At 36.7% G+C, this 288,358-nt stretch overlaps 5 protein-coding genes and 2 long non-coding RNA genes across 8 annotated transcripts in view; 3 read left to right on the top strand and 4 right to left on the bottom strand.

Annotated features, from left to right (window-relative positions):
• The window catches only part of LOC580900 (protein enhancer of sevenless 2B), a 36,641-nt gene extending 35,060 nt beyond the window's left edge, over nt 1–1,581 (bottom strand). The window contains exon 1 of the mRNA XM_030984636.1: nt 1,056–1,581. Within this exon, the coding sequence (XP_030840496.1) occupies nt 1,056–1,139 (84 nt within the window). The 5' untranslated portion in view covers nt 1,140–1,581. The remainder of the gene's footprint in view (nt 1–1,055) is intronic.
• A 2,741-nt stretch (nt 1,582–4,322) lies between these two features.
• LOC100889891 (zinc finger ZZ-type and EF-hand domain-containing protein 1) lies at nt 4,323–82,509 on the top strand. The gene is given in 72 exon segments (XM_030984635.1): nt 4,323–4,523; nt 5,686–5,728; nt 7,206–7,284; nt 10,861–11,014; nt 12,071–12,215; nt 12,795–12,859; nt 13,590–13,716; nt 14,270–14,372; nt 16,736–16,948; nt 18,095–18,226; nt 19,753–19,884; nt 20,859–20,975; nt 22,293–22,399; nt 22,978–23,061; nt 23,924–24,022; nt 24,373–24,452; nt 24,919–24,974; nt 25,248–25,337; nt 26,993–27,055; nt 27,587–27,746; nt 28,157–28,258; nt 29,977–30,086; nt 31,052–31,178; nt 31,558–32,023; nt 32,280–32,350; nt 32,842–32,946; nt 33,556–33,793; nt 34,677–34,798; nt 35,478–35,600; nt 36,893–37,065; nt 38,049–38,214; nt 38,662–38,773; nt 39,794–39,939; nt 40,599–40,899; nt 41,307–41,386; nt 42,104–42,191; nt 42,774–42,841; nt 43,316–43,387; nt 44,699–44,790; nt 45,715–45,888; nt 47,988–48,113; nt 48,467–48,597; nt 49,923–50,095; nt 51,455–51,596; nt 52,325–52,376; nt 53,516–53,629; nt 54,224–54,267; nt 54,848–54,967; nt 55,573–55,662; nt 56,550–56,659; nt 57,269–57,348; nt 58,287–58,368; nt 59,770–60,001; nt 60,004–60,175; nt 60,836–61,007; nt 61,834–61,965; nt 62,603–62,720; nt 65,347–65,417; nt 66,274–66,378; nt 67,821–67,993; nt 68,770–69,007; nt 71,219–71,319; nt 71,769–71,921; nt 72,476–72,560; nt 73,436–73,531; nt 75,708–75,887; nt 77,176–77,319; nt 77,757–77,931; nt 78,904–78,994; nt 79,671–79,844; nt 80,686–81,034; nt 81,348–82,509. Coding segments are annotated over 72 exon segments (9,501 nt in total). The 5' UTR covers nt 4,323–4,454; the 3' UTR covers nt 81,570–82,509.
• A 17,885-nt stretch (nt 82,510–100,394) lies between these two features.
• On the bottom strand, nt 100,395–237,253 carry LOC105443652. The gene is made up of 78 exons (XM_030985197.1): nt 237,230–237,253; nt 236,108–236,288; nt 235,194–235,532; nt 233,982–234,092; nt 233,243–233,362; nt 232,429–232,788; nt 230,668–231,030; nt 229,823–229,921; nt 226,541–226,666; nt 224,362–224,499; nt 222,227–222,352; nt 221,158–221,283; nt 220,006–220,032; nt 219,163–219,409; nt 218,216–218,313; nt 215,989–216,096; nt 214,582–214,697; nt 213,209–213,449; nt 211,892–212,078; nt 208,805–209,079; nt 207,906–208,045; nt 202,561–202,717; nt 202,037–202,066; nt 200,332–200,370; nt 198,662–198,787; nt 197,499–197,537; nt 196,650–196,896; nt 195,713–195,810; nt 192,730–193,086; nt 189,081–189,176; nt 187,951–188,307; nt 186,959–187,063; nt 185,807–186,217; nt 184,888–184,989; nt 180,958–181,335; nt 179,635–179,787; nt 177,406–177,625; nt 176,790–176,920; nt 175,520–175,873; nt 174,353–174,457; nt 167,807–168,163; nt 165,330–165,425; nt 164,651–164,995; nt 164,084–164,182; nt 162,582–162,923; nt 158,710–158,808; nt 157,466–157,819; nt 155,144–155,239; nt 154,455–154,799; nt 153,900–153,998; nt 152,406–152,747; nt 143,595–143,693; nt 142,086–142,445; nt 140,560–140,655; nt 139,870–140,214; nt 137,950–138,048; nt 136,768–137,112; nt 134,942–135,040; nt 133,555–133,908; nt 131,792–131,896; nt 130,880–131,236; nt 127,988–128,086; nt 127,273–127,502; nt 125,862–126,018; nt 124,366–124,479; nt 122,629–122,727; nt 121,227–121,322; nt 120,708–120,812; nt 119,010–119,126; nt 118,163–118,288; nt 115,198–115,689; nt 112,597–112,704; nt 109,200–109,532; nt 105,979–106,089; nt 105,087–105,267; nt 104,317–104,591; nt 102,333–102,475; nt 100,395–101,691 (listed from the first exon to the last, which is right to left on the bottom strand). Exons 1-78 carry the CDS (start codon nt 237,251–237,253, stop codon nt 101,530–101,532), a joined length of 14,838 nt encoding a protein of 4,945 aa, XP_030841057.1. The 3' UTR covers nt 100,395–101,529.
• On the top strand, nt 145,943–151,132 carry LOC105447348. Of its 2 annotated transcripts, XR_004063995.1 has the most exons (4): nt 145,943–146,214; nt 147,440–147,606; nt 148,282–148,429; nt 150,933–151,132. It is a non-coding gene; the product is annotated as an uncharacterized LOC105447348 (long non-coding RNA). The 2 variants fall into 2 exon arrangements; XR_004063994.1 differs by lacking the exon at nt 150,933–151,132 and having other exon boundaries at nt 146,098–146,214; nt 147,440–147,591; nt 148,282–148,383.
• A 5,877-nt stretch (nt 237,254–243,130) lies between the features above and the next one.
• Nucleotides 243,131–266,519, bottom strand: LOC105438873. Its single transcript, XM_030985196.1, has 21 exons — nt 266,380–266,519; nt 264,371–264,484; nt 263,283–263,396; nt 261,615–261,728; nt 260,819–260,932; nt 259,958–260,074; nt 257,744–257,857; nt 253,277–253,360; nt 253,234–253,246; nt 252,900–253,019; nt 252,479–252,646; nt 252,084–252,190; nt 251,704–251,823; nt 251,387–251,470; nt 250,835–250,951; nt 248,751–248,866; nt 248,011–248,078; nt 246,886–247,028; nt 245,385–245,565; nt 244,249–244,505; nt 243,131–243,595 (listed from the first exon to the last, which is right to left on the bottom strand). Exons 1-21 carry the CDS (start codon nt 266,387–266,389, stop codon nt 243,339–243,341), a joined length of 2,532 nt encoding a protein of 843 aa, XP_030841056.1. The 5' UTR covers nt 266,390–266,519; the 3' UTR covers nt 243,131–243,338.
• Nucleotides 266,520–269,180: 2,661 nt separating this feature from the next.
• Nucleotides 269,181–270,682, top strand: LOC115923604. Its single transcript, XR_004063993.1, has 2 exons — nt 269,181–269,586; nt 269,861–270,682. It is a non-coding gene; the product is annotated as an uncharacterized LOC115923604 (long non-coding RNA).
• A 6,538-nt stretch (nt 270,683–277,220) lies between these two features.
• LOC115923603 lies at nt 277,221–281,546 on the bottom strand. Its single transcript, XM_030984634.1, has 2 exons — nt 279,777–281,546; nt 277,221–277,873 (listed from the first exon to the last, which is right to left on the bottom strand). Exon 1 carries the CDS (start codon nt 281,519–281,521, stop codon nt 279,815–279,817), a length of 1,707 nt encoding a protein of 568 aa, XP_030840494.1. The 5' UTR covers nt 281,522–281,546; the 3' UTR covers nt 277,221–277,873; nt 279,777–279,814.
• Nucleotides 281,547–288,358: the final 6,812 nt, after the last annotated feature.

Genomic DNA, 288,358 nt, shown 5'->3' with positions numbered 1-288,358 from the left:
AGAGAGTTGTTCTTAGAAATGGTGTGTCATCTCGGAAAGACATGACAAGTGGACTGGAGTATCGCAAGGGTCCATTCTAGGGCCCTTGCTTTTTCTGTTTTACGTGAATGACATCCCAGAAATGGTGACCTCTACAGCGAAGAGGTTTGCCGATGACACCAAAGTGTAGAGATGGATCGAGACAAAACATGATTGTGATATTCTCCAAGATTATCTGTGGCAAGCTCTGGCCGTTAGATTTCAATATTGAAAAATGTATGGTACTGAGAATTAGAGGTGCATTGCAGGAATGTTATTCAGTGAACAGAAATATCATTCAAGAGGTTTCTCATCACACAGATCTGGGACTCTGGGAGTTATTATGATGAATAATTTGTCCCCATCCACGCATGTTCAAGCTTTTGCTCGTCGCAAGATGGCTTTGTTTTGTTGTTGTTTTACAAATCAAAGTTAAATGAAGAAAAGATTGTGACCCTTTATCAATTGTGCGACCAGCGTTGGAATTTTCATCAACAGCTTGGAGCCCTAAAAATATGGAAGCATTCCGATCTGCGCATTCGCAAGGCGAAAAACGGATTCTGCGATGATTTTCTTGAAGCATTTCACATTGACTTTGTACAGAGACTTTCATGTTATGAGCGATAAATCCTTGGGAAGACAGACAACCCATCCCATAAAAGTAGACGTTGAACTGGGGGTTATTTTATTCTACGCAGATTTTGTTTTTCGCATTGCCAGCGGCAGCGGGCGGATCTGGAAACCGAACCCGCAGAGCACCAAAGATAATTTTTAGGACGCAATTTGTCCGCATTTGCGAATACGAGGGTATTCTCGTTTATGCAGACGAACCTTATTCTCGGATGCTGGTAAAAATGTACGAGTCATTATTGATCATGAATCTCCAGTCCAGACTTCATTCCATGACTAATTACTCATATTTTTCCAACACTTACTTACTTCGTAGTTAGTTAGTCTTAGTCTACTCTGGTCCTAGTAAGTTAGTAATGTAATTAACTCTCTATCATTTTTTAAGTATCACTATCAAAATGATCTACCTTCAATACTTCGCCTTTCTTGAAGGCAAGTTCATCTTGCTCTTCCTTTGATGGTGAAAAATCGAAGAGAGCAACGTACTCCATACTTTCAAGTTAATCGTGGTCAATGAATGTTCATCATACAAAACAGATCTCCGGTATTGTATTGGATGTTTAATTGATGCCAATTTGCTCTTTCGAGTTTGGCAACAATGCTGTCGGTGTCACGCTGCACTATTCTGTTGCATGCACCACCACAGGTACAGGATTTGCAATGAATCAGTTTGTACACGCCTGTGTTGTGCTACTTCAAACCCCAACTCAACGTCAACAATGTCGATAGTGGCCCTTCAATTAATTATCGTTTCCAAGAAAGTTTACAGTCAGATTCGAACTCGCGTCCCACTTGGTTAGGCTTTAAGATGTTCTCTTCTTGTTTTCCTGTCGTTTTGGCCAATTCGTTGCGAAACTTCTTGGTATATTTTCTCTAATGCAATGTGGAATATACACACCATTTCCGTATTTGCGGAAGTTAGAAGAACGCGCGCGCAGGCGCACGCGCCGTTTCGAGAAAAACCGATGAGAACTTTTATTTGGAAACACAGTCAGACCGCAGAGTTTGGGTGTGATTGAAAAGATGACACGGTTCAGACTAAAGGTTACACAAAATTTGAAGGATGTCAAATTCATTCAAATTTCATGACACATCTTCGTAAAGCTTTTAATTTTTAAATATATTTTAAGGTTTCCTTTTTTTCTAATATCAATCAGAGCACCGTCTAAAGGAAATTATTAATCCTACCTGATCAGAATCACTTTAAAAAAACTGCATAAGACGTAGCGGTACAAAAGTGCGTGGACTGATGATACGTGTGACGTCCATTCGATCAAGGCAGTGCATTAAAAGGACGTCGACCGTAGCAATCCACATTGTCTTCGTAGCTTTGACCACCCACTAGTTTCTATAGACAATCATTACCTCCCGGATTTTAGAGGGAGTCTCAGCGGCCTCCACGCCTCATTCTCCCGCCGTTCCACCAGCTCGTAGCGGGAGAATCCCGCTACCACGCCCCGGACCACGCCCTTCCTCCCTCTCCCGCTTTAAGAGTCTCCCGATTCAAGTGAAAAAAACTTTCCGCCAAACATGCATAACCTTCTTTTTTTTTTTTGCTGAAAGGGGGGGGGGGGGGGGGGCGGGGGGGGGGGGGGTGGGTGGTGTTGAGCAAAACAAAGAGGAAAGAATTCATTTTAAGTGCTCACTACATTTTCAAGTAGGCCTACCCCTAAAGTACCCCCCGGCCCCTTTGACATATAGGAAGCGCCCTTTTGACCGAAAGGTTTCCCTTTTTAGTTTTTATAACGGTGCTCCATTCCCTTAAGTTATAAGTGCCACCTTTTAAATCGGAAATTGCCCCTGTTTAGTTTTGATAATTATAAGACTTTTACCCTAGGAAATTAAAGTGCCATAATTTCAATGTTGATAAATACCCTATTTCAAATGAAGTGTTCCTTTTCCTTTCTGACAAGTGCCCTTTAGTTTCAGACAATTACCCATTTTCTAGTAAGATAAGATGATACATGCGCCCCTTTTCCTTTCTAACAAGTGCCATTTGATACTTTTCTCATTTCTCTCCTGATACTATAGCTGAGTGCCCCTTTTGTCCGATATATATTGTTTGTCGCTTACAAAATGTGTACTCTTGAAGTTATAAGAGCCATAGGCTTATATCTCATGCTCTAGAGAATTAAAGGAGCCTTTATTATGTGGAAACACACAGTCCCCCAAATTACTAAAGAGAAGAGTGTCCCTTTGCATAAATCGTTCTCAAGTTCTTGGTATCAAAATATGCCCTTCCTGCACGTATACAAAGTCATTTTGATATAAGAAATGTGCCCCTTTCACATCATGTATCTTGACGTGTTATACTCCACTCATAAAGGAGCCATCTTCCGGTATAATGTCGTGAGGAAACTGAGTGCCATCATTTTTAATACCAAAAAGGGCTTTACTTACCGCAGCAATGTAACATTGTTATCAATAGAATGCGACCCTTCAAAAGAAGTAGAGGAAGCACTCTTTCAAGATGACCCGACCTTGATTAAATGACCGTAAACATCAATGAGTTCTCATCCACCTCACCCCCCCCCCCCAAAAAAAGTCCATCTCAAATGCTTGTTTATTCAGCTGCTCTTTTGAACTTATAACATGTGTCCAGGGGTAAGGAAGTCAGAACCTTCAACACACAAAGTACTTTCTCTTAAGGGCAATCTTATACAACAAAGGGTTGTCTTGGGAACTACTTCTAACACGAATGGGGTCCAGGGGCGCATGGATTGCAGGGGTACTGAGCCCCTGTCGTTCAGTGGGCATATAATATAGCCCGGCTGGCGGCTGCGGAGGGATCATGTGGGCGGAGCCACTGAATGCTATCGAGCTTTAACAATATTAGTTATTCAGAGCCTACAAAATAATTTGACCGGTAGCCAACTAAAAACTGTTATTCATCTATTGACATTTGCACATTGAAAATCATTTTGCTCTCGGAGGGCCGCGGTCGATCCGTCCCCGATGAACGTTTGCAGGATTTATGCATAATTATGCAGCTTGCGGTGCCGATGGGGTTATTATTCTCTCTCTCTCTCTCTCTCTCTCTCTCTCTCTCTATCTAACTCTCTCTCTCTCTCTTGCCTTCTTTTATCTTTTTTCCCTCCTACCTTCTTCCGTCGCTCTCTCTTCCCTGTGTGTGTGTGGGGGGGGGGGGGGGGGGGGGCTAGAGCATCAGCCTCGCTTGATCCATGCCTTATTTCTATGGTAACTGAGATAATTTTTCTGTTCATAAAGTTTCCTGACAGCTCACTTGAGCGCTACGCTCAATGTACACGCAATCGCCTAAATACAATTCGGGATGGGGGGGGGGGGGGGGTGCATCCTTACACCCCTGGCAAGGCTCTGTCTTCTGACAAAATTTAGCCCATGGAAAAATTGACCCACAAAATTTCAGGTGGTGTCTGACACGGTATCCCGACCGAAACTTTTATTATATTTTTTTTAACTCTCTATAGTTAAATAATTTATTACTTTAAATCTAGATCTATATCTAGATCTACACTACTCGTTTTTGATGTGCTTTTATGGATTGAGAGGTGTGAAATGATTTCGATAAGTTTAATTAATCGTAGAAAAGACTTCTGGATCTGCCACCTTTTTTCCCTATTATTTACAATTTTGTTCCTAAAATGTTGGGGGCTAGGCGGCGCAATATTTTTAAGCAATGCACATTTTTATCAATGACGTCATCCAATATGTCTGCGCCCTTGTCCTTCTCTAGTTCCAGATAATTTTCCAAATGTTCTATTTAGGCGATATCAGGAACGTTACTGTTGAAGTCAACTTTCAAAAGCTTTCCTATTTGGGAAACCATGGGGAGTAGTGCTAGTAGCAGTGCTAGTGGTAGTGAAAGTGATGAGGAAAACAGCGACTTTGAAACGGTAAGTTTTTGTTGCACTGTCTCACTGTCTGACATGACATGCATGTATTGTCGGTGATCGTGAGGGTCTGTGAGCCGACTGCGCAATGCACTGTGTCTGTAGCTGGAGCTGAACTGTGTGCAGGAGATGATTCTCAGTACACGGGCCCGGGAGGCGGAGGCCTGCTCATGTTGGCCGGCCACAGTCCGGGCAGGCACCGGCCAGCTATTTGCTAGAGCCTAGTGGTTAATGGTTAGGCTCAAGTTCGCTCATTGATGACTGATGATGTCATGAGGGGAATGAGATCTAGATGATTAGGGTGGAGCTTTAGTTTAATAGGTCTAGCATTAGCAAGTTTGAAGAAAAAATATTTTAAAAAAATAATAAAAATCTAGATCTAGATCTAGAACACATTATTCAGAAGTTTAGGCCTTACAATACATATCAAAATACGAGATATAGACCTATAGATCGGCTCATATTTTCATTTTTAGCCAAGGTAATCCCTTTGCAGCAAATTGTAAATAAAGAAAATTGGTATCCCGATCCGAATGGAAGACTTTCTCCCAAGTCCCAAATATCTAGTCTAGATCTAGACTCTAAGGCTAGGCTAATAATTATCCTGACAAAAGTCTCTGACATTACAAACAACGAAAATTGGCAATCCAGCTATAGCGGTAGCTGGAAGTGAGGATATTGTGCCTTGTGGCATTGCTGTATTGCTGACAAAGCCTGACAAAACATGATAGAAATTAATTCACATGCCACAGCGGCGACAGCACGCCACACGATGTAAATTACATTTTTAACATTTTGTGCCCTCGTTGATATTATAACTTCTCGGCAGCTTCGGAGTTGTCAAGAAATGATGCTACATCATACATATTTATTCACTTGTTTTCAGCATTACCCAAGTCATTTCTGTTTGTCATTAATTTACGATAAAACATTCTTTCTTCCACCTTAAATAATGAAAAGACAAATAAAAAGTGATTGCCTCAAACTGACCGTAAGTTTAATTGTCTCCTTTTACAAACTCCAGCGAACATGAAGACATGAATGTCCAATCCAAATTTGCATGTTCATGAGAATCATTCACTTTGAAATAGAACTCTTTCATGCAGTATTATATATTACTTCACCCTTTTATCTACATGTACATGTTTTTTTGTTATATTTGCAGCAAGTTTGTGAGAACAAGCCTGTACAAGTTACACATCCCGTTGGTAAGTTATGGGGCCCTTGCACAAAACTTACCATTGATGGTAACTTTGCCATCAATGGTAACTACTATAGAAACCTGATTTTGATTGGCTGTTGAGCCCTGTAAACATGGTAGTTGCCATTGCCATTGATGGCAAAGTTACCATCAATAGTAAGTTTTATGCAATGGGGCCCTGGTGTAATTTATTAAGATGTTATTGACAAAATCCACTTTGTTCAATTATAAAATTTACTTCTATTTTTGTCCAATATTCTTCTGAACAAATCTAGCTTAAGGTGAAATTCACTAAGAACTGAAGACTGAATATATTGTCCATTTTTGTCTTGCCTGCATAGCAAAAAGCAAGACATAGACGCTTTTCCGGTGACGACAACAGACTTAACATAAGGTTAAGTTTTTGAAACTATAAGTTCACTGAAACTTGAACATGAGGGTTATTAAGTATCACCAATCATGTCATGAGGTGACAAAGTCAAGGTCAAATGTCATTTCAGGTCTGCACACTTACATGTAGACTTTGTTTGGCATCCACATCAAGATTTTGAATTTTTAGCATAATTTCAAAAGTTTTTGTTCAAATTCCATGAAACTTGTAGGTACCAAGAATTATCAAATATCTCAAATCATGTGACACAAATTCCAGGTCACAAAGTCAAGGTCAAAGGTCATTTTAGGTCAGTAGACTTGGATTATGTTTTCAAAACTTAAAATGAGAATAAATGAATCAATTTTTGATGTTTGTTCATATTTTCATTAAAGTTACCAATCTTGGTACAAATTATAGTAAATAATTCTTCTGATGATTCTTACTATTACAATATTCTTACAATATTCACTTAAAAATGCTGATTATATTCAGAGGATATAATTTGGAGGGCCTGCTAATTGGCCACCCTGCCGATAAATAATGTCCCAACCTCAATTTTTCATATCGAATTGCAGGCGAGACCGCTGAATGCGTTTTCCTTGTTTATTTACTTTTAACTTTTGAAAAGAATAGCTTTTATAATGCTATGTGTACGCACTTGTTTGCTGTATCTAGGTGCACTTGGGACAACACTATTTTCGTAAATTTATTGTTTCTTTCTTTACATATTGATTGTTTATTATAGGCCTAGTTAATTATGTTTATTACATGTTAGTCAATTTACTTGCACGTAATTTTATTAGCCAAATTTTGTATACATTGAAAAAAAAAATTGACATTCCATCTCTTATCTTTGAGTGTCATTCAATTCAAGTTTCATTGTGAAAAGAAAGTACAATCAGAACTATGATTCGGCTCTGCAATATTATTTTCTGGTTTAATAACTTACATGTATTGTAGATAGTGATTACTATGCAGACTAACTGCTCCTAAACATTATCTGCTTTTACATAGTGCAAAACATTCTGTGATACCTTGAAACCAAGCATAGAATATTTTCTGTTGTATAGTTTGGTATTTAATTTGTCACTTTTTATTTTCTGTTTTTTAGAATCTGATAATCTTGGAGACATTGACTTAAACCAGCTCTTCGATCATGTGACTCTACGTGAAGCAGCTTCGAAAATAAGGTACTGTACAGATGTAAAAAGAAATTTAATTTCTGTTCGAATGTTATGAATAATCTCTATTTAATAAAAATATATATTTCAAGCCGATTTTGAGCCCTGGTATTTTCCTATTTCAGCCCTTTTCATATGGGTAATTCCATAAATTAGGGACCCACTTTGTGACATTTTTGGTGTCCCACTTTACATAAGGAACCAAAGACTCGAATAATGGGGTATGATTGTTAAGTGATTCTAGGTATGAGGATGCAATATTATGCTGTGAAATCACTTTACAATCTCACTCCACTACTTAAAGTCTTTACTCAGAGCCACAAATACGTGTGGGTTCCTTATGTATTACAGGGACACCAAAAATGTCACAAAGTGGGTCCCTAATTTATGGAATGACCCATACATGTATTGTACACATCATGCTGGGTTTAATACTATAACACACCTGTGCCTCTTCTACAGTATGTCTCCTTGGGTAAAACAAGCTGGTTTCCTTGTACACACACATATACTGTAGACCTGTATATCATGAGAGACAAGTTGTATACTGTATGTAGTTTATGTACATGAACATATGTACAAATTGTGGATGTTCAGCAGCAATTAAGCTACAAAGACTGAAACTGAAAGTGTGCACATAGTAGATCTATGGTCTCTCCATTGGTCTCTCTATTATGATCTTTAAGATAATATTTTTTCCTTCAATAATAAAATTTTAAAAATGTAAATTCTGAAGATTTGTGACCATGATCTGTACGTCCCTTGAGAAACCAATGCCAGGAATGGTTAGAGGAACAAGTTTTATACTGTATGTGCATGAACATATAAAACTTGTGGTTGTTCAGTAGCAATCTACAAAGACTGAAACTGAAAGTGTGCGCATAGTAGATCTATGAGTCTGTAGATGCCAACGTTCAACAGAGCACATGTACATGTACTGCCAAATTGACATTGCTGTGTAACATAGGTAAATTTAACCATTGCCAATACAGGGAAGAAGAATGCAGTAGTGAACAGGATGAACAAGGAAAACTACATGTACTGTAATAACTTATTACCTTCTAGACTGATAGATCATTTTGCTAGCAGTTTTAGACCATGATGAAATTAAGACCACAATTTTTATTATCCGTTGAACAGAGTTTCTCACGGAAACACATACCATTTTAACCTGTACAGTTGTACATGTGTGTAAAGACTACATGCCCATATTGCCTTTAAAAAAAATTCCTTAAGCAGTCTTCATATTCATGTATTGTAACTTTGACTGTAATATAAAATAAATTTATTATTTAATTAAGAAAAAAGACAATTACAACAATATGTCCTGCCCTATGATGAATAATAGGTACAGTAGTACTTTTTAGAGGGTAAAGTGTGATTACAATTCAATTCAATTCATTTATATTGCACAGAAATGATGTTTCAGTGATTTAGAGCCAAATAGAATTAATTTTTGACAATTCCTCCTTCTATTTGTTTGACTCTCTTCAATTCTAATGCTATTTGATAATTTAGTCTGAAATAAAATTAAATAAAATTAAATAAAAATCTGATTAAAAATTTAGACAATGGGGTTCATAGAAGTTATTAATGCATTTTTCCAATGTTTGGAGCCTTTGGTGTGCAATTGCAGAGCTGCCAAACCTTAGTGCAACCCCCCCAAAAAAGGAATGTCAAGCAAAAAAAAAGGAATTTTAAGCAAAAAAAAGGAATTCATTAAAACGAAACTTACAACCACGGGCGACACACTTCCAATGCAGAAATAGTTTATTTACAAGTATATAGTTTTTTTGTTGGCATTATTAGCTTTTCATTCTTTTTGAGAACATTGTTCTCTTCAATAATGTTTTAACCCTAGTTTTCTATTGAAGTAGTGATCAACATTTTAGGGCATTTGGTTGATGTGCGGTATGTGCAACAACAAATAAACAAAAAAAATTAAAAAAAAAACTTTTTTATGAAGAAAAAACGTACATGTACTACAATAATTTGGAGAAAATAATGTTATAATTTTGAGAAAATACTGTTATAATTTTGAGAAAAATAACGTTATAATTCTGGGAAAAACGTAATGGTTGGCAGCTCTGCAATTGAATTGAAATTATGTTACAAAATTGTATTGACATTAACCCAGTACTATTGCTACGTATAGTACTATCAAATATCATGGAATCCCCTCCTCATTTTTTTTGAGAAAAAAGAACAGGACTAGAAACAAGGTATTCATTTCTAATTTGCCTTTGGAAACTGCAGGAGTAGACCGGTTAACTACCATATTTTTGTTTTAATGCATACTGTTTTAAGCGGGACTGTACTACTTGTAGCTGCTTGCGCCCTCTATGTAGCAAACGATGCTTAAGCGATACTCGGTGGTCCCCAATGATCCCCTTTTTCTTATGTTCATTGAGAGCTAATTTGATAACCACCTGTCAGTGACCATGCAAGGAAGTCTAATCCCTCCTGGTCTAACTAGTGCAGATAGGCTTTAAAAGAAAGGTCGCTCTTGACAATCTGGAAGCTTGCCCAATGCTTGCCTGACATATAAGGCTGTGCACAACAGTGTAATGGGGTATCCGAGTACACTCCCATGCTTACAGGCGAATACTCGAGTATTCGGACGCCATGTTTTTGTTTTTTGTTTTTTTTTGTTGATTTTTGTTGATTTTTGTTGATTTTTTTTTGTTGATTTTTTTTTTTTTGCCACCACCATACATACCACTGGGGCAGTATCCCAGTTCTGTCGCCGAAAACGCATGCAATTTTACTTTGAGTTGCAGTTGAAGGCGCCGATTTAATAATAATAATAACAGTGAACAATGCTGTTTTAAAAACCAAAGATGGCAGAATAATCCATTTTCCTCCAAGTCCAAGCAGAAATCCAGACATTTGGTCCCAGTTTCTGAGTGGTGAGTTTGACAGTGCTTGAGTTGGGAAACATTTTTACCGACGGCACCATGCCAGCGGCCGCCGCTCACCCAGGCACGGGTAAGCGTCGGCCTGGACATTTTTTTTGTTTTTTGTTTTTTGCGGCCGAATATTCGGGTACGCGAGTAGTTGTCAACCGTGCGGGTACTCGAGCATTCGACTACCCTTCACAGCCTTACTGACATAGCAACAAGTAATATATGGAGACTGGATTCCAAGTTTTGTAGTTCATTCATTAATAACAAGTTAATAGAATACCCTGTCATTAGGTCCCCAGGAAAGAAACAGCCATAATTTGAATATCTTAGTAAACCGGTCTATATAATTATCTATAATACTCAATCCCTTGACCATTTTAAGTCCTTGCTGAAAAGGCACCTTTTTAGTTCATTAATGATATTCTACACAGGCGCAGTTGTGAGTAGGTCAAAGGAGGTGCACACCATCTTATTCCTTTGTTTGATCTCATTTTTATTTTTATCACTTTAATTATAATTATATATGCATGATTTATTGAATACGGAACATAATTTGTGTGTTTATTATAAGTTTTGGTTGGTGATTTGTAGTCAGACAATGGTGCGCTTAGAAACAACCGTACCAAGTGCCTAATAAATGTTGTGTATCATCATTATTTATTTCATGTCTACCGCACAGAGATGATGTCCCTGAGACGGTGGTTCAGCAGCACCATGGTCACCTGGTCCGATGGCTGGAGGAGCGGTACCAACGCAGCGAGGAAACCATCTCTCTCACTCAGTTCTGTGATGTCCTCATGAACAGAGGAGTCAGCCGCGAGGAGTGTACAATCGTGAGTAATTAAATCAAGAATGAACGCCATAAACATCTACAGTACCAACGAAAAATGATACATGGGAGTGGTGAGCAATAATGCTCCCGAGAGCTCAAAAAGAGCTACACTTAACTAAGGCTGTGACGTGTACATGTCCGTTAGACAACTACACGTGTCCGGTAACTCGTAATAATAATAATAATAATATTGGATTCTTATATAGCGCACGTATCTACCTTGCAAGGTCCTCAAGGCGCTCCAACATTACCCGGCTATGCAAGGCTGCTGATTTCGACGCTCACAGCATTTCAAGGAATTCCTTCCTACTGGTACCCATTTAACACCTGGGTGGAGAGTGGCAAGTGTAGATCAATGTCTTGCCAAAGGACATTAGTGCCGCGGCGGGACTTGAACCGCGGACCCTGTGATTCACAGTCCGACGACTTATCCACTACGCCACAACACCTCTACGTACATGTATACAGAGCAGCCATGTTTTTTTTCTTTTCAAAGTGTCGATTTATGCCCCTTCACCTGGCACTGTGCCGGTCGATGCTCACCCGTGCCCGGAAGAGCACCGGCATGAGTAAAAATGTCTCCCAGCTCAAAATTAGAACCAAACTAGCTGCCAATGTCCGGATTTCAGTTTATACTCGGAGGAAAATTTGTCTGTCATGTTAAAAACGACATTGCTACTATTATTATTCAGCCATTATTATTTATTAATTGTATAGTGGAAATAGATGATTTTGAAACTATGTCAATTGTAGTAAGAGGAGTCCAATGCACTTTATTAACAACTTTAATGTACAGATTTTATTCCCAGTATGTGTCATTACAAGTACATGTAGAATATCCTTGCAGAGATCTTAAGACACATTTATTCAAAATTGCTTTTGATGATTAAGTTAATATTAATATTTATTCTTATTTGTAGGTTTATTTGCATTTTCTTTTTGTTTTGTTTAATATGTAAATTGTTTATCATTGTATTTTGTTTGTTATAGCGCTTTGGTGGTAAGCGCTTTAGAAGCACAGTTTTTTAAATTTTTTCTGTTTCTTCACTTGTGACAGGCTTTTGATCAATTTGATGTGGATGGAGAGGGGCAGGCCTATGTGGAGTCGATGCTAGATGCTCTGCGCTCATCCAATGGTGCTAACCTAAGAGGGGAGCTCTCCCATGCCATCAGGATATTAACTGCATGCACTCTTACCCCAGGTAAGTGTCACTCCAGCAAAGCATGGAGTCGATGCTAATGCGTATTGACCTCTAGCGCTGTACTACGTGCTGTGAGGCAGCAATTACACACAATACACACATTGCACACAATTGCACACTAATGCACACAATGAATACAAATTTGCTGATCTGCAAGTTTGACAGTAGACTTTTTAAAGTGAATTTTTAAAGTATCCTTTCTAACATTGGTAAGTTGAACAAATTGTATTTTACTGCTATTTAGACGTCATCAATTGTCACTAAAGTACCGATTTTTAGTGAAATCAGTTGAGTTTTGTACAGTGGTGTTTGAAATGTTGAGAATCAATAGAACTTAATACATGAAATGGGTAATTCACAGAGCCACTCTGTTGCACAAACCAAGCCTTCCCCAAATTATTGCCTATTATTTTGTGCAAAAATGCATGTTGGGCAATTGAGTTAACGTGCAAACAGGTGAAGAAAGCAACGAAAGTGTTAAGCTTGGCTTTTGAATGTTCCCGAAGGTCATTGTTGAAACCTTATTTGCATCTGGATTGCCTAAATGTGGATAAATTGTCAATCATTTTATTATTTCAGGTCTGATAGATGTATTTTCTTCAGACAGGGAGAGTGTTGGACAACATGGACAAAGAATTCTCAAGGTAAAACAGTGTGGTGTTTAAATTGTGCTATGATAATGCTACAAGGTCAAGTTCTAATACCGGTCATGTTCTAAAAATTCCAACCCTGGGCCCTACACTGTCCCTAATGATAAATGATAATTGTATTATTTGTGTAATGCTTTATTATGCTAAAGGTTTGTGCTATCATTAATTACCCTTTGCATAAGAAATTCAAGGAATTTCTTTCTACTGGGTACCCATTCACATCACCTGGGTGGAGAGTGACAAATGTAGATAAATGTTATGCCGAAGGGCATTGGAGCTGTGGCGGGACTCAAACCACAAACCACATGATCCACAGTCTGGTGACATATCCACTAGACCACAACACCTCTACCTTACCCTCTCTCTTACCCTTATACCCCGAACCTTTCATGAAACTTGACCATTTTCCAAACCCTAACTGTATATATGTGACAAAATAAACATGGAAAAAATGTCAGACCACCCATTAGCTGCAAATACCTACATGTGCTTTTGGAATTCAAGTGCTTTAATATTTTTGAAATGTTTTTAAAACTTTTGCTTTATTTCTAGAGAAAAGAAATGACCAAAAGTTATACAAACTATTTCAAATGTGCATTATTCATGTTGACTTCATCATCTCTTGGGGTTATTCCCCTAGGAACCATGCAACCTCTTTCTGTTTTAATTTCATTCTTTTCTTTCTCATGCCTGTAAACGTCCCATCTCATCTGTTTACTGACAGTACCTGCTGAGGAATCGAGCTCCCAGCAGTGCTCTACCGTACCCCTCCCTAGATGGCTTCACCCATACCACCACAATGAGACTCTCGGTACTTGATCAGCATCTTCAAGAAAAACAGAGACAATCAGGTAAATATTAAGAAGACATAGAGAATATGCAAATAGTCGTTCTCTCCTGTTCCCTTACTTAAAGCCCCACTGCACTACTTTAATATTGCTACTTGGGCCTCTTTATAGCAAACAATGCCTAATCGGTGACCGCTGGTCCCCATGATCTCCTTTTTCTTATGTTAAGTTGAGAGCTGATTTGATGAGATAACCACCTGTCAGTGACCTTGCAGGGAGGTCTAATCCCCCCCTCGCCAAACCAGTGCAGGTAGGCTTTAAATGGATTCGCTCATACTAACTTCTGGAGGCTCTCTATTCTTGTTCAGTATCTTCAAGGAAAACAGAGGTAGTCTGGTGGATATTGAAACAAAATAGTGCACAGTAGTGCTCTACAATATCTCTCTATCACATACCACCACCACGAGGGGCTCTGTACTCGATTCAACACTGCATATAATGTATTTATGAACAATAACATAGCCTCCGTGGAATACAACTATAGTAGTTTGCTTAACTTGACTTTTTGAATAATTTTCCTTCTGTTTACTGATTTGTATTATTTCCATCCCTCCAGCTTTCAGAGAGAGTTTTGAGATGGAAGGAGGTGGAGAGGTGAAGCTCACCACAAAATGTTTTAAGAGCATCCAAGTTTCCACCAATCCAAGGGATGCCTCAAGGTAATTTCATTATAAACTGCTCAATTTATAGACATACATACCCTGATTACTTCTGTTGCGTAAAACTTACCATTGAGGGTAACTTTGCCATGAATCGTAACTACCAGTGACTACTTGATTTTGATTGGCTGTTGAGCCCTGTTACCATGGTAATTGCCATTGCTGGCAAAGTTACCATCAATGCTAAGTTTCATGCAACGGGCCCTGATGTTAAATACAATCATTATAAAATCTTTTAGTCATTAGCTTACATTAATTTATTTGATGATTTGTAAAAGTCTGATTATAGCATATTGTTATTCATAAATCAAATTCTACAGTTTCTTTGACTTTGCAGAGATGCCAACCAGTACGATTAAATCGTATTTAGTACGATAATAAGAGTGAAATAGGATAATACAATATCACCTCTTAAAATACAATTTTTCAACAAAAGAAAAAGAGAAAAATTAAACTCATAAAAACCCATGAAAACAGCGGAATCGCATAGAAACATGTACAAGTAAACCTCCGCAACCCCAACAAAAACTTTGCATTACAATTTCTCATAAAATTTTAATGAAAGAGTAAACATTTTACTTGACCGTATTTACCAGTAAAACATTTTTCTGAAATTTTACTGGCCTGGGGCCGACAGGCCAGTGGTAGTGTCGAGTTTTCGTGAAAATCTGATTTTTCTCTCCAAAATCTGATTTTTAAGGATACTCAGTCTGTTTTTTTTAGTGTCAAGAGGTTGGCATCTCTGACTTTGTGTACATTATTTCTATTATTGTTACCTATCTGTTTGTACTTTTATTTGTATAATCCAATTTCAAATCTTGGTTGCAATAATGGAATAAAAATGAAGTAAACAAAATTTAATTTTTGTTTTTCGAACGTATATTATTACTGACATTACTGTTAAACCAAAAAACATCTGCGACATGAAACTTTTCAAATTGAAAATGACAGCATGTTCATGGAAAGAAACTTCTGAATCACAAAATGTTAGAGTTTGCATTCGATTCAATCTTTTTTGCAGTGTGACAATTACACAAATCTTAGCATGCTTCATTTCCAATGATGTCATACAAAACTTATTTTTGTATGACATAATAGGAAATGAAATTGGTGGGACACACAAATGAATGTAAGTTCATGTGAACTCATACACCAATGTATTAAAGATGCTATTGGTTGGGGAGGAAAGGTTTACTCGGTTGGAAGAGGAAGTACATGTACCTGACATCTGTTTAAACTAAGAATTTGTTCACCTGATAATGAAACAGAAACGGTGTGATAGATATGACAGTGATAGAATACTTAGAACCAGGAAATAGCATGACATCATTCAGTCTGATGAAATGATACTGTTATTTACGACACATTAGTTTGCTTGCATGTACACTTAATTTGTTTTACAATGGATCATAATGAGAGACTTGAATTATTGATCAATTAAAAATGCATTTTCAGTTAATGAAAGAGAAATTAGTTTTTATAAATATGGGGACATGGTATAATGGATAATGTATTAGTCTGAATCTAGTTCTGTAACTTAACCACAATATTCAGGTTTGGTTTAGCAAGGTTCTGTATTTCAATTTGCCAAACCATGGTTTAATCATAATATGCCTGAATGTACATAGTGGGTAGGTCAGCCCAATGTAAAACCATGTATATACCATATTTGCCGGCGATAAGGCCGCACCGCCGCATAGGCCGCACCCCAACTTTGACATTTCAAAGAGGGGGAAAAAAAAAAAAAAAGGAAAAAAAAAACATACGGACAAAACAAAATAATCATAATTTTCTCGAAAACACTATTTTTTTTTACAAACTGATACCAAATTCATCAATATTCTTATAATTTACCGGAAGTTTAGCTAAAAAAGTGATCACAGGCAGATTTGGTGTCCGATATACCCCTTCCACAATGTACGGTGTAATGCGAAACTGCATAAAATGGAGAAAAAAAAATGGCGACTTCGGATGGATGTTCGCGGCAGATCCATTAAAAGGGACCCTTCCTTTACTTTTGCAATGCATTGGCACAAACTTAGATCAAGATCTATCGGCAAATGTTGTGTTAGGATGTTTATTTTCGTCTTCATGTCAACAATGCAAGGTAAAATTGTCGGTAAGATGTGTGGTAATGTCCTGTACCCTAGTGGTATAGTTATTTTACAGTTTCTAGTCCCATATGTGCAAATTCGTGCTGGTTTTACTGTAAAGCCCTTTTAGCCATTTTTGATTTGATTTGATTAGACATGGTTTATTGATTTCTAAAAATCTTTGCAGTCTTTAAATTACATTTGTTTTGTGTATTAAGTGGCAATTCAATTAATGTAATGAGTCCCCTTACCTTTGCTTGTGTTATTCAGGTTGACCGATGGCGATCCCAGCACCTACTGGCAGTCCGATGGCCCCGCCCACACCCATTGGGTTAGGTTTAAGCTGCGGCCAGGGGTGTGTCTCAAGCACCTGTCTATCCATGTGGCCCGAGGTGACCATAGCTACATGCCTCAGCATGTCACAGTACTGACCGGTCACTCACCGGTCTCGTTACAAGAGGTGACCGAGGTCAGGATAGCAAGGTGGGTCTGATCTTGAATATCATAGTTGATAACCAGGGGAGTGTTTCACAAAACTTGTTATCAGTGACATGAGACAGTTTTTTGTTATAAGCTACTGAAATCCTTGCTTCTGATTGGTTATCAGCAGATTTGTCAGTGATTTTTGTCATTTGTCATTGGAAAAAGGCTTTGTGAAATGGGTCCCTGGAGTAGATCCTGTATATAAAGACCACTCAAGGGAGACGATAAGAAAGGTCTTCAGAAGGTGGTGATCTTTCTGTAAAGGTTACTTTAGTTTTAATGAGAACCCTGTTCAAATGAAACAGAAACAGTGGTCTCTGTAGACAGGTGGTCTTTCCATGCAGGTGGTTATTACAGCAGGTTTAACTGTATTCTGAACATAATCGGGAGCGCCAGGAGGGTCAAATCTGACTAACATCAGCGCTATACAAGAACCCACTATTATTATTATTTATTATTATTATGTTATGTCTTCTAAAGATAGATATTTCATTGGTCAAAGCATACTACATGTGTGGCAGGGCATTGGCAATTGACTCCATGTATTGGGTCCATTGTGTATAACTATGCAGACATATGCAGTCCTTGAAACACTTGAAATCCTTTCACTAAAGTTAAAGATAATTTTGAAATCTCAGACCAGTGAACCATTATTTATTTTCTTTAATATACACAAATGTAAGTCAAAAAGATAGTTTCAATAAGCGGAAAATTCGATGTTGGTGAAGGTCACATCTCCCTGGTTTAAAGGTATAGACCAGTTTTGGAAACACCCCCTCTCAAAAAATTAAATGGAAGCTCTTATTACCATTCATGTGAAAGAATATGTTTTGACTAATACGTGATGATACAAATTTTGCCGGAAACCGCCTACTAATTGATATATTTGGTAAATTATCATATCGATTCGGCCTGGATAGATATCGCGAATGCACTTCAACATTGAACATTCAGGCATATATTTCTGCTTTTTTGCAAATTTAGGTTGAAGTATTGCCATCTAAACCTCTGAAGGCAATATTTAAACAATATCGAATGGATGTTTTGCACCCAAAACCTTTGAACCGCAATTTTACCACTACCGGTCTATATCTTTAAGTTTGTAATCGATGTCAAAAAACTTCTTCATCCTCCATGCGCTAACAGCCACATCACTGGGGACGTAACTCTCCTGGAGAACGCCAAGGTGATCAGACCTTACGTTCAGATCAGCATCAAGAGATGTCAGTTTGAAGGCTGTGATGTCAGGGTCCATGGGATACGAGCCCTGGGATACAAGTAAGATTTTGTATACGTTATATTTTAATAATGGCATTTTATAACTGCTTTTTAAAGTTTATTCTTTTTTTAAAAATATATATTTTTGTGTGGTAGCCCCTTCAACTCAAACATATTTATGTTAATTCAGGTTTTAAGGCTTTTATCATTGCCTGTTTCCAAAATATAATTTTCCCCTATATTTTTTTATTGTTTGGTTACTCAACATTATTGTCTGTTTATCTGTTACCATTACCCTATAACAGTTTATCAATTTGACGATTGACCATTAATTTTCCTCTTAGTTTATTTTGGTATTGTATTGATTGAAATGTATTTATTTTTCATCTTTATTGCCATCTTGTACTTGTTATACCTGTCTGTTTGGCTAACTATTGTAAATTTACTGTATCTATAACTTTATCGTATTACTTGTAAACATGATAAGTTGTGGTCCTTGGACCTTTGAATCATGTTTATTTATGTCTTTTTAAAAAGAAATAAATATTTAAAAAAAAAAATCAAAACAAATCACTATACTCTTACGTTTGAGGCAGCAGAATCTCAAAATAGAAACTATCATATACATAAAACATTGTATGTTCTCTGATAACTTATGTAACGCATGTTCTTTTTGTACATGTATCTCTCTGTCTTAGCATCCACATCATACCCTGCTAGACAACTAGATGTTGATTGTTATTATTTATATATTCCAATGTACAAAGTACATGTGATTCATGAACTTTCCAATCTGTGGTTTCATTCTATAGGATGGTTAAAAAGTCAGAAGTGAGCATAAAAGATGCCCCAGCCATGTGTTATCTCTCCGTCTTAGCTTCCCAAGCTAACGCTGCTATACCACTAGCTGTTAGAAAAATAACAAAATATGTGTCTTTCTGGAATGATCTTATTCTTCTTAAAGGGATAGTTGAGTTTTTGTTTCTGACCGCAAATGCCTCTAAAGTGCATGGTTAGACCCCAAAATCTGTGAAATTTAGCCAATACAATAATTCTGCTCCAACAAAAAGCCAACATAATAAAACGTAAAAGGTGCTAGTTCGTTTTTTCAACGGCTGGTTCAAATTATCGAATATTTGTGGGGCTCCACATATATTAGAAATTGATATTTCTATGGATATTTCAGCCGTCTCTGAACCGATTTTGATCAAACAAAGATGATTTTGTCATTCAAATTGTATGTTCTTTCAAATTTGACACTCAGTTTTTCATTATCTCACAACAAATTATTTTGTGTAGCATCCTCAGCAACAAAACTCAACTATCCCTTTAACTGGAAAAATTCAAAATTTCAGAGATTCATGATCTGTTGTTTGTTTCCCTAGAATGGTGCAGAAGTCTGAAGTGAGTGTGAAAGATGCCTCAGCCATGTGTTATCTCTCCGTCTTAGCTTCCCAAGCTAACGCTGCTATACCACTAGCTGTTAGAAAAATAACAAAATATGTGTCTTTCTGGAATGATCTTATTCTGTTTAACTGGAAAAATCAAAATTTCAGAGCTTTACGATCTGTTGTTTGTTTCCCTAGAATGGTGCAGAAGTCTGAAGTGAGTGTGAAAGATGCCTCGGCCATGTGGTATCTCTCCGTCTTGGCTTCAACAGCAAACGCTGCTATACCACTCGCGCCCCATCTACGCAGTGCTATCCTCAACCATACAAAGTAGGTTATTTGAATTGAATCTCTAGGATTGCATTGTAAACTATACTGTTTGGGCATGGATCGTGTATGTGCGTGAGGAAGATTGGTGAGGAAATTGTTTTCAAGAATTATCTTTATTGTGCTTAAAAACCTTGTCAGATGAATTACATGTTTGAACTTTCCATTTTGCATTCATTTTGTTATGCCTTTTATCTTATGTAGCAATGATGTACATGTAAACAGTATGGCAGCCGTGCTAAAGCCAGGGTAATAATCGGGAGCGCCAGGAAGGTCAAATCTGACTGACATGAGCGCTATACAAGAATCCATTATTATTATTATTAGTATTTAAGTATCTGAAGTAAATCTTGATTTTCTGTAAATGGCTCAAAAACTACCATGGTCACAAAATTCATCTTAATCACAATACAGTGGATGTGAAGAAATACAAATGAATTAAATCTGCCACTTTTTGCAAATGAAAGACACGAATGTCAAAGAATGTTGTTAAAATTATTAATGAAAGATTGCTTTATTTTGCATTCAAACTATGCTAGAATAATTTCCACTGAATTTCTAACGTGATATTCAGTGAAGGTATTCTAAGATTGTGCTATACCCCATAAGACATTGGCTACACATCACATTAAAATCCATTACCCAGAGAACTATAATATGTTGAACTGTATTATGCATATGTATCTGTTTATCCAATATTTGAATTTCTGTTTATATTAGATTTGATTTCCTGTTCATCTAAGATTTAAGTTTAATTACGTGTAGAAATATTATCTGTTCAACCATTTTGTGTAATCTGCATACTCATTTTTGTCGCGCCTCGATCAAAAGTTTTGGATACGTGCGCGTTATTAATTCATGTTATTATTATTATTTAAGTTCCATCAACTTTTAAAGATTTGCTTAGATTTTGTCCCAAATGGATTTGCCAGTACTTATGATTTTTTTTGTGCCCTTGACAACCCCCTCCCTCTCAGGATGGCCTTATCCCACATGCCGCCACTATCCCTGATGCCCCAGCAGCTCTCCAAGGCGAGCTTCCTCAGCCCACATGTCCTGGACCAGGTAGCTGAGTTCCTACATAATATAGCCAGGTATGTCTTAGTAAGGATCCGGGTTAACTCGGACCCAGGTCAACTCGGCCCGCCGCAAAAACGGTCAGTTTTTTGTCATTTTAACCTAACCCCAACTCTGACCCTAACCCTAAACCTGCAAAAAATGACTGTTTTTGCAGCGGGGCCGAGTTGTCCCCGGGTCCAAGTTAGCCCAAGTCCCTTAGTACTAGACCATTTTCAATAGTCAGAATGCGAATTGCATGTTTGTTGCTAGGGAGGACAAACATTATGTAATTCACATTATGACTATTGGAATACAATTATTCATAACAGGTAAAGCAAATAATTTGTAACGAGGCACTTAATAAAGATTTGTGCGTTTAATTTCAAATTGGATTACATTCTGAAAAATGGTCCAGTGACTTGGTAGGACAAACATTATGTTATTCACATTATGACTATTAGAATACAATTATTCATAACAGTTGAAGGAAATTATTTGTAACGAGGCACTTAACAAAGATTGTGTGTTAAATTTGATATGGCCTAGTAACTTGGGAACCAGGGGTGCTGTAGTGGTAATGTCAGCAAATATGAGAGTGGAAAAGGCACCAAAAGTGTGATAGCCCCTTTTTTTTTCTGTCTTTCTCTCTTGCTCTTTAAAACTTCTCAATGTGACAAAATGTCTCCCTAGTTCCCTGTGCTTGTAATTTGTCCGTTTGTTGGTTGTAGTCCTTGTAAAACCTGAGCTTCCATGTTCTTATAAGAATTATAACCAAATGCTGTGTTTCAGCATGGTAGATTTATCAAACGATCTGAGACTGTGGTCTAAGTTGTAGGTTTGATGAGTCAACTAATAGTTGTTGCAAACATGCATGCTCATGAAGAGGTCATTCGTAGAGTTCTGCCGTTTCACCACATTGAACAATTGGTCTGTTTGGAGACCCTATTGTTTACATTTGCAACTAATATTTGGATAAAATGAAATGTCAATGTTAGTATCTGTTCTCAAACATGTATTGCCTTGATAACACATGGAAGTGCCATAGTCGAGTGGTTTAAGCACTTGACTTGAAATTCAAAGGTCGTGGTTTGATCCCTGATACGGCACTAATGTCCTTTGGCAAGGCATTAATCTGCATTTGCCACACTCGCCCAGGTGAGGTAAATAAATGTAGGTACCTGGTAGGAATTAATTCCTTGAAATGCTGGAGCGCTGTAATGGCAGCTAGGCTAAAACCGGGGTAATGATTAATGTGCCTAGGAATAGCATTTCTAGATAGATGGCGCTATAGAAATGCCTATAATTATTATTATTATTACAAGTATGTATTTCTTTTTCTTTCTGTGGTATAGAAATGACAGAGGAGAGATGGCGATGGAAGGTCTGAAGATACTGCTAGAGTTTGCACTAGCCAGAGGGAACCTGGCCAGCATACTCAAAGCACTACAAGATCTGCTAGGTAAGGAGTACACTGACTCTTTGTTGTTGAAATGACAGTTTTGATTGTAAGTTTGATTGCAAGTTTGGATTGCAAGTTTGGAATTCAGTTGGATTAGATTGGATCGTAGTAGGTTGGATTTGAGTTGTTAATTCAAATTGGATAAATTGGATTTGAAGGTAATAGATTGATGACATTGGGCCCATTTACACAGCCCCAAAAAACATTTTGCAAAACCATGGGATTTCTGTGGACTGCCATTTACACTACCAAAACCAGAATCATTCACCAATATTTTGAGAGTGAGCATTTACACTGCAAAAATCAGTGAAATTTCTTTCTTTTGCGTCTTGTTTACCAGTAGCTTCAAGCTACTGCTTCTAGCCTAGCAACTTCTGACAAAACACCAGAATGTGAGGCAAACTGATGAAAGGCTTTGTTGAATAGTTCTTATGTGAAAAATGGATGTGTGCGAGAGTAGATTGTCTGCTCCCACTCTATCCTACTATTTGCTCTCTTTACAGTCATGAATTCAAGCTATATTTGATAAAATACATGAATTGCATGAACATGTAATATGAATCATTTTCTTCATGCAGATCATAAAAACAGTGAGATTGAAGGTGCTGTCAAGATGTTGAGGAACCTGAACACAGTAAGGGACTCCATCTTGAAGAAACATGGTAAGATTCCTACACAGTTTCCCATTTCTTCACTCCATGCTTTGAAAAAAAACCTTAACCCCCTCCCGTCCCCCCTCTCTCTCTCTATCTCTGCTTCTATATGTCTCCTTCTTTGTTTCTCTCTCTCTCTCTTGCTCCTTATCTCTTTTGGTAAAGTTGCTTCAATTGATATTTTGAATACTGTTTTTAATTTATAACATTTCATTGTTGGATGTCTCCATAAAGTATACAACGATCCATTCATTTACATAAATAAAATTAAGTGATGATACTATTGATGACTTATAATTCTATATTTCTTCTTTGTTTCTCTTCTCTCTCTCTCTCTCTCTCGATCCCTTTTGGCAAAGTTGCTTCAATTGATATTTTGAATACTGTTATTAATCTATTACATTTCATTGTTAGATGTCTCCATAAAATTTACAACGATCCATACATTTACATAAATAACATTTATGTGATGATACTATTGATTATTTATGTATGATGATGGTTTATATCTGTATATTTTTAATCCTATTATGTTATTTAATAAAGACAAGACTATATCATTGTTATAACTTTCTGAGCCTATGACCTACAAGCATTGCTTTCTCTTTAGGCTCCATCATATTTCTTCCTTTATTTAATTTAGTCTTATGTATTATTCTTTTCGTTTTTATAAATGCATCCAAAAAAAAAAATGAAAAAAGTAATATGCCAAATGTAATGATGTATTATACAACATGTAAAATATGAAAATAAAGTGAAACTGAAACTGCAACTGATATGAATAAATATATCCATGAATAATTGATTTAGATTGATGATAATTATCTCACTGAAAGGTCATTCTTTTGCTCTCTGTCTTCTCCTCTTGAAGGTACCCAGCTGACCGTGTCTCTTGAAGGCTGCGATGGCGGCCAGCAGGATGAAACAACAGCTCCAAGCAATGTCCTTTGTGGTAACTGGTCTGCAAAAGGTAGTGAATGTCTTCTGAAAATGCACATTTAAAGCGTTCTCACACATGCTTTATTTCACTGGGTACAATGCATTATTTGATTCAATTGACCAAAACACACCAGTAAAGGCTTGTTCTTTTATAATTCGGTAAAACTGTGGCAGTTTACCACATCACATGTGCGTGAGCCTGAATAAAGATACATATTGTGCATGTGTTTATCTTCATGACTGAGGTATGAAAATGCAGCTTCATTACTTGGAAGCTATTTTTATAGTGCATCAACCTGGAGAGGGTACAAGTCTTTAGGAAATTTGTTGCAATGTAATCATCTCTTTGACAAGATTCTTGCTACTTCCACTTTTCTTCAGGATATGTGTCCAATTCTCCCAAGGTCAACATGTTCTTTACAAAAGACACTCCATTCCAGATCACCAAAGTTCAGATTAAGGTAAGTGAACATAATTACATGTATTTCTTGACATTTGAACTTCTTTTTGGGCACAGTGGTCTTTCAAAATATATTATTTTAAGGGAAGAACTTTTCTTGTACTACTGTACATGTGTGTGTCCTTTGGAATGCTTTTATCTTTATTTTTTTTCATTTATTAATTTTTCAGTTTTGAATAAAAATAAATTCTCATTATACATTAAAACATAAAAAGAGAAATATAAACTTATTCTAAATAGAAGTGGCTAAGGCTCCAAGATAAGCGAAGCTTGCTGCCTTGATTGCCTGATAATATTTTTTTACATTTCCTGTGTAGTGAAACATTTAAGATTATTTTATGTTCACCTTCCTTGCTTTATTTTATTTTTCAGTTTCAAATGATAACATATTCTAGGACCCGGTATATGAAAACTCAAGCAATGAAGATAAAATATTTCAATTGATATATCTTATTTACACATTGCAGGTAGCCAAAGGTGCCACTGGACCAAAGTGTGGTCTGATCTTTGTCTACAATGATCAGTAAGTTGAGCAATTATCACTCCTTTTGTTAACCAATCTTCATACAGTGTTGTTGCTTTGTAGTGTAAGGAGGGTTCCCTTGTTTTTGTTTTTTTAATAAATCATTCATTGTAAATGTTGGATTAATAACATAACGAATAATATACATTTTTCATAAATTTTAATGAGCTTGTGTGTGTGTTTACATCATGGAGATGTTGAAATCAAAGCAGTTCGTCACTGATGATATTTCATATCTTACAATTTACTTTTGTCTTAACTTGATGTTTCCAGGAAGGGCTTTGACTTGAAACGACATCTGGCGATATTTGAGAAGTACGATTCTTGGAATTCAACAGACTACAGGCTCTTCCAAGGATTAAGGTATGTATGATTTCTGCCATATTAGAGGTATCAAGTGACAAAAGAAGTCAAGCTCAAACTTTTTTGGAAGAAAAAAATGCTTGAGATGTCTACGTCTACGTCTATGCTGGAACTCGTCAAAAACCTTTTCAGCAACTACACAAGGATATTGTGGTGTGGTGTCTCTCATAGTGGTCACGATCGATTAGTATATTATACAAGTATATTATGCTAGTTGTGCAAGTAAAAACAGTTCCTCCTATGATTTAGGCACTGATGGCTCCTTTGAACTTCTCCACAGAGGGAGCTCATCCCAGTCCTGGAGTGTTGTTTAAAGATACTGACATAAAAGACAACACAGTTAATAAAATGTTGTGCTGCTGGCACAAGGTCGTTAGCATATATGTATACCACAAGGCTAATTTCTGATAACTCACTTCTTAAGTTTTGACTGCTCTATAAATGTAATACCATTTTATAAACATATATTATTGACTGATAAAAAAAGAGAATACAGATAGTAACTGCATATTGTTAGCAGTACAATCAACCTCACGTAAGTCGATCGTGACGGGACTGAGTGACTTATATCAAGTTGTGCGTAAGTCGTAGAATATATGACGTACCCATTTGTAATACATAATTAGGCCTACATGTTCATATGATATGTTGCCCTTAACATATTAACTCAGGCATGCCACGACATGGCCGGTGGCATAATTGGGATTACAGCCCTGATCCCAAGCCTTAAAGGCATCGTTTAATAATGTTAAATCTGATATGCATGGCCCTACGTGTTATCAGGGTCTGTGATATGGTGTAATATTGAAGCCCTAACAAAAGTAACCATGCTCATTTTCCCCAATAGATTGTAGTGTTATAAAAACTGTTAGGAAAAACGAAAAAAAGACATTTTGAATTGCAATCATAAATATCTTGATAATCAGACAGGCGATCCGCTTGTAAAAGTCATGGGATTCCTGACTGACCTAAAGGTTTATAATTATCATTGCAGCATGAGCTAAATCCAGGATTTTGTTCAGAATCTGAGGCAATGTTACCGAGTCACTTTAACATCCAGAAAATGAGAGCATACCTCCATGACTAATCCTGTACACAGTGACTGACTTCATACTCCTGTAAGAAATTTAAGAATAAATAAGGATAAAACAAGACACGTGCAGAAATTGATTCCAATGTATTGATTCCAATGTATCGAATCTGCGCTTTATGTTTCACATTGCTTTTGTCACCTCTCACTACTTCGCCCGCTATGTACGTTCGGCAGGCTAGACTTGTCTGAATGTATTAAGGTGCTATGGAAAATCGGAGTTTAGTGACCTCGTGTATTAACAGGGCTTTTTAATAGTTCTTGGGAGGTCATAGAGGCAGAGGGGACACTTTTGTACATCTTATAGAAGAAAAAGAAAAGAGGGGGGGGGGGGGGGAATAAGAATATTTTAGAGTTAAATGAATCAAGTTTTTAAAAGAAATATATCAATCTTGAAAAGCAAAAAAACACTTGCCATAGCTATGTAACTACCTGAGTATTGCTTTTTTTTTCATAATGAAATTGGGCTAAGTCCTATTAAAAAGAATATCAACATTTTGTAGTATGGTAGTACTTTCATCAGATAATATCCTAACTTCAAATATTTTTCTATCTTTGCTGACAGAGCTGCGTCCATCTGCGGAAAACCTGATAATCCAGTAGCATATTTCAGCTTGGACAATGATTGGTAAGGCTATAAATTTCTAATAGTGCATGCATGCAGGGCTCGACTTTAAGTTTTATTCATAGTGGGATTTAATGGAAAATAATAGGGCCTTTCTTGAACACCACCTGGAAGCCCTGTTTAATTTTTCAAACTTTATATTTCAGCGTTATGATCTTTAGATAATGTTTAATGATCTAATACATGAACGGCCTGCCCTAGTTAAGTATAACTTAAAGTCGATCTTAGTCTCTGTGAAACGCTTCCTAGACCTCATCACACATCATCAATGACTGCGCCAGGAAGGTTCCCCAGGAGGCACTAAAGGAACCCCATCTTGTGTCAGATCTGTGCCTTCGCAAGGCTCTCCAACCTTGATATGTCACTCCGAGTCCAACCTTGATTTGTCAATCCAGCTGCAAAATGTCATATGAAAGGAAAGAGATATAATACAAAGACAACAGTTAAGAATCTCCAAAATAAAGATTGAAAATAAGTAAATGCAAAAGAAAACACTTATATTATTGCATAAATGTACTATCGTTGTTTGAACAGGGATGAAGTGGAGGTACCTCTTGACCAGTGTTTTGTCGGTCAGTATGCCCTTATCAAGTTCCTTGGTCCGAGAAGTGACTCGGCCACCAGGCTGGGCATTGTGGGTGTCCATTTCTACGGCTTTTCCCGAACCTCGTCAGTCCTCGACAACATAGACATTGTGAGTACTGAGATCATGTAGGTTACTGCCCAGTTAGTATTATACATGTAGAACTATGCATTATTTGTGAGAAAAATTAATTGTATACTACTTGTATGATATTTGAGAAATTAGAATAAATTGTCTCAGTAGCACAATGTTTTGAAAACAAAATAACTGTGGAGAATCCCTCTGTAAAAAAAAAATACACTTAAGATATCATTATACAACAGTATATTAAAAAAAAAATTGTAAATGATGAATTAGAAATGTAAAAAAAAATGGAAATTGATTCTGCTTTCTGTGGTAAATTGCCCAGAAATAATTGGTAAATATCAATACCAGAAAAGAAACGCTTATTATTGAAAAATAAAGGAACAACTGAATCTATGATCAGCTTGTAATTGATGTTGACTTGAATCTCTTTGCAGTCAAGTGTGGCTCCTCTTCCATACGACGTGGATTCTCCAATCAACACAATGATTCTCTTCACACAAGTCATGAGCTTCATTGTACGCATCTGCCAAGACTTGGTGAGTCCATTAACCTGTTTAATATCAAAGCCACCTGGGGGGGTGTTTCACAAAGATCCTAAGTCGAACTTATCTCTTAGTTGGACATAACAATTATGGAAAGCCATTAGCATCCTCGAAAATATTTTTGTAAAAGTTATTTTAAACGGCGTAAAATGTGATTCAAATCATTCATATTTTATAATATCATGGGAGATTTCATGTTCTTGATGTGGAATTTATGTCTAAAGTACTTGAATTTTTGCTTTTGAATATATTTCAAAATAAGGCTACAAATGGCTCTCCATAATATTTAAGTCCAACTTAATCTAGGATCTAGGAGGGTGACTGCTGGGAGGCCGGCCGCCCACCCGCCGGCTGCCGAGATGGTTGCTACAGCGGTCGCCGAGTTGAGGGACCGCAGTGGCTCCTCGCTGCAGGCAATAGGGAGTCAAGTTCGACTTAGAATCTTTGTGAAACAACCCCCAGGTAGTCATTGTCCATGGGTATTGCATCATAATTTGCTGAAGACGTCTTAGAAATTACATGTAGTTCTTAAAGATGCATTCCAAAGGATTTACAGGTGACTGTGTTGATGTTTTGAGTCCGACATGTTATTCAGACGTGTACTGGAAGACCAGAGCTAGCCGCCACTTCTACGGCCACTACAAGATGCCCCATCTCTGTTTATGTTGTAAGGTGTCCTTTTGATTCGGATGGTTTAGTTGGGTCATCCACTAATCATAGGCCTATTGACCATTATAGTGAAAATTCTAATTATGAGCCTGGCTGGAATGCTCCCCAGGAAGTGGAGAATGTGTATACATTGTGTGCGGGGTAGCCTGAATCTGATACGGGGTAATAATATACAAATATACACTGCCTTGAGGGGTTCTGGTTAAAACTATGCGCAAGAGGTGACTCCAATAGTACTATTTGCTGAGGGGCGCAGCCCCGAAGCAAATGGTACTTTTGGAGTCACAGAGGCCCATAGTTTAACCAGTACCTCGAATAGAAGGCATGGTATATTTGTTTTATATCCTGCATCAAAAATTTATTAAAAAAAAAAAAAAAAAAAAACATTTTTGGGGAAAAAAAATTTAGAACAAAAAAAATGTCAATTTTTATCTAAAAAGATTTAAAATATTTTGTATTCATTAAATTAAGATTTGAAGAAAAAAAATTGATTCAATTCAAAAAAAAAAATCACATTTTTTTTTTCAACTCCCAAATAGTAAACCAAAATAGTACTCTCATATAGTACTTTCTAATAATAGGTCAAATATTTCTGGTCATGTGACGAGCTCTCAACCAATCAAAAGCCAACAAATTTTTGATGCAGGATATAATACTGTATATCTGTAAAGTGCTAAGTGACATCGTTGTTGTATTACGTGCTATGTTAACGCGGAACAGTATTATTATAGATAAGACAAAATTTTCAACAATTTTAATGTATAAATTGCTATTTAATATGAATTTTTATGTCAAATGTTTATCTTATACAGTCAAACCTGCTGCAAAGACCACATTTGTTGTTTCCCTTGAAAATGGTTTCTCATTGAAACATGTACTAAAGGAACCTGTCTACAAAGACCACCTGTCTACAAAGACCACTTTTTGTGTTTCCCTTGGGTTGCTGTAGACAGGTTTGACTGTATATGCATGTGCAAAATTCAGCTTTTTGATGCAAAACATGTCTAAAAAACATTTATGTATTGATTTAAATTGAATGCCAGGAGGTGATGAAGAAGAGGAAGGAAGGGACTGTGATGCGTATCCCTGTACCAGACATGCAGCACCTAACTCTCAACATTATCAGTCAACTCTACAGTGCCATCCCACAAGAGTGAGTACTTACTTACTCTGTGCACAGGCTTAAAACCCGTCTGCACTACTTATAGCTACTTGCGACCTCTATATAGCAAACAATGCCTATTTGGTGCCTGTTGAGCTGATTTGATGAGATAACCACCTGTCAGTGACCTTGCAGGGTGGTCTAATCCCCTCTGGCCAAACTAATGCTAAAGTCACCTAAAAAATAATGTGTACAGCTGCAATGATGATAATAATGTATGAGATTTGTTGGGCACTGAATCCACTTGAAATCAAATGCTCAAGGCGCACTTGTGGAAGAAAAAAGTAGAAAACAGAAGGGGATCACATAAAAGCATCTGAATTATAAACAAAGGAACAGAAGAAAGCAAGAAAGAACATACAAAAATCACAGAACAGTTAACTTGTTGCCGAATTAAACAGATACGTTTTAATTAAAAAGCAACTTAAAAAGAATAATTCGGCATTCTATGGACTAACAGATATGGAATATGAAGAAAATAAAGAATAACATAAAAAGGGATATTTCATATTGACATACTCAATTACCCACCTAATCTTAACCCTGCAAAGGGTTAAAGAAAATGTTTTAAGAAGTGTAGACCTACCAGTAGTTTACTTCAGAGCCCAAATCAAGATGCAACCAAGGGTGATGAAGAGGTGTCTAGTGGATACGTTGCTGGACTTTGCACAACTGTTGTTGTTGTTACTATTATTTGTATTATTTATATTATTATTACTGTTATCATTATTATTATTATTACTACTATTATTAATAAAATTATTATTATTGTCATCATTATCATAATCATAATTATTATCATTATCATTATCATTATTATTATCATTATCATTATCATTATCATTACCTATACCAATACCATTGTCATCATCATTTTCTTCATAATTATCATTATCATTATCATTGATTGTTTGGAAGTAGTCACCAAGAAATTTTAATAACTTGTATTTTTGCAGTGACAACCAGTGGATGTATGCCAGGATACTATGTTTGAACCTGCTTCATATCAGCATCCCAAACCTAGCCAAGCACAGAGAGAAGGAGACTGCCAAGGCTAGAATGCTGTCAGATCTTCAACTTCAGGTATGTAGCAGTAGTCACATACAAATGAAGGATGTGACAATAACAAGAGCCACAAAAGATAGGACGCAGAGGCATACATCTTTTCCACTAGTAGGAAGCGGTTCCTCTTTAAGTTTAACAAGTTTCCCAACATTTCTTAGAAGTGAATTTGTAAATAGCCAACCGAACTAGCAACCATTATCGTGCAATGTGGGGATAGGGAGACACTTGCAATCAATGTCACAAGTACCATTACCTTGTGAATTCAGTCTTGGAATGATTTTGCTGTTAGTATTAATAGCAGTACATGTATGTAGTCGACTCTATGTAATTTAGAACCTTGAAATGATGTGTATTGATTTCTAAGGTATCAATTTTCATTCATGCCTTATTTGTTAAGGATCACCGAAAGCTTGGAGAATTTCAGCTACATGGTGCCCAAATTCAAGAGACTCGATTTGATAATCAACCAGCAACGGACAACCAGACATCTCAAGAAACACCGGCAAGTGCACAAGCACAATCAGAGACCTTGACAGATACGCAGCGAGAAACACTTGCAAACACTCCAGGACAACGAACAGCGTACGTCCAGGAGTCGCAGGAGATGCTGTCTCCAGGACTGAACAGTGGTCCATCCCCTGGAGCCACCCCTACCGCCGTCACGCCACCACCGATGATGGCTCTATCCGGCACATCCAGCCCGATGTCGGAAACCAGGGAATTAGATACGAGCCTGGACCAGAGACAAGCGAGGGAGCTGTTCAATCACCTGTGCCAACTGGCAAGCTTTGACGGAGGAGACGGGTCGCAGGAGGATCCTAGGATGCTACTCAAGGCGGCTGCTGAGGGAAGCATTTTAGATGGTAAGGCCTAAAAAAAATGATGTTATATTGCCCTTCAGGTGCCAGTTGGGCCAGTTGGTCGAGGAAAAAAAATGTATAACTTTTTTTCTTTTTTCTCTCCTTCTTTGGACTGATATTTCTCAGTTTTTAGAATGCTTTGGTATTTTTTTTCTCTAAAAAAAACAGTTAAAAAAGAAAAGAGAGGACTGGTCTATACATGTAACTTTAACAAAGAGGAATTTTGAGAACTGATGGTAATATTATCTCCACTTGACAGGTGCTGCAGTGTTTTTTCCTGGGAAGGATGCAAGGAGGGAAGAGCTCTTTAATATGATGAATTCAATGGTGGTAAGTTAGACAATCTTTTCCAAGAGTATGGACCTTAATAGGATAACTAATGTGATGTTTGTTTTTGTACTTGCAAAGAGTAGTAAATACACAATGTATACATATTTGTTTGAAGTGTATCTAATTAAATAGGTCAGCTTCTAAAGAAATAAGGTTTGACTCTGAACCATGTTTTTGTTTTATGGTGGTAAATTGTGCAATCTTTTGCAAGTGTATTGTAATTTTATGAATTGATTTGTGTATTAGCAAAGAGAAGTTGCTAATTGTTCATGTAAGTCTGATTTTCTGTATCTATTTGTATAGATCAACTTCCACTGAACTTAGTTTGGAATCTACACCCTGTATTTCAAATTTTCAATTTCATTGTTACAAAAACTTCACCATAGCATCTCCTACTGTCCAATGACACAAATTTGTTAGTCCTAGTTTGGACAAATTACGGTGATGTATAGTCTATTTTATAATAATGCCATATATTTTCCTTTGTTTAGACTGGAGAAGACACAGCTGTTGGTCTTGTGTTCCAGTCACTCTGTCGATTCTTCAGCACTGTAGATCCAAGTGGCTTGCTGGAACTCCCTTCAAGCTCACAAGAGGTGAGCTCATGAATATTCATATTTATTCAAGTTCATTATGCAACAGATAATTTTAAGAAAGAAGGTAAGTTTCAATTTATGAGAAATTAATGAATTCAGAAAGTTCCGTAATATTTGCAGTTAGGTTTGCAGTTAGCATCATGTGCATACATATATATGCCAGTATGCATAGTCATATACATGTACACCAGTACAATAGTGGGGGAGGGTCCTCTAGTAATGAACAGGGAATGGCCTTGGTGATGATTTGGTGCCCTGGCTCAGCAAAAAATTTGAATGACCTTTGAAAGATTTAAAACAACTTTCTTCTACTCAAAAGCCACTTGAAATCAGGACAAACATTTACACTGCATATATTTATGTTGCACATCTTTGTTTCCATTGAGAATGCCTCCGCTACAACAAAGTAGCCGAAGACATTATTTTTTCTGGTTGTCCGTCTCAAGAACCAATTGATGGATTTGGGCCAAACTTGGGTCATGAATGTATCTTGCTTGCCAATGAACTGATAAGATTTGGGGGTCATGAGGCTAAAGGTCAAAGGTCACAGGGCTCATTATGTATGCACAAATAGCTGTTATACACCTATGTATGACTCTTTCTCCCTAGGAATTTAACCAAGGCTCTGTCCTGATGGTGTTTGACACCCTCCTCTCCGCCTCCTACAAGGAGTTTGCTGAACTGATAGAGGAGGGGGAAGAGGGATCACCCCCATCGGGCCCCTCCCATGTTTGCAGCCTGCTGTGTGCCCTACAGACCAGTCTGCTAGGTTGGGCAAAGCACTGTCTGACAGACTCCAAGGGAGATAGCAAATTGAAGAAGACAGCAGGGGAAGTCATAAGAGACTGTAAGTAACCCTGTAAAGGATCATTGGATCGGACGCCAATACCGATAATAATTTCCGATCGCCGATCAATTAAAATGATCGGAAAAAAATCGGCAGAATTTTTTTTTTTTTTTTTTTTTTTTTTTAATGCCAAAATTTTTCAAGTTTTTGGCTATCAAATTTTCAAAAAACAATTCATGGCTGGGATTATTTTGTCATTTGGAGTTGTTGTAGACCATGTTTGTTGATATTTAGTGCCTTTTCATGACTTTGAAATTAATAATATTGGTCTAAGAGCAGAGGCAAAACATGCGGGCCGCCATCTTGGATTATAATGTAGGTATGCATTATAATCCAAGATGGCGACCCGCATCATTTCTTTTCTGAAAAGGTTTTTTCAGTAGATAATCTGTAGTATAGCAGCAAAAGCAATCATCTTTTATAATTTATTTTATATATGATTGACTCTGTACAAACAAGTGTACCAAATTTGATAAGAATTTTCACTGGCATGTAAATAAACTGTTGCTTTTGAAATTACTGGACATACATGTATGCGTAGGTGTCATCGGTGACAATTTTTGCTCATTGTTCATATGTTTGATTTTAAAAGTTTTTATCACATTTTCTGTAGCATATATCGATGTAGTGTAATTGATATTTGATTATTGGCTGATATTAAAGCCCAACTGTACTACTTGTAGCTACTTTCTCTATATAGAAAACAAAGCCTAAGCGGTGCCTGTTGGTCCCCCATGGTCCTCTTTTTCTTAAGTTAATTGAGAGCTGAGTTGATGAGATAGCCACCTGTTCGTGACCACACTGGGTGGTCTATTCCCCCCTGGCCAAACTCGTGAAGACAGACTCTAATTCATTATTTGCTGATTTGATTGCTTTTGTATAGATTGTGGGATGCAGTGTTCCTGGGCTCGGAATGCTCTCTGCTTGCTGCAGAACCAGAAGGGTGTCAGCAACAGACTCAATGACCTCATCCACACCTTCATCCCTACTGCATTCAGACAAATGGTGAGTAACACCTGGCTGGAATGCTTTCCAGGGAGTTGAGATTGTGCACACAGTGTGTGCGGGCAAGTATTGAATCCAATGACCGGGGTAATAGTATATCTGTAAAGCGCTTCGAGACACCATGAATGTATTAAGCGCTATATGAAAGCAGAATTATTATTATGATGGTTATGCAGAGGTCTTGTGGTCTAGTGGGTATGTCTCAAGACTGTGAACTACAGGGTGCAGGGTTCAAATCCCTGCCGCAGCATTTTGGCAGGACATTAATCTACATCCGTTGCACTTGACCCAGGTGCAGAAAGTGGGTACCTGGTAGGATTTATTCCTTGAATGCACTGAGCACTATATGGTTGCTCAAGAGAGCTAAAGCCAGGGTAATAATATCCAAAGTCCTTTGGGGGCTCAGAAAGACATTGTATCATAATGTTATATGCAATATACAACAATGGAATCTTACTAATATTGTAATGCTTGTATCGCTACTGCCCATATGCAAATATTGTATAATTATGCATTTTTCATATTAAATTTTATTCAATTTTCCTATTCTTTTAGAAATTATATTGATAAAGAATAAAGAATCAGAGCTTGCAACCCTTTTAAAATGGTATATTTCATCATGCATCTTTAATAAGAAATCTTTATTGACAATCTATTCCGTTTTATTTTTGTCTGTCAGGTTCTCTGTGTTACTCTATTGAGTGAGATGGATATGCCGTACCTACACCTAGCTCAGAGGCTACTCAGTGTAGCTGTGGAAATCAGACAGCTAGAAACAAAACTCAACATCCATTTCCCAAAGGCAAGTCATTAAGAATGTACATGTGATCTATCTGTCTGTGTGTCTGTATGTCTTTCTGTCTGTTTGTCTTTCTGTCTGTCTGTGGATCTGCCATACCTACACCTAGCTCAGAGGCTACTCAGTGTGGCTATGGAAATCAGACAGCTAGAAACGGACCTTTCAATCTACTTCCAAAAGGCAAGTCATTGGTAGAAATGTCAAATTTTAATGGCTTAAACATTTGACTTGTTATGAAACCGTCATGGGTACAAGCCCTTGCACTTCAGCAAGACATTATTTAGCATTTACCACTCTCAACCCAGGCATGGTAAATCATAACAAGAAGGGTACCTGGTAGAAAGGAATTTCCTTAACGTGACTCGGTAACATTGCCTCAGATTCTGAAACAAAATCCTGGATTTAGCTCAAGCTGCAATCATAATCATAAACCTTTAGGTCCGTCAGGAATCCCATGACTTTTATAAGCCGATTGTCTGTCTGATTATCAAGATATTTATGGTTGGAAATCAAAATTTTTTGTTTTCCTAATGGTTTTTATAACACTGCATTCTATTTGGGAAAATGAGTATGGTAAAACCGCCACTTTTACTTTTACTTTTTTGAAGCACTTCATGATCATTTTGAAGCGCAAATTTTGTAAGGCTTCAATATTACACCAAATCACAGACACTGATAACACGTAGGGCCATGCATCCCAGATTTAACATTGTAAAACGATGCCTTTAAATTTTAAGGTGCCGTAATAGCATCCAGGCTGAAGCCGTAGTTATGATATTGGAGCATTAGGAGCATTGTGTAGATGACTAAACAACATTAGTGCTATAAGAAAATCTATCATTATCCTTACTGTTTGGGAGAGAGGAGGGAGGCTGATGTGAGGGGAAGGGGAGAGATAATAAGTACCAGTATCTATATAGAGGGTAATGTATCATTATTGACATCCAATCCATCCAATACAGAGAAGACCAAGATCAATAGAATGTCTAAGACATTTTTGCAATTATTTTGTCATTGTGTATTTGCAACTTTTCCTTGAATTCATGTGACTCTCTTTAACATCTTGACCGTAATGTTGTATGCTTGCAAAGTATTTTTGCCGTTTTGTAGTTTATGGCTCGAAAACAGAAAGGAGGTTTAATTTAAATCATTGTCTAAACCATGGACTAAGATAAGCATAGATAAGCATATAATGATAAACCTCCTATGAGGATGAGGGCTACTGTTCATGGTTTTATTTTCAAATAAATGATAATGCTGATTATAGTAATCAATATTATTATTCCTTAATACAGGATGGAGCACCAGTCCAAGGCAGTGCTAAGGAAGAGGTGGTTGTCCTGAGGAAGTGGCACATCGAATCAGCTCATAACTATGACAACAACCAGCATGTCACACAGATCTTCACATGCCCTGGTGCTGACCTCTTTGAAGTGACCTTTGACTCCAAATGTGAAACCGAGAGAAGGTGATACGTGACTCTCATTTTCATTTTCAAAGATCTACATACAATAACCTGTAAATCTCAACAACAATTTTTTTGTTTTTTTGGTGTGTGTGTATACATGTGTATAAGACGCACCCCCGACTTTCGATTATACACAGAGATTTACGGTACCTTTACCTGCAATTAATAAAATAACAATATGATATGAACATCTTCTAGAATAGAAAGATGCTGCATTGCTGTTGTTTTGCACATAACATTTTTGAAAAATAGAATATTATGGTATACATACATTTTCATGTGCATATTCTTGATATTTGTCATTTGTGAATATATGGAAATATAGGTAAACCATTGAATTGGTTTGAATGGAATTCATTGTGTAATATTGTTGCTCATAGTAAGAGCTAAATTGAATTCTGCTCACAACACATCCTATATTTGCTTTTTACAGATATGGTGTGCAATTCACATCTATCAATAATAAATTCATTCTATATTTGCTTACATAAACTTCCAGTTTATCAATATTTATATATTGTATGTTCGTTGCATATTGCATATTTCCTGATAAATGAATAGACAATAAGAAAATGGTAAAGGGAACTGCTTACTGTGAAACCTGAAAGATCGCTTAAAGGAGACAAGAAGAGCATTCTCAGTAGTCGGATGGTCTCTAAGTATAGGTTCACTTTATACATGCACACAAAAATGTCTTCTTTTTAGACATGTTGTTTCCGTGTAAAAGACGCACCCCTATTTTTAGGGGAAAAAAAAAGAAGGTCATCCCTTCAAATTAGGAACGTACATGTAGGTTAACCTCAAATAGTAGATCCTATTCTTTATTCACATTATGTAATTTTTACATTGAGACACAGAGATTTAAAAAACCCACTAAAAAGTTGCATTTAGAGGACTCAAAATCTCCTGTACCTGTCTATAAGACCGCCCCCCTGTTACGGTAACCTGGTTTCATTGTATTAACCATTTCTCTCCTTGTATAGGTATGACTATTTGGAGTTCACTGACTCCAAGGGAGTGAAGACTCGCTATGATCAGAAAGTTGGCACAGACAAATGGCCGACCAACGTCACCTTCAACAGCGGTCAGCGTCTTCAGTTCCTCTTCCATTCAGACAGCAGCAACAACTTCTGGGGATATAGCTTTGATGTAAGTTCATTGGTTGAAATCTTATGATAGTGGTCGAGTGGATATGTCACTGAACGGTTCGAGTCCTGCCATGGCACTAATGTCCTTTGGCAAGACATTGATCTACATTTGCCACACTCAACCCAGGTGATTGAAATGGGTACTTTATAGCAGGAATTAATTCCTTGAAAAGGTAGATCGCCGTTATGGCCGCCTTGCCGCCCTACACATGGGGCCTCCAGTTAACGTTCTAGTCGGAGGAACGTAGTGCTGCATTGAGCTGCAGAGGGGAGGGGCAGGCTAACGCACAATGCGGCGACAATCATAAATGCATTGATGTCTGCCCAGTGTGGACTGAAACCGATGCGCATGATGAAAGTCATGCATGAGAGCCAGACGACGATCCGATTGCGCCACACCACCTCCATCTGTACCGAACTTTTATTTTCGTTTCTTCCCCAATGCTAGGTTGTATCCAAAGGCAAGCCAGACGTGTCTCTACCCTGGCTATATGATCTTCAGCTAGGACTGGCTAAACTCATCGGTACCCTCTGCTCTCAAATACTCTCTCTCAAATCAGGTAATTATGAAGAGCTTCGAACCCTGGAAAGCAATTTACATATGATATCATATGTTGGACTTGTGGCTTTCAGCAGACACTATGTTTGTAAAATGCACTTTATTTAACAAGATGTTTTGTGAAACAGAGCAAATATCTTGCCTTCCTTCTTAAGATATTTGGACATTAAATTGTCATTTACTCATGGGCATTAGCACTTGATATTTTCTCATTGTCATTGTCTCTTTATGAGAAGAGATAACAAGAGAGTATATCCTTAGAAACTTAGAAACTATATTCATGGTTACATACCTTAAGGACTCCTCAATCCTCCCTCTCTCTCACATGGTGCATCCGCAAGCCTACTGTATGTATGGTTACATAAAGTATGTAAATATCCCTTTTCTTTCTTGTTCGAAAGGTTCAGAGTCCCATTTTGAATAAGAATAGTGGAGTTTATAGTAACTTGACATGTAATGAAGCATAAATTGCTACATACCAATGTCTGAATTCAAGGAGGTTTATCTCAAACCCAGGTTTAAACTTCCTTAAGCCTATCATGTGTTTTTCCTCTTGTCCAATAGCTATGTACACTTACTCACACTTATTGTAGTCCGTCTTTGGGATCTCAACCATGGTTTAGACAATAGCTCAAACCGATCCTCCTTTGTGAATTCGGGCCTAAGGGTTTATTATTATTTATTTGGCAAAGACAAAATTAAGAAACGGTGAATACACAACAACAGTAAGATTTGAAGTTAGTCATGTGAATGCATGTTTGTCCTGTAAATTTCCTGGTCTTTAAAGCTACTTGCGCCCTCTATATACTGTAGCAAACAATGCCTAAGCGGTACCTGTTGGTCTTACACGATCCCCTTTTTCTTATGTTAATTGAGAGCTGATTTTATATGATAACCACCTGTCAGTGACTTTGCAGGGAGGTATAGTCCCTCCTTGCTAAACTAGTACAGACAGGCTTCAATACTGTAATATGCAAATGAATGAATTCTTATTCACATCCTAAACCCTCATTGACAACAGAGAAACAGATGCGGGAGGAAATCTGGGAGAGTGACGAGCAGAAGAGGAAGGCTCGGGAGGCCCTCTTGTCTCAAAACTTCTTCCAGACCTTGTTCAGAGGGGGTCACAGTGTTGGCAAACCACTCAGGTCACTGTCGGGAGAGAAGGTGAGTACATACCTGTCAACCCCCTCCGAATTATCTAGAATATTATGATTTACTGGATTCTTAGGACCAAAATATTGAGATTTTTAGTTTTGTTTGTTTTGTTTGTTTTTGTTCTTGCTAAAGCCAAATTAAGCTTGTTTTATCATCTGACTCGCGACTTGAGAGTTCACGTATCGCAAGCATTGAATCGCTGCTTGATCGAGCAGCAAATTTGTATTCACTTTTTTTGTACAGATTTACAGCCTATTGCCAGTTACACTGCCGCTGCATATGCGAATGCCTGTTAAGGGTACAGATTTCTTATTTTCGAAGACATGCCCTGCTAGAAATTCCTAATTCTTATTTTCAAATGTTGGCAGGTATGTGAGTATGATGAAGATTGCTCCTGGCTTTATATTGTCAAAGATATAGGGTTAGGATTAGAGTTGCAATTGGAATTTAGTTTCACTTCAGATTTTGGGTTTGGCTTTAATACATGTACATGTCGGTTTAGATTCAGGATCAATGATTTCTGAAGTACCGAAGCATAAATCCCCTTCAAGCATCCTTGTAGAAGCTTTTGGTTTAGAAGGGCAATGAACCTTGTAGATACAAATAATGAATTAATATATGGTATATGGGAGCAAAACAAATGATATATATGTACATTTTATATGCAGAGCCTGGTTGCTATGGGCAGCAAAGTTCACAAATTACTAGTGAAGGTTGCAGAGGGTACAGATGAACCCGCCACAGAGACGTCCATCGCCAAGGACAACGAGGACCACCGTTCCAGCGAACCTGAAGCTGACGCAGAAGACATCCTCCTGTCCAAGGCTGTGGATACCTTCCTTCATGAATGTCATGAGAAGGGTCAGACGCCTAAAATGGGTGGACCGGTCATCACAAGGACCGTCCACGCTGTGTTTGCTGCACTGCTGTGGCATTCAGGTTCACTCAGGGAGTACATAGAAACACATGGTGAGTACAGGAGGGTGTTTCACAAAGCCTTTTTTTCAATGGCAAATGACAAATATCAGTGACAAATCTGCTGATAACCAAGCAGAAACAAGGATTTCAGTAGCTTATAACAAGAACTGTCATTTGTCACTGATGACAAGTTTTGTGAAACGGGTCCCAGGTCTTCCTGAACACTTCCCTGTAAATGCCTATTCTTTATTCTACATGACTTGTACTTTTCCTAGCTTCAGAAGCATAATAAAATTGATGGTATCATTTCTTCTCATTGAAAAATTCGCCTGATCGAATACATGTAGATCAGTATTCTTTACTGCAATATGTTTCAAATGTATTTTCTCACTTTTTCCAGATATACTGAATTTTATCCGGACTAACCAGCCTTTATTCATTTTATTCCCTATTTGCAGTCGAGGAGGGTACATCAATCCCCATCACAGATGACATCCTCTATGCCTTCCGCACAGCTGAAGGGCTCAGGCCATTTCTGGTGAGAATTGAAATTTGTATCTTTGTTACAAGATGATGTGGTGCTTTTATGCTTACGTCCGTCCGTCCGTCCGTCTGTACGTCCCGTTCTCGTGATTAGGTTATCCCAAGAACCAATTCATGGATTCCCGCCAAACTCTGGCAGAGTAAGGGATAGCATTTTATGTTTTTTTTTACATGGGCCAAAAACGAGAGAGAATCTGTTTAAAATTATTATTGCTGCAAGAATCTATCTGTAAGTATATCTACTTAAAATCTGGACGGAAATAGGTTTTCCCCATTGCTACTTTCTTCTCTTGTTTTTCAAACAAACAGAGTAAGAGAGATGCTCAACAATATGTTGAGAAAAGGGAGTTTTCACATTAAAGATGTGATTAGTCTCAAAGTACATTCACCTCTGTGGAGATGTGTCTCAACATGTACTAATTGGAAAGCTAAAATGTGGGTATTGTCCTCTGGGGGGGGGGGGGAATATTTTTTTGGCGGGGGATAAATTTCTGGGGCTAATTTTCCTTGGGGGGGGGGGGGGTAATTGTGCTGCTGGTCCAGGGGGAGTTGTCCTAGATCCGCAGCAAGCATATACTAGCTTGAGTATGTGGATTCTTTGTGTCTTCACTGCCAATTACTGTGATAAATCTAGTGCCTTCAATACATATGATGGCAAACATTTATAGGCAGGATCTTACAAAAGACTGATATTTGCTTTCTATCCTTGCAGGCTAATCTGAGGCAGATGTTTGTGTACAGTGAGGAGAAGAAAGCCCCAAACAACACCCTGAGGGATAACTTCAACCCAGATGAACCAGGTATGTATAGAACACAGAGATAGGGTTTTCTAGTGCCATTTATGTAATTTCCACAACATAAAATGTATCAAGTTATGAAGAACTCTCACCATTTAGATTTTAACAGTAAAATGAATCTGGGGGGTGTTTCACAAAGATCCTAAGTTGAACTTAACTCTAAGTTGGACTTAAAAATTATGGGGAGCCATTTGTAGCCTTAAAATAAAATATATTCGAAAGTGAAAATTCAATTATTTTAGACTTTTCATAAATTCCACATCAGGAACATGAAATCTCCATGACAATAGAAAATATGAATGATTTAAATCAACATTTCATGCTTTCTAAAATAACTTTTTCAAAATATTTTCAAAGATGCTAACGGCTTTTCATAATTGTTAAGTTCAACTTAGAGATAAGTTCAACTTAGTGTCTTTGTGAAACACCCCCCAGGAATCAGTTTTTGTGATACATGTTCATGCACTGACTGATAGCTGTAATTGCTGTTGATTGATTTCAAACACTTGCTCTAATTATTATACCGGTATGTTTGTAAAACATCTTACAACATGTGACTTTCATTGTGTTTATCCTATCATGCAGTGAACGCTTGCAGAGCCAAGGCTTCATTTCTGTTAGAATTTCCACCAGTAGTGAAACAGGATCGGAAGGTAAAAGTAACAACAGATTTGAAGATAATTGCTCTGTTAATGATTCCAACAGCAATGTTTGTAAATTTGAAAGGAATCAGTATAAGGTATGAATTTTTGAAATCAGTAAGACTGATTGACATATCTTAAGATAGAATGCATTATAAACAATGCAGTGGCATGTTAGACATACATGTACATGAACATTTATTTATTTTTGATACCTACATGTATTAATGCTCAAAACTTTATAAAAACTGTGTAATGTATGGTACACCAATTGACAAAGTAGCTTGGACTTGAACTTGACCTATAACATGTACACGAGTTTGCTCACCTTTTAAAAAGTATGTTTAGATTTACACCTAGAATGAACCTACATAATTTAGAGGTAAGTCTTAGTAGTAATCTAAATGTACTTGTCCATATCATGTATGGAAAGTTCTGGTAACATGAATTACTTCCATTTTATATTGCTTACAATTTTGACCACAGAAGATCAACAAAAGTCTTCCTCTGCGAAGTCTGTCCAATGCAAGTACTGCTGCAGACTTTGAAGGTTTTCAGGTAAATATTGTGCTTGTTTTGATGCCGAATAATTTCTTGCATTTATATGTTGATGGTTCCTTTCATTTATATGTTGCCATTTTGTCAGTTTAAAAGCTGTGAAAGGCACAGCATACCTTTTTTACAAGGTGTTTTACTTCACTTGATAAATTTCAAGATTGACAACACTAATGGCTATAAATTATCAGTGTACTGCACTATTCGTCAGTTACATTTAGTTGGTTTTATTTTCGGTATGAAAAATGTATGCATACATGTACATATATATGAACATGTATTGTATTGTATTGTATTTATTAAACTTCATTGATGTACATCAATATTCTGTTTATAAACATAATTATAATCACTTTACAATGTAATGTAACAATCTATGAACAAATTAATCATTAATAGTATTTTATTTTTTTCATTTAAGCATTGAAGGTATTTTGGGCTCAATATTTGATTGGTAGTATTGCATATTTGTACAATTTCAAAAGTATTAAAAATATGTTGATTTGTAAAATGTGTTTGCTGTTGTAAAGCAAATATCAAAAAATAATTATATTATCTTTTTACTCATTTTCAAGTCTTCATACCATGGACTTAATTGCACAATAATTTGAAATTAACTCTGTTATTAAACATCTGATTATTTTCCGCTGTTAAACATGAGTGTCTTAACTGTGATTTTGCAGTACTCCTTCTTTGTTTGATGATATAAAATTGAATGTTGATATTACTGAAATGTTCTTGAGTTTGTAGTCTGGACCACTTTGTCTGTAGAATGCAATGAACAAAACTAAAAAAGAAACTTGCAATCAGTCATAAACCTATCATTGGTTGAATAACTGTTCCATGTTCCATTATTTTCCATAAATAAGGAGGAAGCCCATACCATTTACCTCAATCCCTCTCTTTTAAAGTGACTCGGTAACATTGCCTCAGATTCTGAAACAAAATCCTGGATTAAGCTCGTGCTGCTATCATAATCATAAACCTTTAGGTCAGTCAAGACCCATGACTTTTACAAGCCAATCAGCTGTATGATTATCAAGATATTTATGATTGGTAATCAAATTTTTTTTTTTTTTTGTTGTTTTCCTAACAGTTTTAATAACACTACAGTCTATTGGGGAAAACGAGTATGGTAAAACCGGTCACTCAAAGATTTTTTACTTTTTTGAGGGACTTAATGATAATTTTGAAGTGCTTTTTTTTAGGGCTTCAATATTACACCATGTCAGAGACACTGATAACACGTAGGGCCAGGCATCTCAGATTAAACATTGTTAAACGATGCCTTTAATACTTATGTTCACCTTCTAGGGCCCTGCTGAAGAAGAAACCATCTTGAGGTACTACCCAGAGTTCAAACTGGTCCTAGACTTCATCAAGAACCCACACTTGGATCACAAACGGTACTTGTTTTTCAGCTACAGCATAATTATAATTGCTTATATAGCGCTTAACACTTACTTTATCAGAAGTCTCTAAGCGCTCTACAATTATGTAGCATAATTACCCTGGCTTTAGCAGTGCAGCTGCCAGGAGCGCTGCGTTTCAAGGAATAAATTCCTACCAGGTTCCCATTTACTTCACATGGGTGGAGTGTGGCAAATGTAGATCAATGTCTTGCCGAAGGACATTAGTGCTGTGGCAGGACTCGAACTGCGGACCTTGTGATCAACAGTCCGGTGACGTACATGTATCCACTCGACCACGACACCTCTACTCAACATATTGTTGGCTCTCTGCAGGAAGGTCGTAAGAGCTATGTATTGTCAATGGCAGTACCGTCCTTCTTGCAGAGATCAGATAAATCTACTTGCAAAGTGTATATTAACAGAAGTCTCTGTTTTACAACACAAGCATTTACCAAAGTAATTTCTATTTAGAATATGGAAATGATAAATCACTATAGCTAACAACTGGAGAGAAGTAGCTTTATATGCAGCTCCAAAAAAAAACAAAGTTGATTGATTTTTATCAAGTCAGTAGAAATCATTAGACAAATGATTCTTAAACAATGTCTTTGCTTGTCATTTGAGTTTTTTAATCTTTGAAGTTTAGATACTTGTACTCCTTTTTCCACCCATTCCTGTCTCTCTCTCTCTTTCTCTCCCTCTCTCTCTCACACAAAAACACACATACAACACACACACATACAAACACTCTCTGTCTGTTTTTCTCTCTTGCTACCTTCACATCTGTTCCCATCTCTTTATTAAGCATTATTGATGGTGTCTTTGCTCAATTACTTTTATCATACTGCTGTCATTTTTTATCAAAACGTGAAAATAAAAATAAAATAAAATGAATACCGCTGTCTTTGTAACGCCTAGGGTGAGGTTAATACTTCAGGTCAGGGAGCAGAGTGCCAAGGCTGTGTCTGAGGTTTACAAGCTAGCCAGTAGCTTCCTCTCTGCGCACAACAAGCCCCACATATTCCATTCTCAGTGTGTACTCTTTCTGAAGGATATGCTCTTAGAGAGACAACTAGGTGCATCCTCTGCACTGTAAGTAAATCAGGATGATAATGATGATGGTGATGATGGTGATGGTGATGGTGGTGATGATGGTGGTGGTAATGTTGATGATGGTGATGATGAATATGATGATGATACAAGCTAGCCAGTAGCTTTCTCTCGGCGCACAACAAACCTAACATATTCCATTCCCAGTGTGTACTCTTTCTGAAGGATATGCTCTTAGAGAGACAACTAGGTGCATCCCTCTGCACTGTAAGTAAATCAGGATGATGATGATGATGGTGATGATGGTGATGGTGATGATGGTGGTGGTAATGTTGATGATGGTGATGATGAATATGATGATGATACAAGCTAGCCAGTAGCTTTCTCTCGGCGCACAACAAACCTAACATATTCCATTCCTAGTGTGTACTCTTTCTGAAGGATATGCTCTTAGAGAGACAACTAGGTGCATCCTCTGCACTGTAAGTAAATCAGGATGATAATGGTGATGGTGGTGGTGATGATCATGATGATCATAATGGTGTTGATGGGGATGATGATCATGATGGTGATGGGGATGATGATGGTGATGGTGATGATGAATATGATGATTGTGATGGGGATGATGATGGTGATGGTGATGATGAATATGATGATGATACAAGCTAGCCAGTAGCTTTCTCTCGGTGCACAACAAACCTAACATATTCCATTCCCAGTGTGTACTCTTTCTGAAGGATATGCTCTTAGAGAGACAACTAGGTGCATCCTCTGCACTGCAAGTAAATAAGGATGATGAGGATGATGGTGATGGTGATGACGATGATGGTGGTGATAGTGTTGATGATGGTGATGATGATGATGATGATGGTGATGATGATGATGATGATGGTAATGGTAATGGTAATGATGATGATGAGGATGGTGATGATGATAGTGAGGATGGTGATGATGGTGACGGTAGTGATGATGGTGATGGTGATGGTTTTTGTGATGATGGTGATGGTGATGGTTTTTGTGATGATGGTGGTGGTGGTGATGGTGATGATGATGATGATGATGATGGTGATGTGGATGATGTCGATGGTGGTGATGGTGGTGATGATGGTGGTGATGATGGTGATGACGATGGTGATGATGATGATGGTGGTGATGGTGATGATGGTGGTGATGATGGTGATGATGATGGTGATAATGGTGATGATGATGATGATGGTGATGATGGTGATGATGGTGATGATGATGGTGATGGTGATGAGGACAATGAGGATGATGGTAATGTGGATGATGTTGATGTCGATGAAGAGGATGATGGTGATAAGGACGATGATGCTTGTGCTGGTGGTGATGATGATGTAGGTGGTGATGGTGATGATGGTGATGATGATGATGATGGTGATGGTGATGATGGTGGTGATAATGATGATGATGATAGTGATAATGATGTTGATGTCGATGAAGAGGATGATGGTGATAAGGACGATGATGCTTGTGCTGGTGGTGATGATGATGTAGGTGGTGATGGTGATGACGATGTACATGATAGTGATGCTAAATATGGTGATGGTGACGATGGTGATGATGTTAATGATGGTGATGATGATGTAAATTATTGTGATGGTTAATATGGTGATGGTGATGATGATGATGTAAATGATGGTGATAATGATAGATGATGATGAAACATGATCATTCTGTGTGCACTGTCAAACTGTCGCTTGTGGTCAACTTGCAATTAATAGATGCTAGGTATTAAAAGAACTGAGAAAATAAAATGTTTATTAGACTGAGCACAGTGTTTACATGTTTTCTTAATATGTTAATGTTTAATGCTTAATAATTTGGAAGTGATCAGTCATGCAGGCCTGATAATTACCCGATTTTTTTTTTATATTTGTCCCGGTTTTTTCCTTATTTTCCTTATTTTTTTCCCTGATTTTCCCCATATTTTCTCTATGCTTCCCTATTTTCCCCTTATTTCCCCCAATTTTCTTACTTAAAAGGGGGGGGGGGGGAATGTTGTTAGATACAATTTTTTCCCCCACGAATCATCTTTTTTAATTTTTATACTCAAGGGGGGCTTGGTTGAGGGGGAATAAAATGTTAGTTTTTATTAATCCAATATTCCTTTCACTTTTCAGACATTACGCATCTCGTCTGGAAGGATGTGGATTGGAGTTGGAAGACAAAGTGAGGGCAGCATACTATAGCTTCCTGAAACAGCTTGTAGAAGCGGTGACTGCAGAGTCCCAAGCCACACTCTCTGAGTGAGTTTAAATATTTCTACATTGTATTTTATTCCCCATCTCTTCACAATTTCACTTATGGAGTTAAAACAAAACAAAAATGACAGCCTCCAATTGTGAAAACTGGCATTGTAAACATGTGCATGTACATTGTATAAATTGATAGAAAAGTTTCAAAATGTTATGCTTCATTATTACATTGTCTGTATTGATCTATTCCAAAACAAATCTGAGCGGCAAATTTTTAATTATTATTAATGACTAATTGAAATCATGATCTAGCTAAAGGAACAATCGTACTATTTATGTGATTATGTGATTTTTGGATGTACCTTCCAATGTATAATTTTCTATCTTTCATGTTTGTCTTGCAGTGATGTCAAAGCAGCATTTAGTTGCATTCAGAACATTCTTCTCCACCTCATGGACGTCTCCTGGTCTCCTAGCGACTGGCAGTTTGTAGCTGACATTAAAGCACCAAGCCTTCTCATCAATGCTGCAAGAAGTAAGTTCTATTTCATTCAATCTTGTCTATGTATCATCGAAGAGAAATATGTATTTATTTTGAGATAATATTTTGTGACAATGTGAATTGCAAATAAAACTTGTTTAAAAAAAAAAAAAAGGAAAAAAGAGAAGTAAGATCTTCAAATTTACAGTTGTTGATTAGATTGTCTTCTTTATAGATTTATCTCTATCCTTAAAAATAGTAAAAACAAACAATATTCCATTATACGCGCAAGTTACACATAGTATGTTCATTTAATCACAGGCAATAAGATATCTTTATAGTGCTAAGTAACATCAAAGAAGTTAAATTATGTGTTTATTTAATACTTGAGTGCATCTAGAAAATTAGTATTGTAATCACAACAAGGGATATGCAACCTTTATGTGAAATGAAAGTGCTCACATATGAACAACAATGAAGTACTGGTATGAACATGAAATTAAATACCAATTAAACCCAATTTGCCAATTTCTTTAAAGCAAATGCATTTCACTGGCATTTTGACAAATACTTTGATACACTGCTCTTGCTTTTTTTTTGTAAAGGCCTGAAAAAACAAAAAATGATTTAGCAATATCAATTTAAGAATGCATATATTCCCATGTAGGATGTACATATAAATATTTCTTATATTACTGTACAAAATTTTAGGAGCACATATTAGAGAACAAATAAACATGTACCTCCTGATACATGCTGTAAAAAGAGAGGTATATTTTGATACCATTTACAGTTAACAACTAAATTATTCATACCCCTCGTAAATTTGTTGTTTTTGTGTTCTTTGTAACACAAGAATGAAAGGTGGCCTCGTTGAATTAGGGCCTTTGTTGAATACTTTAGGTGTGAGCTTTAATAGGTCACATTCTCAAGAAACATAAATCGGGGCAAATCAATTTTTCACATACATGTACTTAAAACTTAAAAAACTAGAATTTAGCTACTTATATAGCGCTTTTCGGGACTGAAGGCCCTCTCAAAGCGCTTAGCAGATATATATTATTACCCCGGTCATCGGATTCAGGCTTACCCGCACTCAATGTATGCACATTCTCCACTCCCTGGGGAGCATTCCAGCCTGGCGTCATTTTTACAAGCGCACACTTGCTAATCTAAGCACATTAGCTTTCACATCCTATAGTATACCCATTTTACATCTGGGTGGAGAGTGGCAAATATAGATCAATGTCTTGCCAAAGGACATTGGGACTTGAACCGTGGACCTTGAGATTCACAGTCCGGTGACGTATCCACTCGTCCACGACACCTCTACATATCAACATAACATTTACTAATGCTAGCATTGCTTATATTTGCAGCGAGTGGGAACGTGACCCTGAGGGACAGCACTGCTGGAGATAACCTGAGCTATGCCCAGCAGCTGAAGGCGTACAAGCAGTGTGATGATTGGATGAAGGAGTGCGAAGGAGACGATGCATTCAACACGTGGTTCTCTAACATTAGCAGCTTTACAGACAAGGAAGAGAGAAGGGTGAGTTCTTCAGCCAAGAGCCTCCCTTGAATTCAGTCGTATCAGTTAGTCCATTTTGACCCTTTAAAAGGATCGTTTAACAATTTTAAATCTAAGATGCACGGCCCTACGTGTTATCAGTGTCTGTGATATGGTGTTATATTGAAGCCCTAAAAAAATTGCGCTTCAAAATGATCAAGAAGTGCCTCAAAAAAGTAAAAACCTTTGAGTGACTGGTTTTAACATACTCATTTTCCCCAATAGACTGTAGTGTTATGAAGACTGTTTGGCAAACGCAAAGTTTGATTTCGATTTTCAATCATGAATATCTTGATAATCAGACAGGTGATCGGCTTGTAAAAGTCATGGGGTTCCTGACTGACCTAAAGGTTTATAATTATCATTGCAGCATGAGCTAAATCAAGGATTTTTTTAAAGGATCTAAGATAAAGTTACCGGATCCTTTTAAAACTACTTACCGGTAGACCATCTTAGTTATTTTCAGAATAGAAAGGTTGTTGGCAACCTAATGCAGCAATTCAGTTTTAGCCCTGAGGCCCCTGAGCGCATCATCTAGCCTATAGACCAAGCTTTGTCAAATAGAAGTACATAGAGTATGGCTGTACATTATGAAAGATATACTTAGAAAGGGTTGTCACCCGCCGCCCCCCCCCCCCTCTCCCTCCCTTCTGCTAAAAAGTTGGGTCAAGTTTACCTCATCCAGCTCATGGATCAAACTTTATCAATAGAAAGAAGTATGGCTGGGCATCACCATAACAAGAAAACTGACCAAACTCTGCTCCGCCAAAACAATCAGGCGCCATCTTATAAACAGTTGTGATTAATCACATCTTATTTTGTGATTGATATCAATCGCAACTATGTACATGCCAGATAGGGGACTACAAACTTGGGATTGATTTATAGTGGACTTGTGATTGATTTGGATCAATTGCAACTCTTTGTAAGACAGGACCCTTGATGTAAAGCAAAAAAGCATTGATAGTCTAAGAGTACTTGGTTCATTTCAATGCAAATTTGTAGATCTTAAAGGCATTGCTTAAAAATGTTAAACCTGAGATGCATGGCCCTACATGTACATTGTATGTGTTATCAGTGTCTTTGATATGGAGTAATATTGAAGCCCTAAAAAAATAGCACTTCTAAATGATCAAAGTGCCTCAAAAAGGTAACAATCTTTGAGTGACAGGTTTTACCATACCGGTACTCCGTTTTTTCCCCAATAGACTAGTGTTTTAAAAACCATTAGGAAAACGAAAAATGAAATTTCAATCTGATGTCAAATAATCTTATATGGAACAAGTTATTTTATCATGAATATTGTGTTTATTGATTGCTTTGGTATTTATTATCTTGCAGGCAAGGCACATGTTTGTAGCTCGTTTCTGTGACCGTCTAGACATCCAAGTGGCCTGTGATGGGTGCGAGATGCAGCTGCTTGGTCAGAGATACCGATGTCTCGTCTGTGAAGACTTTGACTTCTGCTACAACTGCTGTCAAGGTGAAGATTTTGTTTGAAATGGATTTTGGGAATAATTCACTTATCAGTGTTTCGATCAGTTTTCTCCATCTTATCTCACTGGATTGTTAATTAGTAAAAAATTAATTTGATTGTGCTCACTGGCTCTAAACTAATAAGATTGCAGGGATTTCTGAACCCAATTTATAAAACCTACTGGCTTCATATAAAACTCAGAACACCCTGGCTTCAATACATGTACCTCAAGCTATATACATATTTTGCTAAATGATAGTAGATGGATGAACAACTGTAAAAGTAACTTGAAATGTTGAGCCAATTATTGCAAGTAATCATAATCTAAAACAGAGAGGAAATTATTATATTGCAATTGTCAAAATGAGATCCATGAACTGAAAAAAGTATACATACCCGGTAGGATGCAAAAGCTAATGTGCTTAGATTAGCAAGTGTGTGCTTGTAAAAATGACGCCTGGCTGGAATGCTCCCCAGGGAGTGGAGAATGTGCATACATTGTGTGCGGGTAAGCCTTGAATCCGATGACCGGGGTAATAGTATATATATATCTGTAAGGCGCTTCGATAGGGCCCTCCTGAAAAAGCGCCATATAAGAAATAGTTATTATTATTATTATTATGCAGGTTCGTCTGTTATGAGACAGATTAGGACATTGGTCAAATTATATTGAATGGAATTATTTCATTAGAAATATATCATTAAAGCATGATGTACTTGTTTTGCTGTTACAGGAGGTGCCAAACCAGATGAGCACACCGACGATCATCCATTGGTCCATCTCATGTAAGTTTGTCATTTCAGAAAATTAAAAGAATTGACATCAATATGTGACTCGTGTGAAAATTCAAGCAGTCCCATGCTGAAATATTCATTTGAATTTAATTCATTTCCACAAAACATAAAATAAAAGTGTAAAAAATGATACAATGAAATGAAAGGAGGAGGGGGGGGGGGGAGTAACAAAAGTATGAATACTTCTCTAGGTTATCCCCTATGTGTATCTGAAATTCACATGTATACACGTGTGTACATATATAAGTTTCCCTTTTGTTTTGCTTATTCATTTATTTTTCACAATTGGGATGGAACACTTTGATCCGCGTGACTGTTGTTTATCATAGGGGTCCTCTCACATAAAACAAAGAAGATATATATATATATATATAAAGTACCAATGGGAATGATTAAATGTATCATTTTAAAAATTCATTTACATCTACAGCAGTACCATATCTGGGAAATCAAGTTTGTTCGTTCGTTCGTGTCTCCTTAGATCAAGATTAATGTACCGTTCCTAAATTAAATTAAATTAAACTAAGTTCTTCCATCGCCTGATGGCTGCGATGGTCGTCTCATTTACAAGGGCAAGGTCCAGGGCCAGGTCTTTATCTGTGATCTCTCAAGTAGACGGAGCATTTGATTTATAAATAGAGCTATGAATTATTAAATACTGCTCAACTTTGTAATTTGAATTTGCAGGTATAAATGTGATGGATTCATGTACGGTACTTGTATAGCAGTATGATATCTGGGGATTCAAGTGATCTCCCAAGTACACGGAGCATTTGATTTATAAATAGAACTATGAATTATTAAATACTGCTCAACTTTGTAATTTGAATTTGCAGGTATAAATGTGATGGATTCATGTACGGTACTTGTATAGCAGTACGATATCTGGGGATTCAAGTGATCTCCCAAGTAGACAGAGCATTTGATTCATGAATAGAGCTATGAATTATTAAATACTGCTCAAATTTGCCATTTGAATTTGCAGGTATAAATGTGATGGATTCATGTGCAGTACTTGTATAGCAGTACAATATCTGGGGATTCAATTGATCTCCCAACTACACAGAGCATTTGATTTATAAATAGAGCTATGAATTAACATGACTCAACTTTGTGATTTGAATTTTCAGGTATAAATGTGATGGATGCCACGGGCTGATCGTTGGTACTCGCTATCACTGCAATGTATGCGAGGACTTTGATCTCTGCCATGGATGCCAGCACACGGGACACTACCCCTCAAGGTAAGTCCTCCAAAAGTACTATACATATACTAGGGAGCTTTGCTTACAAACAGTCTTTTAAAGCCCCACTGTACTACTTGTAACTACTTGCGCCCTCTATATAGCAAACAATGCCTAATCGGTGACCATTGGTCCCCTATGATCCTCTTTTTGTTATGTTAATCGAGAGCTGATTTGATAAAATAAACACCTGTCAGTGACCATGGAGGGAGGTCTGATCCCTCCTTGCCAAACTAGTGCGGTGGGGCTTTAAAAATATCTAGGTCAAATTTGATTTGTTTGCAACGATCATGAACAAAGAGTATAAGTAAGTTGATAATTATATGTTTCATTTTTATTTTTGATTTCTCCTTTTACATCTTTCTTCCTATTAAAGCGCATAGAGATACTATGGCAGTGATGTGCACTATAAAAAAGCACTGTATTATTATTACTATTATTAGTTCAGACTGGAGTTATGTTTATCAGTGGTATGGTATAGAGGTGTCTATTCACCATGTGTTTCAGGATTGCAGTAGAGGGAAGGGGAAAGGGTCAAATTATATAAAATCAACAATTCACTAATTGTTTTTTTGTGTGTATATTTCTTTGCAGTCACAATGAGTTTCATGATTCAACTGAAATAATGATGAGAGTGTGTAAGTATTCAATATAAATCTCATGGGCTATCACTTAAAAAATAGTAAATTTTCATTATGAAGTTTTATGATAAATTTTCATGTGCAGTCATTTGTAAACAAGTTTGATAGTTTTCAATCGTCAGTAAATATAAGGAAGTAGTATTTCATAGTCTTCTTCACATTCTTTACCCTGAAAAACCTTCCAAATGGTGTTTATGTTTGAGTTTTAGCTAATGGAATTCTATTTTCCAGATAACTTGATATCTAACCCTAATGTTGCTCAGTTTCTTTATACAGTGTACAATTTAGTACATCATTTCATAATGATTGATAAGAAGACTTTTACCACATGCATACATATACGCCTTCTTTAAAAAAATTGCTATAATTGAGATTAACCTACATTTGCCACTCTCTACCCAGATGTCAAATGGGAACCAGTAGTAAGGAATTCCTTGAATGCTGTGAGCGCAGAAATCGGCAGCCTAGCAAATCCCGGTAATATTCAGAGCGCCTTAAGCACGTTGCATGATGGATATGTGTGCTATATAAATATCCGGTATTATTATTATTATTATTATTATTATATCATTTGCAGTGTATACAGGGAGCCAGTACTCGGCTCAGCTCAACAACTACACTCATCTCCACTCCTGGCTGCAGTTCACCTTCCTCACTCTGTCCCTAGCTCAGGCTATCTATGACCAACAATCACAAGGTAAGACTTGATATTAGTCATGTGTGCTGGTTTATATGGTGTGTTTCAAGCAATTTTTTGAAGCTAGCATCACAAACATGAATCACAAATCAAAATGCTGTTAAAAAACACAGTTACTGCGGGAGAGCGTTCAAGTGATTTTTTTCATCAACGCTGATTCTCACTCATTTCAAGCCCAGCCACCGCTCATCTTACTGCGCAGTTAAACCCAGGAAGTAAAGGTCAATTTCGCCGCGTGCTTTCTGAATTTCTTAACGGTCAACTGCCGGCCAACCAAGAAGCAGGCCATGATAATGACGTTTTAGAATCATGATTGAGAACCCCTTGCGTTCAAGCGATTTTAATTGGTTTCCTGATTATTTATTTTTTTCCCAATTTTTTTTTTCTTCTTGATTTTTCCTCAATTTTCTGACTCAAAAGGGGGGAATGTTGTTAGATGCCATTTTTTTCTTCTTCCTGAATCCTTTTTTTTTTTTTTCTCAAGGGGGGGGGGGGGGGGGGATGGTTGAGGAAAAAAAAAATGATAATATTTTATCCAGTTTTAATACAATAAGTGCTTGATTTTCAGCGATATTTTGAAAGTAAAACTATCCTTTTTTTTTCAGGAACGTTGACTTCATCCCAGGAGGAAGTGGGCAAAGAGCTTCTGAAGAGCTGTGTGGAGTTAGCCATGGAGGGACTAGAGGTCATATGCTGTAAGTCACTCATGTCAATCTACCATTTTGTATTTTAGGATCGTGGAATCCAGCAATGATTGCAAACAATTAAGGTGAAACGTGCATATGCGTTGTGTTAGTGACTTTAATAGTCTTTCAGTGAGGAAAAGAAATTATAGCACATTACTTTAATAGCTTGTAAAATCTTGCGATTCTAATAATGGCCAAGTAATATATAGTGCTCTTATACATCAAGTAGCAATGCTCAATGCACTTAGACATTATTATCCTTGTTAAGCTGAGCTGCCAAAGTAACTAGGGCTCGGGCAAGTGTATAAGGTACATGTACCCATTTACACCAGGGTGGGAAGGACGTTAGTGCCAGGCTGGGATTTGAAACCTGTACCTTGCGATCTACAGACTGATGAATTATCCACCAGACCACAACACCTTCGCCTTACAACTTCTCAAAGCTTTTCTGTAAAGTCTGATGTTTGTTGAGGAAATTTCTGTAAAAGCTGTATTAACCAGGTTTATTTTCCATTGAAGGAATTACATATCTTGAGTGAAATTTCCGGGTAACTTTTAGGGGATCTCTATACGCCATAAGGAAGGCTTTTAAAAATAATAATAACAATAATAATTGGATTTATATAGCGCCTCTCCAAAGGATACAAGGCGCTGTCTCTTTATAGACCATCAACAATTTAAGAGGAGTTGTACAGGTAAATTTTCAATTGTTTTTTGAAGAAATCTAGTGAAGGACTGTTTCTTAAGAACGAGGTGAGTTTGTTCCAGAGCAAGGGGTTAAGGACTGAAAGGATTTGAAACCAGTTTGTTTTACAGGATTTGGGATTTTAAAGCAGGTCTTCTTGAAAGAAGAGTAATTTAAAGACTGCTGATGATTGATTTTATTTTATTTGCAGCTTCTGATGAGGAAGGTGATGGCACCATGAGCATCCATGAGAGGGTCTTTGCCGAGCAGTCGCAGGAGAGGATGCTGGGATTGCTGGCTGCTATGTTACCCGCAGAGAAGGCGAGTCTAAAAACGAATGGAACTTCAATTCAATGTGTCCATTTTGTCATTCGGGCTGTGGCCAATTTTTAGTGATTTTCTTTTAAAAAAGGAATTCTGATTTACATGCTATAAAAGGTGGACTTGATGTGTTTTGAATGTTACAGTAAGTGATAAACTTAAATATATTTCATTTTTTAATTTGATTTTGGAGGTATTTCTTATTTATTAATTTATTTATTTATCATTATTATATTATTTTAGATATTTTTTTTGTGGGGGGGGGGGGGGGGGTAAATTGAATGCCAATTGCATTTTGCCTGTAAATACATGCATACATTTTTGCATGTAGATGTATGATTTGGAAAGATATCATTACAAGATAGTGGAAAATTTCATCGGTGTCTCTCTAATGGACTTGTATGCCTCAAGAGCTGTTTTGTTGCTTTAAAAAAAATTCAAGTTTGATTATGGATTTGCCATGTGAACTGTGACTGATTGTTATATACTGGTAGTGAGTTTCATACATGCTGTAGAATGTTTTATTACTGTGAAGGAGAGGAGCAGAATGCTGTCATCTTCTGAGACAATATTAACAAATTTGGACTTTCTCTCTTCGATCACTACCAGGGTTCAGACAAGTCATTTTCAACAGCCATGGCTCTCCTCAGTGTAGACAGGTTCCTTCCTCTTCTCTTCACTGTAGCACAGTAAGTACATGAACAAAGGCGCGTATGCAGGGGGGGGGGGGGTTGAGGGTTGAACCCCCCCTCAAATTGACTTTACCCCCCCCCCCCCCCTGAACGAAATATCGGTCGGCCAAATTTTCCGTACCCCCCCCCCCCCAAAAAAAAAAATATATATATATCCTCCCCCCTCCCCCCTCCCCCCCCCTTATTCAGCGGCTGGCTGAGTCGTTGCGAAACTTTTGGTGCGATTTTTAAATTTTAAACCCCCACTTCGAAAAAATCCTGCGTACGCCCCTGCATGAACATTTCCCAATACAGTTACAAGGCATTGCAGGACATCCATTTTTCTAGTAATACCCCGTTCACACCAACAACCTCCGATGGTCAAGCATCGGTCAGTTCGGAGTCGATGTGAAGTTGGTTTGGCATTGTGACTGAGGAAACTGGGTTTGAATGTCAAGGTTAAAGTTAGGGGTGTAGGCATCAGTCTCTTACTAACTCAGTCACACCACCAAATCAGACTTTAGACAAACAAAGAAATTGCATTACTTTCAATTGACAAGAATCGGTCAGTTTGGAGAACTGAGGTACTTGTATAAAGAACACCTTTTGGTGATAAGACAGTTTACGAATAGCCAGCGAGCCCATTTGGTTTATTTGAATAAACATGGCAGTCTGAAAATATTCACATCAGCAGTAAAATGACAGAATTGCTGAAAGTGATGTTGACGAGTTATCTTATACATAAAAAGGTTTAATTTCAAAGAGCGTTACAATAATTGCACTATTGGGTATACATGTATCATCAACTAATATCGGGAAGAATATATTTCTCATTTAATCCATTTGTAGTTTATTTGAAGAAGAAAAAAGGCCAGTCATAGTCAATTTGTAAGGTCAGCATTCATGTGCTTTAGCTATGATCTGTGATGATTTTACTAATTTTGTATTTATTTCAGGAAGGGAAGTGGTCACTATGTTCCCACACAGCATCTTGCTATGGGCCTCTTGGGACAGCTGCTACCAAGCATCATGCCAGAGGTATGAATCACGTTTCATCTTCTTTCATCAACTCTAATATTGATAATTGATTAAATTATGAAAACGTATTTTTTTATTGACATTTTCAAATTGTGGTGAAGAGATAAAGAGATAGTGACAGAGATTGGGGTAGAGATGAAGGAGACAGAGAAAGGGGCACACAAAAACAGAAAAAGAGAGTAAGAGTGAAAGTGAGAGAGAGAGAGAGAGACCAATAGAGTAAGAGGGAAAGTGAGAGACAACAATAGTAAAAATTCTTAAGATTGAAATGAAGCAGCAAATGTAGCAAGAATCATGATAATTCACATTTTTATGCCTCCGTTACGAAGTAGCCGGAGGCATTATGTTTTCGGGTTGTCCGTCCGTACGTACGTACGTCTGTACGTACGTCTGTACGTACGTCTGTATGTACGTCTGTACGTACGTACGTCCCGTTCTTGTGATCGCGTTATCTGAAGAACCGATCGATGGATTCCTGCCAAACTTTGGTCATGTATGTATCTTGCAGAGCCGATGAACTGATTAGATTTTGGGGTCACGAGGTCAAAGGTCAAAGGTCACAGGGCTCATTAGGTATGCAAAAACAGCTCGTGATCGCGTTATCTGAAGAACCGATTGATGGATTCCTGCCAAACTTTGGTCATGTATGTATCTTGCAGAGCCAATGAGCTGATTATATTTTGGGTCATGAGGTTAAAGGTCAAAGGTCACAGGGCTCATTATGTATGCATAAACAGCTTGTGATCGCGTTATCTCAAGAACCGATTGATGGATTGCTGCCAAACTTAGGTCATGTATGTTACTTGCAGAGCCGATGAACTGATTAGATTCAGTGGTCATGAGGTCAAAGGTCAAAGGCCACAGCACACATTATGTATGCAATAACAGGTTGTGATCGCGTTATCTCAAGAACCGATTGATGGATTCCTGCCAAAATTAGGTCATGTATGTTACTTGCAGAGCAAATGAACTGAGTAGATTCTTGGTTCATAAGGTCAAAGGTCAAAGATCATGGGCTCATTATGTATGCAAAAATAGCTTGTGAACGCATTCTCATTAGAACTGACAGATGGATTACTATTTAACTCAGGACATCTTGCAGAGCCAAAGAACTGAGTAGATTTTAGGGTCATGAGGTCAAAGATCAAAGGGTCATATATGTATATGAGAAATTGCTTGTAATCACGATATTCTGAGAACCTGTCAATGGATTACAATTGAACTGGAATCCGAAAAATTTCTTCTGTTTTGGTTTGTAAAATTGCTCTATGACGGAGGCATCATTTTCGACTGCGCGCAGTCGAATTCCATCTAGTCTTTTCATAATAAAGAAGTAAAAAGTATTGTAATTACAGTGGCATTGAAGTATTTAAGAATGATTATATGCCTTTCCCACCACAGGTATCAGATATGGCTTTGGAGTCAGTCACCCCACTGTCAACACCAGAACCCCCTGATTCCTGGGAGGAGAGAGCAGACGGCTCCCCAAGGAAGCCCAGTCCTCCGATGACAAGAAAGAGGAGGAGGAGGACGACAAGGAAAATATCAGTACTAAAGATGAAAAGGAGAAGGAGAATGTTAACACCAAAGAGAGTGGGAAGAAGGAGGGAAGGAATGATGATGGAGGGAAGGTAGAGGAGGTGGAGGAGAAGAGTTTTGGAGAGAAAGGGAAGAGGGCAGGTAGCCAGGAGGTGCAGAAGAGTAAGAAGATCAAACTGACGAGGGACGATTCCATCGCAAGCTCCGACATGGACGGCACTAGGACCATCAAGTTCCTCTTCTCATTCGGTGCTTCATGCTTGGAGAAGTAAGTACAAAATTGATATTTCTGTGAAGATCATACTCTAAACCTCTCCATTCTATGAACTATTTTGTAATACAGTCAAACCTGCTCTAATGACCACCTGTATAGATTTGCTACTTGTTTATGCAAACTATCACTATACAGTTTACTTTGAAAGATGTATTCAGTGGCCCAGTAAATAAAGACCACCTGTCAATAAAGATCACTTTTCTTGTCTTCATCAATTTTTATTTGTGTGCAGGTTTCACCACATATCACTCTATCTTGGACTAGAAATAAAATCCAGACAAATGTGCATTGCAGAAATGATATTCAAGAAGAATTTCTCACTGTAGTATGTGCATTGTTGCCTCGTCTTATATATTTTAAATATTTCATTAGAGAGACTCTTTATATTACAACTTCTATCAATTCTATTTTGAATATTGAAAATATAGTAAAATGGATTATTTACATGTGATAATCACCAATGACAGCTTTTTTTTGTCTGTAGAACATACATATATTAAAGATGAGCTTGTATTCTTCATTATGTTATTGGTCATATAACCTTCAATCTTTGAAATCAATTCAGTTTACAATACATGCACATGCAATGAGCATATTGTTTGACATCCCTTAAGTTTTATTTTTGTTTTATGTATCCATTTAATTCTGTTGCAGGAGTCGACTTGAGTGGGCTGCGTTATTACCCACAATGCTTCAGAAGCTTTGCCGTAACCTGGGTTGGAAGGCCAGCATCACTCGTCAAATCAGCCATAGCATAGAGAGACTACCTGAAGACTCCTCGCTTCGATCAGTCTTTGCTCTGTTTGTTGTGGCTGGTTTCCCTGAAGTAAGCGATCATTTTTCTATTGCTGGTGGTTTTCTTTTCCTCAGCCATTTAAACATTACCTTCTCTATGAATGCTTAATATAGTGCTCCAAGGAATTGAACCTGTCAACTCATGAGCCCATTTCAATTTAAAAATGGGTAAAATAAACAAAGCTAAGTGACTCGGTAACATTGAAGGTTGATGAAAAAATTATGAATTTTTGTATGAAATGTGACTTATTATATTCCTTCTACTGTACTAACTGTCTAAACATGCACAAAATCCTGAAAAAATTCTCTACCAAAAAGATATTATGTTTTTTTTGGCAGGCGCCACTGTGCGACACCCTGTAATAGTAAATTCTCCCAACCATTTTTGAATTTTTCCAACCATTTTTCCATGAAAATAAGACAGGCTTTACAAAATTTCTCAACGCTTAAACATGTCTGGAATGGTTTATAGAGTGAATTCATTGAGTTGTGATGATTTACAAGTACCTAAAATGTGATTAAATTGTAATAATATAGTTGGGAGAATTAAGGAATCGATCAGTTCAGTTTTTCCCAATTTTGATCATTAATAATGGTCTGTTTTCACTCAAATTTTCAGATTATCTTTAATTGTACAACTAGCATTAAAGTCACTACCTTAGCACCATTTTCTCTCATCTGAACAATGTTACCAAGTCCCTTTAATGGAGCTTTGAGCTCTTACATGTAGCTGAGCTCTTGCCCTTTTCAGGGCTCTTATTCATTTGAAATAGAACATGGTGCAATCCTGAAGTTTCGTCACCATGAAAACACTGAAACTCCACTCACAAAACTTTTGACTTGTTTTTCCTTCATAGGTTCTTGGACATGGCAGCACAGCGAGCTATCTTGATGGGAACCGTGAGCTGACTGACGTCCTTATCCTCAAGCATTTCTTTGAGAAGGGCAGGGTCTGTGTGGTAGATGTCAAGACACGCAAGATGAAGCATGTAAGTAATAAGGCACATAATCCAAATTTGTCGTCTTAAATACCGGTACACATAATGTCACTAGATCATCAGCTTCTAATGATTAATAGGAGTTGCTGAACAAATTTTTAATTGAAAAATATATATTGCTTTATATATGTGGTTGTGTGTCATGAGCTGGCCCTTCCTCCAAAAAACAAGGTTGTGCTGTTACACAGAACAGGTTATGATAAAAATAATAAGATAACAAAAATATATACTTCGATTTTTGTCATTTGTCATTGAAAAAAGGCTTTGTGAAACAGGCCCCAGATTGAACTATTCAGACCCCCTATGCATGAGCCCTATGTAAAATTTCAAAAATTGCGGGGTCCAGACTTTTATTTGGGGCGTCCATGTGTCCTGGATGCCTGTTAGTGTCGAGCCCTGATATAGTCTAAATAATCCTAATAATATGCATGTTACAAATATAGTTTTGTGCAGTGAAGTAGCATTCACTTATTTCATCATTCCCCTGTCTTTATATAAATTCTACTCTTTCACCTCGTAAGCCTAATTGTTTAAGAATACCATCAAATATTATGTGGTTCCATCCCCTCTTTTTTGTTATTTTAAATAAATATTGACAATGATTTCTTCTACTTTGACTCATTTACAGGTGCCAGAGTACCAGTTGCAGCTGAGTGGGTCAGGGGGTCAAGTCCTGGATGGGGAGCGGTTCCTAGCCTTCACAGACATCGCTAGGATCATCATGCTCCAGCTCAAAGACGGTACATGTAGGTCCTTGGCCTCTCGGGTAGCTTGGCAAAACAGATTTGGCATGAAATGGACCGTCCATAAAACTTCTTTACTGTTAAAGTGACTCGGTAACATTGTCTCAGATTCTGAAACAAAATCCTGGATTTAGCTCATGCTGCTAATTATATGATAACTATAAACCTTTAGGTCAGTCAGGAATTCGATGACTTTTACAAGCCGATCGCCTGTCTGATTATCAAGATACTTATGATTGGAAATCAAAATCAAATTGTCTGTTTTCCTAATGGTTTTAATAACACTACAGTCTATTGGGGAAAATGAGTATGGTAAAACCGGTCACTCAAAGACCTTTACTTTTTTGAGGTACTTCATGATCATTTTGAAGTGCAATTTTTTTAGAGCTTCAATATTACACCATATCACAGACACTGGTAACACGTAGGGCCATGCATCTCAGATTTTACATTGTTAAAAGATGCCTTTAAGAATCATTAATTTTGTGGCATAGATGTACATATAGTACCATATCATACCTGCCAACCACCCCGATTTAGGCGGAGTTCCTCCGCTTTTTACATACCAACTCCGAATTCCGATTGCATGCCTCAAAACTCCGATTTTTTTATTTTTTATTTTTTTTTTTATTTTTATTTTTTTTATTTTTTATTTTTTTTAGTGTAATGCACTTGGAGAGTATATAACTATTATGTTTGTATTTTGAAATGTAAAGCGCCTTGAGCATGTTCATGTAAAGGTGCTCAATAAATACCAATATGTATGTATGTATGTATAAGACTAAAGCATAACACAGCACTGATAACCAGATCACGTCAACATCCGCGCTCGCGCTCATAGAAGATGTACACAGCGCAGCCCGAACGTGATCGTTAGTTCCGCAGTCACCCCCTGTGTACCCCCCCCCCCCAATCTACGGGCTACTACCCCAATCCTTCGGTGGTTCGCGACCTCGTAGTCCATCCCGAAAAATTTACTCCTAATTTCTCTTGTCTCAGGTTGGCAGGTATGCCATATCATACAAACAGGGAAACACCAAAGAGTTTTTTTAGTGGAGCTTTCCGAGAGAAATACAAAATGCAAATTTACAGTACTCTAAAAATCATAATTTTATGGTTGAACAGTATCATAAGGTTATGGATCTGGTAAATGCATGAACATCTACATGTACATCCTCTCTTTCTTCTTCTTCTTCAATTGCAGTACAGGCCATCGTCAGGTGTATTGTTGTACCTCTAGTAGATTAATTAGGCTTAATATTTATCAAAAGTGTCGCCCAGATATGTTAAATAACAACCGTTAATGATGATTAACATTTATATGGCGTTATACTCGTGTTTGAAAAAAAACATTCACAGGCTCCTCCAATGAAGTCAGTATTGTCTTATTATTTGCTGATAGCGGCAAGTCTTGATGCATGACTTGACGTTATTTAGACGGTCCTTCCCACAAGCTACTATACCTTTTGTGTTCCAGACATGCCTTCATGTCCCACTACCTTTTGCTAAGCTACCCCAGTGATGCATGCTCATTTGAATCTCTTTCCTTTCTCTACTACCTTTCTGTATATCCAATTCAATATTGGGATTTAATACATGCAAGTCAATGTGTTACATAGCATTTAATCATAGTGTGTGTGTGTGTGTGTGTAAATGCGTCTTAACAGTTTAACAGTTTATAAATTATTATTTACGTCTGGTTACTAACCTTTAACGTCACCATCCAACGACGTGATTCAGTTTCGAACCGGGGTCCCCCTGAGTCACTTTGTAGGCGAAGACAGAGAGTTGACCAAGTGAATGTACCACTAGACCAACCTTCCATCTCCCTAATTTTGATAATAATAATAAATCTAGATTTATATGATAATAATGGATTACCATCTCTAAGCAGTTTACAGATATTATTATTTATTTATCCGTCATCGGATTCATTCACACACAAAGTGTGCACAATTTCCACTCGCGGGGGAGTATTCCTACCATCTGGGGCCCGTTTCACAAAGCCCTTTTCAATGACAAATGACAAAAATCAGTGACAATTCTGCTGATTAACCAATCAGAAGCAAGGATTTCAGTAGCTTATAACAAAACTGTCATTTGTCACTGAGGACAAGTTTTGTGAAATGCCTCCCTGGTCACAGTGAGGACATATGGCAATTTCTATCACAAAGTCTTTTAGCATCCTACCAGGTCCCCATTTTGCTCCTAGGAATGCAGTAGCAAATTTAAATTAATGTCTTGCCGAAGTGCCTGTGATCAAATCCATGACCTTTGTTTTTCCAGTCAAGTGCTTAAACTACTCGACCATGACACCATTTCAAAGACAGTGCATGTACATGTGTTAGTCCTTGGCCTTGGCCTGTTAGTGATTGCATGCTCTTTTGAAGCTTTTTCCTGTTTACCGGTATACCATCTGTTTGTGTATATAGTCAGTTAAGGACTCAGATTGAGTCAACGTTTAGCTTGGCCAAGTGAAATGTGTGCTCCAAAAATACTAATGTTACATGTTAAGACTTGGAAAAGATTTTAAAGATATAAGTGCAATCATCTCTCAGCAAATCTCTGTTGAGAAATGTCTGTCCGTTGTATAAATGCAACTCCTTTTGTTATTTTCTTTGTGTTATAGGTGCCCAGCTGAGTGTGGAGAACCTGTGGGTTCTTTATCTTGTTCTCAAGGCCATGCTAGCCAGCCTGAAGGTAAACCAATAAGATGATTCATCAAATTCAAAGACAATCAGCAACATATTTCTATCCCAGAATGATGATTTTTTTTTTTTTAATCAACTAAAAGAAAAAAAAATTGATATGAAAATGTGAACGAGAATCTACAACAAATCATACTCACATGTATTACTACAATATGGCATGTTTGATACATGTGCATGTGCATGTTCAACTTGATTCGATACAATTCAATTCAGTTCAATTGTTTCGCTCACATTTTTTGTTTTCTAAAATTTTTAGTGTAAATATACATGTACTAAGCAGCTGCTACAGTAATGAGCAAGTATTCATAAGGACAACAAGCTGGGAGTTCACGCCCACAGCTAAAATGTGCAGTCATGAACTTGTACGTGTATGTGCTGATGTTATTTCCAGCAGCTTTTGTGTGTTAATATTTGTTGGTCCAAGCATCTTCTCTATACTACATACCGGTAATGTATGCCATAAACAATTGAAAATTGACAATTCATTTCAGCCACTTTCTTTGGAAATTGTATATAAAATGAATTAAATTGAATTGAATCAAGGTTTATTAAAAAAAATATGTGCCGCAGCCCAATGGCTGAATTGATCATGTGTACTGCGTGGAATGCACTTTCGAAGACCACCCTTGACGCTACTTCACTGGAGGGCTTCAAGGGAGCGCTTCCACCCAGCATCTAGACCAATAACTAGATAGTTAATTCCTCAGCACTACATCCTGACTTATGGATCCTGCTGAGTATCGTCGTAGAAGTAGAAGTAGAAATACAAATAAAACACTCATTGCATATTACAAACAATGTATTTATGAATGACCACTGTTATCTTTGGTTGTTCTGATATGAAGGTGAACTACTCTCAGCTACTGAACAGTGACCTTCTGCCTCTCCTCGTCCACCTAGCCGGTCAACCCACCAAGCTTAGTAAGAGATGGCTACTCAAAGACCTAGAGGTAGGACACTTAACTTGCAGTTCTTACAAATGTTGATGTGTCCAGGTTTTTTTTCACAAAGACTAAGATCAAATTGAGTTGGACTTGAAGTATAGCAGCCCATTCATGCACTGGCTGCTCTCACCATTTGTCTCTTAAAGGCTGTGCAAATTGTGGTAACAAATCTACATAATTAACATTTTTTGATAGTGCATCATTAAGAAATTATTACTTAAATTTAAGTTCTACGTACAACTTATTGTAGTCTTTGTTAAATACCCTCTGGAATTGAACTTCAGCCTTGGAGGCATATATTTATTGCACATTAAAAGAGCATGATTGTATATACATTATAAAAACTTGGTCAAAAGAACTAAAAAGTATAATGTAGTCTTCTTCTTTCGTTTGAGGCGGTAGAATCTTTTACTATTCATTAGAATTGATTCTAATCTGTTTTTGCTGTTAAGAATAATATTAACCTTAATCCTTCCCACAGGAAATGTTAAGCTTATGATTATTTAATAGTGTAACAGTTAGATTACAGTACCAAAGCTTTGTTCACATAATCCGTGATAAACTGCTGGGAAAAAAGGGTAGTGCACCTTACCTTCCTGTATCTTAATACAGCATCTTATTATTATTATTATTATTATTATTATTATCTTAATACTCATTGTAAAGGTACATTCAAGTGAGTATGTGTAGGACTCTTGTTGCATGCAGCTGTTTTTTCAGCTTTTTTTGTCATCCCCACCTGCCATTTATTTACTCATAAAGAAAAAAAAAACTCTCCCAGTTTACGGCATCATTCAACATGTATTTAAATCAGCATTAAATGTCATAATATATTGTGGAGGTGTTGTGGTAAAGTGGTTCATTCACTTGACTCCCAATCCTAGGGTTTAGGGTTCCAATCCCAGCCAAGCATTAATGTCTATTGGCAAGACAATCCACATTTGCCACTCTCCACCCAGGTATAAATGGGTACCTGGCAATGCTGGGGGTAATAATAAGTGCTGGGGGTGTTTCACAAAGATCCTAAGTCGAACTTAACTCTAAAAGTCAGACTTAAAAGTTATGGAGAGCCATTTGTAGCCTTAAAATGAAATATATTAAAAAGCAAAAATTCAAGTATTTTAGATTTTTTATAAATTTCACATCAAGAACATGAAATCTCCCATGATAATAGAAAATGTGAATGATTTGAATCAACATTTTATGCCCTTTCTAATAACTTTTACAAAATATTTTCAAAGATGCTAACGACTTTCCATAATTGTAAAGTCCAACTTAGAGATAAGTTCAATTTAGGATCTTTGTGAAACACCCCAGGGCCCACAGGAAGAGCAGTAATGATACTGACGTGGCTACCCTGGGTGAATAAGACCAAATTATCATTAATTGTAACAATTAAAATCAGTTGTCCTATCAAAAAGTCAACCAGGATCTCTTTTTGTGTGCAGATTTTATCCATCAAGCTGTACACTCGAGGCAAGGCCAAGACCAGTGGTATCACCCAGCTGCCCTCCGTGCCCCTCGGTATGGGGGCATTGGTGGGACCGGAGCACAAGGAGCCCCTCCCTCCTAAGCTCCCACGCTCCCGCAACTCATTCAGCTCTGAGAGTAGTGACTCCAGGTCAGTCGATATGGCATCAAATCAAGTTCAAGTTCAAGTTTTTTTTATCTTTCTTTCTTTCATAACACACATTACAAATATGACATGAATATAACAAATTAATAGAATATGGCGTTACAATAGAAAGATGAGGTGACCTTGGTTGAAAGCAAGGCTTGTGGATTTAAGGTCCCTCAAGAGTAGCTTATGAGTATGTCTTAAATAAACAAACTCGTCAGATAAGAATAATGCATACATTTAAATGCTTACAAACTAAACTAACTAAACAACTGGGAAAATATAAATAAATAAGTGTGATTAAATCTACTGACTACTATGGAGTGCTATAAAAACTCCTGCTAACCCCTATTTGGACAAGGCCGAGATGTGTTGTCACGTATTATATGCTTTTGAGAGAAATGTGATGCTGATTTGTTTTTCATGAAAATTAAGTAAATGGGTGTCTCCCTCCATTAATTTACGCGGCCGGTAACTGGACATTTGATCTGGGCTTTATTCATCAATGATTTAAGTCTAGGGTTATGGGTAGGGTGATTAGACAAAACATTGAAGTTACACAAATTTGGTTACCGCTGGGAATCAAAAGCATAGTAAATGTTGCTGGAGAATGTTGTTTGGACCCTTTAATTGTCTGTATCCCACAAGATTTATTTTCTAGCCAGATTCTCTAGGTCTGTGACCAATAAGCTTGCCTTTCTCTGCCGCATTGTACTTGTATATTTAATAAATTCTTTTACAAGTTCATACTTTCTTTCCCGTTTTAATTGTTGACACAGTGATGTTGTATTGAATGACGCCCTGCTGAACCTAGACAGTGATATCAGCAGTGATTCTGATGACAGTGAGAGCTGGCACTCCTACCTGACGGCCGACTCCATACCACAATCCCTACCCTTGGAAGAATATGGGGTAGATGTGGATGAGGAGGGGGTAGGAGGGGGCGAGGATCAGGGAGCGGGGAACAACCCTGACCCCATGGGAGGGCTGGATGATAAGGCTAAGGCTTGTCTTCAGGTGAGTGTGTTTCCCCATAGGAGTGTTTGAAATGTGGATCAAGAGGGGGAGGAAGGGGAAGCAGGAGGGGCAAGAATCAGAGAGATGGGAACAGTCCTGATCCCATGGGAGGGCTGGATGATAAGGCTAAGGCTTGTCTTCAGGTGAGTGTGTTTCCCCATAGGAGTGTTTGAAATGTGGATCAAGAGGGGGAGGAAGGGGAAGCAGGAGGGGCAAGGATCAGAGAGAGGGGAACAACCCTGACCCATGGGAGGGCTGGATGGTAAGGCTAAGGCTTGTCTACAGGTGAGTGTGTTTCCCCATAGGAGTGTTCGAAATGTGGATTAGGAGGGGGAGGAAGGGGAAGAAGGAGGGGGCAAGGATCAGAGAGAGGGGAACAGTCCTGATCCCATGGGAGGGCTGGATGATAAGGCTAAGGCTTGTCTACAGGTGAGTGTGTTTCCCCATAGGAGTGTTCGAAATGTGGATTAGGAGGGGGAAGAGGGGAAGAAGGAGGGGCAAGGATCAGAGAGAGGGGAACAACCCTGACCCATGGGAGGGCTGGATGATAAGGCTAAGGCTTGTCTACAGGTGAGTGTGTTTCCCCATAGGAGTGTTCGAAATGTGGATTAGGAGGGGGAAGAGGGGAAGAAGGAGGGGCAAGGATCAGAGAGAGGGGAACAGTCCTGATCCCATGGGAGGGCTGGATGATAAGGCTAAGGCTTGTCTACAGGTGAGTGTGTTTCCCCATAGGAGTGTTTGAAATGTGGATCAGGGGGGGGGGGAGGAAGGGGAAGAAGGAGAGGCAAGGATCAGGGAGAGTGGAACAGTCCTAATCACATGGGAGGATCAAATTTATTTATTTTTATTTATTTATTAGTCTTTTTTTAGTAAGGTGGCCCCATCAGTAGTTGAATACTGTTTTCCGTGGAGGCCCTACAGCTAATGATACGGCTAAAGCTAATCTATAGATGCATTTAAACAGAAACAGATTTGAGCATGTATGTCTACTTTGGAAGAGAGATGCAGTGTTTTGACTAAAACTACAAATCAAATGTCATTATTATCTGGAGGATATACGATTTATGTATTAACCCTTACTGTACTGGGGGGGGGGGGGGGGGCCTGGGAGGCCCCCCCCTCGACATTTTCGAAGATCGCGCCGCAACCGCTTGGAATTTTGAATTGTCATTTCATGACTTTTTTCCCTCAAGTCTTGCGCACATTTTGATACCATTTTCGTCGAAATCGGATATACCTGTAAGGTGTTACATAACAATTAGTATGCGCATGTCATGAAAAAAGTGCTATAATTGCATATATTCATGTACAAGCAGAAATGTGAAGATATGAATTGATATCAAATTGCTTTTATATGTTTCTCAGAGTAACTTGATGTATTCCAGAACAAAAGAATACATTAGAAATAAAACAATAGATATAATAAGAAATAAAAAACAATAAAATACACAAGAAAATAAATAGTTGAAAATCGCATCAAATTTGCATAAATTATCATTATTAATTACATCAAATAACTATTTTGTGTTAGAAAAGAAGTTTTATATGAATAATGAGTTTCAACATTCAAAAAGTGGAGTCTGACAATTTTTGTAATGATTCTAGTTCCCTAAATATAGTTCCAGATTTGATATTCATGAATGCGTAATTTGTGTATTCATAATTTATGCAAATTAACCTATGCATTTTCAAATATCATAACAATAATGAAACCTCATGAATTTGAGATGAAGGAAACATAATCAATACATTTTCAAGATTCTTCACAAGTCTACGGACAAATATGTAGAGTTTTCTGCAAAATGCATAAAATTAGCATTTTGCATAATTAACGAGGCTATAACGACAAACATTTGCATATTAGGAAAAAACTAATTATACCATCTTGTTCCTTACGTAAATATCTACAAATATGCAAATTTTTGTGTTCATCGGACACTCGGCGGCCGAGATCATAGGGGGGGGGGGCCTCCCAGGCCCCCCCCCTCCCCAGTCAGAGGGTGCTCAAAATAGCCCAGTACAGTAAGGGTTAAGACCCCTACAGGAATAAAATAAAATCTTAGTGGAAATGTTGTCCTTTAGTCTCATAGAGCACACAAAAGCAAGAATAGAATTTTAGCAACTTATATATTTTTGTTGTTTTGAGCTGAGGAGATCACACCTCATGAGAGATAGGTGAATTGCAATGGTCCATTTTTCATGTGATTTCAGGCAACCCATGAAGCCATCTTGGCACCGGTATCCATCTTGAGAGCTATGTATGAGAAATGCAACAGGAACATCCAGGATCTGGTGGAAGAAGTACAAAAATGGTAAGTTTTTGAACGAAGCTGCCTTTGTTGGTATGTTCATGCTTTAATTATGTACTTATATATAATGTGTAATATACAGGTATTTGTACGAATAAAAATGTATTTATATATATAATTTTTTTAATATAATACTCCGCATGTCTAGGACCGCTTATCAACATGACCTATCTACATGTACATGTATAAGGACTGCATTTTCCAGACGATAATTTGTCCCCCGCTTTATAATTTGTTAATAATCAGATTTGATCTCTCCTAACAACCTTTGGCAAGACATAAATCTACTATTGTCGCACTCCACCCAGGTGAGGTAAATGGGTACCTGGCAGGAATAAGGTCCTTAAATTAAAAAAAAAAAAACAGAACATAAAACGATGATGATGATGATGATGGTGACGGTAATGACGAAATGAATCTAATGACTTTCATTGTTTTCTTCTACACTCAAGCTTCCAAGGTGAGGAGCTGATCGTGAGTGATGATATTAAGCAGCTTGCCAAGCGATGGGAACCCAAGCCAGCCCCAGAGGTCCGAGATCCTACGGAATACAAAACAATGGATACAGGAGCACTCACCTACACGCCCATACCTTCAATGCCTAGGTAGTACACTTCACACTTCTCTTGAATCAAACAACATGATTTTTGATAAATTATTCACGTTATTTAGCAATCACAAAGTTTAGATACCATTCTTCGATGAACTGAAATGATGAATAAAGAATATTTGATGATGTACATTTATACATGCTGGAACATTTTTAAGGGTAAGATGATCTCAGTTCAATCAACAAAAAGTACTTCTTCATTGTGGGATTCCTTTGTAGAGCAAAAAAAAAAGAAGAAAAAAATGGATGAAGAGAATTCTTACAGAGAAGAATTATTCCAACATGTGCATGAATTACGTACACTGTATATAATGGTGATCAGCAGAAGTTTTTTTTTAATGAAAAAAAATTATTTTATGCATAAATATGCATGTCTCAAGCCACATACCTTATCAATGAGTCATCTTCCTCAAGAAGAGATAGGGGGAAAAAACAAATTTCAAACTGTACTTTTGAAAGATGTACGATAATTCTGTTGCTTGTCATACATGCAAAATAACTCCAACTGCTCTGTTTCTTGGTCTGCAACAATTTGCTTTGTTACCATAGGGAGCTAGATGACAATTATGCGGTGCCAGAGTTGAGCCAGCATGCACCCATCCTCGTGGCTAACAGTGAAGCAGAACTCAGAGAGGTAAGATTCTGAAACCTTCTCTGATTAATATCATGGAATTTTACTTATTTGATCATTCGTTCACGATTCATGCCACATACAGTACATGTAGATACACCAAATATATATATATATATATATATGCCAGCCATGTACATAGACACATCTTGGTACAAGGAATTTAAACAAAATAGCAAACTGTAATGCTGTTCGAGGTCATTCCCGCCAACATGTCGATGATGATCATCAAATCAAGAATCATATAGTTCACTCAATAGAATTTCTGCATTTCGTAGCCTGGCTGGCAGAAGGGCGTTAGCTCGAACTTCAGGTAAAAAATGAAGCGTTAAGCAGAAGGGTGTTAGCACTAAATTGCCTCAAACTTTTATAAAACTGACTTATTTCCCCCCAAAAATTGTGGCCATGTTCTATTATAACATTACTATTACGGTAGTCTTTTAAGTTTTAAATCAATTTTTGGGACATAAAGCAGTTTAAATATAAAACAAATCGTTAAATGCGAATAATTTGAAAAGTAGTTTTGGAGTCGCTCGCTCGCTAACGCCCTTCTGCCAGCCGGCCAACGATTTCTATTACAACAGGAAAATAAAGCACAAGTCACACTTGCAAAGAAACACTATTAAAATTCTCCACTAGTCTAAACACTGCTTATCATAAGTTCAGACATCATTTCTTTGATTTCATACTTTTTGAAGCAGAATTTGTATCTATTCTATTAGACAAATACCTCTCAGTCATGGTACAGTCAATCCTGCTTTAGCGACCACCTGTGCATAAAGATCACCTGCCTATAAAGACCAATTTTCTTGTCTCCCTTGAGCGGTCTTTATATACAGGTTTCACTGTACATGATTCTGCTTTGTAAATTCTTACAGAGCTACAGAAAGCACCAGCGCACCAAGAGTGGGGAACTTCTAAAGAAAGAGCTGGAGAAACATGGAAAGAGTGCATCCAGGATCTACCTGCATGTGGTGAGTCCATGACCATCTTTAAAGTGAATTAATAATAATACTCAGTTCTTTTATAGCGCATAACACATTACAGGATAGCATGTCCCTATGCGCTTGGTAACATTGTTGAAGGTTGATGAAAAAATTGCAGAATTTTTATATGAAATGTTAATACTTATTGTATTCCTTCTAACCCTCTAACATGCAAAAAAATCCTGAAAAAAATTCTCAATACACAAAGCTATTTATGGTTTTCTTTGAAAGTGTCACTGTGCGACACCCTCTAACAGTAACTTCTCCCAACCATTTTTTGAATTTTGCCAACCTTTTTTCCTTGAAAATAAGACATACTGTAAGACAGGCTTTAAAAAATCTTTCAATACTTAAATGTCTGGAATGGTATATAGTGCCATTTCATTGCTTTGTGAAGATTTAAATTCACTTAAAGTGTAATTAAATTATAATAATATAGTTGGGAGAATTAAGGAATCGGTCCGATCAGTTTTTCCCAATTTGTATCATTAATAATGGTCTGTTTTCACTCAAACTTTAATTGTACATCTAGCATTGAAGTCACTACCTTAGCACCATTTCCTCTCATCTGAACAATATTACCAAGTCCTTTTAATCAAAGGAATAAATGTGACACGTATAACATGACAACTTCCTGTGTAAGGTGCATCTGTAATGACTAAATCCGGCAATATTTCTGCTCTTCATTGTAGAAAGAATTGTTTCTATTTGCTTTAAGAAGTATTATGCAAATGAACAAAAACATGTCATTACCTGTGATTGATTTGATTTTGATTCGATTTAATTTAATTTTTATTTACTCCATATACATCATTAACACATACATTTACAATTGTATATCTTTAGATGTATTATAATGATGACATGGCATATAAAGAAATGGGGTTTTCTTCAGCATTAGTGATGTCCTCTAAAAAAATGAAAATAACAGTAAATACAATATGCAGTAATGCATACAAATTAAGAGAGGAAGGAAGCAGTGGAAAAATACATGGGGCTCAGGGCAAATTTGCCCCCGAAATGCCCAAAAGAGCCCCCAAAAATCAGAAAAGAGCCCCCGTAAATTTGCCTGGAGTTCAATGCAAAACACATTTTAGAGTGTTATTTTTATGCAGGCAAGCTTGAAAAGTAGCCCCCGAAAAATAAATATTAATTTTTTCCCTGGAAGAAAGAAATATAAAATGGGCATTAAAGAGAAGGGACAGAGACCAAGGAGGAGGGATAGAAAGTTGCATTCATGATAGTATCGAGAGGAGTACATTATACAAATAATGAATGGTTATGAGTTCAATAGTGCGAATATTTTCACGAGTTGAAAGATTAACATTCTATTCAATGAGGCGTCAGCCGAGTTGAATAGAATTAACGTTAATCTTTCAACGAATGAAAATATTTGCACTATTGAACGAATGAAAAACATTCATTATTTGTTTTATACAACATCGAAGAAGATCTAATAGAACGTTAATCAACAAATTATGCTTTACTCCTTATATTAAAGATAAATTAAAGTTGGAGTCAAGCCCTCTTCTCGATTGAGATTGCCTTCGCGTCAGATACACGCAGGGATACGCGCGCGCACGACTGAGAGGTACGCAGTCTGCATATAACCAAAAATGCACAGCGCATATAACCAAAAATGCACGACCGTGCAATATACCATCTATTGAATATCATGTGACCAACAATCCTCCAATCAAATGACAAGGATCCACGTAGGTGTTGTATAATATTATATATCAAGTCAAGTTGTGCATGTACTAACAATCACCTTTTTACAGCTACTGATTTATGACAATAGGGACAGTCTTGGGGTCTGCCCAAGTAGATATCAACACCTTCATGCATATAGCATTCTTACGTCAGGGTGACATTCACAAGTTTTTTTCTAAACAGATGGCATGGGTTTTACATGCACCCATGATATTCATTATTTTTACTTTTCTCTCATTGTGTTCATGTTCAATATCAATTGTTGAGGCAAAGTCATTAGGTGATGCATTTAGCTATACCTTTGTAATGCAAGAAATAAATTTATGTAATACTTTATATATAGATGTAGGATTGATGCAATTTTTACTGTTTTGTGATATTCAACAAAACATGAGTTTATTCATGTAAAGGATAGTTTCATGTAAAGATACTTTCTCAAAATCTGATGCAGATCAACAATGCTCTGGCAGTGATGTGTGCCAGACAGGTGCTAGCAGCTCTGCTTGCTGATTGGCCAGCTACCGGTGATCATGTGATCAGTACTAATACGTTTGGTTGTAAAGAGCATTCGCAGTTGGTCAGTATACTTGACCTGCTTCAGAGAGTCGAGGAGAAAGATGTCTTCTTAAAGGTGAGTTCAGTGCGCTAATGGATCGCAAGATGAAGATGAAAGGGATGGTGATAGTGATGATGATGGTGATGATGATAATTGACTATGGTGATGATGATGATGATGATAATGATAATACTTTTCAAGACAATGATGATAATGAAGGTGATGATGATGGTGCTATTCGTGATGATGATAATGATATTTGTGATGATGATGATGTTGGTTATGCTATTTGTGATGATGATGATGATGATGATGATGTTGGTAATGATTGATTATGATAGTGATGATGATGAGGATAAGGATGTTGATGAAGATAATGATTATAATGCTATTCAAGACGATGATGATAATGATATTTGTGATGATAATGATGATTATGCTATTTGTGATAATGATGATGGTGATGATGAGGATAAGGATGACGATGAAGATAATGCTATTGAAGATTATGATAATAATTATATTTATGATGATGATGATAAGGATGACGATGATTATGATAATAATGATATTTGTGATGATGATGATAAGGATGACGATGATTAAGATAATAATGATATTTGTGATGATGACGATGATAAGGATGACAATGATGATGCTGATGGCTTCCTATGTACATAAAGCACCAGCTTCTCTTCTACTTGGCACTCACTGTGCTTGCTCTAATGCTTGTAGTCAGTGTTTGTGAATGTGGGAATAAAGTTTCACTGCCTATGAACACATGGACAGACGCAGTCAGTGGCGTACGCAGGATTTTTTCAAGGGGGGGGGGGGTTTAACATTTTTGCAACGACCCAGCGAGCCGCTGAATAAGCGGGAGGGGGGTAAGAGCACTTTTTTTTGGGGGGGGGGGGGATAAGGTCACTATTTGGGGGTCACCCTTTGGTACAAAAAAAAAAAATTAGGGGGGGGGGGGAGTTCATCACACGTAGGCGTCTGGGTGCAGTGATCTTTATTATATGGAACAAATAATGAAAAGTGTGATACTAATGACAGTAATGATGATGATGATAATTGCTCTTAAATTACTGGTAGCTCATAACTCAAAAGTGCCCCAATGGTTTGCACATCGATAGCCACTTTGAGGCTTTTTTTTTTTAGATGCAATACTTTACTCCAACAAAAATGGATTTAAATTTGTTAGTGAGTTTTGCTCTTTCTGCTCACAATCATGTCATATGGAATTTTATCATTCCTTATAAAAGATAATGCATTAATGACATGGTGTGTAGCAGCTTGCTCCCCAGCTCATAAATGTACGTCAGTCAATTAAAAAAAGTGTTATTAATTCTTTCATCTTCAGGTTGTAGAGAATGTTGTCCATCATTGTGAAGATGGGTTACTAGCCCCGCTGTGTCTAGCTGCGTGCTCCTTCATGCAAGTGACTGTCATGTTGCCCAAGACCTTAGAATCCAAACACAACTATGAGAGCAACACTAAAAAACAGGTAGGTGGGACTGTGCTCTATAAATTTTTTGTAGAATCAAAGATATTTTAAAGAACCTTTGCACCTTTCATATGTGTAGCTGTTGGTCAGAGATAAGATTGTACTTGTGTTATTTGTCACAAACAGAAGAAACAATTTTAATGTACAATAACATTAGCCGAGTAATGAGGGGCAAAAGATGAAGTAAATCGTGCAACTAGTACCAGCCTGCATGTATTATGGATCCATGTTAATTTAATCCGTGTGAGTTTGGTTTTTAATAAATGTGTTTTCCAGTAAGTTCTTTTCTTTGTATTTTGTTGAACCAAACAACCCACTACCTGCATGATAAACAATTAAGAATTAATGCGTGCCATTTTCTCTTGAAACAAAGTTCCATGACTGGGAACTCCAGTTTAGTTTGACTACTCTTTGATTCTTACAACGTTTCTCCACAGGGCAACATTTCTCTACCGGGAGCCACTCACCTGAGCATCAAGTTTGATGAACGCTGCTGCACAGAGAGCTGCTGTGATACACTACAGTTATCCTCCAACTCGTCTTTCAAGCACGACGTCCATTCATTCTCGGGACCCTATGGCAGTGCCAACTGGATAGACTTTGATTTACCAGGTTTGTGGTAACTGTGTGATGGTTAGAAAAGTTCTTTAGACGTCAATTAAATAAATACTGTAGATGAATATTTAATTTTTATGAGTTGAGATGGTAAATACTATTTCATGAGTTAGAATATAGCTGCTGTGCTATGCTGCAGATATATTACTCACCCATCAAAACCAGGTCTGTAATAACTTCAAATTGTTAGGAAGCTTCATTAGAGGTCAAAGCTGATTCATGATTGAATAATAAATAGTATGGTAGACAAACATATTTAATGTTTATGAGTGAACCCTATGGCAGCGCCAACTTGGTAGATCTTGAATTACCAGGTCTGTAAGAGTATTCAATTAATCAACTTCTATCATCATCAATCAAGCTCACGCACGCCAGCCATTCTCCACTCCTGACGACGGATAGTCAACCTGTTCGAAACGTCGAGCCACTCATCCTCTCCAAGCGCTATAGTTCTCCTTAGAACAATTTGCTAAGAAAGATAACAAACAGTCCTTTTCAGGACTACCACACCCCCAAGAAAGATTACCGAGTCAGCGTCCTTTTCAGGACTCCTCAACCCTCTCTCTCTCTCTCACATGGTGCACCCGCAAATCTACTGTACATCATCAATCAATAATAAAATGTGAATTTTGTTTACATGTATGTATGTATGACTTATGAATATGTCCAGATAGCGGATAAGATTATAAAGTTGGCTATACTATCCTCCTATTACCAAGAATATAATTTGAACATATTTGTGGCTTACACCCAGTAAATAAGATCGATTGATCGATCTGTGATTCGTTTTTCAATTACAGATCGATCAATCGATCTTATTTACTGGGTGTAAGCCACAAATATGTTCAAACTCTTGAAATTTCTCCCAGGAAGCATTACATTTATAAAAAATAATATAATTGTTCAATTTTATTACTGCTTTTTAATGCTCTATTAAATACATCATATACATGTACATTTCCTCTGTAGGTGACACCCTGTACTACAAATTTCATTCTGATGACGGTAGCTCAACCGAGTGGGGTTACAAACTGACAGTCACTGGCAACAAATTAGGAAGGTAAGCACATTGGCCCATATTCTTGATAGAGACCGCAATGAAACCTGGGTCAACATATTATACTAATTTATGGAAAGCCAAGTGTTAACAGTAACATTCTATTTGATTACTGTAATTTAGGGTATGTATTGAAATAAATAATACAATTACATGTAGTTTAGTCATGAGATTAAAGGAAAAATGTATTCTGAGAGACATGCCAGGTTATACTCATGTTCAGTGCTATGTATCCTCAGGATAAAGTGCTGTATCAATTCAACTATTATTATAATAATTACTTATTGTTGTGGTTGTTGTTCTTATGTTTTTAATTGTTGTCTTTATTATTAGTAGTAATAGCAATATCGTTGTTGTAGGTGTTACTACTACTACATAAGGCATACTAAAAAAAGATGTATTGCCTTTTGAAACCGACCCAATTTTTTGTTTTTGTTTACTGTTATTTAAAAAAAAAAATGTTTAATGAATAAAGAAATATGTCGCATTCAAAACTGAGAAATATCAGCCCAAAGAGGGAAGAAAAAAAAAGTTTAAAAAAAGATTTCCGACCGACTGACCCATGTTTTGGCACCTTAGGGGCAATACAACATCCTTTTTTTTTTAGGCCTAATACTAATTCTTTACAGTAAGATTATTTTGCACACACACCCTGCATTCTGTTTGTATTATCACTCAGGTTTGAGACTGGCTATGTGATCCTCAACACAGTACTAGCTAACCCCAAGCTGGCCCAACAAGTTCCTCTTCAAGAGCTGTGGGAGTGGCTTGTACAGGTTGCTAGGAAACAGGTCGGCCAGAGTCGCCTCAAGGCCGTGCAGCTACTGCTACGCATCCTTGCTAGTATACCAAGGTGAGTGAGTTGGTGTTGACTCTTAAAGGGATCCGGTAACTTTGTCTTAGATCCTTTAGAAATAATCCTTGATTTAGCTCATGCTGCAATGATAATTATAAACCTTTAGGTCAGTCAGGAACTCCATGACTTTTACAAGCCGATCGGCCGTCTGATTATCAAGATATTAATGATTGGAATTACAAATTTTGAAAACCGTTTGCTGAACGGTTTTCATAACACTACAGTCTATTGGGGAAAACGAGTATGGTAAAACCGGTCACTCAAAGATTTTTACTTTTTGAGGCACTTCGAGATCAATTTGAAGCGCAATATTACACCATATCACAGACACTGGTAACATGTAGGACCGAGTATCTCAGATTTAACATTGTTAAACGATCCCTTTAAAACATTCAAAGGTGACCTGTGTATAAAGACTACCAAATCCCTCTTGCAGTGTCCTTCATTCAAATCCATATAAAAGTAACCTGTGTCAAGAGAGTCTGTTTTTATTGTACCAGCGTTCCTCTCTGAACCTATAATATGAAAAGAAACTGAATATAAAAACCACTATATTATACTATATAAAAGACCACTATGAAAAAAAAGTTATATAGAATATTAAAGCTCTGAGACATTAGAAGGTATAGATGGTATGAACCTATTTGGGTTAAGCCTTCATTGACCGGTTTAGGAGGTTACAATCATTCATCTAAGTATACTCAGGTCTGAAGCCATGATTGTAATTCATACTTAAATATATTTAATTATACTAAAATGTAAAATAGGTCTCTGATGGGCTTGATTCCATACTGTGAAGAGCATTAATTCATGAATTCATTATTTCCTGCGATCACAGTCCGTCTCAGACTGAGTCATCACCACGCACCTACTCAACATCCACCGTCCCTGACCCATCGACACCCTCGCCCCAAGACAAAACCAACGAGGACACGCCCCCATCCTCTACCCCTGCCGAGCCCAGACCGCCGGTGGACTTGACCCGTCTCAAGCCTCTCTGGCTTCTGCTGGATTCCATGAACTGCAGGCTGAGTGCAGACTGCTCCCCCCAGAGCTTGGCCGCGGCACACCGGGCCCTGATGGAGCTGTTTCTGATGGTGGAGAACATGGTCCAGGAGTGGGACATGGTGGAGGAGTATGTCCTGGCCATGAGCAATGATGATGCTATCAAGAGAGCACTCATACAGGTGAGAAAAATGAGCAGTAAACCACCCCTCCCCCAAATAGAACAGAAAACAAACGGTAACATTCAAATCATTTTATGTGTGAATGAATATGAGAGATGGGGTGAAAAGATCAAGGTGCACACAAAAAAGGCCCTTACTTATTCATGTATCTGTTAGCTATAAGATAAAGAAACGTGAACCGCACCATTCCTTCATAATTTCATTTTGCTGTGTGTTATCCACTGTATATAATATCTCTTTGTATACTGCTGCACACTTGTAATCCCTTTATTTGCCTCAACCCACCATTCATTTTGCTTGTTCCAATCCCTAGGGTGCTACTCACATCAAGTGTATTCAACTTGCGCTGTTCAAGAGTAGCAGCACAAGAGGTGAGGAGGAGCTGGCCATGGTCGCCACGGAAACTGAACCAACAGCAGCAGCATCAGGTAGTGGTTGCAGCACCAATAGCAATGTTAACAACAACACAGGCAGATTGGAGGTTGAAGATGTCCCACGGATGAATCCTGTTCTCTTCTCACATCTCTTTAGATAACACAGCGCCTTGCATGTAGTCTTGTACCCGTTGCACACGATGCGTCATTTGCCTTGTGGAGGATTGCATTTAATAGCTACTAGCGCTGCTTTTGACGTACCGTATTGATGGTTTGATGATTCATTTTACCTGACTGCTAAGAAAGTATGTGTATGCTTGTTATTAAGCAACCAGGATACCAACGGCTTTGAGTAATGAGGATTAATGCCTCACCCAAGGGCACTGGCAAATCCACTTTGTTTTAAACCTTGGACTGCTTAGTTTTAATACTAGCTGTTATTCCCTTCAAGGGCTTGATTCGCACAGATAATAATGCAATCGAAATGACGCCTCTAATTCAAGGGGCATTACACCTAATGTTGATCTATGGCAGTGATTGGTCTATGTGAGAAGTTTCCAACTTCCTGTATATTCTATATATTGTTTATATATATATATTTGATTTCTACATGTAGTGGATTTACCATAACACAAATGGATGTAAGATGCACTTGCAATGTGTGTTTAGTCATTATTTTTGTTGACTAATAAGAGCCACTATGTGCATGAAATAGATTATGTTGCCTTCCTTGTTTCACAATGGGAGTAAAGTTTGATGTAAACACGTCTGTACCGAAACAATGCAAGCAACTTTTTGCCATTCTCTTCCAGCCTCCCCCTCTCAATTATGTATTTGTATTGACTACAAGTGTGTGGATTTCAGACAGAAATAAGATGTGCCCTTTTTATTGCTTTTCCATTGCAAGTACTGATTAAAGGATTGTCTTAAAGGATGGGGGGTCAAATGTCATGAAATCTCAATAGCACCATGCATGTTGAGATGGTGCAGCCGGGGAAAGAGTGAATTAATTAAAGCTTATCTGTACTAGTTTATAGGAGGGATTAGAGCACCCTGCAAGGTCACTGCACAGGTGGTTATCTCATCAACTCAGCTCTCAAATAACATAAGAAAAAGAGGATCATGGGGGACCTATGGTCACCAATTAGGCATTGTTTTCTATATAGAGGGAGCAAGTAGCTACAAGTAGCACAGTGTGGCTTTAATATTGTTTGTGTTTATTTATCTTGACTTGGCTCCTCGCTGCAAGCAATAAAGAAGTATATCGCTACCAATCTCTACATTCATGCTCGCCACCAATACATGTGTGAGAAAGAGAGGGAGAGACACATAGAAAGAATCAGGGAGAGAGAGAGAGAGAGAGAGAGAGATAGAAATAGACAGAAAGATAGACAGACAAACACATTTGACAAATAACAGTTGCCTGACTTTGTGACCTCTTGACTTTGTAAGATGTTAATACAGCCCAAGACATACATAGAGGTGGACAAATTGTTATAGCTATGAAGGCTCATTCAGATAAGATGTGGTCACCTGCCACAAAAACAGCCACTGCGGGTTGTTTTAATCGTGTATTAAAATGAATGGCAACTGTATGCACGCAACAATGGGCTCTGAGCTCTGTGGTATAAGGTACAGAAATGTGAGGAGTATTTTAATTTAGGCCACCATAAAAAAAACTACCTCGGTCTTGCGGTATTATGTCTGAACAGAGCCAAACAGAGGAGAGGTTAAAGCCCCACTGTCCTACATGTACTTGTAGCTACTTGCACCCTCTATTTAGAAAACTTCCCCAATCGGTGCCTGTTGGTCCCCCGTGATCCTCTTTTTCTTATGTTAGTTGAGAGCTGAGTTAATGAGATAGCCACCTGTCAGTGACCTCACTGTGTGGTCTAATCCATTCTGGCCCAGTAGTATTGACGGTCTTTAAATGAAATATTTGTGATAGTCCATCTTCAATGTTCCAAAATTAAATTGTGAGTATAGCAAGACTGCGAAAACAAAGTGATATGAAAAACAACGATTGCCAATAAATTGTGTAGACATTGATGAAATAAGTAGAAAAAATAGCAGCACCTATCTTACTTCTTTTCCTTATTTTGTAATTTCTAAAGGAGCTGTCCAATATTTCATAAGCATATCTTAACCCAAGTATTATTTATTCACATAATGCATTTACCTGTATGTTTATAATCACCAGGTAATTATTTTGTAAGCTTTTGACTACAGAGTTCTGTCATTACCATAGGCTTAGCACAGGGACCAGCTGGTGCCCCTAGGCAATTGGTCCTACTTTATTATTTCTTTGATGTGAGTCACTTTCAAGCGGCAAGGGTTGTAACAAATCAAACATTTCAGACATAGCACACTGTCAATCATAAGCCCACTGGCATCCATTTTGTTGATGCCAATTTGATGTGAATAATTATCTTTTACAAGTTTAGAATTCATCAGCAGCAAAGTTGTACTCTAGTTTCCTCCTTCATACACCCTTCCATGAACTGACTGTACCAATATTTTTATGATATGATTTTTGTAGGTGCAATATACATATACTTTGTTATGTATTTGATAAAGACAATTATTATTTTCACTTGTATTCATGTTTTAGGTTCATGATAGCTGAATTATCTGTACTTCATGTACTCCCCCCCCCCTCTTTTTTTTTTTTTTGTGGGGGGGGGGGGGTACACCTATCAATATAGCAGGTAGTGGTAATATAAATAGACAAAAATTAGACTAAGATTTGTCATGTTATGCATTTTTAGTCCCATTGTGTATGCAGAATATGTCTGTAACGGTTAATTTACCCTGTGTACACTGGATTATTAAAGGTACTTGTATTAACTTAGAAATACCTATATTTTGTGCACTTGGAAAAATAAAAAAGCAGAATGGCAATCAGACATTATAATTTTGTGAGTTCTGTCCACTGCAATGCTGTTTATAAATTACTTAACCTACACACACACACACACACACATGTACAGTAAACTTTTTTAAACTTTTATTTACTAAATGTAAACGTACACTCATATTTAACTCGACATGCTCATGATTACCATCTTAATAATCCCAAACTTAGTTTAGCCCTACGATCAATTAGACACCATGTACCAGATATTTGGAATAACTTATCAAACCATATTAAAACTAGGACCTCCCTGTATTCTTTTAAAGCTTATTTGAAAGCATATTTGTTAACTAAGTATAGTTTACTAGATCTTACATAGAAATTTAAAAATTATCTAATTTGTTATGTCTTGAATTGTTCTGTCTTTGTTTGTCAACAGAAATGGACCCTGCATACATTTAATATTGTCACCAGTTACTGAAACCAACACACAATTAATGTCACGGTATTAGTCTCTTTTTATTCCACCCAAGCTAAATTTTTGCACCTTGCACAAATGCACTTCTCAACACGAAATATTTCACTAAATTTGTTTTGTTACTTTCGCTCAAAATTAATTCAGCCATGCTCACTTTTAATCACTTCAATTATATCTTATTTAACATTGAATACAATGCAGTTGCATGGGTTGTTCTTTTATTTTGTTAACTCGGCAGAGGCCACGGTCATGTTCAAGCATTTACGCTTACGACATGTGGTCTCCTGCTTTTTCCTTTTGTATGAAACTTTTTATTTTAACTAGAAACAAATTTTGTCAAACTTACATGTTATTCATTATATTTATTTGTATGTTTCTTTGTATTGATATGAAAAAGTGGAAATAAAACAAAACAAAACAAAACAAAGTATGGCAGGAACTAGCTATCTACTATTGATTATGCTTAATTTTCAGTGTATCTTATCTTTTGTTATAGAAAGAAGATGACTGACAATGCCACATTTTTTTTATCACTTTATATTTTGATTTTAAGGAGGGTTGAATTTGCAGTCATTTAATGCGTGTCAAATCAAAGGTTTGTAAATCTACTGGTATGTGTAAAGTGTACTACTTTAATTAGTGGACCATACCCTACATGTATAAATTTAAACTCAAACATGCTGTATTGTGGGAATTATAAATTGCATACAAACGCGGCATGATAGCAGATGACTAATTCTTGGTTATTTGTGTGTGAAGCTGTCGGTGTCGATCCCTATCAGTTGGTGCTTAAGACAAAGAGTCGAGTTCAAAACTAATCAATCGGGTCATCATGGAAATGAGTAATGCTCTGTATGTCCAAGTTCAGTTTGTTACTTTTGATACCAGAGTGCAGATATTGATACTATATCTGCATGACAATAGCTGTACTTCAGAGAGGATGAAGATAAAATCAGTTTTACTGAATGATATTCGTCCTTACACATTCAAGGGTAATCCTACCTTTTTTTATATGTTCATTTGTGCAAAAGCACAAAAAAAAAAAGAAACAGAATGGTGAAAGTTTGGAAGAAATCCAAGAAATTGTAAGAAAAGTTATGAATGTCTGAAATATGAGTCCTCTAAAACTATTCAAATCTCAAATTGGCAATGTTGTCAGTGAATTGTGACATATCCATGCTCAACTCTGCTCTTTTGTCGTGTGGTCTTGTGGGATGTAGCCACAATTGCCACCTACCACTCGTGAGTGTTACACAATGGGAACATTCAAATAATGCTGTGCCTTTGATTTGCCAACTCAGTTTGCGCTGTTACTGAAGTTTGATTATTCTGATGTTACGATGTACATATCTACAAAATATATATATGTTTCATTCTCTTGAAAGAGTACTTCCATACATTGCTTTTGTGAAAAGGCATGAAATATGTGTAGATATTTGCTAATTTAACAAATAAAGAGTAGGTTTTTGTAATATTAACTACAATTATTACATTTGTTGCATATGATGCCCAGACATTTTTGCTTTGCAGTAGTCTCTTTGAAGATAGTCGACACCTATCTTACCATTTTTGATTAATGATTGTACACCATGTGTATGCCTGAACAAACGAAGGCCATATGATGATTTATACTTTATACCTTCACTTGCTTATTTCTTATTTGCAGAACTCCTTCCCTTCCCCATCTTTTGAAAGAGAAGTAAACACTACTTTTGCATCATTATATATTCAGACGCGGATAATTCCTATTTTTTCTTTAATGGAAAGTCTTTATTTATATTTGATCTTGCATAGCATTTGTATTACATTTGTAGGGTTAAAACTGGAAAGATATATGCTTTATGTGCATGAGCCCTTCTCTTCATTTGAAAGAGAAATAGAAAACTACTTTTGTATTATTTCATTCAAAAGTTTATTCATGTATTAATATTTTTTTTTCATGGAGAGTCAATGGTAACATTTATCCTTTTTTCAGTAGTATTTTCATTATATATGTAGGGTTTAAAATACAGAGAGATATGAATTGTTCTTATATTATGTAACAGATTTGATTTCCATTTATCATTCAAGTTGTATTGGTAATTTATTTCAAAGTAAAATAAAAATGTTAAATATATGTTTATAGATTTGTATCCTGTAAAAATGTTGCGATGATTAAATGGTTTTCCGCATCTACTGTAGGTATAAAGGAAGACTTAACATATTTGTTCCACATGCCAACATTTCTCACATGGATAGAATTTGTATAGGTCATAAAATACACAGAGTGAGTTATGAGGTATTCTTTTCTATGCAATGTCTCTTCAGTTTTACCTATCGGGAGCTTAAGATTACAACTGCATTCGTCCTTCCTTATGAAGATGATTGGTTCCAAGAAGACTTTTTCGCAGAAAAAAGGAAAATTTAACATGGAGAAGCAATTGTACCATACAATGCAATTATGCAGTAATGCAATTATGCTAAGTAGAATTAGACAGTAGGCCTTTTAAAAAGGTATTTATGCTTTCATCACTTTCTGCTTTATTTGCAACATCTCTGAGTTGAATAAACATATGATACAAATAATACATTGAAAGGCCTTTTATTTTGTGTCTGCAATACATATTTTGTGAAGATGATTCCTTTATTTGTGAATGTGTCTATTTTATGACTAAAAACACCTCAATCCTTTTATTATAAATAATAATAATAATAGTGTAAACTTATAGAGCGCACACACCGTCCAGGGACGCTCATGGCGCTAGCTCAGCAACAGTTCTCTTTGATACAGGAAAAGTAAATAATTTTACAATTTTTTTTTTTTTTTTACAATATTTTTTGTTATGACCCATTTCGGTGCTCAGCTCTGCCCGATGGGGCCCGGTGCCCTCCAGCTGCTCCGTTCACTGACAATTTAAGGGACTAGCCCAGTCAGCACATTATTCACAGAAGCTCTAGCATCTAGGCCAACAGGCCCCACACGGGCAGCCAATGAGACTAAAGGGTGATAACTAATTAATTTCATATATATACAAATAACATGTCAATTATGGATTTAGTAAAATAAACTTATTCAACTTAAGGAAATACTGGGTTACAGATGGAATAGGTAAGTCTTAAGATGAGTTTTAAAGGTGGAGTATGTTGCAATCCAGCGAAGTGATGAGGGAAGCTTATTCCATAATTTGGCTGCTGCATGCGAAAAAGCATGATCTCCCCATGAATGACGGGTACGGGGAATTTGCAGCAAATTATCACTTCCAGATCTTAAGGTACGAGTTGGATTGTAGGGGTGTAGTGAGTCTTTAATGTATTGTGGCGAAATTCCACGGAGAGCCCGATAAACAAGTAACATAATTTTGAAGTGGACCCTTTTCTGGACAGGTAGCCAGTGAAGAGAGCGTAATAAAGGCGTAATAGAAGACATTTTGGAGGGATTGCAGTCTGTCTTGCTGCTGTTTTGTGAGTCCAAATAGAATAGAATTACAAAAGTCTAAGCGGGATGAGATTAATGCATGGATTAATTGTTCGCATGCTTTTTGAGTCAGAGATTTTCGTATGAACCCAAGGTTCCGCAGTTGATATCTCACAGACTTTGATATGCTAGATACATGTTCAATAAATGACATATTATTGTCAAATATCACACCGAGGTTACGGACCTTTGAGGCTGACTTTAGAACTTTGTCACCTACATGCAAGCTTAAATGAGTATGATTTGCTCTCAGTAAAGAGTTCTTAGAGCCCAAAATGATAAACTCAGTTTTATTTTCATTTATTTTAAGACCGTTGGAATCCATCCAGTCTTTCATGTCATGGATACAGGCTTCTAAAGTTCTCTTAGCATCGGCAATTGCATCTGAGGAAGGATAAACAGAAATGAAAAGCTGAATGTCATCAAGATATTCATGTATACTCCTTAAATTTTGATAACAATATTTTTCACAAGCATTGTGTTGATTTTGTTTCTCAAGGAATTTACTACTGATAGATTTGTTACGGCTGACTCGTTCATTTCTAAATACATGTATCTCGTGCATGAAATCGTTTGTGATTCAGAGATATTCTGTGCAGTGTTATCATTTTCATAGCTTTTTAAACACTGAATTGTTTTGATTTGCAAAACTACGTGCTTTCTCTGTCTACTTTCAAGAGGACTGCATGCTGAACTTGTTCATCAACCTTAATTGTAAATGTAGAGGCTATTGTCAGGGTGTAACATTTTTAGTAAAACACCGATAAATATCAAACCTTTAGTTGCATACAGAATTGGGGGCGTTGCACCGTTCTGGGGGCTTGCAATCATCACTTGTGTAATTACTTTATCTAGAAGCTCAAGTGGCAATCTTTTGCATTTTCAGCGAATGATTTAACAACTATTATTTTAATTTTTCCAAAGAAATTCGCTATTGATGACTTTGTTACGGATTACCAGTTCAATTCTGAATATATCCTGCATGAAATTGTTTCTCAACGTGGAATATCAGGACTCTATTCGAACCTCAAATTGTTGAAATTGGACAATGATTGATAATTCCGAAGTATGTACACGATAAGAAATCCTGAAAGAATCCGATCGCCTTTCTGTCCGTAGAACATGTAAGGTTCAATTTATTTCAATTATTTTTTCTACGAATTAGTCAAGTTTACAAAAGCATACAATCAAATTACTAACTTTGGCTTCATTTCCCTAAGAGGGATATAAGTTAATGCCCCTCTAAAGTGATGGGAGCCCTAACAAGTCGACAACTAAAGAGAGCGCTGGAGTCAAAATGGAGAAAATCCAAACTTGTTTCGGATCGACAGAATTACATTAATCAAAAGAATAAGCTAAATGTTATCATTCATAAAGCTAAGCGTAATTATTACACAAATGTTATTCTTGAGTCTAACTGCAGGAATATGTTTTCAACAGTCAGTTCATTACTGGGTCGTTCAAAGCATGTCCTCCCAGTGTCCGATGAACCGCTTCGCCTCTGCAATGATTTTGCCAATTTCTTTGAGGGCAAGGTTAGGAGTATCAGACAGTTACTTGATGCACATCCACCTAATCAGCAAACAGTGTGGACTGTTCCAGATCCGGATAATGTTCCTCCTCCTCTTGGTCCAGTAGCGGATGACGACTTACTGCTGGCTTTAACACCAGTCAGCGATGAAGATGTGAAGAGGGTCATAAAGAAGTCTGCAAACAAGTCCTGTGACCTGGATGTCATGCCAACCTGGCTGCTTAAAGCTAATTCAGAGGTAATGGTACCCGTTATCACGTCAATCATAAACTGCTCGTTAGTGAATGGAGTTTTCCCTGACAAACTTAAATATGCAATAGTTTTTCCTCACCTGAAAAAATCTTCGTTGGATTCTTCGGAACTTAAAAACTATAGGCCTGTATCTAATCTTGCTTACATATCCAAGGTGATTGAGCTCGTGGTGTCCTCAAAACTGACAGCCCATGTCGAAGAGCTTAGCTTACAAGATGAATTTCAGTCGGCATACAGGAGACATCATAGTACTGAATCTGCACTAACCCGTGTTAGAAATGATATTCTATGTGAAATTGATAAAAGGCGTGGTGTGATACTAGTTTTATTAGATTTAAGCGCAGCCTTCGATACCATTGACCACGGATTTTTGATTGATAGGCTTTCCTCAGAATTTGGAATACGTGACACGGCTCTGCAGTGGTTTCGGTCGTATCTTAACTGTCGGACCTATCGGGTTCGCATAGATAGCACTTACTCTGATGTTCATACTTTAGATTATGGAGTTCCACAAGGGTCCGTACTCGGCCCGCTCCTTTTTACGCTATACGTCAAACCTTTGGGAAGAATTATTAGTCGCTACGGTCTTAGATATCATATGTATGCTGACGACACACAAATATACACAAGTTTCAACCCCAAAAGTCTTGCAAATTTTCAAGAAGAAATAAGTAAACTGGAACAATGTATCTCTGAAATTAGTATATGGATGACCTTAAATAAACTCAAACTGAACGAAGGAAAGACGGAACTACTGCTGGCCATGTCACCAAAGCTTAGACATCACTTACCGCGTGATATAAGTATAAACATAGGAAATGGTAGAGTACAAATGTCTGACAATGTCAAAAACTTAGGTATTTTCTTTCAATCTTCAATGTCCATGTCTAAACAAATTACTGCTTTGTGTAAATCGCTTAACTTTCATTTGTACAATATCTCTAGAATCAAGAATCTGTTGACCTCTGATGCGTGCCATCATGTCGTAAGATCATTAATCCTCAGTAGAATAGACTATGCCAACTCTCTTCTTTTGAATGCTAATGTGACAGACATTCAAAGATTACAACGAATCCAAAATCGTGCTGCCCGGGTTGTTTTGGGAGGGAGCAGGTATGAATCAGCATCTCCTCTACTTAAGCAATTACACTGGTTAACCGTAAATAACAGAATCATATACAAAGTTTCCCTAATTGTCTACCAATGTTTGAATAATTGTGCACCAATGTATCTGTCTGTGCTTCTACATACTCCTCCTAGACTTCAATACAACCTCCGCTCTTCTAACGACCCCACGCTCCTCCGATTACCACGTATCAATTCAAGATCGGGGGAGTGTAGTTTCTTTTATTATGGCCCCAAAATTTGGAATACCCTCCCTTTCGACCTCCGTACCTCTCCCTCAGTTGAAATTTTCAAGAAAAAACTAAAAACGTACCTCTTCAATAAGTAAATTGTAATTCTAATATTTTTGTTTGTTATTATAATTACTCTTTTATACATGTATTATCTTGTGTTTACTATGTCATTATTTCTGTAAAGCGCTTCGAGCAATTCGTTGGATGTTGCGCTATATAAAAGACAATTGTATGTATGTATGTATGTATGGCAAAATTTCATTTAAATTCTATCATAATGTGAAAGAGGGTAACATTTAAGATACATTTCTGCAAGGATTCTCAAAACAAATGAGTTTGAAGTCGAAAATTGATAAAGCAAAACATAATTTAGGTTTTCTGCGTACAACAGAAAACCAAAATTATGTATTATTTTATCAATATTTTTCTTCAAACACATTTTTTTGGGGAAATCTTTGCAGAAGAGTGGCTTAACCCAAAAAGGCCGGGCTATATGAGGTCTATTAATACGGATAGTGGTCTCACCCCCCTCCCCCGCTTATTCACCGGCTGACTGAGTCGGCACAAATTATTTTCTCACGGATTGCCCCCCCCCCCTCTTCCCGCCGGCTGGATCCGCCACTGGAAAACAGGGCCATGCATGAATGAATTGGGTAATCTGTGTGAACGTCTAACCACACTACTCTATATATAGTTGGATTTAATTGGAATATTATCATACCGTTCCTTGTGAAAGCATAGGGAGGTACCAGTTGAATGCTTGGTACTCTGTCCTAGATTATTGTCTTTCTGGATTTACTTGATACCACAGACATCTTCCATCATCATCATCATCATCATCATCATCATCATCATCAAGAGGGACCTCGCACCACTGAATTGCGATGCCTCGACAAGAGGATGATTGGGTAAGTTTTACCAAGGGTACCTTAAGTTGTTTCTACATTGTTTACATTTTGCCACTGTGCCTTCCAAGTTCAAGCGACAAGGCGCGGATCCAGGGGGGGGGGGGCGAGCGGGCCTTGGCCCCTCTGCCCCCTCATACGTACATAGGCCAGGGATGTTGAATATAAAAGTGCAAACTATGATCTGTCTATGTTTACCAAAGCCAGAACCATTGAGAGTACAAGCCCGACGTTGCTCAAGCTGGTGGCAGAATTCCTGGAAAAATCATATTATCCATGTGTTCAGGCTTTCTGATAAATTTGAAATTTAGAGTCCGTTATGATATTAAATTTGAACAGACAGAAGTATAATTTATTGAAATTGATAATGATAAATTGAAAAATTGTGTTATTGGTTTGATTTATAGACCCCCTGACAGTAATTTTGATTTATTTTATAACATTTTTTAATCATGTCTTCATAAAATATCTGAGGAAAATAAACATGTTTATTTTCTGGGTGATTTTAATATAATTTTTCTTTCTTTACCCCATAATAGTAGAAACTCTGACAGGTTTATTCATTTCATGCGTTCATATGGATTTTGTTCATACATTAGTAAGCCCACTACAATTAATGTACACTCCTCAACGCTTATTGATAATATTTTTTCTAATGCATTTACTGAAACAATTACTGGAGAATTATTATTCTCAAAAGTTTCTGACCATTTACCTATTTTTTTAATATGTGAACATGAAATTCCCCAATTGGAACCACTTAATAATATTATGTATCGAAAAGAAACCCCTCATAATATTGAATTATTAAAGCAGAATTTAGCTGTAGAGGAATGGGTTGACTTTTATAATGTAAACGATGTTAATATTGCCTATGATAATTTTAATAATAAATTGCAAAATTATTATGATAGTAATATTCTTTTAGCGAAAGTTAAACGTAAAAATAATAAACCAAATAACCCTTGAATGACGAAAGGTATACTAAAATCAGTACAAACTAGAAATCGCATGTATAAAACATATATATATATATATGTAACAAAACTGATGTAAATTTAACAACTTATAAAAAATACCGTAATAAATTAACAAAATTAATTCGAATATCCCGGAAGCTACACTTTTCAAATATATTAAAGAGGGCTAGTTGTAACACATATGCAGCTACTTGGAAAGTTATTAAAGAAATAATGGGGAAAAAGTAGACCCTTTACCAAAAGATGAGCTCACCTTAAATAATGTTATAATTGAGGACTCTAGTAATTATGCTAATTATTTTAATTCATTTTTCACTAATATTGGGCTCCAACTTGCGAGTAAAAATGATAGTCCTCCTAACATTCATTATACTGACTTTTTATCAGATCGAATCCAACAATCATTTTTTTTAAGTCCAACAAACCCTAATGAAATTACCGTAACTAAAGCATTAAACATGTCCAAAGCTCAAGGTTGTGATGGAATTAGTGCATCAATTTTACAACAAATAATACATGTTATTGCTAATCCACTAATCAATATTATTAATCAGTCTTTATTGCAAGGTGTTTTTCCAGCGAAGGTAATTCCGATCTTTAAAACAGATGATTCGCATGAAATTAGTAATTATCGTCCAATATCTATTCTTCCTAGTATATCTAAAGTTTTAGAGAAAATTGTATATAATATGTTAATCAATTTTTTAAATAGTCACCAAATATTAAATATAAATCAATATGGTTTTAGGAAAAATCACTCCACTGAATTGGCCTTAGTACAAATTTATGATAAGATTACTAATGCCATAGCAAATAAATAACACGTGATTTGTATTTTTTTAGATCTTAGTAAAGCGTTTGATACGCTCGATCATAATATTTTACTCCAAAAACTCTCTTTTTATGGTATTCGGAGCCAAGTCCTCTCATATCTTAAGGATTATTTAACAAATAGAAAATAATATGTTAATTTTAAATGTCTTAATTCGAATTTACTTTCCGTTAATTGTGGTGTTCCCCATGCAAGGCTCCATTTTAGGCCCACTTTTATTTCTTTTATACATAAATGATTTATCCAACACATATTCTTTATTGTTATTTATTATTTTTGCAGATGACACAAATATATTTTGCTCTCATAAGAAATTAGTGAGCAATAATTATTTTTTTGGCCCTCGAAAAATCGCACCCCCCCTTGAATGCCAGGGGGGGCCTATCTCCAAAAAAAAGGTAAAATTAATGTGTTTTTTAAACTTTTTTTTCCCAGGGCGAGGCCCTTAGAAGCTTAGGGGTTTTATACATTAAATTATCGTTAGATCAGCATATTTTATACCTTATTTGTGACACTGGCAGGTCACGAACTGGTGTGGGGTCCAGGGGGCGGAGCCCCCAGAAGCTCAGGGGTTTTGGGAAATAAATAACGGTCAGATGAGCACATTTTATACCTTATTTGTGACGCTGGCTGGACACAATTTGGTGTTGGGTCCAGGGGGTGGAGCCCCAGAAGCTCGGGGTTTTTTCTACATTAAATTATCGTTAGATCAGCATATTTTATACCTTATCTGTGACACTGGCAGGTCACGACTTGATGTGGGGTCCAGGGTGCAAAGCCCCCGGAAGCTCAGGGGTTTTGGGCAATAAATAACGGTCAGATAAGCATATTTTTATATCTATCTGTGACACTGACAAGACACAAATTGGTGTTGGGTTCAGGGGGTGGAGCCCAAGAATTTCAGGGGTTATATACATTAAATTATCGTCAGATGAGCATATTTATACTTTATTTGATACACTGGCAGGTCATGAATTAAGTGGCGTGGGGTCCAGGGGCGGAGCCATCAGAAGCTCAGGGGTTTATACATCAATTTATCGTCAGATGAGCATAATTTTATACCCTATTTGTGCCACTGGCAAGTCATATTGGTGTGGGGTCCAGGGGGCGGAGCACCCGAAGGCTCAGGGGTTTTGGGCAATAATATAACGGTCAGATGAACATATTTTGATACTTTTTTTGTTACACTGGCAGTACACAAATTGGTGTTGGGTCCAGGGGCAAAGCCCTCCGAAGCTCAGGGGTTTATATATCAATTTATCGTCAGATAAGCATAATTTTATACCTTATTTGGCGTGGGATCCAGGAGGCGGAACCCCCAGAGGCTCAGAGGTGTTAGGCAATAGATTACGGTCAGATGAGCATCCAGGGGCCCGCCTTAGGTCCATTGGTTGGGTTCGGAGGGCAGAGCCCCGGAAGCTCAGGGCTTTAGGCATTTAATTACGTCAGATGAGCATAATTATACCTTATTTGTGACACTGGCAGGTAACTAATTGGCGTGGGGTCCAGAAGCTCAGGGGTTTTAGGAATTTTATAACGGTCAGATGAGCATATTTTGATACTTTTGATATCTTTATATTTCCTTTTTTCCTTCTTTTTTTCCCTTCTCCCCCCCCTTGGATCCGCCACTGCCATGCACCCACCCGCTTCACACTAATGACAATTACAATAGGTCAGCTAGGCTTTCGTGTGTGTGTGCCCAGGTCTGCACGAGTGAGAACTCGCCAATCATCCATATCAAACTCCATCCACATGTACAACGGAATGTCTCGAAGATCCAGTGTTGTAATTCCCAAATTGGTTTAAGACGCAAGTACATGACTTGGATACCCAACCTCCTCAGTATATTTTTTTTTTATCTCACTTGTTAATTCGTTTGATCACCTGACACCTCCTCTTGCTCTGCTTTAATTACTATGTTAACTATTGTTCTGAATTAGTGTTTATAAAACAACATTCGATCCTCTGTTAATTTGTGCTAAATCATAATTATGTTAAACCTTGTTTATTGACTGTTAATGTCTACATTTTTGTCAATTCATTAGTAAATGTTGATCTGTAGGCCTATATGTTACACCAGCCAAAATAAAATATCCCGAAATGGACAATAAATACTAAATTGATTGCATGAATTGAATTGATTGATTGAAATTGAAATTATTTGTGTTTGTATGCATCTTATTAAATGTACTTAAAAATGTATAATGATGTAAAATGAAGAAATATTTGTTACTTTATTTATATGATTATGTTCTATTTTGAAAATGTAAAAATAAAAACAATGTACAATGTATGGATTTCATTGTCATTGTTTATCTATAAAGCCTAAAAATGGTGCAATGCAACATTGTAAATCACTTTTCAAAGACTTTAATTCATGAGATGGATTGAGATTAGCAACATCATTACATATTGCACATATGCTAATTAGAGGATTATGCTAATAGGGCTATTAAAAAAGTTGCCCAAGGTTGCCTAGCTGGCAACCAGGCTGAATTTACTTTAATATCCATCTAGAACACAAATCAAAAAAAAAACAACCTTGTACTTATCAAGTTTTCCAGGTCTGAAAAACTTCTACAGGACTATACCTACGACCAACAGGAAAGAATTTCACTTTTGTGAATCTTTAAATGCTACTCGTACGTGTAATACTACTACTACTATATGCTATCACTTTTATTACTAATAATAATATTGATAGTTATTATAAGCATAATGATCATTATAATAATGTATTATTATTATTATTATCATTATTATCTACACACACACACACACCCATATATATAGCCTATATATATAGCCTATATATATATTTATATCAAAAATATGAATGTATGCATGTAGGTATGATGGGTTTATGGATGACCTTGATATTATACATTCATATTTATACAAATATAATTAGGTCCTCAATACTATACATTCCGTTACAACTAGTACTAGAACTTAAAATTTCCTATGCACTCTTTTACAAGAACAAATCGGAGAGAAAACGTGTATTTCTGCGTACTTTACTAGAATCTTTATTTTTATCAAATTGTGTAGAATCTAAATGGAACTTACAAAGAAACGTAATTCTTAAAAGAGGTAAAAATCAGTTAATAGGAACACACCGACACTTTATGTGAAGAGAAAGAATCAATAAAAAAGATATGGCTAGATGCCCTTTGTCTGTGTAGCGTCCCTGTCTATGACAGAGACTTACTAAAGGCCAATAAAAGTACCTAGGGGTTCCGTGGATTCAAGTGACCTCGCCAATTTAAACATTTTTTTGGAGAAACCTCCTTCAGTTTTGCTCGTCAGACAATTTTCAAAGCGAAAAGGGAAACCTTAGCATCCTTGAATAGAGAAAGTCTCTCCAGGTGACCCACTCCTTTCCCCCACATAGGAACAGTTTTTTTTTCAATATAACCCCCCCCCCCCGACTCATTTTTCATGTTCAGATCTTTAATCTTGATTTGGCCTCTTCAAAATTTGGGGAATAGTACATGGTGGCCTAATAAAAACGGACTAGCATGCTTCCAATAATGTGGAGTCACATTCACGGAAACCACCAGAAGGAGAATCTTTTCACATGAAAAATACCAGTTTTCACAAAATTTGGTAGAAGTGTTTTCGTTTTAGGGAGAAGTTCAAATTTGTTTGTTTTCAATGAAACTGCTTTCTTAAACAATTTGTTTAATTCTATGTCTGTGTGTCGTTGACAAATGCATGCAAAATAAAAATGTGTGTGGAATGTTATGTTTGTGTGCTACCTGACATTATAATTATTACAGCTTGACCAAATCTCTGTTATAATACCATTTCTTAAACAACGCAGTCCTACGTTGTTTTCTGCAGGAAAGACTGCCAGATGAGGTAGTCAACATTGTTTTGTTAAAGGTATCTAGAAAAGAAATACTCGACCAATTTTGGTGGATTTGGTAACATTTTCCTTCTCCAAAGATTTCCCATCTCTTGTTGCCATTTGCACCATGCTACTGGAACTATGCTTGTCCGTTATTTATGGGACACCCTGTTTATAAAATGAGTCCCTAAAAAGTGACTTTTACAGAAAAGTAATAAAAAATTCATCTTACCTTAATTGGGTCACTGCGATAATTATTAAGCAACACCTTAATTGATATAACACAACAAAAATATACACCATAAACTATAATTCATTACACTATTTGATATACATATGTTTGCTACATAAAACCAATTTCCCATTAATATATAGTATACAAATTCAAGACATATTTTAAAGATTACAGACTCTGGCCTCTCTACCATACATTGATTAATTGTCATATAATAAACATATACTTACATATTATGGACCCCTAAGAAATGACTTTTATAGCAAAAATACTTAAAAATTGATCTACCTTCAATTGGGTCCCTGCAACAATTATTAAGCAACACCTTAAATGATATAACACAACAAAAATATACACCATAAACTATAATTCATTACACTATTTGATATACATATGTTTGCTACATAAAACCAATTTCCCATTAATATATAGTATACAAATTCAAGACATATATTTTTAAGATTACAGACTCGGGCCTCTCTACCATACATTGATTAATTGTCATATAATAAACATATACTTACATATTATGGACCCCTAAGAAATAGCTTTTACAGCAAAAATACTTAAAAATTTATCTCCCTTTCATTGGGTCCCAGCAATAATTATGAAATAACAAAAATATACACCATTAACTATAATTCTTTACACTATTTGATATACATATGTAAGGTAAATATAGGATTTCCCGGCCAAATTCGCGAGTTTGTCAATCAAATTAATTTGTCTTGCGTTCAAATTCGACGGTTTTAGTGCAGTCAGGTATATCTCGGGTTTATATTCCCTTTTCTAGTTTTCAAATCTATGGAATTTTCGTTAGAATCTATGTATGTTTCATTCAAATTAATGAACAATGTGCTTCTTTCGCTATTTGGTCATTCGATTTGGCGCAACACGAGTTTCTGACAACGCGACGGTGTACTTTTAGCATTCTAATTCATTTGTAGCATTTAAATTAGCACTTTGTGCACTTAAATTGATGGTCAATATACATTTCTCGTTTATTACACACTTTTCATAGCTCATTCTTTTTCTTTCAAGATTGTTTTTCATGTGTATTTCATCATATTTCATTTTCTTGCATTTATACACTTATACTTATTAGATTTATCTGATATTCATCAGCATTTAAGTTTGATTGTTAAGAAGAAAAAAATGACTTCCATCTACGGACCTGATGGTCTCAGTATATTTGTAAATGTTCATGTAAGGAAGTTGTTTGTCTTATGTTTCATCATAAATTTATCATATCATCATAATTTCATTATGGAAGAAGGGTACAATATTTTGACTGAGGTAGGGACTAGAGTCAACCATTTGAACGTGATTCATTATTTAGCCATGTCTTTAGCCATCGATCTGCTGGCGGGCAAGTAAACTATGAAACTCTTTAAGAAAAACAGAGGGTTGTGCTGGGTATAAGAGACGATGTGAATTACTTTTGTAAAATTCGGAGTCTGTAGTAAAAAGGGGCGATTAAGGGTACCCCCACCTTTTCCGGGTATATGAACATGTCCGTGCAGAAATGCCATATCCCTTGATTTCGTCCCTTCTTTACTCTATGTCTGACTACACCCCATCTGCATTGTCCTGAAAATAAATAAATGGAATAACAGCTCAGACCCCAATGGCAAATCGTGCATTTTAACTGCATTATTTAAAAACTGTAAAAGTTTGTTGCAATTCTTCCCCCGAACATTCCTAACTTGAATAAAAATATTACGAATACGAAAGACAGGTGTTAATTTGAATGATAAAAATTACGCTTCGATAAGTGAATATTAATTTGAATGCTAGTTGAGCAGTTTCTAAATTGAATGACAGATCTATGAAACCCTTTGACCAAAATCCTAAATTAAATACAAAAACTGGAAAATTGAATGATAATTGGCATTGCAAAGCCGATCTGCGCTAACTTAAATGCAAAGTAAATGAATTCGAATGACAAACACGTGCATTTGACCGGGAAATCCAATAAAACCAATTTCCCAGTAATATATTATAGTATACAAATAATTCATGTTTGTGAGTTCATTAGTGAATATGCACTGCGCACGTATTAAGTTACTATCGGACAATGGACTTGACTTGTCAAAGTCATTATCAGGCTCATAAACAGAGTGTAGTCTATATCACTGTTTATATACACGAGCTTCAAAACTTGAATAATTACATTTATAAAACGGGTCGGCAATGTGGTAATAAAGTCAAGATAAAAGCAACAAAACCAATCAAATTGCCAAGAGTCGTACAGTTATGAAGGCCATCATTTGCTTTATTGATTAATATCAAATAAGCGGGCAGTCAAACAGTTTAATACGCGTCACAGTGCATGCATCATTGTCCTTTCATTTGAAACTGCGTGTATTTTGTCACGTCTTAATAGTGTTCCCACCAGGAATACGCTTAGGCGCATCTCAGCCACTTTTTAATGGGAATATTTGTTTGCACTGTACGAGTGGTAGGAAAGTCTGATGCATGGTCATGTGTTGTCTTTTGACCAATTAAATTGCATTCTAGAACCCGTTTTATAATCATAATTATGTTATAATATCTTATTACATTCCTTGTATCGTTTGCTATCATAAAGTTATCTGTAAAATATGATTGTCTTTCAAACTGCATAATACAAATTATCCCTACAGAAAGTGAGATGTCATACCTTAACAAAATTATAATAAAGGACATTTAAACCAATAAATTCTTTTACACTTTTTATCATTCTGTAACTGTTAATGCAATAAACAAACATGGCATGAAAAGTACCATTAATTTTTTAAGATAAGTAAAATTGATTTAATTACATTAGCAAATTACACTAATAATTCTACACTGATCAAATTTACCCACATGATGTAAAGAAAAGTAATTTTCATATATAGAAAAGAAAAACACTTAATAGAATTAAATTATTCATGTCATGTTTATAATCATACACATAAATCTAAAGTGAACTGTTAAGAATAATTGGATTACCGTAATCTAGAATGGTCTTAAAGATAAAATTTATTAAAAAAATAAACCTCTGCGATCAATTCGACATCAATTTTCCATGAGCTTTTAAAATGATTCATAAAGAATAATTGAATTGATTAATCTCTCCTCATGATCGTATTTACGTAAATTTGCCATGGATGTATTATAGTAACTTGTAGAGATTAGTTTGATAAAGCATCTAGTCTGAAATCCATAAGGCCCATATTCTACTAAAATTGGGCTTTAGCTTTCGTTCAACTTATTAAAGTATAAGCTTTCCTTTGTTAAAAGTGATCTTAGACCTAGGGTTGGCTTTAACTGAATTAGTACAAATGGACCAATGTCTTTGCAATTGTTTTGACGTAAATTTGCTTTGGGCTTTATAGTGATTGGACGTATGAGTATAATTTTGTTTAACTCTCTCGAATTGTCTTATAGATGAAATCAATAAAACTTGAAACTCGAGTTTTGCCTGATGGCGAGTATGCTTCGCCACAGGTTAATCCCCAGCTAGTGATGCCATAGATAGTCCAGCGACCATTCACCTCCTGTACCAGTGGACCCCCACTATCACCCTAAATGGGGAAAAAAGGGAATGAGTGATGACAAATATATATTCTGTTTGAAGTTATATCATAGATATATAGGTACTGTTACACGACAGATTTATTTGCCTTCTGAGTTCGCTTTTGTTACTGGCTATGAGTAGAGCAAAGTGACACACCAAATGAAACTCTTTCATTTGAAGAAGTTCAAAAAAAATTACAAAATGATGATAACATTGGCCTGAAATGGTGTGACGATTACATATCTCAGTGGTGCCATGAGACTGGTTTCTTCTGAAGGGGTGGGGATAGGGGCATACAAAATGAAAATAAATTTGAGCCACAACAAAAAGGCAGATATTTGTTCTACCGGTATATCAATATTGATGCTATATACTTTCATTTGGTGCCGTATTCCTTTTGGTTCTGTATTCTTCTGCAGGCATGGCATGGTATGTATTTTTTTATCTAAAAAACTAGGGTGGACTCATCAGTTCAGTGATGTTGATTTTTTTTTTAACACCACAAAAGTTTTGATCACCATAAATTGCATTAGATATTTGTCATGGACTGTTGGTCTGCTTCGAAACAAATGGATGTAGATTATTGAAAATAACAATAAAAAAAGTTTGAAAATACATGTATGTTGTATGAAGGACAGTATGACTTACAGTGCAAGCAGACTGATATCCAGTATCGTACATAGTACAGAACATTGACGGGAAAACACGTAAGATATTTGTCAGAGGTCTCTGACATATGTTGTTTGGTATCACAGGTGCTCTGGCCTTCTGCAGATTACGAGGTGAGGGCCCTTCAAAAATGAAAGAAAAACGGTTGAAATATATTTGAATTGAGCATAGATGGTAATGCAGATAAAAGAAACCAAATAATAGAAAAACAGAAGACAAAATGTGATTGCGTCTCCAATATGCCTCTGTTACGATCATGGTTTGAATTTTGAATAGCCTATAGATACATGTTAATTGATCTTCATGACCTTTGACCCGACTATACCAAGGTATGATCACTTGTCTCCATACAGCGATACAGATTAGTTCAATACAAATGTTAAGTTCCCAGCTAAAACAGCTTTGAAATAGTTGATATGGTGATGACAAAGTTATTTAATTACATGTATACTAGACGACTTGATGACCTTGACCTTCTTAACCCATGACTTCTGAATTCTCAAATCCTGTTTTGTTTGAGATAGGAGCAACCCGGTTCCAGTAGGCAATGGGTTTACCCAAAAGATCCAATCATTTTGTTTCACTATATACCAAGTTTGAAGTTCCTCTAAAGGCTTGTTCAGATATGGCACAGTTAAATCATTTTAATTAACACTGTCATTATGTTAAAGGTGCTATGATTTTCCAATCCCCCCATTTATCTCTCCAGGCTTTAAAGACAATCTGTCCCTTTTGCAGCCAACATCAAATTCTGTAGAACTTTGCAGGAATTATGAATATGTCATGTATGTCCAATCTGTGAAATTTAAACGTAAGCAGTGTCCTAGTATTCAAATTATGCAAGGAAACCTGTTTACTTGCTAGACTTCACTGTCAGACACTATTGAGTGACTGACTGGCTTTTTTCTTCTTTGGTAATAACATACATAAAATGAGCTGAAAAGGGTACATGAGCATTTGTCTACATCATACCCACTTCTTGTAATGGCCAAAATTTAACTGATTGAATATTTGCATACGGTACAAGAGTCTGAAAATCAGACTTTTTAAGGAAACAAGTGTTATTTTTCCACAAAAAGACATTTTTAAGCCCTTCCGTTTTGAGGGAAGTTTTTCAAATGCCATTGGAATTTAACCTTTTCATCTTTTTGGCTTCCAAATAGGACATAGTAGGCCTACCTTTAAAGGGCAATCCAACATTTGTAATATGTTCATTTGTATGAAAGCATAAAAATAAGAGAAACAAAATGGTGAAAGTTAAAAATATTTGGACCAATGATAAGAGTTATGAATTTTAAATTATGAGATAACTGAATCTATGTGAATCTCAAAATTGGCTATTTGGTCAGAGCATTTTCAGGTAGCCACGGACAACTCTCACATTTATAGTGTACAAAAATATCATTGAGAAGTGCCTTCTCCCTTGGGGCAAACCTAAACGTATATTATGCTACACGTTCCTCGAACATACACCAAAGCTGGCGACAATGCTTTCCATGCATGTGCTCCTCGACTCTGGAATGATCTTCCACGTTTTGTTTGATTATCACGTTTGCTGGATGTCTTCCGAAAATGCCTCAAAACTCTCCTCTTTGACCATGATCAACAATAGATTCTTTGATATCTTTTATGTAAAGCGCTGTGAAACAACATTTAGTTTGTGAGAGTGCTATAGAAATGACTTTATTGTATTGTATTGTATTATGGACAGCATATTATTATAGGTCCTCTGAAAAGAAAAGACCCTCCCGAGTCATAATTTTGAAAAAAAATGACCCATTTTATGTGTTGAAACAAATAGGGAAAATTGTCAGCATGGGACTATATAAATTTAGCCAATTTTGTAGTGCACATATATGTAGTGATTTAAACTTCCAAAAATTACATTAGCCAGTATTCATTTTTATCTGTGATATGAACAACGTATCTCAGAAAGCTGTAGAAAGTGTGATTATAATCCTACCTCCTCTCTCGCCAAAGCTTCCCCATCCTGTAAACGTGATATAGGAACCCACTTCAGGAAGATAATCCCCTGGAGGGGGCAGACACACGGGCTGGACAGCATCCGTGAAATTGAGCGGAGTTGATAGCTTGAGGAGAGCGATATCATTTTCAAGTGAATATGAGTTATACAGCGGGTGTATAAATATCTCGGATACTTCATGGACCTGCCCTGCTGTATCATAAGTAAGCGTTCCTGCTTGAATTTGAAATGGAGAGTACCGGTAGAAGTCTTCCCTGCACAAAGAAAAACAAACATGATTCAAGGAAAAATGTTCTCAAGAGCAACTGTATACCTATTATTGTGCCTTTTAAAAATCATGTTCTGATTATAATAATAATTGGATTTAAATAGCACCTTTTCCAGAGGATAAAAAGGTGCTATCCCTTATTAGTCAATCAACAAAGTAAGAAGAATTGTAGAGGTGTGTTTTCATGCGTCTCCCAGAAGCAATAATATCACAGGCATTCCGCTGAGATTTGATGTTCAGCCTGCGATCAACATCTGACTTCCTCTTGCATCAATGTCTCTCTGCAAATCATCATCCACGTCGAGCTTCAATCAAAAATACGAATACAGTGCAAACAATTAATGCCCAAGTTACTGATCCATGTTCGAATCTAAACTGGTGCATGTACAAAGTGGCTTTGGAAGCTCATTTGGAGTAAGTGGTAACATCACACAAATGTTGCCTAGAGTGCAACAGTATAAAAAACGCTGTTATAGCTTACACGCAGTGTGCTGCAGTGAGGATCCAATCATTGGCAATGATACTTGCACCACATATAAATCGAAAACCGTTCGCGTAGAGGGCAACTTGCCATGGGGCTTCTCCCAGGATGGTAACCTCTGATCCGTGTGTGACACGATGTACGTCCAGGGCAGGGCGCAGCCCACACTCTTCTGGGAGAACTATAAATAAAGCAACGCAAAAGGAGGTTTTTTGTGAATGACTTACAGGAAACTAGACTCACACACCATCAAAGTACATTAAGCATTTTTTTTTTATTCCTTTATAACAAGTTCTCCTTTTCACTTATCATTGGACTATTATAATTATGTCAATGAACATTTTATAACTTCATTTCACGTTTTCTTGTATTTTAACAATTACAAATTAAATTGAATTGAATTGAAGTGTTCTATGTCAAATGAAATGAACATTAATCTTGATATAGTGGACATACAGTACCATTCTCTTGGTCCACTTTGCAGAAGGGGCCTGTTTTGTGAAGGGAATAATGCTTGTTAATGCGATATCATGGGACTATGAATAATTGTAATGATATCTCACTCTTTGTGAATTGCATCGCAGTATTGATCATTTGAGAAGGGTATCTATATGCTCTCATATTCCAAATGTACCCAAAGGAAAAGGTAGCTCTATTTGTATCAAATAACTTAGTCACATGTGTGCATGCATATCTCTGCATGCCCTTCAACAATTTCCAATGAAAAGTTCACATCAATCGTGCAAAAATTGTAAATATCCAAAGTCCCATATTACACTATTTACTACATAATCGTCCATTCAGGATGCCTCCTAAATTTGTCTTCAAAAGTGTAACAGCATTACTAGTATTCAGTGTAGCATTCTAAAGAACATGAATTTTTATGACTTACTAGGGTGGTTGCAATTTCTTTCATCATTTCCATCAATGCACTGTTTTTCTCCGTCACAAATAGCATTACTGCTGATGTTCACACGGCCCTCACTGCACAGAAGTGGGCCTCCTATTATCATAGAAACATGAAAAGAATTGGCATGGAAACGCTGTTATACACATCTTATTTTTAGAGTTTATAGCAAAAATATCCACACAAACTTTCCGGAAGACGATTATTTTTGTTGACTACCAAAACTTTGTGCAAATCCTTCTCCTCAATGCATTCGAAAAAGTTTCATGCTTTTTTAAAAACAATTTATAACTTATAAGTTGTTTTAAAAAAGCATGAAACTTTTTCGAATGCATTTCATTTTCCATTTTATCATTCCAACACGTGGACCTATAGTTTTCCATAATATTTGCAGATAAATAAAACTATGTACATGTATATACATGTTGGATATGTATAAATCTATAATAATAATACACTAAGGCTCCGCGGGGGGCGCGACGTCTCCGCGAGCCTTTGTATTCTATTGTTTTTTAATGAGATCACCGACCGAAGTTGGTGCAGTTATCTCCTCCTGAACACTCCCCTCGGGATACCCGTGCCCGGTGCCATCGTCCGCGGGAGAGTCTACTCTGTGGAATTGGCTATACTCCGCCCGAGGTCCTCCTCCGTGTCGACGTCCAGGGCGAAAACAGACGCGATATGCATAATGCAGGATATGCGTGACGACAGAGATACCTCATGGATATTCAACATTACATCCGTAGACACACGACCGATGACTATCCACTCACATTAAGTTGCGTATTAAATGCACTATGCACAGGGTCGGGATTACCCAGAGTAAAGCGTCTTGCTATAAGATGTGCTTTGTAGTAGCTGTATCAAACAGACACACAATTAGATGACCATCAACTCACATTATGTTACGTATTAAATGCTCTATGCAAAGGGCAGGATAACCCCCGAGTAAGCCATCTTACTATAGGGTGTGCTTTGTACTCGCTGCACAAGCCAGAGAGATACACGGGGCTAATTCCCGTCGACGTCCAAACTTAGAGACCTATTTCCATCATGATTGCCGCGATTTTGATATAGTTTTCGTGAATGGAGGTATGAAATCAAAGCTTATTTTGTGATTATTACGGCCATTTATACTTAATTTTGATTATCATTTTCTAAAGGAAAGTTTTCACAAGAAAACCATTGGACTGACAGTTCAGTCGCAAGCTAACTTCAGTCAACACATACAGTATACACGGTGCTGCGGCTGGGTCGCTTTGACCAAGACTGAGCTGCGCTAGAGTCGAAGAGTTTGGGGGGCCAAGCAGGCCAATATTCGTACAACTATATAACTACACATACGTCTATCCATCCATCGAAGAACCCGTCAACACAACAGCGTGCGGGCCGAAGTGGCAAAAATTTGTTTCTTATCTTTACAGTAAATTACAAGAAAGCATTGAATAAGGTTATGAATTGTACATTTGCATATTAATAGTTCAATATATCAACCATGCAGACAGAAGCATGTGACTTCATGCATTGCAAAACAATCAGTTGCGTAATGAGTAAAATTGTTTGGGGGGGGGGGGGGGTGCAGAAAAAAAATCGGCATCACCATGCACCATTCTTGCATGTTACATGAAGGCTCCAAGAAACATTTTTGAAAGTGGGGGGGGGGGGGGGGGGGGGGTCAGTTAGATCGCAGCGGGTTGAGTGCATATAGGCGTGGGGTCCACAGGTTTCAAGGGGCCATAAACCCCCGAAAGCTCGGGGGTTTTAGGCGTTTAATTAGGGTCAGATGAGCATATTTTTAATACTTTATTTGTGACACTTGCGGGTTACTAATTGGCATGGGGTCAATACGTAGTGTTGCGTACCAACTAGGCTGGCCTACGTTACTATATGCTGAGGGACGGAAAGGGGTACGCAAGATGAACGAAAACAATTCAACATGTTTAATTTTTTTCGCGTAGTTTCGGCGTAGAAACTTGACGCAGAAAGTACGCCTTTTTACGCAACACTACGCTACATGCCTACGCAACAGTACGCTACCCTACGCCAGATCGACAAAGCAGTAAAAGCTTTCCACACAGTAAGCAACCATAAGCAAACCTGTACGCCAGCCTACGCATAACCTACGCAGGGACTATTTTCCCATTAATACGCAGCCTAATTCCTGCGTAGTCGGTACGCCACACTACGAAGTTCCAGTGGCTTAAAGAATAACTACCGGTACAGTTGGATCGTTTTTTTTTTTTTTTATATAAGGCCAAATTTAAAAAAAAAACATGTTTAGCGTCCTGTTTTTTCGAAAAATGGGAAGGAGGAGACCCTTTTTTTTTTCTCTTTCTTTCAAAATGGCCGCTCCGTACATTTTCCCTGACATTCGGGCTATTTTTCAAGATGGCGGCCGACATTTTTTTTTTTTTTTTTTTTAAAATCAGAAATAAATTTTAGCAGTGCTTTTCATGTTTGTTTTCTTTCAAAAAATTCAAAAAAAATTCAAAAAAAAAAAAAAAAAAAAAATAGGAGGCGGCCCCCAAAAAGGAAGCGGGCGGGGACGCTGTTTTTTTACCTTTCGAAAAAAACAAACAAAAAAAAACAACAAATTAAACAAATTAAAAAAAAAAATTGGAGGCGGCCCCCAAAAAGGAAGCGGCGGGGACGTTAAACATGTATATTTTTTTGATGGCCTGAATGGCAAATAAAGTTCTTGGTGGTTTTAATTTAGACAGTCTCTATATATCTATTTACACCCCCCCCCCCCCCCCTCTAGAATCCCGCGGATTTCCGCAGGTCCTGCTAGTACAAACATATAATGTCATAAAAGTAATAACAACAAGTACAACTTTACAACATTAAACAAATAGTAGAACTGATAAACAAGACAGGTAGAGCTCTTTAGCAGCAATCAAAAGCCGATTTCACTACAAAGTAAACCCTTTTTAAATGCTGACTTTTCCTTCTATGTAAGTATGAAATAATAATGGCTTCGTGTATGATAAAACGCATCAGCACGATCATAAAGACTTGTGAGCATTTACTATAACATATATATAATTCACACATGGCATTTATGCGATATACCATTGGGTATTACTGAAATTAACCTTCAGTTGATTTCCGAAATTCTTTGCTATCGTATAATTGTTGGACAAAGTTAATTTTGAATACAATGGCAGCACACGAGGCTTATTCTTTTTCTAAATACATGTACTTACCTACGATGTGAGCAGGTCTAAGTTCAAGTTCAAATGCTGCATCCGTGGACTCATATGAGTGTAGGTGAACCCACAACGCTTCTGATTCAAAAAGCAACTCCAACAGTGGTGAGTAAGGAGACAAGACCACGGCCCGTGTTTCAGTAAGGCTATCATCCAATCCTAGTCCTATGACCAATGAGCTCATCTTGCCCAATTGAATCATGCGGACCTGGACCGCGTAACCGCTGAGGCCTCTCGTGTTTGTGATCCGCCATGTAGCATCAACAGTGTGATCAGAGTAGGCCAGTTGGTATGTTAGGTTCTTCCAGGCTTCAGATGAGAGTTCAATATCTACGGAAGAAATAAGAGACAGTTTTAAATTTTGTGATGGGCAGCGTGGGGCAGGGACACCTCTCTTACGATTTTGACAGCAGGGCCAGGGGCGGATCAAGAATTTTCCAGTAGGAGGGGGGGGGGGGGGGGGGGGGGCGTGAATTGTACGAAATTTTGAGCGCGATCGAAGCTTTTACGGCTTGCAGTCCGGGGAAATTTTGAACATTAAGATGCTTTATGGCACATTCTGAGGCATTTCTGAATGAGTAAACTGAACATTTATTCACGTATTTAAAAAAAACTAGATGGATCTTTGACTGTTCGCAGTCGAAAATGATCTCTCCGCTAAAAAGAGCAATTTTTAAAATCTAAGTTTGATTGTAATCCATTAATAGGTTCTCAGGATATCGTGATTACGAGCTATTTTTCATAAACATGTATGACCCTTCGATCTTTAACCTCATGACCTGTAAAAATCTAATCAGTTCATTGGCTTTGCAAGATACATAGGCCTACATGTCCTGAGTTTGTTAGTAATTTGTCAGTTCTGATCACGGGAACGGAATGGGAACAGGGCGTACAGACGGACATACATGTACAACCAAAAACATAATGCCTCAGGCTACTACATTGCAGAGGCATACAAAATTTAGAAGTTAAAAGGGGGAGGGGCATGCACTCCCACGCTCCACCTGGATTCGCCCCTGAGGGCAGCTAGGAAGCATGATAATTCTACTAATAGGATTTTGGCTGTAAAATGTGGAAAATATATCCTATAAAATTTGTTCACATATTGATCTTACCTACTAGCTAATCCCATCAATTGAATTAAAGTGATCATTATCTGTTGTAGGTCAGTAGGGGTCAGGGTTTGATATCAGTATAGAAGTCTACCCTGATATTAAGTTGGTTTAATTGAAGCAGGAAAATGAGAGAAACAGGTCAGTGAAAGTTTGAGCAAAAACTGATTAAAAATAAGAAAGTTTTGAACTTTAGAAGGTGCAATCAATCACACACAAATTGGCAACTCTGTGACATTTCTTGAGAGTTCCTCTCCCATTTGCCCTGAGCTAAAAACTTATAAATTTTTGATCATATATTCATCCTAAATAATTATTGCATATATGTTTTTTATTATATCCTGCATCAAAAATTTGTTGACTTTTGATTGGTTGAAAGCTCGTCACATGACCAGAAATATTTGACCTATTTTTAGAAAGTAATATATATATATGAGAGTACTATTTTGGTTTACTATTTGGGAGTTGAGAAAAAAATTTGAATTTTTTTTTGGAATTGAATCAATTTTTTTTTCAAATCTTAATTTAATGAAAACAAAATATTTTAAAACTTTTTAGATAAAATTTGACATTTTTTTTGTTCTAAATTTTTTTTCCCAAAAATGATTTAAAAAAAAAAAAAAAAATTTATACCATGCCTTCTATTCGAGGTACGGTTAAACTATGGGCCTCGGTGACTCCAAAAGTACCATTTGCTTTGGGGCTGCACCCCTCAGCAAATAGTACTATTGGAGTCACCTCTTGTGCATAGTTTTAACCAGAACCTCTCAAGGCAGTGTATATTTGTATAATATACAACCCCTACATGAAACAAATATGTTCTGTCATGAATAACAAACAAATATGAAAGTTATAATTTTCTGTACAAAGCAAATTGTAGAGGAGCTTGTATGATTTGTTACAGTGTTGCCCATTTGTGTTTTACTGATGAAAACTTTAAGTTTTCATCAGTTGAATATCAGTTGAATATAAAAATTTACCGGTGCTCCCGGTAATTTTTTGGGGATAAATTTCAAATAGCGCCTACGGACGTACAATGGTTGTTGGGACTATGAAAATCTCAGAACATGTAGTTGTGATATATTTTCCAAACGGGAATAGCTAATCGGTCTATTTTAGTCAAGAAAATTGTTTTATAGCTTAATTAATATATTGACCTTGAGAGGGAGCTATACAACATAAAGATTTAATTATTCACAATTTCATAACTTTAGACACGATTTCAACCGCGACAACAATCACTCAATATTGTAAGATTGCATATGCTTCCAATATGTTCATTTGAACCAATTTCATGACCCCATACCAAAACTTTGTATTACCTTTAATATTAGGGTGGACTTCGCCTTTAAAGGTACTATGTCCCTTTTGCAGCCAACCTCAAATTCTGTAGAACTTTGCAGGAATTATGAATATGTCATGTATGTCCTATCTGTGAAATTTAAACGTTAGCAGTGTCCTCATATTCAAATTATGCAAGGAAACCCGTTTACTTGCTAGACTTCACTGTCAGACACTATTGAGTGACTGACTGGCTTTTTTTCTTCTTTGGTAATAACATACATGAAAAGAGTTGTAAAGGGTACATGAGCATTTGTCTACATCAATAACCCACTTCTTGTGATGGCCAAGATTAAACTGATTGAATCTTTGCGCAGCATAAAACGTATGACCATTCAGTACAATTGTCTGAAAATCAAGACTATTACTTTTGGGCTCTATAGCCCTAAAGTCGATTTGACAACTAATAGTCGTTATTTTCCCACTTGAAGACATTTTCAAGCCCAACCTTTTTTAGGGAAATTCTAAATTAGTATTATCTTTCAAATGCAGTTGGAATTTAACTTTTTCATTTTTTTTTGGCCTGCAAATGGGACATAGTACCTTTAGTAGGAATATAAGTAATTCTGGGAAAATAAGATCAACAAAGTAACATCTTTACAGGAAGGTCCATTCTATTTAATTTTTGTGTGTCCCATACATCCCATAGAATCACGAATTATGACGGAGTCAAAATAAAAATAAAACATTTCCTTGACATTTGATGTGATCTTAACTACAGTAAAGGCTACCATTTTAGTAAATTCTCCAGGTACACTAAACCACTTGTTATGGTCAGAAATGTATGAAAAAAATACGTTGCAAGTTGCAATTGAGGTAATATAATAGTAATAATAGTAAGGTAATGGTTTATTCATTGAGAAATTCAATAATTTACGGCCAGTTGGCCTAATCACAGATTTATTGATAAAGTAAAAAGAATATATAAACTTGGAATTTACCATAATTGTCACACTCATGTTCATCGTCGCCTGATGGGCAGTCTGATATGTGATCACACTTTTTATCTGCTGGAATAACCGACAAATCTGAACACTCAAAGGATTCACCTTAAAGACAAAAAGAAGAAGCAATTGGTTGATGGACTTTCATGTTAAGAAATGAGTTTGAGATTGAGATTGAGTTTATTTACAACAAAAATAATAACAAGTAAAACATAATATATCAAGTATAATTACATAAAATATAACAATATAACACAATATAAATAACATTACACATGAATAAGATTTGTAAAACATTGTTTTACAAAGTATGTTATATAGTATATACAAATGAAATACAATATTATGTGTACACTTTTGTTGTTAAAGGGGGTACCAGAAGTTAGCACAAGTGCTAGTCGAGTCTGGTTCCCTGTCTTTTGCAAGAATTTTAAAACTAGTTTTTAATATACTATATTACATATATTTATACATGTAACATAAACTATATATATAATGAAAGTAAACAAGGAAATAGAATAGTCATTTTGAAATATTCCTTACTTAATATATACATGTAAGTCAAATGTATGTCGAATTCCGTATCAGAACAAAAAATAAATGAAAAATACATCGTTATCTAATGTGACGATCTTTTTAGAAATTCTCTAATCTGAGATTTCTTTATTGCCATTTTAGGAAGTCTCAACTTTTGTTAAACTCAAAGTATTTAGATGTTTCATTAACCCCTTCCAAAAAGCATTTTTAGATCATATTGCTCTTAAATCATATCATATACTATTCCATATTTTCACGCCCATAAATGATATTGAAAATTGACCTTGTGTGGTTTTGCATTTAGGCAGATATAGTTGTCCATGTTCTTTGCCCCTTGTGCCATATCTGTGCTCTATTACCTGACAGTATTCACTTAAGGAGCGAGGAAGATTACCATTTAATAAGTCATAGATGTAGGTTGAGACAGACAGGAAATGAAGGTTGTACATTTAAAAATAAATAAAATCTTTCGGAACAGGGGTTCCGAATGGGTACCTCTCGGGCTGAAGGGAATCATTCTCATCGCCATTTTCTGGGTAAGGAAAATACAATTCAAATTTGGTTTTGTTTGTGGTTCCCCATACTTCAATTCCATAAAAAATATGTGGCTAGATTAACGCTTTGTATAATAGTACTAACATTTTCTGTGGGACATAATAATAATACTAAGTTTTTATATAGCGCTTATTACAATCACCAAGCGCTTACAAACTTGGAGATTTTTTAGCTGTGATGCCATTACGGCGCTCTAGCATTTCAAAGAATTAATTCCTGCCAGGTACCCATTAACATCACCTGGGTTGAGTGTGGCAAATGTAGATCAATGTTTTGTCAAAGGTCATTAGTGCCGTATTCTGAAATATTTTCCACAATCAAAGACTATTATCCAAATTACAAAGTACTTTAGAACCATGCATTGCCCTCCTAAAATACTTCACTCCCTCTGAAACATTCCAATAGCAATATCCATGAAGAAAAAAATGAGAAAAAAAATAGTAATAATATTTTGGTTAATTTAATTTCCAAAAGCGTCTCATAAAACTTGTTATCAATAACGAGTTAAAATAATTCTTATAAGCTACTGAAACTGTGGCATTTGATTGGCCGAGAGCTAATTTGTCATAGAAATTTAGCATTTGTTATTGATATCAAGATTTATAGAACAGGGCCCAGTTTTCTATAAAATGTGACAGAAATACAGGAGAATTCTGAAAGCAACACCCATATTGAAATTTAAATATGATATAGTTCTAATGATTTCAGATTTATCAGCATAATTGTTAAGAACCACTTCTATACTATATAAATATATTTATCCTTATTAAAATAATTAACTTGAGAAAGCCCTTTGGGCAATATAGTGTGTGAATGTATACCTCTCTAATGAGCATCATATTTTTAATCATTCTGCCTAAACAAATATCAACATGGTTTTACTGAGAATAACTGGGCTCAGAGCATGTACAATTCAAATTATTGTATCTTTTGATTTAATTATGAACATTCATTTGTCTAGTTATTTGAGATTTTTGTTAATTTGCCTATTTAAATCACATATTTAATTCATACATATGTACATGTATACTACATGTACATGTATATACATGTATTCATATAATATATAAAGCAGGATAAAGCAGATGATAAGCTATCAGCCACATGGCTTCATCAGCTTTTTATTTTGCTAATGAAAAACACACAGCAATATAAAGCAAAACAACTTGATCTGCAAAATAAAAGCTGAAGGAGGGCAGAGGATGATTGCTTCTAAACTCAATTCTTCATTCTGTGACCTTAATCATACCCTCACACACAAACACACATTTATATATTTATATATGTACATACATATATATATATATATATATACATATGTATATATTGAAAAAAGGAAAGCTAGAGTTCTACTTGGAGTACAGGAATATACACAAATAAAAAAAAAAACAATGCTCTGTCCAGGAAGAAATTGTAAAACAATTACATGTATTTCTTGCATTTTTGTATATATATATACACATATACAGCATGATGAAGGTCTCTATAATTGATTGACAGACTTACTTTCAAATCTTGTAGAGATAAGCTGCAAGACAAAGCCTTCATAGACAACACTTGAATCTGTTGTCATTTGTAGCCAGATCTTTGTACTGTTTAGATGGATAACATAGGGGAAACTTCCGTAATCGTAGTAAGATGTGGAGGCACTGCAGAAATCAGAAGTAACTGATCGCTTCTTCCGACCATCTGACTCTGGTTCTTGGAAAGTGTCTGAAAGTGTTTTAGAGGCACTTACAGAAGACTCCGCAATGCCCTGATTTTCAATAGAGTATGTCCCGGTGAATCGGTACAGGTAATGTCCATCAAAAGTACCAACCCCGATATCCAAGAAATCATAGCCGGATTCTAAAGAGAAGACATCGAATTTCATGCGTATACCAGAGTCTCCAACTGCTCCAGTTATAGTCCAGATATAGTTTAGTCTGTTAGAGTAGCCGTTTGGATATGAAGGTGATGTCAGGTTGAAACACTCTCCTGTGTTAAGGACTACTTCATCTGTGATGAAATACAATAAAATACATAAATTGATATGTATCTTCCTCATGTTTTTTAATGACCCAATGAGGCTCATACTGTGTATCATTTCACAATTTAATTGCTGTTTCCGTCTGCATTTATTGCTTTTCCCTTCTTGAATCATATTGTTTGTCACTTAAGGATTGATAGGGCATTGTGTACATTGAAATTGGTATAATAGCTGGAAATCTGGAGAATACATAATAAAAATATATGGCAGTTTAAAAAAAAATTATTTTTAAATTAATTAAATTATTGCTAAATACTGTGAAAGAATGCTCAATGTCAATATCATCATTTCCTGGATATTGAATTGAATTTAGAGGAAGGTTTTATTATCTTTTTTTATTTTGTTACAGCCAGTGGCCCAATTGTGAAAGATTTAAAGACATTCATGATAGCGATACACAAAATGAAATGTACATACTTAGTCATTATTACACATGTCCAAATGTTTAACATGAATAAGACAATAAATGTACTTATTTTGTACAGGATGTATTATTCATTATCCAAATTGAATTTGCTGATAATCCTTTTGAAAAACATAAAAATGTCTTGTCAAGCAACAACAACAACAAAGTGCAAATACACTTTAACTCATATCCTGCCATAAGGCCACCTGCACGCTAGCTACCGTTATAGTGCTTTGTACACGCGAGCACGTATTGAGTGGCTGCTTAATTCCTGCGAGCAACCCATTGCTTCGGTGCTTTATGCATGATTGCTCGCATTCGTAATAGCAGTTATTGTTCATGCTCATTGTACTGTGCCTAGTGCTTCGCACAGGCTATCGCGTTAATCAGATTGTCTCAAAATGAACTTGGCACAGGGGGGATTTGAGGCTTGGCACAATGGGGATTAGCCCTGTGGCATTAGGCTGTATTCATTATGGCAGGATAAGAGTTAATGTATAATACATAATGTGATGTAAGCCTAAAATAAAAACTTGACTGGCTTGCACCAAAAGAGAGAAATAGTGAAATGATAGAATTGATGACATGACTATTATGAGGGCCTAGTTGATGGCATATATTGTAGTTGTAGTGTAGTGGTGGCAGTATTAGAATATGATCCGCATCATCAATACTAAACATAATTGTAAAGACTTAAGAAAATCAACCTCAGGCAATTTCAATAGACCAGTTTATTGATAGCAGATGGTAAAAATATCCCAGATCTTTTAAATATGGAGAAATATCAATTTATTTATTAATAGAATATCCACTGCCAAAGTTCTTCATGAATAACTTCTGTTTGCCCTCTTGAAAAGAATAATTCGACCTGTGTATCATACAGTGTACCTTAGGTGCATAAATGAATGATTACGTAACTTCATGAACATGTATCCTGTATTTATCTCAGTGGGTATTACAGATCTGTACAAATGACCTAGCTGTATCTGCCCATGTGCAAATAGTAGCTACAGACAGGCTAATAGCCTTTTGTGTCATCTTAAGAGATCGATGTACTTAAAGTAACATGAAAATACAACATACAACATAATCCGAAAATGATTTCTGAGGGCAAGACAATGGGATATTATCATTGCCCTTGAGTTGATTTCTTGAAAGTCTTTGTGAACCTGTTACCATATATATATGCTGCTTATGAAAACTCCCGTCATACAAAGCTGGACCTAATGCATCTCCTGTTTGATTGGGAGCTTAGGAGCATCATATAAAATGTACCAAGAGCCTCTAACTTTAGCGTTACATCATATAATCTACTATTCTAAACATAATCCCATTGCACAGGAGGCGTCATTTGACTGGCGGGGGATATCGTGATATCGTGAGGGTGACATTGTCAAAAACGTGATTGCAAGGTGAAAAGGGCAAACAATGCTTTCAAAACTAAATGGATCTACGACTGCATGCAGTCAAAAATGAAGCGGCAATTTTACAAACCAAAACCAGAGCAATTTCGAAAATTCAAGTTTGATTGTGATCCATGAGAACAGGTTATCAGAATATCGTGATTACAAACTATTTTTCATAAACATATGTATGACCCTTTGATCTTTGACCTCATGATCCTAAAATCTAGTCAGTAATTCATTGGCTCTGCAAGATTCGTACATGTTCTGAGTTGTTCTAATGATAATATAATAATAATGATACATAATGAGTCCCATGACTTTGACCTTTTCACCTCATGACCCCAAAATCTAATCAGTTCATTGGCTCTGCAAGGTATATACATGTACATGACCGAAGTTTGGCAAAAATCCAACAATAGGTTCTTGAGATCAGGCAATCACGAGAACAGGAGGTACAGACAGACAGACGGACGTACGGACAACCCAAAAACATAATGCCTTCGGCTACTTCGTGGCGGAGGCATAAAAAACAGCGTACTGGCTGATTGCCTTTCCAGGCCCAACTTATGGAGGTAATAATGCAATGGAAATGATGCACTTTGTGCAATGGGCAATGAAACACTAACGTACCTGGTGGGTCACTAGAGCAAAACCATTCATCACTTCCATCATTACAGTCTTGCTGGTCATCACAGACGTCACTGCGGGCTAGACAGTTGCCGAAGTTATGACACTGGAAGTAATTGCCAGGACAGTCTATGCATATAAGACAAATAAAACATATAAATTAGACAAATACCATCGAGTCTCCTTCACATATGACGTGGTTTAATACAGGATTTTTATATTCTACATGTGAATGAATGGCAAGTGGGGTTGTGAAAAAGTATCTGCACAGACCAAAGCATGTACAGTACTAACTTACTTAGATAGTTTGTCAGTGTATCTTGCCCTGGCAGTTTATTGCAGCAAAGGGGAACAGTATTTCAAAAGTGCAAGCTATTATGACGACCATTAAATGTTTTACCTGAATTTAACCAAATAGATCAGGGAAGAAAAAAAGCATCCAGCTGAAGAGCTGGCTACTCTTTATCATTCTCTGTGGCATCTTATAAACTGGACATGTTCATAACTAAACAAATTATGCATTCATTGTTATACTAATTTTACACAATACAATTTCAGCACGTCATTTTAAAATGCAGATTTGTATTTATCTTTTTGTAAAAATCTACAAACTGTATTCACACATCAAAGTAAACAAATTAGGTTAATTGCTACAGAATTTCGTTTTGCATTCAAGCTGATATATGGAAAATAATTGAGACTTATTACGTATATAAAAAAAAAAAGTGGATCTAAACCTAACAAAACTTATGTTGACTTGATAAGTGTCTGTAATCTAAATTGAGTTCTACAGATTAAAATGAACATTGTACCTACATGTACATCATTCTCTTGAAGAAAAGAGACTTACATTGACTGTTTTCGGTAATTTCATCGGAGCCGTCACTACACTGAGATGCTCCATCCCCAAGTTGCCAGAAATTAACACATTCTCCACTGGCACACTCAAACTGAAAGCTTTGGCATGCTGAAGAAAAGAAATATACAAGAATATAGTTCCATGCTGTAAGGGACACACCAGAAAATGTGGAAGAAAGTTAAATGTCTCAAATCTTTACTTTGTGCCAGTCTTCAGTTTCACACACAATTTGAATACATGTGTGCGATACTTATAGCCTACTCTATCATTCAAATGTACTTTTTAAAAATACATGCCACTTGTCAAGACTAGCTGAATACTCCCATTAATCTGAAACTTTTTTTATGGATTTCAAACAAATAGTTGTCCTTAACCTCCATGGTCTTCATGGTCATGTGTGATTGAAAACACATCATAGAATAGCGCCCATTTGGTACTAAACACACACACACACACACACCACTATACAGATATACACACAAATATGTATACACAGTATATATAGTATATATTAAAACAGTTGAAAGAAAGATCCTTGAGAGTTTCAATTCACTATTACCAGTTTCAATTGATTTTTTTCTGACGAAATAAATTGTAATTGGTAATAATAGCGTATACACACTGCTGCCAATTTTTTACCTTTTTTCGTACTATGTCGCATTTGCAGGCCAAAAAAAATCAAAAGGTTAAATTCCAACGGCATTTGAAAGATAATACTAATTTAGAACTTCCCTAAAGAAAGTGGGGCTTGAAAAGTCTTCAAGTGGGAAAATAACGACTATTCGTTGTCAAATCAACTTAGGAGCTATGGAGCCAATAAGTAATACGTTTTATGCTGCGCAAGATTCAATCAGTTTAATTTTGGCCATCACAAGAAGTGGGTTATTGATGTAGACAAATGCTCATGTACCCTTTACAGCTCATTTTATGTTTGTTATTACCAGAGAAGTAAAAAAGCCAGTCAGTCACTCAATAGTGTCTGACAGTGAAGTCTAGAAAGTAAACAGGTTTCCTTGCATAATTTGAATACGAGGACACTGCTAACGTTTTAATTTCAAAGATAGGACATACATGACATATTCAAAATTCCTGCAAAGTTCTACAGAATTTGAGGTTGGCTGGAAAAGGGATATAGTACCTTTAAAGTGATTGTGAGAATATGATTTATTCTTGATAAAGACTACATCTTCTCAGAACTTTATCAATGAATCTAAAGAGATTAAGAGATTGATCAATAAAGTTCTGAGAAGATATGATACTTCATCTATCAAGAATGAACCATATTGTCACAATTATTTCATGAACAGTGGTTATAAAAAAAAAAATTCTTCAACTTCATGGATAACAGTGTATTTATATATTGTATAACTATATATATATATATACACACCATTATATAGTCAACTGATTCTTTTATTTTGTGTCAAGTCTGTTTTCAAATCTTTCATCGCAGAACAGCATCTTCTATTTTTATTTGTAACCTTATTGACTCTGCTGCCGATCTTGCATAATGAACAAGATGCTGCTCGAATGATCATGCATACTGATATAATTGCGGGTGTCCCTATATTATCTGTGATAATGCTTTTGCGTAGTGGGCACAATAACAGGTTTCAATCCCAATTAATCCTTCATTTCAAAATGATTTATCCTTCTATACATAATCTTTGAAAGGTGAGTTTCACTTACAACAGTTCTTTTCATCACTTCCATCAGCACAGTCTACGAAGCTATCGCAAACGCTGTTTTTGTAAATGCATTTCTCACCACAATCATACTGATGGGCTGCACATTCTGAAATATGAAGATAATTGTTTCATGTTAAATAATGTTGGTATAATCTAATTTGCTCCAAAAAATATTTAATATGAAAGCTTGATATACTTTCTGTTTGACAGCTAATCACAATAAACCCAATACACACCCTTTTTCTTTAAAAATAGCTGAAATCTAAATCATTCTCACTTTTCTGATTTAAGACCTTTAAATGAAATCAAAATTAACCCCCTTCAAAAAAAAAAAAAAAAAAAAAAGAAAAAAAAGAAATCAAAATCGAGTAGAGTCGAAATCCAAATCATAATCACTTTCCTGAGTTATCATTTTTTTTTAACCTAAGAGTGTATATCGAGAATCGATTAAATTGATTAAGCTCCATTAAATGACTAAACCACTTATGAGCAGCAATGATGTTAACTAATTTATAATTACCACAGTCTTGTCGCTCATCTGTAAAATCTCCACAGTCATTGAATCCGTCACACACAAATCCTTGGTGAATGAACCGCCCATTGTTGCAAGCAAATGCTGCATTTGAGAAAGATTAACAATATCAATCAAGGCCTTGTCAGATATGATGGCGCAAAACCGCAGAGTTTTTTTATATGACACAAAGTATCATATGTATCACAACACAGGGCTTAGTGAATACATGCAGGACCTTTAATGTACCGGTATGCAGTTACCATTCATTAATAATACACATTAAAAATATAGGGGCTGTTTACTGCCTCATGTCTGAACGACCCTTAAGACAGAAAGAAAACCTGCAATTGAATGCATTCCACTCTATATAAATAGAGAAGGAAGTAGAGAGAGAGAGAGAACAGGAGCGGTGTATGCACATGTACTGCTCCCGTTGTTCTGTGCTGTAAAGTGTTCCAAGGAAATGTGTCTGGTAACTTACTTATAAAATATTTCTGCATTGTCTTAAAAATGCGAAAGATTATTATTCTCAATTTTTGTCATAATCACTTGAGAAAGGATTGCCGTAGCTGGTATTTGTAAAAAAATTGTGTGCTAAATAAAAGCATGAAAAACATAAAACTTCTCTTTGATAATTTTTGTGTTATCATCCATATAATAATAATAATAATAATAATAGCTAGTTCTTATATAGCGCTTTTCAGGAATTTGAGAAAGGGGAAGAAGATCGACCTTAGTAGGCTGGCAGCAACAACATAAACAAACAATCAAACAAATCACAAGATTGTTTGAACAAGAAACCAAAGACCGATAACCATTGAAATTTGTGGAGATAGATGGGTAATGGAATACTATCATGGTATTTAGAGTACAGATAATATCTGATATCTCTTGATTTGTGGATCTAAGATATAACATTCTTTAAAGAAGTATTCCTGTCAGGTATTTAGCTTAGCCCATTAGAGAGACAAACATTTCAGATGCCTAAAAACACTTTTGATTTTGAGAAATGATGCTAAGAAGTATTTTGAATGATTTTCTATATTTTGCTGGCAGAGAGCGGGTATATACGGCCTAAGATGTCTGGGCTGTACAAAACTGCATTAGCGGCTCGAGCAGCACAATGTGAGGATGCTACGTCACACAGTCACATGGTCAATCTGGATTTTGTGCTGCAAATTTAATAATTTCCATTAAGAATATCCAACACACAAAAAAAAAAAACTTTTGAAGCAACCGTTGAAAGTTATGGCGTGATCGATTCATGTTTTGTTTTACTTATTGATTATTGATAAGCTGCTGAAAAACTCTTATTCTCGACAGGAATTAGCCTTTAATATTGCAAACTAGAGTATATATTATTCCATTCTTATATATTTGTATAATGTTGAAAACATAGGCAACTCACTGCAGTCTGTTTCACAGGAATGGTAACTGGTGCAGAAGTTATTGCGGTTGACACATGCTCTATATGGACCACATCGCACTTCCCAAAGACTAGGACATTCTGTATGAGACATATAAACAATCATCAAGTCAATGGAAATCATATAGTATTGTTAACATTCAGTAAACACAATGGCACAATAGCAAACACTGTCAAGAAATCCGCTTTAAGGCAATTTCGATAACCTTCTGCATGACATTTAAAAAAAAAATCATATTTGAATTTCATAATGTGGAATTGTAAAGGTCACAAATTTAAAACATGATGCGCAATTGTCAGAGGGTGATTTTTTTTAAAAAGAGTAAATAAAGTATAAGTACTTCATTTACTCCAAAGTTCATTCTTAATAGGTGTTTACAGGGGAAATAATATTTATGGAGAGTAGAAAATCCTTTGTTGAATATATTCCTTCTTGTGTTTTTGTTCTTGGATACATCAAATTTACATCTTTTTCGTATTAATACGTGAAATTAAGAAATACATTGACAACGTAATTGATTTTGCATTTGGGAAGCAATCCACTTTGTCTCACGTTGAAGATATGGCATGTACATACCTCTTGTATTAGACCATCATTTGAAACAAAGAATAGGCCAAATATATGGTCCAAAATTGTCATATGACAGAGACCCATATTACCACGATGTGCAATTAATTATTAAAGGACCCGGGACTTCTAGCTACCTCTGCAAGATTTTTATCACCACGACTCAAGTACAAACTTACATTACCAATTATACTAGAGTATAGTTAAACTGACTTGAACATTTGTTTTAAAATTCATGATTTTGTTTATAATGCCCCAATTTTATTTTTTAGAATCACACCGTTTTTATATCAATTTGAATAATTCGGTATCAATTTTCACAAAAATTGATCGGAAGTAAATAGCAACAAGGGTTTAATATTTTGTACAACCTCTGCCTGTTTTTGCCTTGTTGCAACATATTATCAGACATCATTTAAAATAAGGAAACAAAGTATTTAGATCTTAAAATTGGCAACGTTGGAAGTCACTACTATACAAAATTATATTCTACAAATGTACAGAATAGTTTCTGATTATGTATTCTATTTCAAGATACAACACTAAAAATAAACTAGATGGAACTTGAACTGCGTGCAGTCGAAAATGATGCCTCCACCATAGAGCAATTTTACAAACCAAAATGGAAGCAATTTTAAAAATTCAAGCTTGATTGTAATCCTTCTGTTGGTTCTAATGATAATGCGTTCACAAGCTATTTATAGGCATACATAATGAGCCCCACGACCCTAAAATCTAATCAGTTCATTGGTTTTGCAAGATATACATATACTTGCCTTGAGTTTGATGGTAATCTGTCTATTGGTTCTCATGATAATGCGATCACAAGCTTTTTTTAAATACATAATGAGCCCGAAGACTTTTGATCTTTGACCTCATGACCCTAAAATCTAATCAATTCATTAGCTCGGCAAGATACATACATGACCCAAGTTTGGCGGTAATCCATCAATCGGTTCTTGAGATAACATGATGCCGAGCTATTTTTGCATGACCTGTGACCTCATGACCACAAAATCTATGGACGTACAGACAACCAAAAAACATAAAAACTAAATGTTGCAGTTTGGAAGAAAAGAGGCTGACCAGTGTAGCATTTTCAAAAACTCCGTCCAAAAAGTGTTGAAATGTTGATGATTGAGCATACATACCACACTCTTCATCAGTCCCATGTATGCAGTCATTCACTCCATCACAGAACATGGTGGAGTCAAGACATTCAAAGAAGATGTCTCCACAAGTTGTTTCACCAGCAGGACATTGAACTGTAGAGTATATTAACACATACAAATGAAAAGTGAATCTTCTCTCAATATCCTTTAATCCATTATATATATTGTATATGTGTCTACTTTATTATGTTAATGTTGTATAGATTTGTTATGTGTACTCTGATATCGTGAGACCAATCTAATGTATAATTTGGTGTAAATAAATAAAACATTTGAAAAATGTATGCTTATGTATACAATATCAAGTCCATAATACAATGTACTAGGTCCAGTGAAATTTCTATGAATCTTAGTTTATTATCTCTTGATATCTTCTTCGGGAGCAAAATTTATATCCCTCTCTCTCTCTCTCTCTTCCTGCCATTGGCTCTTTACACTTCTCTAAAGATTGCGACTTTTGTCTTGACAACCTGCGCGTATCATTTGTGCATATAAAAACAAAATCACTTGTATTTTGCAGTATCAAAACTTGTAAAAGCCCTACTAGCGAAATATCATTTACTTTAACAAACATGTCAATTGAATTCCTTTTTCTGTTGTGACAATTTTAAATTATTCATCTCTGCTGCAAGCATTTTTTGTCAGTTGTAACTGGTAAATAAGGTGCTTTATAAGAAAAATACACATAAAATTGTTTAATATGAAAATGGGAGAATACATTCACAACGCACACACACACATGTATACATATAAACACACACACATATATATATACATTTATATTTATGATTTATAAATGTTATACATTTATACATGGTAATCATTGGCCCACATATTAATCAGTATTCATATTTTCAATCTATCAGATTTATTCTGATGTACTTCAATTCAGTTTAAAAGCTTAATTTTCAATGTGTTTAGTGGTAAATTATTCTTATTTTTAAATATGCTTGAAGACATTTAAAGTAAACTAAAGAAACCATAACCAAACGAGAATCATTATTATGTATGACTGTTATTTTGTCATCACCAAAATTTTTCCATGTTTTGTATCATATTTCTGTTCTTTGTAAACCTTGTCTGAGCCTTCATTTTACATGTGAACAAACCACATATCCATGTTGAATGACATTGGACAAATAAATACATTGAATGAAAGAATGAATATATAAATATTGGTTACATACTTCCTTAAAACACAATTGCAAACAAATTAACCTCAGGCAAATTTCAATAGCCTCATCCGTTACCTTTGGAAATGTGAAAAAATTACAGTGACATACAATGCCACATTACATAATCCAAATTTGAATCCTATAGGGAATAAGAAACGGCATTCAATTTACTCTTGGGTTCATTTTTGATAGTATTTGTGATCATGTTAAAATCACATTATAACAAAAATAAGAAATAAGAAGACTAAACGAGAAGAGAGATATGGAGAGGGAATAATAAAGGGATGAAAATATATTTACTTTCTGTTTCTTGGACAGCGGTAACTTCAAATGCAAAGGAAGATGTGTGAAAAAAACTCCCTTGAGTTCTGAAGTATGCGATCCAAAACTCAGATCCCGGTGGTATGATAGGTAGCAGACTGTTTCCTTCAATTCCCTTGTAAACATCATATGATAGCTAGAAATAAACATGAGAAAATACTCAGACATTTCGTCCTTACTGAATGTACCACAGACATATTTGTCTTGAGTTTGATGGTAATCCGTCCATCGGTTCTAATGATGATTCACAAGCTTGTTTTGCATACATAATGAGCCCCATGACCTTTGACCTCATGACCCAGAAATCTAATCAGTTCATTGGCTCTAGAAGATACATATATGACCCAAGTTTGGCGAGAATCCATTAACCGGTTCTTGAGATAACGTGATCACGAGAACGGGACATACGAACGGACACCCCAAAAACATAATGCCATCTTTGTTGAGGAGGCATCAAATACATAAAGGGGAATTCCATGAATTATGAGACATGACAAACAATTCTAAAATCTGTATTTCTTCCATTTTCCATGCCCAAAATGGTTAAAATTGGGATATGTCTAGATAGAATAACGGAATCATTTTCTACCATTAATTGTATTCTTGCATGTCCCCTTTTATGGAGAATCTAAAACTGCACATACATGTATGGATCAACATAAGCAGGACTATACACACACACAAAATTGCTTATAAACTCTCGTTGCAGCATACATTTACATTGTATTTTGGATGGAAATGCAACAAGTCAGTGATAAAGGGCAAACCAACTCTTATAATAATTTCATTTGTACGGAAGTGGAAAAAGAATGGTGAAAGTTTAAATTAAATTAGATCAAGAATATAAGAAAGTTAAGGGAGTTTGAAATATGATATCATTGAATCCATATGAATAGCAAATTGGCAATTTGGTGGCTGGATATTGTGACATATTCACGGACAACTCTCACATTTGTTGTGTACAAAAATATATGTTTTTCTCCCAAATGCCTATTGTGAGTATGGGTATAGCATGTTATTAAATGTTATCTAAAAAGAAAAAGACCATCCTGAGTCATAATTATTATTATTGAGTCATAATTAACTAAAATGTCAATTTTAGTAATTCTGTGTGTTGGAACAAATAGGGAAGTTGTCTGGCACTTCGTCACAACGACATTGCCAATTCAGCGAATTTAAAGTGCCCACATGTATAGTGTTTATAACTTTTAAAAAGTACATAGCCTAGGCTTCTCATTTTTTGTCTGATTTCGTTCAAACTTTCACCGGACTGCTTCTCTGATTTTTCTGCTTTCTTTTAGAGTAGTTTATTCTTAGGGATGGAAGTGCATCTGAATTCTATTTGAAGGATTGTTGCACATGAGAAAAAACTAATTTATACATACAGTACCTCATACAAAATCGTTGAAGCATTGTGTATGTCAAAACCAGTTCCTAGCGTAAAATGGTCCACACTTTCCATCTGCAGATGGATGATATCCAAACGTAGCCTTGTCCCATCCACTGCACTGAATGTCCATGTCTTTATCAATGGTCTGGTGATAGGTAAGTAAACTGGATATCCACGGGACTGGATGGTAACATTTTCGCCAAGACTCAGATTAAAGCTTGCGATGGGAGCTGTAATATGATAGGCATTACATGAATACAGAATCATCCGATCTATACACCCTGTCATTATTATTCTATTATCTATTTTGAAGAGTATAGTAGATGAATATGTTCTTGCAGATGTTCAATGACATCTTCTTTACTGTCTAAATTATGTACAGGTGTGGAGAGCCACTTTTGGGGGAATCATATTAGGGATAATTCATTTGAAGTGAAAAACCAAACTCAGAACTGTAGAATCCATCCTTAAAAGTGCCATTCAACCATTACTTTTGGAGTGGATTTCACCATAATTTGGAGTCGATTCTACTCAAAGGAAGTGATCTCTAATATGACTCCTAAAAAGTGGATTTGCATTAAAAGAGTATTTACATTTCCTGTGACACGATCCTAGTTCCTGTTTCGAATTAGTTTCAAAATTAAAACATTCTTTAGTCTTTATCATAATTTTCATAGGAAAACCAAAGTGACATGGAAAAATCAACAAATCTTACGGCAATCAAGCTCATCACGTAAGTCAGTACAGTCCACAGTACCATCACATCTGTTTCCAGGCGGAGCGATCTTATCTCCAGCATCACATGTTATGATATCTAAAGAAAGAATAAAACATAACAAAGTTACATTGCATGCATTGTCAAGAAAACATTTACATTTATTTCCTTGTGGCAAAGTACAGTAATGTGTAAAAGAAAGATCACTCCATCAAACAATGCTATTAAAGCAGAAGGAGGGAAATACCATAAAAAACTTGTGTTGAGAATGTCATGAACAAATAAAAAACAAGTTTACTGCAAAAAGTATGACAAAAAAAAAAGGATAGTCAGATAAAGAAAAAAAAAAGGATAGTCAGATAAAGAAAAAAAAAGATAGTCAGATAAAGAAAAAAAAGGATATTCAGATAAAGAAAAAAAAAGGATAGTCAGATAAAGAAAAAAAAGGATAGTCAGATAAAGAAAAAAAAGGATAGTCAGATAAAGGAAAAAAAGGATAGTCAGATAAAGAAAAAAAAGGATAGTCAGATAAAGAAAAGAAGGCACGAGAAGAGCAAACTAGAAATTTAATTCGTCATGGGGACGAATTAGGTGGTCTGTCTTCAAGTCTTATGAGAGATTATAATATTTACTATATTGAGAAAGGGAGAAGTTATATGGACATGTAAACAATGATGATCATCATGATGATCATGATGATGATGATCTTGATAGTAATGGTGATGACGATGATGATGATGATGATGATGATCATGATGATGTTGATGATTATCATCAACAGACCACGATGACATCAGACTGAACAAAATTAGAGAACATTAAGATAGCGTATAGTCTCAGCTACAACATACTCAAAAATCAACAAAAACCAAGCCGAAATAACGGCGATATTGCTCGCAAAAGACAAGAATGTAGAATCCAGATTTGAGAAAAAGTCATCTCCCATAAGGATTACACGCCAAAAGTAATGGATCAAGTGATAATAGGGTAATAATCAAGTAAATATGGTTGTTTATTATATTATTTGCGATTGTACGTGTTTTAATATTCAAAGGAGATGGTAGAGTGAAAGGTCAAAAAGAAAAAAAAGTGAAGAAAAAAAATTGTTGGAGACGCCCGGACTCGAACCAGGGTCCTCGACGTCGGAAGTCAAGTGCGTTACTGATATACCAAAACATTTCCCATAGAGATTACACGTAAACGGAAAATGGAATTATCAAATCCCACTTTGCAAGTGAGATATGAGCATGATCCCGGCATCTGATCGAAAAATAAAGGGCACACTTGTGATAGCTTATTGTCTCAGCTACAACATACTCAAAGCTTAGCGAAAACAAAGCTAAAATGACGGAGATATTGCTCGCAAAAGACAGGATGTAGAATCCAGTTTTGAGAAAAAGTCATGTCCCATAGAGAATACTCGCAAAATGTGAAAAATTGACATGCCTCCTTTAATCGCAAAAATACGCCATGATACCATTGTCAAAATGAAATATCGTGGTGACTGCATTTGTAGAAAATATTCTCAGGTAGAACATATCAAAATTTGAAAGAAAATTGATCAATATTTACAGAGATACAATCAATTTTCGAAAAATCTGCTGACGTCATAATATGAAAATTAAAATTTGAGTTTGGAGGCCATTATGATGACGTCATGAGGTAATTGAGGGTCAAATGAGACATGAAATCATATCTCCAACTCATGCTTTTTCCAACCATGATATAAAAGTTGGGGTCAATTGACTATCTGAAGAGCTATTTTGATTTTCAAAATGGGATGTTTTTTATCAAATTTGCATTATATTGCCCATAGCAGCACGCGCGGATTTTGAACTTTGACGCGCGCTCACGGCCTTATAAAAAATCAAGAGTGAGTGAAATTAATGTAAATTGTCATTTACGGTAAGAGGAATCTAGATCATGTAAAAAATTTGAATTTGATCTTTTCCGCGCGTTGTGAGCGCGCGCAACGCGCGTGGGGACACGTACGGATGGAAAATTTTGAAATGCTTAAAATGACCTGATTCGTACTCTCGTTTAATAGTTAAGTGATTTTGAGCATTTAAAATTTTGACGCGCACGTACGTGCGCGTCATGACCTTTATGTGACCTTTGATGACATGACTTGTTGACCCTTGACCTGAAATATATGTGATATGAATATGAATGACCTTTGCTTATGCATCATGAAGATATGATGGATAACGTGATTTCACAAAATGGCGCCTGGATGACGTCACGATGACCTGATGACCTTGAAAAGGTTACTGTCACGTCTCATGACAATGACCTATTAATGAGATAAAATTGAATGAAATTGACCCAACAGAACTTGAGTTATCCTAGGCACAAAAAAGTGTAGGAAATAAAAATAAATAATAATAATAAAGAAAGAAAATTCTGACGAAAACAATAGGTGATCTGTCATTGACAGACCACCTAATAAGGACAAAGCAGATTGGAAATTAGGAGAAGGGATGCCATTAAATCACCAGTTGATGTTACAAAATAACTGAAATAAGAAGACCAATAACCGATGAGAAAATAACAATTAAATTTGTTCCCCGTGGTCCCAGCTCGTTGAGAATTTCAGTGTTCAACCTCAATGACTATAACTCAACAGTTAATTTAAAGCATTTAACCTTACTGTGGCTATGCCAAAATATTAAGCATTTGCACTATCATGGACCAACTACTCATTAGGTGCTTTCAAGTACATGCATAAAGCAAAGGAAGCCCTTCCAATCTTTTTCTAAAAAAAGCATTTCCCGAACAGTTTTGTCCGCAAGTGATTTTATGAGCTGCACCCAAAAAGTGCTTGTCTTTAGGTCTATAGATCAGGTGCAGTTAAAAACAAAATTAGACACCGTGTAGAAAAGGGATAAATACCTTCCAGCGGGAGTGCAAGTATTTCGAGACCAAAACCTCCGCCATACAGGCTCTTGAATTCCACCGACAGTTCTCCCTCTGGGAATACTTTATCTGCAATATCACTCCAAGTAAAGGTTGTATCATCTGCAAATGACCACGTGGTCTCTCTCCGGCTTGTAGTTGCACCAATGTTACGTATGATAAGTGAGTCACCAAAATAGAGTTTAATATATTCAACTTGGACTATCAGAGCATTTGCACTGTCTGCTGATGAAACGATCCAGCTTGAATAGATGTAGTCATTTCCATAGTTCACGTAAGAAGGATAAGTGTAGGAGGCAAGGAAAACCGTTTCGTCTGTTGCCAGGATGACAGCTAATGAAAATGTCAAGAAAGATAAAGTAAGTGAAGAATATCTTGCCTATTTATCCACTGCATTGTTATTCTCCTATTCTCAGTTACACATTTTGTATGTCCTGAATCATCATTTTATGAAGGCTTAAAAACAAAGGGGATCAAACTCGAGCGAAAGTTCTCGGGACAATCTATTTTAACACTGTTAGAATAAACATGTGCTATTCAAATCAGGTTTAATATTGAATGCGTTTTTAAAAAAATGGTAACACGAATTGTGTCAAAATATGAACTGAAGCAGAAGATATATGTAAAACGTAAATGAAATGATGAGAAGTACCATTTTCTGCTCTATATTTTTTGTTAATGCAGAGGAGAGGAAATCCACTATCAAAGGAATGTATCAGATCACTTTAAAATACTTTGCACTTGAATCGACTCCAAAGTAGTGGTTGTATGACCCTTTTGAGGGAGGATTCCACTGTTTTGAGCGTTGTTTATCTAAGCCAAACAGAGTTATCTCTAATGTAACTCCTTCTAAAACAGATTTCGAATCGTGTACAATAAAATACTTACAACAATTTGTCTCGTCTGTACCATCAATACAATCAACCTTCCCATCACATACTTTGTTAATGCTAATGAGACCTTTGCCACTGCCAGCATTGCATATAAATTTCCCTACAAAGGACAAGATAGAAGAACAAAGTGAGTTAATATGAATGGCACGCTCCAGTTGATCATATACAACACCAAAAGGTGATCAACACAATCCCACGAACAGGAGGAAATATATCTCTCACTATATCTCTCACTATATAATGTGACAAGTTGATTTAAACCAAAGATTAGGCAGGATCGATATACTCGAACATTTAAAACTTTGATTTCAACAGATCATGCGACTTCAACATATATTTGAACTAAGAACAAAATATGATTTCAAGAGAGGGAGGGGGTCATAAATTATAGAGACGAGCCACCAGCAACCAAAGCAATCAAGAAGAAAGTTATGAATTTCTTTTAAAGTGTGAAAAACTATGGAACTTAGAAAATCACTACACATATTGCCAATTTGGTTATCAGTTTGTGACCTCATTGCCTCACGATTTATCAATTACTTTATATATTTTTATCCCATTAATTTCCCTTTTTATCCCCCAAAACTTGATTTTCCCATGGCTTTGACCAGGTAATATGATTTGTATCAGATTTCGTACATGACATTTGACAAAATCTTTTATGAACTTTGTAAAATTGATACTAATTTCTGAATATTGTATATTCATAATCATTGAATTTTTATATAAATAGTTTATCAAAATTTAAATTTTTCCTGATTACTCTATTTTGGTTCATCAACACAAAAACTTATTATTATCATTATAACTTGGACACTGGTGTGAGGAAAGAAGTTTAGGGGGGAAATTGGAAGTTTATATTATCAATATAAAGAAAACAATGAGTGAATAGTGAGGCAATGATGTCACAGACTCATGAGTGAGCTGCCAATTTGTCTTGTGATTTTCAAAGTTTTTCATGTCATTAAATATTCATAACTTTCTTATTAGTTATCCGATTTTGCTCAATTTTTTATTGGTTTGTATGATTTTTCTGCTTCTATTGAAAGAAATTTATTTTTGGAGTGTACTCGCCCTTTAACAAAGAAATTTAGAGTGCTTTCAAAGTTTTCCTTTTGTTAAACATGATTTTAGACGTAAGGTCGGGTTTAATTGAATTAGTAGAATATGAATGAGTCAAGTCAGCAGTCAGCAATCTACGAGTAGATATATATGCATTTCTAATATATATTTGATTCAAATTATTAACATACTGGTACTTATAATCCAGCCGTAACGTAACAGGCAGTATTTTTCAAAGTTTACTACCAGTAAATGCATGCAAATGCATCAACCTGAAGAAAAACACAACTTAAACCATTCCATCATATGAACTTTATTATTCATAGCTATAATAGCAAAATATGGTGCTTACACTACAATTTGTCAGAGCTGCCATAAAATTTCCCCCCAAAAAAGATGGCTCTTTCAAAACATTGGTGTGAATTACATGGTTATCTCCAAAGGGGGTAGGGCACATTTTGTTGAACAATTCAGTGCACCTTTTGTGGTCAAGAAATTAGCTATGATCTTGAAATTTTGAAGCTGAATTAGTATTGTGCACAGCAGTCTTGCTGCAACCAGCCCTCTTCCTAATATCTTGAAAGAAAACAATGCACATTTATTTGTATCATAGAATCTTTTCTCAATTTGGCTTAGATGGAATATGAAAGTTTGTTTAAATAGAATTAAAAGTGTTATTTTGTGTAATAACTGTACCATCTCGCAGGTAGAGTCCAATATCAATGCTAAAAGCTCCTAAATTGTAATAGTCATCGGTCACAAATTCAATAAAGAGCTCATCTCCTTCAACGACGGTAAAATATGGGTTGTCCAGGGATGTAAAGCCACTGAAATTGACTACAGTGAAGCCATCGGCATCATGGCCTTGTCCTATCTTCAAAGTATCATAGCTGTCGAGGTGCAACTCGTCGATGGTCACAACGAAAGAGAAGTTGCCTCCAGCTGATGAATTTGCCTGGAAGAGCCAAAGGATGGAGGTGTTGCCGTAGTAGCTATTTGGATAATTTGGCGAGTACAGATAAAGATGTTCTCCATTGTCCAGCTCATGTACTGTGTGGAACAATATATTTATTCATTCATTTAATGTCCAGGAAAAGTTAAAAAAAGAAAACATACATGGATCCAAGATTTACCCCGCATACAGACAGACAAATATTTGAGTAAAAATTACAAGGACGTAATTTAGGAATAGATTCCAAAACGGGTTATGAAGGGCATGAACCACTTGATGAATAAAATACTTGTCACACTAAAGGATGAAATTTACATTGTGAACATCAGCAACCCTAAGAGACAGTTCCAATGTGAATATTTCAAGCAATTATTTTGGGGTTGAACACTGAAAACCATACTTTGCGTATTAGATATAGCCATAGAGCTTACATCACAGAAAGGGCAAGCATAGTGATACCTAAAAATGTTTTCAAACTACCTATACTTGCTCTTGTGGAAAGATTAGACTTTAAAAGATGAATGAGGCATGAAATATCAAGACAAAAGGGGCATGCTCTCACACATCATGGAATGCGCTGTATAAATGTAACTTATTGTTATTATGAAGTAATTATATATCGATGCATACCAAGGAAGCACAACGGAAGTATGGTAGTGGTACTGTGAACTTTCTTCTAAAACTTAAAGAGAAACACCCTGGGGTGCAACAGTGCACCTCTGGGTATAATGGGTACCGGTAAGAGTTGAAAGCTGAATGGTTCAATTCTGCACCCTGAGAGACACTGTTATTATAAAAACAAGGGTAGTAATTTAAACCTTTCAACCTTTTCAACATTTTATTATATCAGGTAGTTACATGAATCAAGCCCGATATTCCACATACATATCTTTCTGCGTAACGTCCTGTTACAGTCTACAGACATTTATGTTTCAAGTCAAAAGTTATTAAAAGCAAAAAAAACATTAAGAAAACTTGTACAAATTCCATCTCATCTCGATCAACAATCATGTTCCGATATGAACAGTAAAGGGATCCTTTATGTGTTTCTTCCTAATCTCTACATGTATTTGATTATTTTTATAAATAAGATTTCTGATAACATCACATAAATCATCTCTTTTTACTCACTGCATGATGCCTCATCACTACCGTCTCTGCAGTCTAGTATCACATCACATATAGCGGATCCATTGACTGCCAATGGACCTGTCTTGCATTGGAAAGAATCTGTAATTTACAATAAAAGAAGAAAAACGTATAGATTAAGATAGTATGCCTTAAAAGTCCAAATGTGACCAGGCAACAAAAACATATCAAAAAGCGACCAGATCCTAAAAGAGGAGATTCTCAGCTTAAAATGATATATAAATCATCCCAATATGATGTTCCTAACCCAGTGAAAACAATGAGGTCTCCATTCTAGCATAAAATGTTATTTGAGAAAACTAAAATTTGTAGTATATTCAAGCATGCTGACCCACAAAGAAATGTGCAAGGTGACAAAAAGAGGATTATAACTCCCTATTATCAAATTGTCCTAAAACATAGCATACCGATTAAGTACACGCTGTTCTTATTTTGACCAAGTATCAATGCAAGAGCATTTTAAAGTTATAGGAATCAAAATAATACCAGTAGCCATTGTCATATGAAAACAATTATTACAACAACAAGAAAGATCAGACAAACATCGACAAGTCTACACAAAACTGCTCAAAATACCACTTTTAGATTATTTGGTGCTTCCAGATTTTGAATTAATGTAGAAGGTATCGTGGTCGAGTGGATAAGTCGCCGGACTGTCCATCACAAGGTCAGCGGTTTGAGTCCCGCCGTGGCACTAATGTCCTTTGGCAAGACATTGATCTACATTTGCCACACTCAACCCAGGTGATGTAAATGGCTACCTGGCAGGAATTCACTCCTTGAAATGCTGGAGCGTTGTATACGGCAGCTTGGCGTAAAGCAGGGGTAATAATAAATGCGCCTCGGAATAGAATTTCTAGATAGACGTTGCTATAGAATTGCCTATTATTATTATTATTACCGTAATTAACGTTGTATAAACTGCCCTCGTGTATTAACCACACCCCTCTTTTTTTTTTGCCGACTTTTTTTTGCCGACTTAAAAAACAGTAGAGGACCTAGGATAGAACCTTGTGGTACGCCGTGTAATAGAAGAAAAATTGGAGGAATTATTATTATCAACTACATATTGAAATCTATCAGAGAGATTACTTTCACACCAAGATGACAAACAAATTTGAGTGTTGTTCTAGTTTCAGAGTGGTGAGTCAACACACCGATTACAGAGCTGGGAGACATTGCCAGGCATAGCGCCAGGTGGAGGGGCATAAAACGAAACTTTTTTTTGGTGTACCGTGTATAAACCGCACCCCCGACTTTGAATTTTTTTAGGCGGCAAAAAGGTGCGGTTCATACACCGTTAATTACGGTATTAAGGTATACTCACAACATACTTGACAATCAAATTTGACCATCCCGACCTATTGCACCTCTATGAACCTCTAATTGAAAACCACACCATGCAACTCTTGGTTGGTTTTGTGGTGTATGGTAACTAACACATTTTCATTTGACCATGAAAAAATATGTGACAGACTTATTGCAGTACTTTTTCAACAGACTTAAAAAAAGAAAAGAATTACAATGAATTTTGAAGAAAATTCAAAGAGCTGGGGCCCCCAAATTATCTTGAAGGTGTTTACCAGTGGTTGAGTTGTTTATTAATGTCTCTTTACTGTTATTTCTTGTGTGCCCTCAGCGATGCTACATTTGCAATATCATTTGTCATGATGGTAAAAGCAAACAAATTATTCTGGAGGCAATTTATGTTCCTCTATTCTAATTTTGCAATACTGGGTTAAAGTGAGCCACATTTATATGTGCTGCATGTTAAAGCAAGATTGGTTTTTTTAATTTGTCATGTTTACCTGTGAGATAACCCAAAGATATCTCCATTTGGAAGTAGTAGTAGTTGTAGTATGAACTTGATGTAAATTCAATGAACATCTCTGACGCAGCTAGAATGCGCTCCCCCCTTGGAAATTGCTGGCTTCCACTGAAGACCTCAGAATCATTGTTGGGTACCAGACCGGCTCCAATCCGTAGGACATCACCATAAGAAAGAGATCCGTAGTTGAGAGTGATAATGAATGCTACTTTCATGGAGTTAGTAAGAGCAGGAGCGCTTGAGTTGAAGAGCCACAAGGCACGTGTGTACGATCTGTAACCAGGACTGATTAGTACTCTTGTGTCTCCAAGATAAAGCGTGTGGACTGAAAGAATAAGAGACATTGTTTGGTTCTGTGGTTATTTAATGACTTTTAGACACAATGTCCTGCTTCTTTAATTGAAGGTGGTCACGAATCCTACCCAAGAAATCAACACTTTGCAGAGGCTTACCTGTACAAATTTGACAGCATTTCAATTTCAATGTAATTGACATTTACCAGTACGTTCTTTCAGTAATATTCATCAAGATATACACACTGAACAAGCTTGGGTAACAAGGATTCCTGGTAGAAGGAATCGACTCCCACAAAGCTGTTTGTTGTGTGTAAAATTAAGAAATCACCATTCTTTCATTTCCCTTTAAAATCGTCATCTCAACGGTTATTCTAACACTCTATCGTATAGCCTATATTAATCAAGTTCAGATAATGTAATATGTCATCATCATGTTCAAACATTTTAATAGGTGACTTCAAAGGCATTTGAAAATCTGTAGGTTGATGACTCCAACAAAGCAGTCTGTTGCGTGCAAAAGAGATCATCATTCTTTTAATACTACATATGGCAAGTATTAAAACCAAATGTTTTGGGTACTGCTATGAATAGCAATGGACTAAAAGGTTATTTTTATACTTCTTATAAAGTTTGAAGTGATTTAAATGAGGCTTACATAAATAATTACAACAAAAATAAATATTTTAATTTTTAACATTACAGAAGATACCCTGACTAGTAAATCATTTTATCTTTGATTAAAATAAAGGCATTTGCCTACATTCGGACTTTGTAAGAAACAAACCTGTATGTTGAATTATAACCGTGACAGATAACATTTCGGAGACTATAAAAAAGAAATTCAAGTGAAATGAACATGAAATTACCACAGCCTGTTTCATCACTGGAGTCCAGACAATCTACACTGAGATCACAACGAAAGGACTGGTTGACTGCATGAAATCCATCATTGCACACAAAGAGACCTGAACACCAACAATCAATGTAGAAGGGAGTTATCAGGATCATATTTGAAAAAGAAGATGACCCAAAAAGATGAAAAAATAACGGATACATATTATTATGGACCCTACAACATTGAAAAATTATTATGGTGATGATAGTACTAAATGTTTTACTACTACTTCTATTAGTGAAATTTTTTTACTTGGGAGCAGTGAGCAATAAAGGTCTTGAAACACCAAAACACAATAAAATACTTTCATATCAATGTGAGAAAATTGCACCTATACAACACCTAATCCTAACGATCTTCTGTGAGCAGGAAATTGCATGTAGTTTTTCCCACTGGCTACTACTACTACTTCTACTAATGAAAACAAGTAACTGGAATAGTGAGAGAAAAAAAAGACATGGAAAGGAATACCTGTAGGTTAAAATGGAAACTGTGAGTTTGTTGACCACTCATCAAACATAATATCACATAACACAACTTAATATAACTTGATATACCCTTTATGTATTAAATGTAGCTGGAAAGGTCATTTTCAATATGTAAAGTAATCATTTTCCTTTCTTGTTAATTATTTCTCCCTTTCCCATTCTGCCCACCCCTCTCTCTCTTTGTTTCTCTCCCTGCTCTTCTCATCTTTACCCCTCTCTTTTTCCTTTCTGTTTTCTATTGTCCATACCTTCCATGTCTTCCATTCATCTTTTGGTTTTTACACCTTCTTGCAAGTGAAATGCGATTCCTCTTTCTCTCTCTCTCTCTACTTTTCTCTCCTTCTTCTTCCACCCTCTGTATTTAAGTAATATTTTAATATGATGTGAACATTGTTGTTTTGATAATTCATAATGTACATTGATTGTTACGCCAGTGGATGTTAAATGTCTGTTTTTTTAAACATATGGGTCAATAAAACTAATCTGAATCTGAATCGAAACCCCTAACCCCTAAGCATATAAAAAGAAAGATACACACAACCATGGTGCATACGGTTGCTGCAGGGAAAATTAATAGAATTGACATATACAAATATCCCCTTCTGATAATGATGTGATGAATGTAACAAGGGCAAATCCATACTGTACATATTAGAATATTCAAACATCCCTCTATTTCATGCAAATGTGGCTTGAAAGGTCATTTTCATTTCGTAAAGTAATCATTTTCCTTGCATGTTAATTATTGCTCCCTTTCCCATTCTGCCCTTCCTTTTTCTATTGTTCGTTCCTTTTCTCCATTTCTTCAATTGGTCTTTTGGTATTTACATTTTCTTGCAAGTGAAATGCGATTCCTCTTTTCTTCCACAGTCCCTCTCTCTCTCTCTCTACTTTCCTCTCCTTCTTCTCCCACTCTCTGTATTTGAGTAGTATGTTAATATGACGTAAACATTTAAATTGTTATATTGGTGGTATTCATAATGTACATTGTTTATGCCAGTGGAGGTTAATCTTCTCGTTTTTTTAAACATATGAATCAATAAACCTAATCTGAATTGGAATCTGAACCCCTAACCCCCAATCATATAAGGAGAAAGAAACATGCAGCAGAAGTGCATACAGATTTATTTTCAATATGCACCATCTCCACTTTCTGGGGAGTGTTCTTACCATTATGCTCGCCATGAGGGCATATGGCAATTACCAAAACAAATGCTTTGTTCATCGTACCAGGTCCCCATTTCTCTCCTTGGTATCGAGTGGCAAGTGTAGACTAATGCCTTGCCAAAGGACATTAGTGCTGTGTCTGGGTTCAAGCCCACGACCCTTGAATTTTAAGTAAAGTGCTTAAACCTTTGGACTATGACACCTCTACTATAGGTTACAGATTGTAATAAATTTACCTTCAAGGGAACGGGGAGTAATCGCCAGGTTGAAATGTGAAGAACTATAGGACCTTGTGAGTTCCATGTGCATCTCCGAAGCCTGAATGAGCCTCCTTGCCCCGTTAGACAGGTAGCCATCATTGGCAAATAGAAATTCTGAATCATTACTGGGGACAAATCCAGAGCCAATACGAAGTACATTGCCATAGCGAACATAAATGTCGCTAATGTACACAAAGAAGGCAATGTTACCGGTATCGCTTTGTGAAGAATTGATATTGAATAACCATGTCCTGTTGTAAGGTCTACCGTATGATCCATAATAGCGAAGAGAGTGGGTTTCTCCAACAGTAAGTGAGTATTCTGAAAATGAGTAAGGAGAGAAGAAATAAATCTTATCAATATATAACACTTCATTTCAATTTGTTGTTTAAGTTTTATTACAATGCTCTTTTTCTCCTTTTTTTGGTTTCATTTATTTCTCATTTCCTCAAAGCCATGTAAAAATTAAAGGTACAAACTTGAATTCACTCATACTTAACATAGCCATTTCGTGCTTTGTCATAATGAGAAATTGGAACCTTGAATAGCCTATAGGCTTTGTGGATATAAGTTATTTCTTACAATTGTTATATATTGTAGTGAATACTTGTGTCATCCTTAAATATAAAGATGCAACTTTTCATTAAAAAAAGACGAAATACTTACTGCACTTGTTTTCATCACTGCCATCATTACAATCATCAATAGAATCGCATCGAGCAGTAGAAGTATAAAAAGTTCCATCGGAGCAAACAAAGAGGTCTGTTAAATTTTATAGAAATATAAAGCAAAAAAAAATTGATACTATGATTATGAAGGTAACAATAATTATGATGACTGCATAGCACTACTCTCGACCATGATACTGATAATTTCATAAATGACACACACACAAAAATGTATAGCAAGAATGTTTAAAATCTATATATAATTTTTTTGCCCAGCATTCTTAGGCCAACGGATAGGAGCAGGAAGAAAAATACAGAATAAACAGAACTATACAACGTGCATGGTTCCGTGTGGTCCTTATTCTATGGGAGTGTGTATCGGACGCGTTGAGTAGTATATACTCTATTGAAATTTTTGAAACTCTACCTTGATTACAATATAATGACACTGAGACACCTAACAAACAGAATAAAGTATATTTTGGTGATTGGTACACTTTTGTCTCTGCTAGCATGAATAGGTCCTAAATATGGCTCTAGGACACCTGCCCCCCGGATAACCAACCCCAGTCAACTACCCCCGAGGACAACTACCCCCCACGGCAACCACCCTCAGGACGACTTCCCCCCGGACAACTACCCCATAGGACAAATTCCCCCGTACAACTACCCTCTAGGACAACCATTCTCTGCGACAACTACCCCCTGGACAACTTTCCTTGGGGTAGTTGACTGGGGGTGGTTATCCAGGGGGTGGATGTCCAGGGGCAAGTGTCCGGATACGCCTAAATATATGTGAATTTCGTCATTCCTGCAACTGGCTGATGTAGATGAATGAATAACCAAATGATGTTAGTATCACCGAAAGGACTCAAATACTATTTAATAACCCAATCCATAGAGAAAACAATGTTTTTGTTACTATTCTTCACAGCAAAATGTTAAAATCCACTCAGGAATAATCAATCACTTTAGAGTGAATACTTAATTTTGAAAATGCTTTTGAATTTAATTTTCTGCTACTTTCTTTACATGTTTTATAAAGAGGTGTCAATGTGGATAGGATTCGCAATTAGATTCCCGCTACAGCACTTTTCTATCCTTTGACAAGACTTAATCAAAATTTGGCGCTCTTCAGCCGGTTGTAGTAAATTGGATCCGGCAGGAATCTATTCCTTGAATGCTGCTAGGCTAAATCCAGGGTATGTAATTTGCAGGTGCCTTATAAAGCATCTGCTAGGATAGGTATGTGCACATCATAAAAATGCATGCAGCTTTTAAAATATTACTAATAAATAAGATAATAATTACAATAATAATACTAATGATACTAATAATAACAACAACAATATTAATGATTTAAAAAAATGTCTTACAAACAGCCCTCTTTGTAATATTTTGAAAGAAAACAAAGCAGTTTTATTTGTATCATAGAATTTGTTCTCTATTTGGCTTAGATGTCATCCCAAAGTTTTTTTTAAAATACAATTGAATGTGGTTTAATATTTTGTTTGTTAACTTTACCATCTTGCAAGTAGAGTCCAATATCGATGCTAAAAGCTCCTGAATCGTAATACCGGTAGTCATCGGCCACAAATTCAATAAAGAGCTTATCTCCTTCAACGACGGTAAAATATGGGTTGTACAGGGATGTAAAGCCAGTGAAATTGACTACAGTGAAGCCATCAGCATCATGGCCTTGTCCTATCTTCAAAGTATCATAGTAGTCGAGGTACAACTCGTCGATCGTCACAGCGAAAGAGAAGTTGCCTCCAGCTGATGAATTTGCCTGGAAGAGCCAAAGGATGGAGGTGTTGCCATAGTAGCTATTTGGATAATTTGGTGAGTACAGGTGTAGATGTTCTCCTTTGTCCAGCTCATGTACTGTGTGGAACAATATATTTATTTATTCATTTAATATCCAGGAAAAGACATACAGAGATCCAAGATTTACCCCAAATGAACAAATGCTATTAATTTTAAGCTTTTTTTTTTACACACACTGATGCACCCTCAACCATCCCACATACAGACGGACAAATATTTAAGTAAAAATTACAAGGACGTAATTTAGGAATAGATTCCAAAACAGGTTATGAAGGGCAAGAACCACTTAATGACTAAAATACTTGTCACACTAAAGGATGAAATTTACATTGTGAATATCAGCAACCTTTGATAAGAGACAGTTCCAATGTGAATATTTCAAGCAATTATTTTGGGGTTGAACACTGAAGAGCATACTTTGCGTATTAGATATATAGCTATAGAGCTTACATCACAGAAAAGGTATTCATAGTCAGATCTAAAAAAAAATTCAGACTATCCATATTTGCTCTTGTGGAAAGATTAGACTATAAAAGATGAATGAGGCATGAAATATCAAGAAAAAAGAGGCATGCTCTCACATACCATGGAATGCGCTATATAAATGTAACTTATTGTTATCATGATTATGAAGTAATTATATATCGATGCATACCAAGGAAGCACAACGGAAGTATGGTAGTGGTACTGTGAACTCTCTTCTAAAACTTAAAGAGAAACACCCTGAAGAGACCAAACAAGGGAGCAATATTATAAGCTGGGTGCAACAGTGCACCTCTGGGTATAATAGGTAAGAGTTGAAAGCTGAATGGTTCATTTCTGCACCCTGAGAGACACTGTTATTATAAAAAATAAGGGTAGTAATTTGAACCTTTCAACCTTTTCAACATTTTATTATATCAGGTACTTACATGAATCAAGCCCGTTATTCCACATTATGACATATCGGTACAAATCTTTCTACTTGAAGGTCACGTCCTGTTACAGTCTAAAGGCATTTATGTTTAAAGTCAAAAGTTATTAAATGCAACCAAAAAAAATAAGAAAACTTGTACGAATTCCATCTCTTTTCAACCAACAATCATGTTCCAATATGAACAGTAAAGGGATCCTTTATGTGTTTCTTCCTAATCTCTACATGTATTTGATTATTTTTATATTATGAGATTTCTGATAACATCACTTAAATCATCTCTTTTTACTTACTGCATGATGCCTCATCACTACTGTCTCTGCAGTCTGGTATCACATCACATACAGCAGATCCATTGACTGCCCATGGGCCTGTCTTGCATTGGAAAGGATCTGTATTTTACAACAAAAGAAAAAAAAAAGTATAGACTAAGATAGTATGCCTTAAAAGTCCAAATGTGACCAGGCAACAAAAACATCCTAAAAGAGGAGATTCTCAGCTTCAAATGATATATAAATCATCCCAATATGATGTTCCTAACCCAGTGAAAAAAATGAGGTAACCATTTTAGTATAAATTGTTACTTGAGAAAACTAAAATCTGTAGTATATTCAAGCATGCCGACCCACAAAGAAATGTGCAAGATGGCAAAAGGAGGATTATAACTCTCTATCATCAAATTGTCCTAAAACATAGCATACCAATTAATTACACGCTGTTTTTTTATTTAGACCAAGTATCAATGCAAGAACATTTTAAAGATATAGGAAATAAAAATAATACCAGTAGCCATGGTCATATGAAAACAATTATTACAACAACAAAAAAGATCAGACAAACATCGACAAGTCTACAAAAAACTGCTCAAAATACCACTTTTAGATTATTTGGTGCTTCCAGATTTTGAATTAATGTAGAAGGTATCGTGGTCGAGTGGATAAGTCGCCGGACTGTCGATCACAAGGTCAGCGGTTTGGGTCCCGCCGCGGCACTAATGTCCTTTGGCAAGACATTGATCTACATTTGCCACACTCAGCCTAGGTGATGTAAATGGCTACCTGGCAGGAATTCATTCCTTGAAATGCTGGAGCGTTGTATACGGCAGCTAGGCGTAAGCAGGGGTAATAATAAATGCGCCTCGGAATAGAATTTCTAGATAGACGGTGCTATAGAATTGCCTATTATTATTATTATTATTAAGGTATACTCACAACATACTTGACAATCAAATTCGACCATTCCGACCTATTGCACCTCTATGAACCTCTAATTGAAAACCACACCATGCAACTCTTGGTTGGTTTTGTGGTGCATGGTAACTAACACATTTTCATTTGACCATGAAAAAATATGTGACAGACTTATTGCAGTACTTTTTCAACAGACTTAAAAAAAGAAAAGAATTACAATGAATTTTGAAGAGAATTCAAAGAGCTGGGGCCCCCAAATTATCTTGAAGGTGTTTACCAGTTGTTGAGTTGCCCTGATAGCAGACTGACGTCTTAAAGACGTCATAAATTGGTCGTAAAGTGGTAAACACGTCGTACGTCGTATGGACGACGTAATTACGACGTCATTATGACGTCTTTATAAGACTATTTTTTCCAAGATAATTTTTGTCGAATTAACGACGTCATAAAGACGTCATTTTGACGTCTTTAAAAGACTATTTTTGTCATATAAACGACGTGATAATGACGTCATTATGACGTCTTTAAAAGACTATTTTTTCCAAGATAATTTTTGTCGTATTAACGACGTCATTTTTCGTCTTTAAAAGACTTTTTTTCCAAGCTTATTTTTGTCTTATTGACGACGTGATAACGACGTCATTATGACGTCTTTAAAAGACTATCTTTTTCAATGTAATGTTGTCGTATTGACGACGTGATAACGACGTCATTATGACGTCTTTAAAATACTATTTTTTCCAAGCTAATTTTTGTCGTATCGACGACGTCATTATGACGTCTTTAAAAGACTAATTTTTTCATTGTAATGTCGTCGTATTGACGACGTGATAACGACGTCATTATGACGTCTTTAAAAGACTATTTTTTCCAAGCTAATTTTTGTCGTATCGACGACGTCATTATGACGTCTTTAAAAGACTATTTTTTCCAATGTAATGTTGTCGTATTGACGACGTGATAACGACGTCATTATGACGTCTCTAAAATACTAATTTTTCCAAGCTAATTTTTGTCGTATCGACGACGTCATTTTGACGTCTTTAAAATACTATTTTTTTCCAAGCTATTTGTTGTCGTATTGACGACGTCATTACGACGTCATTATGACTTCTTTTAAAGACTATTTATTCCAAGATAATTGTTGTCGTATCGACGACGTCATTACGACGTCTTTAAAAGACTATTTTTTCCAATATATTTTTTGTCGTATTGACAATGTCATTACGACGTCATTATGACCTCTTTTAAAGACTATTTTTCCAAGATATTTTATAGTCGTAAGGACGACGTTATAACGACGTCATTGTGACGTCTCTAATAACTTTTTTTTTCAAGATAATAATTGGGTTAAGACTACAACATCTAATATGAGCATAAGTCAAAGTAAATAGGGCAATAATCAGAATTAAAAATAGGGAACAACCCCCCCCCCCCTCAATTGTCATTAGTCATTAATAGTGGACCAATTTCACACCAAGGTCTGCAATATCGATCAAGACTATACATGCTCGCATCTAGTTTGCTATTTCAAACGGGAATGTGTACGTACGTGTGTGTACAGGTACATTCAGCACTCAAGGCAATGCGTAGGACTACAATGCATTGCATTGCACTATACGATGTGTGTATGTAATGTATTTGAATTCAGAGTGAAAAAGCCGTTGCAAGAACTATCATCCTCCTGAATACTCTCGTTTTCTCCTGCAAATTTACAGTATGGGTAAGTCCTAGAATTACCTAATTTATTTACGAAAAGTACATAAATCTATAGTTACTGTTTTTTATTCTGAAAAGTTGATATGTAGACTCTTTGTTACTGTAATGCATGATCTTATGTCAGTGATAGTGAGCTCGGACTTTAAACATTTGCTGACTAGATTCGAAATGTATGATCCCATATATGTATTTTTATGTAGGGTTTTGATTGATGGGATGCATGGCATGGGGCATCATTTAAAGCAAAAAAGTTTACTCATTTGCCTACACATGGGCTGCATGGCTTTAAAGGGAAATCCAACTCGAATATACAACTGCTCTAAAACTGAAAGAAAGCAGAAAAATAAGAGAAGCAAACTGATGAAAGTTTTGGCACTAGGTAGGTCTAGAATCTACTGCTAAGTCACACCTAAGATGGATAATACATGCAGTCACTCCTTTATTCCAAGCAATACTGTAGATCTACTACTAGTTCAGAATCATATCCAGACTTTTTGACCAGTGACCCATGGCGTGGCCGGTGAGAGTCCTAAAAATCTAAAACATAGGTCTAGATCGGCCTACCCCAAATCAAGCAAATATTCATGAAATGTTCAAATAATGCCGGTCATGATTTAAAAGTCGTTATGTTTCTAACCTGTTTCTGGTCAATTTTTCTTATTTTGGGGGGAGTATTTTTCGGGAAAAACGTTGATTGTAGTATACACTTTCTGACAGGTTGCACGGCAAACCGCTGCACAATACAAGTGCATACAGATGGAGGGTTGCGGGGGCACGTAAGTCTGCGTGAAGTGATCTACCTCCTCATTGTACGGTAGATAACTTCACACAGGCGTGCACCCGCCCGCAACCACCATTGGTATGCACTTGTAATGTGCAGCGGTTTACAGTGAAACCTGTGAGAAAGTGTACTATAGTACCGGCCCAGGCCCAGATGTTTGAAAATTGAACATTGCGTGTCGATACGTAGAGGAATAAAGCAGTGACTTGTGTCACAAACATGTAACCTTAAACAATTTGTTTCTACAGTCTTTAGACAGCAAATTTAGCTTATAGGCTACCGTATACAGAAATCTTAACTGGAAATAATCGGTTAGACCTGTAAATGGTAAACAAAATTCTTTCCCCACAGGCTGTTCAAAGAAGCTTGTAGTATTTGTGTTGCACATGCATACATTATCAACCTTTCATTTTGTTTTAACTTTATTCATTTTCTCATTTATTTGTAGGCATCTTTTTTTAACATCTTTCGTCAAAGAAGTGGATTCAAAGCACATTGTGGCCTCAGTATATTGATGTGAAACCATGCAGAAAATGCTACTTTCTCTCAACCTTGTGGATGTTCCCTACTTCCCTAAGGATCAGCAGCCTCTTGAAACAGGTGAAGCCATTATCGGTAAATGTGTACATGTACTTGTATTATTTCTGTACATTTATTTGTCATATTGTGCATGATCACTGAGACACTGACGAATTAGACACTACATAATGGTTCATTTCATTTGAAAGGCTTATTTCAGTTATTTGTCCTAAGTTTCAAATATATTTATAATTCAATTAATTTTAGATCACTAAAACCTGCAGGTATGTTGCAATAACCGACAATATTATGTGAGTTTCAAACAGTGTTTTTTTACCCTACAGCATAGGTCAAGGAGCTTTCATTCTACCCTCATCAGCAAACTACAGGAATGCCAGTTTTCAGGCAATAGCCTGAATTCAGGCCCTGAGGAGTTATTTTCATACCATAGTTTAGGTTTTTTGTGTACAAGCTAGCTCATTCTAGGTGATTTTTCAGGTCCTCTGATCAATTCTAACTGGCATCCCTGAAACTAGAATTGTATTGATAATTAACCAAACAAAATCCTGAATCACGTTTTGCATTGCCCACAAATGTTTAAAACCCAAAGGTGTGTTGACTTTATGTTTGTGAGCAATAAGAAATTATTTCTGATAAATCTTACCAAGCAGTACTTTTCTGACAGAATTAATTATTTATGTTCCAGTTTTAAAATATATGAAAGTTTTTCTTAAATTGTATTCCTTTCTTTTTGCTTTATTCATGCATTAGAATTCCTTGCGTCTATGTTCCTTGGATTTGAAAACAGTGCATAATGCAGGAGATTCCACCCAAAAGCTAACCCACAAGTCCAAGCTGAAGTGGAATATTTCGCAAAATTTGATCTACACTCACCCGATAGCTTTACTGCTAGAGAAAGGTTATTTTTTCACTTCATTATACTTTATAGAGAGAGATTGGGGGGGGGGGGGGGGGGGAGGGGGAGGGGGAGGAGTGAGGTGTAGCCACAAACCTGAATGGATAAGCTGTAGAACTGAAATTTCCAGTCATGTTACTTGCAATTTTAATGAATTACAGGATTTACGAACTGACATAATAACGATTTGGGTAAAAGTCTAAAAGATTCCAGTATTTTGAGGATATTTGTAATTACTATTCATGAAGTTGACCTGTTTCATAATGTCTCATGCTCACCCCCCTCCCCCCACCCCATCCACTTCATATCAGTTCTTAAAACATGTTGCAAATTATATATACATTGTAAGTTGGTAATAGAGAAAAATTGAGTGAGGTAAATGCAATACAAATCGAATCCATTATTAAGCAATTAAGACTTGTTCAGGTACGGCACGTGAACCTCCACAAATTTAAAAAATGATGCAGTTTGGTTTTATGTGTAAAGTGAATGGCAACAAAGGACCTACCGGTGCGTGTCTTTGTATGTTTTGGACTGCGCAAATTCAGTGAGCTCTTTTTAATAATATACACTATGTAAAGCGTATTGAACTCTATGTCAGCATTTAAAAAACTCTGCGATTTTGACTGTTTTGCAGCATCATATCTGAGCAAGCCTTAACGGGACGTGGTAAAATTGTTCAGATGAGAGACAATTGTGCTAAGGTATTGACTTCAATGCTATATGTACACTTAAAGATAATCTGAAAGTTTGAGTGAAAAAAGACCATTATTGATGATAAAAATTGGGAACAACTGATCTGATCGATTCCTTAATTCTTCCAACTATATTATTATAATTTAATTAAATTTTAGGTGAATGTAAATCATCACAAAGAAAAGAATTGGCTCTAATACCTTAGATTTTTAAAGGCCTGTTTTATATCTTATTTTCATGGAAAAACGGTTGGGGGAAAATTCAAAAATTTATTGGGAGAATGAAGTGTTAAAGAGTGACACACAGTGGCGCCTTCAAAGAAAACCATAAATATCTTTGTGGTTTGAGAATTTTTTGGTAGTTAAAAGTATAAAATTCTTGGATTGTATCTGTGATTTTGAGAGCACTATATGGCTTACCTTTATTGAATTCGCTGTTAAAATTTAAGTTAAATTAATATTTTGTGAAACTCCCCCCAGGAGTTTCAAACGTGCCAAATGAATGTTGTGACATTAGCAATAGAATGTATCTCTTTGTGCTAAACTTGTTCAGCATGTTTGCTATTTTATCTTAAACTTGGAAATATCTTCTGAATAATTATTGCACAGTCACCTTCGAATTGCCCAACAAAGCCACTCGTACTGGCGGGAATGTTATCTGATATAAATTGTATTTTTATACTTGAACTTCAGCTTCTGTATTTGCAACAATTTTTTTTTGGATGATATTTATAAAATATGAATGTTGCCACTAATGCCTTTTCTTGTATTTAAGTCATGTGCCAGTAAGAAGCAGGTTTCTAGCACAGAAAATAGGTACAGTTGAGCTGATATCTGCACAGTTTTCCAATATGCTGTATCGCCAAATGTGAACATTGTGGTTTCAACGGGCAAGCAACCATCATCAGAAAACTCTGCAGGTATCAGTGAAGCTGTCCCTGTTCCCCTTGCTGCCAACTTGTTCCTTTTGAGTGTAAGAAATAACTTAGCTAAGCCATGTGTTTATCATTTGTGCCATTTTTCTCTTGTGTGTGATTTAGATTGTATAGTTTTATACTTTATACTGAATTCTTGCCATAAACTTAGATATTCCCCTTGTATGTAACAAGTATTGATCTTTCATGCTCAGGAATTGTTTCCAACAACCTTTTGTTTTATGTTATAGTCTTTATCTGCATTAAAGTATTGGGGTTGTGAGGAGCAGTGTTGCAGCATGGAGAAGAAATAGAGCTGCACTGATGAATGCCCAGCTTTCCACTATGCTGTTTTGCTGAATATGAGGAACTTCCCCAGTCTGATGTTTTCTTGTCTACTAAACAACTGCGGGTATCAGTGTAGCTTTACCTAGTCTCTATGCTGCTAACCTGCTTCTCACAACCGCAAGACTTATAAGTTAAGCCAATATATATCATAGTTTCTTGTAACTGAATTAAATTTGAAATGAAATAGCACAATTTATAACGAAACAAATATCTTTGTGATGGCCTGTTAACTTTCTTAAAATCAATTATGAGACTGACAGAAATACACTAGGTATTTATACAGCATGTTTTGGAAGAAGTTTCAGGATGGTGATGGAAAGATTTTGTATTTATAGAAGACAAGTTAGATAAAAGAAGGTATAAACATAAGTATTCTATATTTTTATTATCCATTTTCATACCATATAAATGAACATTAAAAATATGAAAATTACTTTCTGTCTGGCATGTGTATATATTATGTGATGCAATATCTGTTGCTCTATTTTTACTGTGTGAATGTTCAGAATGTATTCATGAAGTGACTTTTACACTTTCTTCCTTCATCAGGTGGTCATATAGATGTCATTTAGAGGACACAAAAGACGTAAAGATCATGTAAGGATAAAAGGTACATCGAAATGACCAGTAAGATGTAAATATCACGTCAAAATTTGATGTCCATACAACATATACACGACGTCTGTAGGACGTCTTTCTTGGGTAAAAGTTGACGTCTTAAAGACGTCTTTCTTGGACCAATAAGACCAGAAAAAAATATGACGTCCATACGACGTCTTCCATGGTACAAGTTGACGTCTTAAAGATGTCTTTCTTTGACTAATAAGACGTTAAAATCACGACAAAATATGACGTCCATACGATGTCTTTCTGTAGTACAAGGTGACGTCTTAAAGACGTCTTTCTTTGACCAAAAGATGTAAATATGACGTCCATACGACGTCTTTCTATGGCACAAGTTGACGTCTTAAAGACGTCTTTCTTTAACTTATAAGACGTAAAAATCACGTCATAATATGACGTCCTCATGACGACGTGCGCGGGTGCAAAATCATGTCTTTTTGACGTCGTGTTATGTCGTCTTAAAGACGTCTTTCTTTAACTAAAAGACGTAAATATGACGTTCATATGACGTCTTCCTATGGTACAAGTTGACGTCTTAAAGACGTCTTTCTTTGACTAGTAAGACGTAAATATGACGTCCATACGACGTCTTCCTAAGGTACAAGTTGACGTCTTAAAGACGTCTTTCTTTGACTAATAAGACGTAAAAATCACGTCAAAATATGACGTCCTCATGACGACGTGCACGGGTGCAAAATCATGTCTTTTTGACGTCGTGTTATGTCCTCTTAAAGACGTAGTACAAGACGTAAATATGACGTGATATTTACCAGTCTCTGCTATCAGGGTGTTTATTAATGTCTCTTTACTGTTATTTCTTGTGTGCCCTCAGCGATGCTACATTTGCAATATCATTTGTCATGATGGTAAAAGCAAACAAATTATTCTGGAGGCAATTTATGTTCCTCTATTCTAATTTTGCAATACTGGGTTAAAGTAAGCTACATTTATATGTTCTGCATGTAAGCAAGATTGGTTTTTTAAACCAGTCATAACGAATATACATAATGTATCAATTATAATTATACATCAACTAGTTTTTTATGAATTCTTTTTTATTTTGTTGAAACTTCTTCAATTTTGTATGGAATCTTGTGTGTAACAAAGACAGTATAAACATTTGCTACATGTAAATGACTAAAGGTTAAAATTTGGCATGTATTTTTGAGAAATAGAATGCTAATATGGTATATATTAACTGTAACTAGCCGGCTTGTTACTTTGTGAAAATAAGCAAATTTATAAAAAAAAAAGATTTAACAGAAGGTCAACTAACTAATTTTAGAAGAAAAAGAATTACACTTTTGACCTTACAATGTGCTAATTTGAATTCATGAAACTGAAAAGGTATTGTAAATAAAAAGTATTAAATTTGTATGTAAAATTTGTCATGTTTACCTGTGAGATAACCCAAAGATATCTCCATTTGGAAGTAGTAGTAGTTGTAGTATGAACTTGATGTAAATTCAATGAACATCTCTGACGCAGCTAGAATGCGCTCCCCCCTTGGAATTTGCTGGCTTCCACTGAAGACCTCAGAATCATTGTTGGGTACCAGACCGGCTCCAATCCGTAGGACATTACCATAAGAAAGATATCCGTAGTTGAGAGTGATAATGAATGCTACTTCCATGGAGTTAGTAAGAGCAGGGGCGCTTGAGTTGAAGAGCCACAAGGCATGTGTGTTTGAGTAACCAGGACTGAGTAGTACTCTTGTGTCTCCAAGATAAAGCGTGTGGACTGAAAGAATAAGAGACATCATTGTTTGGTTCTGTGGTCAATTTTAGACACAATGTCCTGCTTCTTTAATTGATGGTGGTCACGAATCCTACCCAAGAAATCAACACTTTGCAGAGGCTTACCTGTACAAATTTGACAGCATTTCAATTTTTAAAGTAATTGACATTTATGTCCTTTCAGTAATATTCATCAAGATATATACACACTGAACAAGCTTGGGTAACAAGGATTCCTGGTAGAAGGAATTGACTCCCACAAAGCCGTTTGTTGTGTGTCAAATTAAGAAATCACCATTCTTTCATTTTCCTTTAAAATAGTCATCTCAACGGTTATTCTAACACTCTATTGTATTGCCTATATTAGGCAATTGAAATTATATAGGTTAATGACTACCACAAAGCAGTTGTGTGGTAAAGAGATCATTCTTTACTACATAATGCGAGTAAAACCAAACTGTTTTGGGTGCTGCTATGAAGAGCAGTGGACTGAAAGGTTATTTTGATACTTCTTGTAAGTTTTTTAATGATTTGAAAGAGGCTTTAATACATGAATAATCACAACAAAAAGAAATCTTTATATTTCCATCATTGCAGAAGATACACTGACTAGTAAAACATTTTACCTTAGATCAAAATATACCGTAGGCATTTGCCTATACTCGGACTTTGCTATGAGGCAGTCACCCAAAGAAGATGCATGGGGAACGCACAGCCCGCGCATTGAAAATTTGCAAGTTGCGTTCTCGTTCGTCAAGCCCGCTAGACCAACGCTATGCATTCAACGTCATTTGCGCTGTGTGTCGGGGAATAAGTGTGCACGGAGCATGACGCACTTTATAAAATAGCTCTAGTATTTTATGCATCGTGACTGGTCAAAATGCATCACATGACATGCAACATTTTTTGTGCACTGCATGTGTGCAAAAAAAGCCCAACAAAAAGTATCATTGCACGCTAGCAACACGCTATGCATGGGCGCACAACGATGCACTGACCTTATTTTCTAATTTTTCAATACGCAGGCCATACGTCGTCTATGTGTGACCGGGCCATAAGAGACAAACCTGTATGTTGAATTATAACCGTCATAGATAATATTTCACAGACTATAAAAAACAAAAACAATATTCAAATAAAGTGAACATAAAATTACCACAGCCGGTTTCATCACTGGCGTCTGGACAATCTACACTGAGATCACACAGAGAGGACTGGTTGACTGCATGAAATCCATCATTGCACACAAAGAGACCTAAACACCAGCAATAAATGTAGAAGGGAGTTATCAGTTCATTGGCTCTGCAAGATACATACACTGTACATGTCCCGAGTTTGATAGTAATCCATCAGTCAGTATTGACAATGCATTCAAAAGCTATTTTTGCATACATAATGTACCCTATGACCTTTCACCTCGTGACCCCAACATCTAATCAATTCATTGGCTCTGCCGTTGCCTTAGTTTGGCGGTAATTCATCAATCGGTTCTTGTGATAACGTGATCACAAGCTATTTTTGCATATATAATGAGCCCTGTGACCTTTGACCTCTTGACCCTAAAAGTGGCAATTGGCAAGTGTAGACCAATGTCTTGCCAAAGGACATTACCGGTAGTGCCGTGTAGGGGATCGAACCCACGACCCTTGAATTTCAAGTAAAGTGCTTAAACCTTTCTCTACTATAGGTTACAGATTGTTAAAAGAATTACCTTCAAGGGAACGGGGTGTAATCGCCAGGTTGAAATGTGAATAACTATAGGAGCTTGTGAAATCCACGTGCATCTCTGATGACTGAATGAGCCTTCTTGCCCTGTTAGACGGGTGGTCATCATTGGTAAATCGAAATTCGGAATCATTACTGGGGACAAATCCAGAGCCAATACGAAGTACGTTGCCATAGCTTAAATAAATGTCGCTAATGTACACAAAGAAGGCAATGTTACCAGTATCGCTTTGTGAAGAATTGATATTGAATAACCATGTTCTGATGTAAGGTCTACTGTATGATCCATAACTGTAAAGAAAGTGGGTTTCTCCAACAGTAAGCGAGTATTCTGAAAAAAAGTTATGAGAGAAGAAAAAAATCACATCAATATATAACACTTCATCTAAATTTGTTGTTTAAAATGTTGTTATATGCTCTTTTTCTCCTTTTTTGTTGGTTTCATTTATTTCTCATTTCCTCAAAAATGTCCATGTAAAAAAAGTACAGACTTAAATTCACTCATGTTACATAGCCACTTCACGTAATGTCAAAATGGACAAATTGGAACCTTAAAAAGCTCACAGGCTTTGGGGGTATAAATTCTTTTGAAAAATTACTTTTTATTGTAGTGAATACTTTTTCATCCTCAAATATAAAGATGCAACTTATCATTAAAAAAGATGAAATACTTACTGCAGTTGTTTTCATCACTCCCATCATTACAATCATCAATAGAATCGCATCGAGCAGTAGAATTATAAGAAGTTCCATCGGAGCAAAAAAAGAGGTCTGTTAAATTTTATAGAAATATAAAGCAAAAAAATATAAATTAATACTATGATTATGAAGGTTACAATAATTATGATGCCTGCATAGCACTACTCTTAACCATGATACTGATAATTTTATAAATGACACACACAAAAATTCGGCAACGGGATAGAAAAAAGCCTGTTCCAATCACACACACAAACAAACTGTGTAGCAGGAAAGTTTAAAATCTACATACAATTTTTTGGCCCAGCATTCTATGGGCCAACGGATAGGAGTATAAAGAAAATACAGACTTAACAGAATACCATGTGCACGTGTGGTTCTTATTCTATACAAGTGTGTATGGACATGTTGAGTAATCTATTCACAAATCAATAATTTGTTGATTTCGATATCTCTTTATTGAAGTTATCTTTGAAACTCATATCTTGATTATAGTATAATGACACTGACACGCCTAACATACAGAATAGAATATTTGTTGTGATTGGCACACTGTAATCTCCAGCAACTTTATCTATCCTGCAAATGGCAGATGTAGATAAAAGAATTGCCAAATTATGTTAGTACCGGTATTTAATATTATACAACAAAACTCCTAGATCCTTGTTATTTGATGTAAAAAGAATTCATTCAAGAAAGTTTCGTGAATGTATAATTATGGCTGACAAATAAATCTCAAGTTTAATAAGGCTTAATTTAGTGCGCACACATAGCTATACAGTAGATATAGCAAGCGCACTCACCTCTATACCCATTTACGCATAGTGCTGCGCAAGAATAGGCTCATGCTCACGCAGTATTAAGCGCTCTTACCTCTACGCGCACTACTGCGCTCTGAAAACGAGTTCAATAGTACTGGAAAATATTGCACTCCTTTTCATTAAAACGAGTGCAATAGGATCAGTAAATGAATCACACGTGACCGTGCATGACCAATCATTTGATTAGTGATCTGGGAGTGATGCTGTGTGTATCTATCGCACTCAGCCTAACGGCTTTGTGCGATAGATACACACAGCTTCAACTCGAGTGCGGATAGATCGTATAATGAACTCATGCGCATGCATCATTTGTATACTGATGGGACTCAAATGCTAATGGCCCAATCAATAGTACAGGTTCAATTTGAGAAAACAATGTTTTTGCTACTGATCTTCACAGTAAAGTGTTAAAATCCACTTAGGAGTAATCAATTACTTCAGAGCGAATACTTAATTTTGAAAATGCTTTTGAATTTAATTTTCTGTTCCTTTCTGTACATGTTCTAGAAAGAGGTGTCAATGTGGATACGATTCGATTTGATTCCCGCTGCAGCACTTTTCTGTCCTTTGACAAGACTTAATCTACATTTGGCACTCTTCAGCCGGTTGTAGTAAATGGGATCTGGGAGGAATCTATTCCTTGAATACTTGAATGCAGCTAGGCTAAAACCAGGGTATGCACTTTGCAGGTGCCTTAAGCACCTGCTAGGATCGGTATATGCACATCGTAAAAAGTTTTAGGTTTTAGGACGGGACAATTACCTCCTGGGCAATCACCCCCCCCCCCCCAGCCAATTTCCAGTGGGCAAGAAATCCCCAAGGACAATTACCCTGGAAAATTACTCCCCAAGGACAACCACCTCCTGTGGAAAATTACCCCCCCCCCAAGGACAATTACCTCCAGAAAATACTTTTTTATCAGGGTGGACTTCCCCTTTAATGAACAAGGGGGTAATTTTCGGAAGGGGGGGGGGGGTAATTATCCTTGGGCTGGTTGTCCTTGGTTGTCCTCAGGTGGAAAAGGTAATTGTTCTAGGGGGTTAGTTTTAGGGGTGAGGATAATTGTCCTCGGGGGGGTAATTGTCCACTGGGAGAATGGTCCACGGGTAATTTTCTGGAGGGTTGGTTGTCCTCAGGAGGTAAATTTCTGGGGGGTAAATTTCCGGGGGATATTGTACTTGGGGGGGGGGGGACAGTCTTCCGGGGGAGGGGGGGGGGGGGGGGGGGAGGGTAATTTTCAGGGGGTAATTGTCCTGATACGCAAAAAACTGAATGCAGCTTTTATAATATTAACATTAAATACAATAATAAAGATAATAATAACACTAATGATATTTATAATAACAACAATATTAATGATTATAAAAATAATGTTTTGCTGCAAACAGCCCTCTCTTTGTTATATTTTGAAAGAAAACTTTCAACTGTTTTTGTAATACAATTAAATGTGGTTTAATATTTTGTTTAATGACTTTACCATCTAACAAGTAGAGTCCAATATCGATTCTAAAAGCTCCTGAATCGTAATAGTCATCGGTCATAAATTCAATAAAGAGCTTATCTCCTTCAACGACGGTAACATATGGGTTGTACAGGGATGTAAAGCCAGTGAAATTGACTACAGTGAAGCCATCGGCATCATGGCCTTGTCCTATCTTCAAAGTATCATAGTCGTCGAGGTGCAACTCGTCGATGGTCACAACAAAAGAGAAGTTGCCTCCAGCTGATGAATTCGCCTGGAAGAGCCAAAGGATGGAGGTGTTGCCGTAGTAGCTATTTGGATAATTTGGCGAGTACAGGTAAAGATGTTCTCCATTGTCCAGCTCGTGTACTGTGTGGAACAATATATTTATTCGTTCATTTAATATCCAGCAAATTAAAAAAAAAAAGACATACATAGATCCAAGATTTACCCCCAATCATTTTTTAAAAAAACGGGTAATGAAGGGCAAGAACCACTTGATGACTAAAATACTTGTCACACTTAAGGATAAAATTTACATTGTGAACATCAGCAACCAATGTAAATATTTCAAGCAATTATTTATGGGATGTACACTGAAGAGCATATTACACTTTGTGTAATATATATATATATATATAGCCATAGAGAAGGCATACATAATCAGATACATAATCAGATAATCAGATCTAAAATGTTTTCAAACTAATCATACTTGCTCTTGTGGAAAGATTAGACTCTAAAACTTAAAGAAAGAGAAACACCCCGAAGATACCGAACAAGGGAGCAATATTATTAGCTGGGGTGCAACAGTGCACCTCTGGGTATAATAGGTACATATAAGAGTTGAAATCTGAAAGGTTAAATTCTGCACCATGAGAGACACTGTTATTATCAGAAATAAGGGTAGTAATTTAAACCTTTCAACCTTTTCATCATTTTATTACGAAAGGTACTTACATGAATCAAGCCCAGAATTCCACATACAAATCTCTTTCTACTTCAAGGCCACTTCCTGTTTAATACAGTGTTCATAAATGTATGTATAAGATATAAAGTTATAAAATGCAAACAAAAACATTAAGAAAACTTGTACAAATTCCATCTCATTTCGACCAACAATCATGTTCCAATATGAACAGTAAAGAGATTTTTTGAGTGTTTCTTTTCTAATTATCTCTACATGTATTTGATTATTTTTATATTATAAGATTTTGAGATATTCATATACATTACTTCAATTATCTCATTTTACTCACTGCATGATGCCTCATCACTACCATCTCTGCAGTCTGGTATCACATCACATATAGCGGATCCATTGACTGCCCATGGACCTGTCTTGCATTGGAAAGGATCTGTTTTTTACAATAAAAGAAGAAAAACAGTATAGAATAAGATAGTATGCCTTAAAAGTCCAAATGTGACCAGGTAACAAAAACCTATCAAAAAGTGTCCAGATATTATTTTCTAGTTTAACCTTTATTGTACTGGGGGGAGGGGGGGGGGGCCTGAGAGGTCCCCTCAACATTTTCGGAGATTGCGCTGCAACCGCTTGGAATTTTGAATTGTCGTTTCAAAACTTTTTTTCCCTCAAGTCTTACGCACATTTTTGAAACCATTTTCGTCGAAATCGGATATACCTGTAAGGCGTTACATAACAATTAGTATGCGCATGTCATCAAAAATATGCTATAATGGAATATATTCATGTACAAGCAGAAAGGTGAATACAGGTTTAGATGTATTTCTTCCTAAGTGGGAGATATGAATTGATATCAAATTACTTTTATATGTTTCTCAAAGTAACTTGATGTATTCCAGAACAAAAGTATACATTATAAATAAAATTGATATAATAAGAAATAAAAAATAATAAAATACAAAAGAAAATAAATATTTGAAAATCGCATCAAATTTGCATAAATTATTATCAATAATCACATCAAAATAACTATTTTGTGTTAGAAAAGATGTTTCATATGAATGAGTTTGAATTAACATTCAAAAAGTGGAATCTGACAATTCTTAATTGTAATGATTCTAGTTCCCTGAATATTTCCAGATTTGATATTTATGAATGCATATTCGTATTTCATGCAAATTAACCTATGCATTTTCAAATATCATAAAAATAATGTAACCTCATGAATTTGAGATGAAGAAAACATTCATTCAATACATTTTCAACATTCTTCACAAGTCTACAGACAAATATGTAGTTTTCTATAAAATGCATAAAATTAGCATTTTACATAATTAATCAGGCTATAATGACAAAAATTTGCATATTAGGAAAAAACTAATTATACCATCTTGTTCCTTACGTAAATATCTACAAACATGCACATTTTTGTGTTCATTGGACTTTTGACGGACGAGATCATGGGGGGGGGGGGGGCTTCCCAGACCCCATGATCTCGTCCGTCAAACCAGACCCCCCCCCCCACCCCAGTCACGAATTGCTCAAAATAGCGCAGTACAGTAAGGGTTAAGCTTTGGTCACAACAGTAGCCTGCTTGTTGGCCGGGCGGCGAGTTTTGAGCCAATTTCGCTCGGGCACCGAGCGACGGCCGCCCAGGCACCAGTTGCTTTTAGGGCATTGCTTGGTCGCTGCTGAAGTTTTAGCGCGGAGTTAAAATTTGGGCTGTGTCTGCTCACTTTCACTCGTCGCCCAAAGTACACTGACCTAATGGAGCGTTCGCCGTCGAGCGATTTAGATAAAAAATCGAAGCGGTAGGTCAAAGGTTGCCAAGCTGTCGCTGCCCGGTCGCCGCTGGGAGATCAGTCGGTCACTGGGCGGCGAGTCCAAAATCGGTTGGCAGCCTTTGACCTAGCGGCTTCAATTTTTGACATAAATCGCTTGACGGCGAATGCTCGATTATTTTGGAGCCCTGCCGATCACCCACCGGCTTCCGGGCAATATCTTAAAAACAGCTGGTGGCCGATGGGAGACCGCTCGGGAATCATTGGGTCATCAGTCGGTCACTGCCGGGACACCGCCCGGAGAAGCTCCCCAATATTACCCAGTTTTGACCTAAAATGGACAGGCGACCAACAGGGAATCGACAGGGCACCACCCAGGCATCGCTGGCGCTCTACAGCCTGCTTAACTTCTCCAAAAATCTTTGGGCGATGTCTAAATTCGACCGAGCAGGCTACTAATCGGTCGGTCACGGCTCTGAGTTGTGACCATAGCTTTAGGTCAGATCCTAAAACAGGAGATTTTCAGCTTAAAATGACATATAAATCATCCCAATATGATGTTCCTAACCCTGTGAAGAAAATGAGGTCTCCATTCTAATATAAAATGTTACTTGAGAAAACAAAAATCTATAGTATATTCAAGCATGCTGACCCACAAAGATTTGTGCAAGGTGACAAAAGGAGGATTATAACTCTTTGGCGATTTCTGTGAAAGATCACCAAATCGTCCTAAAACGTAGCATACCAATTTATAAGCACACGCTGATCTTTATTTAGACCAAGTATCAATGCAAGAGCATTTTCAAATTATAGGAAATTTAAACATATTTGTGGCTTATACCTAGTAAATAAGATCGATTGATCGATCTGTATTGAAAAGCAAGTCAGAAAAAATCTTGGAAACCAGCGGGACTTGAACCTGCATCTACTGCTTGCTGGGCAGGGACTCTACCACCAGGCCATCACTGGTCCATGGCACAGTCACAATGAACTAGAACAAATACCTAAGCTCTCCTGATTCATTCTGACTCATTAATATTCATTAGTCCGCCATAGGACAATAACTTTTTTAAATGTAATGCTTCCTGGGAGAAATTTCAATCATTTAAACATATTTGTGGCTTACACCCAGTAAATAAGATCGATTGACCGATCTGTATTGAAAAACAAGTCAGAAAAAGTCAGAAAAAGTCCTGCTGGTTCCAAGATTTTTTTTCAATTGATTTTATTTACTGGGTGTAAGCCACAAATATGTTTAAATGATTGAAATTTCTCCCAGGAAGCACCACATTTATAAAATAATACCTGTAGCCATGGTAATAACAAAGCAATTACTGTAAGTTTGTTAATCTTATTTTCGCGCGATTAATTTTTCACGCCGTTCAGCTCAGCTCAGAGTCTCAGTGAAGATTTGAATTTGAAAATTACCGTTTGGCCTATTCGCCTTCTACCACTAGATGGCAGCACACATTTGGAAAATGAAGGCCTTTGGGTCTTCTTTAAAAGTGACTGCTTATCTTTGAAGGCTTATTTTCAGCGACTGCTTATCTTGAAGGCTTATTTTCTACTGACTGCTTAATAAGCAGTCAACATTTTTGGACTGCTTATATGAAAGTCTTTGAAGGCTTAGCTCTCGCAAACTAATAAGCAGTCGAAGACTAAAACAAGCCTTCGAAGGCTTATGAAGTCTTTGAAGGCTTTGTGAAGGCTTAGCGAAGGCTTATCGAAGGCTTATTAAGCAGTTTTCTTTGGTAAGGGATGTTTATATTTTTGTGGGTGTTCTAAAATTTGTGGACACCCACTCTTGCGAGAAATCCGCGAAAATTAATGTACCGCGGATATTTCTGCGTGTACAGTACTACAACAACAAATCAGACAAACATCAACAAGTCTACAAAAAGCTCCTTAAAATACCACTTTTAGATTATTTGGTGCTTCCAGATTTTGAATTTATGGTATAATACTCACAGCATATACTAAATACCGGTACTCAAATTTGACCATCCCGACCTATTGCACCTCTATGAACCTCTAATTGAAAACCACACCATGCGACTCTTGGGTGGTTTTGTGGTACCTGGTAACTAACACATTTTAAATTGTCCATGAAAAAATATGTGACAGACTTATTGCAGTAAGTTTTCAACAGATTTAAAAAAAACAAGACTAACAATGTTTTTCGGAGAAGAGAATGATATGTTTTTGTATACATACATGAAGTGCTATGTAGTTTATTCAAAGAGCTGGGGCCCCCAAATTATCTTGAGAGTGTTTAACCAGTGGTTGAGTTGTTTATTAATGGCTCTTTACTGTTAACTCTTGTTTTAAACTTTCAAATTTACAATGTGCTAACTTGAATTCATAAACTAAAAAGTGATTGTAAAATAAAAATATTAAGTTTGAATGTAGAATATGTCATATTTACCTGTGAGATAACCCAAAGATATCTCCATTTGGAAGTAGTAGTAGTTGTAGTATGAACTTGATGTAAATTCAATGAACATCTCTGACGCAGCTAGAATGCGCTCACCCCTTGGAAATTGCTGGCTTCCACCAATGACCTCAGAATCATTGTTGGGTACCAGACCGGCTCCAATCCGTAGGACATTACCATAAGAAAGATATCCGTAATTGAGAGTGATAATGAATGCTACTTCCATGGAGTTAGTAAGAGCAGGAGCGCTTGAGTTGAAGAGCCACAAGGCATGTGTGTACGAGTAACCAGGACTGAGTAGTACTCTTGCGTCTCCAAGATAGAGCGTGTGAACTGAAAGAATAAGAGACATCATTGTTTGATTATGTGGTCAATTTTAGACACAATATCCTGCTTCTTTAATTGATGGTGGTCACGAATCCTCTCCAAGAAATCAACACTTTGCAGAGGCTTACCTGTACAAATTTGACAGCATTTCAATTTCAAAGTATTAAATTGACAATTATGTTCTTTCAGTAATATTCATCCAGATGTATACACACTGAACAAGCTTGGGTAACAAGGATTCCTGGTAGAAGGAATTGACTCCCACAAAGCTGTTTGTTGTGTGTCAAATTAAGAAATTACCATTCTTTCATTTTCCTTTAGAAAAGTCATCTCAACAGTTATTCTAACACTCTATTGTATTGCCTATATTAGGCAATTGAAATTATATAGGTTAATGACTACCACAAAGCAGTTTGTTGTGTGGTAAAGAGATCATTCTTTACTACATAATGCGAGTAAAACCAAACTCTTTTGGGTGCTGCTATGAAGAGCAGTGGACTGAAAGGTTATTTTGATACTTCTTGTAAGTTTTTTAATGATTTGAAAGAGGCTTTAATACATGAATAATCACAACAAAAAGAAATCTTTACATTTCCATCATTGCAGAAGATACACTGACTAGTAAAACATTTTACCTTAGATCAAAATATACCGTAGGCATTCGCCTACACTCGGACTTTGCTATGAGGCAGTCACCCAAAGAAGATGCATGGGGAACACACAGCCCGCCCATTGAAAATTTGCAAGTTGCGTTCTCGTTCGTCAAGCGCGCTAGACCAACGCTATGCATTCAACGTCATTTGCTCTGTGTGTCGGGAATAAGTGTGCACGGAGCATGACACACTTTATAAAATAGCTCTAGTATTTTATGCATCGTGACTGGTCAAAATGCATCACATGACATGCAACGTTTTTTGTGCACTGCATGCGTGCAAAAAAAAAGCCCAACAAAAAGTATCATTGCACGCTAGCAACATGCTATGCATGGGCGCACAACGATGCACTGACCTTATTTTCTAATTTTTCAATACGCAGGCCATACGTCGTCTATGTGTGACCAGGCCATAAGAGACAAACCTGTATGTTGAATTATAACCGCCATAGATAATATTTCACAGACTATAAAAAAAAAAAACAATATTCAAATAAAATGAACATAAAATTACCACAGCCGGTTTCATCACTGGAGTCCGGACAATCTACACTGAGATCACACAGAGAGGACTGGTTGACTGCATGAAATCCATCATTGCACACAAAGAGACCTAAACACCAGCAATAAATGTAGAAGGGAGTTATCAGTTCATTGGCTCTGCAAGATACATACACTGTACATGTCCCGAGTTTGATAGTAATCCATCAGTCAGTATTGACAATGCATTCAAAAGCTATTTTTGCATACATAATGTACCCTATGACCTTTCACCTCGTGACCCCAACATCTAATCAATTCATTGGCTCTGCCGTTGCCTTAGTTTGGCGGTAATTCATCAATCGGTTCTTGTGATAACGTGATCACAAGCTATTTTTGCATATATAATGAGCCCTGTAACCTTTGATCTCTTGACCCTAAAAGTGGCAAGTGGCAAGTGTAGACTAATGTCTTGCCAAAGGACATTACCGGTAGTGCCGTGTCGGGGATCGAACCAACGACCCTTGAATTCCAAGTAAAGTGCTTAAACCTTTCGACTATGACACCTCTACTATAGGTTACAGATTGTTAAAAGAATTACCTTCAAGGGAACGGGGTGTAATCGCCAGGTTGAAATGTGAATAACTAAAGGAGCTTGTGAAATCCACGTGCATCTCTGATGACTGAATGAGCCTTCTTGCCCTGTTAGACGGGTGGTCATCATTGGCAAATAGAAATTCTGAATCATTACTGGGGACAAATCCAGAGCCAATACGAAGTACGTTGCCATAGCTTAAATAAATGTCGCTAATGTACACAAAGAAGGCAATGTTACCGGCATCGCTTTGTGAAGAATTGATATCGAATAACCATGTCCTGTTGTAAGGTCTACTATGTGATCCATAACTGTAAAGAAAGTGGGTTTCTCTAACAGTAAGCGAGTATTCTGAAAATAAGTTAGGAGAGTAGAAAAAAATCACATCAATATATAAAACTTCATCTAAATTTGTTGTTTAAAATTTTATTATATGCTCTTTTCTCCTTTTTTGTTGGTTTTATTTATTTCTCATTTCCTCAAAACTGTTCATGTAAAAAGGTACAAACTTAAATTCACTCATGTTACATAGCCATTTCATGTAATGTCAATATGACAAATTGGAACCTTAAAAAGGCTTTAGGGTATAAATTCTTTTTAACAATTACTATTTATTGTAGTTAATACTTTTTCATCCTCAAATATAAAGATGTAACTTATCATTAAAAAAAGACAAAATACTTACTGCACTTGTTTTCATCACTGCCATCATTACAATCATCAATAGAATTGCACCGAGCAGTAGAATTATAAGAAGTTCCGTCGGAGCAAACAACAAGGTCTGTTAAATTTTATAGAAATATAAAGCAAAACATTAAAAATTGATACTATTATTATGAAGGTAACAATAATTATGATGACTGCATAGCATTACTCTCGACCATGATACTGATAATTTTATAAATGACACTCAAACACAAAAATGGTTTAAAAAAAAACCCTGTTCCAATCACACACAAAAAATATTTGTAGCAAGAATGTTTAAAATCTACATAGTATTTTTTTTGCCCAGCATAAGCCAATGGATAGGAGTATGAAGACAATTTAGAATAAACAGAATACCACGTGCATGGAACTAAAGTCAGACTTGGGTTCCGTGTGGTTCTTATTCTTTGCGAGTGTGTATGGACATGTTGAAGAGTCTCCTCACAAATCAATAATTTGTTGATTGCGATACCTCTTTATTGAAGTTATCTTTGAAACTCATATCTTAATTATAGTATAATGACACTGACACGCCTAGCATACATAATAGAAAATTTGTTGGATTGGTACACTGTAATCTCCACAAAAAAAATCTCCATCTTGTGCCTATTGCAAATGGCAGATGTAGATAAATGAATTGCCAAAAGATGTTAGTACCACCGATAGGACTCAAATACTAATAGCCCAATCTATAGTCCAGGTTCATATTGAAACTAGATGGAATTTTGACTGCGCGCAGTCGAAAATGATGCCTCCGCCATAGAGCAATTTAAACAAGTTTGGAGTTTAAATCTCCAGTGGTTCTTGAGATATCATGATAACAATCTCAATGTATGGAATTTCATAAGTTGACCTCTGTGACCCTTGACCTTTGACCTACGTGCTCCAAAATCTAATCAGATTGTCTTCCTATGGTGATACACACTATCATTAAGTTTGAAGTTTAAATCTCCAGTGGTTCTTGAGATATTATGATATGGTGATACATACTATCATTAAGTTTGAAGTGAAAATTCTCCAGTGGTTCTTGAGATATCGCGATAACGATCTCAATGTATGGAATTTCATAAGTTGACCTCTGTGACCCTTGACCTTTGACCTACGTGCTCCAAAATCTAATCAGATTGTCTTCCTATGGTGATACACACTATCATTAAGTTTAAAGTTTAAATCTCCAGTGGTTCTTGAGATATTATGATAACAATCTCAATGTATGGAATTTCATAAGTTGACCTCTGTGACCCTTGACCTTTGACCTACGTGCTCCAAAATCTAATCAGATCGTCTTCCTATGGTGATACATACTATCCTTAAGTTTGAAGTTTTTACATCTCCAGTGGTTCTTGAGATATCATGATAACAATCTCAATGTATGGAATTTCATAAGTTGACCTCTATGACCCTTGACCTTTGACCTACGTGCTCCAAAATGTAATCAGATTGTTTTCCTATAGTGATACACACTATCACTAAGTTTGAAGTTTAAATCTCCAGTGGTTCTTGAGATATCATGATAACAATCTCAATGTATGGAATTTCATAAGTTGACCTCTGTGACCCTTGACCTTTGACCTACGCTACGTGCTCCAAAATGTAATCAGATTGTTTTCCTATGGTGATACACACTATCACTAAGTTTGAAGTTTAAATCTCAAATGGTTCTTGAGATATCATGATAACAATCTCAATGTATGGAATTTCATAAGTTGACCTTTGTGACCTGTGACCTTTGACCTACGTACTCCAAAATCTAATCAGATCGTCTTCCTATGGTGATAAATACTATTCCCGAGTCTTAAGTTTAAATCTTAAATGGTTCTTGAGATATTGTGATAACGGTCAAACGGGACGGACGTACAGACGTACGGACGTACGGACGGACAACCCGAAAACATGATGCCTCCGGCAGCACCTTCGGTGGCGGAGGCATAAAAACAAAGTTTTTGCTTTTAATTGTTAATATTAATCCTATTAATATTACTTTCATTATTATTGTTATTATTATCATTATCATTATAAGTGTTATCATCATCAATCATTATCATTATTATTAATAATAGTTCAGTTCTTGTATAGCGCATAATATGTTATGAAATAACATCTCTATGCGCTTCCAAAGAGCTTTGGACTTTATTACCCTAGCTTTAGCTCCGGCAGCCTTATCAGCGCACAGTGCATTTCAAGGAATAATCCTACCAGGTACCAATTTACCTCACCTGAGTGTGGCAAATGTAGATCAATGTCTTGCCAAAGGACATTAATTCCACGGCGGAACTCGAACCGCAGACCTTGTGATCGATAGTCCGGTGACGTATCCACTCGACCACAACACCTCTATTAATATCATAATCATTATTATTACTATTATCATTATTATCATGATTATGATCATTATTTTTATTAATATTATCATTATTATCATCATCATCCGTCATCACTTCATTAAAGCCTCCTTACCAGATATATCGATGCTCTGAACGGCAATGCTGAACCTCCTGTCTCTGAGTGTACTATATGACGAGGAAACAAGCCTAATCCACATTGTTGGGGATGCAACCACAAAACTGCTACTGGTACCACCATGGTAGCTAGACAGGTTGAACGTTGGATCTATGCTAAAAAATGGATCAGCACCAGGTCCGATACTAAGGGTATCTCCATCGCCGAGAAAGACGTCCTGGGGTGTTATTCGGAAGCCGGATGTGTTTGTTTGCAAGACATATGTGAAGAACAACAAATTCCCATAACCTAGAGGGTAGCCTGGGGATGTAACTGATAGACGCTGTGCTTCTGCTAGGAATATTTGGCTGGGTTCTGTGTTAAAAAATTGACGGGAGAAGACTTTATAAAAACAACATAACAAAAATTGCCATTTGAATTATCATTTTAGGATTTTGAAATTGATAAAATCAACTTGGAACCGCAAGTCAGCAATAAGATCTTAACTTAATCCTAATGTAGCAAAACATCTTCCTATTTTTACAACTTTCAACTTAACTACTCCCTTCTTGTACAGCAAAAGAGTGGAAATCTACTTAAGGTCACATTGGGGATTACTAATTCCTTTGGACTTAAATCAACTCCAACATATTGTGGAATCGACTCCAAAGTAGAGGTTAAATTACTCTTTTGAGAGTGAATTCATCTATTTGGAGTGTTTATTTCCACTCTTTACAAAGGTGTTAAATCGGTATAGGTAGGATGAAATTCCTTGAATGCTGTGAGCACTGAAAACAGTAGCCTAGTGGAGCCGGGGTAATATATATATATATATATATATGAAAATAAGCATTATTATCATCATCATCATCATTTTGTCATTACTATTATTATTATCATATGACCCCTAAAGTTCGATTTAATTAAATTCATTTTATTTGCACATTTGATATAAATCACAATAACATACACAATACAAATTCAATTCCAACAAATAACACAACAGAACAGAAGTATCAAAATGTGGGGGGACAAACAAAGGCCAAAGGCCTGTCAAAGGCTTGACCCTAAACTATAAGAGTATATAAATTATGTGGTACAACAGGAAGAAAGAGAAGAACAAGGCAAACGTACCGCTTTACAGACTCAGAGGGTGTATGATTTAAAAAGATTAGATTTATATATATTTTGTTAAAACTAGATAAGGAAGGGCATTTCTTTATTTCGGACCCCAGACTATTCCACAATTTTGGACCACAATATTTTATTGTGGTACAGGAAAATTCATACTTATATTTTGGAATTTGAATGTGGTTAGACTGTCTTGTTGATTAAGGTACAAAAGAACAATTTTTGGGAAAACAATCATTTAGAAATATTGGCAACAGACCGTGCAGGTACGAAAACATAAGACTGGCTAATTGCAACTTGTGTATATCTTGAACTTTCAACTGTTATCGTGTGTGCTAAGGGTGCTCAACCAGCAATAATTTGTATTGCTCTTTTTTGTAAGATTATAATTCTATTAAGATGGGTTGAAGCACAACTACCCCAAATAAAGTTACAGTATGTCAAATTAGGTATAATCATAGACTGATAAATAGCAATTAGAATATGGTGAGGTAAAACTTTCTTTAATCGACTTAACGCCCCAATGACTTTTGATATTTTGCATGCCGTCTCAGAAATATGATTTTTCCAACTTAATTTATCATCGAAAGCAACCCCCAACAAAATTAGTACAATGTACTAAAGTTGCTCGTGTACATATAGAGAGTATTATCTCCCATGTTCCATTTGTGGCAAATTTCTGACAGTATGGAAATCGTACCTGACACAAATATTTTAATAGATAGATCTATGTTCCATAGCTTGGAGGCCATTGGGGCGACTGTCACAATGTAAATGGTTAACCCCCCACCCCAAACATCCATGCATAGAATAGTTCAGAGAGGAGTGCAGCTAGTAGGCTGCAGTGCCCACTTTAAATGGTTTACATTGAATGGGAGATTGGACTGCACTGAATGCTTCACACAGGTGGAAGTTATGGTGTGTGAGCTTGAAAGCTTGGATGACGGAGATTGGAAGCTGTGGTGTAAGAGATTGAGAGTCAGTTGTTGGAGGCCCCAAGGAGAAGGCACACCCCTTGTGTATGTACTGTTCCGTTCGGTAATGCAGGCCTACCAGCACTGTTCTAAACTACAGTTCCAGCATCTCAGGCCAGGAGAAGCCTCCATGACTCAACTCACTCACATCAACTGTAAGTTTAAACTATTTATTATAAAGTGAATATATATTAAACTTAATTCATGAAGAGCCATCAGCCAATTTATATAACTTTTGAGCATAAATACCATAGATGAAGTATGATAAAATACAGCATGTAATTTTAATTGTTTGTGTGATAGTCGGCAGTGAGGTTTGCAAAGTGATTTCAGGCAAACTGTTTCATGATGTATATTAATCTATTTTGTTTATATTGCACATTTAAAAAGGGCAAGGATTATCTTTAAGTTGTTTGAATTTAACCCTCCTCGTTAGGGACGAGCTGGGCTTGTTTAGCCACTTCTTTTAGCTGTCTTTTATAGCCACCCCTCGAAGCCACACCTCGTAGCCACCCCTTGCGGCTACACCTCTGAGTCACCGTTTGTTGCCAGTGAATGTAGCCACATCGCATGGACACTTGTCATAGCCACTCATCAGAAAAACTTGTTGTAGCGACTTATCATAGAATCTCCTTGTAGCCACTCATCACAGACACATCGTGCAGACACTCAACGTAGAAACATTGTGGAGACACGCCGCACAGTGGGCCAGAATCGCCTCAAAGTGTGCCAAAATTCAAAATTGGTGAATGTGAATTTTTATATTTTTGTTATTCGCTTTGGGAAGAAAACATTCTAAAGAATATTTTTCCATCCATATTTTAATGTTTAGCGAGTTTTAAAAGTGTCATATACCCCTGCGAACATGGGAAAATCTATATGTTGCTCCAAAAATGATAAAAGATGCAACTTTGCAATAGGTGTTGAGAATTTATGAAGGGAAAAGCAATCAACTTGATACTGCGTGCACTTCTTGCCTATTGGTAACCCAATTAGAAAATACAATGACCAAATTTATGAAAGCTTCATTTTGGGAAAAATGAGCATTAAATTTCACAAAAAAGGAAAAAATTGCAATTTTTATATAAAAGTAGCATGTTTATTAGGATTCCGGCCGATTCCCGCAGTGATGTTAATCTCAAAATGTCCGCCCAAACCTAAGCTTTCCATGTATGGTATTTCTTTTTGCCAGAATTTGCAACACTGCATGTGCAGGCGCTTTTCCTCCCCACGTCCATCGATTATTATTAGGCATAATCGGTACACATTTGTACTATTCAACGCTCGTCCGCGTAACCATGGCAACGGTTACGTGAGTGTAGAGCGTAAAGCGTAGTGTATATTGCTTCCACACGTTGATGCAATTCGCAATCATATATGGTATCATTCTAGGAGAACTTGGATTGAAATAAACGATGGCGGTATTAAGAAGACAGCTTTTTCATGCTGTGCATTCAGCTGGCTTCATTTCAGACATCAAACTGGCATCCGAAACACCCATAGATGCATTATGTGCATATCATAATGTGGGTAACAAGTCAAACATCCCACAAAAACTTATCAAGAGTTTGTCAAAGACTATTGGACGCTTTCTGTATCGTATGCGAGAGAAATGGAACAAAAGTGTGGTCGTTACCAGGAATATTTCATGAAAGAAAACGAGGACTGGCTTAATCAGACATTGACATTCAATACTGAAGTAGAAACATTTCTTGCACAGCAAAACAGCACAGATACCAGGACAGAAACAGAGCCAACTTCAGACTTGCCAGGCACATCACAGGGCGCATCCAATGTGGGACGTCCAGCTAAGAATTGGGACACCCTCTCAGATCGTTCTAAAAAAAGAAAAGCACACCACCTTCTAGAAGACAGAGAACCAGAGGAACTTCTATATGCGGCATCTCAAGGCGTGTATAAGAAAAATTCAAGTTTGAAATATGTGTTGAAATTCGCAATGCTAACACCATCAAGACCAGCTAAAATAAAGAAACTGATATCAGAAAAAGAGAAAGAACCATTAAAATTCTCAAGTGAAGAAGCTTTGTCACTTTTAGTTGAAACAGGAATGACAAAACAGGCATACCAAACAACCAGACTTGCTGCAAAAGATGTTGTCATCAGTCTTTTATCACTTAAAACTCCACAGCCAAGACCCCTGCCACGTGAAGTCCAAGAGATGCTGAAAGACTTTCGGGTCATTCAAGACAATGATTCTCCAGACAGTGACTCGTAATGAGAAGCAGAAGGACCCATACATAGAGATATGGCAAAAACGTTATAAAACGTTCAAGGGTATTTCATATTTTTAAATCATAATCATTTATTTGATTATATTCCAAATCCCTTTGAACATCTTCTGAAATCAATCGATGTCTCATTCTTTAAATTCATATGGAAAGGGAAACCCGATACAATAAACAGAAAACAAGTAGTTTGTAAATACGAAAATAGTGGACTAAAAATAGTTGATGCCGGACACTTTTATGGAGAGAAATTTAAAAATGCTCTAATTGTGCATCTTAGGTCCAGAGACCCCTGAAAAGTTCCCCTAGTCAGTGTAATATGAATCTGTCTATGTGTTAAAATGATTATTTGCCTTGCCCAACCAGACAGTATTTTGATGACGTCATAGAAATTTGAAAATGCTCCAACTGTGTTTCTTAGGTCAAGAAACCCCTTATAAGTTCCACTAATCTGTGTATTATGAATCTGTCTATGTGTTTAATACAATGAATATTTGCCTCGTCCAATCAGAAAACAGTATTTTAATGACGTCAGAGAAATTTGAAAATGCTCCAATTGTGTTTCTTAGGTCCAGAAACCCCATATAAGTTCCACTAATCAGTGTAATATGAATCTGTCTATGTGTTACAATGAATATTTGCCTTGTCCAATCAGAAAACAGTATTTTAATGACGTCGGAGAAATTTGAAAATGCTCCAATTGTGTTTCTTAGGTCCAGAAAGCCCTTTTAAGTTCCACTAGTCAGTGTAATATGAATCTGTCTATGTGTTACAATGCATATTTGCCTTGTCCAATCAGAAAACAGTATTTTAATGACGTCAGAGAAATTAGAAAATGCTCCAATTGTGTTTCTTAGGTCCAGAAACCCCTTATAAGTTCCACTAGTCAGTGTAATATGAATCTGTCTATGTGTTACAATGCATATTTGCCTTGTCCAATCAGAATACAGTATTTTGATGACGTCACACAGATTTGAAAATACTCCCATCGAATTCTATGGGCCTGAAAACCCTTAAGATACTTTAACCAGGAACTTCATTAATCTTCTTCAATGAGAAATTAATTTTGGCACACTTTGAGGCGGTTCTGGCCCACTGTGCGCCGGTGCAAGATTGTAGTCGACAAAATCTAGAGTCAGATTTCATCAGTGCAAGAAAAAAAAAAGGGGGGGGGGGGTTTCTTATCAGTTTCTCTCCGAGAACTGATAAGAAACCCCCCCCCCCTTTTTTTAAGGTACTATTCACCTATTTCATTTTGTAAGAACTCAACCATAATTATCTTATTTCATTTTCATATGCATGCAAATATTCAATGCTGATTTAGTTTAAATACTGATATCCTTGTATTAATGTATTGTATTTTAATTTCTTTTAAGATCTTATAAATCATAATCAGGTGTCAATTTGTTTTTTGTTGGGTACGCATGACCAGAGATGCAACCCTTCTTCAACAAAAAAAAGTATTCTTAAGAGCAAAAAACAGTGTTTTTGGACAAAAAACAGTATTTTTGAAAAAATCTCTCAACTTAACATATCACCCAATCGAGGAGCTTAAAAAACCAGGCAGTACCACGTATACGTACCCGGATCGGAGCGCGACGTGCATACATTACACGTGGGTTGTTCGCAATGTGCGCAGTTTGGGGCCCGTATCACCATCCTGCGTGCATCGTTTTAAGATGTAGGTGCATAATACACTTACGACACAAGCCCATGATCAGAAATTAAGAAAAACATCACTAAAAAAAAAAAAAAATCACTAAAAAAAAATTAAAAAAAAAAAAAAAAAATTAAAAAAACGTAACAAAACATACAAAAAACGTACTGCCCTATTCATAGCGAAAAAACGGAACAAATACGGCAAAAACGGAACAGTTGGCATCTCTGCATGACCATATCATTACACCAGGGCCTCATCTGTAGGTAGCCAGGTAAATACAGTACCAAGAGTTGACAGCGACAATGAAATAGACCTTAAGCACAGATTCTCCATAACTCTCCATCTTCAGATGTTCTAGTTAGCTGCTGAAATGATTTTCCCATCCACTGTATTAGGTTATGAGTATGTGTCCTAGGTGATGTGCCTCCCCCCTTTCTTCTCCCATCTAGTGCCTCCTTACAATATGGGTTTGCCAAGCTATTCTTCTATCTAGTTACACTGTAACTGTCTTTTTTTCACAATTGAACATATTAATAAATAACTTCATAGTTACCACATGCGCTTTGAATTTCATCATCATAAAACGGGCAAAGATAGTGGCCATTACATAACTCATCACTCCTGACCACCAGTGGGACATGTGAGCAGATCAGTGAATCTGATGGGAACAAATTGAAAATAGAATTTGGTAAAAGTGGAATAAACAATAGCATATAATATAATGTAACATGCCCCCCCCCCCCTTCCCTTGAACTTGAACGTCTGCATTTCATTGAGAAATGACAAATAGACATTACAATGGTCTCAATAACTTGAATATTCTTAAAGGGAAATCCAACCATAATCCCAAGTTGCTCTATAAAAGAGTAAATAAACAATAAGAGAAAATGGTAGTTACAGTTTGACCGAAATTGGACAAACAAAAAGAAACTCATGAATTGTTAACATTTGTATTAAATTACATATACTATCAAATTGGCCGAATAGGACCTGTCAATGTTGTATACAACAAACGGGAGAGTAGACCATGGAAATGCTATAGCACAAGGGAACTAGCACCACCTCCAAATTGGCAATTTGCAGGGGAAAAATTTGCATAGAAAAATTGTGATTTCATTTTTTAAAACATTCTTATCTCTCTTATTATATGCCTGATTTTCTTCAAATTTTCAGCATTTTGCCTCCCTTCTCTTTATGCTATCACAGATGTAAACAACAGAGGTTGGATTGCCCTTTTATATGACATGGATTTAAGTGGATTATTATCTTCGTCAATGTGTGCGGTACCCTTCTGGAGCTACTTTTAACATCAGGACAGCAAACGCTTTGACTTTCCTACTTGGTGCTCTTTATTAGCTTCTACATTTAAACAACATTCCAGACTACTTTGACTGGTCTGCTATTAAAAAAGGTAGACTAGCTTTACGTTTCATTCCAACTGCTGTCTATTTATGGAACTTTCTCCCTCATGTCGTAGGAAACATTTCAAATAATGGACTCATTCCAGCTTTTAAATGTAAAATACACAGATACCTCCTTGATGTGGCATGGTTTTGTTTTTAGCTTTATTCATATTGGGCTGGTATAACAGTTAACCATAGCTCTCATCAATTAGAGATATTAACTGGTAAGGCTTTTGTTCCCATTCTGCAACTTGTAAAATCGTTTGTTCAATTCTAGTCTTTTCTTGTTTTGTATCACAAGGAAACACACGACTTACCTCCCGTGAGAATAGCAGATATCTCAACCACAGCAAAGCTATCATGGTCTTCAAAATAAATGTCATCAATTGGATGTATCACTGCAAACTGTGACCCAAGTTCATAAGAAGAGAAGTTTTGACTCCCTCCATATGTGATGTTTATTTGACCAAAATAGATTGGAAAGAAGAACGCTTGTTCATCTGCAACAAAGCCGGGTACGATTGTGAAGGGAGGTAGGATAATCGATGAATTGGTCAGTTCAAACTTCAAATGATATCCAGGATAGGTTCGTACATGGAGGTAAGGAACTTGGCTTCCACGAATAACAAGGCGTTCGGGTGGCAGGTCAGGTTCAATGACAAGAGTGGAATCTTTTGGTGAAAGCAAGCAGAGGCATAAAATTATATCAAACATTTGAAAAAAACTCTTTTCTTAAAAAAGGAAATCTAGAATTACCTTTCTCTCCGAGAACTGATAAGAAGCGTAAATTTTGAGATTTTGTAGACGGCAAAAGATACATGTTTATTCTCATCCTCTTTGCAATATCGAATGTAATAATGGAACCTTATAGAATGTTGATGTAGAGGGGTCATGGTAATAGGAATAATAATACAAGTGGCTTCTTGTATAGCCATCTTGTCTGTGACGCTGTGACACTCCTAGTGCTCTAATAATATTACCCTGACAATAGCCGAGAGCTCTAGCATACTAGGTACCCATTTCCACCTCGGTGGAGAGTGGTACCTGTGGATTCATGGCTTGCCAAAGGATATTAGTGCTGGGCTAGGATTCGACCCTTAACCTTTGGATTGAGATTCAAGTGAATATTAAAAACCACTGTACCATGTAACCTCAAGTATAGTGGACTGATCATTGAACAAAAGCCTGCTGCACACTATACAATCTGAATGTGATTTGATTTGGAAGATTGTGCAATAACATTTAATATTCAAACAACATGTAAAATCTTGGGAATGAACACGATTCCAAAGAGTCAAATGAATTATTGATTCAAAACCGTGAGATATTTGCAAGCCTTCTTGTGGAAAGAAAATGCAAATCTGCTCTTGCTATCTGAATCGTGAACCCTTATTTTAAACATATGTGTACATGAAACAAGATTGCAAACTCTTTTGAGCAAAACAAGGCAATTTTGATAGTACCAAACTGTATACAGTAATCCAAACATGATTTCTAATAAATAGGGTTTTGAAATTGCCCTTGATTTAATTTCAGTCTTTGCGATTGGTTGTATGAAATGAATTAAGTAATCCACAGCATTCTTACTTGTGATACAGGGTCCGAGCAGGATATCATCAATAGCAATAAATCCCTGGTTGTAGTAGTTGTGAATGATTCCTTCAAGAATAGCAGTCCCAGATGGAAGACCAAACAAGTTGATCTCGGCATACGTCCATCTATCAAAATAGTGTAAGACATAATATACACGGATAGATGGATAGATAAATAGATAGAAGTAATATCCATTTTCTAGTAGCCACGATATAACGTCTGTAACAATATATAGTGGTGTAGTTGATTGCAGCTGGCAGCAGAGGGAGACTACTCAGAAATATTGTATGTACTTCATAAATATAAAAGAAAGACAGAATAAGACACACGCGGATGGGAGGAATATATGTGGGCAAACAATAAATACAAAATGGACTAAAATGGTGAGATTAAACATAATTGTGAGTCTTTAAGTATTTAAGAAATGTCTCAAAACTCAGTTGATAAGTAATCAACAACAATAATATAATTCATTCATAATATTAAAGTAAAGTGCTGTGAAACAACAGCTAGTTTATATCAGTGTTTTATTGTATTGAATTTTTGTATTACACAATCACAATACCATAATCTCGCAGTAAATGTTGTCTATTGATTGTAAAATACTCACTCATGCTTTGACAGGCCTTCATTTATCCAGATCAAGAAAGATTCAGACTTTGATCCATTAGTTTTGTAGGTGATGTTGAGGTTAAGGCTACCAGCAATGATGTACCAGAACGATAAACATTCATTGACTCTAAGGGGATCCTCCCTCACTATTGTCCTTTGCAGTGAGGTGGGGTTGTTGTTGTAGTAATGGTTGGATGACATCACTAAGTAATGGCCAGCTGTTTTCCGAAATAAAAAATAAAGTTGAGTAATTGCCATCAATTAAATTGTGAAAGAAAGAGTTTGGGAGCAATCAGAAAAAAAGGTTGAATATGAATAATACAAAAGTGATGTATACTGTGATGTTTTTGGAATAATCAACAGGACAAGTAATTGCCTCAATCTTGCTGAAAATAACATGCATCAGTGCACACAGAGAAGGGCATATGGTCTACACGCACATGTGGTATGAAAGTTTGGTCCACACTTTACAGCTATTTCTAATCATTTTGTGTATATGCAGGAGCATTTGAAGAGCACTAATAATCTAAACTTATATAGCGCTTAATATGGTCTCTAACGCTTTACATATATTACTCAGGCATTTATCTGATATATTTACGCACTATGTGCACCATCTCCACTCCCTGGTGAATTTTCCTACCATATGGTCACCATTAAGGGCATTTGGCAATTACTAACACAAAGGCCTTTGTCATCCTACCAGGTCCCCATTACTCCCCTGGGTATGGACTGGCAAATGTAGATAAATGCCTTGTCAAAAGACATTAGTGGCATGTTGGCATGTCGGGGATCGAACCCATGACATTTGAATTTCAATTCAAGTGCTTGAACCACTAAAATACGAGCAAACTTTTTCAGGGGACATTTTTTCTATAATGTTCTTCTAAACAGGTATACAAAGAATGAGAAAGCTCAATTTTCATCTTTACCAGCACTCAACCTTCTATTTTAAAGACCAAACATAACTCATTTTGTAAAATAAGAAATCAAGACCCTTACAAACTTTGGCGAGGATACATTGTATATAGATGCTGCATTCACATAAAACTAATTTTTGTGATTGTTATATCTCATAAAGAATATCAGCCTCTATCAAAAATACTTTTTAAACAGCTTAAATGTACTATGTCCCATTTGCAGGCCAAAAAAATGAAAAAGTTAAATTCCAACTGCATTTGAAAGATAACACTTATTTAGAACTTCCCTAAAAAAGGTAGGGCTTGAAAATGTCTTCAAGAGGAAAAAAATGACTATTAGTTGTCAAATCGACTTTAGGGCTATAGAGCCCAAAAGTAATAGTCTTGATTTTCAGACAATTGTACCGAATGGTCATACGTTTTATGCTGCGCAAAGATTCAATCAGTTTAATCTTGGCCATCAAAAGAAGTGGGTTATTGATGTAGACAAATGCTCATGTACCCTTTACAACTCTTTTCATGTATGTTATTACCAAAGAAGAAAAAAAGCCAGTCAGTCACTCAATAGTGTCCGACAGTTAAGTCTAGCAAGTAAACGGGTTTCCTTGCATAATTTGAATATGAGGACACTGCTAACGTTTAAATTTCACAGATAGGACATACATGACATATTCATAATTCCTGCAAAGTTCTACATAATTTGAGGTAGGCTGCAAAAGGGACATAGTACCTTTAAGGGTTGTTCTATAGAAATACTTTTTTTCAAACAATACATGACGAATGAAGTATCTAACAATGTCAGAATATAAACGTAGAAAACACAATCGCAAAGCCTTTCAAAAATCAACCTGAGGCAAATGCAGTACAATAGGTTTTTTGCGTCACTTTTCGAAATGCGGGAACATTGCCATGATATCTTACGTACCGCAACATGGTATTGAAATTATCCTTGTGCTGTTTTCTTGAAAATCTTTTTATGATCATGGAAGCAGAAAATGTTCCCATTGTCACCGCTATGCCATTATGACTTACATCTGTGGCCAGTGTGTAAAAGAATGTTTTTCATAACACAGTGTGAACATGCTTTAAAATACCACACTACGTGTCAAAAACTGTGTTGGCACGGTTTGTCAACATCAATGTTGACCCACTTTAAGGTCCCGCTGTGTTTCATACTATGCCTTCAGGGAGGTGCAACTCATATCTTTGATGTGTATCCACATATATACGCACAACAACATTATTTGTCGTTAGAATTCTTTAGATAAATTTAAATGGATTGAAATAAGAGTTCATCATGCATTTACCAGTTGTATTAAGAGTATGGTCGACTTCTGCATATTCAGAGTAAGATTGATTCCCTGAAGTAATACTCCAAGATCCAGTGTAACCTCCAGCAGAGATATTGGTTGGGCTCCAGGAACAGAACGAGCCATATTCAAAGTCACAGAACACATCACCTGCACAAGAGGTGAAAACATTTTGTCTCGTTTTATGATATCTGGTAGACACATTCGACAATCAAGCTTGAGAATAGAATCGACATTATTCCATACATCAATATTTGATATTAAAATCCAAATCAATTGCCCGGGCCTTATGTATCTTTTATTTTATATTTTTACTCTCATTAATATACACAAGGTGATGTGACCATTATTATAATTTGGCATCATGTTCCACCTTAATCACCTAGCCATTGGCCCCTCCTAAAGTGAAAGTCCCTCTTCCTTTAATCATACCCATTCATGAAAAATACAAATGCTTATTCATTGTCTCCTTTAAAGAAATTTACAAAACAATTAACATCTACAGCGAACTTTCATTACTCCATCATTAAATTAGACGCATATATAACATAAATAGAGAATGACACAAAACTTTGAATGTGGGCACTAGACTTTTAAAGATTTTGCACCATTTTCACCAATTAGTCTATAATCTGACGATAAGCTTGCGAAACAACTTTTGTGCTGATGTGAATTGAGCAAGATGAAATTTGAAGTACGTAATTTCTTGTAGGGCTTGAATGTATACACACATGCACCAACCCCCCCCCCCCTTACACACACACAAGCATAAATATATATATATTTATTCAAGCCCTATCTTAAAAAACAAATGAAATCACTGAATGTACAGATTGTATGCAAGGTAGTTAATGTCTTCTTAAATTTGATAGGCTGTTCACCAAAATTATGCTCATGAACGACTTAGCAATGATCATTTTGAAGAAGAAAAAGCATTCAAAAATTGCTTTTTCCAATTAATGAATGTTGTCACAATGTTGCTTTCATTGCCTATGAGTGTATGCAACTAGGCTCAAAGCCATACAACCTGACATTGGGTTTGCCATTCATTTTATCCAAAAAGTTTGGAAGAGGAAAATTTGACATAAATCAGGCAAGCTGTCTATTGTGACGTTTTATTGTTCAACGTGTCAAATTAGAGAAAATACATTGTGGACATTTTGATATTGGACTACATTTAAATGTACTGATTGTAATGATATGCTGTAACTGTATGCAGGTTTCTGATTTTATTTTTAAATCATAATGTTCATCTTGAAAACGTATTATAAGGCATATCATGTGCTGTTTAAAAGAAAGTTAATGAAAGTTTCAACATACTTATATTTCCATTTCGAATAGTAAGCGAGAAGTATGATCCACTAACATCCCCTGTCCTGAAAAAGATCCAACCATCACTGGTGGTTGTCTGAATGAATCTGTAATGTTGGTAACTATCGAAGTAATCATGTGATACGCTGAAAAGAACATCATTTCCAGGCAAGATGCCTTCTCCTACTTGAAGTAGATCCACTTCAGGAGTGTATCCAACCAAATATGATCCAAGGTTATAAGCCTCAAAGACGAAAACCAGCACTCCGGATTCTGCATGAATCGTCCATGTGATCTGAAGGTTTGGGATGATGAAAGTCGAGTACATGGTACCCACTGATACTGCGCTGTTTTCGGAATCAGCAGTGAAGTTTATCTGTCGTGGAGCTTTATGAAACAAAATAAATATTGGAAAAATTCATAAATATTCAAATAGTTTAAAATTATATAAAGGACGAATGGGCATGAGTTCATTATAAGATATATCCGCACTCCAGTCAACCCTTACTGTATTGGGCTATTTTGAGCACCTCAAGACTGGGGGGGGGGGGCCTTCGGAGGCCCCCCCCCCTACGATCTCGGCCGTCAAAAGTTCGATGAACACGAAAATTTGCATGTTTGTAGATATGAACAAGATGGTATAATTAATTTTTTCCTAATATGCAAATTTTTGTCGTTATAGCCTAATTAATTATGCAAAATGCTAATTTTATGCATTTTACAGAAAACTCTACATATTTGTCTGTAGACTTGCGAAGAATCTTGAAAATGTATTGAATAAATGTTTCCTTCATCTCAAATTCATGAGGTTACATTATTTTTATGATATTTGAAAATGCATAGGTTAGTTTGCATAAATTATGAATACGCATTCATGAATATCAAATCTGGAAATATACAGGGAACTAGAATCATTACAAAAATTTGTCAGACTCCACTTTTTGAATGTTAATTGAAACACATTATTCATATGAAACTTCTTTTCCAACACAAAATAGTTATTTTGATGTAATTAATAATAAGAATTTATGCAAATTTGATGCGATTTTCAAATATTTAATTTCTTTTCCATGTAATTGTTTTTTATTTGATATTATATCTATTTTTTTTATTTCTAATGTATTCTTTTGTTCTGGAATACATCAAGTTACTTTGAGAAACATATAAAAGCAATTTGATATCAATTCATACATCTAAACCTGTATTCACATTTCTGCTTGTACACATGAATATATGCAATTATAGCATATTTTTGATGACATACGCATACTAATTGTTATGTAACACCTTACAGGTATATCCGATTTCAACGAAAATGGTATCAAAATGTGCATAAGACTTGAGGGAAAAAAGTCATGCAACGACAATTCAAAATTCCAAGCGGTTGCAGCGCAATCTTCGAAAATGTCGAGTGGGGGGCCTCCCAGGCCCCCCCCAATATCTCTATCAGTCTGGGGAATGGTTTTAGGTAGATGCATTTACAGCCTCAATAGCATTGGATGGATTGTATAATGAAAACTAGATGGAATTCGACTGCGCGCAGTCGAAAATGATGCCTCCGTCATAGAGCAATTTTACAAACCGAAACGGAAGAAATTTTTCAAATTCAAGTTCAATTGTAATCCATTAACATGTTCTCAGAATATCGTGATTACAAGCAATCTCTCATAAACATATATGACCCTTTGATCTTTGACCTCATGACCCTAAAATCTACTCAGTTCATTGGCTCTGCAAGATTTCCTGAGTTAAATAGTAATCCATCTGTCAGTTCTAATGAGAATGCGTCCACAAGCTATTTTTGCATACATAATGAGCCCATGACCTTTGATCTTATGAACCATTCATTGGCTCTGCAAGATACATAAATGATCTAAGTTTGGCAGGAATCCATCAATCTGTTCTAATGATAATACGATCACAAGCTATTTTTGCATACATAACGAGCCGCATGACCTTGACCTTTACCTCATGACCCCAAAATCTAATCAGTTCATCAGCTCTGCAAGTAACATACATGACCTAAGTTTGGCAGGAATCCATCAATCGGTTCTTGAGATAAGGCGATCACGAGCTGTTTTTGCATACACAATGTGCGCTGTGACCTTTGACCTCGTGACCCCAAAATCTAATCAGTTCATTGGCTTTGCAAGATACATACATGACCAAAGTTTGGCAGGAATCTATCAATCGGTTCTTCAGATAACGCGATCACAAGCTGTTTTTGCATACATGAGCCCTGTGACCTTTGACCTCTGACCTCATGACCCCAAAATCTAATCAGATCGTCTTCCTATGGTGATACATACTATCCTTAAGTTTGAAGTTTTTACATCTCCATTGGTTCTTGAGATATCATGATAACAATCTCAATGTATGGAATTTCATAAGTTGACCTCTATGACCCTTGACCTTTGACCTACGTGCTCCAAAATGTAATCAGATTGTTTTCCTATAGTGATACACACTATCACTAAGTTTGAAGTTTAAATCTCCAGTGGTTCTTGAGATATCATGATAACAATCTCAATGTATGGAATTTCATAAGTTGACCTCTGTGACCCTTGACCTTTGACATACGTGCTCCAAAATCTACTCAGATCGTCTTCCTATGGTGATACATACTATCCTTAAGTTTGAAGTTTAAATCTCAAATGGTTCTTGAGATATCGCGCTAACAAACTCAATACAAGGAATTTCATAAGTTGACCTCTGTGACCTGTGACCTTTGACCTACGTACTCCAAAATCTAATCAGATCGTCTTCCTATGGTGATAAATACTATTCCCGAGTCTTAAGTTTAAATCTTAAATGGTTCTTGAGATATTGTGATAACGGTCAAACGGGACGGACGTACGGACGGACGTACGGACGGACAACCCGAAAACATGATGCCTCCGGCACCACCTTCGGTGGCGGAGGCATAAAAATGAAGACATGAATCGTCTGTTTTATAAAACAAAATTCCTGTTTGTTTGATAAAGTAAGGAGTCAGTTGAATATTGACCCATGTCATATCGATGGAAAATAAATCCCAAGTTTAGTAGGCTTACTGTTCTTTTAGGACATACTCATAAGCTACTCATGAGGGACCTTAAATCCACAAGCCTTGCTTTCAACCAAGGTCACCTCATCTTTCTATTGTAACGCCATATTCTGTTAACTTGTTATATTCATGTCATATTTGTAATGCGTGTTATGAAAGGAAGATAAATAAAACTTGAACTTGAAAAAACAGCTTTCATATTATTCTATGGACTGAAGCTATATGTAAGCACATTGAAAAGAGACAAGGTGTTGATTTTGCTGTACATATTATCATGGTTATTTTCATATCAATTTTCTTATAAAGATTAAAATTGGCCCTAGGATCCTCTGATGAAGTATGCCGACTCTAGTTTTTCATTAAAAAACATAGCAGTCTATAACACTGGGAAGTGTATGTAACATACATGTTAATATTGGACAACTAAAACATCACATCAGGGTGTCTTACCACTTTTTATCAGGAATAGTACACAATTAGTTAAAATGTTAAAGTTTTAATTTAAAAGAGTACAATGCTGCTTATTGTTAGCTCATCTAATTCATCAATATCTTCGGACATGCCTTGTATTTTAATAATATTCCTTACTAGTATCTCACATGATGGCAACAACTTTCAAGAAATCAACCAAAGGCGATTTCAATACCCTATTACAATACAATACAATACAATAAACATTTAGGGCGCCATTCCCATAAGGCTCAGAGCGCTAACATCAAATAATATTATTGGTCTTTACTACATGTAGTAATTATTGTATTGAAATCCTTACGTAATCCGTCATTGTCATGCTTGCACAAGCACAAGGCTATTGAAATTGCCTTTGGTTGGTAATTTGAAAGTATTTGCAATCATGTTAACTGATTCAATGTGAGACGTAACATCAAACTTACGGCATTGAGATTCATCTTCACGTTGGGGACACTGTGCAGCTCCATCACACGTTAGATTCACATGGAACACCAAACCAGAGCTATTACCACACGGTCTGTAGTCTATGGAAAAATTGATATAGGTTTATTTTGAACATGCTTCATAGTAAACTTGTAAAAATATATTATAATTCAAAGGACATCAGTGGTAGATCAAGAAGAATAGGCAAATGCAACATCAAGAGAAAACAAAGTTGTTATGAACAGTTTTTGAAAAGAGGTGAAAACGTGGTAAAATCATTATGTTAGATAGCCAAGATTCTGTGTATAGGAATTAGTATTGGCACAGATAAACCTCTAAAAAGGGAATGAGATCATTGTAATGTTGAGTTAATCTGATAGAACTTCCAAAATGAAACAGAGTCTGTTAAAAGATATGAAACCTATTTTTCCCTAGCAGTCTCTTTCATAATATATTATGTAAAAATCGATAGGTGAACAAGAGTTGGATCTCAAAACCAACAACAAAGAATGGCCAATCACTGCAACTCTTTCTGTTTTTATTTTGCTCTCTGACTTTCCATTCCATTGTCCTCTGTACAATCAAATGTTCCATGAATGTGATGAGGTTATTATATGAATGCCTATCCTGACCATGCAACTGAATACAAATGTGGTTTTCTTGAAATTTTCAAGTTCAAGCGTATGCTGCTTCGGCTTTTCAACAGACGTACAATGTAGCTATATCATGCATTCCAGTAACTCAATTAAAATGTATTCATGCCTACTGGTAATAATATCATAACATATTTATTACCATCAAATGGATGAAATGCTCTTTTACATAGGTACTTCAAAATCTATTTTTCATATTTCAAATTATATATAGGGAAAATTTGGGTTTCCTTTCTTGAAAATAGATGCCTTAATGCATACAAACCATTTATTTCTGATACGGCTGAAGCAAAGATTTGGAATCCACTTCCTCCATACTCAAACCCTGTGTCTAATGATACTGTGTCGAATGATACCCAAAGGCCATTAGAGGCGGGAGGAGCCAAAACACTGGCATAGACGTCCATAAGTTCATACTCCGAGTAAACCCAAGGGCCTAGACTGAGGAATCCTGAAATGCAGGTAATGGTAGATGAAGCATTCTGAGGGTTGTTACCCTCTCCAACACACAGGGTATCATTGGGGGTAATGGCAAGAATCGCGAAACGAAGCAAGACATAGTTATTATCAGTAGCAATCAAGGACCAAGTTACAGATGATGTTTGACCAGCAGTGTGATAGGTGTAGCCATATGATTGAAGCTTCAAGATATCCCCTGGTGATACTTCATGTGGATCTGAAGTTGAAAAAAAGCACAAAAGTGAAATCAAAATACTTTTCCTCTATTCAAATTATCGGATGTCAAACACATATGCGCATGGGCACATTTCGCTAGAGGAGCTGATAACCTTTGTCCTTATATCAACTCTTCAGCTTCTAAATTTTGCACAATTTTTTTTCTTTTTCAAACAAGACAAATGCGACAGTGTTCAGGAATTGACCTCTGTGACCATTGACCATTGACCATTGACCTCTTTACCCAGAATCTGATCAGATCATCTTTTTATGATGATACATACTATCATCAACTTTGAAGTTCATATCTCAAGTGGTTCTCGAGATATCGAGATAACGGGCAAGCAGGACAGACAGACAACCTGAAAATATAATGCCTCAGGCACCACCTTCAGGGGGCGGAGGCATAAAAAGAAAAGTTTTGTGTAGTGATAGCTACATATATTTGGGCACCTCCTGCCTAAATATGAGAATATTTGGGCTGCTTGCTGCCTAAATTTGTGGTGGTGGTGGTTGCCCAAATATACGAAATTTACCCCCCCCCCCACATCTTGCCTGTCTGGTCATGCAGTCTATGGTTTAGGAATTTATGTATTTATCATTTCAAATTTTCTCCAACCTTTGGATTGAGAGTCAAGTGAGTGAACCACTATATCATGACACTTCCACTTTGTTTTATAGGATCTTTCCTGTATCATAAGTGTGAACAAGGGAATTGATTTTACATAATTCCTATCCTTACCGCACATATATTCATCATTGCTATTCATGCAATCTGCAACACCATCGCATTGGGCTGTTCTTAAGGAGACTTCTGTCGTTGGTTCGCTGTCACAATACATATAGTCTGTATGAAAAAATAAAGTATAAATAATGAAAGTAACGAGGTACAAGCATTTTACAACTCCCTAATCAATTTACAGCTATAAAAGCATTCTTTGTACATGTAAGTAATTTAGTGGAATCCTTTGGCAACTAAATATCTTTCATATATTTTATTCAAAATCTTAAAGATTTTGTTATACTAAAAAAATAGAGGGTAGCACAAAAAGCACAAGGCAGCCGATATCTGTAATTTCAACGACATCATAGACAAAATGTCATTTTTTTTGGTTTGTTTTATTGGATAGAACTTTTTTTCTTAGTATTTCCAAGATCATCAATTTTGATTAGGCCATATAGATTCTGGAGCTTATTTTTAGTGGCAGAGTTGTTTTCAATATAACCATAATCGTGCTAGATGCAGTGACAAATTTTTACCTGACGGCTTCCCATAGAATCACAACATAACATACGAACGTTTCATTCATGTTTTTTTTTGTATGCATTAATCTTAAGTATGTTGAATATTAATTTAAATTATTTGTATGCACCTTGAGCATCTTTAAAGATGGATATGTTGCGCTTTATAAATATTGTTATCATTATTATTATTTAGCAGCTGATTGTATGGGATCCCATCATGCACAATTCTTGCTGCTTCAAGCATGACTACTGTTGCAAAGGTAGCAAATTTGAAAACAACTTTGCCTCACCAAAATAGTCCAAGAATCAAAACATCTAACCCAAAATTTATTATCTTGGTTTCATTTTACAAGAATTTTCTACTTGATAATATAAAACACAATGACATTTTGTGAATGATTTCGTTGAAATTACAGATCCCAGTTGTTGAAATCTTTTTTGGCTACCATGTATAATAAGGAATATTGAATCTAATGCACTGATACCAACCTCTTGCTTCTACAGCAGTTATTTGAAACTCAAAGTAGTCGTAGGCATAAGTTGAGTACTGATATTCAATGAACATATCTGAACTGTTGAGGAGGTGTTTCTCGTGAGCCCCAGACTGGTAGCTATAATAATAACCATCCCTGTATGTTACATTCCATGTCCTGCTGCTATTGGTGTTTGGGTCATGTCCATAACCAAAGACCAGATGGGAGCCATCATAAAAGTATGAGTACAATGGTTCGATCAGAAAGGCCAAATTTGGTGCATCAGCAAGAGTGAGCTTCCAAAGGATGTAGCCGCCCCCAGAATGATAGGTCGATGACACATTCACTGATTCACCTTGTGTGAGGACTCTCTCTACAATAAAAAAAAAAAAACACTGGAAATAATTTTAATGGTAATTATGATTATAATAATAGCGATAATAAGTATTATAATAATAATAACATTAATAATAACAATAAAAATATTAACAATCAGAATCTAATAGTCAAGTGCTTTGAGAGGCTCTTATTGAAATTAAGAACTCTCTGAGATGACTGGCATAGTTGTGGGGGGCATATCTTGTGAGGGGCATAGCCTCGTACGAAATAGTAACTATGCTTGTCAAAGGGAATTCATAATTTTACCAGTGCCTTGAAAACAGTGTATGACATATTTGATGTATACCCTTAATCAATACATTAACATAAAAATAAAGGGGTAAATTAATTGTGACAAACTTGGAAATGACTGCAAATTAGAAAAAAAATGACTCCGCTGGGAATCGAACCTGGGTCTGTATGGGAAATGCCTTAACCACTAGACCATGTAGGCGGGTTGAGGCCAAGAAAGTATTGAAGAAGGACAAGCTGCATGCCTAGCTAGATCCATGTGGCATATATGAAGCTAGTCATAGTTCAATACTCCCCCATCCCTCAAAGAAAAGGAAAAAGTCAACTGCGTATTGGTTGGATAGGCTGTCAGTCAGTGACTGTATCTGGTGTAGCCAAGTCCCACTCAATCTGCCTCCAGGGGGCATTTTTAATTGCCACGCTGTAATTTCAAAGAAGTGGGTAAAAAATGGTTTGTAAAATCAATTTAATACAACCACTCCCCCACAAAAAAACAAAAACAAAATCCATCATTACCACATCCTTTTTCATCTGTACCGTCATCGCAGTCAATGGTGAAGTCGCATACTACCGCCCAATTGTGCAGCTGGTTCCCATCACAGAAGAAATAATCTGCAAACAATTTTATAACACACTTTTTATAAACTTTAGCATGACAAAAAGTTGTTTAAAATTGAAACCCCCATTTGACTTTCACTACTCCTAGAGCTAAGCCTAAAGTAAACAATCCCCCTGCGGAGACCTTGGCGAGGTGAGAGAGGGAGAGAGAGAGAGATAAGCATGATAGAGGGAGAGAGGAAGGGAGAAAGAGTGCTAATTTTCACAATTAAAATTGTTGTATCGCCAATTTTGGGTCATTTTGCTTTGTTTGAACTTTCATTATGGCCTTCATCTAAATTATAAGTGACTTTTGGACATGAAAATATCTTAAAACAAGTAAAATATATACAGTAGGTTTGCGGTTGCACCATGTGTGAGAGAGAGAGAGAGGTTTGAGGAGTCCTGAAAAGGACTCTGACTCGGTAATCAACCCGAGGATCGCCTTGCTATGACACAGCCAAACACCTGACCAAGATTCTCCAACCACTCGTAGGACAATCGCAGCACCACATCAATAACTCCAAGCATTTCGTCGATATCCTCTCCAAGACCACCATACACGATACAGACATCATGGTCAGTTTCGATGTTGAATCTCTCTTCACCAATGTTCCTGTCACCGAATCCTGCCGAATCGTCAAAGAACGCCTCGAAGCTGACGACACTCTCCCCAACAGAACCCCCCTGACACCGGATGAAATACATGACCTCATGTACTTCTGCCTCAACTCAACTTCCTTCAAATGGCGAGACAATTACTACCAGCAACTTCAAGGCGCAGCCATGGGATCGCCTCTTTCACCGGTTATAGCCAATATCTTCATGGAGCACTTCGAAACAACGGCACTCCAGACTCTCTCACAACGCCCTTCTCTCTGGCTCCGATATTTCGACGACACATTCGTCATCTGGCCACATAGCAGACCTGACTTAGACCACTTTCTCGCCCACATCAACCAGCATTACCCGAGCATCAAATTCACCATGGAGACCGAGCAAAACAACAGCATCCCCTTCCTAGACGTTCTCGTTACCAAATCACCATCCGGCAAGCCCGCTCATCAAGTCTACAGTAAACCCACACACACCGATAGATATCTTCACTACAGATCCTTCCACCATCCATCCGTACTACAATCAGTCCCCAACGCCCTCATCCGCCGAGCCCATCAACTCAGCGATGCAGACCATCTAGACCAGGAAATCCAGCATGTCACCACAGCCCTAACCAGCATCAACGAATACCCAAGACATAAGATCAAATCCAAGACTCCCGCCAACAAGCCCGCAGCTAACTCCACCCCTGAAGAGAACCAACCCGCAGCTACACCACCGAAGCAAACTATTGTTCTTCCCTATATCGGTCAAGCCTCTCACAAGATTCAACGTATCCTTCAAGCAGCAGACATCCAAGTTCGACACAGTTCCTCCAACAAACTCCATTCGATACTCCACTCCCACAAAGACAAGCATCCAAACCACAAGAAAGCTGGAGTCTACAAAATACCATGCGAATGTGGAAAAGTCTACATTGTTGAAACGGGGAGAAATCTGGAAACAAGACTCAAGGAGCACAGAACCAGCTTCAGACTCAGCGATTGGGATAAGTCCGCCATCGTCAAACACGCCCAGCAACACAAACACACCATCGAATGGGATAACAGTCATCTCATCTCCATAATGAAACACTGGCATACACGCCGAATCCGAGAAGCCATCGAAATTCACCGCCACAACACCGTGCCCCAAGACTCAGGACTATACATCAACGACATCTGGAAACCTCTCATCAACAAGTACCCGGTCACTCCTCCTCCACCACCGCCTCCAGCACCGCCCTCACCACCCCGACAGACACCCGTACATCAACCACCGCCACCCGCCGAACCCTCAAAGCAGCCGCCAGTCTCACAGCTACAATGCACAGCAGACAACAACAGACTACAACGCCGCCTACGTCGGGGACACACACAGCGTCTCGCCGACAGCACTTCCCACTCATCGACTCGAAACTCTCCTAAGTCCGCAACCCGGAGCCTCCAGCCCAGGCGGACAGTCAGACGAATTACCTGCCGACCATCCATGCCCACTCCCCGATGACTCAAGCCGACACGGTCTACTATTTTTCCCTGACGTCCGCACCCCGGTCACTTAAGCTCACGCACGCCAGCTATTCTCCACTCCTGACGACGGATAGTCAACCTGTTCGAAACGTCGAGCCACTCATCCTCTCCAAGCGCTATAGTTCTCCTGAGAACTATATGCTAAGAAAGATAACAAACAGTCCTTTTCAGGACTACACTCCTCCAAGAAAGATTACCGAGTCAGAGTTCTTTTCAGGACTCCTCAAACCTCTCTCTCTCTCTCACACATGGTGCAACCGCAAACCTACTGTATATCTACATCACCATGCAAGCCGACACTTACAAGCAGCAAGTAAAATATATATTTTCTACTTCTCATTTCCTTTCAGGCAGAGCCCCAGTAAGAGTTTGTTTACACTAGTATTACGTAACATGATGAAGAGTCCAGCTGCAATGCTGCAATCCAATATCATAATCTCTCACACAGAGCCAATTGGGGTAGTGGTACCCCGGTGCCTGTGTAATAGAAGTAACTCTCTCAAAGTTTTAACGAAAGAAACAAAATTGGGGTTCTGGCACCCCACCAGATTACATTGATTCCTGCGGTATGGTGGTCGGGTATATTTTTAATGAGAGCTTTTTGTAATAGGATATGTTTTGACCTGATAAGTGTTGCTGCAATTTAATAATAATAATAATAGTACCGGTAATCAATATTTTGTAAACCCAGGAAAAGCCACATCAGGATCAATGCTCTTCTCCCAGAGGGCCTTGCAATTATTAGCCAGGAACGTACCCATTAACAACTGGCTGGAGAGTAGATTTTTTTTTTATTAATGTCTGGCCAAAGGATGTTAGTACTGTGCTGGGATTTTATTTGTGTACTGTGAAACAAAATGTTCATGTATATGAATGAAGTTTACTTATAACATTCAAATTCAAATTCAAACCCTTAACAAATATACTGAGAAAAAGTCAAGTGAATAAACAACTACACAACAACACATTCATACCTCCATGAAACAGTATTTGATGAGCATGATCAATAGAATGGTAAGTGCGCAAATAATCTTTTTAAAAACAAGATGTGTGACTTAACATTTTTGAAATAATTTGATGAAACAACAAAGAAACAAATGAACAAATATACAAGAACAGCAAGCACAAGTTTTTGACTTGAAAATTAGGTCAAATGAAATAACAGTCTAAAGAAATTGAATGTAGTTGGAAAAAAGTTTTCAACTAGAGGGACTTTTAAACAATTTGTTTTTAAAAAATAAAAAAATACATTACGTTCTAGAAATGACAAATGAATGCAAGAAATATTGGTGTGAACAACTTTTCTTTTGGGAGTGGATTCCAATATTTTGTCCACGGATACCCTCTTGAATTGAAGTGGTTCCTAACATCACTCCGAAAAGAGTGGATTTCCATTCCCCAATGAGTGGATTCACGCTCCTATACAAATAGAGAGTACATACCTGATGCATTCAACACTGATATTTCAAGTTCAAATCCCATGTCGGTGAAATACGCATCTGATGAGAACTCAATGACGACTGATGGTTCACGTAAGAGAAAATCAACAGAACTGTAGATTCTGCTGTAGGGTCCATAGGAGAAAACGTTGGTTGTAGCATTAGTTTCCTGGTCTCCAGCTCTTCCCGTGAGATAGTCATAAGAATTTAGGGATAACCTCAGGATGGTAATTTGAAAATACAATTCCTCATGGTCTTTGGTGATGACCCAATGAACGTAGGCATTGTTTGGGTAGAAATCAGGAAAGTTGGGAGACTGAATTCGGATGGTTTCTCCTTCACTTACATGTTCATGGTAATCTAGTTTAGGGAAGAATTCAAAATGAAATTTTCAACCTTATCAGTACTACCAAAAAACAATGTCAATAAGAATAGTGACAATGACGATAATGTTGATGATAATGATAATAGTAATAAAGATAATAATAATGATAATATCAAATTATAATTACAATAATAATAATAATAATAATACAAATTAATGATAGTGTGGGGGTATGCAGGTTGAAACAATCCCAGTGGTTGTAGAAGCTATATGAGTCATGAAGAAAGGAATGGAGAAGTTTAGTGACACATCCCAGACAATCCTGTCGCAAAATAATTATCTCTGAGTCCTTGGAATTACAAATATGGAGAGACAGAAATGATGTGTCCTCAGCATAATGTTAGGTGAGAAAAATTACGATATACGAGTCTGATAAAGATTACATTTAGTTATTTGATTAAGTTTAGCTAGCAGTAGACGGTGTAAACCAATAAATGGTAGCCCTAATCCTAGCGCATGCTGGTCGTCTAGCGACAGTTAACTTCATGAACCCTACCAACTGCATAAAATAGCCCTGTTGGGCTCTTGTAAGTCGTTTTTGAAAAGCCTAAGGTTGATGTTAGTTCTAGATCAAGATGTCTTGACTAGGCTGCGATACTAAATATTTTAGTGTCTGTTAAGCCCTAAACAATTTTGTGAGCATCATACCTCCCATACACTCTCCCATTCGTTTGTGTATAATTTTCGTGCTGTGCGATTAAAAAAAAAAAAAATCACGTCATCTGTCTTATATGTAGAATAAGCTAAGGCAAAGTGCATATATGGCTAAGGCAACTATCTTAAACTAGACAAATTCTAAGAACTTAGAAGTTTATTGAATACGGGCCCAGGTGCCAGGAAATGCTCTCAACCTTAGGTCTTTCAAATCAGATCGAAGATGACAGTCTTGAGAGGAGGTGGAGATAGAGCATAGTAAAGTTACAAAGCAAATGCTGGATGAACTACTCCAGCTATAGGAGAGTAGATCAGAGACCATCAACAACCAAGAGGTTGGCCAGCGTAGCAATGTCACAAAGGCTGAGTCAATGCAAGAACTGGATTAACCAAGTGGCAATGGAGAGACCTCCAACAGATAGACAGCGAATGGAGGATAAGGACTGTAAAGCGGCAAAGCAAATTAAAGCCATCATTCCCAGTTGATGGACAAAGTATTGTTCATTCACCCGCAATAGTGAACAAGGCTATTGACATTCTGGTTGATCACATGTTGATGGCATAACTCCCTTTTAATACCAGACCTCAGTATTTTTTCCGGAGATCCGCTCATATACAGCTTGAATAACGCCATTGATGTGGTGATGGGAAATAGTGGGTTTGAACCATTAGAGCGATTTTTCTACCTACTGAAGTACCAATATAATTACCTCCTCGAAAACTGGTTCGAGGTTATGCTCTCGAAGGAGATAAGAGATAATATTTTGATACCCTAACAATCCTCAAGCAATGGTATGGAGATCTGTTTGTGCTGTCCAACGCTTACAGGGACAAGTTAGACTCTTGGCTGAAAGTAACTACAAAGACAGGCAAAGTCTATGCAGGCTGTCTGACTCTGCTGGACAATGCTGCACAGCTATGGAAACCTTAGGAAACTTGTGATAAATCTAGGCGAAACTCCTAGATCATCTGGCCCCAAGATGGGACAAGAAGGTGGACAACTGTATAAAGGGCAGTCTAAGGAGTTTCCCTCGTGTCCAGGAATTCATTGCAAGAGGACAACATTGCCTGTGGTCCTGTCACCTCCCTGCAGAGTCTGAAGGAGATGAGGTCTGATAAGAGACTGACAATGCAAGGCTGGTCATTGATTCACACCTCGACAGGCGACTGTGGACCTTTTCAAGCAGGCATGGTCAAGAAGCAGCATTATCCAAGCTGTCAGAACACAACTAACATGCAGGTACCCTTAAATAAGGACCTTATCTCCAAGACTTTGACCAATGAGAACAAGTACGCCAAAGAGAATAACAAGTATTTTTGTGTCATAGATTTGTATCATGACATTTGATCGGTACTAAATTAAAAAATACACATCAAAAGATTCGGTTTCAAGTCTACAAAATGTGTACTACAAATTTCCTGTATCTGCCGTTAATGTTCTGCTGCATTTTTTAAGCGTCATTCAATGTTCTGCTGTGCTTAAGGGTCGTTCTATGCTCTGCAGTATTTTCTTAGCGTAATTTTATGTTCGGCTGTATTTGCATAAAATATAATTGATGTTTGAGTCAAAATTAAAAATTTCTGTGAAGTATTTTTGCATATCTAACCTATTAGCTTTATTAGAGAAAACAAAAACAAATAAACATTGGCTAATTAATTGTGGAGAAGAATCATTTTCTTGTATTTATTTGGGGGCTTTAATTTTTGAATAAATTTGCATTAATTATCATAACCAAAATTTCAAAATATTTTTTTAATTTCTGTGTATCTCATTAAAATCTATAAAGCAAACAGAATCAAAATCGGATGAGAAACGATGGAGAAGAAGCATTTAGAAATTGTGGATGGATCATGGACGCCAGATGCCATGGCACACTGTTTAGCTCATCGCACCAATGCGGGCTGGATGAGCTAAAAACAAAACCAAAACCAGATATGTGTACATACCTAAAGATCCAGCGATCACTGTTAGCTGCAGCTGGAATCCCTGACGCGTGACTGAATAGTCACTGGTGAATCGCATCCAACTATTAGAACTGTACAATCTGTAGAACAAGACAAAATTGTAAAACACCTTTCATGATATTAATACATATTATCTGATTATTCACTATGTTCTGGATACACTGTTATTTCACACTTCAGCGCAATGCAATGCCGTAGTATTATTCAGTTAGCTTTTTTTACTAGTAAAAAAACTAAAATTTCATAGGCATAGCAATCCTTTCAAGATTTATTTGCATTTGCAAGAACACCCCAAAACTCATGTAACTGTATGTTGCCTGTAGACCTTCCTGATTTGCATATTAATATCGTTAGCCATTTCATATAGCAGGAAATAGGTCCAAAACAACATCAGGTGTCATTGGAAGTGACGGCCTTAAGTATGATTTCATTGTTTCATTTATATTTCTTTTCCAGTGTGAGGTAACCACCTGGCACATAATCTGTCGTACAGGCAAAAATGGTTTAAAATATCTGAGACATGGCAGATAACATCAGAGTCTCAGAGGTTTTCAGTTTGTAGCACAGGAGAAAGTGAGTTGCTGTTGAGAGCAAGATCACCTACTTTCTTTAATAGAGAAATATCCTTATCACAATGACAAAAGACGGACCGACCAAAATGAAAAAATTGCATTAATCCAGAAACTGACATACAACAAAAACTAATGTACCGGTACTTTATATCAAAATTTGTTGGGATGAGACGTCACACCCACCATAACAGAACATTTCAGTTACATGAACACACACACATGCGCAAATTTAGAGACACATGTATAGGTGAAACACTATTTTGTTCATATGGCTTCTTCAAGTTAAAATGCAAGTACATGTGCATTAAAAATGCACAAATATAAATAATGTATACATTTACACAAACCTCAAAGAAGCTGGTATATCTTGTCCTGAGAAAGTTTTTGCCACCAAGTTCCCAGGCGTATGACCATTCCCTATGCTCAGATGGTCATAGCCACTCTCCAGATTAAATGCTATGAATGTGATGAGCACCGAGTAGTTTGATGGAGCCGTGATGTACCAAGTATAATAGGCGTTGTTTGGATACTCATTAGGATAGTTTGGTGATGAAATTGACCGCGTTTCTCCAACAGTCAGGTTAACCACTGAAACTTTAGTAGTGTAAAGAAATAAACCAAGTACAATAATTTGATGATAAATTTTGTCTGTTTAAATGAAAAAAAGGACATGCAGATCATCAAATTGGTTCAAGTCATAGATTTAAATTCTTGAAAAAAAATCAATTTCATTTACTTTTATTTACTGCAATTGCACTTTGCCATAATGTCCAACATTATTTTTGCTCATATGATTGTATTGTGTTTTTTCCGGTGTATGGTAATCTTGACTTCAAATTCATTTGGGTATTACCATACAAATGGACATACTGAAAAACAGCCTTTGGGGTTGAAAGTGTGTTTTTACCGTGTCTAAATAAAATCAACAACAACCCTTAATGTAGCTTAATATAAGGTATGCACATTTAGGTTCAAAGAAGGTCAGATAAAATAGTTTTAAAATACAGGTAACACATGGGGTATTTGCACATAAAAATAGCACACACTTACATACATTTGCACACACATACTCTTTTCAACACTAAAATAAGAGTATGTAGAAAATTATTTTAAAACGTTTGTCTAAAGATATATGAAATAATTGAGTGCAGTGTTTAAAGACGTGTTTAGCAATGGAGTAGTTATCATGGTAATACCTGAAATCGTGTCATTGGTTGGACTAGCCGTAGTAGTACCTAGAAAAACAAAAGAATATTGCATTATTTGCTTAAACATAGGCATGTGTTTCATTTCACTTTTGCCTGTTAATCAGTATGAATAAAGAAATATACAATCACACATATATGCACACACATACTTTTCTCAACACTATTAATTAAGAGTATGTAGAAAATTATTTTTAAATATTTGTTTAAAGTTTAAGATATGAAATAATGAAGGATAGTTTGGTGATGAGATCAAACACATTTCTCCTAGAGTCAGGTGCACTGCTGAAAATTTAGTAGCGTAAAGAAGAAAACCCATGTACAATAATATGATGAATCTTGTCTGTTAAAATGATTAAAGGAAACCTCACCCCAAAAAATAACTTAAGTTATTCTGAGAGATTTATTGTATTCTTGCCCATTAATCTACATGATACCCCATCAAAGTGTATGTGAGAGGTATATAAAACAAGATATTCTTAGCATAATGTACAGTTTTTAAGGACAACATAGGCATCGCCATTTGCTCGATATCATAGGCCTACTATGCAAAGTCGTTTATCAAGCAAATGTATTCAAATCTATAGACGCTTCCTTCCCACATGTGTGTGCAGTGATGAAGTATTTCATTCGCTTGCAATTATCTTTTGTGCTATAATTTTCTGAATGCAAATTGCATGGAAATAAGCTGATGTTTGCATATTTGTGGTAATTTATGCAATTAAGGTCATAATATTTAAACGTTTTACCAAAAAATCATATATTCTTCATATTTAAACATTCATTTTTTTTACTCCACACCCGGGCCCCGTTTCATTAAAATTGTTATCAATTACAATAACTGTTATAAGCTACTGAAATCAACGCATTTGATTGGCAAAGAGCAAATTTGTCGTAGAAATTGAGCTTTTCTTATTGTTAATATTAAGGTTCATAAAGGAGGGCCCAGATGAAAGCTTTTAGTTTTGATAATTTTAGATAGTCATATACAAAGGTTTTGCTATAGTCCGTTTTTTATTCGTATATTTCTAGCTGAACTGAAATGGATGATGCCATTTCAAATTCACAAGATTGAACATGTCAACTGAGCAAAAGAGTGATGCAACATTCAATTTACATAATAGTACTGTGATTTTAAACAATTTCAATCTTACCTGTGCAGTTCAATTCATCCTCTCTGTTATCGCAATCATCGATACCATCGCAAACCCAGCTTGGATCATACACACATTCATAGTCAGATGCACACTCGAAGCAGGACGAGTTTGCTGGGGGGGTTGCTGGAATAAAGTGCACTTATACAGTTAATGCCAGTTGAACTAAAAGTCACTAGTGCATATGCATGCAAAAATATAAAGTACATAAATTTCGCAATGATTTACAATTGTTTTGGTAGTCAATATATAAAAACCCAGACTTTTAAAATTTTGCTGCACTCTACGATGCAAACTTGAAAAAAGGACCTTGTGACCTGGAAAGGATGATGCCATTTCAAATTCACAAGATTGAACAAGTCAACTGAAGAAAATGTGTATGCTTACGGCAATACTCCTCATCAGAAAAGTCACCACGATCATTGAAACCGTCACAAGTTTGACAATTCAGAATACAATTCTTGTTAGTACATGTGAAAGAGTCATTGCTACACCCTGGTCAACATGAAACTATAGAAATTCATGATCATATCATTTACTGACAAGTGCTTTATCATTGCCAAAATTTAATCAACCTAAATGCACAAGTAATATAATTTGGGGTTGGAACCAACTGGCTCAAGAAATTTTGGTTGACCAGCTTCCTCTACCAGTAGATTAATCCCCCACTCCCCCCCCCCCCCCCCCATTACAAATTGACTTGCCCTAAATCAAAGGTATTCAATGATCTTCAGGACATGAACAGATGTCAGCACACAAATTGCATAAGCTGTTGCCCAAACCCTGAGTATGAAATTACGTTTACGAAAGGAAAACCTAAATCTCAAGTTAAGATGAATCCCTTGTTGGTTTAAATTTGAGTAGGATACATGATAAAGAGTCTTACAGGTCTAACTAAGCAGAAAATAACCATTCATAGGTAGATCTGTCATACATTTTGGTCGTCTCTAAGAAATCATTCACATCGTACACAATAGCACATTCCACTACATTACAGCATTCTACATAAATGGAAAATCACTTATACCGGGTAGGTGAAATAGTCAACATTTTAACATGATTAAGATCGTAGTAGATTATTTTTCGATTTGAATAATATTAAGGGATTGGGTAACTTTGTCTCAGATTCTGAAACAAAATCCTGGATTTAGCTCATGGTGCAATGATAATTATATATAGGTCAGTCAGGAACCCCATGACTTTTACAAGCCGATCGCCTGTCTCATTATCAAGACATTTATGATTGGAAATCGGAATCAAATTTTGTGTTTGCCTAACGGTGTTCATATGTTTGTATTGTATTTTTCAGGTGTATGGTCATTTTGTCGTCAAATTCATTTGTGTAATACCATACAAACGAACATACTGAAAAACAGCTTTTGGGGCTGAAAGTGTGTTTTTCCTGTGTCTAAATGAAATCAACAACAACCCTTAATGTAGAGTATAAATTATGCACATTTAGGCTTAAAGAAGGTACAATGTACATCACAGCAAGCTCAGATAAAATGGTTTTAAAATACAGGTGACTGCACACACATACTCTTCTATACACTAAATTAAGAGTATGTAGAAAATTATTTAAAAACAGTTGCCTAAAGTTTAAGATATGAAATCGTTGAGTGCAGTGTTTTAAGACGTGTTTACCAATGGAGTAGTTATCATGGTAATACCTGAAATCATGTCATTGGTTAGACTGGCCGTAGTAGTACCTAGGAAAACAAAAGAATATTGCATTATTTGTTAAAACATAGGAATGTGTTTCATTTCACTTGTGACTGGTAATCAGTATGAATAAAGAAATTGAATGAAAGAAAATCCCATTTTTTTAGTAGTTTCTTGATACATTTCATTCTACAAGATCTAAATGCTCATCACATTTGAATGGTCGGATCGATGATCCATTTTCGCAATTTTCTTTTAGAAACTCATTTATTGGTAAATGGCTATGCTCACTCATGCATGAATGGTACAATTCCAAGTGCATATCATCTAAACAAGGATTACTATATATATTTATTTAGATATATAAATATAACTATACTTCCAATACTTATTAGAAAATCTTAATTAGAAATAGTGTCCACTTTCTTGTTATGCTGAGTGTAGTTTAAAATTGGAATTTCAATATATTTGTGCATGCGCTATCAGCAGTATCTTGTCTGTGCTCTCAGCTGTGCTGTGCTCCGACAGCTGCTGTACAGACGATTGATCCAGGATTATTTTCGTCAAGAACATAAGGTTAGGATTAGGGTTGAAATTAGCTTTATGGCTAGGATTTTCGACAGCCGGTACTGTGTTTTATCAACCTGCAAGGACCTTATCTCCAAGACTTTGGCTGATGGGAACAAGTACGTCAGAGAGAATACCAAATATTTTTGTTAAATTTTTTTTGGTTAAAATTGTATTTTTTGTTAAAATTTGTATCCTGACCTTTGATTAGTCTTAAATTAAAACAAACAAACAGAATCGCTTTCAAGTCTCCAATCTCCAGTATCTGCTGTTAATGGCATAAATACTCTTGTGTTTAGTGGGTCCCCAATGCAATGCCCATGAATACATTGTACCCATGCAGACCTTTAATGGCTCATAGGGATTTGTCTCATTTTCTAGTGAAATTTAAAGCATGTTCACATATGCACTGTGCGCATTCAATATTTGTTTAGCTACACTGTCCAGCAGTCAGTTTCAAATTTTATGCCTGCAGTTTTGGCCAATCAGAGGCCTTGGATATTCATATGCAGTATATAAAAGAAAATATCAAGGATAGTGATACTTTTTAGTTTTAATCAAGAATTCCATGAATCATAGTATTGCTAGAGTGCCTATATATGTCTACGCATACATATACGTGCAACTGATTCTTATGAAATAAAAAAAACTAATGAACAGAAATTTGTTTGTGTCTCTGTTATCATAAATAGATATAGACTCGGAGATACATGTGAAAAACAAGTAAAAAATATCTGTAAAATTTTAGCAATTCTATTCACCAGCCTCGATATGGTAAATTTCCACTCAAGAATCATATCCCAAAGCGACATGTAAATTGAATGAGTGTGCAGACGTGGGAACATAAAGAATGTAATGAATACATGTAGAATCACATTAAGCATCAAAGGAATTTTAATAAAAAATTGGCAAATTTTAAGTCAAATATTAGGTGCCCAATCATTACGTATGCGACACAAGAGGAAATACCAGGGACTAGCCTATATACCAATTCCCACCACACTGCACCAGCCTGCAATCTAATTAATAACTTGAATTTAAAGAGATAATAAAGGAGTTGGAGAAAGTGGAAAGACGTTTATATTTGTTTGCATTATATGGTTTTAAATGTATTAATTGATAAAAGTGCTGAAACTACAACAATACCTAATGTTGGTGGAACACTGCCTGCGTAATCTGCAATAAAAAGAAATTATTTATTGTTCAAATGAGATAATAGACAGATCACTTGAAATCATTTATGTAAAAATTTGGAATTTCATATATCCTTGGTTTTCTCTTCGCTCTGCATTACACGTTTTGTGAAGTTATATATTGTTAATAATAAGGAAGAATCTATTCTGCACTAAAAACAAAAAAATTTAAGTCAAAGAGGGGGCACAAAACTTATCCTCTACATAAATTCTCCTAAACATGTCTCGAATTTAGATTTACCAATTGTAAAAATTGTGTCTCCATGATTAATTTTCATATAACAATTGGGTTTCTATACATATATTGTTGCTTAATTAAACCAATGTTGCTTCATTGGTGTTTTTTTTTAAATAGCATGATTAGAGCTTTCTCTTTACAGAATATATTTCTGAGATGCATTCATTAAAAAAAAAATGCTTGTGTTGTCATATGTTAAATTTCTTTCAATACCAAGATATTTATGATCTTAAACATACTTTTCACAACTCCTAGAATGAAAGGCAACAGCTCAGAGACTCTCGCGTACACTCCTGGGTTTCCTGGTTCCGCACATCCATATCCCCAACTAGTTACACCGACCAGGTGCCATCTACCATCTGGACCTTCACACGCTAAAGGACCACCACTATCACCCTTCAATCAAAATATAATATTATACTATTATTTCATGTTCTGGCATTCACTATACATGCAATAAAATATTTTCACTGACAAATTAGCAATTGCACAAGTGATCAGGGGCGTCGCCAAAGGGGGGGTGTGGGGGGGTGCGACACCCCCCCACCTGTCAGGATATTGTCGGTAAAATTGCGCTGCCGTCGGGAAAAAGAGAAAAGGGGGAGGGGAAAAAGAGAGGGAAAAAAAAGAGAGGGAAAGGGAAAGAAAAGAAAAAAAGAAAAGGAAAAGAAAAGAAAAGAAAGAAAGGAAAAGAAAGGAAAGAAAGGAAAAGAAAGGAAGAAAAAAGAAGAAAGAAAGAGAAAAAAGAAAAAGAGAGAGGAGAGGAAAGAAAGGAAAAGAAAGAAAAGGAAAAAAGTGAAAGGGAAACAAAAGAAACGGGGGATGACAGAGAGGAGAGAGAGGGAAGATAAGAGACTGAGAGAGGAGGAGTGGGAGTAAAAGAGACGAGGGGGTTGTTGGGTGGAGTCGTCTCGTCGAGGGAGCAAGAAAGACACGGGTAAATATGTTGCTGTGTCGGGTCAGCTGTGTCGGTATTGTTGCTCGATCCTCGTGTACTATATCAATGCAGAAGTATATTGTCGGTCGGTCGACAAGTTTTTTTCCCTACGAACTGTGACTTCTTATCCGCTTTGACGACTTCGAGAGTGACTACAACAGTTACTTGTATTTTCTCGAAGTTTCACTTGCCTATAATATCAGCTAAAGAAATCAGAAGTTTAAAATTTTCGGGGAAACTAAATTCAAACAAGGTTTAAGAGTCAACAACGGTACGACGAATCGTCTTTCTTTCTTTATATTGTGATGAAACGCCCAAAATTCCGCGCTTCGCGCGGAAGGGGAAACTTCATTTAGACGAGTCGAGAACGGTACAACGAATCGTCTTCATTCTCTAATAATTTCAGGAAACGTCAAAGCTTCCGCGCTTCGCGCGAGAGGGGGAAACTGAATTCAGACAAAATTAATAGGGCTTATTTAGAGTCGAAAACGGTACAACGAATCGTGTTCTTTCTCTAATAATTTGAGGAAACGTCAAAGCTTTCGCCCTTCGCGCGAGAGGGGGAAACTGAATTCAGATTAATAGGGCTTAATAAGAGTCGAAAACGGTACGATGAATCATCTTCCTTTCTCTATATTGTGATGGAACGCCACAAAATTCCGCGCTTCGCGCGGAAGGGGAAAACTTCATATAGACGAGTCGAGAACGGTACAACGAACCGTCTTCTTTCTCTAATAATTTAAGGAAACGTCAAAGCTTTCGCGCGAGAGGGGGAATCTGAATTCAAACAAAATTAATAGGGCTTATTTAGAGTCGAAAACGGTACAACGAATCATGTTCTTTCTCTAATAATTTGAGGAAACGTCAAAGCTTTCGCCCTTCGCGCGAGAGGGGGAAACTGAATTCAGATTAATAGGGCTTAATAAGAGTCGAAAACGGTACGATGAATCGTCTTCCTTTCTCTATATTGTTATGGAACGCCACAAAATTCCGCGCTTCGCGCGGAAGGGGAAAACTTAATATAGACGAGTCGAGAACGGTACAACGAACCGTCTTCTTTCTCTAATAATTTGAGGAAACGTCAAAGCTTTCGCCCTTCGCGCGAGAGGGGGAAACTTCATATAGACGAGTCGAGAACGGTACAACGAATCGTCTTTCTCTAATAATTTAAGGAAACGTCAAAGCTTTCGCGCGAGAGGGGGAATCTGAATTCAGACAAAATTAATAGGGCTTATTTAGAGTCGAAAACGGTACAACGAATCATGTTCTTTCTCTAATAATTTTAAGGAAAGGTCAAAGCTTCCGCGCTTCGCGCGAGAGGGGGAAACTGAATTCAGACAAAATTAATAGGGCTTATTTAGAGTCGAAAACGGTACAACGAATTGTGTTTTTTCTCTAATAATTTAAGGAAACGTCTGAGCTTCCGCGCTTCGCGCGAGAGGGGGGAAACTGAATTCAGACGCAATTTAACGGGCTTATTTAGAGTCAAAACGGTACAACGAATCATGTTCTTTCTCTAATAATATGAGGAAACGTCAAAGCTTTCGCGCTTCGCGCGAGAGGGGAAAACTGAATTCGGATGAATAGGGCTTAATAGGAGTCGAAAACGGTACGACTAATCGTCTTCTTTCTCTAATAATTTAATGAAACGTCAAAACTTCCGCGCTTTGCGCGGGAGGGGGAAGCTTCATTCAGATAAGCATTAAGAGTCGAGAACAGTACACCGAATCGTCCGCTTTTTCTCATAATTTAATGAAACGTCAAAGCTTCCGCGCTTCGCGCGGGAGAGGGAAAAACTGAATTCAGACAAGGATTAAGAGTCGAGAACAGTACACCGAATCGTCTGCTTTTTCTCATGATTTAATGAAACCACAAAGCTTCCGCGCTTTGCGCGGGAGGGGGGGGGGAGACTGAATTCCGAAAAGGATAAACAGTCGAGAACGGTACAGCAAATCGTCTTCTTTTTTATAATAATTTAATGAAACGTCAAAGCTTTAGCGTTCCGCGCGGGAGGGGGGGGGGAACTTTATACAGCCACGGATTACCAGTCGAAAACGGTACAATTAATCGTCTTCTTTTCCTAATAATATAAGGAAACGTCTAAGCTTCCGCGCTTCGCGAATCGTGTTCTTTCTCTAATAATTTTAAGGAAACGTCAAAGGTTCCGCGCTTCGCGCGAGAGGGGGAAACTGAATTCAGACAAAATTAATAGGGCTTATTTAGAGTCGAAAACGGTACAACGAATCGTGTTTTTTCTCTAATAATTTAAGGAAACGTCTGAGCTTCCGCGCTTCGCGCGAGAGGGGGGAAACTGAATTCAGACGCAATTTAACGGGCTTATTTAGAGTCAAAACGGTACAACGAATCATGTTCTTTCTCTAATAATATGAGGAAACGTCAAAGCTTTCGCGCTTCGCGCGAGAGGGGAAAACTGAATTCGGATGAATAGGGCTTAATAGGAGTCGAAAACGGTACGACTAATCGTCTTCTTTCTCTAATAATTTAATGAAACGTCAAAACTTCCGCGCTTTGCGCGGGAGGGGGAAGCTTCATTCAGATAAGCATTAAGAGTCGAGAACAGTACACCGAATCGTCCGCTTTTTCTCATAATTTAATGAAACGTCAAAGCTTCCGCGCTTCGCGCGGGAGAGGGAAAAACTGAATTCAGACAAGGATTAAGAGTCGAGAACAGTACACCGAATCGTCTGCTTTTTCTCATGATTTAATGAAACCACAAAGCTTCCGCGCTTTGCGCGGGAGGGGGGGGGGAGACTGAATTCCGAAAAGGATAAACAGTCGAGAACGGTACAGCAAATCGTCTTCTTTTTTATAATAATTTAATGAAACGTCAAAGCTTTAGCGTTCCGCGCGGGAGGGGGGGGGGGAACTTTATACAGCCACGGATTACCAGTCGAAAACGGTACAATTAATCGTCTTCTTTTCCTAATAATATAAGGAAACGTCTAAGCTTCCGCGCTTCGCGAATCGTGTTCTTTCTCTAATAATTTTAAGGAAACGTCAAAGGTTCCGCGCTTCGCGCGAGAGGGGGAAACTGAATTCAGACAAAATTAATAGGGCTTATTTAGAGTCGAAAACGGTACAACGAATCGTATTCTTTCTCTAATAATTTAAGGAAACGTCTGAGCTTCCGCGCTTCGCGCGAGAGGGGGGAAACTGAATTCAGACACAATTTAACGGGCTTATTTAGAGTCAAAACGGTACAACGAATCATGTTCTTTCTCTAATAATATGAGGAAACGTCAAAGCTTTCGCGCTTCGCGCGAGAGGGGAAAACTGAATTCGGATGAATAGGGCTTAATAGGAGTCGAAAACGGTACGACTAATCGTCTTCTTTCTCTAATAATTTAATAAAACGTCAAAACTTGCGGGAGGGGGAAGCTTCATTCAGATAAGCATTAAGAGTCGAGAACAGTACACCGAATCGTCTGCATTTTCTCATAATTTAATGAAACGTCAAAGCTTCCGCGCTTCGCGCGGGAGAGGGAAAAACTGAATTCAGACAAGGATTAAGAGTCGAGAACAGTACACCGAATCGTCTGCTTTTTCTCATGATTTAATGAAACCACAAAGCTGCCGCGCTTTGCGCGGGAGGGGGGGGGGGGGGGACTGAATTCCGAAAAGGATAAACAGTCGAGAACGGTACAGCAAATCGTCTTCTTTTTTATAATAATTTAATGAAACGTCAAAGCTTTAGCGTTCCGCGCGGGAGGGGGGGGGAACTTTATACAGCCACGGATTACCAGTCGAAAACGGTACAATTAATCGTCTTCTTTTCCTGATAATTTAAGGAAATGTCTAAGCTTCCGCGCTTCGCGCGGGAGGCCCATCACCCACACCCCATTAATAAGCGCTTTAAATTGAATCTCTTGTTCACTACCGCCCATCCCTAAAATAAGATCCTAGCTCCGCGCCTGCATTAAAATATATAGCTATGATGCTGACTAAATTGAAGAAATAATTCGTATATTTATGTCGTCGAGGAAAATGACAATTTTGCGCATATGCAAGTACTATAGATAGTCCATAGGAAAAACAATTTAGCCTTCGGCCCCACGTTTATAGGGTTGAATTTGTAGATATTGGACATTTAATTTTGTCGGTAATTGGTGGCTAGTTTTGTCGGTAATTGTTGGCCTCTACACCCCCCCACTGAAAAAGGTCTAGCGACGCCCCTGCAAGTGATGTTATATTTCACTGGGGCCACAGGCATGAGCCTGGGAAATTCTGCATTTTTTTTTCTTTGGGGGGGGGGGGTATTATATATTGAGCGATGCAATGCATGCATTATTTGTTATACAACATTTGGGGTATTTATGGTATGTATGGGTATATATCTGATATCTGGAGTTAGGCGCTCTGGATTATATTCAGGTTGCCCTTGAATTACATGTTCACAGCTAAGATAATGCAATGAATGGATACATGCAGGGGAGAGGTGCAGAGTCTAATTCAATTTAGTACACATATTGTGCATGTAAGGTTCACGCTCATGCACATATAACAAAATGTTGAGAGTCAGCTAGTTGATATCTTCCAAGCCAATAGTATGCTCTCTAACAAATACCCTATTTTATCTAAATAATGAATTAATATTCAACTATCAAATGTAGAAGAGGAAAAACTAACGTCACAGGTATCTATATCTCCTCTTTCATATCCTGCGCATATCATGTTGTCTGTAAAGCTTTCAATCCCAAGTAGACTTCCACAGGTGATTCTGCTAATCAAACCCACGACTGCCTTCTGCAAGTGGTCTGGATATCCATCTACAGAATATGATATGAAAAAATTCACCATTTTAACTTCTTGAATGCCAGATGTGATACTGTCCGATGGGATTTGTGATAGAATTTGTGCAAAACTGCAGCCATAATGCAATAAGAATTAATCAGGTTGATAGAAAACTCGGTCAATCTGATTACTTAAAAATGGGGAAAACGTGACACTTCATCTATTTACATGTTTACTATCATATTCATGCTTGCATTACTAAACAAATAAAAAATGACAAGTTTTACTGATAATGCGAGTCTGGTAACAAAACATAAATGCAACTCTGCACACGTGCACAGAGAAACAAAAATAATAGAAAAAGACCTCGCAAACCAGCAATCTTTGCAACAAGCATCATGATTTATGTATTACATTTCTATCCTCAAAACCACTCTTTAGTGAACTAGCTGCCGGTATACACAGCATAAAAGTGAAAAATATGAAGAAATCAGAATTATTTCATTCTAACCACTACTATACCAAATATTTTAGCATTTTCCATTTTTAAATTTTTTGTTTGTTCGTATTTTCCTACACTGGATGCGGTCCCAATGAACGTTAATGTTAATTTTGTTTTCCTACTTTTGTTTTGAAAGGGATCCCTAAAATATGAGGACCCTTGTGTTATGACAATTTTGGAAGAGTGTACTAGGTGCCTGCATGGCCACCCCTCCTCGCCTACCCCCTCCCCCCCCCCCCCCCCAAAAAAAATAAATAAAAAATTGTAAGACCAAAATTGAGCTACAACGTACCAATTTGAGTATTTCCCCATCCGCTTACTATACATTGCTTGTATACAGTGGTTTCTTGAGATGAATTTGCAAGACATGCTGGTCTGATGTAATCAGTGTAATTGACTAGCGTAGAGAGTTGGATGAGTGCTATATCTGCATCATTGGTGAAAGAATCATAGTCGGGATGAATGAATATTTGACTGGGTGTAATGCTGAGGCGATATGGTGAAGTGCTTTCAATGTTGAGATTCCCAAAGACAACCTCATCCACAGTATTGTGGCTACCAGAAGAGCTATGGAGATGAAATATAATGTTCAAAGTTTATTTCAACACTTTCATCAAAACAACACATAACATACATGTTTTGAAACATCAAAATGTTCAATATCACAGTCATTATGTTAAAACAAATAGCGTAGAGATCATCAGAGTGAAGAAAAACACTGAAACACACACCAAAAAAAAAAATCAATATTGAAAATGAGTCATTAATAGATAAGTAATAAACATTCTGGGAATGTAATAAAATGTTTAATATTCATAACTCTTTGTTAACTGCCATGTTACAAATCATTTCACTCACCTGTTACAAATAATTGTATTTCAATAGTCAGAATGTGAATTACATCCACTAATTGCTTCTAGGTTAGCCAAACATAAGCCATGTTAAGACAGGGGCTTGCTAGTTGGCATAAGTTAATCCCTGCAGCAGTAAATATCCCATAAATATTTAACTCACACCATTAGTTGTCCATACCCTCTTGCTCGGACCAACTTGCCACGATCAAGTTAACACGACCTTCCACTGACCCAGTCTTATAATCAGCGTAACTTCCGGAAGCCAGGGGCAGATCCAGGATTTTCGAAAAGGGGGGTGTGAAATGTACAGATTGTACGCGCAAAGTGCTAAAGCCTTTATGGTGTAAGGTCCGGGGCCCACTTGAGGGCCCCAGAAAATGTTGAACCTTAAAGAGAAGGTTGAGTTCTGGGAAGAGGTGAACAATAATTTGTGAGTGTTATCATTGTATTTTGCAAGTGTGGAAGAACATCAGAGAAAAAAATGTTCTCTGGAAGGCATGGATCTGCAAATGCCTTGATATTCTAAATATGGCATATAACATCATAAAAATTGTGACTGATTTTTATGCCACATGTTTGTGTAGTCCCATATATACAGAGCTGGTAACTTTACCAAGACTGGACCAAATTTCTTATCATTTTGATACTCAGGGTGCCATGTGAGAGCATCCGCACGGTCAACTTACCCTACCCTCTAGTCGTGTTAGCACGTTACACGCGGCACACGAAACGTCGTGATCTTTCAGATCCCTTGCTGACTATACATTGCGAGACAAACGAATGTCACTAGCGATATTAATTTCAATGTTACTAAAGTTATCGAACGGAAACCAGATTTGTTATGACAGGACGGTCACACGACATCGTTTATCCCCTCCGACTTCGTCTGCGAGGGGATAAAAAAAGGTGCAGATGGTGCTACATAATGAGAGTTGGTAGCTATTCTTAAACATTTCTTTTGAACTTTAAATAGTGAGTCTTATTCAGTTGCCCATATTTACCCAAAATAGCTCTAAACATGAACCGTACGCCAACCAAAATTGCCATCGTGGGAACACAGCTATTATATTTTGTCCTACCGAACAACACGAAACTCGCATTCCGACTTTTGAAATAATTTTTTTGTACCAGGTGAATGAAATAATTTGTAATAATAACGAGGCACTTAACAAAAATTTGTGCATTAAATCTGATTCCATGATCAAAAACATATATACATGCATATGCATAATGTGTACACACACACACACACACACATATGTACATATATATGTATACTGTATATATATCAATCTGAAAAGTCATAGAGATTTATCAATAAAGTTGTGATAAGACATTCTTTGTCTATCAAGAATCAAGCATTTTGTCACAATCATTTCAAGAAAAGAGGTAAGAAAAAGAACATTCCAACTGTATGGGCAAGAGCGTATGTAAATATGTATATGTGTGTATATGTATATATATATATTTATATATAAACATACATTCATATACAAATATATATATATATATATATATACACATATACATACACTGTTGCCCATAGAGTTGGAATAGTTTTTCTTACCTCTTTTCATGAATGATTGTGACAAAAATGCTAATCACAACTTTGTTGATAAAAGAAGTTTATTTCCATTCTATTGGCAATGGTATCTACGGTATAAAGGATAAACATTTGATGTGTTTCGGAAGTGATAGTTCTGTATTATGAAGCAAAAGAGAATAGACTGCCAAACTTTCTTCAATCCATACATGTATGTTGCTCATGAAATCAAAGTAAAACAATATCTCCATTTTGTAAAATTGTTTACCTGGTATATTACAATATTTTTGCTCTTTCTACATAATTTTCGAGCCGTAAATTAATTATTATTAAATCTAGGAGGGGACATCCAATCACCAGTTGTAATACTGTTTAGAGCCTCACAGTGATATGAAGACAATACATGTACTTCAAAAGGACAATTAATACTTTCTATATTCTAGAATATGTTATTAAGGAAATAATACCAAACCAATTATTGCATGAGCTTCTTATTCTATATAGAATATTCCTTTAAGAAAAGGGGCTATTGAAGTTGTCCACGACCAAATTTAGGATGGGAAATATAGTATTGCTGTGATTTTGCAGGAACCTGCCTTAGACCTCTACAGCAAACATTGAAAAATCATTATTGAATGAAATAGGAGTCATATATGTATTTTAAACATTTGAATGGGGATACAAAGGTCCTGGGTTTTAGGTCCAGCATGGTACTATGTCCTTCAGCGAGGCATTTTCTCTACATTGCTGCTCTTCATCCAAGTGTTAGATGGATACCCAGTGGGATGTGCTTAGATTAGCATGTGCAAGCCTGTAAAAGTTACCGACTGGAATGCTCCAAAGGGAGTAAAGAATGTGCACTGTAAACTGCAGAATCATAGCAGAATCCACTGACCAGGATAATAATGCTGTAAGCACTTTGGTTGGTTACCTTGTAACTGGTACGGTGTGTTTTGAAAACAAGTGCAAAGGTCCAACTTACACACAGTGAGCTGCTGTCACTACCCATTCGGAAGAGATTAGAGTACCTCCGCAGAAACCAAATCCGTTATCTTTCAAATGTACCATCCAGGGAAATTCGCCTTCATTTGCATCCACGCCACCTACTATTTCGGCAAATTTCTGTCTATATGCTGGTCTTGTACCACAGATGTCAGTTTTGAACAGGTCTAACATAGAATCAAATTGTAAAGAAAGATATATGAATCTTTGATAGGGTCTATACTAGTATTAAGGGAGTCATGCAAAATAATTTACAAAACTTAAGAAACATTTATCTAATATCGAAAAGTACAATGGTTTAAAGTTGGTATTATGTATTTATATAAATCACCATAAAAAATAATACAATTTGATTAAAAGACAAAATTAGACAAAATGTGCATAAAAACTCAACTGTAATGTGCCAAATTAGTAAAAGGAAGACAGCAACATGCAATAAATAATGATGAACGATTAAATATGTATAATAGGAATGTATTTTATATGTTTGGAGACGGGATGGGTTGAAAGAGAGAAAAGTGGGAATTTCAGTATTAAGAAAGATAGATAGTGATGGGAGATAGTTTAATAGTGATGGGAGGAAACGAACAGGAAGAGAAAGAGACAAGGAAAGAGTGAGAACGAGAGAGGGAGAGACAAGGTGTGAATTAAAGAGCAGAATTCAACATTTCCTGATTTGGATTTGGCTTTCTATTAGTGATGAAGTAATCATGCAATATCTATGACAAGCTAGGATACCAATTTGAAGTAACCGCTGGACCAGTTGGAGCGCTAGGGTCGTCACAGCATGATGAACATGAGTGCTACACAAGATGACACCATATTAAATTATCAAATTGTTCAATACATGCTTCTGCGATAATTGCTCTATGGTTATTGTCTATAAAACTAAAAGAGTTCCTGATTTCAAAACTATACCCAACACTATACTAATCATAGCCTCAACCCTGACCTAAAATCCCAATTTCAACCCTAACCCTACATCTTTCAAGAAATAACGCCCAGAGCAGTTGCTGCCGGCTATTGCGGCGTAACAAAATAGCCAGTGAATGCCGACGGGTGCTATGGTTTAGTTTTGTCTTAGTTTATTATCTGGTTTTTGTTATACAATTTTATCTGTTTATTGTACAGAGAACCCCACTTACAAGCTTAAGCTTCTCTCGGGTTCCCTAACCATTTTTACTTTGTATGTCCAACATGTTTTGTATATGTCCTTCGAACATTGTTTGTATTTCTGAATGTTGTTTAAAAAAATGGTTGAACCAATAAATGAAATGAAATGTTGGATCATCCCTACCTCCTGTAGCTCCCTGGCAGTAACCATTAGGTGTTCTCCCTTTATCTGTAAAGTCTTTGCAGTTTACTGGCCAAGACATGTTTGAGTGCTGCTCAAAGAGTTCTCTACAGTGTGCTGTAATATTCACACAATCTGAGTAGCATGGGCGATTTGTAGGTCCTTGATGGATGCATTCAGGAAACAGCAAGTTGCATGCAAGGTCGATGGCTCTGGGATGACAACCTTGTAAACTGTGTATAATCTTCATTCAAAATAATAGTGGTAGGAATGTGATAAAAGATTTAAACATTTAAAGGGGAAGTCTACCCTGATATTAAGTTGGTTTGGTATAGAAGCAGAAAAATGAGAGAAACAGATCAGAAAGAGAGAGTTTGAGAAAAAGTCGATTAAAAATATTAAAGAATTTTTTTGAATTTTGAAGTTGCGATGTTGCAATAAATCAAACATGAATTGGCAGTTCTGTGATGTATCTTGAGACCTCCTGTCCAATTTGCTTGGCACAGAAAGTTTCATAAAGTTTCATTTTTTTTCTTAGTTATTGATGACGGCATACATTTGTTTCTTACATGGGTTGCCATACAACATATGTGCAATAACTATATCTAGAGTGAATGTATGATTGACAATTTTCTTCAGGGAAAATATAATTTTTGAAAGTTTTTTAGTACAGGGCAAATGGAAGGAGAGCTCACAAGATACGTCACAGGGTTACCAATTTATGTTTGATTGATAGCAATTTCAAAAATTAAAAACTCTGTTATTTTTAATTGGTTTTTGCACAAACTTTCACTGACGTGTTTCTCTTAAAACCAACTTAATATCAGGGTGGACTTCCCTTTCAACCCAGGTTCATGGCACAGTGTAATTAAAAATACAAATATTTAATTGGCAAGGTGTACAGCAAAAATACATGGACCCAAACAGCATAGAGAAGAAAACAAAACATTGCCTTTTCAATATGAATGCAGGATGGATGAAATGAAATGGGGTTTCCCAATGTAAAGGTACATGTACTACAACTCAATATTATAAGAAAGAGGTTCGACACAAACTGTGCAACTAGCATCACCGCAGTCCCTCATATTGCTACTGTTATATATTTTGTATGTTCAATGCAATCGTTTTGGCCTGTATAAAATTTAGTTCATCTCATAAAGCAACTTTTTTGTATGAAAAATTAATCTATATGGACACTTTCAGCATGGACGTTATGATACAAGTTTCTCCTTTGTAATAATACTGATAACATCCTTCATAAATTTCTTTCTGAAAAAAATTTGCTTTACTACAGCACATTAGTTATCAAGTGTAAAGAAATATTTATGTGTAATCCAGAGAATGAAATAAGATATAAACACACTGGAGCTACTCACAAAATTGTAAGAAAGAACTGCCTGAGGAGAATTTGGAGAATACTGATTCGAGAAGTATGTTCTGTCATACGGTAATTGTCCACATTCACCTATATTCTCTAGAGGAACACAGGGTGCTGTTTGATAAACAGAAAATATCATATAATAAGAAGGGGAAAATTAACATGAACAGCTGTATGTGTATATTCATGTACATGTAGGTTCGTGTTTTACTAATTCAGTAAACCAAATCCCAAACCCCGAGTACGAAATTACGTTTTACAAAAGGAAAACCTAAATCTCAAGTTAAGATGAATCCCTTGTTGGTTTAAATTTGGGTAGAATACATGATAAAGAGTCTTACAGGTCTAACTAAACAGAAAATAACCATTCATAGGTAGATCTGTCATATATTTTGGTCGTCTCTAAGAAATCATTCAAATGGTACACAATAGCACATTCCACTACATTACAGCATTCTACATAAATGAAAAATCACTTATATACCGGGTAGGTGAAATAGTCAACATTTTAACATGATTAAGATCGTAGTAGATTATTTTTCGATTTGAATAATATTAAGGGATTGAGTAACTTTGTCTCAGATTCTGAAACAAAATCCTGGATTTAGCTCATGCTGCAATGATAATTATAAATAGGTCAGTCAGGAACCCCATGACTTTTACAAGCCTGTCGCCTGTCTCATTATCAAGATATTTATGATTGGAAATCGGAATCAAATTTTGTGTTTGCCTAACGGTTTCATAACACTACAGTCTATTGGGGAAAATGAGTGTGGTAAAACCGGTCACTCAAAGATTTTTACTCTTTTGAGGCACTTCATGATCATTTTGAAGCGCAATTTTTTCAGGGCTTCATTATTACACCATATCACAGACACTGATAACACGTAGGACCATGCCTCTCAGATTTAACAATGTTACCCGATGCCTTAAAGGAAGGTAGTAGAGGTGTTGTGTTGTATTCTATTCTAAGCATAAAGACATCATCAAAAGTAAAATTGCAAAGGAATTCAATACAATTGTTGTGATCCATTGCCTTCAATAACATCTAACTGGTAGGAACATTAATAAGTATCATTAACTCAACACCTGGGCCCTGTTTTATAAATCTTGTTAACAATAACAAAAGCTAAATTTCTATGCCAATTTTGCTTTCTGCCAATCAAATGCCACGATTTCAGTAGCTTGTAACAGTTATTGTTACTTGTTAATGATAAAAAGTTTTATGAAACAGGGCCAAGGTGTTGAGACAGTTGAAAGCTTTCAGTTTTTATAATTTTAGATTATTTTAGATTTAGGTTTTGATATCGTCCGTTATAGTTATTTCTCGCCAATTGGAACGGATGATGCCCTTTCAAATTCACATGATTATACGAGTCAACTGAAGAATAATGTGTATGCTTACGACAATACTCCTCATCAGAAAAGTCACCACAATCATTGTAACCGTCACAAGTTAGAGAATTCAGAACGCAATTGTTGTTGATACATGTGAAAGAGTCGTTGCCGCACCCTGGTCAAAATGAAAATATAGAAACTCATAAACAAATCAATTACTGATAAAAATTGAATCAACCTAAATGCAGATGTAATATCTAATCGACTTGCCCTCAATCCAAAGTATTGAACGGCCCAACGGACATAAACAGTTAATGTTAAAAGACCACCCAAAACACTTCTTTGAATAAATGTGTGGCTAGAGTAATGAGATATATCCGATTTAGTACTTTTATCCACAAGCCTTGACAGATTTTTATGTCAAAATTACGAACTGAATGTACAGTGAATGAGTGGGCAGACATTAGAACCTTTGTTTTTTGCAATGTCAAAATGACATTGTTCTTACCCAAATTTTGACAAAACCTTTGGCACACTTTAAAGGTTCTATGTCCCATTTGCAGGTCAAACAATTTTTTTTTAAATGTTTGATTCCAACGGCATTTGAAAGACAATTCTTATTTAGAACTACCCTCAAAATGAAAGGGTTTGAAAATGGCTTTTTTAGGAAAATAAAGACCATTAGTTGTTGAATCCACATAAGTGATTGCAATCACCTAGGTAATAGTCTGATTTTCAGACCCTTGTACCGAATGGTCTTACGTTTGGTGCTGCACAAACATTCAATCAGTTTGATTTTGGCCATAACAAGTAGTGGGTTATTGATGTAGACAAATGTACCTACCGTATTACAGCTCATTTTATGTATGTAATTATTACCAAAGAAAAAGAAGATGTCAGTCAGTCACTCAATAGTGTCTGACAGGGAAGTCTAGAAAGTAAATGGGTTTCCTTGCATAATTTGAATACTAGGACACTGCTAACATTTAAATTTCACAGATAGGACATTCATGACATATTCATAATTCCTGCAACGTTCTACATAATGTGATGTTGGCTGCAAAAGGGACATAGTATCTTTAATCTAGTTATATATATATATATAAGAAATTAAATGACATCAAGCATAAGGGGAGTACAATATAACGGTAACAAATCTTGTTGATTTCAAGTGAAATATTAGGAGAGCAGACACAGGGTTCCCCTATATATTACACTAAAATATCATATCCTACATATTTTAGTTTAATTTTATGTTGTGCTGTATTTTAGCGCAATTCTGTGTTCTCTTGATTTGTTTGGTCATTCTATGTTCTGCTGCATTTCACCCTAATTCTACTTCCTGCTGTATTTCAGCATAATTCTAGGTTCTGCTGTTTTTTAGCGTAATTTTAGGTTCTGCTGTATTTTGGCATAATTCTACTTCATGCTGTATTTCAGCATAAATCTAGGTTCTGCTGTTTTTTAGCGTAATTCTAGGTTCTGCTGTATTTTGGCATAATTCTAGGTTCTGCTGTATTTTAGCATCATTCTATTTTCTGCTGTATTTTTTAGCATCATTTTATGTTCCGCTGTATTTCAGCATCATTCTATTTTCTGCTGTATTTAGCCTCATTATATGTTTTGCTGTATATCAGCGTCATTCTACGTTTTGCTGTATTTCAGCGTAATTCTATGTTCCGCTGCATTTTAGCGTCATTCTATCCCTGTTCTGCTGTTTTTTAGCATTAAGCTAGGTTCTGCTGTAATAGCAAAAAATATAATTGATGTTTGAGTCAATATTTCAACATTTTGTGTAGAATTTTTGTGTATGTAACTTAGCTCTATTAGAGAAAACAGACAAAATCAAAACTGGTCAATGAATTATGGAGAAGAAGGTTTTTCTTGTAATTTCTTGCATTTTTTTTTTTTGGGGGGGGGGGCAATTTTAAAGCAAACTTTCAAAATTATATGAAAAATTTCTGCGGATCTCATTCAGCTCTGTAAAAGAAAAAAAAATCAAAGTTGGTCAATGAATGAAGGAGAAAATGTTTTTTGTGACTTTGAATCAATTTGCATGAATATGCAAAATTAATACAAATTTCACAATTCTGTGTAGAAGTTTCCACTCCCCCTACCCAGCCCTATCCATAAAGCAAACAGAATCCAAATCGGATGAGAAATTATGAAGAGGAAGCATTTAGAAATTGTGAATGGATGATGGACGCCAAATGCAATTGCATACTGTTTAGCTCATCGCACCAATCGGGCCAGATGAGCTTAAACCAAAACCAAAACTAGATGTGTGTACATACCTAAAGATCTAGGGATCACTGTTAGCTGCAGTTGGAATCCCTGATGCGTGACTGAACCGTCACTGGTGAATCGCATCCAACTGTAAGAACTGTACAATCTGTAGAACAAGACAAAATTGTGTCAATACTTTTTCTGATATTAATACATACTATCTGATTATTCACTATGTTCTGGATACACTGTTATTTCACACTTCAGCACCAATGACGTAGTATCATCAAAAAACAAACATTTCATAGTCATAGCAATCCTTTTGATTTTTGTTTGCATTTGCAAGAACACCCCAAAACTCATCTAACTGTAGCTAATTGCCTGTAAACCATCCTGATTTGCATATTATTATAGTTGGTCGTTTCATAGAGCAGTGTTAGGTCCAAAACCACATCAGATGTCATTGGGAGAGACTACCCAAAGTATGATTTCATCGTTTCTTTCTTTTCTTTTCCAGTGTGAAGGAACCACCTGGCACCAACTCATAATCTGTCGTACAGGCAAAAATGGTTTTAAATATCTGAGACATGGCAGATAACATCAGTGTCTCAGAGGTTTTCAGTTTGTAGCACAGGAGAAAGTGAGTTGCTGTTGAGAGCAAGATCACCTACTTTCTTTAATAGAGAAATATCCTTATCACAATTACAAAAGACCTACAAAAGTCTGACAGACCGACTGACAACGGACCGACCAAAATGACAAAATTGCATTAATCCAGAAACTGACATACATCAAAAACTAATGTACCGGTACTTATATCAAAATTTGTTGGGATGAGACGTCACACCCACCATAACAGAACATTTGAGTTACATGAACACACACACATGCGCAAATTTAGAGACACATGTATAGGTGAAACACTATTTTGTTCATATGGCTTCTTCAAGTTAAAATGCAAGTACATGTGCATTAAAAATGCACAAATATAAATAATGTATACATTTACACAAACCTCAAAGACGCTGGTATATCTTGTCCTGAGAAAGTTTTTACCACCAAGTTCCCAGGTGTATGACCATTCCCTATGCTCAGATGGTCACAGCAAGATTCCAGATTAAATGCTATGAATGTGATGATCACAGAGTAGTTTGATGGAGCCGTGATGTACCAAGTGTAATAGGCGTTGTTTGGATACTCATGAGGATAGTTTGGTGATGAAATTGACCACGTTTCTCCAACAGTCAGGTTAACCGCTGAAACTTTAGTAGTGTAAGAAATAAACCAAGTACAATAATTTGATGATAAATTTTGTCTGTTTAAATGAAAAAAGAACATGCAGATCATCAAATTGGTTCAAGTCATAGATTTAAATTCTTTAAAAAAAATCTATTTCATTTACTTTTATTTACTGCAATTGCTCTTTGCCGTAATGTCCAACATTATTTTTGCTCATATGATTGTATTGTATTTTTTCCTGTGTATGGTAATCTTGACGTCAAATTCATTTGGGTATTACCATACAAACGGACATACTGAAACACAGCCTTTGGTGCTGAAAGTTTGTTTTTACCGTGTCTAAATAAAATCAACAACAACCCTTAATGTAGCTTAATATAAGGTATGCACATTTAGGTTCAAAGAAGGTCAGATAAAATAGTTATAAAATACAGGTGACACATGGGGTATTTGCACATAAAAATAGCACACACATACATTTGCACACACATACTCTTTTCAACACTAAAATAAGAGTATGTAGAAAATTATTTAAAAACGTTTGTCTAAAGATATATGAAATAATTGAGTGCAGTGTTTAAAGACGTGTTTACTAATGGAGTAGTTATCATAGTAATACCTGAAATCGTGTCATTGGTTGTAGTACCTAGGAAAACAAAAGAATATTGCATTATTTGCTTAAATATAAAACACTGGCATGTGTTTCATTTCAATTTTGCCTGTTAATCAGTATGAATAAAGAAATATACAATCACACATATATGCACACACATACCTTTCTCAACACTATTAATTAAGAGTATGTAGAAAATTATTTTTAAATATTTGTTTAAAGTGTAAGATATGAAATAATGAAGGATAGTTTGGTGATGAGATCAAACACATTTCTCCTAGAGTCAGGTGCACTGCTGAAAATTTAGTAGTGTAAAGAAGAAAACCCATGTACAATAATATGATGAATCTTGTCTGTTAAAATGATTAAAGGAAACCTCACCCCAAGAAATAACCTAAGTTATTCTGAGAGTTTTATTGTATTCTTGCCCATTAATCTACATGATACCCCATCAAAGTGTATGTGAGAGGTATATAAAACAAGATATTCTTAGCATAATGTACAGTTTCTAAGGACAACATAGGCATCGCCATTTGCTCGATATCATAGGCCTACTATGCAAAGTCGTTTATCAAGCAAATGTATTCAAATCTATAGACGCTTCCTTTCCACATGTGTGTGCAGTGATGAAGTATTTCATTCGCTTGCAATTATCTTTTGTGCTATAATTTTCTAAATGCAAATTGCATGGAAATAAGCTGATGTTTGCATATGGTAATTTATGCAATTAGGGTCATATTTAATCGTTTTACCCAAAAATCATATATTCTTCATATTTAAACATTCATTTTTTTTACTCCACACCCGGGCCCTGTTTCATTAAAATTGTTATCAATTACAATAACTGTTACAAGCTACTGAAATCAACGCATTTGATTGGCAAAGAGCAAATTTGTCGTAGAAATTGAGCTTTTCTTATTGTTAATATTAAGGTTCATAAAGGAGGGCCCAGATGAAAGCTTTTAGTTTTGATAATTTTAGAGAGTCATATACAAAGGTTTTGCTATGGTCCGTTTTTTATTCGTATATTTCTAGCTGAACTGAAATGGATGATGCCATTTCAAATTCACAAGATTGAACATGTCAACTGAGCAAAAGAGTGATGCAACATTCAATTTACATAATAGTACTGTGATTTTAAACAATTTCTAATCTTACCTGTGCAGTTCAATTCATCCTCTCTGTTATCGCAATCATCGATACCATCGCAAACCCAGCTTGGATCATACACACATTCATAGTCAGATGCACACTCGAAGCAGGACGAGTTTGCTGGGGGGGTTGCTGGAATAAAGTGCACTTATACAGTTAATGCTAGTTGAACTAAAAGTCACTAGTGCATAAGCATGCAAAAATATAAAGTACATAAATGTCGCAATGATTTACAATTATTTTGGTAGTCAATATATAAAAACCCAGACTTTTAAAATTTTGCTGCATTCTACGATGCAAACTTGAAAAAAGGACCTTGTGACCTGGAAAGGATGATGCCATTTCAAATTCACAAGATTGAACAAGTCAACTGAAGAAAATGTGTATGCTTACGGCAATACTCCTCATCAGAAAAGTCACCACAATCAATGAAACCGTCACAAGTTTGACAATTCAGAATGCAATTCTTGTTAGTACATGTGAAAGAGTCACTGCTACACCCTGGTCAACATGAAACTATAGAAATTCATGATCATATCATTTACTGACAAGTGCTTTATCATTGCCAAAATTTAATCGACCTAAATGCACAAGTAATATAATTTGGGGTTGGAACCAACTGGCCCAAGAAAGTTTGGTTGACCAGCTTCCTCTACCAGTAGAATAATCCCCCACCCCCCCCCCATTACAAATTGACTTGCCCTAAATCAAAAGTATTCAATGATCTTCAGGACATGAACAGTTGTCAGCACGCAAATTGCATAAGCTGTTGCTTTTGTGGGGTGAAGGGTTAGCATAAATGAAATTAATTTGTCAACTGCTATATTTTAGTAATTTTACAAACTAAGAATATTGCCATCTTCCATCTTCCACAGAAAAAGTGTTGCAATATTCACCCTAAGAATCTTGCTATCTTTAACATAAGTGTGATGCAGCATTAAAACAAGAGAGTTGCAACATTCAAAATAAGTGAGCTGTAACCTTCTACATAATAGTGTTGCCACATTGAGCAAGAGAGTGATGCAACATTCAATGAACATAATAGTACTGTGATTTTAAACAATTGCAATCTTACCTGTGCAGTTCAATTCATCCTTTCCGTTAAAGCAATCATAGTCACCATCGCAAACCCAGCTTGGATCATACACACATTCAAAGTCAGATGCACACTCAAAGCAGGACGAGTTTGCTGGGGGGGTTGCTGGAATAAAGTGCACTTATACAGTTAATGCCAGTTGAACTAAAAGTGACTAGTGCATATGCATGCAAAAATATAAAGTACATACATGTCGCGATGATTTACAATTGTTTTGGTAGTCAATATATAAAAACCCAGACTTTTATAATTTTGCTGCATTCTATGTTGCAAACTTGAAAAAAGGACCTTGTGACCTGGAAAGGATGATGCCATTTCAAATTCACAAGATTGAACAAGTCAACTGAAGAAAAATGTGTATGCTTACGACAATACTCCTCATCAGAAAAGTCACCACAATCATTGAAACCGTCACAAGTTTGACAATTCAGAATGCAATTCTTGTTAGTACATGTGAAAGAGTCATTGCGACACCCTGGTCAACATGAAAATATAGAAATTCATGATAATATCATTTACTGATAAGTGCTTCATCATTGCCAAAATTTAATCAACCTAAATGCACAAGTAATATAATTTGGGGTTGGAACCAACCGGCCAAAGATATTTTGGTTGACCAGCTTCCTCTACCAGTAGATTAATCCCCCCCCCCTCCCCAATTACAAATTGACTTGCCCTAAATCCAAAGTATTCAATGATCTTAAGGACATGAACAGTTGTCGGCACCCAAATAGCATAAATAAGCTGTTGCTTTTGTGGGGTGAATGGTTAGCCTAAATGAAATTAATTTGTCAACTGCTATATTTTAGTAATTTTACAACCTAAGAATGTTGCCATCTTCCACAGAAAAAGTGTTGCGATATTCAACCTAAGAATCTTGCCATCTTTAACATAAGTGTGATGCAGCATTAAAACAAGAGAGTTGCAACATTCAAAATAAGTGAGCTGTAACCTTTTACATAATAGTGTTGCCACATTGAACAAAAGAGTGATGCAACATTCAATCTACATAATAGTACTGTGATTTTAAACAATTTTAATCTTACCTGTGCAGTTCAATTCATCCTCTCTGTTAAAGCAATCATCAATACCATCGCAAACCCAGCTTGGATCAGGCACACATTCATAGTTAGATGCACACTCAAAGCAGGATGAGTTTGCTGGGGGGGTTGCTGGAATAAAGTGCACTTATACAGTTAATGCCAGTTGAACTAAAAGTCACTAGTGCATATGCATGCAAAAAATAAAGTACATAAATGTTGCAATGATTTATAATTGTTTTGGTAGTCAATATATAAAAACCCAGACTTTTATAATTTTGCTGCATTCTATGTTGTAAACTTGAAAAAAGGACCTTGTGACCTGGAAAGGATGATGCCATTTTAAATTCACAAGATTGAACAAGTCAACTGAAGAAAAATGTGTATGCTTACGACAATACTCCTCATCAGAAAAGTCACCACAATCATTGAAACCGTCACAAGTTTGACAATTCAGAATGCAATTCTTGTTAGTACATGTGAAAGAGTCATTGCGACACCCTGGTCAACATGAAAATATAGAAATTCATGATAATATCATTTACTGATATGTGCTTCATCATTGCCAAAATTTAATCAACCTAAATGCACAAGTAATATAATTTGGGGTTGGAACCAACCGGCCAAAGATATTTTGGTTGACCAGCTTCCTCTACCAGTAGATTAATCCCCCCCCCCTCCCCCATTACAAATTGACTTGCCCTAAATCCAAAATATTCAATGATCTTAAGGACACAAACAGTTGTCGGCACCCAAATAGCATAAATAAGCTGTTGCTTTTGTGGGGTGAATGGTTAGCCTAAATGAAATTAATTTGTCAACTGCTATATTTTAGTAATTTTACAACCTAAGAATGTTGCCATCTTCCACAGAAAAAGTGTTGCGATATTCAACCTAAGAATCTTGCCATCTTTAACATAAGTGTGATGCAGCATTAAAACAAGAGAGTTGCAACATTCAAAATAAGTGAGCTGTAACCTTTTAAATAATAGTGTTGCCACATTGAGCAAAAGAGTGATGCAACATTTAATCTACATAATATAGTACTGTGATTTTAAACAATTTTAATCTTACCTGTGCAGTTCAATTCATCCTCTCTGTTAAAGCAATCATAGTAACCATCGCAAACCCAGCTTGGATCATACACACATTCATAGTTAGATGCACACTCGAAGCAGGACGAGTTTGCTGGGGGGGTTGCTGGGGGGGTTGCTGGAATAAAGTGCACTTATACAGTTAATGCCAGTTGAACTAAAAGTCACTAGTGCATATGCATGCAAAAAATAAAGTACATAAATGTCGCAATGATTTATAATTGTTTTGGTAGTCAATATATAAAAACCCAGACTTTTATAATTTTGCTGCATTCTATGTTGTTAACTTGAAAAAAGGACCTTGTGACCTGGAAAGGATGATGCCATTTCAAATTCACAAGATTGAACAAGTCAACTGAAGAAAAATGTGTATGCTTACGACAATACTCCTCATCAGAAAAGTCACCACAATCATTGAAACCGTCACAAGTTTGACAATTCAGAATGCAATTCTTGTTAGTACATGTGAAAGAGTCATTGCGACACCCTGGTCAACATGAAAATATAGAAATTCATGATCATATCATTTACTGATAAGTGCTTCATCATTGCCAAAATTTAATCAACCTAAATGCACAAGTAATATAATTTGGGGTTGGAACCAACCGGCCCAAGATATTTTGGTTGACCAGCTTCCTCTACCAGTAGATTAATCCCCCCCCCCCCCCATTACAAATTGACTTGCCCTAAATCCAAAGTATTCAATGATCTTAAGGACTTGAACAGTTGTCAGCATGCAATTTGCATAAATAAGCTGTTGCTTTTGTGGGGTGAACTGTTAGCATGAATGAAATTAATTTGTCAACTGCTATATTTTAGTAATTTTACAACCTAAGAATGTTGCCATCTTCCCCAGAAAAAGTGTTGCAATATTCAACCTAAGAATCTTGCCATCTATAACATAAGTATGATGCAGCATTAAAACAAGAGAGTTGCAACATTCAAAATAAGTGAGCTGTAACCTTTTACATAATAGTGTTACCACATTGAACAAAAGAGTGATGCAACATTCAATTTACATAATAGTACTGAGATTTTAAACAATTTTAATCTTACCTGTGCAGTTCAATTCATCCTCTCTGTTAAAGCAATCATCAATACCATCGCAAACCCAGCTTGGATCAGGCACACATTCATAACTAGATGCACACTCAAAGCAGGACGAGTTTGCTGGGGGGGTTGCTGGAATAAAGTGCACTGATACAGTTAATGCCAGTTGAACTAAAAGTCACTAGTGCATATGCATGCAAAAATACAAAGTACATACATGTCACGATGATTTACAATTGTTTTGGTAGTCAATATATAAAAACCCAGACTTTTATAATTTTGCTGCATTCTATGTTGCAAACTAGAAAAAAGGACCTTGTGACCTGGAAAGGATGATGCCATTTTAAATTCACAAGATTGAACAAGTCAACTGAAGAAAAATGTGTATGCTTACGACAATACTACTCATCAGAAAAGTCACCACAATCATTGAAACCGTCACAAGTTTGACAATTCAGAATGCAATTCTTGTTAGTACATGTGAAAGAGTCATTGCAACACCCTGGTCAACATGAAAATATAGAAATTCATGATCATATCATTTACTGAATACAATTCTTGTTAGTACATGTGAAAGAGTCATTGCAACACCCTGGTCAACATGAAAATATAGAAATTCATGATCATATCATTTACTGATAAGTGCTTTATCATTGCCAAAATTTATTCAACCTAAATGCACAAGTAATATAATTTAGGGTTGGAACCATCCAACCCAAGATATTTTGGTTGACCAGCTTCCTCTTCCAGTAGATTAATCCCCTCACCCCCCCCCCACCCCCCATTACGAATTGACTTGCCGTAAATCAAAAGTATTCAATGATCTTAAGGACATGAACAGTTGTCAGCATGCAAATTGCATAAATAAGCTGTTGCTTTTGTGGGGTGAAGGGTTAGCATAAATGATGCTATATTTTAGTAATTTTACAACCTAAGAATGTTGCCATCTTTAACATAAGTGTGATGCAGCATTAAAACAAGAGAGTTGCAACATTCAAAATAAGTGAGCTGTAACCTTTTACATAATAGTGTTGCCACATTGAGCAAAAGAGTGGTGCAACATTCAATTTACCTAATAGTACTGTAATTTTAAACAATTTCAATCTTACCTGTGCAGTTCAATTCATCTTGTCCGTTAAAGCAATCATAGGCACCATCGCAAACCCAGCTTGGATCATACACACATTCATAGTTAGATGCACACTCGAAGCAGGACGAGTTTGCTGGGGGGGTTCCTGGAATACAGTGCACTTATACAGTTAATGCCAGTTGAACTAAAAGTCACTAGTGCATATGCATGCAAAAATATAAAGTACACAGGCGCGTAGCCAGGGGGGGGCGGTGGGGGCGGTCGCCCCCCAAAAAACGCCGGCCAAAAAAAAAAAAGAGAGAGAAAGAGAAGAAAAAAAAGAAAGAGGACGTAGGAAGAAAAAGGGAAAAGGAGTCGAGAACGGTACAATGAATCGTCAAAGCCTCTGCGCTTCGCGCGGGAAGGGGGAAACTGAGTTCAAATTAAGAAATATGAGTCGGGAAAGGTACAACGAATCGTCTTCTTTCTCTAATAATTTAATGAAACGTCAAAGCTTCGCGCGGGAGGGGGGGGAACAGAATTCAGACAAGGATTAAGAGTCGAGAAAGGTACAACGAATCGTCTTCTTTCTCTAATAATTTAATGAAACGTAAAAGCTTCGCGCGAGAGGGGGGGGGGGAACAGAATTCAGACAAGGATTAAGAGTCGAGAAAGTTACAACGAATCGTCTTCTTTCTCTAATAATTTAATGAAACGTCAAAGCTTCGCGTGAGAGAGGGGAGGGACTGAATACAGATAAGGATTAAGAGTCGAGAGAGGTACAACGAATCGTCTTCTTTCTCTAATAATTTAATGAAACGTCAAAGCTTCGCGCGAGAGAGGGGAGGGACTGAATTCAGACAAGGATTATGAGTCGAGAAAGGTACAAAAAGAATCGTCTTCTTTCAAAGCCTCCGCGCTTTGCGCGGGAGGGGGGAAACTCCCCCCTCCCTGCACCCATCCCCCTAGGGAGCGCGCTTTGCGCGCTCTTTAAGTGATTCGCATGCTTTGCGTGCTCACTACCGCCCCCCTAAAATGAAATCCTGGCTACGCACTTGAAAGTACATAAATGTCGCAATGATTTATAATTGTTTTGGTAGTCAATATATAATTTTATAATTTTGCTGCATTCTATGTTGCAAACTTGAAAAAAGGACCTTGTTAAACTATGGAACAACGAGAATCACAACACAAATTGCCAAGATGTTTATCAGTTTTAGACGTCATGTCCTCACTATTTAACAATTGCTCTATATTGTTTATTCCAATTCATTTCCCTTTTTATTCCCCAAAACTTGATTTTCCCATGCCCTTGCCCAGGTTATATGATTTGTATCATATTGCGTGCATGACATTTCACAAAATCTTTTATTAACTTTGAAGAATTTATACTATTTTCTCATTATTGTATATTCATAATTATTGATTTTTATATAAATAGTTTATCAAAATTCACATTTTTCATGATTTAACTGGAAAAAATTACTCTATATTAGTGCATCCACACAAAAACATATTACTATTAATCTAACTTGGATGCTGGTGTGAAGAAATAAGATTCTTAAGGAGAAAATAGGAAATTTATATCATCAATATAAAGAAAATGATTAGTGGATAGTGAGGACATGACGTCACAGACTCACGAGTGAGTTGCTAATTTGTCTAGTGATTTTCAAAGTTTTTAATGTCATTAAAAATTCATAACTTTCTTATTAGTTATCCGATTTTTCCCAGACTATTTTTGATTGATTAGTCTGATTTTCCTGCTTCTATTGAAAGTAAGTAATTTTTGGAGTGGACTTGGGCTTTAAACATAAACGCCCGTATTTCAAAGTCATGTCTAACTTAGTCATGACTGAAGTTAAACAACTGTTTAGTTTAATAGACACCACTTAAACCCGAGATCGAGTCTAAGTCCTGTCTAACTAAATTTGTATACTGAAGTTGTGTCTAAGTCGCGTCTAACTAAACAACTGTTTAAGTCCTGTCTATTAAAGTCATGCTTAACTACAAAGTCGTGTTTAACTTTAATCACGACTTCTGCGCATGCCTAGTAGGCGTTGATTTTGACATCGAAAATAATTGAAACCGAATGCTCATGCTTGCTCGCGCCGAATAAGAAAAATTATTCTGCACAGTGACGTGACTGGCGGACAGTATAAACACACAAATATCAGTGCGTCAATTATTCGCCGCGGGGGACAAAGATCCAGAAAAGAAACTTCTCCAACAGAATGGATAGTTTGGTATAGATTATGGAATTTCCAACATGTCACTATTAGATAAGAATAGTTAATATTATCGAGAAAAAATAGATGGCTATGTAAGAAAAAATCCTGCAAATTCGGGGTCAGCAAGTAGAGTGTACCGTATACGTTGAAAAGCAGCAGAATCGCGCTCTTAACCAGGACTTTAACAACCCCTTGCAGTCGTCTAAAGTTAAACAGGACTTAGACAGGACTTCGCGTTTTACTTGACTTAATCACGACTTCAGAATATGAAAAATTTAGTCACAACTTTGTGACTTAACTTAGACGGGACTTAGACAGGACTTTAGACAAATGTTTAATTAAAGAGGAGTTAGACATGACTTCAGAATACAGGCCAAAAAGTGTTGCCATCTTTAACAGAAATGTTGTAACATTTAACATAAGAATATTGCCATCTTCAAACAGAACAGTGCTGCAAAATTCAACACAAGATTAGTATGGCATTTAACACAGGGGTGTTGCAATGGTCAACATAATAGTTTTGCCACATTCAACAAATGAATGATGTAACATTCAATCTACATAATAGTATTGTGACATTAAACAACTTTAATCTTACTTGTGCATTTTAATAGTCTAAACATAGCTTCAAACTTAATCTCAACCCTAAAACTAAACTTATACGAAATAAAGCCAGGTCGGAATGTGAGATTATCACTGAAAAATTAGAACATATCATGGTATTTTCTATAAGAAGTAATGTGGTTTTTACTGTACTGCCCATAGACAACAATATAAAGGCTGAATGCCCTTTCACTGTCGGTGATGACATTCAATTCAATGCAGAGCCATCAATATTTTGATAAACTTTCCAATTAACTTGAAAATTGATGGTGCTGTTGATGCAGAAGGAATTAAAATTCCTCTGCAAACATCTGAAGCACCTGGTGGCAATTAAAACATGTTTCTTCCCAAAAAAATTCATGTGATCTTATATGTCTTCCCAATGGTTTTATCGGTCATAGAGAATATCTTGGAGGAGAAAAAAAAAATGTATCAAGAAAAACAAGAACAGTAATCGTTTATTATTAAAAGCATGTAAAATGGCTTACCACACATCAATTCATCACTCTCATCTAAACACTCAACAAGCCCATTACATTTACTTGTCAATGGAAGGGCATAAGGGCTGGCATGACAGAGGAAGTATTCTGCAGATAAAAGACAAGATTGATGATTAAAGTCATTGAAAATTACATCCTACCCACGAACTTTAATTCCAATATACCTCCAATTTAGTAAACACTAACACAAGCAGATCTATCCTTCCTGCAATCATACCTGTATGAAGGAAGGATTTCTTGGATTGTAAACAAGTAAGAATTGGCAGATATGCAAATATTTCTGTACATCATGTACATGCCTGTCTAAAGGACAACTCCTAACATGTAAAGAACACCATTTGAGTACGGTAAATTGATGAAAAATGCATTTTGCGTATACTATACCACATTTAACCTATCGTTGTATTCCCATAAGCTTAAAGCTAAAATGTACTAGAAGCACTAATGCAAGAATCCCCTCTACCGCCATCTCATGCCAGCCGTATCAGTATGGTCCTGTAACTCGCTGCGCTGTTATTACCTGATCGAGTCCTGTCTGCGAAACAGAAATTAGGTACCGGTATAGGGTTATGCACTGTTGACCATGAGATGGCACTGTGCAATAAACAGTAGGCTAGGGCAGAAATTTCATCAGTTCAGTATCGCTTTAAAACTAGGAATCACCTGATTCCCGCAGGCAATGGGTTGATTAATGATTTAGTGATTGGTATGTTGCTATTTGTTAGCTCCAGTTACCAAATAACATGTATGTATATTGTATTGACTATAAATGAATGTACATGTCAGTGATTTAGTAATAAAATAAAAACTTAGAACTTCAATTCGATTATTACCAGAGAAGTCTTCGATTGTACTTAGAGCAATAACAAAACCCATGTCTCTGGATGTATAATCAGTCTCGAAGCTGACCCAAGACAGGTTGCTGACCAGGAGGATTGAGTCGAGGCTGCTGTCGTACCCTGAGATGATCCGAACAATATTCTCACTGACTGATGGGTCATGTCCTATTCCGACGACCAGAAGGTCAAACACAGGCTCGATATGTAGGAGATCAAAAACGACTCGAGTTCCAGACTCTTCAGGAGCGGTGATCAACCAGGTTTGGTCGAACAAATTTGGATAGGGTTCAGGGAAGTTCGGAGAGAGCAGGTGGAAAATACTATCGGGCTCAAGGAAGATGTCATACTCTCCATCTTCTGTAAATATATCATAATTACCTTCGTTAAATTATGGTTTATTTAAGTATCAAAGTCGACAAGCCCACACGAATTACCCCAAAATCTGCAACTCTTATCAAAAATATCCTAACCAATGTACACGTTTCTCCTATTCAGTCTGGGATTTTCTAAAGTGATATTACAGATCATCTGCCCATATTTCAAATAACTAACTTATACTGTGAACAATCAACCCCACAAATCTCCTATTTTACAAAAGACCGATTTATCATCTTTTAATTCTATGACGAAAGATCTATCCGTTATTTTGTGGGATGAAGTTTTAGCGTGTGAGGATATTGATAATGCTTATAGTAAATTCATCCACAGTTTGAAGAATGCATATGAAAATAATTGTATATCAAAAAGAAGAATTAATAAAAAATATCAAGTACGTAAGCCATTTTTGTATATATTATAATATTGTTTATATGCTTGAGAAAAATTAATAAACTGAACTGAACTGAATTGGAAAAAAAAAAAGTATCAAAATAACATTAAACGATCATCACGTGGAATAAGTACACTCAATAAAGTGGTGAAGTGTGACGTCATCAAAAAAACTATTTTTAGAATTTCTCAATTTGAACTGCATTTTCCGAAAGAGCATCAAAATTAATGTCCAAGTGTCTAAAATCATTGAATATATTAAGTATAAGCCGGATATGACCATCTGAATAAACAGATTTCCTATAGGAACTCAGTGTTATTTTGCTCTGGATCATAACATTACGAGTTCCTATAAGAACTCTTTTTTATTCAGATGGTCATATCTCAGCCAATATTGAACATATTCAATTGGTTTTAGACATTTGTACATTATTTTTTATGCTCTTTCGGAAAATGAAGTTCGAATTGAGAAATTCTAAAAATTGATTTTTATGACATCACAGCTTCGGTACTCTATTAGGTATGATATAAAAAGCACTCTGGTACCATATCAATCATTATCTGCAGACGCAGAATTTTTGAGAATGTATCACATTATTTTATCCATCATGTAAAATGCTCCACAAGCATAAAATATACAACTTAGACCGTCATATCCTGCACACAGGGAGTCTGCTTCTGTGTTTTATACAGATTTTGCATACTTTTGAAAGTTAAAATGACAACAGAGCCAACAATCATCAATTCATTACATGTGACCTTCTTAACAGTCTTGTCTTGTCTTGTTTGGTTCTATCCCCAAGCTAAAATACAATTTTCACGCGAGTTAAAAATTTGCTACTTTTCCATGAAAACGAGGACACTCCTAGCTAAACACGTATAATTGAATATGAACCTACAATAAAAAGACTTACGGTATGCGGGAAGATGAGTTTTAGTAGTCTCATAGTAGAAAATTATGTGAACAATTGTTTGAACAATTTTTACCTGACGTCCGACAACTAGACAGGCGAACCTGGTTGATCGCTATACCGGTATAAAAGGATTCACCCAAGATTGCTTCTAGCACCAGCCATCCGGATCCCTCGGGAGTGAGGTCCACCTGCCCAAACCTCCATTGCTCACTGCCCGTGTCAAGCTCACGCGACCATAGTTCTTGTTTCGTACGGGTATCCTGTGGAATAAAGCTGACCTTGAGTGCCCCCTCTGAAACGTCAATCCAATAAGAAAACGTAAAACACAGGGGCTCATCACTGCCATCTCCCGACCGGATAAGTAGTGGGCTGATGAGACCTGCAGAGTTGACAGCTCCAGTTCTACATGTGGAAGCTTTTATGTAGGAATTGCCTGTAAACATTGCAAAAGAAAAGCAATGAAAGTGAAGTAATTATGCAAATTGATAGATACATATTTTGAAAGAAAGCAGTAGTTAATACGAAAAATTGAGCATCCTGTTCAACAGATTCTAAAACATAAATCCTCCTTATGAGGATGACTTATCAAAATGTTTTTACATGACTGGAACCCCCTGCAAATAGGATATATATCATGTTTCCCATAATTAGGGGAATATAAAGGGGCCAGGAAGGAGACGGGTACGTTAAATGCAAAAGCCTCTTCATCTTCTATCTTCTTTCACAGTTTAAACTCTCTAGAAAATTCACATGCTACACGTAATGAACATTACAGGGTCATTCAGTGACATTAGTTTTTTTGTTCTTTAAAATATTATTCAGTCATTTATTAAGAAATGAAGGCCCTAGGGAAAGAAGTCTTAGTAGAAATTCAGTTCAAAACATACCATAATACAGATACCAATCACAATCATCCTGTGGTTCTTTGACCTGCTCCCATCCACAAAAGTCATCTTTGAAGTCGCAATACACGCCAGGTGAAACATCGATGTGACGTTCAGCAATTTCTAAATTGTGTCAAAAGAAACGTTCTATAATTAATCTAAATCAACTGTTAGTGATAAGATAGAAAAAGCACAAAATATAATTTTCAATGAAGGATGCACTAAATGAATGCACTAAAATGTGTATCTTTCTTAAAACAGTGTATTTATATATATACTCTTTACAATGATTAAAACATGCATTCATAGAGGGGGTTGGAAAACATAACTGGAGATGCAAAGGTCATTGGGTCGATCCCACCAACGGACTTTTTCCTCTTCTCTCCACCAAAGATTTAAGTGCGTAAGGATGCAAAATTAAGTGTTGTTTGCTTAATTAACACCATTAGCATGTGTAAAAATATTTTTAAAAAGTGGAGCTTGTGCATACATTGTGCGCGGATAAGCCTGAATCAATAATTGGCATAGTCATATATCCCTACAGCACTTTAGAGATATCATTGATGTATGAAGTGCTATACACGTAGAACACAGCTAGAGGAATTATAAAAATATTATTTACATTTTGTGTAATTTGATTAATTATCTATAGGTATAAAACATGAATACTTGATGGGGAAAAAAATATATTTGTTAACTCTAACTAAAAAGAGTATTTAACATATCAAGACAACAATCTTACCATTGCAAGGAGGGAGAGGCGATTGCTCCATGCAGACACATGAGTAACCAGAGGCAATATCATTGCAAATATTGGAATCACCACACGTTTGGTTTGTACATGTTGATGCATCTACGAAACAATGAAGAATTCAATGGTAATTGGTATAGGTAGGCTCATGTATAAACACCAAATGCAGAAGTACTATTAAAGATAAACTTGAGTTCTGGTAATGCGATTGCATTGTGAAAGAAAAGGTGTGGAATGGATCAGAAAAGTTGATCATATAGCATGTAAGTAATGGTGTGTAATGCAAGGTTCTGGAGTCATCAAAATCATCATAAATTTGGCAGAGTCTTGGTAAAGTAACAATCACTTACACAGAAAGATGTATATGGGAGAACACACATGGTGTCCGGGCTAGTACTACCCTGATTTCCTTATTTTTCTATGCTCATTACTCAGCCAATATACATTTTCTTCCAAAATTATTTGGCACATGACATTTATTTGTAATCTTGAACATTTAGGGTACATTTCGTTAGATTCTGTGAGAATTCATTTTCTTTTTTTTTACCAGAACTCAAGTTTATCTTTAATACTAGTATTCCCATGATACTGTTTACCATAAGCTGTAAATTCTTACTTCATGATGATAATGATTACAATTACACCCATTAATTTAATAGTGGTCATAATGTATTATATTTAGAATGATACACCTTCATAAAAAAAGATATATCATGCCATCGATGCTGCATTCTTTACACTGACTAATAATACCTTCTGGAAAATGGAATAGGCCAATGCCTGTTTCACAAGTTGCGTTAATTCACCTTGACATTGGACTATGTCAGTGACTGGCATAGTTGTTAGAGTCCAACATAAAAGTGATATCAAATAAAAAGGTGAAATGAACAATAAACTGTGTAATCATTGCTATAAATGTAACACATGTAGTGCAAGCTTTACAGTGCAGAAAACTTCCAGAGACTACTCCTGAGGCATTTAATGCTCTTATCCTATCAAACCTCATTTGTCTTCCTCACATCACTTGCAATCTTTAGTTCATTATCGTGTTAGGCTGCATAGCCCATTTACGATTACTAATACACCTAACTAGAAGATGAAGAATCACTGTCATATGCAGTAATGCAATTCACTGGTTGTTCACACAGGTAAAGATGCACTCAAAAGGACGCCTTATGTCTATTAAACCAGGCATAATCTAACCTTGAATAGATTTTGCTTCAATGGTTGCGCTGAAACCATGACCTTCAACAACTTGCACCGCCTCTGATGTATACTTGAACCAGACACTCTGTCTGCGGACATGGTAGAAATGAGCAAAGAATGTGTCCGAGTCTGCGATGATGGAAGACACATCACTAGAGTCCTTGCCAAAGCCCATGACCAGGTGATCAAATACTCTCTCGAGATCAAGGTATCTAATGAATATGTCCAGTGCATCACCGTCAGGTGTCGTTATATACCAAATCTTCTCAGGCGTATAGATTACATTGGCCACAATGTCCTGGGATTCCCCTAATGGAATTTGAACTGGTGGAGGACCTGAAATTTAAAATAGAAAAAAAATAGAATAGACTGAATGTTTATTACATTAGGAAATCTACCCAAACATAATGTGTTACAAGGGGAAATCTACTATGTACTAATGATTGAATGAACATCCAATGTTTCTATTGTCAAGTGATGAATTGGCAAATAATAAGGCATACAATTAATATAGCCAGTTGTGCACCAATCCCCACTTAAAAATCTCCTGACAATCCATTCTTATAAAATAATAAATAATAGTGGGTTCTTGTATAGCGCTCATGTCAGTCAGATTTGACCCTCCTGGCGCTCCCGATTATCACCCTGGCTTTAGCACGGCTGCCATACTGCGCTCTAGCATTTCAAGAAATAAATTCCTACCAGGTACCCATTTACTTCACCTGGGTGGAGTGTGGCAAATGTAGATCAATGTCTTGCCAAAGAACATTAGTGCAGCGGCGGGACTCGAACCGCGGACCTTGTGATCGACAGTCCGGCGACGTATCCACTCGACCACAACACCTCTACACAAATCGAGGCATAAACAACACATCAACTCTTTTTTTTTTATTACACAAGTTTAAAATTACCTTCTTCCCCTTCCTCTTCCTCTTCTGGTCCTCCATTTTCAATGAAGTCCAGGTACTCAAAGACCCGGGTGTACACCCCTGGATAGTTTGGTCTCCCACAGCCATATCCAAAGCTTGTGATGCCCACCAAATACATACGACCTTCGTCGTCTTCACACTGGAGCGGTCCACCGGTATCCCCCTGTGAAATGAAGAGAATAAGAGGACAGTTACCCGTCAGTATACAGTATATAATACTGCTCTTCCTGTGCATGGGCACTGCTATTATTATCCCAGCATTGCCAGTTATCCATTTAATACATCTGGGTTGAGAGGGAAGTATGTGGGCAATACACATTGTCCAAGATTTAGCAAGGATCGAACCCGGTACCTCTCATATGAGAGTTAAGAGTCTAATATACCATTGCTTCCACTAGTAAGGGTAAACAGACAAAAAAGTTCATCTGTTAGTGTTATCTTTTGCCCCTACCCTATTTCCTCTTGCTCATACACACACGCTACTTTAGTGTATGTATCGTGCATTGTTTATGCTCTAACAGAGAAATAGTTATCTGCCCGTGGATTTTGAGTCTATTTGTGTGTGCTTTTTTATTTTTATTGGTCTGCGGTTGTTTTTTAAAGTGCACACTTTAGTATCTTTATTCAATGTTCACGACTCAATCGGGAGTATGAAGAAAACAAAAAATACTGCCTAGAAAGAATGTTATAAAATCTATGAAAGTTGATATTCTAAGACAATCCCAAATATTGAGATAATTACAACACTGGAAAGCTTTTAACCCCCAGAATAACACTAAATGATTTTATCCCAAATCAATTGGTAGCATTTTTGTGTGGTGTGTGTTCACGCTTGGATGAACAGGAGGCATTGTTTGCAAGAGTGCAAAAATCGACTTGCACCAAAGTTGCTTATGTGATGCTTGAATAAGACGATTGGGATTTGGGTATTAATTCGGTCTTTGCATATATCGAAATAACATCCCTAACAAAATTAATTATGCCACACATATCAAATATTGATTATCAAATATCAACAAACATTTATGCGTGTGTGTGCGAATTTGCTTCTGCAAAAAGCATATGCAATGCATTTCATTTGATACATTCAATTCACTCTCTCACTCTGCTAATCCTAATGTAATACATGCTGTAGGCATCCCTTTGGCGCAAGTCGATTCTTAAATTTGATATTATGCAAGCCAAAAATTGGTACGTAATGGTGACCAGCAGTAACGTAATGCGTTTCATTAAATCATTAGAGAAGAAGACGATTCGTTGTACCATTCTCGAAAATAATCCTCGTCTGAATTCAGTTCCCCCCTCCCTTTTACGTTTCTTTAACCCTTACTGTACTGTACTGTACCCCCTCGACATTTTCAGAGATCGCGCCGCAACCGCTTGGAATTTTGAATTGTCGTTTCATGACTTTTTTCCCTCAAGTCTTGCGCACATTTTGATACCATTTTCGTCAAAATCGGATATACCTGTAAGGTGTTACATAACAATTAGTATGCGCATGTCATCGAAAAAGTGATATAATTGCATATATTCATGTACAAGCAGAAATGTGAAGATATGAATTGATATCAAATTGCTTTTATATGTTTCTCAGAGTAACTTGATGTATTCCAGAACAAAAGAATACATTAGAAATAAAACAATATAACAAGGAATAAAAAACAATAAAATACATAAGAAAATAAATAGTTGAAAATCGCATCAAATTTGCATAAATTATCATTATTAATTACATCAAATAACTATTTTGTGTTAGAAAAGAAGTTTCATATGAATAATGAGTTTCAACATTCAAAAAGTGGAGTCTGACAATTTTTGTAATGATTCTAGTTCCCTAAATATAGTTCCAGATTTGATATTCATGAATGCGTAATTTGCGTATTCATAATTTATGCAAATTAACCTATGCATTTTCAAATTTCATAAAAATAATGAAACCTCATGAATTTGAGATGAAGGAAACATTTATTCAAAACATTTTCAAGATTCTTCACAAGTCTACGGACAAATATGTAGAGTTTTCTGTATAAAACTGCATAAAATTAGCATTTTACATAATTAATTAGGCCATAACGACAAAAATTTGCATATATTAGGAAAAAACTAAGTATACAATCTTGTTCCTTACGTAAATATCTACAAATATGCAAATTTTCGTGTTCATCGGACATTCGACGGCAGAGATCATAGGGGGGGGGGCCTCCCAGGCCCCCCCCCCCCCCCAGTCAGAGGGTGCTCAAAATAGCCCAGTACAGTAAGGGTTAAATCATTAGAGAAAGACGATTCGTTGTACCGTTCCTCAAAAATAATCCTCGTCTGAATTCAGTTCCCCCCTCCCTTTTACGTTTCTTTAAATCATTAGAGAAAGACGATTCATTGTACCGTTCTCGAAAATAATCCTCGTCTGAATTCGATTCCCCCCCCCCTCCCGCGCGGAAGCTTTTTTTTTACGTTTTATTAAATCATTAGAGAAAGAAGATGATTCTTTGTACCGTTTTCTACTATTAATCCTTGTCAAGTTCAGTCCCCCCCCCCACCTGCGCAAAGCGCGGAAGCTTTTACGATCCATTAAATCATTAGAGAAAGAAGACGATTCGTTGTACAGTTCTCAACTCTTAATCCTCGTCTGGATTCAGGTTCTCCCTCCCTTTTAGGTTTCATTAAATCATTGGAGAAAGAAGACGATTCGTTGTACCGTTCTCGAAAATAATCCTCGTCTGAATTCAGTTCCCCCCTCCCTTTTATGTTTCTTTAAATCTTTAGAGAAAGAAGACGATTCGTTGAACCATTCTCGAAAATAATCCTCGTCTGAATTCAGTTCCCCCCCCTCCCGCGTGGAAGCTTTTACGTTTTATTAAATCATTAAAGAAAGAAGACAACTCGTACCGTTCTTGACTCTTAATCCTTGTCTGAATTTCATAGATGTTCTTTGTCTGCTCCTTTTTCTTCCTACGTCCTTTCCCTTTTCTCTCTTCCCTTTTATTTATTTTTTTGCCAGTGAATTTTTTGGGGACCGCCCCCACCCGCCCCCTGGCTTCGCGCCTGCGGTCAGATAAACACATTTTGATACCTTGTCCGACCCCGGAAGGCAATAAATTACGGTCAGATAAGCATTCAGGGGCCCACCTTAGGGCCTCTGATGGGGTCGAGGCCGTGGAGCCCCGGAAGCTCAGGGGTTTTAGGCATTTAATTAAGGTCAGATTAGCATTTTTTGGATACCTTATTATTTTAATTGTGACACTGGCAAGACACTATTTGACGTGGGGTCCAGGGGCGGAGCTCCCCAAAATCAGGGGTTTCAGGCATTAAATTACTGTCAGATGAGCATCTAAGGGCCCACCGTAGGGCCCTAGGTGGAATCCAGGGGGCAGAGCCCCTGGATGCTAAGGGGTTTTAGGCATTTAATCACGGTCAGTCAGATGAGCATATTTTGATGCCTCATTATTTGTTGACACTGGCAGTTAACTATTCTTTCTTGCTTGCTCTCTTTCTTTTTTATTTCTCTTTAATACGTTTTTTTTTAAAGTGAAGGGGTGGGGGGTGATCCCGAGGCTCCCGATCCCCGCCGTTCATCGGGCCCTGAGATTTTATAGGAATTTTAAGAATCATATTTCTGGCTGTAAGTTTAGAATTTGTCATTTTCCAACAAACGCATACAAAAGTATCATTTACTAAAAAGTGAGGAAAAATTTCCGAAATTATGTCATTTCAGCATAGGATCTATTTGTAATCCACATATGAACAAATTTTGGGCATCTGCTCACGCGGTCTCGCTCCGCGGTCTACAACACGTGAAATTGTCTTTGAAAACGCGCCAAGTATGCAAAGAAATGCTCCTACAAGGAAAACAAACTTTGAATTCACACCATCTCGGGTGGAAATCACATATTCAAATACTGTTCTTTCCACTGATACCAATTTCGAACTGATTAGTAGACTGGAAAATAGGGCCTTTTCGTCTTCAATAATGGACAACAATCATTCAATTTGTGTTTTCTCTATGGAGGTCACAGGAAAATTTGGCTTATTCACTGGGGTTGTGTACTTCAACGAGATAATGCTCGTAACTGCGACTTGTTATTGGGCCATCTTGGGCGCCAAAACAGAGGATATGTAATCCCCTACCGTCTGATGTAACACATAATTTGATTGGTTGTCGAGAAAGTAGGGCCAATTTCAATCCAATAAAAAATAGCTTTTACAAACTTACACATCGACCTCTATAATATATGCAAGCTAGTGCGTAAACGAAGTTTTTACACAGCGGACAATGAGGCTTACACACCGTGCTCGCAGCCGTGCCTATTTCTACCACCAGATTTGACTCGGCTCCGGCGATGGAAAAGACACATTTTACGTTGATTTCAGCAATTTAATGAAGGGAATTTAGATATTATGGATGATCTTTTACAAAACAGGTGTGTAGGGATTAGATTATATCTCTCACGAGACATTGGACTCTTTAATTTTCCTGAAATTTAGCAAATTAATGGCACTCAGAACTCACTGCATGAGCAGATATAAATATTCATGGTTGATCTGCTAGAGAAGGAATCGCGTATTCATATTGCAGGGTGATCCCGCCCATCTTAGACAGAGGGATGACAATGGACTTATGCATTGTGATGTGCATCTATATCTACTAGTAGACATACATATATATTTTCCTGATTTGTTTTCCTTTTTTGGGAGAAGAGGGGAGAGAGAAACAGAAAGAAGGAGAGGGAGAGTGTTGACAAGTCACGCACGCACAGCGGTGTTGACATTCACACTCTCACCAGTTTTATACGATAAACCCCTATTTCATAAAAATCGACGAGTCCGGTACCTTGGTGTTACGCTCTAGTGCACTCGAATGTTCGTCGTCTGTGTGGGAGGTACACAAAATGACTCATTGATCTTTTGGCTGAATGTGGGTCAAATTTGTTCATATGTCCCTGGTAGTTTTGTGAGTTGTGAAAATATATTTTTCTCTATTTTTTTCCTATTTTTCCCCTATTTTCTGGAAATTCAGACTATTTTTTTCCTATTTCCTTCAAGAAAATAGGAAAAAAATAGGGCTATTTTTTTCCTATTTTCTAGTACAAACTATTTTTCCCCTATTTTTTTCACCTAGACCATATTTTTTTTTTTTGGCCTATTTTTTTCCTATTTTCAAGCACAAACTATTTTTTCCCTATTTTTATCACCTTCAACTTTTGTGGACTATTTTTTCCTATTTTCGAGTAGAGGGGTCTACCAAACTATTTTTTCACCTTCATCTTTTTCAGACTAAAAAATAGAAGAAGAAGGGGGGGGGGGAGGGGGCCAAGGTTCGCACGGCCCCCCCCCCCCCCCCCCGGATCCGCTCCTGCCCGCGACAGCCAACTCCGAATACAGCATTAGATGACAGTAGGGACTGCGATATAAAAATGCGCCGCACAAGCCCGGGCGCTGCACGCAGTTTCCACTTCTCGGCTCGTGAGTACTGCAAGCGCATGATTTGAAGTTGGTCAATCATCCGCACACTTCATATTATAATCAATCTTTCTTCAACCGCTGAATAAGTATTCAAATATATAAAATCCCATAGATGTCGAGTTATGAATTTAATTCTTCGTATTAGGGAATAAATATGACTTGTACTTACGGGATTTCTACGAATAACCATTTCAAGCGCTAAAGTTGGGTTCGAGCATTGGCAGATGATCTGATGGCAGACGACGTCGAAGCAAAATAGAGCTTATGCGCATGCGCGAATTCGTCATTTAATATCGTCGTTATTTAGTTTTAGATGAAACGAATTTCACTCGTCAATTGTTATAGATGTCAAATCTGTTATTTCCGTCAGTCAAAATTTTATGAAACGGGTCCCAGGTGCATAAAATAGGCACATGATGGTAATGTTGGGGAATAATTTGCCAAAACTCATATGAAGAACACTATTTATGCTGATGAGGATATACCGGGTAAATAAAAAATATTATCAAATATCATATTAGTACAATAGAAAGATAGAATAGAAAGGTCAAAAGTTGTAAAAGCAATGCAGATACATCTGTATATGCCAATTGACACAATCTCTAACATGATGCACTGTATATAAGAAACTGCAACAATATATGTCAACGGATCAGCACATATATCATTCAGACAGATATAATTCATGACCATAATGGTCGATCGTGCTGTTTGAGGCTTAATTATTATTCAGATGATATAGGCTAATCATAATATTTCGTTGATATTTTTGTACCTGTACCCCCTGGACATCCACCCCCGGATAACCACCCCTAGGATATAACCACCCTCTACTATACCAGCCCCTTGGACAACCACACCTCAGGGACAAATAGGGCAACCATGCACCGGCCTCTAGGCCGACTATGGCTACGCCCGGACCCGCCCCCCCCCCACCCCACTCAGAGGTCGGAATGACCGCAAGCGTTTTGCCAAAATGTCCGGTAAAGGGGTACTTTTCGTGCGACAAAGTCCGGCCCGAGAATTGTAAAAAAAGGGGTGTATTTGACTTTTCACCCGGAGATTTCTTTAAAAAGGGGGTGTTTTTCTTTTTTTCTCTCATCTCTTTGGACTCCTGAGAAATTATTCCGAATTTAGGGGGGTATATTGAACATTTTTCCTGATTTAGAGGGTCTCCAAGGCAGGAAAAGCCCGCGAAAAGCCCGCGAAAGGGGGGTTCGGAAATGTTGGCAGTCCTCAGGTAGGGGGTGCTTTCAAAAAGAGGGTACGAGCATATGCGTTCCCTAAATAACACTGAGTGGGGGGGACCGGGCGCCCGGACAACTACCCCCTCGGACAACTACCCCGGACAACTACCCCCCCCCCCCCGACAACTACCCCCTAGATTAGTTGTCCGGGGGTAGTTGTCCTAGAGGATGGTTGTCGTAGGGGGTACTTGTCTGGGGGAAGTTGTCCGGGGATAGTTGTCCTAGAGGGTAGTTATCCTAGGGGTGGTTGTCCAGGGGGTAGGTGTCCTATAATTACCCTTTTTGATATCACGTATGATACTGTGTAACAAATCATTCTTTGTATTTTTTTCGTATAGGGTTGTAACTTTTAATATCCTACCAGCTGCTTTTGTATATTTTTTGTATACTGATAATATTATCGTCAACAAGCATTAATATATTGTATATTTGATTTGATTTGATTTATTGATTAATTGATTCTTTGTCAACTGTTTCATCCTGTGCTGCTGGTAATCTTTTATACATTAATAAAATAAAGTAAATAACATAAGATTCAGGAGTGCTATAGAGCTGGTAAAAGTGGGGGAGATCCCCGAGATCACGAGGCCCATGCAATTCAATTTGTCGTTTATCTCTACCTGACAAGTATCCATATCTCCTGATTGGTGACCTGCGCAGATCATGCCGGATGTGATTTCTCGATCATGGTAAAAGCGTGCACACTCCTCCTGGCTGAAGATTCGTACTGTGGCCTCTTGCATGGTGTCTGACACGTGCCCTCCTACGAGTCGATCATAGACAAAAATATAACTGTTTAAATCAATGTCTCCTTTGCTTTGGATGTGCAAAAGATATTGTCTGTCTCTTTTTTCGGGGTGGGGGATTTTAGTCAAGCTGACGATACAATGAACAATACGTTGTTTGCTCAGTTCTACATAGCGGTATTCATATATAGTGTAACAAATTATATCCTAGATAAAGGTCATTCTAATGGTTGAATTGTCACTTGTGCACGTGTATATATTCTAGAATACTGTAAAATTATAATCTTAAAGTGTCGAAGAGAATTGTGACCTCCAAATCTCTTCCATTTTTAAAGTAGATCTTAAGTAGATATGTGCTATTTGCTCATTGAGCGACCTTCAGCACCTGAACTATTCAAAAGCACCAGCTGCTCGGGCACAATGTCAGTTGACGACATTGATGGTGGTAAATAATGATGTTAACATTCTGAACTCAATAGCGTTAACAGAGATCTAGCAAATGTTTTTAGTTTTGTTGTTGTTGCTTAATTTAACTGCCAAGATTCCGTTGTACAATCAATGCATGTAATCTTCAAGATATCGAAGATATCACAATGAGTGAAAAAGATCACTCGAGATTATGAGCAACATAAATATTACAAAAAATATTACAAAAATGAATATACCTCACCTTCTTCAGTTAATCCCCAACCAGAGACATAACACCTTGTGTAGGTAGAAGGATCTTCTTGTGGAGACAAGCATATCGGTCTTGTGTAATCATTATTAAATTCGAGGGGTTTATCAAACACAATCAGTGCAATATCGTTATCTATTAGCTGGCTGTCGTAGTTTGGATGGGAAATGGACTGCACTCCAATTTCCAAATGATACGGTGAAGGCCTTGACAGTTTCAGGTCACCAAGCACAGCAGTTTCAAAGATATCCCTGAAAAAGTTTGAAAGAAACAAATATATTCAATTCCGCTCTAAATCATATGTAATATATTCTTACCAATGTTAATTATCCTTCGTACGCATAAACATAAAAACATACCATGGCGTACAATGCAGACGAAAACCTTAGTTTTTCTTTGCTGGCAAATCACGGAGGTATATACGCGCTAGTTGTCACAATCATTTTAACCTTTACGTAGGTCTTACCAAAAGATATTAATATTGTGGCAGGGATTTGAACCCTATAACACGTGGTTCATAGTCCCATATTCACTAGACCCCGACAACCTCTACAAATTATGCATGTAATTATAGATGGATCAAACAGAAGACCTTATGATTCATAAGCTTTTTCGCTTTGTTCATATTAAGCTGCCTGAGGACAGCGAGTGAAGCAAGGCCTGAACTGAACACAAAATGTTAATACAATGCGTTGAATGTAAATCTTGTCTGCTGAAATCCACAAGGACATTAACTTGCATCATTTTCCACAGAATTAAATTGAATGCCCTTCCTACTCTCACTAGACAATTTTTGTTCAGAACGTAACAATTATTGTTCACTGGAGTTATACCAACTGCCTGCAATAACTTTGTATCACACAATCATGTTCCGCTATAATACTCCTTTTTTTTCTAACAAAAAATAGTTTCGGTGCTCATCTTGCCTTGCCTCTAAACAGTTCGAGGCATTGGATTATATTACTGTCAACAAAGCAGAGTCAACTGTTCTTACCAGCAGTGGGCTGAGGTAACATCTAATGTACATCTACTGTTCTGTTTAATAACAACCAAAAAGTTCGAGGTAATAGGATATTACTGTCAACAAAACAAATTCAACAAGCAAAGTCAACCAAGCAAACTATTCTTACACGCAATGGGCTGCGGTAACAGCTACTGTTCTGTTGACGACCACGGCTGCACATCGATGAACATTGTTGCTGTCTCGAAGAGAAACCATCCAAGGCCAGTCTCCCAGCTGGGTCAATGATCCACCGATGATTCTTGAACTCGTTGTTGGACTTGCCGGCCGGTAACCACATTCAACATTTTCTTAATTATGGGAAATGCAAAACAAATTATCCATGTTTAATTCTGGCATATATATATATGAGAAAAACATTTATCTAATCATCTTAGCCATAATTCAGGCACATAATGAGAAAACATGTTTCTGGCATTAAATCTTCTGCAAAAAAAAATTATTGTAGAATTGCAGAAATCCTCACTGTGGCCTTTTAACCATTGTAAAGCATTTCCCGAATCATCTTGAGGTCAACGGATGCCTACGCGTTCATTCAATAAACCTACTAGTAATTAGTCTATGGTTTATGATGCATGTGTCACACAAGTGGACGGCCTTTAAACATTATGCGGCAATCCCCGCAGTTAATTGCTCAGCGGTCAATTAATTTCTACACTAGCAAAATTCCTAGGTTTAATTAACCCAGGACCCAAAACTATAGCTGACTATAACCCTTTACTAAAAAAACTGAGAACCCTAACCCTAACCTTGTATCTTCGACAAAGAAACCCCACAGAATGCCCGTATACTCCATAACTCCATATAAACAAGTAAATAGCCCGTACAAGCATTTTTTAAGTGGGGGTTCTTAGGGTTGCAACTTTGAGCCAGAGGTGAGAGTGAGACATTGCGAAGGAGCGACCAAGCCCGAGGAATATTTAGTGGCGAATAAGAGTGGGGGGGGGGGGGGGGGGGGGGGGGGAGGGAGGTTGTGAGTAAAAAAAAAAATTAATTGCTCAACGGCAAAAAATTAACACCCCCCCCCCCCCCACACACACACACACTTAAGCAAAAAATGAAGAAGAACAAATCCTTTTTTTAAAGGGGGCGGGGGTTCGCGTGAACCCCCCGAACCCCTATAGTTTGTACGGGCCTGCATGAAAGGAACTCAGCAATCTTGTGATTTTGAAGAGGTCCATAGAGAATTGCAATTTTTGGTTTTGGTAGTGAGATTAAAGTCAGATAGCTATGATGTAATTTCAATTTCAAAATGAGTGTTTCAAAAACAGGTATAGAACAAAATCGCAAAGACGTCCGAAAAATCAACCTTTAGCAATGTCAATAGCCATGTCCAGGCATATCTATTGAAATGTACCAACATGGTAATAATATACCTGTAAAGCGCTTAGGCACATCGTTGGATCGATGCATTGAGCGCTTATAAACACGGAATATTATTAAATTAAAATTAAATTGACAGATAATGTCATCCGACATCCGAACATGATGTTAATATCCAATATGGTGTTGATATTGTCCTTGAATCGATTGGTTGGTTGGGAGTCTTTACGACTGTGTTATGTATATCTTCATGAAATTATTGTCAATGGCAAAATCAATTAACATACCTAACGAAACACTGAATACAGCCATAGCTATGAATACATCGTTCGTGTCGATACCAGAGCGAAGTAGAGCCACAATGGAACCAGGTGATACAACGACAGTTGGGTCAAACAGAAGATCAACAAACGCAATCAGACTGCCTACGCTGTGAAGTGAATAAAGAAACAGATGTTTGCTACATGTATTTCACTAACTCCTTTATACTTTAACGTACCATAAAATAAACTTTCCTCTTTTTTTATTGTAATATAATATAGACACATTGCATAAAACGCAACAACATAAAATGAATATAAAGAGAACACCAATAGTTTCATGATATATTGTTCCTTTTCATGATATATGACACTTTTGTATTTACGAAGCATATTATAAGTGTATTAGATAATTTGATTTATAGGTGTCTGCGTCATCTAGAGCTACACATTGTATCTATCTCCTGTAATTACAAACCAATCTCAAGGTACAGGTATCTGTTCTTTCTAACTATTAAAATATAAAGACTCATCCACATAATTTGGATGAGTTTGGTTGAAAAGACATGCCATTATCATTCTCTGATAAAGATTGATTCAGTTATATTTTGTTTATTGCATGACGGTGGTCATTTCGAGTTGCTTCACATACCAATTCAGAAAGGAAAATATGGCTAAGAGAAGAATTTTTCGCTTAAAAAAATAATTGCATCCATTTGGGTTTGGTTCCAGAAAATGTTACATCCATAACATTCATGAGACAGACTAGTTACAGAGCATAATGACATGGAATATGAAATATTGCGCACTATTCCAACTTCGGTTGCCATAACATGGAAGATGCTTAGGTATACTGTACACTGAATTTGTGGGGTCATCAAAATATCAGTCAGCTTAATGAATGTAGTTAAACCAAAAAATTGAGTCCCTGATATCAATGGTTGTTCTGCTGAGACTACGCCTGGCTCCCTTGACCATCTCTATACAGAATGTTGACAAATGTCAGTTTTATAAAAGAATTCCTACACCAGACATTTATTTCTGTTTAGGTTGGAGAATGTTTTGGAACCAAAAGTATGCATGCAATCATGTCGTTTTCTATACCATAACCGATAAATGAATAGAAAATGTCAATTTAAGTAAGAATGATACCTTAACGTATTCACATTTGCTCCAACAAATCCGTGGGATGTCCCTTCTCCTGCTAAAACGGAATTCATCTAAACAAAACAAAAAAGAATTGAAGCATCAATCAGCATTACATTCACACACATTGTGGCCATCCAGGTAAAACTTAGGCTTGGCAAGCATTCAAAATATGAGACAAAGGGAAATTGTGAAAAAAAAAATTTTAGGGGGTGCAATCGCCAAACCATATTTGTACATGATTGTATGATTACCTATTCAAATTGCAGGTATTATGATGGTTTTGTGAAAACGTATCCCAGATACAGATGACCTAGACACTGTTTCATAAAATTGAATACCAGTACCATGTGTCAAAGTTAAGTGAAAATTTGCTCAGAGTCAATCGGATGCACTTCTTTCAGTAGTTTATAACAGTTACTGTAACTTGTTGTTGATATTTGATAGTGATACCAAGCTTTATGGAACAGCGCCCTGGTTTTGAGTTCAATTCATAAATAGAGGCCTGGCATTCTTTGTCCAGACATCTGTAAATTGTCACTTCTACAGAGGTGTGCTAAATTGACAGTCTGATAAAAATGTAATCCTTACATCTTATACTTGGCAGCTTCATAAAGCCTACAATGTTAAAATAAGCCCCTTAAAATTCCTTGCGACTGATAAAAATATATACTAATTATGCCGTTTGCGCGCTTTCATTTTAAAACTATCGATTTGAGAACATCTCTGGATAAGATGTGACTTACAGCTGTTGTAATGTTTGTTTTCATTTCCATATTTTCTGGGGTGCCTTCTTGAATGAACTCAGGACCGTATTTTCCATGCATCTTTACTATAACAGCGATGGTTTGGGCATCTAAAGCTAGAAAGAAAACCAAATGAAGAATTAGAAGTATATGAGCTAAATCATTTCCTACTTAACATAGGTTCTCGAATAACTTTTACGCCAATTCATATTTACTTAAAACATTAACATTTTGTTTTGCAATGGGGCAGATATTGTATCTTCGGAATTCAATTCCACTTATAATATGCTTTTCTCTTCTTTAAGTCTAACAATATATTGAATTCAAGTGTTGTAATTATTTCTTTATTAAAAAAGTAGGATTCTATGTACAGAAGTAAACAAAATAGTACACCAAGCATTGTTTTTACAACAGCAACAGAAACAACGAAATCTCTATAGAAAAAAACAAAAACATGAGCGATTTGTATTGTACCAGGCCAAAACATTTTAATAAAAGACCAGTTACTAAGTTTAAATACCCATCATGTCATGATCAAATGAATTTCGAAGGTGAGGGAAAGGGTCCTCTCGTTTTTTCTCGTCTTTCCCCCTTCCCCTTTTCCCCTTTTTTCTCTTTGCAATTAGAAAGCAGGTGAGTCACGTGCTCACTCGCCACCTACCCCATTCAACAAGGATAAATCCCTATGACAATCATTTGCGGATCATGTACTAAATTGGCACATTGCTACGAAAGCAAATTATATTTAAACGTCTTTGTACAAAAGCCCCCTCCCCAACCCCTGAAACAATGAAAACAATTTGCAGGGGGGGTGGGGGGTCAACAGCAGCATGCTTCGATCTTCTTGTTTTTGTTTTTCTTCTTCTTCTTCATCTTCTTTTTGTCCGATCTCCTCCTTCTCCCTCTTCTCCTTGTCATCCCCTCCTCATTTCAGGTAGTGAATTTACGAAACCATCAAGAGTGCAAGATCAACAACATCTCAATGCTGTTACGTGTCCGCTAGCCAGTGTTTCACAAAATTCTCTTTGCCAAGACCAGTGACAACTTCTGTGACAAGTCTCTGGTCGCAACATTAAATCTGTCATATCTTTTTATAACGCCATCACAAGTGAACTATCGCAGTTTCTATATGGTAAATTTATGGACAATCTAATTCTAAATCCCTAAGCTCTCATTACAATGAACAATTCTTATCGATGTTACGGTAAAAAGAAATATACATGCGCATATGTTTTAATGCCTTAACAAGTAAATGAGGTTAACATAATTTGTCAGCACATTTGCCTTCCGTAGAAACGACACTGAAGATAGGACAGTCTGTGTTACTGATTTCAGACAAATGAGAATGACAATTTATCATAATTATACATTTTTCACTACGTTTTTTTTCCTTCTTATTTCAAGCATAGGCTTGAAACAAATCCTTTTAAATTTTTGCTTTAAAATATGAATGTTTAAACCTTGATAGATACAATTTTCCATTAATATTTCTTAACATAAATAGAAACAGGGCCTTCTTTAGATTGGATATGAATTATGGTATCCTAAAATTTCAAATCACTCGCCGCGTAAGTAACCTCGAGTTTTCTTAACTTTATTCATTCTTATTTGTCATCGGTAACACATACTTTCATATCAATCAGATGTTTACATCATTTGTGCTAATAACCTCTTCTGTTTTTATATTTTCGAACAGTTTCAGTGAAAATTAGCCTAAAAATTAATGTGGGTAATTGAGAATAAATCTGAATTGTGATAAAGACTTCACTTGTTAGCCGATAGTAGCGATGTCATTACTTTGTAGCTTAAATGGCTTTAACTTTGTAAAAAAAAGTTTGTCCGCTTGATGACTAATTCACACCCATTCGCATTTTTATTTGTATTTGAAATCCAAATTGTTGAATGGTTGTAATAAATAAACAGATAACAACGATGCAGAGTAATCTAAGGTGCCTACATCCATAAAAAAGCGCCTACGGTGATATGAGTTATTTAATCAAGAAATTTCCTTTTATATTTTATCTTAAAAAATGATCAAGGACGACATAGTTCAGAGTACACAAATATGACCATGTAATACATACCATTTCCACAATTGATGCCCTGATATCCTGCTGCACAATTGCATTCATATGTTCCATTATGGTTGATACAATTCGCTCCATTCATGCAAGGGTTATCTGAGGGGCATTCGTTTACATCTATGAAAAGAAGAATCAACAGTGAAAAAGATTTATTTCATTGCGAAATTACTTTCAGGGTTATCCCTTTAGAAGACAAAGACAAAAAAATATGGTGACAAATATGGCATCATAGAATAACATACGTACCATTTTCACAAATGTTCCTCTGGTAAAGGATTTATTTTATTGAGAAATTACTTTCATGTGTCATCGCTATAGAAGACAAAGAAAAAAATATGGTGACAGATACGGCATCATATAAATAACATTTTCGCAATTGTTTCCTTGGTATCCTGCTGCACAGGTGCATACATAGGTTCCATTTTGGTTGATACAAGTCAAAGTTGCTGACAGGCAATAACGGTTTATAACCACATGGCATACACGGAACCTTTATCCTTGGTAGTACCATAATGTGTCTAGCTTTAAACCCCAAACAAAACTTGACCTAACCTGGTATTGTGCCTGGTGTAATACCAGGTGTGGTTCCCGGAGTTGTTCCAGGTGTTGTGCCAGGGGTTGTTCCCAGTGTTGTTCCTAAGGGGAAATAATGAAATGTTATACACCTATATTCAAGATTTCTGCGCTTAATTTGACATGGTTATCATTTGCTGTTTGGCATTGGAAATGACATATGTCTGGTGTGACAAATGTTTAACGCTGCTGGCGGAGGCAATAACGGTTTATAATCACATAAAATTCAGAGAACACAAATCCTTGGAAGTACCATAGTATGTCTAGCTTTAAAGCCCAAACAAAATTGACCTAACCTGGTGTTGCGCCTGGTCTAGTACCTGGAGTGGTTCCCGAAGTTGTTCCAGGGGTTGTTCCGGGTGTTGTTCCAGGCGTTGTTCCAGGTGTTGTTCCGGGGGTTGTTCCAAGTGTTGTTCCTAAGGGAAAAAAAATAAATGTTACACGTTTAACTAAAGAACTATACACCTTTATTCAAGATATCTGAGCTTAATTTGTTACGGTTATCAGTTGCTGTTTGGCATTGGAAATGACATATATCACGTTTGACAATTGTTCAAAGCTGCTCACAGAGGCAATAACGGTTTATAACCACATGACATACATGGAACCTTTATCCTTTTAAGTAATAGTACCATAATGTGTCTAGCTTTAAACCCCAAACAAAACTTGAACTAACCTGTTGTTGTGCCTGGTGCAGTACCTGTTGTTGTGCTTGGTGTAGTACCTGGTGTGGTTCCCGGTGTTGTTCCAGGGGTTGTTCCGGGTGTTGTTACAGGCGTTGTTCTAGGTGTTGTTCCGGAGGTTGTTCCAAGTGTTGTTCCTAAGGGAAACAAATAAATGTTACACGTATTACTAAAGAACTATACACCTTTATTCAAGATTTCTGAGCTTAACTTGACAAGGTTATCAGTTGCTGTTTGGCATTGGAAATGACATTATCAGGTGTGACATATGTTTAACGCTACTGGCGGAGGCAATAACGGTTTATAATCACATGAAATTCAGAAAACACAAATCCTTGGAAGTACCATAGTGTGTCTAGCTTTAAAGCCCAAACAAAATTGACCTTACCTGGTGTTGTGCCTGGTGTAGTACCTGGTGTGGTTCCCGGAGTTGTTCCTGGTGTTGTTCCAGATGATGTAGCTGGCGTTGTTACAGCAGTTGTTCCAGGGGTTGTTCCGGGTGTTGTTCCTGGCGTTGTTCCAGGCGTCGTTCCGGGGGTTGTTCCAAGTGTTGTTCCTAAGAGAAACAAATAAATGTTACACGTATGACTAAAGAACTATACACCTTTATTCAAGATTTCTGCGCTTAATTTGACATGGTTATCGGTTGCTATTTGGCATTGGAAATGATATATATCACGTGTGACAAATGTTCCAAGATGCTGACAGAGGCAATAACGGATTATAACCACATGACATACAGAGAACCCTTATCCTTAAAAGTACTATAATGTGTCTAGCTTTAAACCCCAAACAACACTTGACCTAACCTGGTGTTGTGCCTGGTGTAGTACCTGGTGTGGTTCCCGAAGTTGTTCCAGGGGTTGTTCCGGGTGTTGTTCCAGGCGTTGTTCCAGGTGTTGTTCCGGGGGTTGTTCCAAGTGTTGTTCCTAAGGGAAACAAATAAATGTTACATGCATTACTAAAGAACTATACACCTTTATTCAAGATATTTGCGCTTAATTTGACATGGTTATCAGTTGCTGTTTGGCATTAGAAATGACATATATCAAGTGTGACAAATGTTCAAATTTGCTGACAGAGGTAATAACGGTTTATAACCACATGACATACAGAAAATCTTATCCTTGGTAGTAATAGTACCATAATGTGCTAGCTGTAAACCCCAAACAAAACTTGAACTAACCTGGTGTTGTGCCTGGTGTAGTTACTGGTGTGGTTCCCGGAGTTGTTCCAGGTGTTGTGCCAGGGGTTGTTCCCGGTGTTGTTCCTGAGAAGAAATAATTAAATGTTATATACACCTTTTTTCCCTAGATTTCTGCGCTTATTTTTACATGGTTATCAGTTGTTGTTTGGCATTGAAAATGACATATATCAGGTGTGACAAATGTTTAAAGCTGCTGACAGAGGCAATAACAGTTTTTAATATATGTATTAATATGGAACTAAATACCTATATTCAAATGTCTGCGCTTTATTTAATTGATTATCAGTTGCTGTGTGGCATTGGAAATAACATATATTAGGTGTGACAAATACTCAAATACAGAGGCAATATTGGCAATTACTGCAGTAACAATTATCTTTGTTCGACCTAAATCTTCTAACTGTATAGTATAGGCCAAATTTCCATGATCCTAACATCATTTTCTACTTGGTTTATCTTCTTCTTATCTCAATTCCAGTCAAACTGTTATTGGAGTTCTGGTCATCAAATTACATTTCGCAATAAACAGTTTCAAAGTATTGTGAAATTAGATTAGGTGTACATAAATAAGATTTAGGGATTATCGAATCGATTTTTTTTTTTTAAAACATTGGATAACTAGAATTTATTTCAATTCGGTATGATATACAGTGTAAAGGTAACATTTTTGCAATTTGGCATAAAAATAATGATTTTTTTTTTTAATGTTATGTTAGCACGAAAATACGAAAAAATTGACATTGCTTAATTTTGCTTCATGTGACCTGAAATAAGATGTAAAACAGTAAATTGCAGTTAATTGTAGTCGTATATCATATTCATTCATTTCTCAGCAACTTCTTTTGTTTGCCTTTGTAATATGTGAATGCATGTTTGTATCTGAATAATTTGTCAGATAAATTAAAGATTGAGTTCTGGGAAAGATGAAAAATTATTTGTGGGATTCCTCATGTCAGTTTTGAAATAAATCACAATAGAAATGTGCCCTAAAAAGATCGCTCTTCGAATGTGCTATTTGAAATGCTCTTCAATACTCAATGACAATACACAGCTGATGAGCTTGGACCAAACAGTCATTCTAAATGTGTATGTAGTCACATACACCGATTTCCAAGTGTAGCCAATGTGATTTTATTGAAATGGAGTCAATCTTCTTATCAATTTGATGAACCCAAATCCACTTCCAACACCAATCCATATGAACTACATAATCAACATTTTCCAAATGATTTCAAGACAGTTTCTCTTATAATCTTCTTGCATGACCAGAACTCAAGTATATCTTAAAACACGCAATCTCATTTGTAGTTTGAGCTCTTACGAAATCGTTACTATGCTTCTAAAGTATAAGACATCATGTTAGCACGTCCAGTAATATACAGATTCAACATATGTATTCATGTTTACATGAACGGCTGGACTTGAAAGTGAGTTCACATGTAGAATGCATTGGCGCGTTTAGTGTAATGGTGGGGTAGGGGGTTGTCCGGACGCAAAACAAACTAATGCTGTCACTTCCTCCTTTTAAATCTATCGTTATATACGGATCAGATAGCTCGAGCCATCATGAGTAATTTTCCTTCATATGAAATATTGCATGCAGGCGCGGATCCAGGGGGGGGGCCGAGCGGGCCTTGGCCCCCCCCCCCCCCGGCAAAAAAAAAAAAAAAAAAAAAAAAGAGAAGAAAGGAAAAGAAGGGAAAGGGAAAGAGGAGAGAAAGGGAAAGAAAGAAGAGGAAGAAGAAAAGAAAAGGGGGAAGAAGGAGATCGGGGGGGGGGGCGAAAGGGCCTTTCCACCCAGGCTGTTGCCCCCCCCCCCCCCAATCAAAAAAATAATAGAGAAGGAAGGAAAGGGAAAGAAAAAAGGAAAATAGGAGATACTGGCGTACTGATAGAGGGGGGAGGGGGGGGGGGGCTTGGGGGAAATCAAATTCAAACGTGTTTTATTTCTAATTCCATAATTGTGGATTACAAATAATGCTGAAATTACATAATTTCGGAGATTTTTCCTCACTTTTTAGTAAATTATACTTTTGTATGCGTTTGTTGGAAAATGACAAATTCCTAAATTTACAGCCAGGCAAGAAATACGATTCTTGAGATTCCTACATGTCAGGGACCGAGGAACGGCGGGAATCGGGAGCCTCAAGCCCCCCCCCCACACTTTAACAAAAAAAGTATATTAAAGAGAAATAAAAAATAAAAAAAGAGAGCAAGAAAGAAAAAATAGTTAACTGCCAGTGTTAACAAATAAAGAGGCATCAAAATATGATCATCTGACCGTGATTAAATGCCTAAAACCCATAAGCTTCCGGGGCATCTACCCCCTGGATTCCACCTAGGGCCCTAAGGTGGGCCCTTCGATGCTCATCTGACGGTTATTTAATGCCTAAAACCCCTGATTTGGGGGGGGGGGGCTTTGTCCCCTTGACCCCACGCCTAAGTGTCCTGCCAGTGTGACAAAATAAGGATTATAAAAAATGCTCATCTGACCGTAATTAAACGCCTAAAAACCCCGAGCTTCCGGGGGCTCCACCGCCTCGACCCCACCAGGGGCCCTAAGGCGGGCCCCTGAATGCTTGTCTGACCGTAATTATTGCCTTAAACGTCTGAGCTTCCGGGGTCGGACAAGGTATCAAAATGTGTTAATCTGACCGCAGGCGCGTAGCCAGGGGGGCGGTGGGGGCGGTACCCAAACAATCACCGCCCACCCCCCCCCCCTAAAAAAAAGAGGAGAGAAAAGGAAGAGGACGTAGAAAGAAAAAGGAGCAGACAAAGAACATCAAAGAACATAAAATTCAGACAAAGATTAGTGTAGAGAACGATACAACGCATCGTCTTCTTTCTCTAATAATTTCATGAAACGTAAAAGCCCCCGCGCTTTGCGCAGGAGGGGGGAAACTGAACTCAGACGAGGATTAAGCATGGAGAACGGTACAACGAATCGTCTTGTTTCTCTAATGATTTAATGAATCGTAAAAGCTTCCGCGCTTCGCGCAGGAGGGGCCGGGAGGGGGGCGGTGAAAATGAATTCAGACGAGGATTATTTTCGAGAACGGTACAACGAATAGTCTTCTTTCTCTAATGATTTAATGAATCGTAAAAGCTTCCGCGCTTCGCGCGGGAGGGGAAAACTGAATTCAGACGAGGATTAAGAGTCGAGAAATGTACAACGAATCGTCTTGTTTCTCTAATGATTTAATGAATCGTAAAAGCTACCGCGCTTCGCGCGGGAGGGGGAAAACTGAATTCAGACGAGGATTAAGAGTCGAGAAATGTACAACGAATCGTCTTGTTTCTCTAATGATTTAATGAATCGTAAAAGCTACCGCGCTTCGCGCGGGAGGGGGAAAACTGAATTCAGACGAGGATTAAGAGTCGAGAAATTTACAACGAATCGTCTTGTTTCTCTAATGATTTATTGAAACGTAAAAGCTTCCGCCCTTCGCGCGGGAGGGGGTAACCCGTATTCAGACGAGGATTAAGAGTCGAGAACTGTACAACGAATCGTCTTCTTTCTCTAATGATTTAATGAATCGTAAAAGCTTCCGCGCTTTGCGCGGGAGGGGGGAAAACTGAATTCAGACGAGGATTAAGAGTCGAGAAAATATGTACAACGAATCGTCTTGTTTCTCTAATGATTTAATGAATCGTAAAAGCTTCCGCGCTTCGCGCGGGAGGGGAAAACTGAATTCAGACGAGGATTAAGAGTCGAGAAATGTACAACGAATCGTCTTGTTTCTCTAATGATTTAATGAAACGTAAAAGCTTCTGCGCTTCGCGCGGGAGGGGGTAACCCGTATTCAGACGAGGATTAAGAGTCGAGAACTGTACAACGAATCGTCTTCTTTCTCTAATGATTTAATGAATCGTAAAAGCTTCCGCGCTTCGCGCAGGAGGGGCCGGGGGGCGGTGAAAATGAATTCAGACGAGGATTATTTTCGAGAACGGTACTATGAATCGTCTTCTTTTTCTAATAATTCAATGAAACGTCAAAGCTATCGCGTTTCGAGGAGGGGGAGGGGGAAACTCGCCCCTCCCTGCACCCCCCCCCCCGCATTACGTCACTGCTGGTCACCATTACGTTCCAATTTTTGGCTCGCATAATTTCAAATTTGGGCCCCCCCCCCTAAGAAATCCTGGATCCGCGCCTGATTGCATGTAAACTTCTCAGAATAACTGCCTGACGTCAATTACCGTCCGGATAACCAACCTATCCGGACATAGGCGGTGATAGGAGGGGGATGAATCCGAACTAAACTAAAGCTGTCAGATTTTGCAAAGAAGATGGCACTAATTGATGTGAATATTGTTTTCATGTACAGGTTAGTCAGCATACAGATTTCATGAGGCTTGTATCCAGAAGAATTATATTTACTTTCTGGATTGATATATCGAGATATTTAACCAACCTGTCCGGACACAGGATCGTGTGGGTAAACATACCTGTATCACATAGATCTCCTCCCCATCCGGGTGGACAGACGCAAGTGAACTCATTAATCCCGTCCTGGCATGTGCCATCGTTAGCACACGTCACTCCTTCGCATTCGTCAATATCTGCCAAAAAAGGGCAAACAAAATGGATAACGATTCCTATGAAAATTAGACAGTGACGAATTTCAGAAAGAGAATAGGCTATTAAAAGAAAAGTTGTTGAAGGTTCAATTTAGGTAATTGAACTGAGACCTCATTCCTCCACACTCATAAATATCTGCAAAAATATTGTGAAAAGAATTTGTATTCAATTGAATTCAATTAAACTCAATGTATTCGTCCATCTTTAAAAAAGTACAAGTATAACATAATATTAACACATTGTATTAACATAATAATATGAACATAAAAATAGAGGGATTCCCTTAGTAAGCAAGTAAGCGAGTTGCTTGTAAACAGGGTCTCGGTATACAATACAATATCTGGTTCTATAATTACATTTGAGAAAATTATAAAACAGCAAAATTATATATTTAAATTAAAAAATTGCAAAAGAAGATGATATTTATGGTATAAACAAAAGAATAGGTATCTGATCTAAGTCGAACCGGGTAAACAAAAATCCCTTTCTTTTTTAAAAAGCCAAAAAAAAAAAAGGCAGACATTGTGACAGAATTGTCTTTCATGCCAAATAATAATAATAGCCTAATAGTCCACTCCAAATTTTATTAAACCGAAACGGAAATTCTTTTTGCCCAATTGATCGTGAGCCCGGCAGCCACTGAGCAGCGCCAGATCGACGTTGCTCTATCCCTTATTGTTGAACGCCAAACAAGGTAGCAACAACTCCCATCTTTTAACGTCTTTTGGTATGATGCTCAACATGCAATATGTTATTTCGTTCATTGTTTGTTCATTTGGTTATCTCATTGGTTTAAATTGGCGTTATGGCACAAAACGGGTAGAGGGCACCATAAACAAGCTTATACTGACGCCCTACTAAATGTTAATAGAAACCTCACCCCAAGGAATAATTAAGGTATTCTAAAAAATTAGATGTATTCCTGCTCTTTGATATACAATATTCCTTACGACAATGTACAAGAGATATATAAATAAAGATGTTCTTGGCATGATGTGATACCTTTTAGCATAACATGGGTACAGCCATTTTATTGAAAATGTGACGTACCAGATGAAGATGGACATGTATCATGGAAATATTTTTAAAATCAATAACAAAACCTTTACTTTTCAATGAGGAAGAATTATGGCTGAGAAGATGGAAATTATATTTGGAGAAAAACATATAGCAGGGGAAGAATTGTAACTAATTCATTTAGAAATCCTAAAATGTAGCAGTAGACAAAGCAATTTCACTTATAAGAAACCTTTAACCCAGAATAGCACCACTTATTTATGCAATTTGCGTTCTAGCAGATGTTATATAATAGCAGGTGAATGAAATGCTTCATCACCACACACACCTGAAAAAGGAAGGATCCATAAATTTGAACACATTTACTTGATAAACGACTTCACATATTACGTCACGTTATCAGAAACTGGCGATGCCCACGTCGTGCTGAGAAACTGTACATTGTTCCTGCTGTATGCCTCTCTCAAACACTTTGTAAATTAATGGGCAAGAATATAATAAATACAAATAACAAGTTATTTCTTGGAGTGCGGTTTTGAGGTTGGTAGAAGCTTAAACTACATGTTGAAATTATCTCAACCAATGATGTATTGAGTCTGCTTATCACATTAAGGTTACACCGGAAAATAAAATATAAAAATCGGTAATCTTGAGTACTTGGGTGCGTTTATCGTCATTGGCAGAATGTTTAAAACCATGTAAACCTTATGACACATATCTATAACGACAACTGAAATAATTATGATTAAAAAAACGATTCGAATGTCTTGTCTGCATATGAAATGTGAAGAATCGGGTAATCTCTTCCTATACACCCCTAGTAGCAGTACTATGATATACTGGTGGAGACTCTTGACTGTTATAAGAGAGGTCACGAGTTTGAACAAGCTCGGTACTTTGATTTTTGGAGACTGAAGATATTTGACCCAGATCCCCCTTCTCATTGATCGAGTGAATTGGTGCAATGCTTTGGTAATGAAAACTTTGAGGTCCGAGAGAAGAGCAGGATAAATTTTTTTCCTACCCTGGGTAAATAAAACTGAATTATTGATGATCATTCTTACCATTTTCACAGATGGGCCCTTCATGTCCCGTGAGCCTACAGTCACATGTGAAAGAACCGTCGTTGTTGATACAGAAACCTGAATTCTGGCAAGGAGTTGTTTCACATTCATTGATATCTATTGAAAAAAAATATATATAGATATTTCGTTCAGTTAGGGGGGGGGGGTAAGGTTACTTTTTTGTTTACAAACAAAGTTTGAGGGGAGTTTCTTCCAAAACACACACATAAAACAAATTGAGGGGGTTCGACACCCCCCCCCCCACCCCTGTCTACGCTTCTGGGTAAGTGTATAATTGTGATCTCATGCCTTGTTCCTTTGGAGTCCGATTTTCTCGATTACTTGATTACTTTCAGATTGCCTTCGCGTCAGACACGCGCAACTAAGACAATGAAAACAATGGATACGTGCAGGGAAGACGTTTCCCATTACCACAATGTTCCCTCTCTCTCTTTCTTTCCCTCTTCCTTTGTATAATTTTATACATGTATATTTTCATACTTTACCATCTTTCTGTTATGGTATCATCACCTCTGGAATTTATTTCATTTTCTACTTAGCTGTGTGTTCTTCATCGCAACGAAGAGTGCGGATAAAAAGGAAATGATGCAAGAAAAAAAAAGTTGTTTCAAGTCAGAATGAAGTTACAGGAAAAGAAATAAATAATATATTGCAAAAGGAATTAGGTAATCTCTGTAATACGTACCTTACGATTGCCAAGATAAAATGTACACAAGTAAGAGTAAAAATCCAAATAGATTCAAGTGAACTATATACATTGTAATTGTGTTTTTTATAAACCATGATCAGTCAGCCTAACTTTTGTAATATACGTCACTGAAAAAAATTAGAAAGTATTACCAATTTCACAATTCTGGCCTTCCCTTCCTCTAATACACTGGCATGTATATGAGCCTTCCCCGTTCTGACAGGTTCCCTCATTTTCACAAGGATTAGTTGCACATTCGTCCACATCTGTTTATTAAGAGAAAACTTTATCACTTTTTGAAGGAAAGATTGACTCGTATTCAAAAACTTAAGGTTGACTAGATGTACGTTAAACCCGTCTCTGCCAGACTCTTTATTTTGTATAAACCACTGTAACAGTAACTCTGATTAAATTATGAGTATGTATGTATTTGTGAATATGTAATTTTGGTTTGTATCACTGTATCTTTGAATGTAAACGATCTATACCTAATAAATCCTCTGATGAGGCAAATAAAAGAAAACACAAAAAACTCTGAATTAATTATTTCAAAGCTTATTTTCATTTTCAAAATTCCTGGCCTCAAACGCAATGCAGTCATTATACAAATTGATATGGTTAATTTTGTAGAATAAGGTGATTGAAACTTGATCATACATACATTAGTGGATTCAAATTAATCGACTTGCATTTTTATTTTGTAGTACAATGTGTAGTCTAGATCAATCTGGATTTATAAACAAAACAAAAAGCAAAAAAATTCGTCACTAAAATGTAACACAAAAATGCTATGGCTTACAAAATCCTTACAGATTTTTTTTTTTTTGCTTACACATTCAATGTTCAGAAAATTAGGTAAATTTAATTTTTGTCTACATGCCCGAGGTGATATAAATACATAACAATAGCACCCAACTCTCTAGATCATTAGTAGAAAGAAACACTCACCGATGTCGCACAAAAAACCTTCGTAACCCGGCGCACAGTTGCATGAGAAGGAGCCCTCATTATTGGCACATGTTCCTTGGTTACCACAGGGGTCGTTCAGGCATTCGTCCGTATCTACCAAAAGTAATTAGAAAATTACTTTCTCTTTGATTTCTGGCTTTAAAAACTGTTCATTTTTTTCTCGAAATCTGCGAAGAATTTACTATATCAAATTAGGATCTTTGCTTACAAGTCTACAATTTAGGTTGCCGTCAACATCAGCAAAATATATAAATGTTTAAGCTATATCATATGCAAAGGTATTCTCTCTGTGGTATATTTATTCCCAAAATATTGCTATGAAATAGTGGGTTTGAAAATAATTATCTGACATTTTTTTTGTAAACATTTGATATCTAGTAAGAATATATTTCAATTCGGTTTGATATACAGTGTTAAGGTAACATTTTTGCAATTTGGCATAAAAATAATATATATATATTTTTTTAATGTTATGTTAGCAGGAAAATACGAACAAAATTGACATTGCTTATTTTTGCTTCATGTGACCTGAAATAAGATGTAAAACAGTAAATTGCAGTTAATTGTAGTCGTATATCATATTCATTCATTTCTCAGCAACTTCTTTTGTGTGCCTATGTAACATGTGAATGTATGTTTGTATCTGAATAATTTGTCAGATAAATTAAAGGTTGAGTTCTGGGAAAGGTGAAAAATCATTTTTGGGATTCCTCATTCTTTAAATGTCAGTTTTGAAACAAATCACAATAGAAATGTGCCCTCAAAAAGACCGCTCTTCGAATGTGCTATTTGAAATGCTCTTCAATACGCTATGACAATACATAGCTGATGCGCTTGGACCAAAAAGTCATTCTAAATGTGTATGTAGTTACATACACCGATTTCCAAGTGTAGTCCATGTGATTTTAGTGAAATGGAGTCAATCTTCTTATCAATTTGATGAACCCAAATCCACTTTTTCCAAATGATATCAAGACAGTTTCCCTTATAATCTTCTTGCATGACCAGAACTCAAGTTTATCTTAAAAAACTCAATTTCATTTATAGTTTGAGCTCTTACGAAATCGCTAATATGCTTATACAGTAAAAGACATCATGTTATTAAACACGTCCACTAATATACAGATTCAACATATGTATTCATGTTATATGAATGACTTGACTTAAAAGTGAGTTCACATGCACGTTTAGTGTAATGGTGGGGTAGGGGGTTGTCCGGACGCAAAACAAACTAATGCTGTTACTTTCTCTTTTTAAATTTATCGTTATATACGGATCAGATAGCTCGAGCCATCATGAGTAATTTTCCTTCATAATATTGTCCTACATGAGTTTTAAGAGATTTATGAAATATTGCATGTAAACTTCTCAGAATAACTGCCTGACGTCAATTACCGTCCGGATAACCAACCTATCCGGACATAGGCGGTAATATAGGAGGGGGATGAATCCGAACTAACTTAAAGCTGGTAGATTTTGCAAAGAGGATGGCACTAATTGATGTGAATATTTATTTTCATGTATAAGTTAGTCAGCATACAGATTTCTTAAATCTTGTATCCAGAAGAATTATATTTACTTTCTGGAATGATCTAATGAGATATTAAACCAACCTGTCCGGACACAGGATCGTGTGGGTTTACATACCTGTATCACACAGATCTCCTCCCCATCCAGGTGGACAGACGCAAGTGAAATCATTAATCCCGTCCAGGCATGTGCCATCGTTAGCACACGTCACTCCTTCGCATTCATCAATATCTGCAAAAATAGGGGCAAACAAAATGGATAACGACTCCTATGAAAATTAGACAGTGACGAATTTCAGAAAGAGAATAGGCTATTAAAAGAAAAGTTGTTGAAGGTTCAATTTAGGTAATTGAACTGAGACCCCATTCCTCCACACTCATAAATATCTGCAAAAATATTGTGAAAAAAAAATTGTATTCAATTAAATTCAATTAAATTCAATGTATTTGTCCATCTTTAAAAAAGTACATGTATAACATAATATTAACACATTGTATTAACATAATAATATGAAAATACAAATAGAGGGATTCCCTTAGTAAGCAAGTTGCTTGTAAGCAGGGTCCCGTTATACAATATCAAATTTACACCTTTTTTTTATAATTACATTTGAGAAAATTATAAAACAGCAAAATTATATACTTAAATTAAATAATTGCAAAAGAAGATGATATTTCCCTTGGGTACTAGGAATTAATGGCATAAAAAAAAAAATAGATATCTGATCTAAGTCGAACCGGGTAAACAAAAATCCCTTCCTTTTTTAAAAGACAAAATAAGGCCTACATTGAGCGGAATTGTATTTCATGCCAAATGCTCAACATGCTATGTTATTTCGTTCATAGTTTGTTCATTTGGTTATCTCATTGGTTTAAATTCGCGTTATGGCACAAAACGGTTATAGGGCACCTTAAACAAGCTTATACTGACACCCTCTGGTAGCACTTCAAGCTCCAGAAGCATGGATAATGCTTTATCCCAAATCATAAACAGTACTGTATGTATATATATATATATATATATATATATATATATATATAATGTCTTGCCAAACGACGTTAGTGCCTGACCGGGATTCGAACCTTCAATCATTGGATTGAGAGTGAAGTGAATGAACTTCTATACCACGACACCTTAACCTCCACGTAATATGATTAAATGATTAAAGAGTTAATCTCTTGCCATATTTGCCAGGCATCACTTACTTCTTAAACATGATCTGCCCGTGAATCCGGCGGTACAGGAGCACGTGAAGTCTGAAAAGTCTTCGGCATCGATGCACATAGCTCCGTTCTGACATGGCTCGTTCTCACAGAAGCCTGTGTGATTCAAATATAATGATGATGATGATGATGATGATGGTGATGATTAGGGTAATAATAATATTAATGGCAAAAATAATAATTTAAAAAATAACAATAATGATAATATTAATATAATGATATGATTCAAATCATTCAAATGATTTTATTTCGCATGCAAAACATAATACAATGAATAATTATATTACAAAAATATGCAATGAAACGAAAAATATAAAAGAAAAAGCCCGAAAAAAAAGTGGAACTATCTCGAAGCAGAGCTTGTTGAAGTTTTAGTTCCTCAGATGCTGTTTTACAATATAACGTGAACAAAGTATGCTTAGAAAATCAATAAGTAGACAAAATATGTAGCTAAGAAATTATAGATTTTATGGGGAAAAAATTAAAGAGAGGAAAAAATAGTAGAAAGCAAAAAGAAAGATATTACAAAAAGGGAAAATGAATGATTGCAAAAGCTCTAGAAGAAGGAGGTTGGATCAGTAGAAAGAGGGAGAACGATACTGAGCCGAGAGTCAAACAAACCGAGATATATAAGACTAATAATACGTTTGTTTATCCAGAGAAGCCCCACACCCCAAAAGATTTTTTTTTTATTTTTTAGAAATCCCTGTTATCCAGACTCTTCATACTTAACTGTATAAAACATAAATTTTTCTGTTTCGGAATTTAAAAAAGTGTGAATCGAAGTGGCTATTTTCCTTCGATCTTGTACCTCTTGGGATTTTGTTGTCATGTTTGCATGTTGTATTTTTTGTTGAAATTTGAATATCACTGTGATGTAGCCTTGCTCTCTGTTCTCTATCCCAAGTTTCCAGGCGGAGGATCCACGGGCCGATTCTACCAGCCCGCCCCCCCCCCTACTCAAACGGTAAAAAAATAGGATAGAAATGTAAATTATACTCTTTTTTTTACTGAGTCGGGGCAAAATTTATCCTCAAAAACTGGACAAAAAAAAATGTGCTCTTACCCACCCACCCCTCCCCCCCCCCCCGCTTAGTCACCGGCCGGCTGAGTCGGCGCAAAATAGTTTCTCAAGATTTGGTCGTTTAAAAAAAAGTAGAAAGTTATGAACTATGTAATGACATGATAAGCTATGGAAAACTGTGAACATTACAAGACAAATTGCCAACGTGATGGCATCATTCCCTTTCAACCCACCAATTATTTTTTCCTACATTGATAATACGAATTCTCTTTTTGACCAAGAATATGATTTCCCCGCAACATGAAAAAGTTAAGTTTGTAATGATATTTTTGTTTTGCATATAGACATTAAAGGTAAAGACCAGTTATGGTCATGCGATTGCATTGTGAAAGAAACGTTGTGGAATCGATCAGAAAAGGTTGATCATCTAGCATCTAGCATCTGCAAGGTTCTGGAATCATCAAAATGATAAGAAATTTGGCCCTTTCTTTGTAAAGTTACAAGCACTATACACAGAAAGATGTTTATGGGACTACCCTATATCTCTCACAGACCATGAGAGAAACAAATTTACCAAATATATGAATTAGTAGGCGGTTTCCCGGCAATTTTTTTATCATCATGTATTAGTCAAAACATATTCTTTCACATGATTGGTAATGAGAGCTTCCATTTCATTTCTTGAAATTGGGGCGTTTCCAATACTGGTCCTTACCTTTAATACGGAGTAATACTGTTAAAATCATGAACATTTCGATATATTTTTTTTAATATGATAAAAGAGTGATTATGAGAAATTAATTTTTTTTGTGTAATGATATATTTTTAAAATCATGAATACAAATGTTGTGAAGATGTAAATGGAAAACATATTGCTTCACTATGACTTAGTTTAGTTCAATCATATTCTTGGAAGAAAAAAAATAGAATTTGTATTGTAATTTGACAAACATTGTAAAAGTCTAACCTGAAGTCATTGTTACCGGTCCAACATCGTTTGAAATCGTACTCAAGGCTTCTAGAACACTGTTCAGAACATCGTCGAATATATCCAGCAGTTGTTCAGGTTCTCCAGAAAAGACAATGTAAATAATTATGAAGTCAACGTGCCAGCTGCCTTCCCTTTAAAAGGATAGAATAAAAAAGAGGGAAAAAAGAAGAAATGTTGTCAAAACCTTGATTAGACATTGATCTTTATGTCCCTCAACGACTAAAACTATTCTTTTAGCTAACTCTGCCCTATATATTGTGTAAAAGTTATGAATGAGATATTATTATACATTATGCAATTTGCTCTATTTTGATCGAGAGTGACCATGGCAGTGCAGAGTAACATGTTTTCCGTACCTGTTTGCAATAGATATGGTGTTGCACAAATGACAATTGTAATTTATATCTACATTTGCAATACTCTGGCCATCTCTCGACATGACACACAGATTATTTCGCGGAGTAATGTATTTAAATTGTGTACACGCGATGAGCTATATACATTCAACTTTTATACATTCTTGCATTTCAGTAGTCAGAATGCATATTTGATACTTTTCGTGTTTTTATGTGGGGAAATGTGGAGAAATGTTTTGCTTGCTAGTAACATCTCCCCTTCCAATGTGTACAATTAGGTCAAATGCTCTGTTTTATATCTTTGTATTCTAACTCTTATTGCAATAATATTATACAACAAGTGAATGTAATAGCTCGTCGCTAGGTAGACGTGTATAAATTTGAATAGATTTTGAATTACACAACAGTTCTACAAAACGTCTTCATATTTTTGATGACTGTCGGAGCTTCCTCGTCTCAGCATCAACGAACGTATGCCATATCATGAGGTTTCTTAATAAAATAAACTGCTCAACGATGGACAAATATGGCTGTCACTATTAGTAATGATAGCGACAAAATATCTATCTTTAACAAAGGCAAAGGGTACGAGAGCTCACAATGAGCAATTTGCATTGCAACGGATGAATGATGAAATCATATTAGCCTTTCATTAGCCACCAATACCGATTGGCACGACCACTATAGACTTGCCTAGTCTGTCGATCAGCACAAAAAATAGGCCCCAAGTAACAATAGGATTGCATCGTGCTATACAAAAGATTTGCATCCTATAAAGGCTTGTTCAGATATTGCGCAGTAAAGAGCGATTTTTTTTTTATTTAGTGTAACTGAATGGCAATCGCGCGCAACAAAGGACTCTGGACACTACTGCACATGTCTGTATATATCATCTTTTTCCTGAACATTATGAAATAAATCAGATTCCTTTGGCTGAAGTATTCCGTGAGAAATACAATGTGGTATATAAATAACATGTGTGTGGTAGGTAAGAGGGTGCCGTCTGTTAATTCGTTCCCATCACCTTACCGAATCTCGAGGATCTGAGCACCGGCATAGGTAGGATCATTTGCGTACTGGGCATCAATCTGTTTAAGGAGAATATCAAATAATGTAGTATTATTTACGGGTTTTAGATATTTCTTTTGAGATGTAGCATCAGGGTGAAATATTTATGAGTAGTTTTGGATTCAATTTAATGCAAAAGTATTTATGAATTAATGACAAGAACATAACTCCATCCCCAAAAATAAATAAATAACATTGGCGCCAGGTGAACATTATGTATGCGGTTCTAGAAATATAAAATACAACTTAGGTAATCCCGATATCTACCCCCATGAATTAATGTACCTTTCATTTGCCACCAGTGTCGATTGACATGTATAGGATATGGGTGGACATTTAACAGCTAAATTATTCACACCCTTACCAAGATTTTTAATCATTCATATGTGAAAATTGATTTATCCTGATTTATGTTTTTTGAGAATGTGACAAATCAAAGCTTACATATAAGATTATTCACCAAAGGCCATAATTCAACTAGTCCACCTTTCATTCTTAAGTTACAAAAACAAAAAAACATCGAATTACATGGAGTATGACAAATGCAGTTGGTAACTTATGTATATGTATGTAACACTCACACGCACACGCAGACACATACGCGCACACACACAATGCGTATATACCTAAATGAAATTGATTCCTTTACATGTGACAGACAACGATAACATAAAGAAAAAATAGGACATGAGACAAGGTTGAACACTTGCATCAAGTAAATGAGAATGGGTATAACCAAGACAGACACGATATGTGTAAGACGAGATAATATATATACAAGCATTATAAAAGCATAGTACTTAAATTCTGTTTCCACATGTTGTAAATGATGGCGCTCCCCTATATGATCATTTCCATAAAATTAATTATTTACGGAATATGTTTTGCATATTCCTTCTTTAAAACGCATAAAACTTTTCTAAGTAAATACTTCCTTAAATGAATTGGAGAAGGAATTTGACATAATAATCACTATATAAGCCGTGGGGGCGCAATTGGACGGGTACAGGTAGGTGTTTTTTGTGAGGTGAAGCTACGGTCACAAAGGTTCGTACGAACGACAATTTCGTACGAATCTCCCTGCTTTTCCATTGTCTTCCCGATTTTCCATTGTCTGAAAATCGACCGTACGGCGTTCAAAGCAGTTCGTAATGGCATTTGGGACCGAGGCTTTAATGTACTATATCTGAAGAAATTTCGCTATTATGTTCAAAAGGAGTGTCACGTTGGAAAACGCAATCAACGGTTTTATCAAAATATCCTTTTTTCTTTCATTAAACTAGGAACTAAATAAAACAAATTATAGCGTGTACTTGTGACAGAGAGAGAGATAGAGAGGAAGAGAGAGAGAGAGATAGGGAGCGAGAGTGAATGTGCCATCGGTGGATGTAATTAGTATAGAAATTATACAGTGTCCCGCGAAGCATTGAATGTGTTGTCACGGGTTACTGTCTGAAAAGGTTGAGCCTACCATTGAAAGGAAAGTGGAATGGCATTACACCTGTTGTAGATGGGAAGTTTTTTTGTTTGTAGTTGACTGTATATAATGTACTGGAGTAACAGTGGCTAGGGACACACCCAAAGAAGTTGGCTTGGTGTACGGAGGTCTTAGTGTACGTAGCAGCTTGCTTTAAAGCAATATAGCTAGCTGCTTGTCAACACATTGTAGAAGACAGGTTGAGAAAGATGTGGCTTCGTGCTTTATAAGTTTTGATACATGAGAATTTGCAGCTTTAAGTAGAACCGATACTTCCCATCGGTAAGTGAAATCATGATATTGTATTATTTATTTTACTACATTGATGATTGTATAATCTTGTACTCTAATGAAGGGTGGCTTATTTAAAATGACAAATTTGAAGTACGAGAAAGGTATAACATGTTGTTTCACCTTTTGTTATCAATTAATTTTTGGGCAAAGAACTTAATGATTAAGAAGAGGAAAATATTTACAATTTGTATTGATGCATGTTTCACCTAGAAGAAGAATCTATAGTAGAGAAATGTTTGTGCCTGAACTCTTTACATTTTAGATGGCACAGGGGCTTGGGAGACAAGCTGAGATTTCTACGACTACGAGAGTTGATGCGAGACGGGACATTCGGACACGTGACCGACAGATCACCAAGAACATGGCGTCTTCAGTAGAGAACGCAATATGAACATTACGGTGAGCGATAATGGTGCCGATTATGTTGACGAGACTATTATGGAACTTGAGATAAATAGTTCGTTGAACTTGAAAGTCACATCTAAAAAGATGTCATAGGCTTAGCAGAGCCAATTGGACTATTTCGTGTTTGAGTGTGTATTGTTGATGCATGCATTGTATAAAGACGACTTTGAAAGATGTAATCAAGGGTGAAGTTAGCGGACAATACAGGTCTGGAGTTAACCGTTCACGTGACAAGAAGTCAGTTTTTGATTATTTTGAGAAGAGATCATGATATTTGTGAAGGTATAATTTGTTAAAGTTGATAACTAAATAAACGACAATATACTGGTCTGTTTATTGATGTTAAGGTAAAGTATCTCAAGAACGAGATGTGTATGAGTTAATTGTTTAAGCTACAGATGTGCTATATATATATTTAGACAATTCAGGTCTGTTTATATATAACATTATTGGTGTAGAATTCATGTATAACAAATTATAGAAAGATTTAATACATGTTACAAAGGTGTTGATCATATATTTGATTGATAAGGTTGATTTTATTTTGATGGGACCAAGTGTTTTTGGAACGAGATTGTAAGAGGATATATATTTCGTTCGTACCATTCTCTTTTTGTCGGAGAATGGTACTATTCTTTGCTTTATAATAAAGCTTGATTATAATTACGAGTATCGTAAATGGCATGTGTTTAGGCTTTTTTTATTTTGAGTGTACCATGTGACAAGGAGACTACCTGAAAAAAGAACAAAGGAGACAAATCACTTACGGCGCTTGTGATTTCGACCACAGCTTCCATATACGCCATAGACTTGTTGTCTCTCAGCTCTTCAGTGAACTGTTTATCATCAAGGATCACATTGAGATTCACGGTAGCCATTGTGGTATTCTGTTGCATATCTATAAAAAAAAAATGGACGTCATTCAAATCCTGAGAATAATGCTTAAGTGCAACGAAAATATTATGCATTGATAATTACATTAACATTATAAGGTCACAAAGCAAAAGATAGTAGAACTTTTGATTCGGCAAAAGATATGTAGAACACGAAGGATCTTGATGAGAGAGAGTGAAGAAAAAAAAACACCTAGTTGGTTAATCGTAAAGATATTGTGAAAGAAGAGATATTTCCTTCTGTTTGCATTAATTTCATGTTGGACAGCAATTCGATGAATGTTCAAAAAAATTGTATAAATATTGGAATTTCTTAAGGTCTTATCCGTATGATAACATGATTGCTTAGCATAACGTTATGCATAACTTAATGATGAAGTAATGCAGAATATATAAGAGAACAAAAAGACAGGATATATTTTCCATTAACTCTTCTCCTTTTGAAGGTCTAACTTATTATTTTAGTTATTAAATGAACCAGGCTAAAGCCATGCATGTGAAAAACGGAAAAACTCAAACGTGCAATCTCACCAACTTTTATCTATTATATATTCATGATAATACAAAGGCAAACTGTGCTAACTGCTGTTTAGGTTCGTCAAATTGACAAAGATTCTTTTAGTAGAAAAACAGCACTTGATTAAACGAAGGGATACATGAACTGCAAGAATAATTATATTTAAGGTATATTCTACCCAAATGCTATATCCAACAATTTAGAAACTTCGTCATCATGATTATGTTCATTAAATCTGTTATGTACCAAAACCAGGCCTTGTAGCACAAAGGTTTTCGATCAATTTGCAAGTTTAAAACAACGATTCTGATTTGTTAGTTGTCAGCCTTTTGAGCAATAACTATGTACATGCAACGAAACTGTAGATTGGCCATTTCGTGGTTGTTTTGTAATTGATTGCAAATCATTGTGTTACATTTCCTAGGCCTAAAATTACTAAGAATGCCATATGATCCGTATTTTACTAAAGATCTAAACCAGGCGATGGGATCAATTAAGCTTGCTCTCAAGTCGAGTTATTTTTGTTTAAGTTTGAGGTCTCAGTGTTTTCTCTTCGTTTTAATCTTATCCTTGCGTCGGGTGTAACTGAAGCCAGTAGTGAAATACGGGCCAAATGCTTTTCTAACCACATTCTAAAAACATTCATAATATCAATTGTGATATAAAAAAATGAGTACATCTGTAGTGATCACCAAGGATACTTTTAGCCTTAAAATTATCAATTCCAAACTGCCTTTATACGAGCAATAGATTGTTGAATACCTGTAGTCGATTGTGTTGTAATTGTTGTTGGCATTGGCGCTGTCTCTGATGGTCCTGCTGTCCCCGTGTCAACTGTCACATCTATAGATTAAATTAGAATTTAGTTTAATAATGATATGAATAATAATCATAATAATAAATGATAGTAGGAGTAATAACACTTATAATAATAACAATAACAATAATAATAACAATAACAATAATAATAACAATAACAATAATAATAACAATAATAATGATAATACAAATAATAATGATAACAATAATAATAATAATAATAATAATAATGATAATAATAATAATAATAATAATAATAATAATGATAATATTAAACGTTTTAAAGGCGGCAAATCTACTTGACATCAAATGATCAAGGCGCACTAATGCAAAAGATAAATAACACAGCTGGATCTGCATTATGAACTCCTGAACAACAGGAGTAAGAGAGCACATTAAACAAATGAAAGAAAAAGATTTATTGTTCACCAAATCGCGAAGATACATTTTTTGAATTGATCCGCTATTACGAATCTCTAAAAAGGACAGCATTCCACAGCGAAGGCATATCATGTGGAAAGGTTCTCTCCAAACTTAGAATTCAGTTTAGGAACAAAAAGTAATCAAGAGTTTTTAGAGCGTAGAGATCACGACGTAAACTAATGATTTATCAAATTAGTTTATCATTATGAAATGATCACATGTTGTCGGTCTTTAAACATATATGGCATCCAGTGGCGTACGCAGGATTTTTTTTAAGGGGGGGGGGGGTGTCTTAAAATTTGAAAATCGCGCCGACCGATAAATCGTTCAATGTGGAGGGGGTAAGGAGCACCCCCCCCCTTGACACCCCCCCCCCCCGGGTACGCGCCTGATGGCATCAAATACATTTTGGTGAAACCCTGAAGAAGGCCCTCTATCGGCTTTTGTCTTCTATTTTCCTCAGGTAAGTCTATTCTTCTGCTTCTTCTTTTCATTTTCTCTTTTTCTTCTTAAGTATTTCTTTCCTCTTATTTCTGTCTATCCATAGGCTTACTCATGTCTTTCCTTCTTCATTTATGTTTTGTTCTTCTATCCTCAAAAATGTCTCTTTGTTTCGATCTATCCTTATGACTTTTGTTGTAATTTTTTCCTTCTTTCATCCTTTTTTACCTATAAAACCCTTAGGTTGTCGTTTTAATGGCATGTTCTCTGTCAACAATGTTATTGATTAGATTTCAAACATGCAAAAGATAAAAAAAATGATAGTGTAACACAAATCATTGAATGCAAGTTACATGTTCTTCGGGATTTCTTTTTGAGGGGGAGAGGGGAATGTTGAAACCATCTAGACCCGCTACTGCTTTTTGTCTCTCTATGAGATGAGAAGAAGTAATCAGTTTCGCTATTCCCCCTGGATCAATCATATTTAATAAAATATATTCCTTTTATTTCCTCTTCTGCATTCGCATTTAACGAAATATCCTTTTCTGTAACTTGCTTCCTTTCAGCGCATATCTCCCTACGCTTTTACTTCTTTGATAAAACTGGGTGTTTTTCAACGCCATTGTTTACTAGTAAATCCCCTTTAGTGACATCTCATGTCAGCTAAATTAGTGTGGTCTGTAACTTTGTTGATTTTGTCCTCTGTCTGCGAAACAAAAAAAAAAGGTATCGGGTTACGCACTGTTGGTTGTTGACCATGAAAAACCGCTGTGCAATAAACGCTAGAGCAGAAGTTCATCACTTCACTATCGCTTAAAATCAAGTAATTGATAAGACCTTACCGTCCGATGTCAGAATGCCTACAATCATTCCCACCAGGCCGCCTACGACAATGATACATAGCAGGGCGATGAGACCGTATATGACAAACGCTTTTCTTTGTGTTTTCTCATCCCTCTCCTTTATACCCACGTCGGAAAAATCTGATGATTCGGTTCCATCCACGATGTATCTCCCGTGCAACCCGCGAGGAGTGGCGACAGAAGCCACATGCGAGTAATAGCGTCCCTCACCACTTGGATCAAAGCCGCGGTTATGGTGGGTAGCCTGAAATATTTGATACACAGTGCAGAATGGAAGTTACGATGTACAACAGTGAAAATAAAATTATTTTCCTCTTTACCTTTATCTCGTATTTTTGGAGCCGCAAGGGCGTTAAATCATATCCAATCCAATCCAATTTAATCCAAAAGGCATTCTATGTTATTGACGTTTATAGTGCGTTTCCCTTGCACAAATGGCTCCACATGTTTTGGCTACTTGAATACCCTGTCGGAAGTGAAACATAAAATAGATGAATTTTATATCAACGTAAGGCTTATAAGCAATAGACTAAGAGGAAAAAAATATAAAATTGAATGAAAAGGTGTTAAAAATGGACAGGAAAACCTAAATATACATAATCGTTAATCGCTGGGCAAGGTGTTTTGCCTAAAGATTATACCATGAGACATAGGTAAAGCATGGAACTTTTAATGGTATCACATCCTAGTAATAATGAGGTGTCATAGCAACTGCTCTATCAGACATGATTATTACCTGAAAACAATCTTCCGTTTTTTTTGGTGTTGAATCAGTTAAACAGTTGGACATGCTTCTACACAGACTCGACAATTTCTCTTTTATATTAGTCAGTTACATCGATTGTTTTCCAAAATAATTAATTTCTTATTATTTGATTTTCAGTATTAATAATGTTTTTCGTCTACCTTATCGTGACCTCAAATGGCTCTGGCTCAGATTGGATTGCAATCAAACTAGAATCTAAAGTTACACAAACTTAGATCCTTATATTTTGTTGGGTATTTTTCATTCATATCCATTTAAACAAATCATCTATGAACAGTAAATGATCATACATCTAATGAAAGAGCATTTTATCCCAAATCTTTCGGTATCATTTTTGTGTGGTATGTGTTCACGCTTGGACGAACAGGAGGCATTGTTTGCGAGAGTGCAAAAATCGACTTGCGCCAAAGTGATGCATACAGTATGTGATATGTTGGGTGCCAGGTAAAAATGTCAGAGGAAAAAATGTCAGAGGTAAAAATGTCAGAGGTAAAAATGTCAGAGGAAAAAATGTCAGAGGTAAAAATGTCAGAGGTAAAAATGTCAGCGGTAAAAATGTCAGAGGAAAAAATGTCAGAGGTAAAAATGTCAGAGGTAAAAATGTTAGAGCTACAAGCAAAAAGAATGAGTGCCGTCATAATATCTCAGCATTTTTATCACACAGAATGTCGAGACGTAGAGCTACTGCATGGGCTAGTCTTATATATTTCTTTCTTCCATAATGTAAATTTTATAAATGGCTATGTGTTGTATTTCGTACATGTCCTGAGGATAATACAATGTGGAAAACAAATTTTGAAATTGATTTTTTTTTTTTGTGATCAGGCTTGCATATATATTATATATGAATGTCTAACATTTTTTTATATTTTGAATTGGTTGATGTGTTAATGTTTGTGACTCGGACCGGTTTGGCCGGTGGCAGCCTACAACTAGCTAGCCCGTGTAACGTTCCAGAGACGAACAAAGTCCAAACGAAGAAATGAAAGTTCTCGACAAAAGTCAAGTGTTAAAGTGAGTAGTGCATTTAGTACAAATAATTACATATAATCACGAGGAATCACGAAAAGTTACATATATAGGCTGGGCGCCCCGAACTCTGCTAAAGCTTTAGCACCTCATGGCGGCAAAGGAAGTGGAGTAAGAATGAGAAAAAACAAGAAGTCGCCCGAAAAAAGGAAACTCGCTCCGAAAACTAAAAACACGCTCCAAAAAGTAAAAGACCGTCTCGATTCAGAAGCTCATCCCTATTTTAAACCCTCCGACACGTGTGACCCCTTATGAGGGCGTGTCACTACGACGCATTGCGTAAAAATAATCCACTCCTCTGTGGCGAAGGCAATTATTCTACTCCGAGCTTGGGGACCGTTGTCGTAGAGGAGGAACTGCGTTGGGTTGGGCCCATCCGTCATCGTTTGTTCGGGATCCATGTTAAATTCTGCTAGAGTTGCAGGCTCCAGAGGTCCTCTGCGTTGATTCAGAATTGTCCTTCTGATAACGGTGCGGCTTGGCAGATTTCCCTGTACTTCTCTAGGCAGATTTCTCACCGTATCCGTATATATTTGTTTGGGCGTGTCCGAAGTTGGTGGTCGAGGCCCGTGCCTTCATTTTCTGCCGCGCTTTTGCTATCTCCGCTCCTACTAGGTCAACGTCATGGTTGTGTGGGTTGGCTGTGTGCGGTTGGGCCCGATTGAGATCTGTTTTTAAGGTTCCTTTGCACCCACATGTACGCCTCACACACTTCCGAAGAATGGACACCTTGCCCTCAAATAGGAGGATTAAACGAGAACTTACAGTTTGAAGTTTGATCCTTATTTTATGAGTATTGGGAGGTTAGAGAATACATGAGAGCCCGCCCGCAACGCTACAATCAATCTTCAAAGCAACTGTGACTACTGATGAACAAATAAAATAAATAAAATAGGACTGATGAGAACATACTAATGATCCTGAGCAAGGGAGGGAGAGGTAGGGCATGTATTCTCTAACCTCCCAATACTCATAAAATAAGGATCAAACTTCAAACTGTAAGTTCTCGTTTAATCCTCCTATTTTATTTCATATTTCTCGGTAACGAGAATACATGAGACTTCAAAGCTCAGTAGTCACATATGCGACAATAATTTGTCAACAAATATCAGGAATAGCTAACCTGGTCCTGGTAGAAATCAGAATCAGTGATGTAGGACTGCTTGAGTGAAAGTAGAATGTCCCGTATTCACTGGTTTGTTGTAGTATTTTTCAAAAGTTTTCTCATTGGCCCAACCGGCATGCTTGAGAATCACATCCATTGGGATGTGCATCTTCTTGGCTAATGAAGTAGATGCTGCCCTTGTAGAGTGAGACTTGTACTAGTCCGTATCGATGCCAGAAATTTTCCTCACAACTCTGATCCATCTCGAAATTGTTTGCGAGGATGCCCTTTTGTGTGGCTTCCGAAACGAGATGAACAGGTGTCTCTCTGACTTCCTTATTTCTTTTGTCAGTTTTATATATTGTTCAATGCAATGTACGGCACAAAGCCGTTCATCCTCTGGGAATGCTGATATCTTCACCATTATACCAACATTTCCTGGTTTACTCTGCTTAAGCAGGCTATCAACGTGGAATTCCACCGAGTCCGTCTTCAAACACATCTTGTCCAAATTAAGGTTCCAAAGAGTTTGTACTCTTTGTGCTGAAGTAAGCGCAAGTAACATGCTCAATTTTTGAGTCAATTTACACAAAGGAAGCTTATCATTAGCTGGTTGAAGACGAAGGTAATCCAATACAATACTGACGTCCCAAACCTGAGCATAGCGTGGGGTTGGAGTTCTTAGCTGGAAAACACCTTTCATGTACTTGCTTATGATAGGATGTGAACCAATCGTATAGTTGCTATCATCCAAACTCATGACTGATGCCAGGGCACTCCTTGCTGTATTGATAGCACTATAGCTAGCATTATGTCTGTAAAAAAGGTCACTGAAAAACTCTAAAATATCCTTAGCTTTAGCCTGCATCCATGGAAGTTTGTGCTGTTCGCAGAAAATTTTCCACTTGGAGATGTAATGTTGTATTGTTTCTTTGTTGATTCTCTCCATGATGCACCAATAATGTCTGTAGTTCTCTCTGTTAATCCATGTAGGTCACAGTGTGCACGCCAAGCCTGCAACAAAGGAGATCAAGATTAGTGAGAGGGTGAGGACTGCCAGACACTGGCTGAGTGAGAAGTGAAATGTTCCATGGCAAAAGCATGGGCTCTTCAAGCAACATTTCTTCAAGAATGGGGAACCAGGCTTGTGTAGGCCAGTTTGGTACCACCAATAAGCCTCGTGCATTGTCTACTTTAATCTTCTGTAGGCACCTTGGAATTATGTTGAAAGGTGGGAAGGCATAAAAATTGAGAGTACCCCAGTCTACGGTGAATGCATCCACACCCCAAGCATTAGGGTCTGGCATCCACGAAATATACTTTGGTAGCTGAGCGTTGAGTCTAGTTGCAAACAAATCTACCTCTGGCAGACCATATCTACCCACTATTGACTTGAACATAGCCCTATCGAGCATCCATTCAATGTTGTCATTAAATTTCCTAGACATGCGGTCTGCTTCGACGTTTAGAGTACCTGGGAGATGAGCAGCCGTTAACCAAATATTTCTATCCTTACACCACTCCCAATTTGACTGGCAATTTCATTGCAGGAGTGTGATCTAATACCTCCCATATTATTGAGGTACGCAGTTGCTGTCATATTATCAAGCCTAATCAGAACATGTGTATTTCTCATGTTAGAACAGTAAGCTTTCAACCCGAGGCCTGCTGCAAGGGTCTCAAGATAATTTATTTCATTATTGTGAGCCCTAGCTAATTCTTGGCTGTTCCATCTGCCCCCCGTTTGTGATTTTAGATCTGTAGCACCCCAGCCTTTTCCACTGGCATCGGTGCGCAATTCCATCATGAATTTCCCATGATGCATAGGGCACTTAACTGAAGTAACATTTGAAACCCACCAGTTTATTTCATCTTTAGATTTAGGTGAAAGTACCATGGGCCTGTCAAAGTGCCCTTTATTGCACCTTAATGCTGCTATTTTCTTTTTCTCTAGTGCCCTGTAATGCAGTGGCCCATACTGAGAAGCTGGAAATGTTGCTACTATTTTCCCAATTATCTTCGCAACTTCCCTTATGGAGGGGGCTTTCTTCTCTAGCAACCCAATGCATGCCTCTCTTACGTCTTTGCCTTTGTTAACAGGCAGTGTAATTTCCATTCTAATTGTATTAAGTCTGAATCCAAGAAATTCAATTTCTTGAGTCGGTTCAAGCACCGACTTTATTGGATGAATTATGAATCCCAGTCTACTCAGTAACATTGTAGTGGCTGTCACGGATTCTAGTGTTCTAGACTTGGTTTTACCAATAATTATAGTGTCATCCAAATATCCAACAACTTTGTGTTTGGATCGTCTAAGACAGGCAAACACAGGTTTGAGAAGCTTAGTAAATAGCCTGGGGGCAGAGCTAAGCCCATTTGGCAGGGTTTTAAATTGCCATAATTGTCCCTGCCACACAAAGCGAAGGTACTTTCTAGATTCTGTATGAATGGGTACCGTGTAGTATGGATCGCGAAGGTCGACTGAAGCCATGAAGTCTCCCTCAGACAAGAGGGAGACAGCAGTGAAAATGTTGTCCATTTTGAAATGGTAATAAGTAATGTATTTATTAAGTTTGGACAAATCCAGAATTAGTCTAACTCCTCCATTCTTTTTTGGTCTTGTGAAAATGTGTGAAATGAATTCACCATTGACGTGTGAGCAACGCTCAATGACGTTTTTATTTTCTAGAGTATTCAACTCCTCATGGATCTTAGCCATCTCCATAGCATTTCGCTTGTAAGTGTGGAGGGGCTTGTCTTGTATGGGGGGGAATTTGTCTGGATCAAATTCCAATTTGTAGCCTTGAATAGCTTGAAGTAAGAATGGATCTGAAGTAATTTTGCACCAATTTTCATAAAATGGCTTCAGTCGACCTCCGACCATATCAGACACGGCTTCATTACAAACACTAATTACCTCTTGAGTGCTTGAGCCTGAAGGGGAATTTCCCTCGACTACTTCTTGCGATGGTACGATTGTTTGCCCCTGTTGGCTGCTGTTGGGGTGTAGGTGTGTGATGCCTGCTGTTTTGAATTCCCTTTCTTGAAGTTGGAATTCTGGCGCTGCCCTAAAAAAGGGCGCTCTGAGTTCCCATACATACGGGATGACGAATTGCCTTGATCTCGATTGGGGAACCAGCCAGCTCGTTTCATGGTGTGCTTGGCATAGTCTGTAACCTTGCGATAAGGATGATATGAGCGTTGATGCCTGTCTTGAGGCTGGTTTCTCGTGTTCATAACACCTGCCGTGGCTTTTTGCTGTTCTTGCAGTTCTTTAACCTGGCGCCCCAGATCCTCGCCAAACAAGTGTTTGGTAACTGGGTAAGTTGGCCGGCACAGATGATGAAAAAGAGGGTTGAGATCCGGTTTGATCAAATTCTTCCTCATGGAATTTAGGCCGTAATTGGCATTACATAGCAGCGCCAATGCATCATGCTGCTCCTCGGTCATCGTAGCCGGGTTCAGAGATCGTGCGAAAGCACACAAGCCTTTGGTTAATGACTTCTGGATGTACTGAATTTTCAGATCTTTATTTCTAGTTGCTGAACGCAAGTTTTCCCAAATAATTGTGTTCACTCTTGGAGTGTCAAGCAATTCACAGTTTTCGGGGGAAAGATATTTCTCAGCCGCCTCATCCAGAGATTTTTCTTCCAGTTTGTTGCTCATCAAATAAGTCATAGATTGAGCTATGTCGTCATGTAAGGGGGCACCAATCCCCGAGGGCATGGCAAATTTTGCGGCGATCATGGGAATTGTATCTTGTCCCTTGCCGGCAGTAGTAGGCACACTACCAACAGCTCTGCCCATGCTTCCGACATCGTCGGTATCATAAAGAAGTTCGCTACCTGGCGATTCACTTCCATCATAAAAATCATCGGCCAAAAGGCCTTCCCCCGAGGTCAATCTTCCTACCGAGAGGGGCTCCGTGTTTTTATCAACCGGAGAGGAGAATGTCTGTGGGGCCAGAGCCGGCTGTGCCGGGGCAGGGATTCTCTCCATTAACACAGAAAGCATGTCTTCCAGCTTATCAATGCGTGAATCCACAGACTTCGATTTTGAGTCCGAGCGCGGCTTAGCCTTGCTCGTGTTGTCAACCTCGCGGTTCGGCTTAGCCTTACCAACATATTTATTGTCAGAGGATTTGACTTTCGTCTTAGACGATTTAGTATTTTCTTGCTCGCTCGGCTTTGCCTTGCTACTAATTTTGCATTTGGGAGTACCCACAGCGATGCCCGAGCTCGGCTTTGCCTTACTCGTCGGGGGAGAAGCACCGGGTAAGGTAGGCATTATAGTCCCGGCTGCCTGCGGGTTAGTACCCGTCCCCGTGATTGCAGATTCCGATGGTGACTTGCTCGTGCCCGGCAGGCACCGAGCAGAAGATGGGATTTCAAAATTTTTTAGAGTCCCAAGATTTGTCCATTTTAGAACAAAACCCGTTTCAAAAGTGTCAGAAACTTTTCTACGAGTGGATTTCGGCAAAAAACTCTGCCGGAAACGAAGGATTGCAAAAATATAAACAGATTTTTGCAGCTCGAAGATTTCGTATATCATACGATGTAAGCGCGACGAACGTATTGATTGTAGCGTTGCGGGCGGGCTCTCATGTATTCTCGTTACCGAGAAATATGAAATAAAATACTTTTGTGTACATATGCCCCTCATTATATGACCTTCATTCCACCCTTATTTGATGCAGTTACCTCCATCGCATGTCGTTTGTCCTTTTTTTTTTTTTTATATCTATACGTTTATGTCGAGGGAATAAATGATGCCCATTGCTGTTCTCCCAGACTATTTATACCACAATAGTAATCCACAATCAACTTTTTTGCACATCATTATATAAATAACGATGTAACTTAAACCGAACCTCTGCAAAGCGTGCGCTTCTCTGGAATGTGATGGTGCGGTTGGCATTTTTAAAGATAAAGTTGAGTTCTGGTCTTGCGATTGCATTGTGAGAGAAACGGTGTGGAAGCAATCAGAAAAGGTTGATCATCTAGCATAAACATGTAAGTATTGGTGTGTAGTGCAAGGCTTTGGAGTCATCAAAATAATAAAAACTTTGGCCCAGTCTTGGTAAAGTAACAAGCACTGTACACAGAAAGATATTGATATGGGACTACACAAACATATGGCATTCAAATCGGGCCTCATTTTAAAATTGTTACTTGTCATATCTTGGATATGAATTCATTTGAAATAGATTTTCAGGGAATAAATTTTTTCTTTGATGTTCTTCCACACTTGCATAATAAGAATGATAACAAACGCTCACAAATTATTGTTCACCTTTAACTCAACCTTCTCTTTAATTGATGTAACATAGGCGGCTTTCTGCTTTGTATCGGAGTAACAAAGCTGCTTATTGATTTTCTCCGAGACTATTTCATACCGCAATAGTAATCGACAATATTTTATTGCAACGCGCGCACTTCGGGAATGTGATGGGTTAGCATTGATAACATGGCTTTCTGCTTTGTTTCAGAGTATCAAAATACCAAGCCCACAAGAAAGTGGAATTGTCGGAAATATGCATTTTTTGGAAATTACATATAATAGTAGTCATTGCCATGCAATAAAATGTCCAACAATCTTCAAAAGTGAAGGAGAAGTGGAGGGGGGGGGGGGTTCATAGATATCTGATCCTATTTTGGGGCTGTACTGACTTTTCTTTTTATTTAATAATTACACCATGCATGGAGCGACAACTCAGCCTATAAAACATGGCCAAACTTCTCGATTTTAGAAATCCCCAGAAGTTTGCTCAGTGTACCAGTACCATTTGCTTTAACAAAAGCATAATATACCGGTATATAAATATTGAATTAGGCAGACTAATGGGACATGCATGGTTGCTACTCCGAGTTTCACGCCTTGCAAGCGATCATCAGACAACTGATAGCATTCTTACATGATTCGTCTGCAACCTTGGTACAAATACGCTCCAAATAACACTTAACTTATACAATACATGAATACAATATAATAAGAATTACTCATGAGTAATTCTAATTGTATTTTATTAGTTAAGTCTTATTTTAGGGGTATTTGTACCAAGGTTGTAGGATAATCATGTTTAAGAATGCTATCAATTGCCTGATGATTGCTTGCAAGGCGCGAAACTCGGAGTAGAAACCATGTCCCATTAGTCTGCCTGCTCTGCCTAGGCATTGACCACTGTTCGGAAGGATTTATTAGCAAAGCTTAATATAAGAGGAAGGGGGAGAGCAGCCGGATCACCGTGCCCCAGAAGAAAAATACCCCCCCCCCCCGTCCTCGTCTTCCTTCGGCAATAATCGGGCAAAAAGTCACCATTAGGGGCCGAAAGGTAAATAAATTTAAACTGGGAAAGTGAAAAATAAAGCAGCTGTGAAATAACAACTGCAGAATATCCCTCGCTGCTCTTTTTCGATAAGCCTAATATATAACCCGGGTGTAACCATAACAAACTTGCCACATGATTTTGTTTTTATTTTATACCTCTAATATTTATACCTCTGACTTTTTTACCTCTGACATTTTTTCCTCTGACATTTTTACCTCTGACATTTTTACCTCTGACATTTTTACCTCTGACATTTTTACCTCTGACATTTTTTCCTCTGACATTTTTTCCTCTGACATTTTTACCTCTCATATTTTTACCTCTGACATTTTTACCTCTGACATTTTTACCTCTGACATTTTTTCCCCTGACATTTTTACCTTTGACATTTTTACCTCTCACATTTTTACCTCTCACATTTTTTCCTCTGACATTTTTTCCTCTGACATTTTTACCTCTCACATTTTTACCTCTCACATTTTTACCTCTGACATTTTTTCCTCTGACATTTTTACCTCTGACATTTTTACCTATGACATTTTTACCTCTGACATTTTTACCTCTGACATTTTTACCTCTGACATTTTTACCTCTGACACTTTTACCTCTGACATTTTTTCCTCTGACATTTTTACACCGAGCCATATGTTGGGATTAAAGTGAGAGAATGAATTGAATGTACCAAATGAGATGCATTGCATATGCTTTGTGCAGAAGCGAAGTCACAAACACACACACACGCACACAAATGTTCTTTGATATTTAATATTATATATTGGACATGTTATTTTTTGCCTCAATGACCGAATTAATACCCAAATCCCAACTGTTTTATTTAAACATCACATACGCAAGTCAATGCAACACGTAACGTAACAGAAAATATACATGGTCCTTGATGTCGTGGTGGAAATCCCCAGGTTTTTTGACGACGCACTTAATTACTGACAATAGCATGATTATTCTCCTAACAATAGTTAGTATATATTCAAATTGGGCACGTTGCGAAGTTTGTGTTGGAAAAAGGAAAGGTATGGAAGGTGTGGAGACTTGCGTCGTCATTATTTTTGTTATCACTCTCCTGAGCATGAATTAGAATTGTGACTTTGGAGTATTTTTCTACTGGCCTGTCTACAAAAGCAAGTTAGTAAGCCTAGTAAGCTTGTTATAAATTATGTTAAGTTTAAGAACGTTAAACTACACTGCAATGAACAGATTACCTACATTTTTATCTACACAATATAAGATAAGACAAAGAGTTTATAGATGTATCATTATAAATGCTCGATACTACTTAGACAAATTAATACTGGACCAAATTAATGGTTATTACAAATGTACCCAAGCAATGAGAAATTATAATGGTTTATTTATTCAAAAATCACAAATCTTTGACATAAAAACAGATTATAATGAACATTGTAATAAGCATTACACAAAATAATAACTGCATACAAAATTAGTAACGCAATAATATTCAACTAATATTCTTTTACATTTTAAACCGAAATAACTAGGATTATCAGATGGTATAAGGGCACATATATTAATAGATGATCAGATTGAGAGAGGGAGAGAGATAATCAAGAAGGGAGAGAAAAAGGTGGGAGTCAGAGAGGAAGAACTAGTGTTGGAAGAAAAAATACCATAAGGTAAAAACTAAGAATCAGGAGTAACGAAAGCGAGAAATAAGGCTCTAGGTATGTGTTTTTGAATGCTTCATCGTCAGATGAGAGAGCAAACCAGGTACAAGGAATACATGATATATTGATATGTGAATATTGTTAAATTAAAATACAATTCATCATTTAAAAAGGTTGTATGCTTAAAATAATACTTAAAAGTTAAATTAGATAAATTATACTTGTACACTATACAGAGTCCAAATAGATACAATTAGGCTATTATTTACATTTAAGAAATAAGAATAAACCAAAACAAGTCTGAGAAAATGATGGAGATGGTTGTGAAAATCCCAATGAAATTATGCGAGATACTAACTGACAATAAAATGATCATTCTCATAACAATAGCCAGTATTCGAATTGGGCAGCTAGAGAAGTTCGGGTTGAAAAAAAAACGGACTGGAATGTGTGGAGAAATTCGTCGTCATTATTTTGTTTTCACTCTAGTGAACTTGAATTAGACTTGTGATTTTGGAGCATTTTTATTCCAGCATATCTACAAAAGCAACACAAAATTCATTGTTTGAAAATGAATGGATATTTTAGTAGGCCTAGTAGGCTTGTTATAGATTATATTAATTTCGAGGACTTTAAACCAGGGAGATGAAAAAAGGGAGTGGAATCGAGCCGCTTTCCTTTGACCCCACGCTCCAAGCCGCCGAAAAGTTATGCGCTAATTTGCAACTGTTGACCAGGTGGTGAGATAAAAGAGCGCATGAAATTCAAGGATTTAGAATTCCTACATCAGCAAATGGTATCCCAGCAACTGTTCGCTGTCCCTTTCAATGATTTCTCATCAATTGCTGAATGTGTAATGAGTAGAACAAGCGAACACAAACTTGTGTAATTTTATCCCCTTTTTCTAACTGCAAAAATACCCCCTAAACGTGAAAACACGCATTAGCAAACTTAAAGTTATCGAAGATTATAAATCATGGATTAAATAACGGGACATTAAAACATGCACAAATTAGCGCATTATCCTAAAATATTGAGTTTTGTTAGGTTCTAATTTTTCTTTTACCAACTCTGGCACACAAATTATTGGATATATAATTATATTATACTAAATTTGAAAAATTGTTTGATGCTCTATTCTCAATACAAACCCGACATAAAGTTTATAATTTACACTGAAATTTTGCTTGTAATTTAATATTTTGTAATGAATGTGAAACTGGTACCTGGCCTCCGAAATTCCCCGCAGTGGAAGCGCGGCTCGGCGCAACCCACGAATCCGTTTGAATAAGTTACAAGAGTGTCCACTCCTCTCTTTCACCTCCCTGGTTAAACTACACCACAATGAACAATTCAGGAAGAAAAAAAAAGATCAATAGTCGCGTATGCGCTGCTCTGGTGGTTCGTGTCCTGGTCTGGTGCCTGACGTATAGGGGAGGGTTCGCGGTGCATGATGGTGCGACTTAATGGTATTATCACGTGGCTTAAATTGGTCTTCCTGCAGTGCTCTAGTTCCGCGATATTGGGCGGTGGTTCGTCGGAGTTGCGTAGATCGGCATGTTATACGTTAAATCGTGTTTTTATTCTAATTTAGTTACTTCTTATTTTTCCCGGCCAATTTTGTCAAAGCAGCAATCAATTTCATTAACGTGCATTCATGTTCGAGCAAATTTTTCTCTACTCGTTGCTACCCTGTTTCATTGTTAAACTTGATGCATTCAATTTCGTTTCTAGTCACCGTATTTTCTAAACATGCACATTCAAATCATTTCAATGATTTTCAAATTTATTCTTGTTTCCAACAAAATATTACAAATCAATTATAAGCCTTTAAAACAAATTTAAGAAATACATGTTGAAAACAGAGGGGTCCACTAAAAAGCAATGCTTGTACAAATGTGAACACCTCAAATGAAACTTAGGAATAATGAGTAATTAAATTAACTAATATGTAACTACAAAAGGAACTACAAAAAATAGGGGAAAGAAAAATTAAACCTTGGTTCAGGTAATGCGTAAGGGTCATTCAATTTCACCAAAGTTGAGTGGAAGGAGAATTCTTTGGCAATTTGCGGTTTCATTTTCGCCTGAGGGCAACCTCTTTCGCAATCGGGTCATTCAAATTAAAATAGTATGATGTTCGATGTTTATTCGGATATTCAGTATTTCATGTTCATTTATTTATTCTTTTTCTTTATGATCTTTTCTGACGTGATTTCACATTATACAATCTTCTTATTTGTCTGATATATTTATATTGCATTTTATGTTTTCTTTTTCTTTCGACATTCTTTATTTTTGTTGAAACATCTTTATATTCATATCTTCATATTTTCATTATACATGTCTTCGAGGTTGTTTTTTGAATGGTTTGTTTTTATCATTCTTGATTGAGTAGGTGATCTTTCTATCTTTTCATTTAACATCTTTTTCTTTATTCATCATCGTATCTTGTTTCCATCATGTCCATGTCTATTAAAGCTGAACTCTGTCCAAGATCTTTTTATATATAGCTTGTGCTTAGAAGAGAAGTCACAAATTGTGCACCTTCTCTGGGGACAGTTATACCTGTGTAATGACAGATATCTACAAACGAATACGCATATCATTCCTCCAAGTAAACTTTGCATAAAATTATTCAAACAGAAGTATATGAAGTGACAAATTAACATCAAATGAAAAGCAATGCACAAATGTCACATATGTATACCTAATCACGACATTGAATGCTCGAATACATACCACCCTCTGCCCGGAGCGAATTTAAATGTTCTTCGCACGCTTTTCTACATTGAATGCTCGTTTTGCACGTCTCCGTGACAAGAGTATGAAATCGCATGCTACTAAACCAAATGGCACGACGCTATTAGCTAAGTTAAATGTTGATCTACATAGTCATTCAATTTCACACGAACTTGAATGAACGTAACGCTAATTCGAATGCTAAGTTTACGAAGTTGGGCGGGAAAACCTATACTTGAGTTAAAGCAAAGTTATTTCACATCCCCCCACTTTTGAATCCCTAACCCTCTTTAAATCATAAGCCAGTCATTGATGCTGAACATTAATTGTTCTTTTTTCTACCCCATATATATAGTACAAAGGCTTACTCATCTTCCTTTGTAACTTAAAATTAATTTGAAGGAATAGAGACATTATATTTTAGAAATTATTGATAAAAAACATAAGCATAAAATCGTTTGGCTAATGTAAAGACCACGTAATATGTAGCCGACATTATATCAGATAAATTAGAATCATGTGTCAAATTCATGAATAATAAAAAAAAATTATATCATGGGAGACCTTAACATAGATTTGTCCTTATCTTATATTGTTTGGGGCCGACACTTTACAAATGTGTATCTTCATTTTCTGTTAAACCTCTTATCAATGAACCAAAAAGGATTACACACGTAACGCATACTATTACTAAAAATATTTTTTCAAAACTATTAGACAACAAACAGAATGGAATAATATACTACGATATTTCAGACCATTTATATACCAATATTTACGATATGT

This window comes from Strongylocentrotus purpuratus, unplaced genomic scaffold (genome assembly GCF_000002235.5).
Source record: "Strongylocentrotus purpuratus isolate Spur 01 unplaced genomic scaffold, Spur_5.0 spur5_scaffold_14, whole genome shotgun sequence".
Taxonomy (NCBI): domain Eukaryota; kingdom Metazoa; phylum Echinodermata; class Echinoidea; order Camarodonta; family Strongylocentrotidae; genus Strongylocentrotus; species Strongylocentrotus purpuratus.
This window is presented reverse-complemented; position numbering and strand designations above follow the sequence as displayed.

Bases quoted from the DNA above. Each gene is read 5' to 3' on its own strand.
- LOC105443652 (XM_030985197.1), bottom strand. From the start codon at position 237,253: ATGTATTACATTAGGATTAGCAGA. The intron at 179,788-180,957 runs GTATGTTGAAAC...CCTCTTGTGCAG, and splicing joins TATTCGAAATGGAAATATAA to GTGATGTGTTCTGTGACTTT. The intron at 152,748-153,899 runs GTAATTTTATGT...TTATTCTTTCAG, and splicing joins CAGTGATGAAACCGGCTGTG to TCCACACGCTTTATCTTGGA.
- LOC105438873 (XM_030985196.1), bottom strand. The intron at 261,729-263,282 runs GTATGTAAACCC...TACTTTTGGTAG, and splicing joins AGGAGATCTGTGTGATACAG to ATACGGACGAATGCCTGAAC. The intron at 252,191-252,478 runs GTAAGGTCAATT...AACAACACCTAG, and splicing joins TACACCAGGCACAACACCAG to AACAACGCCTGTAACAACAC.
- LOC115923603 (XM_030984634.1), bottom strand. From the start codon at position 281,521: ATGAGGGGCATATGTACACAAAAGTATTTTATTTCATATTTCTCGGTA.